Here is a 288,358-nt window from a genome sequence, read left to right as displayed (position 1 = left end):
ACAAATGAGTCCCAGACCCCCTCAGTTAGTGGTCTCAGGATGCTTTGGGGTGCGGCTGTTCACCTGTGATCTGAACACCCAGGAGGGATGTTAAAGACAAACAGTAAACCTCCGTCAGCTGTTTTACACGTCTGACACATGGTTCTGTTTATCATTGTTTGACTTTGGAGTGCACTGCTCATTCTGCTGCATCAGCATCAAACAGCAGCACGACCAAAGCTGAGGAGGAAGAGTCTGCATGCTGCAGCAGCAATAACACAAACTAAGAAAAACTACAACCACAGAGACTACTGAACAGTCATATGTTAGCCTGACTTTACATTTAATCCTGCTTCAATGATCTGCTAAAGATCTTCTGGAGTCAATGAGCTGCATTCAGCAATTAATGACTTTTTTTGGCGGGGGGGAAACATCAAATTTGAAAGTTAATCACACCAACAGAAAAATATTTAAAAAATCCAAAAGCCCATTGGTGTTCATCCCAGGACGATGAGCAACGAAGCATCCAAAAATCAGTACACACACACATGCTCGCACGTGCACACACTCACATAGAGCCAGAGCCGGTCGGAACCCTCTTATAGTTCCCTAGGCAAGATTTAGCCTCGCCCCTTGTATTGCAACCAACTCTACCACCAATCACAGTGTTCACACACTTAAAGAAAACTGGCATTCAGCATTATGTTTTACAGATTATCTTCATTTAAACCTGATATTTATCGGTATGGTCAGTGTCACTCACTTGTGATAACTCGTCTGCCCTCCTCCCCAACAGTGAGCAGGTAGCGTGCAGCCGTGTTGTGATGCATCAGATTGAGCAGGGAGCAAGAAAATAAAATAGAGCCTTTTATGTGATGTAGTTATGTTGTCTTGTCTTGTGTTGGAATATTACTCAAAAATAGCACGAAAATGATATAAGATAACAAAAAAAACATTTAGTGATATTTATACCTATTTTTCCTTCTTTTCCTTCTCTTCATCTTTAACTTTTCTTCCTCACTCTTTTTGGGTTCCAGGGCGCCCCCAATAGACAGCCAGCGCCCCTAGCATTTGCCTACACTGCCTATGCCACGGGCCAGCCCTGCATAGAGCAGAGCAGACACTGGTACTCGTTGGCAGCCTGTAATTATGATAAATGCAGTCATTAATTCTCCTAATTATGATAATAGAAGGAGGTGTGTGTGTGTGTAATATTGTGTGTTATTAGTGTGTCCTGATGGTCAAACATGTTAGAGAGAGAGAGAGAGAGAGAAAGAGAGAGAGAGAGGAGGATCTGTGGAGTCACTTCAGTTCATGAGAGTGTCTAAGACGAAGAAAACAAGACCTCTCCATGTTAACATGTTTACGAGTTAGCATCCATTACAGGAGACACATGTTTAAACTGTTTGTTCTCTCAGGCTAACAGATTTACAACATGCTCCGTGTTACCTCAACAACATAAAGGTGCTGTGCTTCCTTTGATTATTCTGAATGTGACACTAGAATCTGTCTTCATGCTTACAAACAGCCAGCGAGCAGATGTTGCAGTTCACATCAGGAAAACATGTTTTTTTCAAAATATATTTCGTAATCAACATTATCCTGTTTTCACACGCGCATCTAGCTCCTGAAATATTGTGTGAGCTGCATGTGTGAACGCATTGTTGTGTTAGCATGCTAATGCTAGCGATCTTTATTATGCTCGTATCTTCACACTGCATGTAAATTTACCTGAAATGAGCGTGATCTAGAAACACAGTTAAGCAGTGAGTACAGTATGTTATTCTTCTTTTCTCTAGTCCCTCAATTAAACAACTTTTATACACGAGGGGAGGAGTCAGCTGGCCGTCCGGGCGATGTAAACAAAGTGAAGATAGGACTCTGAAAACTCTGAAAACATCACAGACAGTGGGACTCGGGTGTTACACCCATTGTAGACAGTCATGACTCACAGAGTTATTTTCAGAGGATATACTTGATTTATATTACATTTAAGTGTGAACAATCACATATAAAGACTTTAAAGCTATTTTTTTCCCGATTGTGAATAAGTCAAATCACACGTAGCAGTCATAGAAAGGCAAAAGCTGTCGATATAGAATCAGAATTTGTTGCTTCACTGCTATTTCCAAGGCGTGCTTTTTTTTTATACATCATGTCATGCCACAGGAAGCGGGAAAATCTCCTGCTTTGATTGACATGAGAATAACAACTCAGGCAGATTTCAGAACCAGACTGTCTCAATTCTCATCATGATTGCATGTGTGAGACGTTGCCATTCGTGCAATTTGAACAGGAAGAGTCGTATTTATATCTGACCTCCTTGAACAGTGAGCTGCAGTGTACAGTTTCCCCTCTTATTCACGGCCCATACACAATTCTTCTTCATGCTTTGTTGTTTCTAAGAGGATTTATGAACACACACCAGAGGAGCTGCTATCACTACAAAGACTTCAGTCTACATAAATCACCTCTATAAAAACACAAACCACTCTGATAACACAACTTCACAAATACACAAGCAGACATGTTTCTGTACCACAGAAGAAGAAGACATGTGTGCCTGATATCATCTCTTTAGGTTGACCACCCAAGCAGCGCTGAAACATAACTGGGTCAGCACTTTTCATGTTTGGATTTCTCTAATGAGCTCACTGTATATGTCAGTTATTAAGTGTGTGACTGCGAGTGTGTTTACCCACGTCTCGCTGCCTCTACGTTAACTCCTGGCTGCTCATTCAAGCCTCTGCACAAAGCTGGTTTTGTAAGGAAACAAAGCTGCGGGCCTCCCCGCCTGTTAGAAATTAATCACTGCAGAAAAGGGGAGCCATGAATTCTCCTTCACCTCCTCCTCTTTTCTCTCATTCTCTTGTCAGAGCTCGGCGTTCCCAGGGAGAGCCGACGCCGAGGCTGCGAGTCTGCAGCGAGGAGCTTCCTGCAGAACAGAGGGGGCCGAGGATGACTAGGAGAAGGTTAGCCTTCCTCCGTGATGAAGTGTGAGAAAGTATCTGTGTGTTTGTGGGAAGTGAAGCCAATCCAGTTACTGCAGCTCCTGGCAGACTGCAGCACGTCGATGTTAACACACAACAACAGGAAGAAGAGGCTGCGTTCCCTCTCTGCAGCACGAAGCCGCCCACAAACTCATGATTTAGGTCGAGAGACATGTGAGGAAGAAACACCTACACTCCAACTGTCAGGATGAAAAAGAACTAAATACACAGTGAATAAAGAGCTCTTCAGAGCAGGAGACAGACGATCTACAGAGAGATGATGAGGGCAGGTCAAGTGTTCTGTAACATGAGACAAATATCTATCCTATTAAAATCATTCACCTTGGGGATTCAAACTACACTGTTAACAATAGCACTAAATAAAGTGATCCAATTATGATGTGTGTGTACATGCATCAAGCATTTAATCAGACCTGTCCTGCCAATCTTATCTGCCCGAAATAGCAGCAAAATAGGCCTCTTCTGCCTATTAACATAGATAAAAATGTGCTCTAAATTGAGAGAAATAGATCTCTATTCTTGCGTTCAGCAGGTACGTGTTTCTGTCAATGGCCATGTGTCAATAAAGTTTTTTCTCAGGAGTAAGATATATATTGAGATATGAGATATATGAGCAGAACTCAAGCCCTGCTGTGTGTTTTTTTTTTTTGCTCAGTTACTATTTTCGGCTTAGTTTTTGGTAAGCGTGCCAGAGTCAAAGTGCAAGTCGCCTCCACCTGTGTTGTAAACAAACACCGCTGTCGCTGCACGTGTCCAGATGTTGCTCCTTCACTCCCCCCTCCTCCCCTGATGCAACAGATATTTAATTCTCCTCCTCTCTCACATCTGTGACTTGGATGTTTGTTTTTGTATTTCACCATTTTCTTACTTTTCTTCTTGTCTACCTAATGAAGCTGCAAAATTACAAGTACTTAGTCGGCCTGCTGGAATCTGTAAACAGGGGAGAAGTAAAGGTCTGAAAGAGGACCTTCAGACATGCACAGTTATAATAATTTTACCCCAATCAGGAAGATACGATCGGATCAAGCATGTACATGGATATTGATCCGAACATAATTTATCCGGCATAAACCAACCCATTTCTTTCCGCATGAGCCCGATTGGATCAGTCTCTTCTGAGTGACGTGTTAACATGAAGCACTTGTATTCTGATCTGGCTTTTCTTCTGATTATATGTGTCCATGTAAACACAGCTACTGAGAGATGTACACAGCTGCTGCAAATAATAATGTTCTCTATCTGCAAACAGTGCTCAGATTCTGGTACCATCTATCACTCATGTGTAGCAGTGTTAGTAATATTGAGCAAAGCAACATAAAAAATGGCTTTAACAGGCAAAAACATGTTAGAACCAGATTCATTAGATCAGAAAACTTTATGAAGCCTTAGCGGGGAAACTCATTTGCCACCTGGTCACTCATAAAAAACAATATCGACAGCACAATCACAAAATACAAAAAGTCAATAAATAAATAAAAACACAACTGAGACCATTTGAGACATCATTTACAGCCATGAATCACAAAAATATTCATTAAAATATCACACTGCTGCTGGAACAAAGGACCTTCAGTACACACTGAGGCATCAGCAGTGAAGGAGCTTCGGAGGCCATTAAAAACACTTCTGCAAACGAGTGCCTTCAAAGATCAAACCAGTGTTTAGTCTGATCCTCGTTCTCTTCTCAAAGGTAACCTCAAGTGAGTCTGGGGTAATGCCAATCACAAAGTCCTATTTTTATCACACATATGCTACCCCCAGTGGATCATGTTGAATAGCGATCTGCTGAAACTGATGAAATGGATGATCTTAAGAGTACTAACTTAGTTAATAAAATGTTCTTAAGATCTCTCCAGTCTGTAACCCTACAGGTGTGTCATTGGTCACTCAGTTGGCTAAATGGCAGTTTTAAGTTAACACATATACTTCCTGTGTGAGGGGCGTCGGTATCCAAACATTGCATACTGTGGCAGTTTTTGATGTCTGTACAATACAGTGTTCAGGAGTGCAATTTTTATTAATTAAAAACAAGAAACTGTCCAATATTTGCCATCTAGAATTTCTATTTTTTGTTGTTGTTTCCTGTCAAAGCGTCTTTGAGTATTTAGAAAAGCGCTATATAAATCTAATTTATTATTATTATTATTTCTGCTGCTGTGGTATCAATCAGGTATTGATATCGTTTGACGTTTGAAATTCTGTTTTCCCGGCTGTTGTGAACAGCTGAAGCAGAGGCTGAATCTGGTGGATGATCCTGCTCAGACTGCTAACAGAAACCACAACGCTTCAGACACCAGAGATGTCTTCCTCTGTATAAGTGTTCAGAGTGTTCTTTGGAGATCAGAGACAGGTTAACTAAAGGCAGGAACAAAAACCCAACCAGGAAAAAGAAGCATTTAGTAGGTGAAGAAGAAGCTTCCTGAACAGCAGGGGGTCTGCTCAGGCCGTCAACGTATTCTAATCAGGGCTCAGACCTTTAATGTTAACCGCGGCTTCATAATAAATCAGATTCATTCTTTTTTAAAAGTTCCCTTTCTGTTTTATTTCTCCTAAAATGTAGATTGAATGTTTTCTGAATGTCTTGTTTTGAATGTATTTGTAGTGAAGCACTTTGTTAGCCTTGTGTCTAAAAGATGGGTGCTTCATTAAGGAACCTTTCTGTTGCTACAAGGTCAAAACATTCTCAGGATGTTGCTGTAAAAAAAAGCTTTTTAAATAATACGAATTTTACTGCACCGACCTTCAATCAAAGAATTTATTTAAAACGACTAAAGCCCTGTGTGTTTTAGCTCGGAGATAAACTTGCTTTTAACTACACGTGCACTTGCTGGCTGCCTCCCGTCCCCTTCATCTGTTTTTAGAGCGCCAGCAGTGCATGTCCTCAAAAATGAACTCCATCTGCAGTATGCTCATGAACAGTAGGGGGCAGTGTGGAGTCAGATACGTTTAACGAGCACAGAGGAATATGTTGGAGAAATATTATGCATGGTGGTATTATTTTACATCTGATCTTTGAATTATTATATTATTAACCTTAAGTGTTTCCATGTCTCTAGTTTACATCCTGGCTCCAGTTGTTCAAAAGTTATAAAATGATGTTTTTTCCCCCAAAAAGCGACATTATGAAACATGAAATATCCAATTCAAAGTAGCTGTGAGGATGAGCGAGAATTTTGGCTCCCCCTATGGACAAAGTATGTACTGTGAAGAACCCTTTAAAGCACTGGTAATCCAGATTTGGTGATCCTAAAAAGTCTGTACATGGATCAGGGCGATCCCTTCCAGTTTTTCTTTGAACAACCAGGATTAAAGTGATCTGGATTACTTTAAACCCTGTAGGAAAAAAATGTGGATTACCAAATCCGGATCATTTCTTTCCGGATTAACCTTTTGAACAAACGGGCCCTGAACGTACGGCCCGAGCTCTCTAGAGCAGTAGTTCTCAAATGGTGGGTCGCGGAGCCGTTTAAAAAAAAAAAAAAAAAAGTGTCCAAAAGTCTATGAAGAGCGAATAAAAACATGTTGATTTTGTTCCTTCTCTTTATCCCATCATGTTTGGTACCATCGGAGGTCAAAATGGCACTATTTTTAATTCAATAAATCTGATTGGTTGAAAAAAATATCAGAAATTTGGGTCACGATTTTCATGAAGTTATTGCTGGTGGGTCTTTAGGCTGGGAATTTGAGAACCACTGCTCTAGAGGTATCCTCCACTAACACATGTAGCACATGTTCAAATATAAATATACAGTTATGTTCATGATGCAGCTGGTGGTGCATGGGAACAAATTGTACAGAAAGTATATCTATGGCCTTAGGTGTGTTTGTACCTGTACCACTGTGTACACCCAAGCCTCACCCCCCTGACCACATTAGGATTCTCTAATTAAAATTAACCTTCAACATTACGGTTTACAGGGGTGGTCAGTGTGTCTCTGTGTGAATGTGTGTGTGTGCAGTGTGTGCAGTGTTTGCAGCTTGGGGCTGATTTATGAGGCTTGCCAACACTCAGCTAACAAGGGCCATAAATCGTCCCTCCACTCCTGCTCCTGTTCATCACCTGGGAACAACCACACCAGGTTAACAACCGTGTGTGTGTGTGTGTGTGTGTAAGAGAGAGTATGCCTGTGTGTGAGTATGTGTTGGACAAATAATAAGTGAAAGTCGTGCTCTCAGCCACCTTCAGTCCCTCAGGTGGAGGCTTGTTGAGGTGCAGAGTATTTTATTCACAGCTTATTTCACCGTCCGAGAGTGAGCCGCTGCAGCGTCCTCGGTCAGGGTGATGCAACAGGCTGAAAGTGAGAAGCCGCTACAGTGCTACTTTCCAAATAGAAATCCTGCACTCTATATGCACTTTATATCACATGTCAGTAAAAATTTTAAAACATTGTGGCAGACAAACTTGTTGATTGCATTAACACACACAATCTCCGTCAAAGCTTCTCTTAGATAAACCTCACAGATGTTTGAGGATATATATACAGATTAAGATGAAGGTAAACAGAGGTGTTTCCCCTTCAGGTGCAAGACTCTGGAAGGTGGATAAGGTGTTAATGCTGTTTGTAGCAGTGATGAGGTGTCAATACTGTCTGAGAGCTCGAAGCATAGACAGCTTTGACCAAAAAACACAGATACACCTACAAGTAAACCTGCAAATGTAAGACAGTTGAACTGGCTAACTTTCTTTACCATGGGTTACCCAAACACACATTTCCAACACGTATAGCCTCTATATGATCGTGATCAAAGTTCATTTTGTCATTTTATTTTAAAACAAAATTAACTATTGATATCAAAATTGATGCCTTCCACTATGTGCTTTTCCTAAGAGAAACAATATCCTGACTTTTTTTACATAAAGATTCAAACAATTTTACTTTATTCTGGTTAGACAAAAGCCGCACAAAAAAATCAAGCAAGAAAGAAGGTGACCGAAAAGCTGTTTTCAAACATGCGCTACTAAAAAATGGAAGACATTTCAAACAGTCTGCCCCTGAAACCCAAAAAGGTTGGTTGTTAACACAAATCCCTCACAGCCAGAGACTATCCCTGTCAGACTGGAGGGGTGGGGTGAGGGGGGTATCAGGAGGAAAACATGACGTAGAAAGAACAACGTGTAGCACATTCACAATGTCAACAAACGAGCTGTTTAGAACTTACTAGTGAACAGAAAACATAATGAAGCAGCTTCATTACGGCACTGAGATCATACTTTTGCGTACAGTCTATGGACATGTGCAGGTTGCAGGACATTGGCCCACTCTAACTTCACACTCAAATTTTACAAGGGGGCAGGAGTGAAAGGTCAGTGTAAAGTAAAATCAACTGTTGGCTGTCATAGAGACAGCTCACAATGAAATTTGACCAGTTTTCAGCAGTTTTTTGTTTAAGTTTGAAAGCACCATGAGACTTAAGACAAGTGAAGTCTTCATCAGATAAGTTAAATGGTAAATGGACTTGAGCTTGTAAATCACTTTTTTAGTCTTTTGACTATTCAAAGCACTTTTAAACCGCATGTCACACCTACCCATTCCCCCCCCCCCCCCACTTTGCTATCTAGTGAGACCATCAGTATTAACTAATACCATTCATATGCCGCAGAAGAAGCAGCGGGGGTAGTTTGGGGTTAAGTGTCTTGCCCAAGGACACATCGGACATGTTGCTGCAGGAACTGGGGATCGAACCCTCGACCTTCCGGTTGAGAGCCACGGCCACCCAAGTTGAGGTACAGCTTCAAGGATTCTATACCATCTAATGGCATGTGCATGCTAAACCTGTCACTTTTATGAAGCATTAGCTGAACACACCATGTAGAGCAGTGGGTCGAAATGACTAGATTACATACTAACTTCAGAAAGACAACAAGAAACTGGCGACACAACAGTTCAGGCAGCATGACTCTAAATGTGTTTTGGACATAGCCACAGGGTTCAATAGCTTATATATCGTCCAAACTTAACATCAATCAATAATATGATTAAACAGATCTACACCTTTAAAAGCTCCATCTTCATAACCAAGCCTATTTTTACAGTCTTCATCAGCAGGTCGACCAAAACATCTCATTATCTGATCAAAGTCTAATGAAGTCTGTTGTTTCAGTCTTTTCCAGTTTTATACGCTTTAATTTTAGGATTAAAGATTAAAAACGAAGAGGAAGAATACATCATATCAATAAAAGAAAGGAAACTCACCTGTCTCTTCATCAATGGAGAAGCGTCCGAGTCCGTTCCCGTCTCTGATGGAGTACTGGATTTCTCCGTCTCTGCCGGTGTCGTCATCGTTGGCGGTCACCTGCAGGAGGGTAGTTCCAATACGAGCGTTTTCTTTGATTAATCCTGTCAGTGCGAAGTGGGAAAAGTACGGGGCGTAGAGGTTTTCATTCACATCCACAACCTCGATCTCCACAAAGGTGACGGAGAGAAGAGACACTGGTCTCCCCTTGTCTTTGGCCTTCACCGTCAGGTTGTAAAACTGCTGCGTCTCGTAGTCCAGCTCCTTTGTGAGTCGAATAGCTCCGCTGGTCCGGTCGACGTCAAACCATCCGTTGTAGTCGTTTGCCAAAGAGTACCTCACCTGGCCTCCCAGACCCAAATCTGGGTCCTGGGTTTCCAACCAGGCCACTACAGTCCCTACAGGGAGATCCTCCAGAGCCCGGGCTCTGTACACACTGGGGATGAACAGCGGGGGGCAGTCGTTCACATCCTCCAGAATGATTTTCAGACTGGTCACAGAAAACTTCTGGCTCCCCCTCTCTGCCTTATCCCTTGCCTCGATCTTCAAGTTGAAAGCTGGAACAAACTCTCTATCCAGCTGGCCGGCGACGTACACAATCCCATTAGAGGAGTTGATACCAAACTGGGAAGTGCTGGTCAGAACGGAGTACGCAATCTCACCGTTTGGTCCCAGATCTTTGTCAGTCGCCTCGACCTGGATGACGTCTGTTCCAATGGCAGTGTTTTCAGGTATGATAACCTTATAGCCTCCATCTTGCAGAAACTGGGGAGCGTTATCATTACCGTCCTCTATGTAAACGGTGAGCAGACGCCAGGCGGATCTCTGAGGGAGGCCGAGGTCGTAGATGGTGAGATTGAGGAGGTAGCGATCCCTCTTTTCTCTGTCCATCGGCAGGAAGACGCTGATGAGGCCAGAGTCCATGTGGATGGTGAAACAGCTGTCGGTGTTTCCGTCGGAGATGGAGTACAGAATCTGACCGTTGAAGCCTGTGTCACCATCGTAGGCGTTCACCTTGAAAACGCTTGAGCCAACGTTCAGGTCTTCCCGAACAGCGATGTCCGTGGGGAAAGCTTTGTCGAACTGGGGCGTCTGCCGATTGACCGAGAAAAGGTCGATGAAACCTTCCTCCATTTTGGGCTTAGTGCCGGCTTTGGATTTTTTCAGTAACTTTTCGGCTAACTTTTGGGCAACTCTGGTCTCTTTGCAGTTGAAACTTTTTGGAGGAGCCTTCCCATGGACTACCGAGATGTTGACGAACATGGGGTCAGAGAAGCTCTCGCCGTCTGTGGCGGTTATTTTCAGACTAAAGACACCGTTCTTTGGGCTGGCTGCGGAAAGGGAACGCTGCAGTGAGAGGACCCCCGAATCTGGGTTCAGGTCAAAGTACCCCCACTCGTTCCCAGAGATAATCTTATACTTCACTAACTCTAACTCGTCGATATCGATGGCGGACATCGTGGTGATCACTTCATCTACAGGGAAGTCTCTGGTGATGACCCCCTGACATCCCACCCTCTCAAACAGAGGCTGGTTGTCGTTAATGTTTTCCAGGTGGACGGTGACGTTGACTTCACTCTCTCTCCTGTAAGGTGAGCCCCAGTCTGACGCCCGGACTACAAACACATAGCTCTCTGAGGAGGATTCAAAGTCCAGTTCTTTAGTAGTGCTGATGACACCGGAGAACTGATTGATCTTAAAAGGCAGCGGCTGCAGGCTGGAGATGCTGTAGGTTATATATCCATTCTCACCTTTATCCTCATCCACTGCCGACACTGTGAACACGTTTGTCCCGACTGGAACACTTTCATTCACCAGAACCTCATAAGAGGACTGATCAAACGTTGGCGTGTTGTCGTTGGCGTCGTCGACGGTTACCCGCACTTTCACTTTAAGCTCGCTGTCTATTTCCAACACCTCCAGGTTGTAGACATCCCGGCTCACCTGAGTGAACCAGTGGGCGGTGGAGATGACACCAGTCAGGGTGTTCATTTGAAAGAAAGCAGAGTCTGCAGAAGGAGTCAGGATATACTCTGCGTCGTCAGGCTCTGGTTTGAGTTTAACAGCAGCTACGATCGTGCCTGGCGGCGAGATTTCGTTCAGACTGACGTCATACACCTCCTTCTCAAATCTAGTATCTGCCGCCTGCCGTTTATTCACCTTAATGTGGACCACCTTCACAGAGGAGAACTTCTGAGGGGTCCCCCGGTCTTTAGCCTGCAGAGTCAGGTTACAGCCTTGAGGATAAGCCTCCCAGTTCACGGACTCAGACGCTTTTATGGCAAACTCGCCTTCATCAGATCTTTCTACAAAGAACTGCTCTGACGGGTCTCCCCCTACAATAACCACCGAGTCAATCTCTCCGTTCAGACCTTCGTCCAGGTCCTCCACGGTGACCATGGCATACACAGCGTTTTTATCCAGCCACGAGGGGCTGTGACTCACCACGTTCATGACGGGGGCGTGCTCGTTCATGCGCTCTACATGCACGAAAAGCTTGGCCGTGCTGCTGACGCCGTTATTCCCGTACAGCTTCATGCCGCGGTCCACGGCCAGGATCTCCAAGTCGTAGCGGTTCTGCTCGTCTGTGTTGAGCTTTCCGCTGAGAGAGACCACGCCACTGGTCGGATGGACGGCAAACAGCTCCATCTTCTCCTTAAAAAAATAGTAGAACTCCCCGTTGGAGCCTATGTCTGCGTCCGTGGCAGTGACTTGTGCTATGCTAGTCCTGAGGGGGGTGCTCTCGGCGATGGTGACGGAGTAGGTGGTGGGCGAGAAGAGCGGTCGCAGGTCGTTCATATCCAGGACCTGGATGCTGACTTTAGTCCAGGTCTCGAGGAGGGCCTCCCCCTTCACAGAGGCCTTCACCGTCAGGACATAGTTATCCTGAATCTCTCGGTTTAGGATGGCGGCGTTACCACCTTTAGTCCTTATGCGCAGGAAGCAGAAGTCTCCCAGCACGTACTCCTCGGCCTTGAAGAAGCCCTCATCGTCTCCCGACGTGACCCTGTAGCGGATCTCCCAGGAGCGCTGGGACAGGTGGATCCCCATTTTAACTTTACTGTTGGCGTAGGTGCGTGCCGCCGAGTTCTCGTAGACCGTGGCGTGGTAGACCGCCCGAGTGAAGCCGAAGTGGGGGCCATTCTGAGGGGCCGCCTGGATGTTCTGGCCCCTGCAGGGAGGAGGCTGGAAGAGAAGCAACGGCAGCAGCAGCAGGGCCAGGCCGAGGAGAGGGGCTTGCATGCCTGCCCACCGGCCCATGTTCAAATCCATCCCATCATCATCATCACTCCATCCTGAAACAGAGACACACACACAGACAGAGAGGTTAGTACCGGGGTAGGAAATGACAGACCTCACAGCTCTCTAATTATCCATGGGACTGCACATATTAATTGGAAGTGAAGAGGGGAGGGACCATGCTCTGTTACCCAGCAACCATAATGAAGGCTGACATCATCCCTGTGTGTGCTCTCTGGACACTGGCAGCCAATTGCAAGTTTCAGAAAAACCAGAGGTGGTTTGAGAAGGAACAAAATAATTGTACGGCTATGAAAGAGAAGAGCAACATCACCAAAACAAACTGAAAAAGAAAATAACCAAATGATGGGCTGCCTCAGCCTGACCCTATCATAACCCTTTCCTGAAATACACAGAGCTGCACGCCTGCCTTCTAAAAACATGTTACAGCTCCAGGAGCTGACCAGAGACGGTTTGAAACCCAGTCAAGTGGCTGCTGTGCACACATTTTGTGTTCTGAAGAAAGAAAATCCACAAATATGAGCCGGTCTGGGTTCTGGGAGAAAAGCCTGATCCGGTTAAAAAGCCGGGCTGTGGCCTGAGGAGGGCCACAGCGGTCTGCACTCTCATGACTCGGCACTTTCCACCACAGAGGGGCTGTTAAAGCGAGACCTAGTCCAAGTGCACTGATAATAACACACTGCAGAGGCTATATTTACACACTCATGTACGCACACACACACACACACACACACACACACACACACACACAGCCTATGAGACCTCAAACTTTTCTTGTATAAAACAGGAAAAGAATCCAGTGTTCACTTGTGTTTGAAAGAGAAAAAAAACTCTGCGTCTCTGTGAGTGTGACCACCAAAATCTTGTGAGAAACAATGCAGACCGAAATGAGCCGAGTTAAAACACAAACAGCATCATTCAAGGCGAAAAGAAGCCAAAAACTACATTTCAGTTTCCATCTGACCTTAAACTGTCATCTCTGTGTCAGCTTCACTCAGAGAGGCTGTGAGGGAGAGGAGGGGGGAGGAGGAGGGGGGGACATCAGCTTTACTGGGTCAGTACATCCCTCCTTTAAAAAGTAGAGCTGCGGGGGACACAGGAACCAGCCTGCATTAACCCTTCAAACCCCGGATTGCATCCTCATTATTCTGTCAGCTATTATATGACATATGTGTGCAGAAAATGTGTGCGTGTGTTAAAGTGATCCAAAATGTGAAGAACCATGTTGACATAACAAAATTGTAACTTGACTATTTTCATTTTTTTTATTTAAGTTTAGTGTCAAAATAAAAATGTGATTTTCTGATGCTGGTGAAAACAGGCTGCGTGTGGAACATTCTGGTTCTTCTGCTGCCGCTGGTGGCTGTGCTGCTGTTTTCTATTGTTACAAACCCACAAAACCAGAGAGGCTGTACACACACACACACACACACACACACACACACACACAGTGTTGCTGTGAGGACAGAGTGGTGGGGGGGCGGTGTTTTCTCCCTGTGGATAACAGTGATGAGCACAGAGTTCACATGAATCTGTCTGCAGGCTGAGTGTGTGTGTGTGTGTGTGTAAGAGGACAGAGGGACATGTAGTCCTCATTTTCTGTATTTCTGGTGCCATACACCTCACAGTGGGAGACTTTCCCTGGTGGAAGTGAAGGGGCCAGGAGGTCTCCTGAGGCAAGACAAGACGTAAAAGAAACAAGGTGGAAGTGGTGGACGAAGCGACTGAGTCCACTACACAACGCTATGAGAAGAGTTGCCCTTATTACACCGCTAGCTGTAGTGCGACACTATCACAATATCATCAAATGAGCTGAGAAGAACACAGCACACTGACTGGAGGATAGAAAACACTGCGTGCAGACAGTCTGTGGTCATGCATAGATCACAGGGAATGAAAGTCACCGCCCCCTCACACTCACTCCAGGTGAGTTCTCCTGATTATATCCTGCCGTGTGTTTTCACTTCCACTTCAGCTCACTCGGACTTCATGCAAAGAAATGACCAGGGGGCCTGGCTGGAGACACTCTGGATAAAGAGTGAAAAATGTGTCTGTTTGCATTCACACATGCAGCTCAACCACAAAAAGTGCAGGAGTTTTTCAGCAATTTTGTTCGTGTGACCAAGGAGAACAAACTTTTTGTATCACATTAGAAGATAAAGCTGACACGAGGTTACCATTACAAATGTTTTATCACAGTGTGAGCTTTAATATCTGTTAATCAGACCTGATGATCAAGAAGTAAAATCATGTCCACCCTCTGAGAACAGGAGAGCAGCAGCAGTGTGTGAGGTTTAAAACACCCTCACCTACCCACCCAAAGACACACACACAAACACACACACGGTTTGTTGATCTGTGTATAAAATGGGACTCTTATAGGTCTTTAAACGCAGTGTGCTGCCCTGACTTTTTATTTTTCCTCAAACAGGAACACAGCCTGCCAGCGTGAGATTATTTAATTGGTTCTCTATAAAACATAGACAGTTTTATTTACTCTGGTCTTCCTGCTTAGACTTTTATTATAGTCTTAAAATGCTGAAATCAGAAACAGTGAACTAAAAACACTTTCCAGCACATTCCAGCTTTAAGAGGAAATATAGGCATCCGCCCAGATTTTCATTAAAAAAGAGAACAACCTCAGCGCTCATAATGCTGATAACAAGCTGTGTTTAAAACCCCAGGTTGAGTTTACCTCTAAAAAAGATGCAAGAATGTTTTAATGTTTCTACTGACATGGTGACTCTCTTACAAAAGTTTTATTGAATCTGTCCTGAGTTTCTGTTTTGTTGAATGGTCTGGAAACCAATAACAGTTCAAATGGAAGTCTTGTCAAATGGCCAGAAACATCTCAGGGAGAAGTCAGAATGGGCCTCCTGGTCATTATCACAGGCAGGTCCATAAGAGTGCTGATGGTGTACGGGACTGACAGAATCATCCACAACAGAGTGGGTGTGATTTTGACCACAAAATCTGATGGAAACCTCAACCTCTTTTCTTGCACTTCTAATGCACATTTACACACATCCACAGTGCACTTTTTGCACATTTCCATTTGGTATAAATGTCAATTTCTGGATGAGTTTTGATTTCACAGTCGTTGTTCTTGTGTATTGTGTCAATCTGTTACCTCCATATTGGGAACATTGGGAAAGGTTGCCCCCCCCCCTGTCATTTAATCGTTACTCTCTGATGTCAAACTGCAGCTTTCCCATCTTAACCTCCTCTTCTCCCTCACTTCTCTCCCTTATAATAAACCGTTCTACAGGTCTGGAGCTCTAACGTTGCAGAGTGGATCTGAAGCGATCATCTAATATCAGATTCTTCTGAATATGTTTTTGATTTTGCACTGTTCATGTGCAGTGCGTTTGATGTAAATGAATTTGTTTGGGTTTGAGGCATCTCATCTGTTTTGTCCTTTTGCATGTGTTCATGAATTTACATTGTTCCTGAATTTGCTGCAATTTGTTTTCCTAATGTAAGTCGTCACGGCCGACACTCAGAATGAATGCACAAATGATGGAAAATGTGAAATGCTGGTTTAACACAATAAATACCTGATAGAAAAGAGAGAGCAAGAGGAGTGAGAGGGAGAGAGAGGCTGTATGCTTTCAATGTATGCACGTGTAAGGAATCATAGAAAAACATCTGGACTGATGAGATCCAATCAGCAGTGGATGTGTGTATGAAATAATCTGTTCACACTGGAGCACATCCAGAGTTTTCAAACACAAAGCGGGTCAGCGTCAGTTAATCAGGTCTCATTTTTAGGTTGATAAAGAACAGAGAAGTGTGGACGCCGGAAGAGAACTCAGATAAAGTGATGTGTGTAAAAGAAGACGCGGTTTGGTGGATGTTGTGTTTATGTCAACCACAGTGAGCGATCATAAAGTTCAACCCGAGAGACTCCAGATGGATCAATGAGATCGAGAGCTCAGACGGTGTTTAAAGGTTGGAAAATATAATCTTCTTTTAATAAACTTATCTCAGAGCAGCAGAGAGAAAGACAACCGGACAAAATAAGAACGCACACGGCATAAAGTATAAGTCAATAAAATAGTGACAATAAAAAGCCTGCTTTGAACTTCAATGTGATGCTAGTGAAAAACAAATGACATTAATACCTGCTGGTTACCAAGGCAACAAAAACACAAGTCCTAGTTGCCAAATAATGGGTAATTTCTTGTTTGCATTATCAAAATTTGCAGGCAAACTCCTGCACACTGTTTGCTTGCACTTTTTTCTTTAAGAAAAAACACAATGTTAGATTATTAGGTTTTTTCCTGTAAAGCTTTGACACTTTTCGATAACATGGCTTATTAAAATGACAGAGATCGTATCATTCTAGATGACTGTTAGAGTTTCGGTTTAGGAGTAAAACAGACAATGAATTTATTCAAGTAACACACTCAGGTTTGTTGTAGAAGACGACAACAGGGAAATTCTAGAGCAATGATAAGCCAGATTTTGTGTGTGAGTGTGTGTGTGTGTGTGTGTGTGTGTGTGTGTGTGTGTGTGTGTGTGTGTGTGATGTTAGACTCACTGAAGGTGAAATGTTCTTTCTTCAAACTTTGTGTTTGAAAGTGCACACACACTGAAAATCTTCAAATGAGTCTGCTGCTCTGAAGAGTATAATTACAGTTTCTATACAAGGAAACCCCACAAGGCTGAGTCTGCTAAATGTCTGCCTCATACACACACACAAACACACGCACACACACACACACACACACACACACACACACACACACACACACACACACACACACACAGAAACCCCTCATACTGTCAGCTCTAAACAGCCTCTCATTAGCGTTTCATTACACACTAATTGGCCTCGAATTGTGCAGCAACCAGCAGCTACACACACAACCAAACACACGCAGACACACACACACACACACACACACACACACACACACACACACACACACACACACACACACACACACACACACAACCAAAAACACACACACAGGAATTCAAGTAATGTTCAGATATTTTGACATGGTTTCAGTTGTTGTTCAGTAAAAACTTTGTTAAAAGTGAAAATATTTCCCCTCGCTCGCTGACAGTAAACCGAACATTTTAACATTTGAGAACGTCATTTTGGTCTTTAGGAAACATTTATCCACTTTACTTTAACATTTTCTGACATTTAAAAGACCAAGCACCTAATTGAGTGATGGAGAAAATAATAATCAATGAAAACATTCATTAAGTTTAACCTTTCTTCACTAGTGACTCACAAAGAGACAAAGAGAACGGTACAGAGGTTGACATCGTCTCTTTAATAGATGATCTAACAGGATCATAATTTTTTACATTATCCATCAATTATTTTAAAAATGATTTTTCAGTTTTTTTTCTCAGCTCTAATCTGTTGTGATATTATTTTGTTGAATGTAGGATATTTGTGTATTATTCTGTATTATTGTGTATGTGTATGTGTGTGTGTGTTAGTCTGAGTTTTACAGCAGGTTGGTCACACTTGCAGAAATATCCTGAAAAACTCAGGATAAGTGCATAATGTGAACAGCCAGGTCGGGAGAATCTACGGAGCGGTCCTATGTGAAAACAGCTTATGAGATGTTTTTGAAAGTGTGAAGCTGTGATTGGTTCCTCTGCATGTTCTTGTCTGACTGTCACTGTGGATATGTTTCAGCTGATTAATAAACAGAACAATAAATGAAGAGAACTTTTAATCTACACGAGCACACATCTGAACTCGCACTAACTTTATTTTCATTGATAAAGTTTTAGCCTATTCAACCGTCCCACACTGACAACCTTCACTGATCATCAGTCCTGCTGTTGCTAGTGTAGCTTAGCTTCCTTTAACATGTTTTCAGCAGAAATAGTACACACTAATGTTGTGGAAATATAAACAACGTCGATGCTTTTTGTTGCAATTTGACAGATCAAACAGAGAAGAAAAATGTAAATCTTCTATTTTCTCCAAAAAGATCATATTAAACTCAGAACTAAGAAGTCAGAAACACCTGACTCAGCAGAAAGTGACTCTTTAAAAGAGCAAAGTTTACAACACAAAGCTTCTCTTCTGCACAAGAATGTGACTTTTATTGTGTTTCTACAACCGTTTTGTGTGACCGCACATGACGAACACACCCTTCATTACACACAACATACAGACGTTTATGAGAGCCAAGGCTACACTCAGAAGACTGAATATAGACTGTTTGTTTGTTTGTCTGTTTTTGTTTGGTGTTAAATCTGATTTATCCTCAGCTCACACCCAAACAGACTCTGAGAGAAAGAACTGATTTTTCTGAAGAGACTTTCTGGAAGAAACACCGAGAACGGGGAATGTAACCCGCTGTGATAATTACACACTGAGAGAGAGAGAGAGGAGACACACAAGACAACAACACAGAAGGAGGAACAACAGAGAAGAGGAGGAGGAGGAGGAGGAGAAGGAGGAGGAGGAGGAGAAAAAAGATGGGGGGAAAACATTGACAACAACAAAAAAGACAGGAGGTGGAAGGAGAGGTGCCACAAAAAGCACAACAACACAGCAGGAGCACACTGAAGAGGGGCGATCAAGGAGTCAGAGGAGTGGGGAGGAGGAGAGGAGGGAGGGGAGGATGATGAGGAGGGGGAGTATTATCTCACCCGTCCAGACACTACAGCACACTGACTCCTCTGGTTAACACATCACTCAGCTCAGAGCATCCACTGAGCCAGAAAAAAACTCTATTACCCATCATCCATCACTCCTCTCTCCAACACTTCAGCACACAGCAGAGCAGAAAACAACACCTGTTCAGGTGAGCAGAAGAGGTGTGTTAGTGTGTCTGACTCAGAACTCTGCATGTGTATTTGGTTATTGAGCATATAAGTCTTTTATGTGTACATCCTGTATTTTAGAACTGCTGCTACTGGGACGCTGGTGGCGCAGTGGTTAGTACACGCGCCCCCTGTATGGAGGCTGTAGTCCTCCAAGCGGACGGCCCAGGTTCGAGCCCCACATGTGGCTCCTTTCCCGCATTTCATACTCTACTCTCACCCTGATTTCCAGCTCTATCCACTGTCCTATCTCTCCATTAAAGGCACAAAAAGCCCAAAAATAAATATAAAAAAAAAATAATAATAACTGCAGCTACTTACTAATTATAATAATAATAAGAATAATAATACTAGCATTAATAATCCTAATATGTCTGTCAAGGCACTGACACATGCATGTGTTCAATCTAAAGACATTAATGTAACTATTCTTTAGTCCAAATGTATACGACTTTCCAGCTTCATACCTTATTTACACAGAATGTCATTCACCTTAATAAACTTATAAGTCATTAAATTATCAACAAATTAGGGCGCTGATGGCCTAGCGGTTAGGTCATGCCCCATGTACGGAGGCTACAGTTTAGTCCTCCAAGCAGGCACACAGCTCTCTCCCTCTCTCTCTCTCCCTCTCTCTCTGGTTTCCTATTTTACCGACTGCCCTATCAGCCTCCCAAAAATAAATCTTTCAATTATCAACAAACTGTGACGCAGACTCAGCAGAGGAAGAGAGACCTGCACTTATATTACCGAGCAGCAGACATGCAGCTACCAAGCGGGTCATTACAGACGGGAAGTTATGCATAAAAGGCGCCTCAGTGTGTTTAGTGGTGAGTGTGATGAGCAGGATGGGCTTGGGCAATTTTGGCTGGGTGGCAGGGGAGGATCCAGGGGAAAGCATGGGTGGCCTGGGCCCCACTTGAAGTCTGATTGGCCACCCCAAGTGCCAATCAATTATACTTGTAAAACACATACATACAGGAAAATCAGAAGTGAGAGTGCTTCAATCCTTGGAAAGATCATGGCCTTTTTCTATTCTTCAAACTCATATTCAGCTCTCTTCAGTCAGGTGTTTTTTCCATGCGCCTTGAGGGCTGCTGTTATTAAACCACTTTTAAAAACCTTACCTTTTATAGGAAAGGTAATTGTAAAGGTTGCCTATCAGCCACTTAACACTTTCTTGGGCCAAAAAACATATTTTTACACCTTTCAGTCTGGATTTCAACCACACACCAGACTTCTTAAAGTCTTAAATTACATTCACCTAAGCAGTGGTGTGTCAAAAGTCTCAGTTTTAGTCTCTAGAGCTCAGTGGTACTTTTGACCCAGTTGAGCACAACATACTGCTCAGAATTTCTGGTACTTCACTGGATTGGTTTAAAACATCCTGACGAGACAGGGACTACTTTGAGTCTAGTGGTAATTATGAATCTGAGCGTAGAAAGATCATAGTGGTGGGGTTTCCAGGGCGCCTTAGGGCTGATCCCCACACAGACGGAACAAAATGTGAGACTACATGCTTGAGAAGAAGTTCTAGGGTGGATTGTTAAACATAATCCATTTCAATTCGGCAAGACCAGTGTTAATCTGAATTTAAGGTTACTTATTGATTTATTTTGTACTTTAGTTTCTTATTTTTGCTTCATGTCTTATTTCTTTTTGATCTTATTTGTTAGTTTCATAGTAAATCTTCTATGTGACTGTTATAGAGCGCCACAGGAATGAGTCCTAAAACCAGGAAGTAAGTTAGCATTTGAGCGCCATGGGGTCTAACGTCTAAAAGTCAACGGTGATTTTGAATGGGTTTGTGGTTAGACGCCTGAAATAAGGTCTGTGGTTAACACAAGCTTAAGAGATGTTGGTGTTTTGTTAGACCACATAAACTACGTTAGGTAATACCCCCACTTGTGAATTTTGAAGTTTTTACTCGTCTTTAAAAAGGCGGTTGCTAACAAGTGGCTAAATGAGACTACAGCGGTTGTCGGGGACATTAAACGTCATCACGCCGGACACAGAGGCCGGGAACTCTCTCACTAGTCGGAGATGTCTCCTGTAGGTTTAATCTTTAGGTTAAGGTGAATATTATGTTAGTAAACTATTTATTAAGCTACGTGGATTAGTTTATCAGAGATCATCTGAAGCATAACGCTAGTGACGTCACAATCACCCGACCGTGGTGTAGTTAGCTTGTAGCATAACGTTAGCTTTTTACTTCTGTCGGCCGCATTAACACTTCAAACATCATAAAAATGGTGTTCATCTGTGAAGATTATCCTGCTGAACAAAACACCTACGCTTCAGAAACGTGTGTTTAACACAGAGATTATTTTCTGCAATGATCCAAAATCCAATGAAAAAATCCCATAGGAGAATTCTCGTTAGACCCCATGGAGATGCTACTTCAGGGTTGGCCTACAAAAATACGTCATATGGTTTGTTCTCTATTGGTTGTTTTAGGGGAATATAAAAACGACGCTTTTCATGTCTTATGTCAAGCACTTTGAATTGCCGTGTTGCTGAAACGTGCGATAGAAATAAACCTGGCACACACGCTGACATTCAAACACACACACACACACACACACACACACACACACACACACACACACACACACACACACACACACACACACACACACACACACACACACACACACACACACACACACACACACACACACACACACACACACAGCTGTTGATGTGTCCAGTGCTGATGTCCTTGAAGTGAAAGTAATTGAGCTCAGAGTAATGAATGAACGGTTAACAGAGAGCAATGGTGATGGATTACATGGCTAATGATTAACACACGTACACTCTGCAGCTCTCGGTGCCTCTGTAGCTCATTTCTCAGCTCCATCATCACACACACCTTCACCGTCAGCTTCACTCTCTCTCCTGAACTTCACAGCAGACTCTACCTGATCATCAAACAAACTACTGCACACCTCTGATCTCATCCATGTACACACCATAAGCTGAATAAAACACAGACTCGATAAAGTCACTCGTTGGTTTCTGAAGAAGAGTTATGAAGCCAAGCGAGAGCGGTTGCCATGTTGCCTCTATTTAATGTTAGATCTATAGAAACAGACAAAGAGGAGGAGCTTAAGCCTCCTGACAAACAGCTACAACACACCCACCTGTAAATCAACTCAGTCACATACCAATACATACCACATGCAATTTATATTTTATATTTTACATTTTTAAATTCTATTTTATATATTGTAATATCTTCTTATACTGTATTATTTAAGTTGTTGCTAGTTCTGCTTTATTTCCTTGTTAATTGTTTAGCACCAATACACCAAGTCAAATTCCTTGTATGTGTAAATGTATTTGGCAATAAACCCTGATTCTGATTCTGATTCCGAAAATATACAGATCTGTAAGCCTGATTAAAACAGGTGAGTTATAAAAACACTGTACAATGTGTAACATTAAATAACTCAGTTCTTGAGAGAGTTCTTAAACCAGGCTGTAAACATTTATAATTCTGCTGTTTACATGTTTAGAACTGCTGTAAAAATTGACATTTTAATATAGGTGTTAATGGGACTTCTTTGGCTCTAGAGAGCCTCAACTGGACACTTGAGGAACTGCAGTTGTTTAAATTTCTGCATAATTTACCTAATTTTTTAACACTACACATACGCCCAATAGCACTTATATTCTCAAACACAGCTCCTCATATGAAGAACCAATCTGTGAGCACTGATTATTAATCCACATTAGATTATCCCAGGACATATTAAACTTAATCTTTTTGGGACATTACGCCTCTCTGTTTGCTAGATATGAAACCAGTTGTTACAGCAAACATACAGGTGTTGCAGCAATTGAAGTGGGCAAGCAAACCGGTTCAGATAGAGAGAGGTTAGAGGGGAGAAAGGTTTCAAGACAGATGCAGAGCTGGCTAAACGCTGAAACTCCCCTCTCCACGACAAGGCAATTATTTCTTTATAGGAGACCTTGTCAGAGTCGTCGTGTTTATTTTGAGATTCAAGATTCAAAATGAACTTTATTGTCTCACAAAGTGTGACATGTGTTAAAGATCACCTTTTTATCAGAAATGATCAAACACAATAACATAAACATAGTTATAACCTTAAAGAACAAATGACATGTTTATGAGACATACACACATGATGCAGCCTGTGGTTGATTGTTGATCCCTTCACAATAAGAGCGCAATCCATGACTGATGTCCTCTTTAACACAGCAGACGATATCAGTTATCTATTCTTCTAAAACTGTTTTTAATTGGTTTTCTATTTTCCCCCACACTGCTTTTAATTTGAAGCTCACAGGTTCCTTCATACTTCAATCATCCATTCACAGACCACATCTGTCTTTAACCTTTGACCCTTAATGGTCTCCATAGAACATGGTCTACAGCAAGAACCGTTTAAAGACACTTTTTTTAAAGGTCTTTTTAGGGGGCACTTTTTGCCTTTCTTGGATTGGCAGCTGAAGGCAGACAGGAAGGAGACAGTGGTCGTCAACATGCAGCAAAGGGCCGAGGTCAGATTCAAATCACTGAGAACTATAGCCTCTGAACATTGGGCCCGTGACATAACTGCTAGGCTATCTGCGACCCCCAGAAACAAAAAAAAAAAAAAAAAAAAAAGCTGATTCAGTCTGCAAAACAAAACTCAGAATCTGGACTACAAAATTCAGCATTTGGACTACAAAACTCAGGATCTAAACTACAAAACCTTAAACATGGACAATTGACCAAAAATCTGGACTACAAGTACATGTGGACTACAGAGGTTCAAACGCAGTCTGGTTTTCTGTTAGAGATCCGTTAGAGGGCTGAAACTCATCATCCAATCACATTCAACAATGCTTAATTTAATTCAGTAACAGCCAATAGAGAGGTGCCAGCCACACATACACACACACCGCCACTCTCTCTCTCTCACACACACACACACCCTGCAGAGCCGTTATTCTCTTTATTGTCGGCTTTGTTCACTGCTCTCATCTGTGTCACATCAGTCTTCCCTCAGTCTCCTCCTCCTCCTCCTCCTCCCTCCTCCTCTCACCATTTCTCCCCCCAACCTTTCCTTTCCTTTTCCCTTTCCTCAGCTCCTCTTCATCTCCTTTCCCTTACATGGCCCGATTGGCTTCATTCTTTTCTTCTATCCTTCATTCAACCTTTCCTCTTCTCTGCTGCCTTTTCTGCATCCTCATCCTTCATTCATGTCTCCTTTCTCTCCTCCTCCTCCCCCCCACTTCACCTCCTTTCACTTTCTCCTCTCTCCTTTTTTCCCACTTACCCTCTCTGCTCATCTTTCTCCTCCCCCGTCACCCACTTAAGTGTGTGTGTGTGTGTGTGTGTGTGTGTGTGTGTGTGTGTGTGTGTGTGTGTATATGGTATTAACCCTTCTTTCTCCAGTACAGAGTACGGGTTTCCCTTAAGACCCAGATTTTTTTCTTCCAGCGTTAATGATTTTAATTGGAAGTTCTCTCCTCACTTATCTGCACACACACTGTTGAGTTGTGTATGTGTGTGTTTGTTCATCATTAGCAAAGGGTTTCTCCCCCCTGTGGGTGAGGTTAGAGTATAGAAGAAAAAGAAAAAAAAGATGACCAGTGTAGATGTCACAAAAGTGTAATGGTGGGACAGGCGGAGTGGTACGAAAATTCAAATCTTGCTAAGTCTAATTTCTAGTTAAAATATTAACATGTTATTTCAAGATTAAAACACAAAAATATGGCCTAAAATTGTTTTCAATAAGTCAATATTTCTACCGGTTCTGCAATCAAATCTACTCGTTAAGTGTCTTGAAATTAAATGTACTGAGTGATTTTAGATATCTTCTTTACAGTGATTTACACACTGCTACAAGGACGCCCCCTCCTGCCCCATCCTCCACCCTCATTTCCATCCAGCTGCTGTGAAACATGAAGCTCCAGTTTACCCAGTGCAGCTGGGAGGGAGAGCAGGAGGAGGAGGAGGAGGAGGAGGAGGAGGTGTAAGGACTGAGTGCAGGTCTGTTAAATCACTTACCTGCAGCTCAACAACAAGAGGAGAGGGAGGAGGGAGAGAGGGGAGGAAAGAGGGAGACGAGAAGGTGGGGGAGTTCTCTGGTTACCTGCTCTCAGTCTGAACACACACCGCACTCACACACACCGCACTCACACACACACACACACACACACACACACACACACACACACACACACACACACACACACACACACACACACACACACACACACACACACACACACACACACACACACTCACACACACACTCACACACAAACACACATTCAGTCTGAAGCAGAAATAATCAGTTATTAGAGAAATATTTTGGATTATCTGATGATGTTTCATCTAAAGATTCAGTCAGCAATCTTTCAGAGATGTCATTGGAGCTGATGATAATAAAATGTGATTTTAACACAAACTGCACTTGCTAATGGAGGGAAGCCTGAGTGGGGTCCCCCATCTGTTACCTCAGGGGGCTTTGGAAGCCCATCGCTGGCTGTTGCCATGCCTGAAATGCTGTCTCAACCCTCAATGACAGGCTGAAAGCTGCGGCAGCCTCTTGAAAAACCATTTCATCCCGCCCTCCTGCTGGACTGTAACCACCTGAGGGACCTTTGACCTTTTATCAGTGCCAGGAAGTTAAATGTGTTTTTTGGGATAGAGGAAGGGGCGGGATGCCAATACTCTTCCCGTCGATTTCTACAGCACAGACTCTGGCTCCAAATTCTCAATATGTGAGTGCCCGGTACAGGGATATTTTGGCTTCATCTTTGGACAGCATAAGGAGGCTGAGGCACGCTGTCCTTGTATATACAGTCAATGGTCCTAATACACGCTAACAACAACACATCTTTCTCATGTCTTTATTTATTCATGCTGAAATACTCATTAACGTATATGTTCATATGTTCACTTTACATGTGTCCTATTAATCAGCTTGGAGACACTTCCTCTCATCTCGCTCCCAAAGACACTGCTGCTATCTCTGCTCACACACAGTTTAAAGGGCCTGAAGTACACACATACACACACACACAGACACACACACTACAGCAGCTCTGACCTTGACGTCGCCTCAGGAGCTGCTATCTGAGCTCACGGTCATCTGACAGCTGGATAACAGCACACACACACACACACACAGATTTGTGATCCATACATGTGCAGTATGAGCTCATACATATTCATACACACACTCTGTGTGTTCCAGCCGTGCAGAAAGCTTCCATATTTCACTCGAGAGGCGTGGGAGATACCCTCTATCTCACACACACACACACACACACACACACACACACACACACACACACACACACACACACACACACACACACACACACACACACACACACACAGGGTGCATTGCAGAGCAGCAGATATAATTGCATAATTCGACTCTGACTCCTCGCTCACTTCTGCAGCTCAGAAAAAACAGTTTCACTGCTCCAGCTCCACCCAGGAAACTCAATCCAATCAACCTGTGTATGTGCGTGCGCGCATGCTTGTGCGCATATCTGTGTTTCTGTGTGTGTGTGTGTCACACTGTAAGCGTGAGAGCTGCAGCTTGGTCCAGACCTCTCCTGCACTCTGCTTCTGTTCCTACTGGGCCCATTTGTTCTGCTCTCACAGCCACCATCCATTTAAGGCTTATGTACCAGTGTGTGTGTGTGTGTGTGTGTGTGTGTGTGTGTGTGTGTGTGTGTGTGTGTGTGGCAGTTGCGGTTCAGTTTCTGGTTTTGTGCCGTGTAACGTTATCCTCAGCGTGTCCCTGCAGGCGTCCACAGAGGACTCAGACAGCAGACACACAGAACAAGATGGAGAGGAGGTGAAACATGAGCAGGGAGGAGGAGGAGGAGGAGGAGGAGGAGGAGGAGGAGGAGGCACAGGAGGAAATGTCTGATAAAGCGTTTAGTTCAGAACAAAAGAAGGTTTCAGAGTGGACAGGGAGTTTGGAGCTCCTCTGATGAGCAACAGAGCTCCACTTTTTTATGTTCATGACCAATAAAAAAAATGTTTTTTTGCTTTTGTAAATCTCTGCTACACATTATGATAAAGTTCTACAGTAGTAACAGTAGGGAATCAACCATACAGTCAAACCCACGCTTCAACGTGTACCTCGGTTTTCAGTATATTGAGATTTGTTACAGAGCACATTCAGCTGCAGCCTTCATTAAACACAGAATTCATATTTGTGTGTGTGTGTGTGTGTGTGTGTGTGTGTGTGTGTGTGTGTGTGTGTGTGTGTGTGTGTGTGTGTGTGTGTGTGTGTGTGTGTGTGTGTGTGTGTGTGTGTGTGTGTGTGTGTTTTCGAGTCATTGGATTACTTTACAGGAGCATGTGTTGCCTCCTCCTGTGTATGGCTGACATTTTAAACACACACACACACACACACACTTGCAAGCGCACACGCGCACACACACACACACACACACACACACACACACACACACACACACACACACACACACACACACACACACACACACACACACACAGGTCAAAAGTTCAGCTCAAATCTAATTAGCTCTAAATTCTTCTTGCTGACATTCCAATATGGCAGCAAAGTTATTAAATCATGACGGACACCCACAAAGTGTGTCTGGGTGTGTGTGTGTGTGTGTGTGTGTGTGTGTGTGTGTGTGTGTGTGTGTGTGTGTGTGTGTGTGTGTGTGTGTGTGTGTGTGTGTGTGTGTGTGTGTACACTGACTGGGTGACGTCCTTTACAAACTTTGAAAACTTTTCTAAACTCTGTCATAGTGAGTGATGAATCTAAAAACAGCTTCAGGAAGTGCAGAGTCAAACAGAGAGAGAGACTGAAGGAGGACTCACTGAAGAATGATCAGCTCCAGGCACACACTTCAAACACACACAAACATGCTCCCTCACACACTCACACACTACTGCAGCACGAACAGCCAATCAGAGCCCTGGAAAAGATGAGTGCACAGAGCTTCATAAAAACTGCACTGTGTGTAGAGCTGCTGTTATACTGTCTACACACACCTGTGACATTAGTCTGTATTAAAATGTATTAATAAACATTTACACATGTGGATTGAATTAATATATTTATATATGTTAATATTGTTTGCTTTATCTGGAGAGGGAAAAATAATCAATAAAATCTGTTTATCTCACTTCAATAATAATTCTGCAGAATTATAAGATTGTTCAACAGACAATAAAAGTCTGACAAACTGAACATTTATAAAATCTGTAAGTCTAATAAAACTGAGCTTGTGCAGATATTTAGTTTACAGAGTCTGTTAATGAAAACCAAACCACTGCTTATATACAAATACATTATGTTTCTGTCATGATTAATCAAACATTTGTTCTGCTTGCTTCTATCATCTAAATACCAACCAGGTACATTTGAAAATAAAGTCTTACACTAAAACATAAAGAGTTAATAATAAACTGACTGATCAAAGCAGTAGTTTCCATCACTGAGACAGATTGAGATGGTGAGAGAAGAACAGATTAATCACACATTCAATTATTGTTATTTTACTAATAATAGTTTTCTGTTCATCTCGTCGTGTCCTGAAGAGGAACGTTTACTTTCATCTTTTCTGGGTCACATGATGCATTTTGAGCTCATATTAAATATTCATTTGTTTACTGCTGACTGAGCCTGCAGACACACACACACACACACACACACACACACACACACACACACACACACACACACACACACACACACACACACACACACACACACACACACACACACACACAGTTAGTGAACCAGCACAAAGACCGGCCAATGGAACATAACTGGCTGTCAATAGCAACAGAACGTCGATGCAGCCTGAGGCTTATTCACATGCTAATGGAGCATGCTAATAAGGCACACACACACTGTCATGATACAGACACACAAGCACACACACAAGAACCTCGTCTAATTGGCCAACATAGATTTTCATTCAGTCAGTGTTCAATCAAAGAGATGAGGAAGGACTTTTCACAAGTTTTTGTTTCCAACCTTAGAGATAAAAAGCTGCAGTTCCTATAGTGTCCTCTAGAGGCTGTCTCCTGCAGTGAGTCAATCTCCATAGAACCCCATGTTTAAATGTCAAACTTTAGAGCAGAGATAAACATGTTTACAGACTCATTTGGTCTCTAATTTCTCTTGATAGCTGTACAGGCTGAATTTTTAGACAACTCACCTGTTTATTTTTTATTCAGTTTTAAAGTGATGTAGAATTAGGAGCATGGCCTCTGAGTGACAGCAGCTAGCTGCTAGCTGTCTGCTGCAGTAATAGCGTTTGCTAGCCTCCACATCAGCTCACTCCATATAGAAATGATCAAAAAGGAGTGTGTCCTCGATCTGAGGAAGACTGAGGACTGTCAACTTATATTTTGTCTGCCTCTCTGAGACTTTGTCCTCAAATGTTTTTAGAATATCACATAATGTAATAACAAAAGCAAACAGCCTGCTATCGAGGAAAAGACCAAAAACGTGCAATGTGTTATGTGTAATCGGCCAATCAGAATCAAGTATTAAACATAGATGTGTAGTAAGTTCTGAATGATACTGATTCAAACAGCTAGCTGATCTTTGTATTCACAATGTGTTTCCATCAGCTGCAGTTTGATCCTAGATTGTGGTCATCCATCCAGACTATGTAACAGTTTGTGTGTGTGTGTGTGTGTGTGTGTGTGTGTGTGTGTGTGTGTGTGTGTGTGTGTGTGTGTGTGTGTGTGTGTGTGTGTGTGTGTGTGTGTGTGTGTGTGTGTGTCGAAGGGGAATCATTCACCATGACTCCATTTGCATGTCAGTGTTATCTCATTACATGAATAATGCAATGTAGGAGTCTGTCACTGTGCTGTTGGGATGATACGCAATCACAAACACACACACACACAAACACACACACACACAAACACACACACACAGTCATGTGTTTCCTGTATGAATATAATGACTAACTAATAAAACACACACAAACATGTTTGAATGATAACACTGATAATAAAAATTAACATACATATAGAAACACACACACAAACATAAGCACACACACACACACACACACACACACACACACACATTCACTAGATAAGCCAATATGCAAAAATAACAAATAACCATTTCAAAAATGAAAAACAACATCACAGCTGTTAGCCTCTATTTAAAACCGGCTTCCATCAAGCTAACAGCTGAAGCTAACAATAGCTAGTTAATTGGTTAGCTTATGAGCTACCTGACATTCAGAGCTAAGGATTTAATTAACACACCAAAATAATCAAAAAAATCAACAAAATAATAATAAAATAAAAGATATATATAATACACAGATAACAGTAACTGTCCCTTATTGTCATGGTGGTTCAATCATATAACAAATACATCTAAGTGGAGAGACAAAAAGCAGTCACACATCACAGTATTCACATCCCAGTAGAGGTGGCGCTAATGCTCGTAACTGTTTGCCAACCGCTATTGTCACGTTCCCCAAAGTGGCTAGGGGATGAGGGAGTAAAAATGAAATTGAAACCCAGGGAAAAGAAGGAGAAACTTAGTATAAGCACATTTTAAGAAATGTATTAAAAATCTAAGGGTAAAATGTACAACTCAAAACAAGCTTCTGTCAAAAACATGAACAAAAGACAAGCTGTTATATTTTTAATTACCTCCAAACACTATTAGCTAAAACTAAAACAGAAAAGAGCCCACTAAGGCCTCAATACACCCTTGTTCCACAGAAAGAGTAAACAGTAGAAAGCTCCATATCACAGACTCAGCCCGATGGCTTACTGGCAACGTGCTGCCTGTTATCTGCTGCTCTTTATACTGTGGCTCTGATTGTTAAGGTGGCACAGGTGTGCTCTATCACTGGATGCTCCAAGGGATGAGCAGTAGAAGCACACACAGGAGAGAGAGAGAGAGAGGGAGGGAGACAGCACAACAACAAAAAACACACAGCAACCACGTCACATAACAGGTAATAAACAGTGAACGCAGAAGAAGAAGAAAAAGTTAAGGAAGCAGATTTAGAAGACCCATCTGGTTCTTTAAATCAGATGTGTGGGGTTCACAGTGCGGTATGTCATTGGAAACACGTCAAATATGTTCATGAATATTAGACGACATCACCCAGAGGAGCCAATCACAGGAGCTCGACAAACAAAAGGCGTCCTACAGGGTGCTGGTAGCCTAGTGGTTAGTGTGAGCACCCCATGTAAGAAGGCTGTTACATTCCTCAAGGTGGAAAGCCCGGGTTTGAATCCGACCTGTGGCTACTTTCCCACATGTCGTACCTCCTTCTGATTTCTGACTCTTATCCACTGTCCTGTCTCTACAATAAAGGCTTAAAAGTCCCCAAAAATAAACCTTTTAAAAAAAAAAAAAGGGTGTCCAAAAATTGATCCCCTGTTTATAAAAAGTATCTGGATGTGAAAGCAGAGAGTGTCACAGACAAGGCTATGAGCCCATACGCAGTAGTAGAGGGCTGGTCTACAGGCAGGTGTGTATTGAAAAGGTTCAAACCTCGTTAAAATGTCCCATCCCGTGTTCACATAAAGAGAGGTGTAATCATTTCTGTGTTGTTTTTTTCCCTGTTGAACTGAAATGGTACAAAACCAGGACCTCTGTGACCCGCCTCTCCTAGTAACAGATACATGTTCTCACTGTTTTTGTTTAAAAGTTGTCACTCCTCTACATGCTGCTGTAAACACTAACACACACATCCCCAGGTCATCATAGGTGGATAAAGTGTTTCACTAAAACTTTCAGAGAAAATGAAGGTATCTGACCTGAAAACACTTTTCTCATGACATTGTCAGATACTTTGAGTGAATGTTTCATGAGTACATGAACTCCAAAGTACTTCACAGTGTTTTTATGGTTTTTCTTTTTAAGTGCTGATTCTGTCCCTAAAGGTTGTTCTGGATCCTGAAGGGACCTGATGTTTGCTCTCGTCTGGATGAGTTCAGCTCCGTGAAACTGCTCTGTACGAACACATGAGGAGTTAAAAACGCTCCTGATTGTGTTGTTGTAGTCGATGTGTATTCTGCCTGAATGACGGTGTTTGAAATCAGTGCTGGCAGAGATAAACCGAACACGAAACCTGCATTAAAATCCCCAAAACGACGGAACAGAGAAAACTTAAGTGGACACATGTTACACTGTTCACTTGAATGTTTAACAGTTTTTATAAAGAAACAGCTGGAGGAAACCCTGAGGACACACCGAGGACACACCGAGGACACACCGAGGAGACACCGAGGACACACCGAGGAGACACCGAGGACCAATGGAGGAAACCCAAGGACACACCGAGGACACACCAAGTACACACCGAGGAGACACCGAGTACCAATGGAGGACACACTGAGGACAAACGAAGGACACACCAAGGACACAAGGAGGGCCAATGTAGAACACACCGAGAACAAACAAAGGGCACATGGAGGACACACTGAGGACACAAGGAGGACCAAGAGAGGACACACCGAGGACAAACGAAGGACACATGGAGGACACGACTCCGTCCCATCCCCTCTGACTCTGCACGGCCCCCTACTGGTCATGTGCAAACTGCAGCTTGAGATCACTTTGTGTTGGACGCTCCAAACAGAGCTAAACTACAGCGGCGAGTTGGATATGAACATGTTTCTGTGTTCATGTTTCATGTTGGTGATGGAGAGGTCAGGGTTGTTAATACTGTACATGTTACAAACATAGAATATATGTAATGCTATATATTATTCATGTTATACATATCTAATGCTGTATCATATAACTCCCCCCTTGCTTCTCCTTCTCCTCATTCTTTTCCTCCTCCGCCCTCCAGTCACACAGAGTCCTGCTGACCTCCTCTTCCCATCTCATCACTTTGATTTGATTTTGTACTTTCCACTTTGCTCGATACCCCCCACCCTCGGCACACAAAACTCAGGGTTCAGGTCTAAAACTCATTAGTTCCGGCGCCTGATAATCCGTTACAAACAAACAGGCACACATCAGATTAATGGCAGCTCAGTGACTGAGAGAAACTCTCTCACACACACACACACACACACACACACACACACACACACACACACACACAGAGGTAAAGTAACGGTCAGTGTGTGTGTGTGTGTGTGTGTGTGTGTGTCACTCTTTGTTTAGTCTTTCACCTTCTCCCTTGACTGTGAGGAGAGCTAGGGGGGTAAACTGTGTGTGTGTGTGTGTGTGTGTGTGTGGGGGGGGGGGGGGTTACTATGGCAGCGAATGCCAGGGGCTTTTCTGGCTGATGCCCACTGTCGGCATTCCAACACCCCCTACCTCCCTCTCCAACTGAAATAACAGTCAGTAACAAAGACTGACTGGAGCCCTCCTTCCCAGTTTACCAGTTTAACGATGACATCATCATTCCAGTTCACATGAGTCACTGTGAGTGTGTTTCTGTGAGTTCGTCCCAAACACAGCCCATTCACCTTTCTTTAGATTAAGATTCTGTTCATGTTTTAAAACAGGGATTACACTCGTGGCTTTACAGCAAAACATTAAATTAAGTGTAAAGCAATAAAAAATATGTATTTTATGTTTGTTATACAACTACAGAAAAATAAAAATCTATTAAAAAAAAAGTTTCAAGATCATGAAAAATGAAGCAGTAATCTGTATTCTGAGCTGAGGTGGGCGTGTCCTTGAATGCTTCAAAACCATGACCGCTCACAGAGAAAGACACGCCCCTCTCTGTAACAAAATGTCCTGACAAGTAAGGGTTTAGCATGCCTGAGCCACCAGAGCCCGGATCAGATTCAGAAATTGAGGACACTGACCTCTGACCTCCTTATACTGAGGACACCGACCTCATCATCCTAAGGACACTGACATTCACATCCTGAGGACACTCACCTCTATTCTCATCATCCACAGGACTCTGACCATCTCATCCTGAGGATACTGACCTCCTCATCCTGGAGACACTGACCTTCACATCCTAAGGATACTGACCTCATCATCCTGAGGATACTGACCTCATCATCCTGAGGATACTGACCTCCTCATCCTGGAGACACTGACCTTCACATCTTAAGGATACTGACCTCATCATCCTGAGGATACTGACCTCATCATCCTGAGGATACTGACCTCATCATTAGGTCAGCAGTAGCTCAGTCTGTAGGGACTTGGGTTGGGAACCGGGTCAAGTCCCGGTGCGGACCAAAATATGGAAGTTGGTCTGGTAGCTGGAGAGGTGCCAGATCACTTCCTGAGCACTGCCGAGGTGCCCTTGAGCAAGGCACCGAACCCCGAGGTGGGTGGGGGGCAATATTCATGCACAGCTGAGTGAGCTGACATATAAACAGACTGAACTGTTCAAGCCGAGTTATCAAATAGAACATATAGCATGGGGAGGATTTAAGGCGGGGCTACCTTTGATTGACAAGATGCTATCGTTGCAACCTGTGAACCAATACAGAGCAAATGGTATCCATCCTGATGTCCAAATATGGTCAGTTTTGATTCCAAAAGACAAGATGGTGATAGGCATGTTAATCCTCACACACACACACACGCACTGATGTGATGCAGCAGCTGTGTGTTCATGACTGACAGGCAGCAGGTGGAGAAACAACAACAGACTCTCTGCTCGTCTTTATCTGATCACACTGAAGTTTAACTACACAGCACGCGAGTGAAAAAATACCACACACTGACTTCACACATTTGTGTGTGTGTGTGTGTGTGTGTGCAGTGATTTCATATATGTTTCTTTGTGTGTGCAGATTGTTTAACATGAGGTCAGATATCTGTCAGCCCGGACACAACAACAGCAGACAGAACAGCAAAAAGCAGTAAAATGAGAGATGCACAAAATTGGAAAAAATGTATACCAGATAAAAACAGTTTTTATACTTCAATTAAAATTGAAATTGTCTTATTTTGTTTTTTAAGTCTTTTTTTCTGAATTCAAACACAGTTGTCGGGCACTGCGGGGTGTCAGGGGTTAACTTGACCATGTTCATGAGATGATTTAAGGGGGTATGAACGTTTCTAACAGCTGCTGCAGACATAACACTGAGTCCTTTATAATACTCTTTATGAGCACAGCAGACTTCCTGTCTGTCTACAGAGGGATCTGTAAAAGTAAACCTGATCCAGGTACACCCATTACATCATGATACGGACACGTTCATGGCAGGGCAGTATCCATCAGACAGAATCACGTTCCCGTCATTCAATCTGCTGCTCTCAGAACCAGCTGAGAGTCCATCTGCACGCCTCTCTGAGCTCTCATCATGTAAACCTGATCAGAGCTGCTCGTTCTCAGCAGGATGAAACGTTTTCACATTTAGAGCCGCAGATGCAAGAAACGTATCGCTGTACACATCCAGAGATGCAGAAACTACCCTTATTCACGTTTAAGGCCATTGCACACTGAGTCCGTTTTCTTTGTTGGAAATTGACGCATGTTAGAAAAGGAATGCGATGTTGTGTCAGCCATGTATGCACACTCACTCTCTCACACTTTTTCAGTCATCATTATTTATGACAGGTTCGATTTGTTGGCTGTTCATGGTTAGTTACTTGGCGGAAATTGGTGGTGTTCTTTTTAAATTTGTGGTTCCCTTATAGAGAGCAGTGTATCAAACTGGACCACTGCCATCCTAAAATAGGGAGCGATCGGGATAATTCTGCAGCTCCTTATCAATAGGAAAAACTCGACTTTCTTCACAGGGGAAACTCTCGCTTTCACATGTTTTCATGCACTCTGGGTGAAGAGTATGAGATATCTTGTCTCTTACTGCGTATTTTCGCAATAATTATTCAAAAATAAACGTAGCAAACTCAGTGTGCACGGTCTCTGTGCGTAAAGTTGTTTTTTTTTTCAGATTACAGATTTTTTTAAAATGCATCCGAAAGAAAAGCCTTTAGATTTGCAAAAAAGGTATCACTCTTGAAATTGAAAGCTGCAGGAAAGTATTATCTTCACATAAAGAACTGCAGAAAAGTATCATCTTTATATAATAGAGCTACAGAAAAGTATCATCTTTATATAATAGAGCTTCTGTAAAGTATCATCTTCACATATAGAGCTGCAGAAAAGTCTTCACATGTATAGCTGCAGGAGCAGTTGGTACAGAGCTGCTGATTAGCACAGCAGGCTGCACACACAATCTTAATTCTACAGAGCAGAACTACAACTTTAAACACATTATGTGACTGTGTATTATCTCTGCACTCATTCCTCTCAGAGACATTTTCCTACTGGGAACATTGAAATTCGCATTACTAAAGCACCATTTCAGCCGTATGCGTGTGTGCTCTCAGGTTTAAGAAAACGGGCGTTCAGAGCCACGACGTGTGAATGCAGGTCCTGCTGCTGCTGCAGACTGAGCTAATGATGCTAACATTAGCCTGAGGCCTGAGTCGGCTGACCTGTGCTGACTGATGCAGTGAGGAGGAGGAGGAGGAGGAGGAGGAGGAGGAAGAGTTTAGTATTCAGCTCCATGCTCTGACTGAAGCAGGCAGCAGATCCAGATTCACATCAAAGCTCCTCTTCATCACTACAGGGTCTTCATCGTGCACTCTCTGCTGCCCCTTGTTTCTCTCTCTACTCCTATTTCTCCCTCTGCATCGTGTGAAGCAGATTTTTCTCTTCAGTCTTCAGGGTTTCTGACGGGGGGAGTCGGAGTGAAGCTGCTGCAGAGAGCCAGGCTGCGGTAGAGAGGCTGTGAGGCTGCACGTCTGCAGGCCGGGCAAACACGAGGTCACCTGGTTCTGACACAGAGCAGGTACATGAGTGTGTGTGTGTGTGTGTGTGTGTGTGTGTGTGTGTGTGTGGGGGAAGGGGGGTCCCTCTGGCAATTCCTCTCATATTATCTCTGTAAACACATACCTGCATATGAATCACAGTCTGTGACTGAGGGACACGTTTTAGTATTCACAGTGTTCTGAGTTTAGAGCACAAAGAAGAAAACGATATCTATCCCTACTTCACTGAAGGAGAAGACAGACTACTCAATGGATCTTATTCTCTGTTTTCAAAAAGAAGAAGAAGAAGAAGTTGTGTACTTAAAGAAGCTCTGAGGAGATGGGGCTACCTGTGATTGACAAATTGCTGCAGTGGGGACCTGTGAACTAAGATATTCTGTACATATCATCCATCCATTCTCCATTAAGGTTACTTCTGATTTATAAAACAACAACCTAATGCCGAGTTCAGAGTTTAGTCCAAGAAAAAAAGATTGTTGATATCTGTCAGCTTCACCTGAAAACAGACGACACTGTGGTGGTCACTGTGGTCAGATAATAGATATCGGGTTCTGAGGTTGTTTGCGGTTACATAGACAGAAAGCAGTGCTGGAATCAAAACAAACGCTGTTGGCTCACACCAGACGTGTCACTTTAATAATATTTAAAATCTCAATCTGTTCTTACGTTAAGATGACTTTTTTCCTGCAGCTCTCTGTTAAAAACAAGCTCTATGTAATCGGAAACATTAAGGGTGAGCGAGTGGGCGATGAACAATGATGTCGTTAATAGTGGGCGGCGTTTGTCTGCTCTTTACTGTCTGTTTAATGTCTGTTAGTCCCCGTGTAAACCACACAGAGCACTGACTGTCAGAGAGGAGAGAAATGTCTGATGGACTGCTCTTATAAAGTGCTTTTTTAGTTTCTGACCACTCAAAGCACTTTACACTTCCTGTCACTTTCACACTCACACACACGCACGTACGCACGCACGCACGCACGCACGCACGCACGCACACGCACACACACACACGCACACACACTTCTGAGAGCATCAATACTAACCTAATCCCTTTCACAGCCTTCAGGAGCAGTCTGGGGTTCAGGGTGGACCATAAGAACCAGGATCAAACCGACAATGTACTGACTGAAAGATGACCTGAAGTCTTTTAATGAGTTAACACAGCGTATTTCATGTTACATGCTGGTTAGCATGCTAAGCTAGGCTAATGTTTATTATGCAATGTAATAGTACTGCAACGACTCACAGCTAACACACACACACTATAAACACTCAGTAAGTAGACATGATGTTGTTGATGTTTATTGTGTAAGTCTGACTAAAACTGGATTTTTAAAATCTATGTAAACATGTTAGTTTGACTGAAATCTTACATAAGTTGAACTTCTCAAAGTCGGACTAACACATAATGTTGGTGGAGGTCGAGTTACTCCTGCAATGCAGACACCTCAATCAGACCCAAACTGGACGAGACGTTCTGAGTGTGCTCCACAGTTCCCGAGCCGGGCTTTGACCCCGGAAGTCACACGACATAAATGTGTAGAAGAAAACAAGTTTGAGAGAGAGAGCCAGTCGAGGAAACAGCACAGCTTGTGTCAACTTCAACATACAAATAGTTTGAAGCTTGCTAACTTATTTGTCCATGGTTTTTGGTTTGTGACGTAATGGGTCAACTTAGAAGCTCCAATAGTAATGAGTCCAAAAACCAGGAAGTAAGTTAGCATTTGAGCGCCATGGGGTCTAACGTCTAAAAGTCAACGGGGATTTTGAATGGGTTTGTGGTTAGACTCCTGAAATAAGGTCTGTGGTTAACACAAGCTGAAGAGATGTTGGTGTTTTGTTAGACCACATAAACTACGTTAGGTAATACCCCCACTTGTGAATTTTGAAGTTTTTCACAGAGATTATTTTCTGCAATGATCCAAAATCCAATGAAAAAATCCCATAGGAGAATTCTCATTAGACCCCATGGAGATGCTACTTCAGGGTTGGCCTACAAAAATACGTCATATGGTTTGTTCTCTATAGCCAAGCTGACATCCATCATGGACAAACCCTCTCACCTCCTCACTGTGAGTCCCCTATGAGTTTCCTCTGTCTGCGTCTCCTCTGAGTCACTTAGTTTGTGTTTTAAAAGGACGAGGTTGGGGGGGTGGGGGTGTCAATATTCATGCACTGCTGAGTGAGCTGACATTTATAATGTGAGCAAACATAAAAGAAGAGTGAACACAAACACACACACACACACACACACACACACACACACAAACTTTCTTGCTACAGAAACAGAAAAGCTGCTCGTTCTCCATCACATTAGAGGAGGAGGACTTCAAAATCCCAGCTCCTCTTCACCAGAGACACCAGACTCCTCCTCCTCCACAGTGCAACACATTGTTAGTGTCCTATCAGATCATTGAGCAGACCTCACTGTCTCCATGAACACAAAGATGGAGATAACTCTTCAGAGGTCAATGGGCCAGTTTGGCTAACAAGCTAAAGAACACTTTAGACCAATCGATATGGCAGCTCACACTAACAATGTGCTTTCAGAGGCACTCTCTGTACGAGGGATGTTCTGAGGCGACTAATATGTGCTAGTCGGTTAAACGAACATTTAAATTCTAAAGGATAGAAAACACTCAGAAAACAGACAAGATTGAGAATAATTTCATTAGAACGATGCAATTTGGTTTGCCAGGTGTGGCTAACATTAGCAATGCTAGCCTTCAGTCCTCATGTTAAAATGGAGTGTGTCCTGCAGGTTAACATCCACATACATGTGCTTAATGTAGTTACATATTGCTCTGGTCGATATCAAAAATACTGAATATCCATCCAGCTGATATGTCAGCCCGGACACAACAACAGCAGACACAACAAGAAAAAGCAGTAAAATGAGAGCTGCACAAAATTGGAAAAAATGTATACCAGATAAAAACAGTTTTTATACTTCAATTAAAATTGAAATAGTCTTATTTTGGTTTTTAAGTCTATTTTCTGAATTCAAATCTAGTTGTGGGGCACTGCGGGGTGACAAAATGCTATTTGTTCATTGTGCTCGTTTATATTAAGGTTGTAGAACAAAGAGAGCCGGCCCATTACCCAAAGCTTCAGCCAATCTATGCCTCCAGCGCCAGTGGGCGGCTGTGCTATACAGTTTGAGCATTGAGGACCAAAAATATGAAAAATTTGTTAAACCGACTAGTAATTTTGGTGCCGATAGCGAAGGTGCAGTAAATCAGGCACATAGTGTTCAACTCACCACATGTCTATCTTTCCCCCAAACACACACACACACACACACACACACACACACACAAACACAGCCTGCAGCCTCGGACATCATGCTAGCTGGACTTGACAGCCTAAATTTACAAATCGCATCTCCAAATCAAACTTTCCTCCAGAGAGAGAAGCCAGGGCGAGACGCTCGCTGCTCGTACTGAGGAGAAGACTGCAGCCAATCACAGGCTCCAAATACACTTTCATTATCGGCATATGTTGTTCAATAAGTCGTCCACTTCACTGGATAAGCCAACATGACTCCAGCACAACCTCGGCTAACAAATTACCAATTTATCCAATCAGGCTCTACTCTGCTTCCAATATCTTCTTCTGCTACTACCACTACCACACACACACACACACACACACACACACACACACACACACACACACTCCTCTTTCAGTTCAGTGTTTGTGTTCATGATGTTCAGTCAGAGTCAGTTAGCAGCACTAACACGCTGATGAAATGGGAACACTTCTGAGCATGCTAATAAACTGTGTATTAATGAGAGGGAGGGGGGCAGCAGTACATTTTCATGAAGCATCTAAAGATGAACTGTTTTATCTCAGACTGTCATGTTGTCTGTTATGAAAGCCATGTTTCTGCTTTATTTCGCTAATTTCTGGAGCTTTTTTTGTTCTTTATAAGGCTGTAAAACACAACACCTGTTGGTGATCTCACCAGCAGGTTCAGGTGAGCATGTGTCCATTAGCGCTTCTTTTATTTAATCAGATATTCTTCTGCTCTGCACAGATTGGCACAAACGTCGTCATACTTTACTGGTCAGAAATTGTACTTAGAGGCTGGCAGGAAAGACTCCAGGTAAAGTCAGATAAAAAGTTGTTGAGTGAAAAGAGGGGGGTTCACCCGAAGATTTCAAGAAGTTTTCAGAGATTTTGTGCAAGAATGAAAACACCAAGAGAGATCCAATCGAGTTACCGGCCCTTAAATCTGAATTTATTTCACTTTAAAGTGTTACACGGCCTCACTTTCAACTACATGAAAAGATGATTGAACCTTTATATGTGTAGCTCAGCTGATTGTCCTCAGATCATCCCGAGTTAAAGCTGACCTGATCAAACCCTCAGACTGAGACACTCTGAAAAAAGTAGGGATCGACACTTATCATACTACGTACTCGCTAAACAAGACGGCACAGTCTTTTCTTCAAACTGAATAAATAGTTAGAGCCTTTTAAAACAGAAACTAACAAAAACATTCACTCAGTCTTTAATAGTAAATATGTCTGACTCCTCCTCTCCATCTACCGAGTTCAAAGGTGGTAAATGCTCAAGTCGGAGTCCAATCAGAGTCATGTTTGAGTCAAGTCGGACCCGAGTCTAAGGGCTGGATTCAAGTACTGACTCTAAAAACTGGAAATCTCACACTCTCTCGTGTCAAACGTGACTTTAGAGTAAACAAAAATGGAGGACAACGGGCAGGAAGAATTGTCGATATTTTTTGTACTTTAAACTGAAAAATCATGAGGAAAGAAGTTAAACTACATATGAAGGTGTGAACATGCACTGTATATGTTACAAAGCGAGCTGGAGGAGATTCTTTACATGCTGTGGCCGTGGACAATCCACAGAGTGCATGCTTAGCCTCCTCAAGGTTCCCCCCCCCAAACATCAGGAGATCACATTTGAAAACGGGGCGGGCCCAATGTTCTTCAAATCAGTTCACTCCTGACACACCTCCCACACAGGAACACAAACAAAAAAAAACTTTGCTCTAGATGTCAAAAGGGGAGAATCTGCCCCTGAAATCGGTCTGATTATGTTGGAGTGTGTACCGCGCTGATCCTGATGTGTGTGAACATGCACGCAGGCTGGAACGCTCTGCAGTCATTGGTTCGTGTTTGTGTTGCCATGACGTCTGCATGTTTGTTGTTTGATTTGCAAGCAGCAGCACAAACAATAAAAAGGTCATTTTGTGTGTTTTTTTTCATGTTTGACATAATTCTCTGTGACCTGCTCGTTAACGGCCTGCAAGCTGCAGCTCACAGGTTTTTTTTTCTCAAAATATTTAGTTTTTAATGAAGTTATTATTTCACAAGTTCAGGAACAGGACCAATTATCTCCCCTGAGCATAACCATCTCTTTCACCTGTGACGTAACATGTGTGTGTGTGAGTGTATAACACCCTTTCTCCCCCTTATGTCTCCACCCCCCTCAGACCCCCATTCCTCAGCTCTTCTCTCTACACAGGAACCAACGGGGGGACGCAAAAGCAGAAGCGTAGCGAGACGTACCCCCACTCAGACCCCGTCTCATCCCTCCCTTCCTAGACCCCGTCTCATCCCTCCCTTCCTAGACCCCGTCTCATCCCTCCCTTCCTAGACCCCGACTCATCCCTCCCTTCCTAGACCCCGTCTCATCCCTCCCTTTCTAGACCCCGTCTCATCCCACCCTTCCTAGACCCCGACTCATCCCTCCCTTCCTAGACCCCGTCTCATCCCTCCCTTCCTAGACCCTTCAGCAAATTTCAAGCAAACAGTTTTATACCGTCCGATGGCGTGGTCTGCTGAAGAATTACAAAGAGAAACTCTGATCTGATCTTTGGATTCACTGTGAACACAGAGAGGAGGGGGACACCACCACCATGGTTACCATCGGGCCTCGTATGTGAATGTGTGTGAATGTGTGTGTGTGTGTGTGTGTGTGTGTGTGTGTGTGTGTGTGTGTATTAAAAAGAGCGGGAGGGGGCAGTGAAATGTTAATGAGGGCAGTGAGATGTGAACAAACAGCTTCCAGCCTGATGAATCCATTCAGACACTCAGAGGGGGTGTGTGTGTGTGTGTGTGTGTGTGTGTGTGTGTGTGTGTGTGTGTGTGTGTTTGTGTGTGTGTGGGTGCTGTGTGTGTGTGTGTGTGTGTGTGGGTGTGTGGGTGCTGTGTGTGTGTGTGTGTGTGTGTGTGTGTGTGTGTGTGTGTGTGTGTGGGTGTGTGGGTGCTGTGTGTGTGTGTGTGTGTGTGTGTGTGTGTGTGAATGAAAATATAAGTGGGCATCGATGACCCAGCAGGTTTGTCCGGCTGACCATAATATCATGTGGTTTTATTTTCTAAAGTTAATTTCCACATGAAGACACAGAGAGTTTGAGTACAACACTTTAATGTGATCTCATTTATCATATTTTTAAATCATCATCTCTTTAGTATGAGAAGTCATTATTTTATTTATCGCTTAATGTTGGTGCATTTGTTGTGTTTATTAGAGTTCATCCTCAATATGTGCAGAGGCCTGAACTAGGCCTGGGCACCGGTAGCCTAGTGGTTAGTGTGTCCTCCCCATGCACGGAGAATGCGGTCTGCCAAGTTGGCAGTCCGGGTTCAAATCCGACCTGTGGCTCCCTTCCCCTATGCCATCCCACTTTCTCTCCCTCTCTTATTTCTGACTCTATCCACTGTCCTATCTCTAAATAAAAGGCATAAAAAGCCCCAAAATAAACATACCCAAGTTATCTTTTGGTGACCTGTCTTCACTAAAGATTTTGGTAAGTAGCCACATGAAGCTAGTTATCAACCTGATGAGTAAAACCAGATTTTCTATGAACGCCTTCATGAGGCAGGCTTAGCATCTTACAACCAATTACACACATGAACCAGTCTGCCGTCAGCAGATTATCAGATTTTTTTATAAACTCTTCTGGTATGAAAAAATATATAGAAGATACACATACTCAGAACATAAATCACACAGCTGCAGAGACAAACGCAGGAAGAATTGTGAGTGTGAGCGTGTAAATTAAGTTTATAATTTCACTTTATCATCATTAGTGCAAAACAGATCTGAATATATAACTCCCGTTTCCTCCCTTGAATTAATTGTTTTCTCATGTGTGGCCTGCGTGTGACAGTTAAAGTTATATTGTTATATTTCAGCTGCAGTCCTGAGGGTGTGCAGAGCTAATAAAAAATAATATAAAGACATAACTGAAAGCGTTGTAGCCAACACTTAGATTTATGTCTTCTCTGTACAACAGAAGGTGTCAGTGCTTTGTTTAGGCTCTGTTGTAGGATTTATAGAATTTAAATATTTTACTTTGAAAACAATGTATCTGAATGTATTTGTCCTGAATTCAACAATTTATAATTCAGATCCAAAAATTCAAGTGTCATAATTTCAACATTAAAAAGATTCAGTGGTGTTTAAATTTCAATATTTAACATTCAGTGGCTGTTAAAATTCAAATAATTATGTCTCTTATTTGCTTCCATAGTATCTATCTATCATCTTTCACTGTCATATAATTTATATAAAAAATCCTATGGGAAGGTGTTTGTCTCTCTCCCTCCTCCTTACTCACCATCAGTTCACAGAGACCAAGAGCTCTGATTGGTCAGTAGGCGGAGTTTAATCTAGGTGTTCTCTTATCCTGAACATAAACTGCTCTGGAGCAGATGAGGTGTTCAGCAAACACATGTTACCATGGCGATCTAGCCAGGTAGGAAGGGAACCACCTTCGCAGTCCAGAAAGGCCAGAGTTAACACTGAAGTTACCACGGTAACTGAATATCCTGCTGCAGAGAACAGGCACCTGGTCTCACACATTTAACGCCTTTACAGTTTGTATCAGCAACGACAACAAAATGCTGCAGAGCTACACTATAGTAGAAATCAACAACAACGACGAAAGTGACAAAAACAAAAACTACTCTAAAGCCAGTGTTTAAGGGTGTTTGTCAGTTCACATGAGGCGATCTGTTTGTCCCTTCTATGATCTGATGTCTCGTACTCTGAGTCTCTGTGCTGCGCTCATTGGGGACAGATGGTTGTCGAGGTTAAATATTGAAAAAGTCAACGTGTTCTGTGTGTGTGTGCGCTTCAGGCTAACTCTGATTCATTCAATATTTAACCATCACTTCAGAGTCTCCTCAACATTCAAACACAGAGAATACAGCTGACAGGAGAGAAACAGGATGGGACGAAACACATTTTTTAAATGTTTCATACACAAACCTTTGAGAATCACTGAAGGGGAAGTGAATTCATGTTCACCTGTCTGTGGATCAGCTGTTTGTGTCATAACACATTTTTTTTATCCAATAGTCTTTTGAATGTTCCCTACATAAACGCAGGACTTAAACACAGAAATGAGAAATAAAATAAATGTAAATCTCCATTCACTGACTATCCTTTACTCTAGTGTTGTACTACTTGAAACCGGTCTTGGTCTCAAGAGACCACTTTATGAAGGTCTCCTCTCAGAATCAAAAGCATTTTTATTCGGTCTTGTCTCGATGTCAGACTGGACGGACTCCAGATTTTAAATCAAGACCGGTCAAGACCACCACTTATTGGCTATTTTTCCACATCATGACTGTGAAAATCCCCCCTTTTCAAAAACAATGAGAAACCTCAATTCATTTATAATTAGATTTTTATCACCCGGTTACAGCCGCAACCTTCCCGGTAATACGGTCTGAGCGACACGCCCGCTGCACACAAGAAGATGATTTTTCAGTGATATTTATGGTCATGTCTCGGTCTCACCCTTTTCCTTGTCTTGGTCTCAGAGCACTCTGGTCTCTGTTAGTGCGATCTTAAATACAACACTACTTTATTCCCTCTCAAAGTTCCAACAGCTCCTCAAGACGAGACATAACATAAAAAGAACCACACAGAAGAGGCGGACAAAGTGCAACGCTATGAGAGTTTAGCCTTTATATCGATGCCATGTTTAGTTTGACATATTCATCATATCATCAAAACAGCAGAGAGGAACATACTGAAAATCGAAAAACGCAATGAAGCAGTTTCATTACGTGAACAGAGAAAACAGCGGCTCCGAGCATACAATCTAAGGTCGTGCGTCAGTTGAGGGATATAAACGTCATCACCCCTTACTGCTCGCACACGGTGAATTGTCCTGAGAATTTCCTGCTGCGCTCTCAGGTCATCCTGACTTCACACAGAGATTTAACAAGGAGCCTGGCAGGAAAAATTCTGGGTAAAGTTGACATGTAAATGATGGCTGTTCAGCTCACCCTGAAAACTGCAGGTGTTTTCCATGAGTTTTGTGTATGTGTGAGAACAGCACACACACACACACACACACACACACACACACACACACACACACACACACACAGAGGATAAAGTGATATATTTCTATCCAAAGACACTAAATGTCAGACGTTCAAAGGACAGCTGTCTCTGAATACAACCCACCCTTGTTTTGTGACTCTTATCTCACACGCACACAGCACGCACACACACACACACACACACACACACACACACACACACCCACCCACAGTGAGCATGAATGTAAAGGTGTGAGGTCTGTTCAGGTGTCTTTGTCCTCTGAAGAGCACTCGAGCAGAGACTGAACCTCTTCACTTTTTCTTTATAAATCACATCTTTGTGCTGAAATCATGACGAGCAGATCAGCTTTAATTACAGCTGAATAACAAAAGTCCTTCAGATTCCTGGAAGTGAGCAGAGCTGTTTTCTGTCTGTCTGTGTTTCTCTGTAAATCGTCTCCGGAGACGAGTATTCAGACGCTGAGTCTGTTTAACATGTTAGACACAGTTAATCAGTTCAACCCTCGGGGATAAATAAAGTAATCAATCTATGTAAAAGAACCAGAAAAGACCATGACACTACTTTTACTGCTCATAAAACAAGATACAGCCCTTCTCTACCACAGTGTGTTTGTACACAAGTATCTGAACTTCTACACGAGTAAAGAGTGAGTTCACCTTTTCCTCCTCTGGCAGTCAGAGCCAGCTGTAATAACTTGTGAACCTGGTGAACCTGTGTCTGACCTGTGCTGAAGGTGTCTGATCAGAATTATAATCTGTTTCTTTAATAACACAAGTTTTAGGTGCAGCACTGGGGATATGTCAGGGAGTCAGGGAACCTTGTTTTTACTGCTTTAGTTCCTTAATATCTCTGAGGAATGTACTTCTTTAAAGCTCAGGAACTATCAGTGCTGAAAATCTGTGATTTTCAAACCCAAACATTCAAAGCGGTTTAATAAATCAGTGAATCAGACTGAATACGAGTGAGAGTGAGGGAGGAAGTAATTCTCCTTCCTGACTAATCCCAGCAGTGAGTGTGTGAGAACAAACTGGAGTTCATTTGTTCATTTATTCATTGTGTTGAAGGAGCAGAAAGAAATAAACATGACAGTCTGGGCAGATCCTCCTGAAACAGCAATTTCATTCTGTGTCAGCCAGGCACTAACCAGGCATGATTCAACGGCACACACACTTTAAAGGTCACATATTGTACTTCTTTTAAACAAGATTATATAACTCTCAGAGGTCCCCAAAATATGTCAGGGAAAAACTCCTCTCTGATCCTGTATTTTAACATGTCTATAAACCCCTCTATTTCAGCCCTGCTCAGAACAGGCTGTTTCTGTGTCTGTACCTTTAAATATGTAAATGAGCTGTGTTCGACCACGCCCCTCTCTGGATTTGGTTGACTCAGAGGGCAGAAGAAACACCTAGCTTTGGGAGTGTCACCCACCTAGGGGAGGGTTGACATTTTTTTACCATTAATCTTGTTTGTGAATAACCTGGAAGTATTTCATTTATCTGTAATTTGACTTCTGTCCCTTATCCTTGAAGACCAACTGATTCCTTCACATAATGTTTTACTCTGTGCAGCATTCACCTCATGTTTACAACAAAACTTTAACTTTCTTTTAAAACTGATGATTTCCTATTTTATTTTAACATCTTCCTTCAACAACACAAACAAGCCATACCCACACATCAACCCAAAAAATCAAAAAGAAAAGAAACAACAAACGAACACACCGACTGACCAAAAGAACAACTCAACAAACGAACCAACAAACTAACTGACCAACAACCTGACAAACCAAGAAACCAAATGTCTCACTGTTTGGTGAATGAGATGTTTGTAAAAAAAAAAAAAGAAAAAAAAAGAATGGGAAGGTGTTTAAGAGCAGGTTAATAAATGGAAGTGGCTCCTCCCTGAAATGTCTTTTAGAGCGGTGGTTCTCAACTGGTCTAGCTTCTGGACCCACCACCAACATATTCATGAAAAATCGCAAACTGAATTTCAGATATTTTTCAACCAATCAGATTTCTTCAATGAAAAATTGTGCAGTTCTGAACTCAGTAAGTACAAAACATGATGGAACAAAGAAACAAAACAAATATGTTGAAAAAGCGCCTCATGGACTTTTTGACATTTTTTTTTTTCCAGGCACACATCAGTGACCCACTGAAAATAGCTCTGCGACCCACTTTTGGGTCCTGACCCACCTTTTGAAAAAACACTATTTTAGAGGCACATACTAGTGTCCACTAATCTGGTTTCTTTTGCTCTGTGGCACAGGCTGGTCTGTGTTGGCTTTCCTCCCTCCTGTTAAATATCCAACCCTGTTAGTAGATTTCTACTGGGACAGGTTACATTCAGGCCTACTCTCCACAGACAGTTCTTCCATAGTCTGCTCCCTGGGCCAGCAGAACAGGTGTGGAGGCCTCTGTCTGCTTTCTGCCGCAGTTTGGTGAGCTGAAACTGAGCTCATATATGGTTTGAACAGATTTAAAGAAAGACATGTGCTCTCTGTCTGGATTTAATGAGAATGTTTTTACAGTGTGGACTCTAATAAACAACCTGAGAGAGCTTGGACCATCCTAACTGGGGTGGACCAACTCTGCCTAATATGTTCTACAACCAACAACTCAATCTACAACGCTGAGAGAAAATGAACAGCAGGAAAATCAGTTGTTCTTTTTTTTAGTGTGTGTGTGTGTGTGAGACTGCCTGCAGGCTATGTGTTCACGATGTAATTTAAGCTGCTCCTCTCTGTCAGACTTTGCTGCTGGAGTTTTGGCTCCTGAAACACAGCGAGCAGCCCCTGATTAAACCTGATTAACACCCCCCCCCCCCCCCCCCCCCCCCCCCCACACACACACACACACACACACACACACACACACACACTTATTTGGATGTTTGACATTTGCAGAAATTGTTCTGTGTATCTCGTTACCTCAGCCAGGTTCTGTTTACATCCTGTCTGCTCCTGCAGAGTCGACCAGAGAAACTCCTTCAACATGTTCAGTCTGCTGCATGTTGAACTCCAGTTAGAATTCTGCATAGAGGTTAGCTAGCTGCTTGTTTGTGTCGCAACTAAATATACAAAATCAAAGACAATGAGACCTGAGGTGTATGTTTGTTTGTTGTGTGTCAGGGGCTTCATGATACCAAAAACAGATTGATCAAAACAAGTGACTTTACCTTCACTGTCTCTGCGGTAGTCTGAGGGGTGGACAAGGGGTGGAGCTTAGGAGGGAGGGAGGAGTTATAAAAAGCCGAGATACATGGCTAACTGCTCCGGAAATTCTCCCAACCTTGATGTTCACATTATGCTCACAGCTGGAGACTTTCGCTGTCAGACGGGAGGGGGGGCGGGGGGGGGTCTCCTGAGGTAAGACGACGCGGAAGTAGCACTACATGACACTATAATGACAATATTTACCTTTATATCAATGCTATGTGTAGTCCAACAGAATCACAACATAAACAAAAGAGCAGAGAAGAACAAAATTTGCGAACAGAAAACCATAATGCAGCCGTTTAAAAACTGTGCAGCAGTCACAGTATAGAAACGTCACTCCCCCTCCTATTGGCTCGAGCTGAATTCTCTGGAGAATATCCTGCGGCATTCTCACATCAGCCCACTCGGACTCGCTGTGGAAAAAATACTAGGGGTCTGTCTGAGCAAAAATTTTGGCCAGCTCCTCCTCGATATATCCTGAGTTTTTCAGGAGATTTCTGCAACTGTGAAAGCCTTATTACAGAGTACTTTTTTTTGTGGCAGAAGCTGACGGGAGACTAGTCCTGTGCAATATGAGAAAAATATGCAATGTCAAATCACATTGTTCAATACTGCAATCACGATATGAATAAACAAGAAAGTGTGTATATTAACTATAAAGCACAGTTCCCATGTCTATTTGCTGTTCTTAATGATTTATACAATAACTGTTTGCAACATGCCCCTTCTGACATAGATTCCAAAACATTTTGTTTCTCAACTTAATTTGTACCAATAAATGTACAGCTACCTTGAGCTTTCTCTGAATGCATCAATCACCTACCCTAGCACCAGCCCCTGGTTCACTTTGGTGGAAAAGGGGTAAAAATAATGTGAAAGCATGACCAAATACCTAGGCCTCCATCTAAGACCAAACCTGATTTTGTACAAGCCTGTGAGTCAGACATTTTAACATGGGGCTCTATAGGGATCGACTCACTGCAGGAGACAGCCTCTAGTGGACTACACACTAGAGAAAGGAACTACAATTGTTCTGAGGTCTGAGGTTGGTGTTGGTACTGATCAGCAGGTCTCCCTCTGGTCCCCTCTCTCCTGCTTTAATAATGACTCCACATTAAATCAGCAGCACAACAATTATTCCCTGTTATGACTCGTGTCACAGTGAGTTGAGGACTGGGATGTTTAATGGATGCTAAGTGCTCTCAGAGTCTGTTGAGAGCTGTGTGTGTGTGTGTGTGTGTGTGTGTGTGTGTGTGTGTGTGCGTGTGCGTGTGCGTGTGTGTAGGTTACAGACTCAAGATTTAAGCAGACACACAGCTGAATCATTCTGCTGATACAAAGACGCTCTGAAGATGTGATTAATTAAAAACAGCTGGAATCGGAGCAGCATATTCAGACTCCCAACACTATGAGAGCAGAGGAGGATGATGATGATGATGATGATGATGAAGATGTGAGAAACAACAAGCACGTTAGCAAAGCTCTGTTCACATCATTAACACCTTCAGAAGGGGGGGCATTTTTCTGTCATTTCAACATAAGAATACTCTAATTACCTTAAGATCGATTATCAGCAAATCTGATTTATTAACCAGAAAAAAAGACATCGGTGGTCCTGTGTGTTGTCTGCGTTGTGATTGGCTCATCAGTATTGCTCGACTGTAGGACAGCGGTCGTTCTTAATGCAATTAACAGCTATGGTGACATATGACTGTGTGAAGAGCTGTCTACGAGTCTGTAACATCCACTTTGCCGACACGTTGAAAATCAGCCCTCAGCTCAGTCCTGCTGCTATTTCCTCATCCATCTTTTCCACTCCCCTATAGCTGCTGTTTTTCTCCAACATGTTGGCTCGTACTCTGGCTTCACTAACCCCATCGGCTCTCTGAAGCCTTCCCCTTGCATGAAACTTAATGGGAGCATAACTCCAGTCACTATTTTTCTCATTAGCAGGCTAATCTTTTCTGCTCTCGTTCATCACAGCGACGTGCGCTAACAGGGCTAGCACATGAGGGGATGTGACTCTGCCTGTTTTTTGTCTGTTGGTTTCTCCTTGAACTTTAAAGTCTTTATATTTGATTTTTCACACTTAAATATAAATCAAGTATATCCTCTGAAAATAACTCTGTGAGTCATGACTGTCTACAATGGGTGTAACACCCGAGTCCCACTGTCTGTGATGTTTTCAGAGTTTTCAGAGTCCTATCTTCACTTTGTTTACATCGCCGGGACGGCCGGCTGACTCCTCCCCTCGTGTATAAAAGTTGTTTAATTGAGGGACTAGAGAAAAGAAGAATAACATACTGTACTCACTGCTTAACTGTGTTTCTAGATCACACTCATTTCAGGTAAATTTACATGAAGTGTGACGATACGAGCATAATAAAGATCACTAGCATTAGCATGCTAACACAACAATGCAGCGCAAGTTGTTTTGGTTTCATGCTGGTGCTCAAGGGCGACATCTGCTGGATCAAAAAATCACATATAAAGCCTTTAATGACATGTGGCAAATGAGGTTAAACATGGAACTAGTATTTCTATGATATGCACGTTTAACACTTCATATATATAACTGCATGTTATCGTTGTTGTTTGTCAAAGTACTTCCAGACATCACTTTAACATGCTCACAGCTCACATGGCGCATGTATCGCTTAGTGAACTGAACTAGTGTAGCCTCAAACAACGCGTGCCCAGGTGAGCGAGTTGTGAAATGTTACTGACAACCACAACGATAACTCAATACTCGAGTAATCGTAGCCATCCCGAGTTCACAAACTCGGAAAAAGACAAACGACTCAATGATTTTCATTCTCTGTTTTCAGAAAGCAGGAGAAGAGTGTAAACTAGGACCGTCATGTCAAAACAACTTTGGTTACAACACACTTTTAATAGCTGCAGGTCTCACCTGTGTGTGTGTGTTTTCACCTGTTTGAACTGTTTTTTTTCCTGCTCATTAAAACATCATAACAGAACAGAGAGACACTCACAACGACGACAGGTTGTTATGCGTTAAAAAGATTAGCATGTGGATTTTATTTAATGACTTCTGTCATTCTTCATCATCTGTTTTCAGTTTGACCTGTTAATAAGCTGAGGTCTCATCTGAACACCTTCATTTGATCCTATGATCTGTTCGAGTTTACCTTTGTGTCTGAGGTCCAGATTGAGTCCATCAGCTCTGGGCTCACTGCCTCCAACCCCCCACCCCGGTGTCTCACACACTCTGCTGTGCTCAGTCTGCTAACATGCTAACAGCTCCATTCAACACAATGAATTCATGCTAATGACTCACTGATGCTTACCTGACACACACACACACACACACACACACACACACACAATTTAGCATCTGTAAGGCTAATCTTCAGCTCTGCAGCCTGCTGTGTGTGTGTGTGTGTGTGTGTGTGTGTGTGTGTGTGTGTGTGTGTGTGTGTGTGTGTGTGAGTGCTGCAGAAACACAAAGACACACACACATCAGCAGCAAAGAGACCAACAAAGGCACAAAACACAGCCAGGAACACCAGCACATCCAACGGCATTCCTGCACATAACGAACAATAGCGCACACACACACACACACACACACGCACGCACGCACACGCACAGTGAGCAAGCACCAGCACACAACAAGAAGCCCCCCCCCCCCCCCCCAGCTTTCTTGAAAAGGGGAACCATAAAATTCCCCAACTCTCTCCTTCTCTCTCTCTCTCTGTCTCTCTCACTCACACACACACACACACGGGGAGGGGGGGGGGGGGGACTGGCATTTTGGCACGAACAGACGCTCACAAAGCCCGCGGGACCCCGAGATGAAGGAGGGAGGAGGGGGAGGGGGGGTCCGTTTCCAGCAGCAGCAGCAGCCTGTAGAGCTAGGAGGTGGGGGGGGGGGGGGGGGGGGGGGGGGGGTGTCAGTGTGCTCTGCAGGGAGCACACACACACACACACGTTACTGCAGAAACACACTCTGAATACTGAGAGGCTGACAGCAGCACTGTTACATACATCACACCAATACACTGAGTGCAGAAACACTCACAGGGACGTGCAGAGGATTTCAGAGGGGACTCAAACTCATAACATTCATATTTCAATTCAGAATTTTCAAAAGAATTGGGCTAATACATGCCAGATATGAAACACTTTGTGACTCTGTTAAATGAGCAATACAAAGTATATATGTATATATATATATATATATATATATATACATATATATATATACATTTAGAACCAACTCATGACTGAGGGTAGCTCAAACAATGATACATAACAGTCAATTAATTACACATGCAGTGATGCAAAACACTTTCTGGATTCAAGATGTGAAGGACTTGTCATTAAGTCACTTTTGTACTGTGGTTATCTGACAACACAATGTAGAACCCCTCTCCATGAAGACAGGGAGGTGCTATAGGGTTTTAACTGCAACATGAGCACCACATCAAGTAGACGCTGTAGTTGTATCTATCAGCCTGCCTACACAGCCCCTCAGTGGCTTCAGGCTCAGGCCTAACCAATACACATATTGTATTCCAATAAATTCTCCATGTTTACCGTCCCAACTCTTACCTCACGCAGTATTCATTTCAGACCAACTCACAAACAAAAAGGTAGAAATATAATAATAAGTGACAGGCAATAAAAAGATGCTGATGGATTATGGTTGAGTAGGCCAATAATGACCATGTGTGGCAACAAAGTATTTCCTGTCAATTAATATGAAGCATTTCATTAGCCCATCAATATGAAACCAAAATGAACAACCGTTATGATCGTACTTTGTCCACATACTTGATGTCTGCCTCGGCCTCAGAGTAACTCATCATCACACTACCCGAGTGTGTATGCATGTTGGGGCTTGTGCATGCAGACGCAGCAGAGAGGGCACCGCGCTGGCCTTGATCATATATCACCCGACCTGATGCTCTTTTTTGACCAAAAGGGCAATCTGTTGGCTGTGTGCAAACAGGAAATATTTACTCAAATGAAGGACTCTTTCTCTAAAGAGGGCTAAACGGCAGGTGCTCAAGCCCCTTTTTTGTCTATGTGTTCACATACGTGCACACACACACACACACACACACACACACACACACACACACACACACACACACATTATCTCTCACACACACACACACACACACACACACACGCCTCATGTTAGTAAAACTGCCAGATCTTTATTTAAACAGAAGAGACCTTTCAAACATTTTACATGTGTTCTAAATATAAAATATAAATTATCATCATTTCACACGTCGGGGTTTAAACACTGCAGAATTATAGCTTAGCATCTGCTAATACAATTCACTCAGCTTCAGTTTAGAGCTGAGACACACACACACACACACACACACACACACACACACACACACACACACACACACACACACACACAGATTTATCATCAAACTACACTAAAGAATAAAGATGGCCAAACAATTCAACTGACCCGGAGAAAACATCCGCTAATTAGCCTAGCTTAGCACAAAACCTGGAGACAGGGGGAACTGTTAGCTTTCCTGCATTAGTATGAAATAAATGAATAAGAACAGAAAGAAAGGTTACCACCTCTGTAACATAACCTCACCCTGCCTTAATGATGGAGGCTCTGCAGCACATTTTCTACTTGCTGGTTTTGGTGAATTTGTGATGTTGTTAAATTACGTGTTTTAAAAACAATAAAATCTCTGTAATTTCACTGACCGATAGTATCAAGGAGTAACAAAGCTTCAATCCATCCACATTTGCAGACAAACTCCTGCACACTGTCTGCACGAAAACACCGGCAATGTTTACGGAAACGTGTTCAGGTGTTTCCTGCAATTTTTGTAAGCCAAATTATGCAACTAGAAATCACCCAATTAAGGGTGTCTATAGGACTTTACTATTTGTGCTATGGTATGGTTTTGATGTTGTTTGAATTTATTGACTCGTATCAAAGTTCAAAATTCTGACAAACAATCCTAGTCCGACTTAGATGATGAATAAATTTCTTCCTCTGGACGCAGGTCATCACACAATCATTTTAACTTCTAACCCAAACATACAATTCTATTTCTGTAGAGTTAAGATGAGTTTATCCGATAAATCAGTTATTTAGTTCAAAGAACAAACCAAAGAGCTCAGCATGCTCACATTAACATCTATATGATACCAGATCCTATGATGTTCATCTGGTACTGATGAGGTTAGATAGAATGATCCTTTTGGACAGCAGCAGGCAGATCTGGTGATTTTGACTGCAGTGAATCATCTTCTTCATCATCTTCATCATTAGAGGGCTGATCTCAGATCAGACTAACAGGTTAAAGAAGGTGAAGAGGAGGAAGATAAACAGCTGTGTGCATGTTTATCTGAGGAATAGGAGGAAGCACACACACACACACACACACACACACACACACACTTGTTCTCCCTGTGGGACAGCAGCATCCATCTGTCTGTCAGACTCAGAAACATTCACCTGCAGAGGATCAGAAGATGAAGATTCCCCAAGTGTGTGTGTGTGTGTGTGTGTGTGTGTGTGTGTGTGTGTGTGTGTTTGTGTGTGTGTGTGTGTGTGTGTAAGAGAGAGAGAGAGAGAGAGAGAGGCCTGCTCTGCTGTCTGAGGCTGCAGCAGATTTGAAGTTAATCGATTAGATCAGTAATCGATCACACACTCACGGTGCTCCTATAGAAGGTAAATGAGCAGATTTACCATCAATATTCAACGCACACACACACGCTCACACAGATTCTCACACACACTCCGCAGCCTGCAACGCACCACAGCCTCACAGAGAGCCGGACCGGACCCCGAGCTGTCCCGGATCAGATCTAACCCGCAGTCTGACGCGGGTCATCTGTTCTCCCGCCGCAGCGCGTGCAGCCCCGCAGCTGCAACAGCGGCAGCAGCACGGATCGAAACCGGAGATTTAGAACAGATCCAACCTGATCAGGTCCTCTCAGTCTGCAGACACACATTCAAACAGAGACGTACCCGGGCTGCGGAGCCCCGTTCCCCGCGTTCTTGCACTTACTTCTCCCCCCGGTGTGTGAGCGGCAAAGCCCGCGGGACTCACCCGGCTCTACTGCAGAAGATCCCGGTTAGAAAGTCCGTCTGTGTGTCGGTACCATCCACAGCTCCAGTCCCGCTCTCTCACTCTCTCTGACTGTCCGCTCGTGTCTCCGCTGCTGCTCGAGCCGCGCGCCACCGACGGACCGCCTCACGCGCGGGAGAGCGCGAGCACAGCGCAGCCTACCGGCGAGTGCGCGTGGTGTGGCCATATAGATCTGCATAGTTTATGTAAAATAAACAAAACGACATTCAGTGTGTAGTTTGATCGCAGACAGAAACACCCGTTAATGGTTAATGTTACCATAAATGTATAAATATATTATAATATAAACCTACATTAGCCTATAGGCATACAGTTGTGTGTGTGTGTGTGGGGGGGGGGGGGGGGGGCTGTTTTAGAATTTCTACATTGTGTATCCTACATATAAAGTAGGCTATTATTTATTCCGAAAATACTGCAAATAATTGAAATCGTATTTTTTCCTCTGTGTTTAATCAGAGAATGCACATATGGGGCACTGTAATGTAAAGGATTATTGTATTCATTAATAAAGGCTTCAGCTGTGTAAAAACATGATGTCACAGAGGATGAGAAACATAAACCAGCCTGAAGCAGCAGAAACATATTCATCTTATTATTACTGATGTCTCATCAGTTTCATGTTTCCATCTAATTCTGTCTGACATGTTATTCCTGATGCTTTGATTCTGATAAAACAGCTAGTCTGTCATTTTCCTTACCTCATGCTTCACAGAGATAACTTCCTGTTTGATGCTTGCCCCGTCCCTGTCACACGAATGACAGGAGAAGTTTGATTTGTGGTCTCAGTTCAATCTTGGCAAAACATTTTTTTTTTTAATTTCCCTTCAGAAGAGAGTATAAACACTTTACTTACAAGGTCAATTTGTTTACATGATCATTAAAGGTGCACTATGCAGTTTTGGTGCAGGAATGTGAAAGTTGGAGAAGTGTACATATTCTGTGGTATATGTTCATAACTCTATACACAAACTGTCCTCAGAGGAAAATGTGGTCCCTGTAACACTGTTTGAAGATAAAATGCTATGCGAGAAGTTGTGGTGGTCGGTCCGCAACAGTGAAACCGTAACTCTCCTGGTAGCTTTTAAGCTCCAAACAGTGTTCCAGGGACCCATTTTTTTTCTTTGAGTAAAGTTTGTGTATTCAGTTCAGAAAATATAGCATAAAATTAATTGTTTCATGCAGACCTGCAGGGACAGGGACAGGTAGCTGTTTGTACTTCAGTCAGTATTAAAATAATAAAAGAAGAGAAGAAGTACAAATCTTCATTGTCCACATGAAGCTGCAGCTTTGCGCAGAAGCATCCAACTTGTTTTACACCCCCTCTAGAATTTCAAACACTGAACATCGAAAATTGGACATGATGAATCATCTGTTCTCATCAGGATCCAGTCAGAGTTTGAAGTCAGAGAAAAGGTCAAATGTCAGAGCTGCAGACCTCAAAAACACACTGAAGACTCTTTATTTAGAACTAACTAAATCACAAAGTTAAGCTTCATGGTTTAGGATTTATCTGATACATACTCAAACTGATGGCCATTTAAATCAAGGCCATGCAATACAAACATTATGACTGTGAAAGATACATTTCTAAAGACAAATGTAGAAAAAGAAAGAACTGATAAATCAAAAAGGAAGAAGATATTGTGCAATGAGCAGTGTGTGTATGCGTGTGTGTATGCGTGTGTGTGTGTGTGTGTGTGTGTGTGTGTGTGTGTGTGTGTGTGTGTGCATCGTATATGTTCCAGCTCCACAGTGTGTTGTGTAGATGAGGTGACACAGACCTGAGGGGGGGCGGAGTTTACAGTCCTGACAGGGTGACAGAAGAAGCTCCTCCTGAGTCCTTCTGTGTCTTCTTGATGTTGGGCGTGGGTCTGAGTGTAGCCTCTCAAACAGTCCATCATAACTACATCAAACAACTACAATAATGACAACAACATTTACAACAACAGTCCAAACAGTACTTTAATGAGGTGATGGGAATTCTTCATGTCCCTGTCTGTCCTGGTTGTGCTCCTCATTGTGAAGAAGTCCTGGAGGGTGGGACGTGTTTTACCCATGGTTCCCCTCTGCTGTCTTCAGGACTTGCCGGACTCCTCCCTTCAGTCCTTGTGGTACTTGGTAAATGAGTCCGTCAGTCATCGGCACAGTCCATGCAATTGGCTGGGTATAGAGACATCATAATAGGATCAGACACCTCCTTTCATCTCAGGTTCTCATTGGCTATTGTAGGAGGAACAGTAAACGGAAGGTCATAATTGGCCAAATGATAACTTGTAAATGCACTTGAGCTTGTATATTTCTTTTCTAGTCTTCTGACTACTCAAAGCACTTTTACACCGCAGGTCACACCTACACATTCACACACTGATGGTAGAGGTTTCTATGTAAAGTCACCATCAGAAGTAACTAATTCATACACACTCAAACACCACAGTACTCCTTACATTTTCACACAATTATCTGTACTTTCTACTCCTTACATTTTAAAATGCACTAAATGTCTCCCACACACTCGTGTTCACGTTTTACACGCAGCTCTGTACAGTAGATTTATAGAGCCTGCCAACAAATCCCTAACAGCTGATTGGCTGACCGTTTATATGTCCTGATTTCACGCCTGCAGATCATTCTAATTACTGCAGTCTGAATGTGAACACAAGATTATAACGAGGAAATTTAATTAATATTCAGCAATAAACTATTTCTGTTCATCTACAGGGCAGGGTGAAGGAAGAGGAGGGGGGCGGGGTGAGTGTGTGTGTGTGTGTGTGTGTGTGTGTGTGTGTGTGTGTGTGTGTGTGCTCTGTTATCGATCTAAAAAGATATTGTCCTTGTTTCTGAAGGTCGCCTGCTTGACACCACAGAGCAGTAACTCTCAGTAGGGGGAGTGGTATCTCCTTCATTGTCTCCTTTTCTTTTTCATTGTCTCCTCATCTCCTTTATTTGCACCCTCTCTCTTTTGTCTACTCCTCTCCTTCACCGTCATCTCCACTTCTTCATTGTCTCCTTCTCTCCTTCATCAATTCCTCCTCTCCTTTATCATCTTTTCATCTCCTTCCTCTCTTCCTCTCCTTCTTCACTGCCATTTCTTTTTCTTTGTCACTTCCTTTCCTTCATCATCTAATTTTCTTCATTATCTCCTCTCCTGTATTATCTCCTTTTCTTCTCCTTCATTGTCTCCTCATTTCCCTTATTGTCTGCTCCCCTTATTCTTGTCTTTCTCTTCTTGAGTTTGTCCTCTCCTTCATCGTCTCCTCTTCTCCCTCATTGTCTCCTCCTTTCCTAAATCATATCCTCCTTTCCTTCATTGTCTCCTCCTCTCCTACATCGTATCCTCCTTTCCTTTATTGTTTCCTTCTTTACTTATCCTCCCCTCCTCTCCTTCATGACTGCCTGTTGTGTGCTTGTGTGCCCTGCTCTTTGTCTGACAGGACTGAGAGGTTATAAATCTCTCCTCTTCTGCTGTATTCAAATCTAAAATCAGGACCTCTCCTTGTCTATCACCAACAGACTCAACACAATAAACAGCTGGTCTACCTGCATAAAGAACACCTGTAAATGTGAGTACACACATAGGTGAAGCTGATTGGTTGTGCTGTATAGTTACTGTACTAAGTCAAAGTGACACCAGCCTACCAGTTATTTCTACTGTCCTTCAATAGACAGGTTACACTTAGATTTACTACAGGGAGGCTGCAGTGAAGCCTTTTATCCACCAAAGACACAAGTGGAGTCAGAATGTGTGGGAGGGATTTCAGATGCACCAAGAAGGAAAGGGACTTATTCGAGACCTGTCTTCAAAAGTTGCACCTTAAACTTGATGCAGCATCTTTGAAATCAGATCATCACCCAGCATACACACCACAGTTAAGGTAATACATGATAACTGAGTGATACACACATACAGCTCCTCCTGATAATATCCAGAGTTTTTCAGGAGTTTTCTGTGTGTGAAATCCCTAAAAGTGAACAATCAACATCACTCACATCAAACATAAAACATTATTTAGTAATGTCCAGAGAAAATTAAGTAAATAGATAACATCATGTTCTTAAAATACCAGCGCAAACCTGCAAAGTAACAAAGTAACACAGTAATGCAGTAACGCAGTAATGCAGTCACGCAGTAACGCAGTAACGCGGCACTATGAAAGAATAAAAAAGTCCTCTGCAGGACTTCAGTCAATGATCATTCAAGGTTTCTTCCTCCAGTCTGTGTGAAGTAAACGCTCAGCATCGTAGGTTAACATACCAAGAGTAAAACACAAACACAACATGAGGAGCTTGAAGACTTCCAGTACTACACCAGAGATTTAAATAATCACAGTTAAGTTATTAATAACACTGCATGAGAGATGTTCTCAATTTCATTTCTATCAGTTCCACTGGAACTTCAAACAAACAAAACAATAATAGACAGGATTTCCTCAAGGCATGTAATCTTAATTATTAATTAATTAAATTAATAAAAAAATTATTAAAAAAACACACTTCAGTTTATGACCTAATTTAGGTAAAATGTTCCCCTGGGGGATTAATAAAGCCATCTTTATGTGGGATAAATAATAATTGTTAAAATAATATATATTCTTAAATAAAAATCAACTTAAATTGTGGCCCGGGTTCAAATCCGATCTGTGGCTCCTTTCCCATAAGTCACTCCCCACCCTCTCTCTCTCCCTCATTCCTGACTCTATCCACCGTCCTGTCTGGAAAATAAATGGATAACCCCTCCCCCCCATACAATTTGTTGAAAGAATGTCAATATGGTTTTACATTAGTAATATCATTAAGTTAATTAGCACATTATAATTGTGATAATCGTGAAACGGTGATTATTTCTCAGGTTATAACCGTCCCATCAAAATCTTTAATCACTGCATGTAAAGCCATGTAATCATTTTTTTCCACATGAAACCCAATGTCAGAGAGGATAAAGGTGTTTTTATCTGAACAGAAAACATTGTCAGGTGTGGAAAAGACACCTGTTCAGGTCTGTCATCTGACGTATGTGAAGGATAACACAGGTTTTTATATAATCTCAGATTATCTGCACAGAACATGGCAGAATAATGTGTAATAGATTTCAGGGTTTACTGAGGAGCGCTCGTTTTGTGAATGCTTTCAGCCATCACTGAATCAGCAGTGTGCTGCTTCTTTGACACCTGAGGGATTAGCAGGATTAGATGTATATATATAATTTGGTTCATCAGTTTAGAGCCGATTTATTCTCCATAAACACTTAAACCTGGAACACAGGTGGAACACTAATCTCACCTTTCTTTCTAATGTTCCTTCATCTGATTAAATTCTGAACCTCTGCAGCTCCACATCATCACTTCTGCACGAGGTGTTTCATTTACCTGCAGCAGCAGTGGAGGAGGAGAAAAAACGGTTCTTTCTTTTTCCAGTGTATTTTATATAATTATAGAACATACCATCTCTCTCTCTCTTTATTCTGCAGCAGAGACTTTCTGTTTTTTTTTTGTGCAGTTTGTGTCCAGGAGGCTTTCAGCCTGCAGGCTTTGTCAACAAGGATTAAGAGCAGAAAGGTCAATAGAGTCTCCACAGGCAGCCTCAACTGAAGGAGGTGAAGAGGGTGGAAGAGGAATGAGGAAGAGGAGTGAGGAGAAAGGACGAGGGGAGAGGAAGAGACGGGGGTGTGGAGTTGAAGGAATGGCAGAGGCTGAATGAGAACAGAGAGAAAAAGGACTGAATGTTAGACGAGACGGACACTTTTCTAATCAATGAAGACACACTGCACTGATCAATAATCACTCTCTGCTACAGCGTCAGCTTGATGAGACATCTTGAGGCTGTTTATTCTCAAACAAGAACAGGTTCGTCTCTAAATGACATGAAATAAAACACATTCACGCACAATTCACAGAAGGATGAAGACTAGCCAGAGAGTGGGAGGCAGAAACCAGTTCCTGTTTTTTCCTCTGAAGTTTGAGCCCTTTTCTACCCGTGGAAACGATAATCTGTGTTACTCTTCGATTGGTCTCACACCGAGGCTGGCAAAGAAGAAGAGGGGGAGGAAGAAGAAGACAGGGAGAAGGAGGAGGTAGACTGAGAGGAGAAGGAGGAAGAGGATGTGGAGGAAGAAGATCACAGAAAAAAACCCCAAAGAAAACAGCTTGGAAGGAGAAGAAAAGAAAGATGACGTGTTTTTTTCAGCTTTAAGCATATATATCCTTATTCATCATCCTAGAAAATTCATTCTTCCAATTAAATCACATTCATATTTTTTAAATGAAGACAGAGACTTACTGATGAAGGGCTGATTATCTTAAGCTAATACTTAAATGCTGATCATTAGATTTGGATAATAAAATAAGAAATAATTTATTTTTGTTCACAAACATCATTCAATTTTAAAACCTGACAGGAATAAAATATTTTTAAGAAATTACCTTAATAACCTCCACTAGTGTTGAATAAACTGTAATGTTTGTATTTAAAATGACCTTTTTTTTCAACTTCTCTTTATTGGGGATTTTTCTTTTTTCAAATACAGATACATAAAAAAAAGAAACAAAAAAAAAAACAATCCGAGACATGAATATTCATACCTCAAACCAACACAAAAATCTAAATAAATAAATAAAAATACAAGATATAAAAAAAACTGTAAAACACAAATATAATACCAAAATAATAAGATAAAAAGATTTAAATAGTAATAATAATACAACTTGGAGGATGTCTAGTGCTCTGGATTTTACTAAATTATTATTTTTTCCTGGGGTTGTTTTTGTTATAGTAGTCTATAAATGGCTGCCATATTGAGTAAAACATATTTATCCTTCCTCTCAGGGTAAATTTTATTTTTTCTGACTGCAAATGCTTCATTACATCATTCATTAAAGCTTGACAAACTGTAGGATTTTTTTGTTTCCAGTTCAGCAGAATTAATCTTCTTGCTAACAGTGTTACAAAGCATATCACATTCTTCTGGTTGTTTAAAATGACCTTTTAATAACAAAAATGGTTAACCGAAATCCAATATAAGCTGAAATTGGCAGGCTAATGTTAGCATGCAGCTCAGCTAAATTGCGCAACAATGACACCTGCTGTTAGAAAAAAGCAACTGCCGAGTAGAAATGACAAGGTATTATGGGTAATCCCTTAACAGCAACGAAGCAGATACCGAAGGTAACTGTAAATAACTCAGAGAAATTACATTTAAGTTGTTGTTAATGCACATACAATTAGGCTAAAGATGGCTATATCTGATTAATTGTTAGATTTAATTCTAATTTCGCCATGTGAATCTAAAGCTGTTTTTGTATGTTTTGTCCATGTAATAGATTGCTAGCTAACATTAGCATTTTGCTATATTCTAGGCAAGGTGTATGTGCTGTAACGTGGAAGATTCAGCTTTCTACTCTGTTGTCTTATTACAATGCAGATGTAATAAATGGCTGTTACAACCCACATGAGCGGCTCCAGAGACTGATTTACTGAAGACGGCCTAATATCACATAGGTGACCTTAGCATGCAGCTCACTGTCAGCATGCAGCTCACTGTTAGCATGCAGCTCACTGTCAGCATGCAGCTCACTGTCAGCATGCAGCTCACTGTCAGCATGCAGCTCACTGTCAGCATGCAGCTCACAGTTAGCATGCAGCTCACTGTTAGGATAAAGCTCACTGTAAGTGTGCAGCTCACTGTGAGTTCGTGCACAGAACAGCTAATGCAGCAGCAGAATCTTTATATGTGATTAAATGTTAAGTATATATGAGATAAAGACGATCAGACTGGTAAAAACTGAAAAAGGATTGTTTTCTGTTTGCTTTCAAATTGGCTGCAGTTAAACATTTCTCTAAAATAATAAAATAAAGAAAGAAATTATTTTTCCTCGCTCTACATTGAATCCTCTCCTGCAGGCACAACTCTGGTTCCTCTGGGACATTTCCTGTTTTTTATCCAATCAGTCTCCTGCATTCTCATTTTCTGTATGTGCTGCATTAGCTTCTGACCACAGGGAACAGGGAGTCCCAGACTCATACAGAAATAATAATCAATCAGTGTGCGAGCTGCCACAACGAGCGCTGGTCCTGAATCCAGATAAGACTTCACATTCAGGGCTGCACACTGTGGTCCGAATAGAGGACAGACTAGCAGCACGTTCTGCCGTTGCTCCTCACAGGCTGATGATATCTGATTAATAAAGAAGCTGCAGATGTATTCATATACATCTGATATATATTTACACATTATATAAATGTGATGTATTTATGAAGCTGAATGTGGATGAACAAACGCTGCACATTTCTTCTTAAAGTAACAGCTGCTGCAGCTGTGTGTTCATCATTCATTGGTATTCATTATCCTCTGCAGTCACACTGTCATCATGCTGCTGCAGCGTCTGCTGAATCTTCAATTCTGCTTCTGATGGAAACACAGAAACAGACTCACAATAATGCAAACACTACTGAACAGCATCATTTCAGCCTCATAACAGACCCAGTCAGGTCCTGTGAGGCAACAGAGCCCAATTTCTACAAAATATACATTTAAACAAATAACATCTAATATTACAGAAGTGAAACAGCACAGGAGCAAAAGTATAGCATATTTATCTAATATTTAATGTTCTAAGATGAAGATGACTGAAAAAGGAAATTCATTTTCTTTTATTTATAGTCTATTAGAGATTATGTGGGGGGGGGGGGGGGGGGAAGGCTGCACAGTGTTTGAGAAACGATGATAGTTATAGTTTAATAATCAGTATTTCCAGTTTAAATATCTGACTGATAATAACATATCAATGTGATAATATTATAGATCGAGTGAAACAGCAGAGTAGGAAACAGAAATGTTATCTGAGTGATGTGTAAGGCTGGAGATGGTGAGTGTGTGTAACGCTGCAGATGGTGAGTGTGTGTAACGCTACAGATGTAACGCTGCAGGTGGTGAGTGTGTGTAACGCTGCAGATGTAACGCTGTAGATGGTGAGTGTGTGTAACGCTGTAGATGGTGAGTGTGTGTAACGCTGCAGATGGTGAGTGTGTGTATGTGTGTGTGTGTGTGTGTGTGTGTGTGTGTGTGTGTGTGTGTGTGTGTGTGTGTGTGTGTGTGTGTACTGTGCAGATGGTGAGTGTGTGTAATGCTTCAGATGGTGTGTGTGTGTAAGGCTGCAGAACGTGTGTGTGTGTGTGTGATGACAGAGTTAATCTGAAACATGTAGTATGTGAAGGGACACTGATGTTAATGTGTTAATTTCACACTCAGATGGACTCCCAGTGTATTAAAAATTATTTTTCTGGATTTAACCCCTGAGCTGCTTTCAGCTTATCTCTGCTGCAGTTACATTTACCTGAACTTAATTTAAAAGAAGCTTTGTACCTGAATTGTATTTAAAACACGCTTTGTCAAGGGCTGAGTGATATGCACCAAAAAAATCACATCTCTATATTTTTTAGCTGAATGGCGATACATTGTATGTTTCTCAATATTTTTTCTGTAAAGAAATAACAAAACATAATTCTTGCATAACAAAATACATACAGCTGCGTATTTTGAAATGCAGGCAGTTTTTGAGTGTTGCTCAGAGAAGGAGAAAGGCGGAGCAGGATGAAGAGTGAAAGGAGAAATATACTGGCTCTTTAGAAGAAACATAAAGAGTTATTCTAAGACAACAAACTACATTGATATAAATGAGATAGTCTTACCCTATATCTTGTTTGAAAATATACTGATATAAAGATGTCAGATCAGAGACTCAAAGATTTAAATTTGGGATACCTGTCATTGTCAGCCATGGGCAAAGGAGATCAATTCTGTATTCCATATGAATAATATGTCCTTTATTTTCCTGAATAAGTTAATATGTGATATTCAGGAGATAAAGAATAATATGTTTCTAATGTATAAAGAGAAATGGTCTGTAGATATATGATGCAAACCAAACAAAGAATGGATTGCTACAGTGTAGAAGCCTATGTTAAGTTTCATTTAACCAAAAGACAAAGATCCCTCTGCGCTCAGCTACGTTCAGGAACATTGCCTTTAGCTTTAGAGACCGGCAGGTTTAATTCCACTCCAGAGGAAGACCGAGTTTGTTTGTTGTGTGAGTTAGGAGAAACTGAAAACGAGATTCACTTTTTGTTTTACTGCCTGATGTACGCTGACATCAGGGATGTTCTTTTAAAAAGAATGTCTTCAATTTATGTTGATTTCTTTTGGCTAGACGATTATGAAAATCTTGAGTTGTGTTTTTAAAAAAGGAACCTTTGTTATAGCAGATTTTGTTTGTAAAGCCTGGGAAAGAAGACACAACACACTGTTTGAGATTGAACTGTGACAGGAGCCGGCGACTTTGTAATGTTATGATATTTTAATGTCAAACACTGCAGCTGAATTTTCTGCTGTCTTATAAGCCCATGAGGGTTGGGCACTTTGTGTGCATGACACGAAAATAAATTAAATCAATCAATCAATCAATCATATGTATTTTAAAGTCAAGATATTTTTCCTAGCCCTCCCTGGACTTTACAGAATTCAACACTAGCGTTGTACTTATCTTAATTTATAACTAGCTGAGTGTTCACAGCTTCACTGCAGTCAGACAGTCAGCTCAGGTGAAACTTTGGATCTAAAATATTGAGATGTTTTCAGAGTTAGACTGAGCTGCTGATGTTTGTGACAGTTGTTTTCTGCTGCTGCTGATGGTGAAGATGCCATCGAGATCCTGTGAGATCTATTCATGCAGAATGTTGCTCGCTCTGACAAACACTATATTTTATTAATTATCAACATTGATTGACGTGCATTATTTTCAGATCTGTTAACGTTTGTGTGTGTTTGAGTTCAGAGAGAAAACCTCTTTCAAAGTGTCTCTTGGCATGTGATGCATCATGATCACTATCAGTTTTGAAATCTCCTGCAGACAGACTCAGTATTATTTATCTGTTTTCAGGTTTATCTGTTCAGGTTTACGGTGTGACAGCTCCGACGAAATACTGATTCAAGCTTCTGTTGGATTTTGTTCTATGTTTGTGGATAGTTTTTGGCTCAGCAGGAACAAATCTGCCGGTTTGATGTTGATATAAAAGATAGAAACAGAAACAAACACGTTTTTTTAATTACTGACTGCAGTTCAACCTGATCAGCTTCCCTTTCTTCTTTTCATATAACATTAATAATCTACAGTATTTAAAACAATGACAACAATGAACAGATTATATGAATCCATGAAGAAGAAAATTGGAAAGAGGAAGGAAGAAGAACAAGAAGAAGAAGAGGAAGAATAAGGTCAACAAAGAAATGGATTAAAATCAAATAAAATGTCTGACTTTCATTTAAGTATTTCATCAGTTAGACAAGAGACACCCTCCCCTCCCCAGTCTCTGCAGCAGTGTCTCAATTTTTTCCCTCTGCCTCCTTCCTCTGACTCTTCTCGTCTCTTCTGTTTTTTCCTACCTGTGGTTATAACTCTCCCATCATGTTGTCCCCCTCTCTGCTTCTCACCCTCCTCACATCCCCCTGCAGCCCCGTCCCCCCATACTGTGCCCTTGGGTGTCCATGATCTCATCAGGAAGACAAAACCACCCAAGTGGAAAGGACGAATGCTAGAGAAAGGAGGGGAGAAGCAGAATAACCAAATCTTATTGTAGTGTGAAATAGGAAGAACTCCCCCCAATTTACTGCCTGGCATCTGATCTGTGTGCTGGAAAGACTGAGCTGATTCACCGCCAGCAGAACCCCCCCCCCCCCCCCCCTCCATGTGGTGTGTTGATCTTGAGCAATGAGGATTCAGTATGTGTGTGACTGTGTGTGTGTGAGAGAGCGGGTCACACCATGTGTTTGCTCTCTCTGTGTGTTGAACACTCCGACAATCAGCCACATGAACAAACTCAGCAGCTGCAGAAGAAGAGTCTCTGCTGTTCTTTATAGCGTCTTCACACCCACAGAGACAGATATTTGTCCTCATATTACTCTCATGACTTTGACCTCTGGAGTTAAACACTTGACAATATGTATCCTTTAAGATATGCCAATAACCAAATGCAAACAAACATGTCTGTGACCAACCATCACCTGGGGTCTGGCCATCCATACCGTGCCGTACTCAAGCACGATTCCCCCCCCCGCTGCGCTATTCCCACACTGGCCAGGACTAACCTAAAAGCACGATTACCTCTTGTACATAACATCGTAATACAACACATGCATGCTGCATGCTTATGCTTAAGTTATTATGAAGTGTGCTCAGTTGACAAACAGACGGACATGTGCCAAAGCCAAGGAAGTGTACCATGCCTGAGCACGGCACGGAACGGTCACACTGGCCAAACGAACTGGACTTTAGGGTTGAAGCACGGTACGGATGGCCAGTGTGACGCGCCGTAAATGTCTCCCTGCTCCCTCCCTCACATTCTTAACTCGCTTCCTAGCTCCTCCCAGGCAGGAACTGAAAGAGAGATGTGAGGGCAGAGGAGGCGACTTTACCAAATGAGAAGTCTTTCACATCACAATGTCATTCTGATGTGACGTCAGGTACTCATGACCAGCTGCACAAGCTGATTCAAACCCCTCTGTACTAACACTCAGGAAACCCCTCATTTAAAAAAAGATTTCAAAACCTTTTAGTTCATTGCACATAAAGATGGGTGGATATATTATTCTTAAAATGTCTTATCCAAGAAACCTTTTCCTTAAGAAAGATGAACAGTTTAAAATGAACAACCAAAGTAAAACCCCATATTATCAGTTCTGTTGATTATGTAATCTTTCCTTGAGATCTCCTCAAGTATATGTTCATCCAGCCATCCATTAGCCTATCTATACCGCGTTTCCTATTCAGAGTCGCAGGGGGGCTTGAGCCGATCCCAGCTGTCATTGGGCGAGAGGCGGGGTACAACCAGTACTGTTTGCCAGTCAATTACAGGGCGGACATATCAATCAATAAATCAATCAATAAGTTTCATCTCGAGACACTTGACAAAAGAGCATATGGGATAATATGCAGGAAGGATTTCTCCTTTTTATTCCTCGTGTACCTGTTGTCCACACTTCCTCGCCGCTGAGGTGGAGGTTGGTGCAGGCCGTGCATGAATGAAGACAGCGATGGTTTAGGGGACGACACAGTCCGATGGTGGAGGCTGAGTGTCAGGGACGTCGGTGGTAGTAGTGCCATATCACATCACTAAAGGTTAGGGGAGTTCCGTCAACTGGAGAGCCTGGCTTCTGCTGCCGGGACAAGACCTACTGGGCTTCTGGCACGAAACTGTAAAAAACCGACTGAAATTCACAGTAATTAACTGGCAGCAATTGACAAGTAACTTAGTTAGGTTCAGTGCTGAAAGAAGGCAAACAATATATTTTTAACAACTTATTGTTGGTAACAACAACACTTGACAATCATGCGATTATTGCAAGTCTATTTCCAAGGAGTACCCTGCAGGTTTGTGTCAAGCTAGACAGAATATCACAACCCGGACAGGAAGTCATACAAGGAAATACACAGAGCAGCCAGTCAATTTCACAATAAAACACAATATACAGACTTGTGATTGTATTTTTTTTTTACTTTATCAACATGATGCCAAAACAGGCACCGAATGAACAAATCAATCTCAGACAGACAAAGTAACATGTTTGCACGTTTTCGGCACAGAGCGGCGCAACATGGGACATAGGACATTGCCAGCAACTGCAGGCGGATATCACACTATGCAGATAAACAATCTAAAAAGCATTGCTTTTAAGACCACATTATTATTATCCAAAGCTCACCTCCATCTAATTATTCTGCCAATCAAACTCTGTGAAGTCCCTGATAAATGAAACGACGCAGGGGTTCATATCAGATGTTTTCCTCTTTACAATTCTTCCTGTTTTCAGGCTTGTCTGGACCTTGGCACTGCACTTGCTGGAGCCAGGATTTATCCTGACAAGGAACCTAATAGAAATTAAAATGGAAGTTAATATTTAGAATTTTGAGAGAAATAATCTCAAAAGGGAAAAAAATACCTACTTTTTCATCATTGGTCAACCTTTAATCTTCTAAAGTCTACTTTTATTGAAGGAGTCTTACCTAGGACAATGAGCCTCAGGGTGATGGGAAGGGACAGCTGGGCCTCGGCATCGGCAGGAGTTGTAGTCACCTATGAGTATTAGAATTTAGATGAACAAAGGCATAGAAAAATACTCAAATTAATTAGTCTGAAGAAGAAAAAAGTTACAGTCTGGTTTCAATATGATCTGTCAATAATGTGCAGGCCAACAAGCAATACATTAAAGGACCACTTTGCTGATTTTCCATCACATCTCTAATCTATCCGCATTAGGGAGATAGATGATTGTGGGCCATGTTCTGTTTAGCTCAGCTTAGCGCTAACCCTAAAAATGTGTCAGTAAAAACATAGTTTCTTGTGGTTTAACAAGGGAAAACTTCTCAGTGAAGTTCTTTTTATTTTGTATTGTGTGTCCACATATTTGAATATGGGTTTAGCACTTTCAAACTCCTTCATTAATCCTTGAACAGCCTCACTGTCATGTGGTACATCCAAACTTCTCAACAAAGAGGCAGTTGACTGTTGCAAACTGTCCACAGTTCTCTCAAGCAACTCCTTGGTACAGTTTATACTTCTTGTCACATCTGTTAAAGTCACATTTGATGATGCATACATCTGTGCCACAAACGAGGCTGCACAGTAACTAAGCACGTTGTCTTGCCTTGTCTTGCGACAGCTACAGCATCACTGGACATCTCCAAAATATCAGAAATAGGACCAACAGTTTCAAATGAATCGTTTGATGTCCCTCTGTAGTCAACGGGTTGAGCTGAAACTGTGTTTGTTGTTGGTGTAGAATGAGCTCTGTGAAGATGATGTGGATGACGCTACAGGATCATTGCAAAGAGATGTAATACTTGTTCCAGGCTTAGAGACAGGAAAGAAAAAAAAAACATTTTAGTTAAGTGATCAGTTACATTGAGACAAATACTTAACTTGAGTAAATACAATGTGAACCTATAGTCATGTGCAATACTTGAGCACTTTAATAATTTATTGATCCTGTGAGGGGAAATTCATTTTTACACTCTGTCTAGTTAACATGCTACACAAACATAGGCTGAAATACACACACATGCACAAACAGGATCCTATGGACATGCACTGATGGGGGGGTCTTGGGGTGGGGGGTCTGCCCATGGTGGGTGCTCCTGGGGGGGGGGGGGGGTTGGGTGCCTTGCTCGGGGGCACCTCGGCAGTGCTCAGGAGGTGGACTGGCACCTCTCCAGCTACCAGACCAATTTCCGGACTTGGTCCGTGCCAGGACTTGAACCGGTGACCCTCCGATTCCCAACCCAAGTCCCTACAGACTGAGCTACTGCCGCCCACATACTGTGGCACTTTACCTTATGTTGTTCAGGAAAGGAACTGCTATGACTTTTTTTTATAAATACAAACTAACATTGTATCGCGCTTTTGTCTTAAGCAGAAAAGACACTGAAATCAACTTGTTCCATGATCGAACTTGTTCAATGGAAGTTGAAAAGTCAAAGCTCAAGGTCAATGTTGAGTGTTTTGAACAGGTTTGAAGTGTGCTGGCTGCAGCATTTTGATAATGGAACAAGCTGATTGCGATCACTTTTCTGTTTTAGAAAGAAAAACAGATACAATTTTCATGTGTATTTGTTATGATAAAAAGAGAAAACAAAAAAGCATTGCAGTTACTTTTCCGTTTACTGGTTTGAGGAAGAAAAACTATTGAGTTGATATGACTGGCATTTTTTATCATATAATGAGAACAGCAACTGAATTATACTTAATACACATACCAGTGACAGAGGAACCATTTTTAATAACTTTGCTTCAATGTATTAAAAGAATAATAGGGTTGTTTTAAAACATTTTTTAGATATTATACACAAAAATGTTTACCAAAAAAAAAGTGCTGTTCGGTTCCAAATCTCCTATGCAGGTCTTCACAAGAAGCTTCCTCGATGGTGCTGACAGGGTACCTGCAGTGTCATACTCCCTGAGTATTTGTGGGTCTTTTTTTTCAAGCAGGGACTGTACAATGAGCCTCTCTCTTTCCCTTTTAGTGGTAGGCTTTGAAGAGGGAATAATAGACAATTCCATGTTACTTTAGTCATTTAAAAGGTCATGAAGTTTCTTTTTCATCTTTAAAAATGAAAAAATAAAATAAAAAGGACTCTGATAGATTCCACGTGTGTCATAGGTGTGCTGAAAAATAAGGAAAACATTCAGCATAAAGAAACAATATGTCAGTGTGTAGCAGCAATAAGTCTCAACTACATAGCAAATTGTTGGTTTTAGACTATTTTAGAAATTACATCGGCATACAGACGGCAATGTCATTGCTTTCTAAAACTGTAACTATTTTAGTCTGCAGGATTAAAGTCATGTGCTCTGTCAGTGTTGGGTGTAACTTTGGCGATCCATTAGATTATGTTACTATCACAAATTGCTTCGCCATCCAGCCACACACCGCTGCTTATTTACTGCCGAATTAAAACTACAAATTGATGATTCGACTACGGTCTGTGTGTTTTGAAGGTGAACTAACGGGACTGGAACCGTCTAATTACTGGCGTTTACCAACACTCCTTCCCCCGCCTCCAAAAGATGTATGTAAAAACTCACGGATCCTCTATTCATGCCGATCACAATTTCGATGAGGAAAATTCGGATTAACTGATGAATCCGGAAAAATAACCTCCCTGACACTAATAGGTTACAAAGCAGGGCTACGGCTAAGTTCTGACTCTCTCCCCAGAGTAGAGCTACTGCAGGAAAATGTTTTAAACGTTAATAAAATGATGAGTTTACTTTAAACACAACGTAAATCAACCAGATTTCATGCCGACTTCACCTAAATTAGCCACGGTCTTGCTATAATTTCCAGAATTTAATTTGAACTTGGTGTAATTTAGGTAATAAGCCAGGTAGAAATACACCTCAAAAACACAATGGAGGTTTGGTTTAGCCGGTCAATGGTCAGCCCCTGAACATTTAACATTTATCGTCGATTCTCTCCCAAACAGCTGAAGAAAGCCACCAGGAACATAGCTGCAGCAGCCGAGTCCAGCTCAAGATGGCTGTGGCTGAAGAGAGCCCACAGTTGGAACCCTTCTGCAGGTGAAGGCTAGTCAGTCTTCGCTGCCCCACTCAGACGAGGTGTTCAGGTTAAGGGGCGAAACACCTGAGACCCTGATATCCCTGCTGACGATGCGGAAGGGTTACAACAACGTGGATGCTCCAAGAAAACAATCTTGAAAGAAGATCTGTATCACCATAGTTAGTGTAGTTCCTACAGTTGCAGCTTGTGGCAAAGCATCTCTGATGTTTACTTCACAGCTGAGTGATTTTTACTGTGATTATTTACAGCTGAGTGATTTTTACTGTGACTTCTACAGTATTGTGTGTATAACTGTGTTTTCAGACTGATTCCACAGTACCATACTGTAAATCTATTCACAGTAATTAACAGGGCAGTAACACAGTAAATTATTGTGGATTTCACAGCCATTCGTTACAGTGATAGAGGCAGACCACCAGCCACACTCACATTCACACCTACAGACAATGTAAAGTCACCAATTAGCATAACCTCACCCGGAGAATCAATGTCACTACACCTTAAGGTGACAACAACACAAGAGTAACGCATGCTTGTAAATGTCAGTAAATAATGGTGTCATTATCTGGAAAATATATAGATATGTTAGTTACTGTATATACACTAGAAAAAATACAATAAAAAAATATGACACTTACAGTAAACAGTACAGTATGTATCAGTAAATCCATCACTGTGTGTTAAATTGTTAGATTCTATGTAGATCAGCACTTTGAGATGAAACTCAAAGATTCATAAAATGACGCCCCTCTAACTCCAATCTCCAGTCGCGTCTTCGTTCAAAAGTCTTCTTCAGAGGTTACACCGGTGTATCCATGCTCTGAGCTCCTCCTGAAGCCTCACCATCCTCGTCTCCTCCAGAAGCCTCCTCTCTCCTACGTCCTTGTCTCCTCCAGTTAAATTTAAGGAACTGGAAGATCCTTCATGGGGGGGGGGGGGCAATTTTCAGGTCAGTTGAGGAGAGAGGATGCAAGGATGCGCAAATGAATGTCATGAGAAGAACCCTGCTCTCTCTCACAGCTGGGTTAATCTCCTCCTCCATGAACTGTGTCTAGATGAACTTTGCTGCTGCATACAGCTACATGAGGCTGTACAGGTCCCTGTTTAATGACTTGTGAGCTCGGATCAGTACCAGGATTTCCATCATGTGTCTGCACTAAATTCACTCGGGCGAAACAAAAAGGAAAATCGTCTAATCAAATTAAAACAAATCAAATTAAATAACTATAATATACAATTTTGCAACACTGCAGCAGATCAGAGGAGCTAACAGATGACCTAATTTCCATGTTATCAGTCTAATGTGTATAAAACATTTTCCTTCATATGATCAGTCATTTCTGAAACAGTCTCATCTCATTTGATGAAACAGATTAAGGTTGCAAGCGTCTGAGTGAGTTCAGCTGAGGAGAGTCTGTTAAATCCTCCTTTAACTTTACTAAAACTGATCGTATTTATTATGAAGTTTGAATACTCGCACGTACTTTTCTTTCTTCCAGCTCTGCCTGCAGCGACTACTCACTGAGGCTGATGAAAGAAAACTATTTTTTTCACAGAGCTGAGATTCTCTCAGGCTGTGATGGGAGGAAGTGAACTGGAACTCTTTGTTTTTTTATGTGCTCAGTGATTCAACAATACTCACATTTTTTAGACTTTTTTCAAAAGTTTATTGGAGATTTGTGTGACAGTTGGATGTAAACAGCGAGTCGAAGAATGAGGAAGAAGAGTGAAGCGTAAAGAGGTGAATTCAGAGTCGACGAAAGAGTCAGAAAAAAAAAAAAACACAAGCGTGAAGAAGTGTCAAAGCTTGTTGACCCATTTTGACAGATTTGGTTCATTTCAAACCTCAGAGAGAGCGACTCAAAATACAAACTCTGCATCCAGTTCCATGAAGCTTCACAGCCTTTACTCCAGTGTCATCTCCATCGTCAGACACACACACAAGACACACAAACACACAACACACAAACACAGACTCTGTCTGCTGCAGAGTGCGTGTCTGGAAATAGAAGCTGGGGTCACTCTCATAAAGCTAAGAGCTTTGTATGTTTAGTTATCTTCAGGACCTTCAGGGTTAACTCTGAGTCTGAACACTATGAAGGTAATTCACCAGAGTAGATCACTATGGTAACAGGTGCTGAACACCTGACCTGCTCCAGAGAAGGTTATGTTCAGGATAAGAAATCAACCTGTATGAAACTGACCAATCAGATTTCTCAGCTACAGAGGTATGTTAGCCAATAGAATAGAATAGAATAGAATTACTTTATTGATCCCAAACTGGGAAATTGTGGCGTTACAGCAGCATGTTATCAAAGCAAATGAAACAATATAAGAATATATACATAAATAAGCACTTAGAATATAAAAAATAAGAATAAGAAGAGATTTATACATCAAGGATTTAACTTAACATTCCTACTGTTTAAAAAATAAAAAAATAAATACAACATTTATTTAGGCTTGTCAACTGAATGTAAAAATACTTGCTGGAGGTAAGAGATATAAGTTTGCAAAAACAGTGATGACAGTGGTAAATTTGCAATAACAATATAGGGGGTTATCCAGAGCTGTGCAAATTTGTGGCTATGCAATCAAAGATATATATGTTAGTGTGTAAGTGCAGGAGTGTAGATATGTTATCAGTAATGGAGAGAGAGGAGGAGGGAGAGAGGCCGACAAATACTACATGTTTCTTATAAAAGTTTTTTTCATTGTTCTTTAATTATATCATCCCTAATCAGAGACTGATAAAACACCAGAGCCTTCTAGTTGTAATTATAAGATGTATAATTATTATTATTATTATTGTTATTACAATCGCTTTGAATTATTCTTTCATATTATTTTTATCAGCTCCATACAACCTTGTTAGCTACCGTTGAGGCTGCAGCTAAATTATCTGAAACTGTCAAACGCGGTACAAAAAAAAGAGAAAGAAATCCGTGCAACAAATTAATTGGAGGGAAGAAACAGAAGATTTATAATGAGATCTGAAGTGCATGCTTGGAAAGAGATATAATAAAACTGTATTTGTGTATTCACTTTCTACAAGATTGTTTTTACTGCCCGTCATTCCTGCATTTACTGAATGCAGATGTCCATGTTTTGGTTTACCCTTTTCATATTTTTCTAATATGACAGTTTGCTTGGGGAATATGAAGACATGTCTCTTAATGGTTATGTACTATAACACAGCCTCTTTTATGTAAACACGCTCACAGAAACTCGGTGTTGATTGATCGAGTTGATAAGCAGCTTGGTGTAAAGCTCAGTGAGATCTCATGCGTCAGATCTCATGAAGCTGTGCAAACCGCAAGATACCATGGGTTTGTTGAAGTGGCTTTGTAGTTGGGCCTCTGTGTTGGACTGTGAACAGAAACTTGGACGTTTTACCTTCAGATCTTTCAGACAGACAGCCGTTCTGCTGTTCTTTGAAATCCTCCTCTGATCAATAATCAAGGAGAACTCTGAGTTTAATCCCGCAGGTGAAACAGAGAAAAAATAATTGTGTCTCAGAAGAAAATGTGATCATTTGTCTTAAAGGTCCAGTCAAAGCTTTCAGACAAATTAAAGTATTTTTATATAACAAAATTATCAGAATGTGTCTGCATTGTATTTTTATTCAGTATACTGTGGGACTTCATTCATTTAATGTTTTATATTTCAGAGACGTGTCCTCACATTGTGCCTTTTTCATTTATCTGATATCCATGACGTCAACACAAATGATTTGATAAGACTCATTTAGAAGATGAGGTGGTGTTGTTTATGATTAATGACTATTCAGTAGAAGTTAAACCTTACACTGCTGTGGTCTCTCTCAGTGATGCAGATGTTCTCAGTTCGGCATGTAGCTGTCACTCAGTGAAATAAAGATGGAGGAGAACACTTTGGAGACATCACAGTGCCTCCATCAGTCACCAGGCTGCACCCCGAACAAACCGACCGCCAGCAAAGACAACCAGAGAGAGACAGATGAAATGTCATCATAGCAATCAATCCCAGAATCCAATAAGGAGCAGAGTGCTCTGAGTGCCGACTGAAAGGTTTGTGTCACCATGACTGAGAACATTTATTTGTATCAGAGCTCTTTATGTCAGTCAGAGGTTTCTGAGAGAGTCTGAAGTTATTTTAATCTGTCTGCTGTAACATACACACTTGTAACAACATGACATTAACACCTAATTCGCCCTAATTAATGTCTTTAACCACAATTTAATTCTTTGGAACTTTTATTGAAATATCACAAATGTGACCAGAGTGCATTCATACTGTACATGCAAATGTGATCTGTTGTCACAAACAGACAGCAAGTGTGTCTGTGCTGTATATGAAAATGAAAACTGTCCATCTATACATCCATACATCTTTCATCCATCCAACCAGCCATCCATCCATCTTCCATCCATCATCTATCCACCATCCATCCATCTTCCATCCACTATCCATCCATCTTTCATCCATCCATCCATCTTTCATCCATCCATCCACTATCCATCCACCATCCATCCATCTTTCATCCATCCATCCATCTTTCATCCATCCATCCATCTTTCATCCATCCATCCATCTTTCATCCATCCATCTTTCATCCACCATTCATCCATCTTCCATCCACTATCCATCCATCTTTCATCCATCCATCCATCTTTCATCCATCCATCCATCTTCCATCCACCATTCATCCATCTTCCATCCACTATCCATCCATCTTTCATCCATCCATCCATCTTTCATCCATCCATCCATCTTCCATCCACTATCCATCCATCTTTCATCCATCATCCATCTTCCATCCACCATTCATCCATCTTCCATCCACTATCCATCCATCTTTCATCCATCCATCCATCTTTCATCCATCCATCCATCTTCCATCCACCATCCATCCATCTTCCATCCACTATCCATCCATCTTTCATCCATCCATCCATCTTTCATCCATCCATCCATCTTCCATCCACTATCCATCCATCTTTCATCCATCCATCCATCTTTCATCCATCCATCCATCTTTCATCCACCATTCATCCATCTTCCATCCACTATCCATCCATCTTTCATCCATCCATCCATCTTTCATCCATCCATCCATCTTCCATCCACCATTCATCCATCTTCCATCCACTATCCATCCATCTTTCATCCATCCATCCATCTTTCATCCATCCATCCATCTTTCATCCATCCATCCATCTTTCATCCATCCATCCATCCTACACCCACCATCCATCCATCTTCCATCCACCATATAAGGGGACTGACGGCTAACAGTTTTAAAATGAAAACGTTGTAATAGCGTGTGATACAAGCTCTGTTTATCAGTCCTGGGCAAATTCAACCAGGGATTTAATAAAATTCCAGTTAGCTGACAGTTATTATTGAATTAATCCACATATAGTTACAGTACTAAGCTGTCAGCTACAGAAACAATAATTTCCTTTGGGCAGAAATGGCTCAAACACAGACAGACCTCTGTGACACGAATCAGCCGCACAGCTCTCCAAATCTGCTTTAATGTTGTTTTAATCAGCAAAGCAGAACAAATTATTCTCAGTCAGAATCAGGTCAACACTGCTGCAAACCTGTCCGATAAAAGTATGTTTTATAGATATTCAACCATCCTTAAACCAACCTGTCACCTAAAATAAATCAGTTTTAATTAATGAACCTTCCTTAAACCACCTTTGTCAGATTAAGGCTCTTCTTTTTATTTTTACCCTTAAACTGAAACTCTTGAAACCAACCTCTGCTTATGAAAATCCGTTTTTTAGTTAGTCATCTTTAACCAAAACTGCCACAGATAAAGTACGTATTTTGATATTCAATCATCTTGGAACTTCTTATAGTCCCAAGAACAGAATAAACTGTTCTTTGAGTTTATTCCCTTCACTGAGCTGTTTAAAGGACAGATGATGTTGGCGGTGGTAATGATGCCAATCTGATGTTCTTCTCACATGTCAAATAGTCAACTCTGTTTCTCTGAATTGGCACACTGCTTCCTTAATCCATGTATCTCTGAGTAATTGTTTCTCAGTGGAACAACTGAAGAGCGAGCTGCTGCAAACATTCAGGCTTCCTGTGTTTTCTCTTCTTAAAAAGGTTCAGAATCATTGATGGTGTTTTATTTAAATCAGCATCGTTCCTTCTCGTTAGCCTCTGGAGGAGACTTCACGTGACCCACTCCAGTCAGTCCATATTAACATCCTGTTCTCCAAACACATACAACAATCCCCCGATCCAGAGGAAACGCACAACCTGCTGGCAAAACGCACAAAGTGCTGTGATGATCAAAGTACAGACTGTGAACACAGAGGAGGACGAAAATTAATTCTGACAAAGTGGAGAGAGTCAGAGTGAAAACGTGCTGCCCTGCAATGAGTGTGTTTGAGATGTGAGTTTAACAACCAGCCAGAGGAAAGACCAGAGTCTTCATCTCTTTAATGAAGTATACTCTAAATTACTCTAGTTTTTACTTCAAAGAGTAGTTGAAATTGTAAGAGTCTTTTAAGAGTCTCGGTTTGAACTCTAAAGAGTCTCAGTTTGAACTCAGTCTCGGTTTGAACTCTAAAGAATGATCACTTTCAACTCTAAAGTTCAAACTGAGACTCTAGCATTCAAACGAAGACTTAATAGTCTCAGTTACAACTCTAGTCTCGGTTTGAACTTTTAAGTGTCTCAGTTACAACTCTAGTCTTGGTTTGAATGCTAAAGAGTCTTAGTTTGATCTTTAAACAGTCTCACTTTGAACTCTAAATTGTTCTAGTTTATACTCCAAAGAGTTGCAGTTGAAATTGTAAGAGTCTGAACAGTCTGATCTTTTAAGAGTCTCGGTTTGAACTCTTTAGATCAGGGGTGGGCAAAGTTTTTGACTCGCGGGCCACAATGGGTTCTAAAATTTGACAGAGGGGCCGGGCCAGGAACAGATGGATGGAGTGTTTGTGTGAACTAATATAAATGACATGTAAAAGCCATTACATGAAAGGATTTGGCCTTTAACAGGTAGCAAAGCATGAATATGCAAGGCTCAATGTACAGATTGATTTCCAAATGCATTCATTTAATTAATTTAAATTTTAATAAACACAGTAGAGAAACTCACGTTCAGTTTCAGTGGGAACAGTGTTGTTGATCTCCCTTTTTTGCCAGTGCATTAAAGTCTGGAGTTTGTAGTGGTAATTCTCAGGATAGATCCGAGGTGTTGGTCAGTTAACTTGGATCTGTGAGGGGCTTTGTTGATGTTCATGACGCTGAATGTCTGCTCACATACGTAGGTATATCGCTTAGCTCAGGAAATTTGTCGGATTTCCCCATTAACTCCAAAAATGCGCTGATCTCCTCTTTCAGCTCCCACACTCGTTGAAACACTTTGCCCAAACTTAACCAGCGGACACGAGAGTGGTACAGTAAGTCCTGATGATCCGCATCAGTTTTCTCCAGGAACATAATAAACTGACGATGCTGAAGTCCACTTGCTCGTATAAAGTTAACAAGTTTTACAACTGGATTCACGACATGATTAAGCTGCAATACAGACTTACACAGAGATTCCTGATGGATGATGCAGTGAAGGAAAATAACATCCTGGTCAGGGTTTTCCTCTTTCACTTTATCCTGGATTCTTTTCAGCAGCCCAACGTGTTTTCCAGTTAAATTTGGCGATCCATCCGTTGTGACATTGGCAAGTTTACTCCAAGGTAGCTTCATTCTCTCGATGACAGCAGACACCTGGTTATACAAGTCCTCTCCTCGCGTTTTTCCTTTCAGGGACTCCGTGGTCAAAAACTCCTCCGTTATCTCAAAACTGTCATTAATCCCTCGGATAAAAATGAGGAGCTGAGCAGTGTCTTTTACGTCATTACTTTCATCCAGCGCTAGTGAATATAACTTAAAGGACTCAGCCTTTTTGTTTAATTCGCTGGCTATATCTTCGTCAATCAGTTCCACACAGTGAGTCACAGTCCTGCATGATAAACTGATTTTTTCAAACTGGCCTTGGCTCTCCGGACACAAGAGACCTGCTGTCTCTACCATACATTCTTTTAAAAACTCGCCTTCGGAGAAAGGCTTGCTAGCCTTTGCTAATTTGAATGCCAGCTAAAAACTTGCCTTGGTAGTTATGTTGCTGAGTCTGTAAATTAGCCTTCAACCTCTGAGCCGCAGCCGCCCGTTCTTGCGTGGACTGCTTGCTAGCGTAGTTAGCATGCTTCGTAGCAAAGTGACAGCTCATACTGTACTCTTTGAAAACTGCGACAGTTTCTTGGCATATCAGGCATACAGCCTTTGATCGGACTTCAGGGAAAAAAATATTTAGTTGTCCACTCCGTATTAAACACTCGGTACTCACTGTCCACTTTTATTTTCTTTGATCCGCTCATTTTTACAGAAGGGCTCATACGGGTTCATAGGGCAAAGCGAAAAAGTGAAGAAGGGAGTAATACACCACACTCTGAAGTGCGCCATCTATTGGGGAAATGCGGGCATTACAGGGGAAAACGAACGAGGTTTAATTATAATCAAATTTTATTTAATAATAATATAATTTGGACAAGTTCGGCGGGCCGGATTAAAAAGCCCAACGGGCCGTATATGGCCCGCGGGCCGTAGTTTGCCCATGCCTGCTTTAGAATGTCAGTTTCAACTCCAGGGTTCAAACTGAGACTAGAGTTGAAACTGAGACTCTTTAGCATTCAAACCAAGACTTCATAGTCTCAATTACAACTCTAGTCTTGGTTTGAATGCTAAAGAGTCTAAGTTTCAACTTTAAAGAGTCTCAGTTTCAACTCTACTCTTTGATTGAAAGCCAAAGAGTCTCATTTTAAGCTCTTAAGAGTCAAAGTTCGAACTCTAAAGTCTGTGTTTTTAACTGTAGAAAGTCTCAGTTTGAACTTTCAAAAGTCCAAGTTTGAACTCTAGAGTCTCACCTGGAGGAGGTGGTCTGTCTCGGCTTGCATCCGATCGAGCCCTGAAGCAGCGTGTTTGCCAGGACAATGCAATCAGCACAGAAACTGAAACATATGGCTTCACTGGTGGGCTCTTTACACTCCAAGAGTAGGTAAGGAGGCCTGTTTGTTTACAGTGCATGGGATCAACACACAAGCTCGTCGAACCAGGGGAATTTGATGTAACAAGCTGGTCTCGTACCTTTATCGCACATTTTGTGAAATCTGCTCTTATGCCTAAATGTCGATGAGGCAATAGACCTCCTGCTCAAGTCAATCCGAGACTCTTTTTATTGTTTGTTGTTAGTAGGTTAACTAGCTTGCTAATGTGAGTCCCACAATGCAAAGTATGTAGCTGTGATGTAATGTAGTACGGACAGCCCTGTGTTGGTGGGTGCTTTGGTCCGCTTTACAATATTGCAGTGCGAACACAAAATGACTCAAGGGAAATATGCAAATATGCATCACCTTCACATCTGAATCGGAACAGCACAAAAGCCATATGGGTGAAAATGACCTCAGAACCTCTGGAGTGTTTGGACTCAATGTGGGTGTTTTCAAAGTATGTCTAGACTTCCTGTTCTGATTTGCTGTTTTTCTAGCTATTCGCTTTTTAAACAAAACATACAAAACTGTAAAAAATGTTGTGGACGCTCGATCACCCCGTCCTCTGGTTGAATAGTTACTTTCTATACACAGTCTGCTAATTTACTGCAGTCACACATGAAAATAGACATCTTCATTAACGTTAATGAGTCAAACGTGAGCTGACAGCTGCACAGTCAGACTCAACACTGAGTCTGTAAATCTGTGAGGATCTGCAGGTCAAACAGAAAACCTGACATGTTTGTTGCTTTGGTTTCATGTTAAATAGAAAACAACATGCCTGAGTTTGACACTTCATGATGTTGATTGTGTTTTTATTATTTCTTGTTTGTATGTATGTCAGGGGTTTTTTTTTGCACTGAAATTGTGAGTGTTTGGTTCATTGTTTACATTACAGAAGCAGAGATGGAATAATCTATGTTTCAGAGGAATAGAAACTAACCAACTATTTCAACTCTTCTCTCCTCTTCTGTTTACATCCCCTTCTTCTTCCTGTCACTCCACTTCTTCTCCCTCTAATTCTCCTTTCTACTCATATCCTTCCTTATCATCCTCCTCCTCTCCCTCTTGTACATTTTCCTCATCTTCCCATCAAGCCTCTTCTTCTCTCTCCTCCTCATCTCCCCCTGCTCTTCTTCCACCATCCCTCCCCCTAATTTTCTCCCTTTTCTGTCTCTCCTCCTCATCTTCCTCCCTGTCTCCCCCATTCCCCTCCATTTCCACTTGATCTTTTGCCTTCTCCTCTACGGCTTTACTTCCTGCTTCTGTGTTTAATCTGCCCACCTCTCACATCTAATTTGAGACTGACTGTAGTGTCTTTATCCTGTAACATGAGACTGACTGTAGTGTCTTTATTGTAATATGAGACTGACTGTAGTGTCTTTATCCTGTAACATGAGACTGACTGTAGTGTCTTTATTGTAACATGAGACTGACTGTAGTGTCTTTATTGTAATATGAGACTGACTGTAGTGTCTTTATTGTAACATGAGACTGACTGTAGTGTCTTTATTGTAACATGAGACATGACTGTAGTGTCTTTATCCTGTAACATGAGACTGACTGTAGTGTCTTTATTGTAACATGAGACTGACTGTAGTGTCTTTATTGTAACATGAGACTGACTGTAGTGTCTTTATTGTAACATGAGACATGACTGTAGTGTCTTTATCCTGTAACATGAGACTGACTGTAGTGTCTTTATTGTAACATGAGACATGACTGTAGTGTCTTTATCCTGTAACATGAGACTGACTGTAGTGTCTTTATTGTAACATGAGACTGACTGTAGTGTCTTTATTGTAATATGAGACTGACTGTAGTGTCTTTATTGTAACATGAGACTGACTGTAGTGTCTTTATTGTAATATGAGACTGACTGTAGTGTCTTTATTGTAATATGAGACATGACTGTAGTGTCTTTATCCTGTAACATGAGACTGACTGTAGTGTATTTATTGTAACATGAGACTGACTGTAGTGTCTTTATTGTAATATGAGACTGACTGTGGTGTCTTTATTGTAACATGAGACTGACTGTAGTGTCTTTATTGTAACATGAGACTGACTGTAGTGTCTTTATTGTAATATGAGACTGACTGTAGTGTCTTTATTGTAATATGAGACTGACTGTGGTGTCTTTATTGTAACATGAGACTGACTGTAGTGTCTTTATTGTAACATGAGACTGACTGTAGTGTCTTTATTGTAATATGAGACTGACTGTAGTGTCTTTATTGTAACATGAGACATGACTGTAGTGTCTTTATTGTAATATGAGACTGACTGTAGTGTCTTTATTGTAACATGAGACTGACTGTAGTGTCTTTATTGTAATATGAGACTGACTGTGGTGTCTTTATTGTAACATGAGACTGACTGTAGTGTCTTTATTGTAACATGAGACTGACTGTAGTGTCTTTATTGTAATATGAGACTGACTGTAGTGTCTTTATTGTAATATGAGACTGACTGTAGTGTATTTATTGTAACATGAGACTGACTGTAGTGTCTTTATTGTAACATGAGACTGACTGTAGTGTCTTTATTGTAATATGAGACTGACTGTGGTGTCTTTATTGTAATATGAGACTGACTGTAGTGTCTTTATTGTAATATGAGACTGACTGTAGTGTATTTATTGTAACATGAGACTGACTGTAGTGTCTTTATTGTAACATGAGACTGACTGTAGTGTCTTTATTGTAATATGAGACTGACTGTAGTGTCTTTATTGTAACATGAGACTGACTGTAGTGTCTTTATTGTAACATGAGACTGACTGTAGTGTCTTTATTGTAATATGAGACTGACTGTAGTGTCTTTATTGTAACATGAGACTGACTGTAGTGTCTTTATTGTAATATGAGACTGACTGTAGTGTCTTTATTGTAACATGAGACTGACTGTAGTGTCTTTATCCTGTAACATGAGACTGACTGTAGTGTCTTTATTGTAACATGAGACTGACTGTAGTGTCTTTATTGTAACATGAGACTGACTGTAGTGTCTTTATCTATTAATGATGGTTGCTGTAGTGTATTTGTCCTTTAATGGTTGTTGGAGCAATAATGAAGATGATGTCGAGAGCTCCTTTGTGAGTCCCTCAGAGTGGCAGCAGCGTAAAAAGGATCCTGATGACATTCATGTTATTGTTTCCTCTCACAGTAACCTTTCTCTGTGCAGAAAGATGACAGCATTAGCATAAACATCCCCTCTGAGAGGTAGCCAGTGAACAGAACAGAAAGACACGGAGGGGGGGGGGGGGGCTTTTATTTTCTCTCTTTTACTTAATAAACAGATAGTATTCACAGAAACACTCTGGACTGAAAAATATGAATATAAGTCAATGTTTCATTGAGTCGTTTCTGTTGCTAAATGTCTCTTTCTCCAGATCTTTCTAGCATTGGGTTTTCTGTTTAAACTGTTTTCACACGTTTTTAATGAAGTGTTTTAGAGTGACAGCCTGAAGTCTGACAAAAACAACTCAATATTTCCCTGTAGGCCTATTTGCCATTTATATTAAAACATGAAGTCTGAAGCATACTTCTCTCTTTTCATCATTATTTTCAACCAAAACATTTTCAAGACAGCACATCAAATACTCTTTACATTTTTTGGTTGAGGATTTCAGACTCATTTAAGTAAGTGAGGGTTAGAGCGGTTTTTGGATTTACAATGTCTAAGTGGTTTAATGCCAGATTTTAGAATAAACACATTGTTTTTAAGATTTATTTTTGTACTTTGTATGCCTTTACTCAGAGATAGGACAGTGGATAGAATCTGAAAGATATGCGGGAAAGGAGCCACAGGCAGGACTCGAACCCGGGCCAAACATTTTGAGGACCACAGCCTCCTAACATGGGGCAGACGCAATAACCATCAGGCTAACAGTGCCCTGACTGAACCCATTTATAGATAAATTTGAAATCTCACTGAAACAGGATGAAAATACTTGATCAGAATTTCATTTATCAAAATAAAAAAATGCAATAAAACTGATTCTGTTATTGTATTTTTGATAAATCAACATAAAATATGGTGTCTATTTTCACAAGTTTCTTTCCACACATTTATGATTAGACTTCTTAAACATCATTATCTCCAATATTTTTTACAAGATCTGTTCATAATGTTTTTATAATCCTAAATGATCTTTATATGATCTAAAGACGTTTTTATGAAAAGTTAACATGATGATCTGTGCTGCATTGAGACACCAGCTGTGGAAAAACAAAAAATGATGAAACTTATAAACACGTCTCCTCATAATAAGAACAAAGTTTTTGGTTATGGAAGTGTGTGCGTGTGTGTGTGTGTGTTTCATTATGCAGCAGAGTGTTCCTGTGGAGGATTCAGAGCGCAGTGTGACAGCAGACAGTGTGGGAGAGGAGCACATCCACAGATCTGTGTCAGTTATGCAAGTCTGCATTAACATACTCTCTCTGTTTAACCCTTTAATTATCTTATCATGTGAAAAACATGCCTGAAGATTTGGGTCACAGTGTCTTCTGATAATAATGTGCAGATGAAACATGTTTGATAAAAAACTTTTTAAAAAGTCTGAGTTTATCTGATTGAATAATGGATGGCTGGCTCTGTTTTTATTCTCCCTCTGTCAGCCATGATTTTAAGTTTGCTGTCGAGCGTCTGCTACCTGAATCTGAACCTGCACTTTCAATGAATGAAGTGATTCTGCTGCACCTGTCTTTGTTTGGGTCCCTTCCCTGCAGACACGTTTTCACAGTTTGTGATAGGTTATTAATCAAGAAAATACATTAACTAAGACCAGCTTGAAGATATTCAGATATTCAATGAAACGTTTCTGACAGTGAAGAAAAGAGAAGGAATTTGTCACAACTTTTGTCACGCTCAAAGTCAGACAGTCTCCCTGTCAGCTAGCCTTCATCATGTTAGCCAATGCCTGTTAGACTTCATTGATTGATTGATTGATTGATTCAGCCTGCTAGCCTCTTCCTGTTTGCCTACAGTATGCTAGCTGACATGTTTCTGGAATGAATAAACTGATTAAAATGTCTTTAAGGTCCTGTGCTGTCCGACCTCTAGACTCTTTAATCGTTGTTTTTCGTTCTCTGTGTCTCTCCACCTCTCTGTGTTTCTTTCTGGTTCATCCATCCTTTTGACATTTTCTTTCATCTAAATTATAAAACTAATCTTTCACCTAAGTTTTCAAATTCAGTCAGTGGTCAACTGTGCAGAGAAGAGAGTTCCTGTCTCTTGCACCCTCATCAGGCTGAATGGGGTCATATCTGTATCTGCCGTTTCATCATCTGCACACAATCATCCATCATCCTGTCAGAAACCCAAGAAACCCTAACCTCGCCATAACCCTGTCAGAAACCTCGTCTCCAACATGAACATCTGACAGGAATTTAACAAACGGCTCCAAATGAGAAGAAAGAACCAGGAACCAGCACAAATGTTTCAGCTCTGTTGGCTTGAACCTCTTATTATCTGCAATGCGTGTGTGTGTGTTTGTGCCTATATGATAAAAACAGAATTTTCACCTGATTACCCACCAGCACTCCCCGGACCTAAGTGGATTAGCCAGACTATGCCAAAGTCTGTGTAATACGGAGAGTGTATCTGCATTTACGAGTGTCCAACATAATCTCTCATTTTCTTGATGGTCCATATTTCCCACTTGACCTGATTTCTAGTGTATCCCTGCATACCATACACATGGTGCAAATAAGGCGGTCGGTCTTGTGATTGTCTGGTTAAGCTGTGTCGACAGTACTTACAAAGAGTTGAGTCCAAGGTCCCCCCCGAACCTTAAGCACTTAAAAATCAAGTAGAAGCAAACCAGTGACAGGATGGCCTAAAAGAGGTACTTGAGTGGTTTCTTTATGAAGGTACGCATTCAAATTTGTTAAATTAAGAAAGCTTACATGTTTTTTTTTTTTTACAGTCAAAACCTGCTGAATGAAGGCGCAGATGCTTTGTGCTAGCTGAGCTATGTTTTCGAGAGGCCTCAACCTGCTCCTTACGCTTTACAAGGAGACATCAGGTGGAGCGAGGAGCAATGGCAATTAGTGTGTGCCCTGATTTTGTATCTTTGAGGAAAAATACTAGAATATATTATCCGTTCCAGCCAGTGGGCGCGCACTGTAGCTGTTCCCACTCAACGTTCTTGAAGCCAAAATATGCCGCTTAGGGGCGCTTCCATCTTGTGATTTTGACGTCATTTGGAGCCAGAGTCTGCGCAGTAGGGTCCGGGGGCAGGAGCCCTGGTAAGACGCCCCGCCCATTTAGCGTACTGCCCTGATGACTTACGCAGCCCAGCTACGCCGAAAGCGCTCTGCCGGTCTACGAGGCTTATTATGAAGAAATGTGTAAGTACAACAAACCACCGTATTCAAAGTCTAATATTTAAACACACTGTGTTTTAAAAAATCCCGCTATTTTGATCATTATTGAAAATACGTGGGCTGCTGGGTCCTCTGTTTTTAACGAAATCGTTCTATATTTAAGCTAGGTTAGCACCACAGACCGTAGGCTAGTTTTGTTAGAAACTGATAGTCTGCAATGTGATTCATGTCTGCTTTTCTAATATATAAGTGAACAGTAAATCAATTGTTTTTTGTATTTTCATTTAGGCAAAGAAGAGATAAAAGCAGCTGGTCTGACATCTTCCACAGAGGTGAAGTTAAAATCATCTGTTAAAAGTTATATATCCTGTGATTGTTTTTTAAGTTTCATAAGAGGATTGTAAAAACAAGCTATTGTTAACAATACAGTCTTCTAAAATAAAAATCACACTGAGTCATACACCAGCTAAATGTTAAATAGAAAGGTGATGTTTTCTTTTCCATTTTACAATCAACAGAACCTAAAAATGACTAATTTCAACCTTCATCTGAACACCTGTTACAGAGGTCAGGCTGGGGTCACATAGTTTGAAGGAACCTCCTCCTTCTTTCACCTGTGCCAGACGTCCTGCTCATCCACTGTGGTAGAAATGACCTTACACCAGCAGCTCTCCCAGATGAAGAGTCCTCTCTGCCATCACCCAGAGGAGCTGATCGACGTCTGCACAACTGAAGAAGGTGGACAGAGTCTGGTGCTTTGTGACAGTGAACAGTGAGAAGGTGGACAGAGTCATCCTCAGATAAAACACAGAGATCCAGGTCAATATTCAATGCTGCTATTTTTCTTTCCATGATGTTGCCATGTGTTTGAAAGGCCAGATGCTGGAGGGTGGTGTTGGATTTGATTTTTCCATCATATTTTAACAGTCAAACAATCATCCAGGATCTTTATACTTTATTTGATTTTTGTTTGGATTTCTTTGTTAAATTATTTTTTATACTTTCTCCTATGTTCCAGCAATTCGACCTGATCGTCTCCCTTACTTATTTTCCACATGGTTAATGAAGCCAGGGGTTGTTTATTGAAGTTTTTTTTTTTTTATAAAATGTTTAAATAAACTTTTTAAAAATCTGACATGACTGTCTCTGATTAACTGGAGCACTACAAAGTGTTGGTCACAGTTAAATAATTTAGCAGTTAAGTTTATAGCTCACATTTGAAAAGGCCTTGAACTGACATTAATTTCTTCTTGACCAACAACAGCTAAGACAACAGCAAAGCTAACAGACGAGCTCAGCTTGTCACAGCCGGCTCGTCTGAGATAAATGGCCTTCAAACTTATTTAATATTAAACATTTAAAGCCAATAAGCATAACAAGATATGCATGAGATTCCATTTCCATTTATTCAATCACAGACTTGTCAAACAGTCTGGCATTTTGTGCTGCTGTTTTCAAGAGTTAATAACTGAAGAGAAGAACGCCATCGAGAGAGGACAGGAAACGCTCAGAGGACGAGTCCTCCATGTTGTCAGTGGTTGTTGATGGATCTGAATCTGAGGGCATCTTCTGTAATAGAGAAAAACAATCATGGAGTTAAATGTAAAGTATAATGAATTTTACTGTGATGTTTATGCCTCAGACCTGAAATCAGATCTGTCCTCAGGTTCTGCTAAACTTCAGGTTCTAAAGTTTGTTTTAAAGACAGGAGAACTATTTAAGAGGAAAAACAAAATATATAATAAGACATGACGAATCCAATAATATGATCAGCTTTATGAATTTATGTTTTAAGACAAAAGTGTTCCTGCCACTTTCTATTGAAGATTATTTTAAACTGTCATCACATGGGCCAGCCTGATAAATTAAACTAATGTTAAATATTCTCATATAATCAGACAGCCAATTTGTGTGCAGAACCTCACCGGAGCTGGAATCAGAGTCTGGACTGCTGTTTCCTTTAAGCATTGATTTCCTTGAAGACAGAAAGAAGAACAATTTAAACATGAACTAGACTTCTTGCAGAATCACAGAGGCTGTTAAAATCTTCTGCTAGTCTTCCTTACATTTTAAGAAGGATTATAAATTGTTACTAAAATTACTTTGATGCTGATAGCGGTTACAATAACACAGTCCAATCATATGAGAGATAATTTTACCTTTGAGTCCTATATGAAGGCATTCTCTTCAGAATCAGCACTGCAAAGACAAGATGATGGCTTCCACCTTCACAACGTGCTGCTTCAGTCTGGCTGCATCATGGTCACCTACAGGAACACCACAGAAATGCAATCAAAAGTACTTCACTTTATTTATCAGAGGATGTACTGTATGCAAAGTAGAATTTTAGCTGTAATTCCTCAAAAAGATTTGAGACTGCTTTGTTATTTGAGAGCACAGACTGTTCTTTTCCCTTCTCTCTGTTTACCTGTACATGACCTTTTAGTGCTGTAAAAGATGTTACAGTAAATCCTGGATCAGCTGTGTGGATGGTGTGACTGTGTGGTAAAGCTTTGTTAAAGTTGTCACGCACATACTCATATGTCTTTGGAGAGTAAAAGTGCAGTGTGGTGGCAAACTGCTTATAAAATATAAAATAGTATTTTATTGGTGAGGTGCCCCAATCAAAGCGTCCTACAGAGTAGCAGCAGTGGGCTGTAGAGGGAGGAGACCAGCGCATTATGGAGAGGAGCGCACCGGAGGGGGCGAGACGTGCAACCCAAGGAAAAGGAAATCCCAGTTTAAAATATAATGTTGGTGAAAAGAGGGAAATAGGAAGATATAAATGTAAATGTTGAAATTCTTTTGAATGCAGAGGCTGTGGATGTTCAGTTTTCTTTGGCTATAAAAAGGCAACAATAGCCTGTAGTTTAATCATGGTGTTTCTCTTCGTTAACGATTATTGAAGCAAAATCAAAAATAAATGCATGACATTTAAAACACATTAACATATGTGGGGAAAAACGCAATCTTTATGTCTCCTCCTAACTAACATAACAGCAGCATGTTGTGTGTAACACTGGTCTCCTGTATTAACACCTTCCTTTCAAAGGTGTTAAATACAGACACAGTCACAATCACCTCAATTTTTGTCAGGTTTTGTCAATTTTTAGTACAAACTCTCAATGAGCGTCATTAAATTTACAATATGATCAACTTGTGACTGTTGAATTGGTGTGTGTGGAAGACAATGCAGAATATTTATCACGTTTAAGCAGCATGATGCTCGGTTAATATTACATTACACCACCGCAGGTTGTTGATGTTTGTGTTCACGTTTCGGTTAGTCTCTTAAATCAGTAACAATTATATTAAATCAGATCTTACCTTTAGTTTTATCTGGATCTTAAATCAGTAACAATTATATTAAATCAGATCTTACCTTTAGTTTTATCTGGATCTTAAATCAGTAACAATTATATTAAATCAGATCTTACCTTTAGTTTTATCTGGATAGATAGAGAAGTATTCTACCCTCGTATATAGTACTATGAATTTCAGCCCACACGGTGAAAGTTAAAGGTATTATAGGTATTCTCGGTATAGCCCACTTATCACTCAGACTGTAAACATGTACACATTAGTAATGATGCAGGCCAGATTTAAATTATTTGGCTTTGTTTTTGCCCTAGATACTTTACCAGACGGATTTATTTTTGCTGTAAAACAACTGTACAGTCAATGAACCTCATCTATGAGCGGATTTTATATTATGATTCTTGTTTTTAAATACAATTTAAATCACAATAATGATATAACAATATCAAGAAACATAGCATGTCAGTTATTAGGTTTGCTCATTTAAAAAAATAAAATAAAAAGATAAATCATGCCGGATAAGTAACCTAGCTTTACAACATTTCAGCTAACCTTAGACTGCTTATGTGTTAGCTAGCTAGATAACGACTTTAACCAATGACACATAAATCACACTTTTTTACTTACCGAAAAAACTGCAAAGATCCCTTAGATCCCACAGGTCGGTTAGAACAGTTTACTGCAGAGCAACTCATTTTGCCAGCTCAAAAAAGACGAAAAAACTGAACGGAAAAATTCAATGGCGTCTCGGCTTTCCTTCACTACGTAACTTTTACTATTCACAAAGAGAGCTACGCAAGATCGGCGGCTGTCAATCATCGTCAAATATGACGTAAAATCCCGTTTTTCAACCTCAAATAACTTACTTAAAACAAACTTCACAGAAAAATGAGCACTTGAACACAATGTAGGGTGATAATAACTAATGATCACAGCAGAGTTTAGGTTTGACCCACATCCCGTCTGTTATCATTGAGGAGGCGGGGTTTATGACCTATACTGCAGCCAGTCAGCAGGGGGAGCTCTACAAACAAACGCTTCACTAGACCGGGAACCTTGTCCCGTCCATTATTTTTACAGTCTATGGTTCCAGCTGATAGTTTTCTTTAATGGGTTAGCTAGCTGTACTGTGGCTAGGCCCTGATAGTTTGGCGTCATTAACAATGTGCATGCTCCCTGAATCCTTTGTGCCTCGTTTAGCATGTGTTGAATATGTGAGTCAGTTGTGGCTTCTTAAAAAAAAAAAGTGTAAAATGTAGCCGGGTGAACTAGCGACTGTTTTAATAGCCTAATATGAAAAACTCTGGCCGTCATTACTGTAAGAGCTGCGTCACCTTATTGAGGTAGCGCGCGAGAGCACAGAATTCTCATGAGACTGTAGACGCACGAAACGGCCGCAAAACATGGGACCACTGAGATCGCGCAAAATATGCTGAGTTTGTGTGATAGCTGCTGTGTTGCGAGAGGCAGAGGCAGGCTGCTCACTGGAGTGAAAAAAACAAGCCACTGTACTGTTGTCTTTAGTGCTTATACAGTTCAGTTCTTTAATATTCAGCACTTTATTCTTCGTATAAATTTAAAGGTGCATGTGTGTGCAGAAAAAAGGGTTTATCTACACCACTGCCAGAAAGTTCAAGTGAATAGTTTGAAGCATTTATATTGAAATAGAAGTGCAAGATATCTATCCTATATTGTCTATAAGTGTTTATCTACAATCCAATTAAAAGGATTAATGTTGTTATTATGTTTTCTACAAGTCCAGTCAGGGAATAAAAAGACGTATATTGCTGATATTTTATTACCAGGCCGCGTATACAGTATAACTCAATTGATTTTTTTTTAACCTTTTGGTTTTGTACTTTTTTGTATTAGATCTATGCAGAATCAGCTCAACACATGTCTGTAAGTTTGGACTGTTTTCTTTGTGGTATAAGCCACAGAGCAACTTAAGAATACATGATGAAGATGAAGACACAGCCTAAAATCTTACATGCCTCTTCCCTACCTGAGAACTCAAGAGCGCAGAATATTATTTGAAAAGATTAGAAATAAGGGAATCTTTAGACAAAACACTGCAGTTTTACAGAGTAGCGCAAGACCACTGAAAGCAAAGAGAAATCAAAGGCTAAAGAGTAAAGTTCATTCACTGTATGTAACAAGGGATGTACATTCATAAAGAGCTTTGGAGACATGTCCCTATCTGTCTGTCTAAGCCAGAAAATTAAAAACTTGATAAGTAACCTGGGAGAACTAAAGTACTGGGTTGTAGCCCATGAGACCACATGCTGTTAGCAAATCTCAAGTGGAGCGTGTAAGCTCCTTGGTGACATAAAACTGGATGAAGTTGCCTCGGCTTTGAGAAATGATCTCCTTATAAGTCTGTTTGCCCAGTTTTTCTTCAACAAACATGGACAAGACTTAACAAAATATGAAAACATGCGACAAAAATGTTTAGAAGTGGAACGTTTGTTGTCACGTCTGTGAATTCTCCATACCTGACCTACAGGAGGCTTTGAAACCTGCTAACTCTCAGGGAGTGGTGCAAGCAGTTAAGATTCACGCTTTGATGAAGAAAAAACACTTGTATCTGACACCAAGCCTTGTCGTGAAACTGAGACACACAATCTGTGACATCACTCATTGTAGGGCACTTATGGCAGAGGATGAAGAACTGATTAAGTCCACTGATGTATTCTATAAGTTATATACCTTCAAATGGTCTGAGTTGGTCTCTCGCAGTGCCCTGGACACAGAGTAAAGCAAAATACAACAAGCCATCATCATTACCCTTCACTGAGGATGTTCAGACTCATCATCGGGATATTGAGAAATCTGCATTCAGTGTTTCATGCAACTTGAAGGAGATGCACACGCCTCATAACTATGCTCAACTTGCAAAAAATACACTTGCACAAATCATTGTGTTTAAATGTATGCATGCTGGGGAGGTTTCAAAAATGCATCTTAGACATTTCATAAGAGATAACACAAAACGCCATGAAGGTGTTGCCAAGGGACTGTCAAAGACTAAACTGAGGTTCTGAAACTATTTCAGCCGAGTTGACATTTTGTGTAAAGGGGGCAGAAAGGTTGCACTGTGGATGACCTCTCATTACCTGCTGCAGTACGAGAACTGAATGTGATGTCTTCCTGTTAGCTAGGCCCAAAATCATTTAGCCACTACAGAAGACAAGACTGACCTGGTGTCCATGCAGACCTGTGTGGAGCAAAGCATCCAGAGACCCTGAGGTGGACAACAGCTCAGAAAGCATGCTGCCACACTCTCACAAGTCCTTAATTTAAAAAAACAAAACAATGAAGTTGATCAAGTTGCAGATGTCATGACATCCGTGTTCACCTGGATTTCTACAGATTACCAGATACCACAACACATTTTGTGACTTTCTCTGCACAGATTTACAGTTATGACTTTACTCTTGTGTCATATTCTTGATATATTTTTGAGTATTCATCCGGCACAATGATAAAGGCAGTCATGTGAATTTATTTCCTAATGTAGACTTTAAGAGTTGTTGTCTTTTTCCACTCTATAAGCCCTAAGGAATTTCTATAGCTGCATCTGTATACAAGTATATAGATACCAGCGATAGAATGTGCAGTTCTGGATGACATTAGTGGATGTAGTGGCCAAAGGAGCTTGTTTGGGTTGTTTGCTAGTTCCCGGGCACTTAGATCCACCCCGGAACATGAATAACATGTTTTAGTACACACACTCGGCTTGTCACACAGCGAGCAGGCAGGGCGACTTGAGCAGAGTGTGCAGTTTGTACACAGCGTTTTTGTTTATTTGCTCCAAATGTGTTTAATTCAGGCCTGTTGTGATGTGAGTGTTATTGTTGATGTGTTTGTGGAAAGTACAATGTTGCACTGTGAAATGTATGTTTATGAATGAATAGCAAATATTTAGATATCTATAATGAATTGTACACCACCGCTTTCTGAATGTTAGTTTTGGCTTTATTTGCCTTTTTTCTAGTTTCCCAATGCTTGAAATGAGATGAATAAAAAAATAAAATAAATAAATAAAATCGCACCAGTTGAACTCATGCTTCCTCTGTCTTCTTGGTCGAGGGCTACCACAGTGGATTTACTCGCATTTTGTCTATGCACTTGAAAGAAGGGCAAACAATATGACAATTTAAACCTCATCCAAAATGTAAATAATTTCTGGAACATGGTCATGCAATGAATAAGTGACCTTATTTCAGATATACTGGAGTCTTGTTTTGATTAATAAATTAACAAAGTAGCTCACTTGCACCTGCATTGTATGAGATAAGAGGCGTTACTTGTCAATGCGATCACGTCAAGCAGCACACAAGGACATAATTGACACTGTTAAAAATGCTAATTTAAGAAAATTAATGTGGCCTGGACCTCGTTCAACTCCTTTACAAAAGTTTCAATCGCGATTCTTTTACACAACTTGGCTTGATAATAACGACGTAGCAAAAAATAAGGGTGTGCAGAATAATCTTGGCTGCAACCAGCGGCACAAAATGATTCAAACAAGTGCATAAGAAGGTTCATATTTAACACGAGACGCTGCACTACAATTTAAGGAGAGACTTAACAGCGACCCTCACTGATTAGCTGCAGTGAAAAGCTGCAACACTGTTACGGTCGATGGTGCACTGGCTCCTCTTCCCAGTGCTCACTCGTGGGCTAGTACAAATAGATGCATCAATGTGAATACTAGGCAATTTGGAACTGATAATTAGCATTGAAAATAGCAATATGCTAATGTAGTTCATCACCAGCAAAACACCACAGGACTTTTTTAGTTCAGATCATTTTGTCATCTCTAGAACCTCCAATTTTACCAAGCTGGTCTCGTACCTTTAAATATTCCTGTTTGAGTTTATTGGCCTCCTTCATGCACTGATTCAGAAGTTTTTAACTACTGTATTTTTGTGAGTGGTGTCCAACATTTCACAAATATGCTCATTTGCCTAAATGCAGACGAGATATTTGACCTCCTTGCTGCTCCGAGTCAACCCACGACTTATTTTGTTGGTAGGTTACCTAGCTAACGTCAGTTGCCGTCCCACAATGCAAAGTGTGACCAGTGCACATGGCTTGTGTTGACCTCCCCGCAGTCAGAAAAGGATATAATATGTAATGATATAAGGACAACCCTGTGTTGGTGTGTGCTTTGGTCTGCTTTACATTATTTCAGTGTGAAAACAAAAAAGACCCAACCTAAAAAATACAACAATGTAAAATGTTGTCATCTGAATCAGAACAAAGCAACCAAGCTAGATGTGAGAAATCCCACATAGACTATAAATTAATGAAGGTACTTAAATGCAAAGTTTTTGTGGACAAACATCAGAGATAAATAATTCCATGGTTCACTGTCCTCCTTATTATCAGCTCCAAAACTGCTCTAAATCAAGAACTGTATTATGCACAAACTGAAGATTCAGTCATATTACTGGCTGTTGATACAGTCTGTTTATATTTTACTTCTTTAATAGAGTGAAGTGGAAGGAGAGGCAGAGGATGGCACATGGACTAAGGCAGTGAGTGGATTCGGCAGAGAATAAAAATGCAGCAGTTTCCAGTTGTTGGAAAGAGAAAAGGAGATGAATCAGTTTATAAAACAGCCCAAAGTCACACCAGACACTTCACACCTGACTGCAGTTTCACTGTGAAGAGTGAGGAAGAGGAGAGAAGAAAAGGGATGTCAGCAGAAGGCAGAAGAAGAGGTGCATCACCCTCAATAATTAAAAGGAAATAAGCCAGGAGCTTTTTCTATAGGAGGAGCCAAATAACCTCCTGACAACACCAGTTAAATCCACCAGAGAAAAGCAGACAGAAGAAAAGGTGCTGACATGAGAAAAACACACTCTTAATTTAGTTTAAAGCAAGTGCATTAACCAGGAAGTGATATGTACCTTAAGATGACACATACTCTTTATTGTCCCATTGGGAACATTTGTCTTGGACTTCAAGTGATGAACATGTTTTTTCTCAATCTAATGAAACAGGATTCAATTTTTCCTGAGAATCTGTTACCTGTCAGAACATGCTACACAGCTCCTGCTACAGGCTCTTGTGACGCATCGACTATTGCAACTCTCTACTGGCAGGTCTTCCTACATGCACTATCAAACCTCTGCAGATGATACAAAATGCAGCAGCACGACTGGTCTTCAACCTTCCTAAAAGAGCACATGTCACTCCGCTGTTCATCTCCTTACACTGGCTCCCAGTTACTGCTCGCATCGAATTTAAAACTCTGCTGCTCGCTTACAAAACAGCGACAAAAACAGCTCCTCCTTACTTTAACTCTCTCATCCAGGTCTACACTCCCTCCCGCCCACTACGCTCTGCCAATGAAAGGTGTCTGATCCAACATTCACAACAGGGTCCTAAGTCTCTGACTAGACTCTTCTCCTCTGTCGCCCCCCGGTGGTGGAATGAACTTCCAAACTCCATTCGATCTGCAGAGTCCCTCTGCACCTTTAAGAAAAAGCTAAAGACCCAGCTCTTTCATGAATACCTACTAACTTAATGATGATGGTCTCCATATTATTGATGATGATGGTAATGACGATGGTTTTTGTTTGATAACGACGACTTATAAGATGGTTTCTATACTGATTAGAGCTCTCAAGAACTGCCCTCAATGTTGTGCTTTACCTCTGGTCACTTCCTGTCAACACCTGTGTGTCCAATCAGACTCAAAGCTGATCGTTTGCTCTTACTGACGTTCCCTTTTTTCTAGATCCTTGCTTGTGTTGTTCTTACTCTCTGATGTACGTCGCTTTGGATAAAAGCGTCTGATAAGTGAATTGTAGAATCTTTCACATACATTTTAAATATTTAGGTGAAATACTCCACTTACTCAAGTGACTGCCTGTTACAAACACGGCTGAACCAAAGTGCAGACGAACAACAGGTAAGATGTTAAAACGGGAATTTAATTGGGACTTTGAATGGGGAAAAGTAGGGGCAGCTGGTTGGGTGTGCAGAGCTGGAGGGTGAGTGTTACGGGGCTAACACAACCCCACAGCTAAATGCTATCCTAGCGCCTAACGCTAAGGCCAGTGAGCCCATAACTTCACTAACAGTGAGCCTCTCCTTACGTTTTGCGTTTTACTTGAATGCGTGTGCAACTGTCCTGTCTGTTTGAGGGGTGTGTGTAGGTGACTCACCCCAAAGATCCTCGTACGTGCCGCGACCAGCTCACTCGGACAGCCCGATCCACAGAGCCACTTGGGTACGATCTCCTCCCCCAGCCCTCTCTTTCATATCAGTTTAGTTCATGTGCAAAAAGAACCTGTGAAGTGTTGAAACACAAACAAACGTTACTTCAGATTCAGTCACTCAGGTGTCTGCGTCCTCACATCTTCCTCTTCGACTCGAAACCAATTTCCTCTCGGCTCCTCCCCAGGTGCTGCTAATGAAGGTTACAGAGACAGAGCCACCACACCCCCCTCAGGTGTGTCATCAGTACTGACCCTGCTTCTCCTCCTACTAACCACGCCTACCGCTAAAGACACTGAAGTGAATCCTCCTACCGCATTATCATAACAGTGAGGGAGTGAGCTGTTTGGAGTTGGCTGGATGTCGGGCTTTGTATAGTGAGGTGGATTGGCAGAAACGAGTCATGGAGACAAGAAATACAGGTGCAGACAGGCATCAAAACACCAAGTTTAAAGTCAGGCAACACGGCTTAACTGGAGCAAACCATGACTGGCACAACGTTCCAGCAGAGACTGGGTGTTAGTGCAGGGTGCTTGTAGGAGTAGTTGATTGATTGGAGTTGCTTGATGGCAGACAGGTGTGTTGATTGCAGATCCATTGCAGGTGAGCAGATTGAAGAGGACAGAGTGGAAGGGGCAACCAAGCACTCAGCACTCACACAAGAAACACTGAGATGACTGATGTCATGGAGTTGGTACTGTGACACAGCCCGGTGTGTTTTCCTGCCTTTTTAATTGTGTGCTCCACATTTCCTGTTTTCACCTGTAGTCTCATCTGTCTCTCACTACCCAGTGTGCATTTACCCAGCATTCATGTGGTGTCAGACACTTGAGTTCCCGAACGATTGCTAAAGTCAGAACGACAACAAATCGGAAACTCCAGAAATAATTTGTCATATTCGTTATTACATGGGGGAGTAAAAAAGGTGTTTTAAATGTTAAGATACTTTTTTATGAATATACATATTGCACATCAACGTTTTGCTCAAATGTTACTTGTAACAGTGACACGTTTCTCTGTAGCATCTACGTTGTTTGTTGTTGTCGTTATAACATTCTGACTTTCCAAATAACATTGTTCGTTTACATCAGGGTTTGGGGGTGGAGTCCCATGATTCCCCGCCGGCCTCAACGTCTTCTGTTGTTACTGTTTTGACAGCAGAATTTTACAGTCGGCCTTTGTATTTGTCTTGTTTAACGAATTCTGTTCAAAGTCTTTTCTTGGGTTCCTTCTCATTTGAATCAACCCAATGGTTAGTTAAATTTCAATGAACGGTGAGATGCTGCAGAAATAAATTGCATTAAGAAAAGTAATGGGATATCAGTAAATATCAGTTTAACAACTTTACTAACTTCTTTACTACTACTGGATTACTACACTTTACATTTGAGCCACTAAAGTTACAGTCGGTGCTAAACCAGTTTTGAAACTGATTTATGTTAATATTTGGCCTGTCACTGTTTGATCTGTACTGTATGTAGAATAGAATAGAATAAGTCTTTAATGTCCATCAGATGTGGAAATTTGCTCTCCATATACATACAACAGTATAAAAAACATTCAGACCAACAATAACAGGGACAACATAGCAGCTAGATTTACACATTAAAAATCAGTTCATTGTTCAGATCTTATCAGTCATGTTGCAGAATTAAGGATGTTCACTGCACTTGGAGTAAATTACTTCTTAAAGACATTTTTGGTTGCCAGAGGGACTCTGTAGCGCCTCCCATAGTTCAGTGGCTCAAACTGGTAGAAGAGAGGATGGGAGTTATCTGATAGGATACTCCTCGCTTTCTTCCTCGTCCTGTCAGTAAATAATTGAGACAGAGGTTTCTGTGGTTTGCCCACTATTTTGCCTGCTGTTGACACAATCCTGGAGAGTTTATTCTTTAATTTACAGCTCAAGAGACCGTACCAGGCAGGGAGATGGAAAGTTAAAACACACTCAACAATAGATTTGTACACTAGCTCTAAGATGTGCTGACTGACACCAAGACTTCTGAGTTTTCTAAGGTGATAGAATATATACTTTGTATTTTCAGAGCAGTTCAGCCGGCTGTCCAAAATTGTGCCGAGGTATTTAAATTTTTCCACAGTTTCAACAAGTTGGCTGTCAAGTGAGACTGGCTCAATTTTGATATCTCGTTTAGTGCAGATAATTAATTCTTTTGTTTTGGCTACATTAATTTCTAGCTGGCTGGTGTGACACGACATCTCCAGGGCCTTTATGTGGAGTGAATATGCAGCTTCAGTGTGCAGTGCATCTGTTCGTTCTCACTTTTATTTATTAACTGCTCTTGTTTGTTTGTCAGTGTCTTGAAAGCCTATTTGGGCCGGGCACCTTGTGGTGTATGACACATTGAAATAAATACACTTAATTAACTAACTACTGATAATAATAATCAAACTCTTTAATAATGTATTTTTAAATGTTCTGGCAAACACTGAACATAAAACCTTTATAATTTGAGGTTTCCTTGCAGAACTCTTGGCTGAGTGATCCTTATTAACTGAAAGAGGAGATAATTTAATATGAACACACACACACACACACTGTAGTTTATTCTGATTCCTGCTGCTGCACCACAATACCACTATTCTGGTTTGAGTTAAATCACATTTAACTTCCAGGGGTTTCTTTTATCTAATTTATAAAACAGTGTGTAGAATCCATACTGAAAAGGGTTTAGGGATTAGTTCTGACTATAAACTTGCATGCATGCACACCTGTATACAATGTAGCCTTCATAAACCACGATCCATCTGGGAATGTGTGTATGTGGATCAGACTCATAGCCCTCCTGATACATGTCCGTATTCAACCACAGAAGGTAAGACATCTCATGAATAACAATTCAAAGTAATAAGCCGGCAGGTCGAAGGTTTCCAGAGGTGATTCAGCATGGCAACCAGAAGGAAGAAGAGGAAAATCAACTTTCCGACACAGAAACAGAGGTTAGATGGCTCACATTGTTTTTTTGTTTTTTTTCATGCAGCAGGAGGGTAGCAAACAAAAGACAATCAGACTGAAACCCCTCTGTAGCATTAATGCAGTCCTCCAGCAGTCCCGCAACATCCTCTAGTCATCATTATAAGTGTCACTGCAGTGTTTGCATGTTTATAGTAAACACACTGATTTCACATAATGTCAGTGCTCACATCAATCAGCAGTCTCCATTGCTCCAGGATAATTATTAAAGCGGAAATTTGACCTTTGATATCAGACTTTCATTTTTTTTCTCTGTTATTATGGTGAACTCTGTCGGCACTGACTGATTATGATGATATGTAATTATTGTGTGGGAGCTGTCCACACTTTATTTCAACACTTTGCTCAATTAGGCCTACAGTAAACAATATACGTGCACAGTGATGAAGATGTGCAAGAAGAACCTAGCCATGCTTTTCATGTTGTTGACAACATGCATAATGTTTCAGTTATTACACCTCATGACTTTGTTTACCAAATGTCTTTCTCTGTTGTGCCAAACAGTTGCATTGTATGGTGCAGACGTTATCAGCTACCTCATATGTAAAAAGTAATTGTATGTTTTTGTGCCCTGATCCGTGTCATTTAATGTGAAATCCCTTGTTCAGCAGGAGAAAAACATTTTCATTGAAGTACTTTTTGGAGCGATTATTGCATAGATAACATTAAACTGATGATGTCAATCCCATTGGACATTGTACTATGTTAGTAGCATACTCAACACTCTTTAAAGACTTTATATGTGATTTTTCACACTTAAATGTAATAGAAATCAAGTATATCCTCTGAAAATAACTCTGTGAGTCATGACTGTCTGTAACACCCGAGTCCTATCTTCACTTTGTTTACATCATCGGGACGGCGGCTGACTCCTCCCCTCGTGTATAAAAGTTGTTTAATTGAGGGACTAGAGAAAAGAAGAATAACATACTGTACTCACTGCTTAACTGTGTTTCTAGATCACGCTCATTTCAGGTAAATTTACATGCAGTGTGAAGATACGAGCATAATAAAGATCGCTAGCATTAGCATGCTAACACAACAATGCAGCGCGAGTTGTTTTGGTTTCATGCTGGTGCTCAAGGGCGACATCTGCTGGATCAAAAAATCACATATAAAGCCTTTAAGTGTGTTTTTTTGGTGAAATTGAAGGACACTACCAAGTGTTAACCCTAACACCAGTCCAGTGTTAACTACTTACTCTATATGTGCACTGTTATAGAATTCTCTATCGCACTCTTTCAAAATGGGTTAATTTCAAAAATTTTCAGTGGATCTCATTTAAATTTTATCATTGATGGTGTTAAATTTGAGATTTTAAATGAGAAGTTAGAGTGTGTTAAGTGACCCCACCGTGTCCTCTGTGTCTCTGTACATATTACAATACAGTCATGTTTATTAAACGACGAATAACACTGTGATATAAGCTCAGTATAACAATATACTAATACAAACTAACTGGTAAGATGAGCTGTAAGTTCATGCTTTTAGATTTTATTTTTTGATTTCTACAATATAATTTTTTTGTAGGATTTCCCCCCAATTTTTTTTACATTTAATTATTAATAAAGGTGTTTATAGACTACAGCTGACTGAAGTCACACGATGATTATGACGATGTAGATCTGTCAAACATTTGATATGCAGTGACATTAAATGTGTCAGTCATCGATATGCAATCTGCTTCAATTCACCACCTCACCTTCTGTGTCTCCATGTTACCATGCCTCTAAAACATACGTACACATGGGTCAAACTTTGCTTACCAGTGTCTAAATTTTACCATCATGTTTGTTTTGATGGATCACAAACTTTGCGCGTAAAGTGTCAGACTCCAGTTTCCGGCGCTGGTTTTGTGCATAAGCAATGTTTATAAAGAAGACCCCATTATTAGAACTAGTGGTCTTAAAGCTGGTAGACACGGACTGAAGTCTGAATATTTAATAAGGAGGATTAACACACTGTTGGACAGAGTTCAGTCCGTTACTTCCTGTGGTATTTAACCTTTTAGTCTTTGTATGGATAGACAGACTGACACAGGAAAATATCTGTTCAGAAGCTTTATGAGATCACTATGTGCAGGATCTTGATTTTATCTTTTTTTTTGTTGAGAAATGTGTTAAAGCGTTTAAACGTCCTGCTAAACGGAGGAGTTTGATCTTAATACATTTTCAGACAATCCCAATTGACCCTTTGTCTGATGGTTAGAGGACTTAATGATGGTGAAATGATATTGAAGTGCTGTTCTTGAAAAACACTCAGCGCTGTTGGTGAAGGACTTCCTCTTTTCAGTCCACACATACAGAGAGACAGAGTCAGACAGGCTTCAAAACGGATCAAATGTCATGTGCACATTTTTGTTTTGTACTTGTTCACCTTATCACAAGGTTTTTGTGTCTTTTTTAAAAATTAACCAGACACTCTGTGCGTTTAATTGTCTGACTTCCTGTACAGGTTGTTGTATTCTGTCCAGCTTGACACGTGCCTGCAGCGTACTCAGTCGAAAATAGACTCGCGGCGTATTTGAAATGGAGCGTAGTGGCGCTAGTGGTGCCCTCTGGAGACAGACCGCTGTGGAAACTCAATGATTGACTAAAGTGGCAGCGAACTATACGACATTGTGTGTGGCGCTAAGGGACGCACGCACAGAGTATGTGTTAATTTGATGTTATTCGGGTTATAGTAATAAGAAATTATATCTAATGATAAATGTATTAACATGGAGGTCATTTAACTTTTTTATGAGCGTGTGGTTGTGTATTAAAGCTGAATGTTTGCTCATGATTCACAGCGATCATAGCATCAGTTATATGGATGTCAGATACATTTTTAAATGTGCTTAATCTCTAAATTTCAATAATTAATAATTGCAAATAATCACATTTTTAATTGCATGTTTGAAATTCCATTATTTGGCAGACAGTTTATTATACTCCGACTTTCAGCAAACGAGCATCTCAGCCTTTTTCATGTGTTTAAACTGAGTGAGCAGTTATCATTCAGTGACTGTCTCTGTCCGACCTGAGAACCATTTAACTGCCCAAGCTTTCTTTAAAGCTCACCGCTCCTCTTCATTATTAAACTGCACCGTGCTGCTTAGATTATTGTTATTGTCCTCTGCTGCCCGCGGTGCTTCATATCACAAACTCTCATTATTCTGGTGCTGCATGTTCAGCAATTACTAATATAATGACAACCCCACACACATATACACACACATATACCAACCCCCTCAACCAATTACCTTTAATTATAGTAGCGGTGTTGGGGCTATTTTTTAAATGAGAAATAGACTCAGTAGACTGACGTGGCCTATGGGGTGTGTGTGTGTCTTTGTGTGGGCGCAAGTGTGTGCCTTTAAATGTCTCATTTCACTTTGAAAACTCCCAGACAGCTCGTATAACAAGTCAAAGGTAATATCCACCTTGAGACATTGAACATTAATCTGAGGCCTCGTCCACACGTAGGCGGTTATTTTTTCATGTTAGTTTCCCTCCTCCATTTAAAAAAAAATATCCTGTCCACACGCTAAATTCTCAAAAACATCTTTGTACACATGAAAACACAAAACTTGACGTTACAACTGTTGTGAGCATGACAAGTCAAAAACTATGTCCTTCATGACATGCGAAAATATTCTCACCTTTCATCTGCAATGACCATATCATTTACAAATTAGCCATTCAGGAACCTCTGATCGTCAACACAGTGGGAAGAGAAACTGTGTATGTTTGTTAAAACATGTAAACTGTGGTCCAGTTAGCAACATTAACACAAGTGCTAGTTTGGTTACGTCTGCCATTGCACTAATCTCATGTAAACAAAAGTGGCAGTGTTGCACAATGACACCACACTGTGTGACATCACATCTACACATAAATACCTCGGAGTTTCTGAAAATCTTTACCCTGGAAGGAATTTTCCAAAAGGTGAACTAAAATGTAGTTTGCATTTGTATAGAAGGAAAAACACACAGAACATGTTATTTAAATGAAAACTTTAAATTGCTATTGCAATATAGACGATGTTATTGCACATTGCATATTTCTCTCATCTCCTGCAGGCCTACACTGGCATAACGCTCTGTGCGTATTCCCTATGGGTTCTGTACATGGAGCATAAATGAGCATTAACACATAAAGTTGAAGATTAAATATATTGTGGACGCACACTGCACAACCATGTTTGGTCCTGTAAAACTTCAGAAACTGAATATCATGCTTTGCTCGTGTGCTGCTCTGAAACAGAACAGCATCTGAGGTGTGACTGAGGCCCATCTGTATGTGGGCAGATGGCTGTGTGGGCGCTGAGGGGACAAATACCTGGATTACAGGCTTCGGATGGCTGGCAGTACAAACTGGACGCTCAGCCAATCTGCCAATCAGTAGCTGCTTCATCAACGTCAACGTTGACTGACTTCATCTACAGGACTCCACTGGGCTCATTGAGAGTGAAAATGCTGCTCTATCTGCCTTTCTTCAGCTTTCAAAATAAGCAGCCAACCTCAGTTTTAGGTGTGAAGTTTGCAAATTAAATTGTTATAATGTTTTTATATTCATTTTGATGAAGGAATAAATGTATGTCCATAGTGGTGATCAAGTTTTTTCTTTATTCAACCTTTCTTTAAGCAGGTTGGTCCCTTTGATATTAAGAACCTATTTTTCAAGAGAGACCTGGGGTCTCATTTATAAAAGAGTGCGTAGAATCCATACTAAAAATGTATGTGCGCCAAAAACCCGGAAATGGCGTGCGCACAAAATGATTCCGTTCGTACGCACACCTGCACGCAATGTTCCCTTTATAAATTACGATCCACCTGGAAATGTGGCCACGTAGATTAGTCCCATGTTCCGCCCTCTACACGCCCACAATCAACCATAAACGGTCAATGCAAAGCAGCTCGTGAATGAAAATGCATACAAACGAGGGGGCAGAGCAAAGGTTTCTAGCGCTGGATCACGGTGAAACCCGGAAGTTTAGACAAAGAAACAAAACTTTCTGACCCAGAAACAAAGGAACTTGTGAATGAAGTGAAGATTAAAATGGACATATCGGTAGTTTGCTGCAGCAGGAGGATCACAAACTGAAGAAAAACCAGAGAATGACACCACGTCGCTGCTTCATTCACCCTGTCCTATGTGCCAAAACATCCACCGTTCATCATTACGCACGAGTATATCTGCAATGTTTACATGTTTACGGGACCCACACTGACTTTTTCATATAGTGGCAGAGAGGTCACGTCAGTCAGCAGTCTCCCTCACTATATCATATTATTAATCAAAGGTTTGATCAACGATCAAAAATGTTTAATTGTTGGCCACATATTTTCGTGGGCATCTCCGTCTGCATTATGACTAATTATGATAAAATATATGGCTTAATGATCGTCTCAGAGATGCCTGACTTAATGTCCACACTTTAATTATTTACAGAATAAATACGTGCAGCTGATGAAGACATGCTGGGTATGGAGGAGGTGAGATGTGTGAAGCCACCGCCGTGTCTCTGTGTGTCTTGACGCAGTCATCTTTATTAAAACTAAAAACCACACTTGATGATAAATGCACGATATTGAAAGATATGAAAACTGGAGGCTCTATGGTCTTTGTGTTAGTCTAATGTTTAACTCTACATCAGTGAGGTCCGTCCGGGATAATGAAGGCAAGACGGAGCTGATGCAATATATTTTTTTTATGTTTATATATTGTCATAATGAAAGTGACTTATCGGAAACTGCTCACTACATGCGCGATTATAGCCTAAATAAAACCATCGGTTTGAATGATTATGATGACATGGATCTGTCAGTAAAGTTTGATATTTAGTGAAATAAAATGTGGAAGAGGCATCAATATACCTTCTGCAGGCTTCAATTCACCACCTCGCCGTCTGTGTCGCCAATTTCCCATGCCTCCAAAATGAACGTACGCCTGGGTCAGAGTTTGCTTACCGGTGAGCACATTTTACCGTCAGGTTTGTTTTTATAGATCACAGACTTTGCGTGGGAAAAGGCGTACGCTAGTTTCAGACCCCGTTTTTTTGCGTACGCAACGGTTATAAATGAGACACCTGGTCAAGACAGTCATCAGCAAAGTTACAGTTATACAAGTTACACAGACACAAAGGGTAAAGTACGATCCACAAACATATAAATATGTATAAAAAGAGAACCCTCTATAAGGGAAAAAAGGCAAGCTAAAAACATTGACATCCTATTGAATCTGCTTCCAAGTCTTTCATGTTAGATTTAAAACATTAAATGACACAAGTTCCTTTTGGGGCAGAGAGCGTAATGAGAACACAGTGAATACTGTCCAGTACTTTCCTGCTTAGTAAACACACATACAGGTACAGTAGGTACTGTAGTGCGGGAGTATACCAAGAACTGCCTAAAAGTTGGTCCAGTGTATGAGTCTACGGGTAGCCAGAGCAGGTCATTTTACCCGAGAGTACAACTCACAATGGTGATTCAGATCTTTTCAATTTTTAATGCACCTTAGGGAGGTATGGTAGGCTGTATCAAGCATATCTTCATATGAGCAGAGAAAAAAAAGATCACCATATCTTTAAAAAAAAAAAAAAAAGTTGCAGCAACAGGAGGCTTTTTTTTTTTTTTTTACATCCAAAAATAATCCAGACTTCTTTTGAAAATAAAAACCGTGGCCGTATCCGAATTGCCAAGTACATACTCAATCTGGCAGTATGCAGTACCTACTATCCGTGCTGCATACTGTTAGTACCTACTATTCAGTAGGCGCGCACAGTAGGCAGATATTTGTCCCTACTTCGTCTGATTGATTCAGTAAGGAAGTGACGTCCTTTACGTTTCCCGAACCGGCTGCATCCACCAGTTTTTTTGGGTATTTTTGTTTAGCTTTATTCAAGAAGAGTAATGCTCATTTACAGTCAGGTAAACAAAAAACAATATCACAATGTAAATCAAGTAAAAGGCAGATTAACTAACTAAATAACATACAGTACTTAAAGGAAAGAACAAATGAAAGACAGTGATATACAGAATATAAAGTAAAATAAACCAATAAAGACACATTTAAATAGTGACATCATTATTTATAATAGAGGGGGAAAGGTTTTATAATAATGCAGACATTTCTTATATTTTCTGCTGTTAATTAAAAGTAGTGATTTCAGTCGGGACTTTAACTCTAGATTAAAAATTGATTCAATTAATCCACGCTCGTTTGTTTTGATTTGGAGGCAGATGTAAAGTGACGATTTACATTTAATTTCGCATAGCATTGTGGGAGTTAGTATACAATTCATTTCTTGAAAGCACGCATCCGATCCATACTGCATGAAACCCGGAAGTTAGTATCCATACTGAAATGTTCAGTATACTGAGGTGGACCCAAAAAATGCATACTGAATGACCACGAAAGTTCAGTATACTGAAACTCCCTACTGAAAAGTATGTACTGCCTACTGAACTGTGACAATCCGGGAAAGGGCCCAGATTTTTCACCAGGCACAGCACACGTGGTTTGAAAGTTAAGAGAGTTGTCAATCAAAACCTGGGTATTTGTAAGAGCTTACAACCTCAATCTCCTTTCCATGAACAGTGACCACCACAGGTACATATTGTGACCTAATCTTTGAGATGGTAAACGACATAAGCTTGGCCCTATCTGTATTTAGAACAAGTTTCAACTCATGCAGTGTATTCTCGACAACAAACGTATTTTGCAAGTATTCACCAGCCTGTGCAAGAAATGCCACGCAGCAGTATACAAAATTGTCATCAGCATAAAAACTGAATGTAACATACGACAAATTTTGACCCACATTATTCACATAAATAGTAAATAAAAGTGGCCCTAATACAGATCCCTGCGGCACACCCTTATGGGCATATAGTATCAGAGCACATACCATCATATATAATGCACTGAGACTGTTTACTAAGAAAGTTGGAAAACCAAGCACCAGCTTCTTATAAGAGTCTTGAGCTCAGAAGTCTTAGCTCTAAAACATCAGGGTCGACTGTGTTGAAATCCTTGGACAAATCAATAGAGTGTTGCGCAATGTGGCTTCTTATCAAGTGCTACAGCAATGTCAATGTCAAGTTGGATAAAGTGATGGATCCAATGATTGAACACTGCTGTGTCCCGTTGCCAGTGGATCTGATCAAACTCAAGCAGAGGGAGTACAGAAACATGTATTTCACAAGCAGCAACCTCCAGTGTGTTGAAAAATGAAGCCAATAGAGAAGTTAAAATGTACATTTATATGACAGAAATAAAAAGAATTACAGCCTGGTACGAAAAACAAACAAACAAAAACATCTGAATAGCCCTTTTTTTTGGCACACACTGCGGTGGTGGTAGTGGGTGGCTGGTGGGGGGTAGTGATGGGAAAAGCAGTTCTTTTCAGTGTACTGAATCAGTAGAATCAGTTCAGTAAAGTGATTCGTTCAAAAGATTCGTTCACCAAATCGTTCAGTACTTCTCCGCAGCTCTGTCTGTGAATCAGAATTTAATAAGCTGAAACACGGCCGAACGTGCGAGACTGCGAGTCACCAGCCTCAGTCTCACACACACACACACACACACACACACACACACACACACACTGTACTGACTGGAACACGATCGTTAGTGGATGTTAAAACAGTCAGCTGAGTGAAATTAAGTTGGATATAAAAGCCGTTTGCAAACTGACAGCAGCTATAAAAAGCACATACATTATCGCGACACCTAAATGTTAAATAATATATTTGCTACTTCCTCAATTTTCGAGACATGAGAGGGAGAAGTAGGGGCGGACTTTAGCGACACAAACCGACTCCGTCCTGTTGGTTCAGTCAGTAGTATCACTGACATGAAAGGGAGAGGGAGGGCGGGCTTTGAGTGACTCTTACGGTCTGGAGAGAGAGACACGAGACGGGAGAGAGAAGAGCGCAACTGAAGTTGAGAAATGAACGACTCTTTTCAGTAAGTGATTCAGTTCAGTTCGTTCACCCAGATGATTCGTTCGTTTTGAATGAATCGTTCACGAACTACACATCACTAGTGGGGCGGTTCTAACTCATCTGTGAGAGTTATTCATTATAGGAGCGTGGCTTGATTGACTGACAGTTGGATGTGTGTAGCTGTTGGCCCCCCTTTGTCTGTTTCTAGATAACATCAGTATTTCCAATATGTCGACTGCCATTGTTTGGCTTTAAAACTTAGTTGATGTTGCTGTGACTACATCCATATTTTATACAGACTGTGGTATTTTATAATTAATGCATGTATGTTTAGGGCGACGAGGGAAGTACCAGACGGTCGAGTTGAGTTGTTACACTTAACCTGTAAAGTTCAGCCGACCTCCGTTCTTGATACTTCCAAGGAAGTGCTTTGAGGTTTCAACGTACTAAAGAGAGTGCTGGTAGCCTCCTCCACATGGAAGGGGAAGATTCTGTTAAAGCTCATCATCTGGGATTTTATAAGACCTCTGTTCGTGTGCTTGCAGCGGTAGCTGGTCTTATGGAGGAGTGTATGACAGTCAGTGTATTTGGAGTTGACTTTGGTTCAATGTTTTATTCTGGTGGCTGGAGTCAAGGAAGAAGACACAAAAGTGTTACAAATGAACTCCACTGTAAATGTTGGTGGGTTATTTTAGAGTTTTATTTTTGGGGTGGTGGGAATTGAAAATGTCCAGGAATTTTTAAAGAGTCCTGTTCTGTATTGCCCCAAGGGCCGAACATGTTGTCCAGGTACCAGAAATACAGGAAGGGTTTGAAGTGTTTTGGTGAATAGTTTTTCCTCCCATTGGTCCAGGTAGATGTCTGCATACAACGGTATGTATTTTCGGCCGTTGCACATCCGCACGGATGGAGCAACTGTAAAACGTGGCTTTGGAGTCTGGATTGATTTGGATGTCTATAGAAACTGAGTGGTGTTTTATATTTGTCTATGAAGAAAAGGAAAAAAGAACCCATGTCTACCTGTATGTTAGGGATTCTGAATGGAGGGATACGGGAGAGGTTGGAGTCACCTATGACTAGTGTCCTCTTTAAATGACCATTCCTGTAATTTTCTGAATGTGCATGGGTGTGTGGGAGGTTCCAGGCGGCCAGGAAGCCAGGTGCTGCCACAGAGTTCCTAATGGAGTAAGAGTTGATACCTCAGATGTTGGGGTTGAATTCAGCTTAGCTTTCATTTCCCCATTTATCATCATTGAATAGTTATACACCTGAGTGCTTGTGGTTATGTTACAAGGCTCTTTGGCAAGCAGCTCTGGCTCCCTCTGCTGGTGGTTTGGTGAGTCTAGAGATGGAGAATGATGACATGGTATTATTTTATGGAAGAGCAACAGAACTGTAACTCTGTGTTTGCTCTTTACCAGTGTTGGCTGTTTGTGGAGGGGATGAGGATAGAGGAGAGGAAGGGGCAACAAGGGGGGCAGGCAGAGGACCCAGCCCATACAAGCCCCAGACAGTCAGGTGCACTCTGCAGGAGTGGGTGGATTTCAACTTTAACTCGCTGTCCGCACCCTGACTCCCACTGCCGCCGCCGCCCACCGTGCAAGTACAGAGGTCTGAGGGGGGAGAGGGCCAGAGGGATGTTCTTCTCCATCAGGGGCCCCATGGTAAGGAAGTACATTAAGGTGAAAATGACTTGAGCTTCCTCCTGTACCTCACTCTCTCCCACTGTACACTCCTGTCCAAGGCCTCCTGACTGAATGTGGGGAACAGCAACAACCTGGTCGTACTGTTCCCTGAGTATGATCATGATATTGTGCATCCAGGTGTCTGTGTTGTGTTGGACCTTTATGCTGTAGTGTTGGATGATGCTGGTTTGATGAAGGACTTTTCTCACCATGCCTTGTGGAAATGTGCCTTCAATGAATGTGTAATTGAGGATTTGTGAAGGGTGGATGGCTTGTAGTAATTTGAAATATGTATTTGTCTGTAGCTGGAGTAATGTGAGAGGTTATGTAATAGTGGTTGTGGATGGGTGCAAACTCCCGGGGGGAATGTGGAGAGTACAAATAATAAATTGGCTCCCACTGATAAGTGACGTTAATCAGGGAAAATAACAAAGCTGAGAGCTGGTGCTCCAGTTGTTATGCAGGTATGCGTTGTATGTCTTTCTGATACACTCATCTCTGTGCAGAGGTGCCAATCGACTGACGAGCACACCAGGATCATGAGCCCCATCTGGTGGTCAAAATTGGCACTTCAGCTAACAATGCTAAAAAACACCCACACAAGAAAAAAAAAAGGGGGGGGTTTGTAATTCATTTACTCATCTAACCAGCTGAGGTCCTCTACCTCAGCCCAAAATCCTCTCTCCTGACACCATAGTCCTACAGTACTCTTCCACTAAAAAGCAATGTCTCCAGTGATCTGGTATTGTTCAGCAGTATTGTCTCTAAGGGTCCGTTTTGAAATTCTATTGTGCACTTGTGTGGTTTGGCATTGGGCTTAGTTTTGGAGTGATTAAGGCTCCTCCAGGCCCCTTTCATGGTCAACCTTAAAAGAAGAGGTATCTCAACTGCTCCCTGCTGTTACCCTCATCCCAGAAGATACATTCATTTGTGTTGGCTTGATTTGTTCAAAAATTGATTGGATTAAGAAAATGATCTCAGTAATGTCAAACAACTTCTGCATCTTTAGTCTGAACACCGGTAACCACTCAACTCGCAGTAGAGCTTTAGACTTCTATGTCCAGTGGCCAAACATGTTGCCATGGCTAAAGGGTTAATCCAGTGGTTCCCAAACGTTTTCTCCTTGGCCCCCCTTAATAATAATAATAACAATAATAATAATAATAATAATAATAATAATAATAATAATAATAATAATACATTGGACTATATGTGTTGTGTTTTTTTTTTTGATAATTGATTCACTTGTTTCTATTTCTTTTACTGCTCTTACCTTCTTATTGCTGTTATCTTTTTATTTTCTTTTATCTCTTTTAGTTTCTTACATCTTTTTAAATCTTTGGTCCTCTTGGTCTCAGCTCGTGTTGTTGGGTTCTTGTGATGGTTCTTGTGTTTCCTGGGTTCTTGTGATGGTTCTTATGATGGTTCTTGTGATGGTTCTTGTGATGGTTCTTATGATGGTTCTTGTGTTGCCTGGGTTCTTATAATGGTTCTTGTGATGGTCGGGTTATATATGTCTATTGGGTATCGTGCACTTTGGGTTCTTTTCTGTTGAATTGTATTTAATTATTTTTAGTATTTTTCATTTGTTATGTTCTTGCTGTTGTTTATGTTCTTCTGTGTTTGGTTTAGTTTGTTCTTGTTTTTGCTGTTTGTCAAAGCACTTTGTAAATCTGTGTTTTTAAAAGGTGCTATAGAAATAAAGTTATTATTATAAAGTTATTATTATTATATATGGCTTTTCTGATTACTCAAAAACGCTTGGCAAATTAAAGTATTTTTAAGAGGGAGAGGAAGCAATTAAAATGGATACAGTATGAAACTTGTGACATCATCTCCAGCCTAATGTTTACATGGCAGCAGTCCTCTCACAAAGCTTGGCATGATTGTGATAGAAGGCTTACAGTGCACCTGAATGGACAAAAGAGCATGCTATTAATGTGGTTTAAAAAAAGTTAATGTGTTAATGTCAGCTATTTATCTCGTCACCATTAATGAGTTAAAATGACAGCCCTAGATCATAAAGAACAAATTGTGTTTGTTTCTTTTTTCCCTTTAAAAGGCTACAGTTACCCAGTGTCCATGCAACAATTGGCTGATAATTGCTGTAGCTTTGCTCTGATCCTGCTCACTCTGCTTCACTGTCACACACTTCTCCTCTCTCCACCTGGAGCCGCTCGTTCATTTGAATGCTTTGAATACTCCGGTCCCTACATCACACATTTTGCAACTCTCCCAAACTTTGTTGTGCATCCACCTGAGTTTTTGATGTTGATGTACTCTTCCAACCAGAAACTACTAAGAGGATGGATGGATGGAGGGCTGAAGAAGGCCCTTTAGGGACGACAGCCTTGTTTGATTTTTGAAAAGCACTTAAAGGCTGCTGCTTCTAGATGGGCAGATGATTAAGAATAACATTTTTCTCTTTGGAAAAAAAAATGTATCTGCAGCTGGATGCGTCAGCCCATCTGAGGAAAAATGCCCACTATGCCAGATTGCCAGTCCAACTTTACTGATCTTAATGTTCTCTGTTTTTAGCTCTGTAAAGCACTTTAAATTGGTCTATGTTTGAATGGTTAATTATATTTTAAAAAAAACTTGCCTTGCCCAGAGCAGAGTAAATAATAACTTTAGTTATATGGCACCTTTTAAAAACAGATGTTTACAAAAACTTTGACGGACAAAGGAAAGGAAGGAACTTGGGAAGATAACAAATAAAAAAAATCAACAGTCAGGCCAATCGGAGATAAGTCGAAGCATTTCAAACAAAAAGCCAAGAACAGGATGCAAACGCTAAAGATCAAGAAGCCGTTCATAGTAAGGACTACCATCAAAACAGTCACTCTCCAAAGGCAGCTCGAGCAATGCAACAAAATAAATTAAAAAAATAAGGCAACAACAAATGACAAGAAGATAAGATCTTAAATAGATGACATCAAATTACAGGAAATAAGAACACACTCAAGATACAAACAAACTATTCAGAGATGGATAAATAATACTGGACATCAGAAGAGGTACTAGGGATTGATTCAGTGAGTAGATGAAAAGATAACTGAAAAAGATGACATACATAAAATAGAGTTTTAGGAAGTCCTCCTCAGGCAGGTTGTACCAAAGTGGAAGGGCTCCCATGGTAAACTCCTGACCTCCTTTAGATCTGACTGGACTTATAAAAAACCGGAAGGCCCCACCTGAGGTCTTATGTCACAAGATGGCTTATAAGGTGTCAGCATTTCAGAAAGACCCAGACTAGCTTTAAGCTGATTTAGACCCACTGAGTCCCTTTTTTTTTTTTTTCTCACGGCAGATTCAGGGTCAGATCACTCTTTGTTTCATGTGCAGTGTAGAGCGGAGCACCAGGCCAATTCAACCCAATCAGCTGCTCCCGACCTATCGGATGAATCTCTGGCATGATTGATATTTTGGTTGTACTACTCTACACACTCGCAGAGTAAGAGCAAAGCCACCAGCAGATTCCCAACTTTAGGGACTTTACTTTCCTCATTGCTAATGTGTAAACTCTCAGACAGCATCTGAAATCACCATGGCAACAGCAGGCATGCCTGTTTGATGTGTCTTCCCCTCCTTAGCAAATATATGAATGAGAGAAAATCTGTCAGAAAATATCTAAAGACCTCAATCTGACAGGTTGGTTGGTGTTGGTGATGATGTGTGTGTATGTACAATTCTACAATTCACTTAGCAGACTCTTTTATCCAAAGCGACGTACATCAGAGAGTAAGTACAACACAAGTAAGGATCTAGAAAAAAGGGAACAATGTCAGTAAGAGCAAACGATCAGCTTTGAGTCTGATTGGACACACAGGTGCTGACAGGAAGTGACCAGAGGCAAAGCACAACATTGAGGGCAGTTCTTGAGAGCTCTAATCAGTATAGAAACCATCTTATAAGTCATCGTTATCAAACAAAAACCATCGTGACAACCATCATCATCATCAATAATATGGAGACCATCATCATTAAGTTAGTAGGTATTCATGAAAGAGCTGGGTCTTTAGCTTTTTCTTAAAGGTGCAGAGGGACTCTGCAGATCAAATGGAGTTTGGAAGTTCATTCCACCACCGGGGGGCGACAGAGGAGAAGAGTCTAGTCAGAGACTTAGGACCCTGTTGTGAAGGTTGGATCAGACGCCTTTCATTGGCAGAGCGTAGTGGGCGGGAGGGAGTGTAGACCTGGATGAGAGAGTTAAAGTAAGGAGGAGCTGTTTTTGTCGCTCTTTGGTAAGCGAGCAGCAGAGTTTTAAGATAGAGAAAGTTATTACTCTCTGACAGCCATCTTGCATGTGACCCAAGAGAGGACTGTAAAATTAAGTATGGAGTTGCTGCTGGTGATATGTCTATATTTTGCTTCATATGTTTGATTAGTGAATAAAGCTCTGTGGAGCTCTGTAAATGTTTGGTCCTAAATTATGTGTTAATTATAAAAGCGCTGTGTAAAGATGTATAGTCTGTCGACTGTCTGAAGATACTCGAGTCCCTGCATCACACATTTTGCTGCTCTCCCAAACCTTGTTGTGCATGCACCTGAGCTTTTGATGTTTATGTACTTTTCCAACGATGAAGCTACTAAGAGAAGAGAACAGAGGACGGAGGGCTGGAGGAGGCCCTTTAGGGACGCCAACCTTGTTTGATTCCTGAAAAGCACTTATAAATGGCCGAAGGATGAAGAATAACATCTTTCTCTTAGGAAAATAAAGTATTATATCGGCAGCTGGATGAGTCAACCCATCTGAGGAAAATGCCCACTATGCCAGATTTCCAGTCCAACTTGGTTTATTTTATTTTAATGATCTTAGTGTTCTGTTTTTTTTTTTTAAGCGCTGTAATTGCTTGATGCATGAATGGTGAATTGTTAAAAACAAAAACTTGCCTTGCCCAGATGTCGAATGGGGATCAGATTAATTAATGGCACAAAATTTTTTTTTACAAAAAAACGTGGTCCTGTGTGGTACACGATTAGTTGTACAGTTTGACGCATGTGTGTGTGTAGTAGCAGCATGCTCCTCCCACTGCCTGTGTGTTTAATAAAACATGTCTCCCTCTGTCTGACTGATCAGAAGCTCTATGTGCTCTGCTCATCCTCATCGTCTGCTGCTGCAGCCCAAACATCTGCAGGTAAGAAAACACACACACATATTCTAAATGCTCTGTTATTGTCTTCACACTGCAGATACATATTATTCTGTTGTTTTAAATACGTTTGTTATTTTTACTTGTTGTCAATTGTCTAATATTTTTCTGAACACATACATGAGAAATTGTACATTTGATCTGACAAAAAGGCATTTTGTCATTTTCTGTTCACATTTATTTTTAGTTTAACTCCAGTTCACTTTTTTCCCTTTTCAAATTATAATTCATTTGTCAGTTCCTCTAGTTCACCGAGTTGCTGATTTAACGCACAGTAGGCTCTCGAGCAAAACTTTAAATATATGAAACACATCTGTCGTGTGTTTAAATGTGTAAAGGGCGCTACATTTTAAATATTGAATAAGGAATCAGTGAATTTACGACTGTGACAGGATAAGAAAGTTGCTTTAGGACATGTATACACAAACATATAAGGGCGGCTGTGGCTCAGTTGGTAGAGTCGTCACCTCTCAACCAGATGGTTGAGGGTTCAATCCCAAGCTGAGCAACATGCCTGATGCGTCCTTGGGCAAGACACTTAACCCTGAATTACTCCCACTGCTTCAGTGGTGGTGTATGAATGGGATTAGTTACTTCTGATGGATGATACTACATAGTGATCACTACCATCAGTGTGTGACAGGTGGTGTAAAAAGTGCTTTGAGAAGTCAGAAGACTAGAAAAGCTCAAGTCCATTTACCATTTACATAGATTCATTCTTTGTGACTCTGATGTTAACAGCTCCAGTCTCTACAACTACAGCACATCAACATTTAACATGTGCGTGTGTGTGTGTTAAATGTTTTCCCACTCTGTCACAGAGCGAGGTAGCGTATAAGAAAGACTAAATGTTTTGATGTTGGCGTTTGGGTCGAGCTGAATCGTCACAGGTTCATCTCATTCCCTCACCGCTGAGCTCTAATTAAGTCAAAAAATTAAGCTACCCCCCACACGACCGTTTTGAGACATTTGTCAGATATGAGAGCAGTTATCACGACAGACCAACAGGTGTTGCAGCGACAGAAGTGGGCAAGCAAACTGCTTCAGATAGAAGTGATTCTACCCGACCTAAAAAACCTGGAAGGTGGTAAAACTAGGAAAACTAGCAATATCGGAGATGCTTTTGAAAAATGAAGAGGTTAGAACACAGAAAGGTTTACAGACGGATGTAGAGCTGGCTAAACACTGAACACTGACAGCTCTCTCCAGTGTTTTGAATTTGACAGCAGTACCCATTTTATACGCTACATTTCAGGGTTACAAATTGCTCCTTTACTGTGCTGAAGACAAGACGAGAGAGACCTGTGTCGGGACGACGATAGATGTGGTGGGTTTTTTTTTACTCTGTTCATCGGTCCCCTTTTTTTCTCAACAGCCATGATGAATGTAGGAATCCCTTTGTTAGTTCTTCTCCCTGCTGCTTTGTCCCTGAGTCTGCCCATGAATTTAACGGTAACACACACACACACTCTTTAACAAACTAACATGAATTTTGCTGTAAAATCTCTTGCAGATTTCAGGTAACATGTTGACATTTCAGGGTTTGTTTTTCAAATCTGTTGGTTTGCTTCTGATCACAGAGAGCTGAGGGTGAAGCTCTTCCATCAGACAGCATGCCTCCCCCCTTGAGCAACCACACTCAGGCTCCAGTGCCCCCATCAGGGCTGCTGACCAACTACAACCAAACCCAGGAGGACGCAGAGGCTGGAGGCTGCCACCTGAGCCAACTCCTGGCCAGGCTTAAGCCCAGGAAAGGTGAGCTTGGTCTCTCTCTCTCACTCACTACATAACCCCTCTCCCTGACAGAAGTTTGTTTTTCTCATTTATTTATAACATTTTGTACATTTTCAAATTCAAGGACACAGATCACAACTATCCAAACAGTAAAAATAAAACTCTTTCAAAAGAAAACAGCAAGGCATTTTGCAAAAAAATGTGATAAATTCATCTTCACTGTTTGTCAGGCTGTTGCGGAGAATGAATTCCTACTGCAGCAATTCAGGGTTCAATAGCCACGACCGCTTTTTTATTTGTTTAACACATTTGTTTGTGAATCAGGGGCTGACAACTGGCCCTTCAGCAATAATATCTGGCCTGCAAGATTATTTCAATTGTGACTTTTATGCATTTCATTATTTACTCAACAACTCCACCATTATAATCAGCTGCAGACACAAACATTCCAATCTCACTGAGTTCACAGATTTGTAAACTGTATGCACACATTTCCAATGCAAAAAGGATTTGCAAAATGGCTTTTTTGTTGTTTTCTTCCGTGAAATATGGAACACAACTAAGCTCTCATTTTCAAGTTTCCCTTGTGACTCCGTTATCACAACTGGTGAGTGTCGTGTGGGGGAAACCTGTTATCAAGACGCAGCAAAAACCAAGAAAGTAGAATCACATCATGTATCAGAGAGCTGGAGAGATGCCAGTCTTCACATACTACGCCTATGGTTATGCATGCTGAAGCCAAATCAAATAATTTAAAAATAATGCACCGTCTGCTGTGACGGTACTTTATTTCAGCACCAGGCGCTGTCTATTGTCTGCAGCGCTGCTCTCACACTGTTCTGTAGCTTGAATGTTTGTGTCTGTCACTGATATTATTTGCAAAGTGAGAGCTCAAATTAGATGTGTTATCTTGTTTCACAGGAATCGTTTTGTTGCAGATTTTTACAAATTGTATTGTCTAAATTAGCTGATTCTCCTTTTTCTTTATCTTTGGCTGAAAGGCAAAATGTTCCCAAAGGGGGGGAAGTTAAGCTTTAGGAACCGGTGCATTTTCCATTTTTTTCGTCTGAACATGAGGTAGGGTGAGGTGACTTCACGTAAGGTTGTGAGGGTTGCCTCCATGCTCCACGGTTTAACACTGATTAACAAATGTATTTAAAATGTAAATAAGGTGTCCACTGTTACTACAATATCATCAAGTATTCTGCAGGATCACACAGTAATGAACACTCATTAAACATTGGCGCCTATAACCACGCTGGAGAAACATACATACAGTATTTTATGTAATTCATCAAAATTCTTCAAGGTTCCTTCAGGGTCTAAGTTCTTACCCTCAATACTGTTGGTTTACATTTCAAAAGATTGAGACTCACACCAGCGCCCCCCGGGAACATGGCGCCCTAGACAAGCGCCTATGCCTTGAGCCAGCCCTGACATTCAAGGCACTGAAAATATAAGAGTTAAAGTTAACCCTGAAGTTACCTCGGTAACCAAAAACCCTGCTTCATTGTAAACCCTCCTGCTGAGCTCATGCTGGGAATAGAAACAAAACAAGTCAGAATGATTGAGTTCAGCTACTATTTTCATTGCACATTCAGTATTGGTAAAAAAAAAAAAAGTTTTGACAAAACAGGTTTCCCCCTGTCCTCAGTGTCGTCTCTTTCTCTTCCAGTTTCTTCCCACCCAAAAAGAACCTCCCTGACCAGCAGAGGCAGGAGTCCAGCCCTTGGTTCTACGATACAGGATTGTGCAATCGAGTACAAATGTTACGCATATTTTTCAAAGATATCTACATTTATTTTAAAGAAAATCAAAAATAAGTCTGTCGTGTCTAATCTTGCCTTTGTTGTATTTTTTTTTGCTGTTTTTGCATTTTTTGTTGTTGCCGCTAATGCTGCTCTGTTACTGTCAGTTTGACAGTTTGGATGAAGGTCTGTGCTCATGGTGGACTAATGTTGGGTCTCTGTAAATACAGTAAGAGGGAGTACAGTCTAGACCTGCTCTTTTTGTAAAATGTCTGCAGATAACATTTGTTATGAATCGGCGCTGTACAAATAAAGACTGATTGATTAGTCCTCTTAGGGCGCACTCACAATAGGCCCAGTTGCCCACTGCCATGCTGAAGCAAAATTTCCCCCTCTCCATTCCCCAGCCGACGGTCACTCACGTTGCTTAAGGGCCTGGGCACGGTTATCTCTTGTACCTACATCATCACCAAACGTGCAGTGCTGCTGGAGTGCATTTGAACAGATTATCAGGTTGATCTTCATATACACTTTTTTTGAGCGCTTCAAGATCTGACCATCACTAAAGTGTCATGCAAGAGAGACATTAAAAACCAACACAATGCTTATACATCATTTTGACATTAAAGGCTTTATGTGATTTTTTGATCCAGCAGATGTCGCCCTTGAGCACCAGCATGAAACCAAAACAACTCGCGCTGCATTGTTGTGTTAGCATGCTAATGCTAGCGATCTTTATTATGCTCGTATCGTCACACTGCATGTAAATTTACCTGAAATGAGCGTGATCTAGAAACACAGTTAAGCAGTGAGTACAGTATGTTATTCTTCTTTTCTCTAGTCCCTCAATTAAACAACTTTTATACACGAGGGGAGGAGTCAGCCGGCCGTCCGGGCGATGTAAACAAAGTGAAGATAGGACTCTGAAAACTCTGAAAACATCACAGACAGTGGGACTCGGGTGTTACACCCATTGTAGACAGTCATGACTCACAGAGTTATTTTCAGAGGAGATACTTGATTTATATTACATTTAAGTGTGAAAAATCACATAGAAAGACTTTAAATGTGGCTTGATTGATTCACAACGTCAACTCACTGAGGAGTGTTTTCTGTCATGCACTGTGTAACATGACAGAAAACACTCCATATTAAGATTTCCAGTAAAGGTCAAATAGCTGCTAAAGACTGACTGTGACATTGTGTCTTCTTTTGAGTCGTTATGGTCAGATACGGATCCTCTAACACTACTGGATTTCTCGATTATGCAATGTGGGGATTGATTATGCGTCAGGTCAACCTGCAACTGTACCATGCCTAAGCGCACCTCTTACTGTGAAACCACGGCCAAGGATGTGTACCGTGCATGAGCACAGTACAGAGCACTCGCACTAGTCAAGTTGCTCCTATAGTGACAAAATCCTTAGAATCAGGACATTTTCTGATGGATTAAATCTCTGCCCCTGCTAAATTTCAATGATATGAAAATAATTCAATTGCAGCACTTTTCTTTGTCCTTTCATGAATGGGACCCTTTTTTGTTTTTCTACTTTTTTCACTCAGGATTTTGATTTGAGTTATTTTACACAACTTACATTTGTTGAAATTGTGCACCTTCACTTTTTACAATACATTGTCTGAGAAAGTTAGGACTAGATCCTGGTTCAGATGAAAGTTATTCACAAAGCGTCTTAGCCCTTAATATAGCTCCTTGCTATAGGATCTTTTAAGTTCAGTTAGGAGCTCTCTTAGAGGATTTTCTCTGATTTTTTGTGAATAAGGGCCCTGGACTTTTGAGGGATCAAACGAGCTTGAGTGTGCACTTAAACTCTCAGGAAATAAAGCCTATTTTTGTACATTTACAGTAGGGGTACAGTTGCTTGTCACACCTAAAGGTACAGATGACGTACCTTTGACATCTTAATGGTACCCTAGTTGTTTGTACCTTTAAGAGACTAATCTCTCTCTAGTGACTTCTTACCTGAATACATCAGTATGAACCTTTACAAAGGGTTCAACAACGACTTGAAGAGGGTGCTTTGTATTGTTGGTTATTATGAAAAACAATATTTACTCATAAAAGAAAAGAAAAACATTGATCACACTTAAAAGAATGTATTGAATCCTTTTCATTTGACCATGTGAATGTCATTTTTAAACAGTGTCAGACTGTCATATAAGCTATTTTCCAAAGATCAAGTGTTAATTGACTAGAAGTCCATTCTTGATGCATCTTGAAACTTTGCATGAAAGTAGCTCCGTCTTAGGCAATGCTGTGTTTTGAATGCATATGTCTTACTGCTGAACTCTGCACATTTATGGAGTGATGTCATTTCTGCTTGTCATGGTCTGTTTGCTATTTTTGTGAAACTTGTAAAAGAGATTGTGTATCTCAATGGAAATATTCTTGGATAATAAATGTAAAAACTGAATTAAAATAAAATATTTGTTTGCAAACATCACAGTGTTAACTGTCACTTCAGACAAATGTTTTAACAGCCTTGTCCAGGGGTCGACAAACTTTTCCAACAAAAGAGTCATTTCCCCGACCCTCTCCTTCAACAATCTGTTCATATTTTGTTCTGGTGTAAAATTGCAGTTTTCATATTTGCTTGTTTAAGAAAATAGACAGTGTTTTAGGGCGCTTTCACACCCTAGACTGCTTAAAACAGTGGGTCTCGGTCTGCTGTCTTTTTAGACTCTGGTGCGGCTCACCTCTTTATTCATCATGCTGAACACGTTGTTAAAACCTGTTAAAATCAGCAACTCATCTACTGACCAGAAGTCTGTTTTATCATTATCACGATTATTTACAGAACTGCTGTTTATAAATATTAATCATGCAATAAAACCGATAGAAAGCTGCGATTCCGACAATGTAATCCTTTTCAAGATCCAACCACCACAGTAGCCACAACCTACGCAGCTGTCAAACGTTTTACTGTACGCTCCAGATCAAAATAATCCAACAAAACCGTCCTGTTGCTGCTTGTTCAGCCGGGGTCCATAAAGAACAATGTATTGATTCAAATTTCCCATCACTTTTCACAATATGCCTCTGTGTTTTCTGTTATATTTAAGATGAATTTGAATTTTTCAATTGAGATACATCTAAAAAGTGGATGCATTCGGGTCTTTGAGTGACACCTCATTTAGCCAGTTACGACTTTCCGTTCATTTCCCAGTCTAGAATAGCCAGTGAGAGCACAAGCCGAAAAAGAGGAGAGGTAGGGGAAGGAACTGGTTTTGGGTGCATCCCCTCAACCGGTGATGGAGAGACAAGGAGATTTTCCATCACCTTGTTTCTGAGCTGAGGTTGGACAGCCATCATTTCTGGATGAGTGCTGAGCAGACGGATGAACTTCTGACCCTCATTGGCCCTGAACTGACCAGACAGTCCCCAACCTACAGAGCTGCCATAGCACCAAAACAGAGACTGGCTTTTGGACTGAGGTAAGCATCCAACTATGTAGAATGTCATGAATATAAAGAACAATTAAAATCACTGAGCAGATGTGTAAAACTTTTCAATTACACAATTGACACCCACCTGTTAAAACACTTTTAAATAATACAAATAAAAGAGGAATTTGACATGTATAACAAAAAGTATTATATTAAATGCAGATACAAAACAAATATTTCCTACTTTCTAAAATAAACACCTTTAACATACAATTTACAATTTTACCAGTCTGTGTAAAAAGACTGCCCCACTGCCCTCTTCTTCCCATTGTTGATCAGAGCTCTAAACTCTAAGGAAGGATGACAGGACACTAATATCCCTAATAAGATGACATGGAGTGCAGGGCAGCATGAACAAAAAGTAGTTTTAAAGGTCCCATATTCTTCTTTTTCTGGTTTTATATGCTCTTTAGTGTGTCCTGTTAAGTGTCCTGTGCATGTTTAGGCACATCTATGTGCAAAAATTCAAAGTCCGCAGAAACGCGGCTTCTCCTACGTCCTCCTGTTAGCTGTAGCATTAGCTGCATGTAACGCTCGGTTCTAGCCCTCCTCGATAAAAATGTGTCAGTGTGACGTCTTGTCAGTGTGAGATCACTGATCTAAGTCCATTGGCTCGTTGTGGCAAGCCCAGCAGCTCATGTTGAAATTTCCGAGACCCGTACTGAGCAACTGAGCAATAACGACAGAGCGGATCAGCAGACCAATCAGAACAGACTTGGCCCACGTGGGGTCTAACAGTGTGGGCTCAACAGAGTGTAGCTGACGGACTCAGAGCGTAGAGGGAGCAAGGAGGAGCAGTACATGAAAACAGACACTTTTTTAGAACTTTAGCTATTGTGAACGTACAAAAGTAGGTACATAGATTAAATATACAAACCCCAAAAAGGGCAGAATATGGGCTCTTTAAGTAGGCCTACCTGTGTGTAGAAAAAATAATATCATTCACAGATGTTCTCATAAACTAAAATACATGCAGACAAAACCTAAGAGCCCTAGCAGCACAACATAACAAAGTGAAGTTACAGCTGTGATGATGTCTCATGCTTTAATAATTGTGAACTGTATTGTAACACAGGTGAGCTATATGAGAACGAGATTGATCTGAATGAGAAGTAAGGCTCGACATCAAAGCCCTCCTGTGATGACCATACAAGGTTCAGATAGTGTGCAGGAGTTTGCTTTTTTTGTAAGTTTTGTAAATCAAAAAACAACAAATTACCCAATGTTGGGTGCCTAGGGCTTGTTTTTGGTTGCCAATACCTTCAACCAGTTGCGGTTCTAGACCACTTTTACTGAGGGGGCCAGGCTGGGGCCAGTTGTTTTGTCAGAGAGGCACAATCAACCCAGGACAAAAATAGACAAAGATGATCTAGCTTAAAAAAACAAAATGTTTATTGTACCAAAAACCAAATGATTCTTGTTGCTTCAGAGCTGGCAGCCAGCGTCATTAGTGGATGTTTAGAGTCAGCGTCAGTGTTCAGCTCTAAAGGGTCTCACAATGTTGAGCCCACACGGAAGTAGAATGGATAGAACTGGCATTCCTTTTTATGGTTGTTGATTTGAAGGGGTGGACCAATCTACTGATTTAAGATCTGTGGTTGAGCCACAATTGTTCCACCTTTTAATTTGCATCATTTTGGAGGGGGGGGGGGGGGGGGGGGGGGGGCACAGGGGGGACCAAGCTCAGTGTTACAGGGGCACTGGCCCCTGTTGGCCCCTGCCTAGAACCCCCCATGCCTTCAACATTGTTTGAAATGTACAGTTATCCTACAGAAGTTTAAAATTAGGGCATTGTACAATCCTAATCAATGATGCTGTAAATCCTAGAAAATCTGTTTTTTGTTTAAGTAGTAGGCCTAACTCTCTTCCTCAACATTTGTACATGCTGACAAAGAGGCTCAAATGATTTGTCTGCTTTGTAAAGTTGCCTCCCTTCTTTTACCTGTTCTGTACCTGTCCATGTGCATCTGCTTTAAAGTAAATAAGGTCGTGTCCTACCTCCTCGCCTCCACTCACCACGTCCGTGCCCAAGCAGTCATCCTCCCCTGGTGACCGGGGGGACTGCGGTCAAGCCAGCCGCTCCTCGCTTTTACATGGTGAAGTGAGCCGCCCCTAAATTTGAAGTGCCCACGTATTCTGATCTTTATGGTAAATGCTCCGGACTCCAGAGCGAACAGAGAGAGAGAGCGATGAAGTGAAGTGCTAAATGCCTAGGTCTTACCATAAAACTGACTATGAGATATACGTGTATGAAACGGGAGCAAACAAAATACTGTTCAGGGAATAGCTTCGGAGGTCGGTGAAATTAGTTTGAGAATAATACTGCGAGTGTGCGATAACTTCCGTTTTTCAAAATAAGGTGTTTTCCTGGGAAAAAAATATAAAAATATATGTTCTTCCATAAGTAGACAATGATTCTGATATGGTTGGACTTAGTACGTCCTAGACTACATGCACAAGTAATATGAAGTACTTTTACTGTGTACTTTTTGAGAAATCCATTGACAAAGTCCCTTATAAATCACTATAATGAGTATTTTTTATGACTTTGATATCTTGTAAAATAAAATTCTTCCATAAGTGGAAAATGATTCTGATATGGTTGGACTTAGTACGTCCTAAACTACATGCACAGGTAATATGAAGTACTTTTACTGTGTACTTTTTGTGAAATCCATTGATTTTGTGGATTTCACAAAAAGTACACAGAAAAAGTACTTCATATTACTTACTTACGTTGTGGTATGAGCCGTTCCAGAAACCCAACCGCATCTTCTGCCCGTTCCGGGATATTCAGGATTCTGATGTTTGATCTTCTGCTACGATTTTCCAGATCATCAGTTTTGTCTTTAAGTTGTGTTATTATTTTCTCCAACTTGCCCACGCGGCCGTCCACGTCCTTAATGTCATCCTCGTTAGCAGCTACTTGTGTCTCCATCTCCTCCACCTGCTCTGATAGCATGGAGAGTGATGATTCAATTTTGGTAAGTGCAGCTTGGATGTCGGCTGTTTTCTTGTCGATATATGTTTGGTTAAGTCTTCCTTAGTTTCCCGGAGAGCTTCGAGGAGTTTGGTGATGTCTTCCTTTTCCCCGCCCGCCATGTTTCTTGCTAAACGTGCGGTTGCTGAGAGCTCGAACCTGCAGTTTTACTTCTATTTTTACGCCGAAAGTTGTATTTTTCCATACAGAGATATTCTAAATGTCCCGTGTTTCAATTAGTTCTTCAAGTTACGAAAGAGTTAGCAGGATAAATGCAGTTGCCAGGGTGTACCACCGGGAGCTCACAGATACCCGTCCACACTCCTCGGCTGCATCCGGAAGTCCCCCATAATGTGTACATTTTTAAGTTTATTGGCAGCTTTGTTTCTGTAAAATTATATGTAGCTTGTTAACTGGATCAGGATTAAGATAATTTGCTACTTGGACAATAATATTAATGCTAATACTGGTGAAGCTGGTTTATACACCAGATTGAAACTTTTTTTAACATGTAAACACATACAAGAACTTTAAATGACTCCTTAAAATTTGTCTGGCTGCCATTACATTTTAAACCCTTTTTAAAACTGAAATTTTCACGATAGTAGCTCAAATAAAAGTCAATATGAAGCAAACAATGAGCTCAACTGCAGATTGAGTGTACTTAAGCTAAATCAGGTAAAGTTTTTATTGAAACAATCAACACTAAATCCATGGATTCAAAGGAGAGAGGACATTGAAACAGCGTTCAGGCTTCGGTCTTGAGAGCATGTTTGTTATTTTACACGTTTTATTTACATTTAAAGATAAATGAAGGAACATCTTGAATGTTGGTTTTCTTTTTATTTATGAATTGCAGAGATATTCAGTTGTCAATATCCATTGGACTGACTAAATCAACTCCAAAGTACTCAATGTGCATTGTGCAGCAGCATCTAGGACCTATCTGAAGACTTAGTATTGACATATACTCATCACAAATAACTGCAAGAAACAGTCTACAACAAGCCTGATTTCTATTCTCCCAATTATTGGAAATCTTTTTTTCTACAATAGCAGAAATGCATATTCTTTTCATATTTCTGATATTATTTATTTGTATTGTCATCTAACAAACACAATTGAATTTTTTTTATTTGTAAATACATACATGGTGATGAAAAACAATTCTGATGATGCCACAATTTAACTCTGATCATCCTATCAACCTACCTATAACTTGTTGAGAAAATAACTCTCCGCCGAATTGTGCACACGAAGTCCTCTCCGTCCATCAAGTCCTCGGCGCAAATCACCTCCTCAACGCGTCAAGAAGGAGAGGAAGAGGCGGGTTTATGAGTTTAACGCTTTCTGATTTTCAAGGTAAAAATAAGGGTCAAGGTAAAATAAGTGTAAAAACAAACCCACACACTCAAAAGCTAAACAGAACATATAGGGTAAAACGAATGTCTATTTATAAGTTTAATTATTGTTAAAACATAAAATCGTTATAATTAATACACATTGTAATGTTGTGGGTTATGATGGCAACCAATAGGTTAAAGGACATGTATTTATGAAGTTAAAGGTAGGCCTATATAAATGTGTAGAACAATTTTTGATGAATTAACAGTCTTTTGAAAAGGGCCTCAGGGTTTGAGAAAATAACAGGCTCATTATTGTGCTGTATTATCTCAGAAAGTTCACAGTAAAAGTACCTAAATGTACTTATGGAAGACATGACATCAAAGTCATAAAAAAGACTCATTATAGTGCTTCATTATGGACTTTGACAGTGGATTTCTCAAAAAGTACACAGTAAAAGTACTTTATAGTACAGGTGCATGTAGTATAGGAAGTACTAAGTCCAACCATATCAGAATCATTTTCTACTTATGGAAGAATTTTTTTTTTTCCAAGACATCAAAGTCATAAAAAAGAGTCATTATAGTGATTTATAAGGGACTTTGTCAATGGATTTCTCAAAAAGTACACAGTAAAAGTACTTCATAGTAACTGTGCATGTAGTCTAAGAAATACTTAGTCCAACCATATCAGAATCATGGTGTACTTATGTAAGAAAATATATATAATTATTGTTTTCTCCAAGAAAACTGTTTTTATTTTATTTTATTGTGAACACCTTATTTTGAAAAACGGAAGTTACCGCAGACTCGCAGAATTATTCTCACACTAACTTCCCCGACCTCCGAAGCTATTCCCTGTACAGTATTCTGTTTACTCCCGTTTCATACACGTATATCTCATAGTCAGTTTTATGGTAAGACCTAGACATTTAGCACTTCACGTCATCTCGTCATGCTCGTCCTGCACACTTTGCAGTTCAAACCTCCTGGTCCACCACCATCCGGCCTCTTTGATTGTCCCACATTGGGACCGATGACACCTTCAATCTGGGATACGGAACCGTCTTTGTAAAGTAGCCTAGGCCTACTGATCGACTGCAAAAAAAGTTTGATCTCTGAACTGACCCCCTCTTTCCATCGTGGTGTTTCAGCAGGTAGCTCAGTCTCAACACCTGGCTACAACCTGTGTGCTCCTCAAACAACTTTGTTTTTATTGACACTTGTAACCTTTTTTTCTGGAGTGTTCGTGCTTTTTTTTTTTAGCAGAGATAAGAGATATGTCATCCACACGAATCTTCAAGGCACACACGCTTCAAACATTTTCTACGTCAGCAATGCCGGTAGACGCACGTGATCAATTATCCCTGCTGCACACCTGGATCTCTCTCTCTCTCTCTCTCTGCCACCGGCATCGTCCAGAGGGCTCACTAGCTCCATCTATAGGTTATGAAGCCACTGCTTTACTGAAATAAGACATGAATTAGATATTCAGGTAGTCCAGTTAACAACACAATCTGCTCTCCATTCCCACTCTTTGCCCCTTTATTTAATATTCCCATGCTTATCAATAATACTTGTCGGCAAGCACCGCTAGCCCCTCCTCTGAATATGTTTTTGTAACCATTATAATTTCATTTCAATAAAACCCAAAACCATTGTCATCTGTTACTGCGCCCTCCTTTGGCCCTGGGTAAGTTTTACTCAACATGTTCTTCACAAGAGCCAGAGATAATAATAACATTCACATAACAATTCTAGAAGGTCTCAATATTGAAGGGTCCCTCATAATGAATACCCCGGATTTATCATCATTGCATCTGTATAAAGTTGGTTGGCCTTCATGAACAGTAAGATGTGAAAGGCATTGGCTGTTTATTCATAAAGCACTTTCTGGTAATTTACCAGCATACACTATATGAGCATAGTCTTTATTAAACTGGGCTGATAATCATCATCGGACTCCATCATGTGACTGGCTTATGTTGAAGGTTCCACAAGTAAACACTAACATTGGAAAACATTTTAACCTTTTGTGCTGCACCCACCTGGAACACCTTACATAACACACTTACACTCTACAATGGGTGATTTTAAAAACATGTCACTGTTTTTAACTGCATTCTCTGCTTGCTTATTTTCCTGTCACTTTTAATTTAGACATTTCGTCTGTTTTTGTGACACCATTGGAAAGGAGGGATTGCCCTCAATGATTTCTTGAGATTAAATAAAAGTTGAATGACTTTCCAAAAGGCCAGAAACCCAACATGAAAACAGGTTTATTTCATATGGAGTTTTTTATAGGTCACATGTATTGCCTACCATATAAATATTACATTTGAACTGCCATGACTACACTTTAACAAGACTTTCAGTTTCTAAACTGTAAAAAGCTCTTAGTCTCCAAGTATATGCTCCACGCTGTAAAGCCTGCTGGACCTGTTTAATAGAAATCTTTTCTTAGTAATGTGTAGAACCTGGATAAAATAATGTAGACAGGAAATTACCATCGAAGGTAGTGAAAGAATTCTCCACCAGTCTCATCTTTATATGCAGTGAGATTTATTTGGCATTTCTCAGTTGTGGCAGAGCAGCATACAGTTTATTTCCGGGACATTCTGTTGAACCCAGATCCCGGTGCCCAAACAGGACAAACTCTGGATCCAAAAAGCTCTGACAAACTCCCAACTGCAGCAGCTGTTTGACTGACGATATTGCCTCTTTGCTTGGTGTATCATCTGAGATCAAATTTAAAAAAAAGAGTCTGATTATGCACACTAAACAGATAAAATGTGATTTTTTTGATCTACAGCAACAGATTTCATACAACCACCATGAAGGCTTCTGAAAGCTGCAGCTTTATGTGCAGGAAAAACAGTAAATGAGTTCACTTACTGTTGAAATTGCCCATGAAGGCAATCCCCAATGAGTCATGATTATTGCCTTTGGCATGCGCTCCTACCACACCCCAGCCCCGGCCTTCAAACACTGTGCCATCACCTGCAACAAGGAAACTAAAACACATAACACAATAAAGGACACTTTAGCATTAAAATCCATCAAACACTTCATACATCCAATACTTGACATCTTTAAGGGATTACATTTGCCTCGACTGTTAAACCTACTCACTTGTATCCAATGTCGTCAAATTTTTTGTCCGTCATATGCCCTCTCTGAATGCTGACAAGTCGGGTCTTACACTCTTTCAGGTCTTTGCATGCTTGGACAGCAGTATGGTGTATAACTACTTTCTTAGCAAAGCCTTTTAAAGTCTCCTTCTTCCGAGGGGGAGCTGCTCCCCACTGCTCCCTCGAAACAACATTCACTGAAAAGCAATTTCAAGAGCATAAAAGGCATTTTCTAATAACCAAACTCTAAATATCAAAAGGTGGCTTATGTCATAATCAGCATGTTCTTCATATGTAAGGTTGTTTGTTGCCTTACCTTGTTGGGCCATACCTCCAGATGCCTGTAGTGTTCTTTAATGATCAGCAGCAGACGATGCAGATGCATTATCAAGGAATGTGTGTGAGGAGGTGTGGTCATGGGAAGTACAACTTCCTTATTCTGTGTTCCTTGTGGATACATGCCCTTTTAATCTTAACCTTTTAATTACCAACAAGTGGTGTTTGCAGAGTAATATTCAACAGTTGCCCCACAGGCTGTCTGGAATATACATGTTTGTGAAAGAAGGAAGTGGAGTTGATACAGTCAGACGGCCACAGTGACAGAAAACCTGTTGCCCTTTGTGTCCGACTGATCAGGCATGACTGCTCCAAAATGATGTCAGGAGTCATGGACATTTTAGGATGAACTCAGAAGTATCAGTGTTGAAAAATAAAGTGACACGATTGCTTTACCATTAGAGGAAACAGGAAGTGGTACAACTCTGGGGTTGTCTGCTGATTTTCAGAATGTGTTACACAGTTTCATGAAAGACTCAAAGACATTTGAAAAAAGTGATTATTTTAATCTAACAAAAACACTTCAAAATGACAACTTAAAAATAAACTATTAATACATCATATTCAAAAGATGGTTTCTAACAAACTGTAAGTCATCATACAAAGACATGTATATAAACATATCAGTGCTGCTGTTTGAAAACAAACTGCACACCGAGACTAAAAGAGAACAGACCTGCATCTGAGACTTCTTACTTTTACTGTAAATACAAATGATCGTCATAATTGTCCACTTTACTCTGTCCATCTGTGTCCACAGTGAGGGGCCGTGCAGACGTAGTACAGTCTCATAGCATCCTGTCAGGAGAAACATATTTTTCATTTACTACTCCCTCAAGCATCAGTTTAATTTACTACCCTCTTAAGTCAGGACAAAATGTCCACTTCCAAAAAATAGATTGATATTTTTTTCTACTTTTTTCTGCATAAATCTCTTAAACAACTTCAGCCCTGCTCAAAACTATCAAATATTGAATAATTATCAAGAATTTAACCCTTTAAATGCCAGTCTGATTACATAATTTCTGGCATTTATAGGGTTAAAGTCTGATCGTAATCCTGGTGGTTCCTCAGACATCGAGCAATTATGCACAATTAGCTTCTAAAGCAGCACATTTAAAGAAGTGCACATATGGGCACAATACTGCATTTTCTGTTAATGATTTATTAAATGTTGACAGAGTTTGGAGCAGTATGAACTTAAGCCAAAGGTGATATTACTTTAAGTACATGCTAGATTTGTAGATATATTCTGTGCTTCACAGTGCAGCGCCCACAATCAAAGGAGCATACACCTAAACTGAGCAGGTTTTTTTATTTAAAGGAAGAATGTGCAACTTTTTGATCCAGTAGATGTTGTCCTTCAGCACCAGCATTAAACCAAAACAAACAGCTGTTTTAGTGAAACCTCCGCTATTCTGAAGCCTCAGCTCTCCTCCAGCAGCACACCTCCAACCTCTCTCCACTCCATTCACATGAAGGAGTTATCAATTAGAACTCACCATAGTAAAGCACCATTAAACACAAGCAGTGGACAAAATCATCCTTTGCTTGAGCTGCAACTTCCTGTGGCCTGCGTTGTTGTTAGCATGCTAATGTTAGCACACTTTGGTTAAGTCATAGCTTCATGTTGCACATACACATGAGGACAAAATTATTAGCCCCCCTATGAAAATTTCATTTTTTTAAAAGTATTTCCCAAGTGCTATTAAACAGAGCAAATAATTTTTAACACAGCTTTTTCAAACATCCTAGTTTTATTTTGGATGCTTACATTATTTTACTTTGCACACAGAAACTAAATTATTTCACAAAAACCAAAAACTACCAGGGTCAAAATTATTAGCCCCCTTAAGAACTGACCTTTTTATTGAGCCATAGCACAAACCACTGTTGTGCAATGATGTGCTTTAACTTTGTAATGCTCAAAGCTTGTAAAATCAAGTTAAAATTGAGGGTTATCTCCCAATTTACACACAGTATAAAAACGTCAGTAAGGGTTTGAGCTGTCACTTGAGAAAGCATCATGCCAAAAACAACAGAAATCAGTTTAGACTTGAGAAAAAGAATAGTTGATGCTCACAAAGCAGGAGAAGGATATACAAAGCGTTTCCAAGTGTCAAGAACTGGAGTGAGAAGTATCATCAAGAAATTCAAAGAGAGCCACACAGTACAGAACAAGCCTGGCAGAGGTAGGAAGCGAAAGATTTCAAAGACTCTGGAAAGAAAACTAGTGAGAGATGTGTCTAAAGACCCCAGAACAACTGCCAAGACACTAGTGAATGACTTAGCCAAGTCGGGAATTGTAGTCTCAAAGAAGACAGTCACTAGAGCTCTGCACAGGAATGGACTGCGAGGTTGCAGACCAAGAAAAACTCCACTTCTGCAGAAGACACACCTTCAAGCCAGACTGAAGTATGCTAAGGACAACCTGGAGAAAGATTATGCATACTGGAAGCATGTCCTTTGGTCAGATGAGACGAAATTAGAGCTCTTTGGCCATAGAGACATTGCTTATGTTTGGAGAAAGAAGGGAGAGGCGTATAACCCAAAGAACACCGTCCCCACAGTGAAACACGGTGGTGGGAGTATTATGCTGTGGGGATGTTTCAGTGCGTCTGGAACTGGGAATCTCGTCAAAGTGGAAGGAATCATGAAGAAAGAAGGATATGTGAAGATTTTGAAAGAAAACCTCAAGCAGTCAGCAGCAAAACTGGGTCTGGGTCGTCGCTTTGTCTTCCAACACGACAACGACCCAAAGCATACGTCGCTCCTGGTGAAGAACTACCTCCAGAAGACCAAAGTGAACATTATTGACTGGCCTGCACAAAGCCCTGACTTGAATCCCATTGAAAATCTGTGGGGTGAACTGAAGACCAAGGTCCATGCCAGAAGGCCATCAAATCTGGAGGAGCTTGAGAGATTTGCCAAAGAAGAATGGGCTGGGATTCCTCAGGAGACGTGTCAGAGACTTGTTGAAAACTACAACAAACGACTGCAGGCTGTTATCCAGCAAAAAGGATACACAATTGACTATTAGCATCAGGGGGGCTAATAATTTTGACCCTGGTAGTTTTTGTTTTTTGTGAAATAATTTAGTTTCTGTGTGCAAAGTAAAATAATGTAAGCATCCAAAATAAAACTTGGATGTTTGAAAAACCTGTGTTAAAAATTCTTTGCTCTGTTTAATAGCACTTGGGAAATACTTTAAAAAAAATGAAATTTTCATAGGGGGGCTAATAATTTTGTCCTCATCTGTACATTGACACAGAATGACCGTCATCTTAACACGCTTACGTGACATCCAAATAAGCAGTGAGTAGACTGTGTTATTCTTCTCTCCTCTAGTCCTTGACTAAAACAGCTTTACACACAAGGCCGTCCCGTCCATGTAATCATGCTTCTCACTCATTGTAGACAGTCATGACTCAGAGACATACACAGAGGAAACTTGACTTCTGATATATTTATGTGTAAAATGTTGCACATTCTTCCTTTAAACTCACTATAAATAAGTTCCTCATTCAATACTTCATCAAAAAAATCTGAAGTATCCCTTTAAAGTTGAGGCCATGAATTGTGTATTTAATGTTTTCTGAGACATTACCTCAGCCTTCATACTGTGAGATTGGAAGAACACTGCCTCCTTGTGGCCACATCTGAGAAGAAGCATAGCACATTGTTAGAAACCATTACTATCACAGTTGCTCAACTAAAAGTCACAACATTACATGTTACAATCATTTTAATCACAAAGGGAATGGTATAACCCCTTTAAAAAGGTAGGGGTACAATGACCAAGTATTTTGTTTTAACCAATACCTTCTTTTAAATAGTTTGTTATTTAATGTTCAAAGTTTTTATCCCAAAAAGCTTTTATGCCCTGTGTATAATTTAATAACTGTTGGTTTTAGTGGTTATTCACCACCCATTTCAAAATAAAATGACAGTCAGAAATCAGCAGTCCCAAGTCAAAGAGGGCAGTGTGTACCTGGTTAAGCAAAAGTCCTGAAGGATGGGATGGGTAGAAAGGGCCAACATCCAGATCATTTTTTATTGAGTTTTACTTTGTCAGGTGGTGTGACAGAGTGCTCCATAACAAACTGCCTTTTCCTTGTTTGTCGTATGAATGAAACTTTACCCAACTGTTTGTAAATACATCACATGCCGTAACAATAAAGGTGCCTTACTTATCTACGGGCACACTCTCAATAGGGCCCGATGCCTCATACCGTGCTAACGCTTGATTGTCCCCCGCTGACCTGCACTCACATCGCTCCAGGCCCAACTGAGCCTGATCACGGTTACCTCTTGTACATGCCTCATCACATCGTACTACTGGATAGTCGTGGATTTCCCCTTAGACCTCCGAGTTCTTGGGGGCTTTGTCCAGCCAACTCTGAATATTAGCATGTGTCCAAAATTTCAAGTAAACTTGACCTCTGCTTCGGAACAATGTGAATCCTTTGCAGCTTTTGTTGATTATCGAGAGGAACGGTGTCATCGTTTAGGTTATTGGTCATGTCTATGGTACTTGTGCACGATCAACCATACCGTGCCAAAGCAAACCCCTTCTGTGTCAAGGCCATGGAAGTGTACCATGGTACCACTAACACTAGTCAAACAAACTGGACTTTGAGGGTCAAATGTGATTGGGCATGGTACAGACTGCGTAATGTGAGTGAACACTAAGACTTTACTTAGTCCTTTTCTCTAGTCAAAACTAACCAGGCTTATATCCTTTAAAAAACAGATCAACTCTTGACGATTTCCGCTTCGAAGAGGTGTGCTTATAGGCACGGTAAAGTTCATGCATGAGCACAAGCACGCAGGTACACAACGTTGAAAGCCTTCATTATCAAGAAATCCTGGAGTGTTATGGCTGTATCTGATTAAAATGACTCAATAAGCCACAAAGTCAGTTAAATATCTGTCTTGTTCTACATGCTGTTCTCCAATGTGTGGATGCGGACCTGACATCGCGTCCCTCATTTTTTTTCCTTCCTTGAGTCAGCCTGTCTTGTAGACTCAGCATGCTTCATGATCACATAAAGACATGCATGTGTTGTATTACGACCTTATTTAAAAAGGTGACCGTGCTCAGACCTGGCCCACACTTCTCCAGGTCAGTCCAGGTTAGTCCTGGAGCAGTGTGAGTGCAGGCCAGCAGATGAACGGGGAGAGGGGACAATCATGCTTAAGCACGGTACTTTGCTAGGTTGAGTTTTTATTACCCTTTAAAAATAAAATGAACTATTGGCGATTTCAAAATGGACACATTGACGTTGACAACAGTAAAACTTACTTGGGACAGGGGTGGTCCTCTGTCCTTGGTAGCGTTGGATCTTGAGATACATCAGCAATGATCTGCGTCAGCTCGCTGGAGAGAAACATGATATCAGTGAAATGTGCACGGTCATGTATTAAAGGGCATTATAAACAGTGACTGATTATGAATGGTATGCCTTATTTGGTGAAGAGTGAAATCATGGTACACTTGAAGTTGTAACCCATTATATCTAAACACCATCTGTGTAAATAATGTCTTAGATATGTTGCGTTATAAAAATATGTTGGTGTCCAACTTAGGCAAACTAACATGCAAATACCTGACACAGCCAGCAGGCAATTTCATTCTCCTTTTACGGGATGGTTAGAAATAAAGTCTAGGCACAGCATTTTCTCTGCTGTATTGCTTTTGGAGCATGGTCCCTGTAGTTGACTATACATTACAGCAGACAGTCTTTGTCTAGATAAATCAAGCTGCTACATCAGAATCAAACAGACCACCAAAGCAGCTGTCTCCTATTTCACTGGTTGCATGGTAAATCGAACATACAGGTAGATGTGCATAGCACTAAGCAGCTGGTTTGCAGTGGTCTACATGTAGAGATACACTAAGTAGCACGAGTGCAAAAAACAACTTTGGGTTTCTCAAAGTCTGGTTCCAGCCAAGTGTGTGGGGCTATTTGTGTCTGAGGAGCAAACTAAATAACTGTATACACCAAAAGTAATCATCCCCTGTTGCTTATTACTTCATGTTATACTGCTTGTACAACTATTATATAAAATCACTAGGACAAGAGAGGATGTACTGAATATCAGTTTGCCTGTGATTAACAAAGGCACGAGCCGGCTGCCCCAACTCCATGACTGAAGCCTTGCTGAAATTCAACAGCACTTTTTCATTTTGTTTAATTTACTAAAATCAAAATCCATTCAAATGCAATTTGATGTTGCTTGAAAAAAGTAATCTATAAGAGGGGTGGGGTGTAAGTAACTGTTGTTGGGGGGTTTAAAGTAAATGTTTGAAGGAGTAATAAAAATATGAAAAACACATTGTGATTAGTTGGACATTTTGTGCGACTTGTTTTTACTTACTCGACTTCATGGGTGATCTTGTTGACATAGATGCAGCTGTTGTCTGCCTCCTGCTGGTAGTCACAGTTCCTGCACTGTGCACAGGATATTTGTTTAGTCGTTTATAAGAGTGATACAATAGACAACAATTGAACTTTCGAGCCATTCCTGTAGACTTGTATTGTTCTTTTGTCTACTTTAGTTCTCACTAGAGGTGATAATATCCTGACAGAAAAAAAGGTACATATTGTACAATTATTGTCAATTATTAATATTATAGTTTTGGTTTTTGGTTTTTTTATCCTTTAACCACTTGTTTCTATTTCTTTTACTGCTCTTACCTTCTTATTGCTGTTATCTTTTTTATTTGCTTTTAGCTCTTTTAGTTTCTTACATCTTTTTAAATCTTTGGTTCTCTTGGTCTCAGCTCGTGTTCTTGGTTCTTGTGTTTCCTGGGTTCTTATTATGGTTCTTGTGTTTCCTGGGTTCTTATGATGGTTCTTGTGTTGCCTGGGTTCTTATGATGGTTCTTGTGATGGTTCTTGTGTTTCCTGGGTTCTTGTGATGGTTCTTATGATGGTTCTTGTGTTGCCTGGGTTCTTATGATGGTTCTTGTGATGGTCGGGTTATATATGTCTGTTGGGTATTGTGCACTTTGGGTTCTTTTCTGTTGAATTGTATTTAATTATTTTTAGTATTTTTCATTTGTTATGTTCTTGCTGTTGTTTATGTTCTTCTGTGTTTGGTTTAGTTTGTTCTTGTTTTTGTTGTTTGTCAAAGCACTTTGTAAATCTGTGTTTTTAAAAGGTGCTATAGAAATAAAGTTATTATTATTATTATTATAGGTTTTCATGTGTTCGCTTACAATGATCTAGTATGCATATCAGTCAACCAATCAATCAATCAATCAATCAATCAATCAATCAATCAATCAATCAAGGATACCACTTGTGATTTCTCTCTCTTCAAATAATATTATAATCATGTGATCTGAAGGCAGATCACAACTTTACAGGTTGCTCAGTTGTGTAGGGACGTGGGTTAGGAACTGGAGGGTTGCCTGTTCAATTCCCAGAGCTGACCAAGTCTGGAATTTGGTCTGGTTGCTAAAGAGGTCCCAGCTCACTTCCTGAGCACTGCCAAGGTGTTCTTGAGCAAGGGACCGAATCAGCTTGGGAGCAGCCCCCTCACTCTGACATGCTCCATTAGTGAATGTCCACAGGATCCTTTTAGTGTATGTGTGTGTATTTCAGGATATGTGTGTGTTAGCATGTTCAATGACAGAGTGTACAATTACATTTCCTCTCGTGGAATTAATAAAGTATATCTTATTCTTCAACCAAGTCAGGTTTGAGAAACCCACTTGACTGGGAAACGAATTGGTTTTAAAACAAAGTAAATGACTTTGTCTAGTGTCGGATATGTCCACGTAGAATTTGTTGTGGTGTCGTACGAATCCACCAACAGCATCATCTCTTGTGCTCAGCTTATTACTGATAGTTAAGATTTGTGGGATCGTTTAAGCCATGGTTTCTTTGTCATGAAGTGATTAACACAATCATACTCGCTGCAGTGAGCGATATGTAGTGAATGTTTAGTGAGCAGAAACTTACCGCGTAGAGCAGAATACGGTTTTCTTTGTCTTCTTTAGGGTATAACATGTTGTTACTGAAAAACAGAATCAGGGAATTTAGTCTGTTTCGCCGACTTCATATTACTTAACGAAATTAAACTTAATTGTAACTAATTTTCGTAATAAGTCAGTCAGGGTTGAACATGCGTTTACTGAACTCGGTGCTAAATGTTGGACAGCTAGCTTATTAAATTGGCTTATCTAAAACTTATTCCGACACCAACTCACCATTCTTGGCAAAACCGTATCCCAACAAACCCTGGCTCGTATGTTCCAGTTTCTAAATCCATTTTATAAACTATAGCTTGAAGCAAAACCTGACAAATACAGAAACGTGATGCTCCGTCCCGTCTACAAACACTATCGTTTCCACCGGTTTGAAAACAGATCGTTTGCGCATGCGTCAACAACTGTGATGTGACGATTTCTTAGACAGCGCCTCCACATGGTCGGGAGACCGAAAAATAGCTTGGTCTTTTAATGAATGATTGAAGGTGACTACAGGAGCATACGTTATTTTTACAATAAAGTCTGTGAAATGAAAGTTTGATCTCAGTTGTATTTTATAGAATTCATATTTTAAAAGGACATTTGAAGAAAGCAAAAGAGACTTGTAGAGACCAATTTTAACGAACCCAATATTGTTTGTAAAGGTCACTTCAGGGATTAATGTGGAAGCTTTCGGACGCGTGCTTAGCTCTGAGAAATTAACACAGTCCATTGATGATTTGATTTGGATAGTTCAATCCATTTATTTTAAACACTTCTTATCAAATAAAAGAAAATATGACGAACCACTGTCTATAAATAAAACAAACAAATCCGCGTTGGATGCGTTTAACTCCGACAGGCTGACACGGTAAAAAAAAAAAAACTGTTTGCCTCCATTCAGTCACCTGTCCCACCTCACCTGGAGCCTTACTTTAACCACAGCATCCGCCCAGGCTACACATAGTGCCCAGTAGAGGGCCAACACACACAACCACAAGGAAAATACCATGACACAAAACAAACACATCATTTGGCTCCAACAAGACTACTGACATGACTAATTAACTACTAGTGTAGCCTACTTGGAAGGCTTTGGAGGATTTAACATTGTTCCCTTTAGTTTATAGCATCCATTACCCATTATTCAGTTGTTTTACCTCATGATCCCATTTCCCAATGTCTTTCTAATACTTTCAAAGTAGCTGCATCCTATCTTCCTTTTTAACTATTTCCCTCATTTTTGAGCGATTTTGCAATGAATATTTTCCCCACGTTTTGTTTTCCACTAAAAGCAGTCTTGTTAAGACATGACTGATCAAACCTTAATGTTCTCTAAACACCTTTCTACCTTTTACATTTACCTTTTTAACACCTTGTTCTTCCTTTTCCCCTTACAAACAGGAACAGCCATGATATCTTTCTAATTTGTTGCTGAGGACAACTTGTCTTTATTCCATCTCATGATCACATTCAAATCAGATATCATATTGTATCCTTTTGTTTGTATAAGATCTGTAAAAGCTCTGGGGAATTAGCCTGATTGATAATAAAAAAGAAATGTCCTAACCTAATTCTTCTGTTTAAACTGAATTGAAGCCGTGCAGTATAACTGTGGTAATGGAACCCAAAGTTTATCTTTGTCAAAAAAACACACAAAAAAACCATCTCATAATTATTGTCAAGAACTTTATTGACATTTTGACACTTCACTCATCAACCCAAACACATTCCAACAAACACAGTGTCATTATCTTCAGTTGCAAAGATATCATTTCTGCCAGGCCCCCAGATATCCACCCAGACTTTTTCATTTGTACACAGTTTGATCACACTGCTCACACTCGCCACTTGGCTACGTTTATCAGGCAGAGTGGTGTGATACAGAGACACTACTTTGGTTCCGTCTTTGATTATAAAACACTGCCCACGCCCATACACAGAAGCATGCACAGTGAAGTGATAGAGGCCATCCTTTGGGCAGGTGAAGATGCCTGTGTTAGGACAGTAGCCTCCTCCCTCGTTGACCAGCACAGTGCCAAACTTCAGGACTCCAGAGTGAGAGGGGTAGCTATCACAAACATTCAGCTTGGCTGTGAAGCCTACTGTGCCTATAGAGTGGACAACTAAACAGAACAGGGAATTTAAATGTTAAGAAACACAACTTATCTTGTGTTCTTCATACCACGCAAAGATAAATAAATAATAGATATGGCAAACACTCTTATCTGTCAATATTGTCATTAAGTTAGGATCAAAACAAATAATTTCATTATAGCCAATTTGTCAAATATTTTTATACTAAAAGTTAGTCTCTTAAATATTGAAAAGACTGGTGATGTGTGGAGATCATTATATTGTAATAACTGTTTGTTTATTTACCTGATGGGCAATGATGAGCCATGACTACGTCCTCTGATGATGTCCTGGTTTGATTCTGTTTAACACAAAAATTAAAACATACAACAACGTTTTGTAACTTAAGAGTATTAACTGTGTGCAAGCCTTACAATTAGATAAAGGTGAACATACAGTACATATAGTTGCATGTAATGTAAGAGGTTGGAAATGAATGAAGCATTACAGAGCAAAACAGTGACCGCCTACATCTTCGGCAGCTCTGGTTTTGTGTTGTTTATCTTGTAGTTTGTGTTCTGTGAATATATTCAATTACTTCCTGCAGTGATAACTCACAGCAGCTCGGAGCTTTTCATCTTTACGTACACACGGAGGGGTTTACGAGAGTTCGAAACGTTCCCAAAGAAATTAAACACATCCTGCCAGACAAAGCAGAATAATTAAATGTTACCCAAGACTTTTGAGTTTTGTCTGTCATTCTTGTAATAACGTCAAAACAGCTTGTGACGGTGCGCAAATACAATTCGGCTAGAGACGCGCCGCCCGGCTCCTCTGCTCATTCCCTACAGTAGATAGAATAAAGGAATCTTTCAAATAAAATCTGTACTGCATAAAGTGTATTAATGTTACTTAAGGGTACATCAGCGTTTTCTTGAAATGTCTTTTTTTTTACATACTGAGGGAGAAAAAGTGGTGCTGCCAGCCTGGTCCGCTCCTCGAGCACACGGTGACGGTGAAGTGAGTACGCTCCATCATGAGAGGGAGAGAGACAGACATGCGGACGAGCGAGAGTCGTGGAGGGACAGTGCAGACTTTACGCACAGAGATGGAGGGTCAAGAAACAAGAACATCTAATGATCATCATTTCTAATGTAACTCAGTTTAAGACACTGCAGACTGTTGTCTCAGACTGATGCTGTTCAAACCGCTTTAACATGCGTTAAGTGCGCTTATGTCTGCAGATCTGCACGTCACCCTCACTGCTCTGTTTATTAAAAACTATAAACCATAAAGTGGTCATAGCCAACTTGAGAACTTTAGGTTTAGGTAAAGGTCTGCTGTCTATTGAAGTGTTAAAAAAATAAGTCGGTATGAGCCGTTCTTAATAATCCTGAACATTCAAATTAATCAATACAAGAAGAATTTGTGCAGCAGAAAGAATTACGTCATCATATAGAAAGATTTCTCTCAGCTGCCCCCAACTTAAACGTAGGCTACTTCCAGCGTCCCTGAACCAGACACTGTTGGCTATGTCACTAACCTCAGAGGAGCCTTTTGGAGTTACAGTCTGCGTCGATGCGTCTGCGAAGGTGACAGGTGAACAGCCGCTCCCTGCTTTTAAATTGGCCAAGGCAGCCGCCCCTAAAGTTGAAGTGCTCACGTGATCTCTATAGTAAATACTACGGACTCCAGAGCCGGCAGGAGAGTGAATTTGCCCTTAGTAAATCTCCTCACAAAAGTGCTAAATACCGAAGTCTTACCATAAAACTGGCTATGAGATACACATCCGTTTTTCAAAATAAGGTGTTCACAATTAAAAACAGTTTTCCTGTGAACTTTCTGTTAAAAAAATATTTTCTTCCAAAAGTACACCATGATTCTGATATGATTGGACTAAGTACTTCTTACATGCACAGGTACTATGAAGTACTATTACTGTGTACTTTTTGAGTAATCCACTGTTATTTAATGACACAGTTTTAATCACAACAAGCTTTGACTCCCTGTGTGCAATCTACTTTGCTTGGCTTTGTCCAGCCAACTCTGAATATTAGCATGTGTCCAAAATTTCAAGTAAACTCGACCCCTGCTTCGGAACAATGTGAATCCTTTGCAGCTTTTGTTCAAAATGATTATTGAGCGGAACGGTGTCATCATTAAGGCTATCTCAACCGGAAGGTCAAGGGTTCGATCCCCAGCTGAGCAACATGTCCGATGTGTCCTTGGGCAAGACACTTAACCCTGAATTGCTCCCGCTGCTTCAGTGGCGGTGTATGAATGGATTAGTACTTACTCTCTGATGTACGTCACTTTGGATAAAAGCGTCTGCTAAGTGAATTGTAACATTGTAACATTATTGGTCATGTCTATGGTACTTGTGCACGAGTACACCCCATTCTGTGTCAAGGCCATGGAAGTGTACCATGGTACCACTAACACTAGTCAAACAAACTGGACTTTGAGGGTCAAATGTGCTTGGGCATGGTACAGACTGCATAATGTGAGTGAACACTAAGACTTTACTTAGTCCTTTTCTCTAGTCAAAACTAACCAGGCTTATATCCTTTAAAAAACAGATCAACTCTTGACGATTTCCACTTCGAAGAGGTGTGCTTATAGGCACGGTAAAGTTCATGCATGAGCACAAGCACGCAGGTACACAACGTTGAAAGCAAGGTCTGAAATTAACTTTTTGACTCACCGGCCAAGGTGGCAGGTAGTAGTTCCCCCCCCCCCCGCTCCCCTCTGAACTGCCCCTGCATTACAACACTTAATATAATCAGCCTATTCATTATTGGACATGTGTATATCTCTGACTGCTCCTGTCTTGTTCTACATGCTGTTCTCCAATGTGTGGATGCGGACCTGACATCGCGTCCCTCATTTTTTCCCCTTCCTCGAGTCAGCCTGTCTTGTAGACTCAGCATGCTTCATGATCACATAAAGACATGCATGTGTTGTATTACGACCTTATTTAAAAAGGTGACCGTGCTCAGACCTGGCCCACACTTCTCCAGGTCAGTCCAGGTTAGTCCTGGAGCAGTGTGAGTGCAGGCCAGCAGATGAACGGGGAGAGGGGACAATCATGCTTAAGCACGGTACTTTGCTAGGGTGAGTTATTACACAGCCAGCAGGCAATTTCATTCTCCTTTTACAGGATGGTTAGAAATAAAGTCTTGGCACAGCATTTTCTCTAGTCAAAACTAACCAGGCTTGAAAATAATTTGTTATGTTTGCTTATTTTCTTTGCTGTTTTGTGATGTATCATATATCAGGTTGTATCTTTATTATTTTGTATTATATTTTTGAGTTTAATCTAAATTTGAGCAGAATTTACCTTTAATTGTCTGAAAAACTAAACAGTTGAATCTGCTGAAAATTCACAGGACCACAGCCAACCTACTTTTGTTCTTAAAAAACATGAAGTGAGGGCGGGTTTTAGTTGCGGATACGTGCGGTAGTGTTATGTGTGTTTTTTAATATTCTCTCCCTACCTCTCTCTCTCGTTGGCTCCCCAGGTGTTGCTCCTCAGCCTCAGTGTGCCCAGCCACACCTGTGGCTATTAACCAAATTGGCTGAGAAACTCTTGTGTAATCTATCTGTGGAAGGCGATAAAGTTCTGTGTAATCTTTCTGTGGAAGGGGTGTGTTTTGATTGAGGCCTTATTGTTCTTGCTTGTTAGTGCTTTACTTTTGTTCAAGATATAGACTGGCTTCTCTTTTGTTTTGTGTTTTATAGGAGAAGCTTGTTTTGTGTTAACCATTTAGTTTGGTAATAAATCATTTTTAAACAGTTTCCCCAGATTGGAACTGACACAGACTCCTCTATAATTATTGGGATTCAGTTTATCTCCATTTTTAAAAATAGGAGTAATCAGACCCTTGTTCCAAATGTCAGGATTTACACTACTTTTTAATACTAAATTAGCTTGAAGTTCACTGTTGCCATGTTTTAAAATCTCAGCACAGACACCATCGATACCACGAGCCTTTCCATTCTTCAGGTTAGACATTTTGTCCTGTAGTTCTTCCATTGAATTGGGACTGTCCGAAGTATTTTGATTATCTTTAAAAATGTTTTCTAATGATTTCAATTTGTCTATTGAAGTGCGTGTGCAAACCATATTGTTCTGGATTTTCATATAAAGAGGAGAAGTAGCTTTTTCAAATGTCACCATTCTGAATGGCAAGGTTATTTGTATGGTTGCCTGGGTTACATTTTGTCCAAAGCTCAAAAAAAAAACAGTTTTGGTCTATTGCCTTTTCAATTTTACCTAATTCATTGTCTGTGTTTTGAGCCTCCTTCTGATTGATTACCTTTTCATATTGTTGAAGGGCAATGAGGTATTCATTGTCAAGGTTTGACAAGATGCAGATCTAACAAAAACGATTTATTTAAAATAAAGAGCAAAAGTCCAAAACACGAAGAAACAAGGAGCGACGAGGAAGCACAAGAGACACTAGCAAACTGACGACTAAACTGACATACGACAAACCACAACATACAATGAACTGACACAGAGGGGAAGAAACACAGAGACTAAATAGACATAGGGTAATCAGACACAGGTGAGACTAACAAGACACAGGTGAGGACAATCAGGGCAATCACACAGAGGCAGGAATACAAGAAACACTGAGGACAACTATAAACTAAATCATGAAACACTAAAGACACACAGAACTCAAGAATGTAACAAAACACACCAGAACAAGAAGAAACACTAGGATATGAAGTTACAAAATAACACATGAAACACTAAAGACACACAGAACACAAGAATGTAACAAAACACACCAGAACAAGAAGAAACACTAGGATATGAAGTTACAAAATAACACATGAAACACTAAAGACACACAGAACTCAAGAATGTAACAAAACACACTAGAACATAAAGAAACACTAGGATATGAAGTTACAAAATAACACATGAAACACTAAAGACTAACCTAGAAAACACACAAGGGAAACAACACCATCAGGGAAGAATGAGAACTAAAAACAACAAGAAAATCTAAACTCTGAAAATAAGAAACCAAATCATGACATTCATGACGCAGTTCTTTGTTTTCAAGGTCGTTGTGTTTCCTGTTTGACAGGTTTCTGAGATTTTTAACTTCATGCACACGTGCTTGTGCTCGTGCATGAAGTGTACTGTGCAGAAGCACACCTCTCCAAAGTGTGCCAAAGCCAAGGAAGTGTACCGTGCCTGAGCACGATACAGAGCGGTCACACTGGCCGAGCGAACTGGACTTCAGGGTTGAAGCGTGCTTGGGCATGGTACGGATGGCCAGTGAGGGCGCGGTCTCACTGGCCATCCGCGCATGGTACACTTCATGCACGAGCACGAGCACAAGCACACGGGTACACAACGCTGACAGCCTTCATTATGGAGAAATACAGAGTTTCATGTCTGTATCTGACTAAAATTACACAATATAAGACACAAAGTAGCTGTCATGTTCTCTGTGTTGTTCTCTGATGTGCGGAGTCATAATTATGAGATAATAAAGTCATAATTATGAGTTAATAAAGTTGAAATTATGAGATAAAAAGTCATAATTACGAGATAATAAAGTCATAATTATGAGATAAAAAGTCGAAATTATGAGATAATAAAGTCATATGCTCCAGCTGGCATTGTAGTCCCTGCATCCCCTCACTCGCCCAGCCACGCTATGCAATCCTAAACAAGGTAACTAATTCTACCAAATGTAATAAATGTTAGATGCATGATAAATAGTTGTCTCTTTTAATCCGGTTGTCGTTAGAACTAAACACAATACATTACTGTTTACGTAGCACTGACGTTGACTCAAATGTCAATGTAGCCTATAGGCTACTACACAGTTATTTTGTAGGCTCACGGTACTAGATGGACATACGTCCCGCGGGCCGTATCCGGCCCGACAGCAGGTTTCATACGGCCCGCGAGACGTTTTGGGAAGAAGGAGGAAATGTATTGAAAAATATTTTGAGATTTTTTATAAATTAAATATGTGTAATACGTATTTTCCCCGAATTGTATTAAAACCTATAATGAGCAACGTAAAGGTTGATATCATGATACGAATATTAATTAAACGGGGCACTTAAGTTTGAATTATCTTCTCAGCAGGGAGTATCATAAAAAAAGACGAGTGGCCGAGCGCACGAGCTGCTCCTGCATAACGCTAATCAGAAAACAGTCTGAACACCTGAGAGAGAGGTGACACAGAATGCACGTTTTCAAGAGCGATCGAAGGAGCGATATTTCTTCAGTTTTATTTGCTCACAAGTTGCCAGAATTTCATCAAAGCTACGGGACTGCACGCGCATCCTGACGGTCTTCAGTTCTGTGCACACTTCTTACCAGTTTCTCCTGTCTTGACTGATGTAAAACAAAAGTTTTACTATTAATAACAAAGCTTCCTATGGAGTGATCCACAAAGAGCAGCTCGTGCAAATAAAAAATAATCCTCTCCGCCATGCGTAACGGCCCAGACCGTCTCCTCACATCCAGACGTTGAGCCTGATGCATCTCCCGACTTATTTTACCTCTGGTTATTGTAAAAACAGTAAATTAAAATGAATATTAACTGATTTTAATTACAGATGGTTAATTTTTAGGTCACCCAGAGGTGAACGTGTTGATCACTTAAAAGTTTCAGCGCGACATCACTTCTAAATGCAGTAGTCTGCTGTTGCGCCTTTATCACCAGCTTTCATCAGAACGGACTGCCAGACTCATATCAAAAGTCGTTTAACTGAGTTTACTTAGTTGAAAAACTTGCACTCCACTCGGAGCTGATCAGACTACAGTGCACAACGCTGAAGGATCAATTCAAGTCTGTTGGTTTGGAAACATGTTATCATTTTATAATGCCTAATACTAAAATACCCGAAGATGCATCAAAGGCACTCTATGTGTTTGTGACAACTTATTAATGTGAGCAGGTTTTATCTGTAATGAGCCTTAACAAGTGCAAACTGTGCTGTGGCCTGACAAACACACATCTAAAGTCTCTCTCTCTCTCTCTCTCTCTCTCTCTCAAAGTTTCTATAACCTTGAACAACAATATTTAAATATAATATAATAATCTCAAACAAAACATAATTATTGATATTTTCTTTTGTAACGTGGTACATTTAAATATTTCCATGTGCCAACATGCAGTTTGCAATGACAGTTAACCCCTCTGCTTAATGTTGATGTTAAAGTTTTCTATACAATCATACATTAGCCTATATATCCATGTGTTGAGTTATAGTGATGTCTGCAAAATTAGTCTGGCCCACTTGAGGTCTGGCCAACTCTGAATATTAGCATGTGTCCAAAATTTCAAGTAAACTCGACCCCTGCTTCGGAACAATGTGAATCCTTTGCAGCTTTTGTTCAAAATGATTATTGAGCGGAACGGTGTCATCGTTAAGGCTATCTCAACCGGAAGGTCAAGGGTTCGATCCCCAGCTGAGCAACATGTCCGATGTGTCCTTGGGCAAGACACTTAACCCTGAATTGCTCCCGCTGCTTCAGTGGCGGTGTATGAATGGATTAGTACTTACTCTCTGATGTACGTCACTTTGGATAAAAGCGTCTGCTAAGTGAATTGTAACATTGTAACATTATTGGTCATGTCTATGGTACTTGTGCACGAGTACACCCCATTCTGTGTCAAGGCCATGGAAGTGTACCATGGTACCACTAACACTAGTCAAACAAACTGGACTTTGAGGGTCAAATGTGCTTGGGCATGGTACAGACTGCATAATGTGAGTGAACACTAAGACTTTACTTAGTCCTTTTCTCTAGTCAAAACTAACCAGGCTTATATCCTTTAAAAAACAGATCAACTCTTGACGATTTCCACTTCGAAGAGGTGTGCTTATAGGCACGGTAAAGTTCATGCATGAGCACAAGCACGCAGGTACACAACGTTGAAAGCAAGGTCTGAAATTAACTTTTTGACTCACCGGCCAAGGTGGCAGGTAGTAGTTCCCCCCCCCCCCGCTCCCCTCTGAACTGCCCCTGCATTACAACACTTAATATAATCAGCCTATTCATTATTGGACATGTGTATATCTCTGACTGCTCCTGTCTTGTTCTACATGCTGTTCTCCAATGTGTGGATGCGGACCTGACATCGCGTCCCTCATTTTTTTCCCTTCCTCGAGTCAGCCTGTCTTGTAGACTCAGCATGCTTCATGATCACATAAAGACATGCATGTGTTGTATTACGACCTTATTTAAAAAGGTGACCGTGCTCAGACCTGGCCCACACTTCTCCAGGTCAGTCCAGGTTAGTCCTGGAGCAGTGTGAGTGCAGGCCAGCAGAAGAACGGGGAGAGGGGACAATCATGCTTAAGCACGGTACTTTGCTAGGGTGAGTTATTACACAGCCAGCAGGCAATTTCATTCTCCTTTTACAGGATGGTTAGAAATAAAGTCTTGGCACAGCATTTTCTCTAGTCAAAACTAACCAGGCTTGAAAATAATTTGTTATGTTTGCTTATTTTCTTTGCTGTTTTGTGATGTATCATATATCAGGTTGTATCTTTATTATTTTGTATTATATTTTTGAGTTTAATCTAAATTTGAGCAGAATTTACCTTTAATTGTCTGAAAAACTAAACAGTTGAATCTGCTGAAAATTCACAGGACCACAGCCAACCTACTTTTGTTCTTAAAAAACATGAAGTGAGGGCGGGTTTTAGTTGCGGATACGTGCGGTAGTGTTATGTGTGTTTTTTAATATTCTCTCCCTACCTCTCTCTCTCGTTGGCTCCCCAGGTGTTGCTCCTCAGCCTCAGTGTGCCCAGCCACACCTGTGGCTATTAACCAAATTGGCTGAGAAACTCTTGTGTAATCTATCTGTGGAAGGCGATAAAGTTCTGTGTAATCTTTCTGTGGAAGGGGTGTGTTTTGATTGAGGCCTTATTGTTCTTGCTTGTTAGTGCTTTACTTTTGTTCAAGATATAGACTGGCTTCTCTTTTGTTTTGTGTTTTATAGGAGAAGCTTGTTTTGTGTTAACCATTTAGTTTGGTAATAAATCATTTTTAAACAGTTTCCCCAGATTGGAACTGACACAGACTCCTCTATAATTATTGGGATTCAGTTTATCTCCATTTTTAAAAATAGGAGTAATCAGACCCTTGTTCCAAATGTCAGGATTTACACTACTTTTTAATACTAAATTAGCTTGAAGTTCACTGTTGCCATGTTTTAAAATCTCAGCACGGACACCATCGATACCACGAGCCTTTCCATTCTTCAGGTTAGACATTTTGTCCTGTAGTTCTTCCATTGAATTGGGACTGTCCGAAGTATTTTGATTATCTTTAAAAATGTTTTCTAATGATTTCAATTTGTCTATTGAAGTGCGTGTGCAAACCATATTGTTCTGGATTTTCATATAAAGAGGAGAAGTAGCTTTTTCAAATGTCACCATTCTGAATGGCAAGGTTATTTGTATGGTTGCCTGGGTTACATTTTGTCCAAAGCTCAAAAAAAAAACAGTTTTGGTCTATTGCCTTTTCAATTTTACCTAATTCATTGTCTGTGTTTTGAGCCTCCTTCTGATTGATTACCTTTTCATATTGTTGAAGGGCAATGAGGTATTCATTGTCAAGGTTTGACAAGATGCAGATCTAACAAAAACGATTTATTTAAAATAAAGAGCAAAAGTCCAAAACACGAAGAAACAAGGAGCGACGAGGAAGCACAAGAGACACTAGCAAACTGACGACTAAACTGACATACGACAAACCACAACATACAATGAACTGACACAGAGGGGAAGAAACACAGAGACTAAATAGACATAGGGTAATCAGACACAGGTGAGACTAACAAGACACAGGTGAGGACAATCAGGGCAATCACACAGAGGCAGGAATACAAGAAACACTGAGGACAACTATAAACTAAATCATGAAACACTAAAGACACACAGAACTCAAGAATGTAACAAAACACACCAGAACAAGAAGAAACACTAGGATATGAAGTTACAAAATAACACATGAAACACTAAAGACACACAGAACTCAAGAATGTAACAAAACACACCAGAACAAGAAGAAACACTAGGATATGAAGTTACAAAATAACACATGAAACACTAAAGACACACAGAACTCAAGAATGTAACAAAACACACCAGAACAAGAAGAAACACTAGGATATGAAGTTACAAAATAACACATGAAACACTAAAGACACACAGAACTCAAGAATGTAACAAAACACACCAGAACAAGAAGAAACACTAGGATATGAAGTTACAAAATAACACATGAAACACTAAAGACTAACCTAGAAAACACACAAGGGAAACAACACCATCAGGGAAGAATGAGAACTCACTGGCCCTCCGCGCATGGTACACTTCATGCACGAGCACGAGCACAAGCACACGGGTACACAACGCTGACAGCCTTCATTATGGAGAAATACAGAGTTTCATGTCTGTATCTGACTAAAATTACACAATATAAGACACAAAGTAGCTGTCATGTTCTCTGTGTTGTTCTCTGATGTGCGGAGTCATAATTATGAGATAATAAAGTCATAATTATGAGATAATAAAGTTGAAATTATGAGATAAAAAGTCATAATTACGAGATAATAAAGTCATAATTATGAGATAAAAAGTCGAAATTATGAGATAATAAAGTCATATGCTCCAGCTGGCATTGTAGTCCCTGCATCCCCTCACTCGCCCAGCCACGCTATGCAATCCTAAACAAGGTAACTAATTCTACCAAATGTAATAAATGTTAGATGCATGATAAATAGTTGTCTCTTTTAATCCGGTTGTCGTTAGAACTAAACACAATACATTACTGTTTACGTAGCACTGACGTTGACTCAAATGTCAATGTAGCCTATAGGCTACTACACAGTTATTTTGTAGGCTCACGGTACTAGATGGACATACGTCCCGCGGGCCGTATCCGGCCCGACAGCAGGTTTCATACGGCCCGCGAGACGTTTTGGGAAGAAGGAGGAAATGTATTGAAAAATATTTTGAGATTTTTTATAAATTAAATATGTGTAATACGTATTTTCCCCGAATTGTATTAAAACCTATAATGAAATTATAGGTTTTATTTATTTTATTATAGGTTTATTATAAGTCGTTTAACTGAGTTTACTTAGTTGAAAAACTTGCACTCCACTCGGAGCTGATCAGACTACAGTGCACAACGCTGAAGGATCAATTCAAGTCTGTTGGTTTGGAAACATGTTATCATTTTATAATGCCTAATACTAAAATACCCGAAGATGCATCAAAGGCACTCTATGTGTTTGTGACAACTTATTAATGTGAGCAGGTTTTATCTGTAATGAGCCTTAACAAGTGCAAACTGTGCTGTGGCCTGACAAACACACATCTAAAGTCTCTCTCTCTCTCTCTCTCTCTCTCTCTCTCTCAAAGTTTCTATAACCTTGAACAGCAATATTTAAATATAATATAATAATCTCAAACAAAACATAATTATTGATATTTTCTTTTGTAACGTGGTACATTTAAATATTTCCATGTGCCAACATGCAGTTTGCAATGACAGTTAACCCCTCTGCTTAATGTTGATGTTAAAGTTTTCTATACAATCATACATTAGCCTATATATCCATGTGTTGAGTTATAGTGATGTCTGCAAAATTAGTCTGGCCCACTTGAGGTCTCATTTGAACAAATCCGGCCCCTGACCCAATAGAACTTTGACATCCCTGGTTTAGATGAACTATTTTAATATGTGTACCTCCTCTCTGGTTGTGAGTGAGTGTGTGTGTGTGTGTGTGTGTGTGTGTGTGTGTGTGTGTGTGTGTGTGTGTGTGTTCTGGGGTGGGGGGTTTATGTCTATGGATTGGGTTGTGGGTTTTCACTCTTGTTTGTATTGTGATGTCATAAAAATGTAAATAAAAAAAATAAATAAAAAAAATACTGTCTCCCCCTCGGCCAACCTCGCCTGTGGGGTACCTCAGGGCTCAGTCCTATCGCCTCTGTTATTTTCCTTATACATGCTGCCGCTGGGTGCCCTTATAAGGAAGCACGGTCTATCCTTCCACTGCTTTGCGGATGACACTCAATTATATCTCCCGCTCATAAACACTAATCCACACTCCCTGCAACCACTACTCAACTGCTTCAAAGAAATTAAAGACTGGACGGCACTAAACTTCTTAAAACTAACTTAAACTAACTAAGATCAAATTGACAAAGATCAAATTCTTGTTGCTCGTGTCACTGGCTGTGGACATGAGAATTTTCAGAAGATTTTACTGTATAGTTTTTGAGATAATTAAAGGTAAAGTCTGCTCAAATTGCATAGAAAAGTTTTGATATTTTAGTCATTTAATATTGTACTTTGAAAAATCTGTGACAGGTGACAACAAACTTTCAATGGATTCTTGTTCCTCATGTGCCTGGCTGTCATCCTGAGAATGTTCAGCAGAATTTACTGTATAGTTTTTAAGATAATTAAAGGTAAAGTCTGCTAAAACTGCAGAGACACTTAGATATTTTAGTCATATTCAATATTTTATTTTTGAAAAATCTATGACAGGTGACAAAGATCGTTCAATGGATTCTTGTTCCTCGTGTCCCTGGTTGTGGACATGAGACTTTTCAGCAGCTATTACTGTATAGTTTTTGAGAAAAATAAAGGTTATATTCCATATTTTATTTTGAAAATCTGTGACAGGTGACAAAGTACAAGAAGAATTTGACTGACGTCATCATATAGAGAGCCTTCTCTCAGCACCCTCAACTAAAACCGGACACTGTTGGCTAGTATGACACTAACCTCAGTGGAGCCTCGTGGAGTTACGGGCCCTTTCCGAATTGTCACAGTTCAGTAGGCAGTACTATTTAGTAGGGAGTTTCAGTATACTGAACTTTCGTGGTCAAGTAGTGATTTCAGTCAGGACTTTAACTCTAGATTAAAAACTGATTCAATTAATCCACGCTCGTTTGTTTTGATTTGGAGGCACACGTGACGTGACGATTTACATTTAATTTCGCACAGCATTGTGGGTGGTAAAACACAATTCATTTCCTGTAAGCACACATCCGATCCATACTGCATGAAACCCGGAAGTTAGTATCCATACTGAAATGTTCAGTATACTGAGGTGGACCCAAAATATGCATACTGAATGACCAAGTTCAGTATACTGAAACTCCCTACTGAAAAGTACATACTGCCTACTGAACTGTGACAATTCAGAAAGGGCCCCGGTCTGCGTGGATGCGTCTTTGAAGGTGTCAGATGAAAGGTGGCGTTTGGCACAGGGAGTGGGGCTGCTTCTGCAGCTCCCTTTGCCTCTCTTTTCCCCATCGCAAAGTGCACTTAAGTACAAAGTAGTTATCAACCTAGTGTTCCAGTGCATTGCGTTTGTAAGTAGTTTAGTAAAACACAGTGAATAATTAAATCCGTGGCTTAACTCTCGGCCGTTTGTTGTAGGGTTTGTTGTTGATTGTGCAGTTGGTAACGCCTATTAAATCTTCTTGTGTTTTTTTTGGGGCGGATTGCACTCCCAATTTGAAGGTGTCTACCGCCACCTACTGTACCAGAGTATTTAGAAATGATCCACTTTTACAATTCCCACCAGAATTATATAAAATAGGCTAAAATAATGAAAGAAAAGAGTAGAAAGAAAAAAAAAGGAAAGGAAAATATAAAATAAATAAATACAAACCTATGTAGGCCTATTTATGCCTCGTCTATGTCAATCTGCATGTAGGAATACTGTACAGATACATTTTATATCCTTTTAAATAAATTATTCAAGTAAGCAATGATTTTATTTCTGAAACTCCAACACATCATCCCCATTTAATATCCCCTCAAAGTCCCAGTCTCACCCTGTCTCTCGCTCCTTTTGTTGTAATCTTTTTCAGTCACCGTTGTATTTAACACATTCATTGTACATTTTGTATTTTACCTCTTGATTCCATTCCCATCTGTGTTCACTTTCAAAGTAGCTGCATCCTCTCTAACTATTGCTCATTTTTCAGTGGTTTTGCAATTCGTACAACTTAAATGTCCTCCCCTAATTCTTCTATTTAAACTGAACTGAAGAACTTTATTGATATTTTGACACTTCACTCATCAACCCAAACACATTCCAACAAACACAGTGTCATTATCTTCAGTTGCAAAGATATCATTTCTGCCAGGCCCCCAGATATCCACCCAGACTTTTTCATTTGTACACAGTTTGATCACACTGCTCACACTCGCCACTTGGCTACATTTATCAGGCAGAGTGGTGTGATACAGAGACACTACTTTCTCTCCGTCTTTGATTATAAAACACTGCCCACGCCCATACACAGAAGCATGCACAGTGAAGTGATAGAGGCCATCCTTTGGGCAGGTGAAGATGCCTGTGTTAGGACAGTAGCCTCCTCCCTCGTTGACCAGCACAGTGCCAAACTTCAGGACTCCAGAGTGAGAGGGGTAGCTATCACAAACATTCAGCTTGGCTGTGAAGCCTACTGTGCCTATAGAGTGGACAACTAAACAGAACAGGGAATTTAAATGTTAAGAAACACAACTTATCTTGTGTTCTTCAAACCAAGCTAAAAAAAAATAAAAATACAAAAAGGAGGAATATTTTTAATGAACTATGTCAAACATTCTTCTGATTTGATCAGTAACCAAAACTACAAAAATAGTAAAAATCTGGAGGAGAACATTTTTCAAAGATTAAACAACATACTTGAAAACATATTAAGTACCCCCAACTTAGTCACAAAAAAAGCTTAGGTAAGTGTTCAGTCACGCCTTGGCTACCACTATGAGTGAGGAACACACTCCACTCCTACCGTACCTTCACTATCAAAGGACGTTGGCAGCAGGAGTAATGTGAAAGAAGTGAAAGCCAATGTTAGCTTTTGTCTTGAAAGCTATAATAATGAGTTTTCAAAATATAGCGTTTTATTTTTAAATATGAAAAAAAAAAAAAATCTAAGGATCCAAAGAATAATTCACACTTTTTCAAATATTTTTTCATTAAATGTGTGGAAGAGTTTATTTACCTGATGGGGAAATGCTGTCTCCCCGGCCTGGTTCATGAGCCATGATTACGTCCTCTGACAAAGTTCTGGTTTGATTCTGTTAAACACAAGATTCAAACACATTCAACAACTTGTTGTAACTTAAGAGTAACTTGGGTTTAATGTGTGGGCAAGCCATGATGTTGTACAATGAGAAACAGGTGAACAAACACACATAAGAAGTTGCATGTAATGTAAGCAGTCTTCACCATATATCACAGAGTATTTCCATTTTTCTTTTAAATTGATAAATTGACATGACTGCTAGATACTAACTGTGTAAGAACGACCCTAATGATGTATCACCAGTCATTTATTTTAAGAAAATGATTTTCTTAAATAGACCGTATAAAAGTTGGGAGCACAGAGCCTCTTACCTGTTGCTGTTGTCGCAGGAGAATGCTGCAAATGTTACAGTGACAAGCAGACACAGGCCAAAGTCGTTCCTCTGGTTTGAGGGTTGTAAATGGCCTGGAGTCTAATGTTCCCAGGGTCCTGTGTTCCACCAGCTCAGTATCTTCTCAATATGACACATTTAAGAGACCATTGAATGATTTTATTACTCTTGGAATGAACGAAACGTACACCATCAAATATTTTTGGCAAGATATTTGTCTTGACTTTATCCAAATTTCCCCCTGCAGTTCTGATTCTGATAAACCCTTTTAGCAAATGCACTAGATGTGGAATACAACTTCCTGCTCTTGTAAAAGAATGTTGTCACTGGTACAGATTCTTGTCAGTCTGCTGACAGAGAGAGAGAGAGAGAGAGAGAGAGAGAGAGAGAGAGAGAGAGAGAGTGAGAGTAAGAAGAATGGGAAAAATCAGATCAACTAACATCCCCATCAGGATTGACTATTGTAATGCTTTACTTTCTTATCTACTCTAAGGAGTATAACTCAACTCAACTACTTCAAAAGTCAGTCTTATTTGACAAAAGAGAGTACACAGTCATTTCCAAGTGTCTGCATCAGCTACTTGTTTGCTTGAGAATTGATTTGACTGTCCTTTTATTGGGTTAGAAAGCTCTTTCTGGTCTTAGCCCTATTGTGGAAAATGACTCCAGACGACCTGGGGACAGCAATATAGTTTTACCCTTTTTCTCACGGTCTTATCTGTTACCTGACTGCAGTTAAACATTCTTTATTCAGTTTCTTCTTCTACTGCTGCTACTACTACTTTTTCTACTACTTTTCTACTACTTTTTTTAACTACTTTACTATTTCTTCATCTTCTACTATTAGGTTAGTGTTAGGCAGTAGCTCAGTCTGTAGGGACTTGGGTCGGGAACCAGAGTATCGCTGGTTTAAGTGAAATTACAGAAGTTTGTCTGGTGGCTTGTAAAGTGCCAGGGCACTTCCTGAGTACTTCAGAGGTGCCCTTGAGCAAGGCACCAAACCCCCAACTGCTCTGGTGTAGCAGCCCCACTCTGACATGTCTCCACATCTTCCCACAGGGATTAATAAAGTATTTAAAAATCTAAAAAAATAATACTTCTTCACTCAGCAGTGTTTTGCAATGTATTTCAGCAGTCAGCATTCCTAAGCATTTTCCGCAGGTAAATGCAAATTGTCTAGTTTATGTATAAAGTTGCATTTCCGTCATTTCGTCCTCCTTCGTGTACCTGGTGGAAAAAACTGCAGCATACAGTGCTGGCAGAATACAAATGCTACCCTGTCTTGTAAAATCTGCCCGTCCTCCTCTGCCCCCTAGCTGTCTCCACTGGGTTTCCTTCTTCTGCTCATAAAGAGGTCTACTTCAGTGTCTGAAAACTAATTCCCAGCACCAATTTGTGATCAACTCTTATACTACAGGTGGTTAACTAGAAATACTTCCTGAATATAAATTATTTGCAAATGTTTGTTGTTTTTGCTGAAGTAATTAAAATTATGATTTACATATTTCTTACAGACAGATCGTTTGGACTGCTAATATTTGAAAATTGGTCCCAGATATTTGATCATTCATAGTTCTGCTGGAGCAGGATGCCTTTCATGTTGCTCCTTCACAACCTTGTTCCATATATAGCCCACTGATTTAGCCTACAGAGGGGATTACACAGTGCTGTTAGCAGCGCGCTGTCTGTTTAGCAATAGTTGGAGCCTGTTATATATATCTATCCCTTTCCCACCCCTGAGCCCTTGATCCCTGGGCTAATTCCATGAATCGTCCAAATCTAAATCCACTGATGGAGCAACGGCACACACAGTTGAGAACATGACAGAGAGAGAAAGAGAGGCTCGATGGACACACAAACAGGAAGTTGAAGATTAAAAAGTGATCTTTTATTAAACCATCTAAAACTTCCAAATGATCTTTTTGTGAGCAGTTGAGCTTCTATCAGCAGAGGGGCCATGTGCCATCTGTGTGCTCTTTATATGTCGCTTTTTGGATGCAGCAGCAGCCCAGTGTGCCAACTCATCAGAGGGGACTGGCGAGCCCGACTGACGTCACCCATCCAGCCTCTGTAATCGAAAGAGACGCTAATCCTGCTCCCTCTCCAAAGCCCGGCAGCGGGGTGGGGTGGGACCGGGAGGGATATTGACAGAGACATGAGGAAGGAAGTTGGGTGCAGGAGACTAGGGAGCGCGTTTGAGTTGTGGGCTAGCAGACAGACTCATTACTGACCTGGACAAAGAGACAGGTGGTGTCCTAACTTACACAGGGAACCAGGGTACATATCCACCTTCAGATACTCAACTCCTGGGATACCTGAGATTTTGGAAACCCCCACACCCCATCCAGGCCTCGCCCTGGAGGCCAAAAGCCTGACTGAGGGCTCTGCAGAGGGGGACTGCACACCTCCTCCTGCACCCCCTCTTGTGTCACCTATACTCACTGTGGAGGAGCCTGGTTTCACCACTGTGGAGCTGTGCCAAGATGGAGAAGACATCTGCCTGACTGCAAGTGAGGGGTAAGACACAGCTGTAGTTTGTGTGTTTCAGGTACAACCATTCACACTTGCATCAACTGGGTTTTCCCCAGGCTGACTTTCCCTTCCTTACCCTAAATATAACCACCCTTATCTGACACCTAAGCTTCAACCTTGATGTAGATAATTAAAGGTGCAAAACTTTAGCATGTAAAAATGAGTGAAGAAGTGAAGAATCATTCACTGAACCGTCCCTATTTGGCAACTGTTCTGAAGCTCAGGTTATATTTTATATACATATTAAAATACTATTAGTTCCTTCTATAGATTGATCTCAAAGGACCATAGCCAATCTAATTCATATAATCTGTTTACTTTAGAACTAACACGATAATGAATGGTAACTGGAACATCACACAAACGGTTTAAACTGTTTAATCCTCATTGCAGCGATTCAAAGCAGAATGCATGCACAGAATAAAATGGAAATAGACCAAGATTGCCACAGCCGCATTTGGTGCTGATATGCATTCTTGTGTGTTTTTTTTTTTTGTCTGTATATGGTTGTATTTTTTTGTAAGACAGTTAAAATCATTGAGAATGTTTGCATGGTGTAAATGTTTTAATCATTTAATGTCATCAAATCAAGGCTATTTGTTGTATGGTTGCAGAAAGATTTACAGAAGTTATGAAACAAACATTTCCTTTCAGTGTTTTTTTTGGTCTAATGTTTAGATTAGCATACAGTCTAACTTTGGTGATGCTCAAGATGTAAAAAAAAAAGCCTTTTTAAACTGCAAGACCGGCCCCCCGAACCCTTTTTTATAACTACTTTCTCCGTTTCACAAGAACAGGGTGCTTATATCACCATGTATGTCAAAATGGAGAAGAAAGTTACTGAACATTTATTAAAAGTCCTTTTGTGTGTAGTGGGTATACTAAAAGCAGAAAGTCATAGGCGATTTATTTTATCGTTCTTTTTTCTTTATAAATTCTAATCATTGATGGTAAATTTCTTATTATATTCACAGTTATATCTTTGGTGGTTGTTTTTGAATCGTGTTGCACTATGTTTGCTATAACATGCAGGTGTTTAGAGAGAGTATGTATGAAAAGGATTACATATGGGGTTAAGCTTCTTCATCATAATAGCTGCTGAAAGTTTCCATCCCAGGTGGCACACAAACAGCTTAGTGTGACACAGTTGTCTGCAACATATTATCAGAAATTGAATTGTAGGGCCGTGCACATTCACAAGTGGGTCAAAAAATGATAGCATCCACCCAAAGCTGATCCTATTTAGATGAGAACAGGGCGTCCTCGATTTGGCGGCTGTGCAAACTGGCTTAGTGTTTCTTCATTTGTCATATTATACAATGAACTTAAGCATGGTGGTGGGAACATTAAGCCTAAGCGCTGTCACATTAAGGGAGTCAGAAAGAAAAACTCAGTTCAAACAATTCTGATCCATAGCTTTCAGAGCAATTCAATTATAAGAGAGTTGAGAGAGGAAGTGGGGAGGGAGGAAGCAGAAGAAGAAACCAAAAGAGAGAAACCCAGCTGATGCAATTTTTGAAAACCTCATTTGTGAAAACTATACATTCTTCCTGGATCTGATAAATCTGAAGAAACCAAATACACAGTCTTCAATTGTATCAGACTAAATCCTTTTTATAACCGTTTTAAACACTTTTAGGCAATGTCTGCAGCTAATATCAGTGCAAGCCTGATTCCTGACCTTTAGCATACTGCTGACTTACTACGCTAACCCGCTTCACCTAAAGCTTTCAGTTTATTCCTCAATATCTTCTACATCAGAGCCACATTTACATGCGGATGGACTCTGAAATGGCATACAACTTTGTGCTAGCATTTAAAGAATGCCATGAAGAGGTTATGGTTTGCCTAGGTCTTCCTTATTGTAAAGAATGAAAATGTACTGACAAACTAGCATCTCTGTGACACTGTACTTTTGCAGTTGTGGTTTGGAGTCAAGGCTAATGGCAGCATGCTAACGTGCTAACATGCTGCTGCTTAGACATTTTAAAGTTCACCATGTCTGGAATCTTAAGCTCTGGTGTTAGCATGCTAACATAAAAAGCACTTGGGTAAAGTAGCCTATAGCTTAGTCTGAAGGGATTTGTAGGTCGTTGTGTATTCAAGAGTAGGTCATGTCTAGGTCGGCCATGCAGCTAGCTAAGTATATGTGTGGATGGGAGCATGCCTATGTTCCCACAGCCGTATGTTCCCACATTTCTAAGATGTTTTTCAAAATTAGGCCCTATGTTCCCACATTTCCTTTTTCATAAATTTGTATCAGTTAAAAATCCTACCCTGTGGGAACATAGGGCTGACCCCGTGTGGATATGCGTATATGACATTCTGTTTCATTAATATATTGTTTGCGCCCAGGAATAGATTCTAGTGGAAACATACACTTTCCTAAACATTGCCATAAACTGAGGAACAGAAGCAGTGAGCCAACAAAAGCCAAATGAGTATCTCAGGGAGCCGAGCATTAGCTCTAAGAGGGTTTCTAAAGTAAGCACAGGGTCCAGGGGTTGCCAGTTCTGCTGATGAGAGAACGGGCCAGCACAGCTGCCATTTCTCATAAACCCTGATCTGATTTACATATATTTTAATTATATTTATATATATTTATATATATTTTGAACCCTGCTGTGTGATATCTTGTTTTAAGAAAAAAGCGAAAGGTCTGCACTCAGTTCAGCTCCCAATGAGAAATTTTTCAATCCAAAAGATCTTCCTCACTTTTTGTCCTTCACCTGTATGCATTTTGCTTGGATGTGCACACACTAGTTTGCTGTTCTTTAGATCTTCTTTCTTTTCAACCAAAATGTCTCATCACATTTACTGGAACAATCTTTCAAAATGGTTTAAATTTACCGTCTCAGTGTGGCATAGCGTGGGACTGGTTCTACTTTTAGCAAACACCAAGAATTGCCCAACACAGGGTCTGACAAGAGAAAGAATACAGATTAAATCTGTCCTCAACCGAAACTTCATTAAAGGGTAAGCAAGATTTTGCCTAACAGATTGTGTCATTACACCAAGCCTCGGAATGACAACAAACCATGATTGGTACTAACTGTGTGAGGACAGACTCTGAGATGCAGTGACTAAAAGAGAGAGGGAGCAGGAGAGAGGGATGAAAAGAGGATTCGGACAGATCCTCAGTCCTTTTAATCCTCTTTGGGCTTCTCTGGAGACCATAAACAGATTGACGTTAGTGTGGACACAGGCTCATGCATCTCTGAAACAAGTCACTACTTTACTTTAGTGGGCATCAAGGCTGACAAAGTCCCAAAGATGAAGGTGTTTTAAACTCCTTGTGGTGTATTTGTTTGTATTTTTTACTTAACGGCCACATATTCTCCTCCTTTTTAACAACTTTAAATAAGTCTCAGAGCTCCCCAAAACATGTCTGTGAAGTTTCTTTCCAAATATCCGATCCTGCATTTTAGCATGCATGCTAACGCCTTTATGTCAGCTCTCCTTAGAACAGGCTGTTTCTGTGTCTGTAACTTTAAATGCATGTGAGCTGTGTTCAACCACGCCCCTTTTAGGCTTTTTTGCACCATGCCCTATGTATACGGTGAGAAGGCAGACCAGTGTTGCCAGAAGAACGATAACTATCATATTTGTACCATAATTTTGCTCTCTGTACGATCAATAATTGCAGAAAAGGCGATGTAATGTACGATAATTTGGCAATTTCAATGTCCCCATAACAAAACACTGTATGTGATTTGAGAGCAACCAATCAGCATGACTGAGACAGCCATCACATATGCACCATTCAGCACCTTACCGGCATGCCCGCCGCTCTGCTGCCAGGCTCTAACTGCCAATCAGATCATCACCTGATGCCCTGCTAACACCTAGCAGAAGGAGTGTCATCCACCTGGGGGAGGGGTTACTGCCCTTTGTGATGTCATGAAGAGAAGGGAAAATCCCCAAACGGCCTGTTTGAGCACACATTTTCTGAAAAGTGGAGCATGAAAAAGACGGAGAGGGTGGACTTTCCTCATTATTGTGGGGTTTGTAGACGAGCTAGAGACACATATCACCATGGAAAAGTGTATTTTGCACAATATGTGACCTTTAAGGTGTAATCTCCTACATATAACAGTCCTTTGTAAGAGATAAGAGAGAAAAAGGCAATGCAACTTGTTCTTACAGAGTACCATTCAGAAAGAAAACATCAGACAACATAATCCATTTGGTATCAACCCCCCCTTTGGCTTCTGCACTAATCTGGAGTGTGTTTCATTGTGTGTATCTGGGAATCGCATGCTTGCACATAATAACATAATTCATAACGTGATTCCAGCTCTAGGCATTCAAATCAAGGACAGCACATCTCTGACCAATCCTAGTCTGGGGCCCCTGATACTCTGGTACGAGTATAATTCAGCCATGACCTCAGGATATGAGGGGGGCAATTATGTTGTTTCATTGAAAATAGGATTACATTTTTTCATCCATTGCTGCTAAAAGCTTTGGTATACAAGTCATGCAGACACAAACGAGTATAAGAGTAACTTGTAAGCCGCACATTTCCATCTAGTCACCGGGCACTGCAGATTTCTTGCATTTGCAGTATTGTCCTACAGCAAGCATAATTTAACTGACGCAATATTTGCTGTTTCAGATGTTAGGGGATGTGCTGATAGTGGTACATTTGAAAAAAAGTCTAGATGAATCTTCTAAAGGATTAACTGCTGTTTCAATGAACATCAGAACAAACTTTTATAGGAGGGTGTTAAAGTCTAGAAAGTAAAAAGTAAAAGTAAAAAAGTAAAGTGAGTTGGCCTCCCTAGCTGTTAGTTTGTGCGCCCCATGTACTGTACAGAAGCTGTAGTCCTCCACCTGCTTCAAGCCTAGCCTCATTTCCCACGTCATTGGCCTTACTCTCTACCTGGTTTCCGACTCTATATGACAACTAAAAAAGACATAAAAGCCCACGGACAAATCTAGAAAAGAGATCTGTTCTTTTGAAGTCCAAAGAGAAATTTAATATGCAATGTAAAGTTTCTACAAAACTTCTTTTCTACTGTTTAACATGTTTCTATATAAAAAAGTGTATTTAAAGACTCAAGAGAAATGTCTTAAAGGAGATTATTCCTTTACATTGTTAGTACTTGTTCTAGTCTCATGATGGCTTTATGGCTGTTGTTTTCTCAGCAGAGAGATGGAGGAATTCAGTGGCCAAAATGCAAACTGTGAAGACATGCAAAGGAAGGACCAAAGAATACCATTCCAGGTTTGTGCCATCACCACACTGTGTTCTCAAACCACTCCCATACACCCGCTCCCTACACACTTCCACTCCGTTTGCACGCTCACGTGGTGGTTTTTACCACATTGAGTGTCGTCCAAATTCCACCACAACACACATCTGGTGGAATTTGGCGTGAGAGTGGGTTGTTAAACACAAACAGTCTGCATCAGAGACTGTAAATATTAATGGATGAAGCCTGCAGGGGGCATTTTGAGAGCTGGGGTTGAGGTGGGTCTTTAGCCTCCTGACAAACAGCTACAACGCGCTCCCCGTCAATCAGGTCAGCTACGCGTCTGAATAACGTATATCCTTCATAAAATCAAAACCGAATAGCATGTGGCGAACCCATTAGCTAATAAGAGCAATTCATTTTTTTAACCAGGCTGTAACATGCTAGTTTCTGCTGTAAAAACAGGCTTCTTTGAATGGGGTGTCTATGTGACTTCTGGTGCCTCTGCAGCCAGCCTCAAGCATATACTCGACCAACTGCAGGACTTAACACTTCTGTATCAGCTTCATCTTTCAACACCTTTCAAAAATTGTACAAACATTTTGACAAACTACTCCCTGCACACTCAGAGTCATCAGGTCCAGGAGTAAGCTCCGTCTGACGTCATACCCACAGCTGAAAGAAGTACCCTTCGTTAATGTGAAGGCTGGGACTATACAGCAGCAAGCTTTGGGACAATGTCCCCTCACACCAACGGAAACAGGAGATTTTTATAACGATGATTCTATGAACTTTAAGCTGGCCAAATAAATAATGCTAGGCAGACATGAAACATCTTATCGTTTCAATCTGATGATTATAAAAATGATTAGTTTTATCAAAGTGCCTGTAAACACAAGACACTTAACAGTAAAATAAATTCATAACATTTCAAGCCTAGATTTGATTAGATTAGATTTATTAGATCATAATGTAAACTTTTTGATATTTACATCTGTATGACACTACTTTTTTTTTTTTAATCTAATTTAAAAGTGAATACAATTTTACGGGTGGGTGACAACACAGAACTCTGATTTATGGAGCGTCCAAGAAAATAGTGACAAATGTTTGGCTACAATTACATTTTAAAAAATGTCTCAAAAGCAAGATAGTTGTAACAAAAATCATAATAAGAAACTGTGATCAAATTATTGAGATAAATGAAATACTTCAGGGTCCAGGAGACGTGTAGTGGTGTGATTGTATTTGAAAGAACGAGAATGTGATAGAAAGAGAGAGAGAGAGAGAGAGAGAGAGAGAGATAGAGAGAGAGAGTGGTCCAAACTCTCTATCTGATTTTCTTAACACTCAAAAGCAAAAGTAAAATGCTCTGCTCTAAACTGAACATCCTTCCTGTTTCACTTTTCTTCTTCCATTCTCAGCTCTCCCCAATGTCCCTTCAGATCTTCCCTGACCCAGTCGAGGTTGTTCTGGGCCCAGAGACCTTGAACAGCCTTGACCACAACAGTGAGAAGGAACGTCTGCCCTCCATTGTTGTTGAACCCACAGAGGTGAGCGAGGTGGAGAGCGGAGAGCTGCGCTGGCCTCCAGAGAACATGGACATGGAGGAAGATGAGGAGGACCTGTTCTTGGAGCAGTGCATCCCCCCGGCAAACATTGCAGACTGGGGGGAAGAGGACGAGGAAGAGGAAGAGGAAACATCAGTTATTCTTAACCCGCAGCCGGGGTTGACACTCATTGGTGAGTTTGGTTATATGGTGCAATACTCTGGTTATCTTATGTAAAAGAAGTTTACCCTTTGACTGCTTTTTACACAAATGATGCATGTAGGATGCAGGATGCATTTTTATAGAGGTTATGAAGCACGCCCCATGTGTGGAGGCAATAGTCCTCAGCGCAGCGGCCTTGGGTTGATATCCGAACTAAGTCCTAGGCTGCATGTCATTCCCAACATTTCCTGTCTCTCTTCAGCTGTCCAATCCAATAAAAGGCAAAAAGGCCTAAAAAATATATTTAAAAAAAAAAATGCAGTATGAGCCAGAAGCCCTCCAGAACGGGCATCAGAAGGGGAGGATAGATATTACATACGAGTACATGACTGATTTGTTTTTAAGAAATGTTTGAGTTTTATTTTGAAGGTTGAAGTTGCTCTCACAATCCCTGACATGGATGTGTGCGTGTGTGCGTCTAACAGACCCCACTTTTAGGCTAAATTCAGTTCTACACCTCGATGCATCACAGTCTCCTCTAGTTTGTGCTCTGGTGTTTATCCTGTTGAATTGCTTTTCAGGATAAAACCCTATAATGGTAGAAGAGCAAGCCCATTTAAAACTTTAAAAACAAGACAAACAATACATGAAAGTTTAAGGTGTCCAAGTGATAAATGTCATACTTACTAATGATATTGCAATAGTAGAAACGATGAGGTTTCCTGTACAAGATTTTGACTGCCTTTTTGAAGAGAGACTTGATGGGTTTTAATGTGCTCACTGTTGAATTTGACCAGGTTGTAAAACAATATCTTATGTGAGAAAATATCACTACATGCATGGAAGCTTTTACTGACTGTAAAGTCAAGGAAGGTCTTGTATTACGTAAATTTACCAGGTTAAACTTAAGAACATTAGAATTATTATTTAATGTGTTCCTTAAATGTTAGGTTGGAGTTAATGACTACACCAAGATACTTAAAATGCTCCACTACATCAAGTCAAGACATTTTCTAAGAATTTCCAATCAAACTGAAGACTAGATCCTCATAAAGATAAAAGTGATTCACAAAGCGTCGTAGCCCTTAAGAGAGCTCCTAAATTGTAAAAATGTGAGGAGTGTGTATTCGGTGTGTTTGATTCTTAAATGTTTGAAAAACAACATGAAGAGAGTGTATCTTTCTTCCTTGCAGACCTTCAGTCAGATGCATTCAGAGATGAAACGCCCACGCTTCCACCGAGCAGCGCTCCAGCCCTCAACTGACTCAACTTCCCCTCTGAGAACTCTTTATCTCTTAGAAACCTGTGAGGAAACATCCTGAGATTAAGTAAGGCACAAACAAAGAAGAAACACTTTGCGAAAGACCGATGATCCAAAATGTGACAATCCAAATGAAAAGGTATAACAACACTTATTCATGTATGGTTTAGAGGTCAAACACCAACTGTGACATTCATGTAGTGTTGTAGTACTTGAAATCGGTCTTGGTCTCAAGATCGGTCTCAGGACCAATTTTTGAGGGTCTCTGTCTCATCGTGGTATCAGACTGGGCAGACTCCGGATTATAAATCAAGACTGGTCAAGACCACCACTGAAAGACTCTTTTTTTCAGAGTCATTACTGTAATTAGATGGAAAATGGCCCTTTCAAAAAAAATCTAAAAACGTATAATTCAATTTTTATCCCCCGGTTACAGCCTCGGTGTTACGGACTGAAAGAGTGACATTTGCTGCACACAGTTTAATGATTTTTCAGTAATAGTCATGGTCTTGGTCTTGACTCGGTCTCGATCCCTAAATGTCTTGGTGTCTGAGCTCTCAGGTCTCGGATATGTCTTGGGCTCGGTTAGTGTGGTCTTCACTACAACACTACATTCATGCACACATCGATATTAACACATACTGTACAAGGAGAGACATCTAGAGTTTCGTCTGCACACATGGGAATCTGAACCAGGATGCAAACACACAGAAACCTTCTCTGACACACTCGTCAACTTGCTGACTTCGGTGAGAGAATTAAGCAACATGTGTCTTTTTTAGAACTTTTCTGCTGAGATTGATAATTACTGTTTCACTTCCCTTTTCATTTCCTAATTTTAAGGGCTCAATGATGTCACAGAACAAAAAAGAAAACATTATCCAACAACAACAAATGATCTTTGTGCTTTGTACATACTCTACAGTCTTTTATTATCTGTATAGGAAACACAGATGAATTGTAATGTATTCATAGATGATCATTTGGATCAGACTGTTTGCTTTTGAAGACATCTACCTGATTGTCCCTTCTGTATGAACGTTTTTCTATTGAAGCACTGTTAAATGTGTTAGCTTTTCATTTGGTCTGGCCTGAATCTGTACAGCACTGTAAGAGGTGATCTTCATAGAACTGACCACATTATGTGATTACGTCCACATTCCTCAATGTGGCAATCACACAATGAATCAGTCATCCCATCATGCTGTATGTGAGTGACTAATGTTGACTATACTGCTGTGATTTATAAATCAGCGTTTTTTGACAAGGTTACAAAAATGTAAAGATCTGATAGTTTCTTTCTTTTGTTATCTTTGTTGGACGGGAGTTGTACATTAAGTTTGGTGATATGCGTGTTAAAAACCAAAAAAGGGAAGGCAGCTCTAGTTGCTTTTTCAATAGAACACAGTTAGACCAGTGGTGTAGTGCAGGTATACCCACTTCTAAATCACATCTGATTCACACTATTAATTTATTGACAATATTTTGTATTATGCTGCAATTTTTTTCAAGGATGGTGAAGGGATGACCCTCCCTACTCTGTCTCTAATTGGCTAGTACACACTGACTTAAAGCCACTGATTTTAACAGAGGCCATTTATCCTTTGGTGGATGGGCCACTTAAAAGAAACATTTTGGGGAACAATCACTTTTTCAGGCACCACTACACCACTGATTTAGACACAATGAGAATTGTAGTTGTGTAGAAATACTTTATAGGCTGATTTGTGAATAGGTTGTATATAAGAGTTGTTGTGTTACATTGATTGTTATTTGACAATAAAGTGTTTTATCCCACTAATACACTTCATTCTTGTTGGGTGCTGAGAGTGTAAGAATTTGTTTTAACATTTAAAAGTACAGACTTATAAATGTCCTTTATTTCTAAATGATGATTTAGAAATATATGCTGATTTTTTAAATTATACATTATGTTAGACTTCCCTATCCCCTTATTATTCTAATAATTGGTTTTTGTTTCTTATAAATGCATGGGTCTTTCAAAAGTTCTAGGGCCGTATACACAAAGCCTCCTACGTACTAAGAGATGCTCCTGATGAAGAAATTCAAAGAAAATTCTTAGAATCAGGACATTTTCTAAGAATTTCCCCTCAAAGTTGAGACTAGATCCTTGTAAAGATGAAAGTTATTCACAAAGTGTCTCAGCCCTTAAGAGAGCCCCTAAGGTGTAAAACTGTGAGGAGTAGTGAGGAGGACTTTTAACAGACTGAAGAGTTTCTCAAGTTGAGGAGAAAACTGCGAAATGCTCTTCAAACACAACATGAAGAATCTTTTTGAATCATAGTCGGGCAGAACAGACAAAAATATTTTGCAGACATTTAAATCCTTCTATGACTTGTTTGAGTACAAAGTGAGACATGCATGTTGAGTTCCTCTACATGTGGTTACCTCCACAGGTGCATCCAATCTCTAATTAAGACTCTTTACCTGATGATGTAACGATCAGCATGTGAAGAAGCTGCTGCACAACAGAGCATGTTATTCTAAACATCTTATAAGCTATATACATTAAAAGTATATCTTACATATTATCACAAAGAGATGTTCATTTCATAGTGTTTATAATTACACAATGTCTGACTAGATTCTATGATTGACTTTTCTAAAAAAAAAAAATTAGATTAACCAATCACAGCTTCTGAAAAAATGTGTCATACCTACGGTAGCATTGAGGTCAACCACACATCACTAAGATAAAAGTTAATGCTCCTTTCTCGCCCAGAGCTGTTCTGAGGATGTTCCTAAATAACTTCTAAGCTAAAAGTAATTGCTAGGATTTTTTAAGTTAAGATATGAGCTCTCTGAGAGGATTCTCAGAATGTTTGTGAATACAGGCCCTGATGTTCAACTTGGAAGTAAAAGTAAGACGAGATTCTTTAAATGTGATGTTGGTTAAATAAATTATATCTTGACTGAAGTGCGGCCGCAGCAGAAGTAGATATCAATTTCAATTTTGAGGAGCATCATACTGTAATCACATTACAAATGGAACAGAACCTTAAACAGAGCACCAGACTGTCTTTAAGAAGACTGAAAACTAGTAATTGAAAAAAAGAAGAAGATTCAAGAGGAAACGTTTACTGAAGTTATTTAACTTTCAAATAGGGAAATGTTCATTTCTTGTTGGATAGGAGAAGATGTTTTACAATTTTTTATTTTTTTTATAATCTATGAGCACAGCACTTCATCGTGGTGATTAACCATATTTAATACCTTTTTTTTTTCGACTCGCGTCAGCACTAGTCTTCTAGTTTCAGCTTCTAAGATTCTGCTTCATGTGCAATTATTGCATGAGCAGAGCTGGAACCAATTGGCTAGTAGGTTAACAGGCATGTAGACCATCAAATGATTTCATTTAGTCTGAAAGGATGGAGGCATGTCACTGTTTAGTTTCAGATCATTTTAGCTACGTTGATGTTTTTGATGATTGTTTTGAATCCTCCGATGCATTTAATGTAATGGCATAACAGATTGGTCCACTGTTTCCAGTTCTTCTTTATCTTAAAACTATTTTTAGAATGGTTACGGATATTGGGCAAGCATGCATGTCTTTTGAGTGTGTGTGTGTGTGTGTGGGGGGGGGGGGGGGGGGGATGGGAGGTATAAAACATTCTTAAAAAGCAGAACATCTTAACTTCCTTCGAGCAGAGTGAGTGCGACATCAACCACTGAAGCTGTAAGTTGAAATATCAGAAAAACTAAATTGAAGTTCTGAAGTTTAAAATGTAACTAGATTCTATATAATTAGAACGTTTTTCAGCTTACGGTGTAGTAACATTATGTATTTTATATTTTTGATTAATTCAGGGGAAATTATTTTACTAAATTATCACACTTCATTTTGAAGTAATAATTTTTTTTTTGCATGATAAATGAGATTAATCTGTGATGTTGTATTCCTAATGAACAACATTATAATACTGGATATTTAATAACTTTTTCATCTACAGCTTTAACCAACCATGGATGACTATATACCTGTGACATATGGAGACTATAACTTTAGTGACTTAGGTGACTTAAATAACATATTTGAAGAACTTCCTGGAACTTTAACCCCTGAGATTCAGCCAATCCAGATTGCGGCTCTGGTCTTCTACAGCATTGTGGTGCTGCTGGGCGTCCCTGGAAATGCTCTGGTGGTGTGGGTGACGGGGTTCTGCATGCCTCGCTCTGTCACCTCCCTCTGGTTCCTCAACCTAGCGCTGGCTGATCTCCTGTGCTGCCTCTCCATTCCTCTGCTCATGGTCCCTCTGGCCCATGATGACCACTGGCACTTCGGTCCGTTGGGCTGCACTCTGGTCAGAAGCTTGTTTTACCTGGTGATGTACTGCAGCATCCTGCAGCTGGTTCTGATCAGTGTGGATCGCTGGCTGCTGGTCAGCAGACCCATCTGGTGTCAGAACAAGAGGCGACCTAAGCAGGCGGTGTTTGGTTGTGTCGCCATCTGGTGCTTGGCCCTCATAGGCAGCATTCCCCAGTTTGTCTACACCAAGGAGATCAAAGCAGGGGAAGACAAGCGAGAGTGCGTCACTGTGTACTCTAAACAAAGTGCCTGGATCGTCACCTCCTACCGCTTCCTGGTGGGATTCTTCCTCCCCTTCCTGGTGATCGTCGGCTGTCACTTAGTCGTGTACAGCAAAGCAGAGAGTGGTCTCTCAAGAGGCCGAGCCCGCTCCAAGCGCACGCTGAGGGTCATCGTCGCGGTGGTTCTGAGCTTCTTCCTGTGCTGGCTTCCTTTGCACATCTTGGACTTCCTCGTTCTGCTTACCCCTCGGAATTCTCCTCACAGTCCCAAAATATACCTGGCACACATTTTAGCACTGTGTCTGGCTTATTTCAACAGCTGTCTCAACCCGCTGCTGTATGTGTGTCTGGGCCGGGGCTTCAAAGACAGCATGAGCCGCTCCCTGCGCAACGTTCTCCACTTCATCAGCGAGGATCCCAACAACAAAGTGAGCATCACCAACAATGATACTAAGAGCACCAGTAATCTAAAGGAGATGACTAAAATCTGAAAATGTACCACCTCTAATATGCTGTATTATACTTTTTTTTATTGTGAGTGAACTCTGCTTCACAAACTGCACTGGACGGGGGTTTCACCATTACCTTTCATAGACTTTAACAAAGTGTCATTGACAAACAATTTATTCTAAAGTGACATTCATTTGAATCTGAGTTTTTCTTCACTGAGGCATTGCTGTGTTTGTGAAGATGTCTTTAGAGAACTGAGTCTGTAAATCAGGACTATTGGTAAATGTGCAAAAGCCCATTTCCATTTCCTTTGAACATCCAGATATGCACAAGGATGATCTCACACTGGGTAGTTCTGTATTACTGCAAGAGAAGGTCTCACTTTTACTTAATGTGTGTTGTTAGGGAAGTTAGGGAATTAGTTATCTATTTTATTTTGTATACAATGAACGAAGAATAAAAACAATCACATGTAACAAACATAGGCCTATTTGATTTCCTCATCTAAAGATTACTAGAAATAAGTATTTACAGTCACATCCTCTTGTGTAACAGTGCTAGGCATCGTCCACAAGAGGGAGTGACAGTCAACAACAGATCTACATTCTGATGCTAAATGACATGATGGTGAGATCACAGTCTGTGAGATCCACTGACAGCTTACCGTACTTTCCTAATTGGCGTGGCAACACCTCAGCCCCACTCAAACGGGTTTTATTTGACTTCGTCCATAAAAAATGAATCATCTGATTATCTACATACTGTACACTTATGCATTATAACTTGAATGCAAACAAAACCAAGCTAAATGTTCAGTCCACGCTACACTCCAGTGAAAAACTGTGAGCCTCCCGAGGTAGATTACAACTTCCTCTACTTCTACCTTCACCATGCATACACCATTGTGAGTATGCCACCTACTGTGACAACAAGGAATTACAACACAGAACATACATAAACAGAAATGACACGCCCACTATGTCATAGCCCACCTTAAAGACAGTAGATAAGATTGTAGAACATGTGAAACTTTGAATAAGAGGTTTAGTGATGTGTTTAAATAAAACACCACACATGTCTGAAGGTCTATGAAATATAATCTCATCATCATGTTTTACCACTTGCCTGAACATGTTTATTTGAAATAATGTTTTTGATTTTTTTATATCAGCATTTTTTATGTTTATGAAGAAACTAAGTAATAAAAAATGATTAATGAGAAGTAGAATGAAGAGCAGAATTGCCTTTATTTACAAACTACATTCATTCAAACAAGGCCACATGACGGTTTATACAAAGAAATACATATTTACAAGAGTGTCAAAGTCTGTGTCCCTGTGTTCCTGTGTCAATCTGTGCACTTAGACTAATGCATGCATGTATACTGGTCCCCTTACTATGAACTGTACTTATCCCATTTTGGATTCAGAGACATCTCTTTACGCTCATTGGTCCTGAAAGAAGCTGGCAGAACACAGAGGTAAGGACAGTTTACCTTAGAGTGATCCACAACAAAGAAGAAGTTATGATAATAATGATGGATTAAAGATATTACGTGCTCAGAGAGCCACAGTCAGTTCATGAATTTTCAGAAAATGCTGAAATAGACCAGCGCTGATGTTCACTGCTGCTGAAATGTAAAACATTTTTACATAAGATCCTGGTTACGTTAAGGACAAATAGTCTTAGCACACAATGGAAGTTTTGTGATGCTTTAAGTATCTGATCTGATTCAATTTGGAATCTTTTTCTTTCTGACCTTTTTAGCAAGAGCTATTTAAACATGTACTAAACTCTGGAAAAAATGAGTCAAATGGTCAAATAGGAGACTCCTTTTTATCCAATAAATCGGAAGCATAACCCTGCAAGGCTTTTAAATTAAACCAGAAAATTAAATTATAAAAAAGAAAATTGTGCATTAAGTTTCCAATAATTAACTTCTATTCCAAGAATATGTCCTTTGATTTAAATGGCGCTGTTCTTTCAAATAAATGACTTTTTTTCCCCCAATTTCATCAGTACCAAATTACACAGTACTTTCCAAGAAGCCTCTCAACCTCTCAAACATGAGCTTGAATATGTTGACAGCTTGGCCATTTTAAAAGACTTAAAACCTCATTTTGTTGCCTTGTCATCTCGACACTGCTGGAAATGGTCACCTTTAAATCTGTAATGAATTAACTATAATACCAACGGACTGAAATAGAAACTGGAAGCAAACTCAGTCAATTACAGCCACTGTGGTTGATGTAATCACAGTGGAAATGTGCAATTACCATTATAATCAATTAGCACAGGATAGCCTCCATTAGTCGAGTGTCTGGTGGTTGTCAGCAACAAGATAAATTCAACCAGACATTTCAGACAAGTGATCCCGAGCAGATCTTTATCTAAGTCCATTGAAGTTAATGCCCCTCTCTCTTGAGGACAGATTATTTCAGATCAGGATAGGCACGACTGAACAGCTAAACGTCATCGCCCTCTCTATTCGTCAACAGAATAACTAGTCGGTTCAATTAGTTTTTAATATTTTATGTCAGCCCTCAATCCAGGTCAAATGTTGTGCCATGAAGCGAGCCTCTACTAGCCAGGGCTGTAGCTCCGATTTATTGCTCTACTTCCCCCGATGTAAACGAGCACAGTCAACGGATACCATCTTGTAGGAGCAGCATGGTTTGGTAGTATTTCACTGCTGCTAACATTAGCCACACTTGACAATCCAATGTGACGATGATAAACCTCAGACACTGTGATCGCACTCTGTCTGATAATGTGACACAGCTCATCATGACAACAACTGCATAAGATCAACTTCCCCTCAACTTAAATAAATCACGCTCAATTTTGACGGTTTTCCAGATTTTTTTTCTTGCCTTAAAACTCGTCGACTAAATTGTATTTAAGCGTCCGTTTAAACTTCAGGGAAATTAGTTGCAAGCAACATCCCTAGTGTTAGAGGTAGGTAGGGTATGAAGAGTTAGCATATGATTGGTGACTTGAAAAGTAGTGAACGCAAATCTTGCTCTGACAATGGCTTTACAAAACATCAGTAAAGAGTGTAAAACAGGTTTTCCTCACACAGTAGTCATGACTTTGAGAGACCCCGAGCGGAATCTGAGGATCTTCTTTTTCAGAGCGTGGGAGGCTTTTATCTTGACAAAGGCTTTTGGCTGAGCGGGGGCGTTGGCAGTGGCCTGTGGTGAAGGTGAGGACGAGGATGAGGTGGAGGCGAGGCGGGGCGGCAGCTGCTGGGGCCACACCAGCCCCCCGCTCTCATCCGAGTCACTGGAGAGCGAACTGGAGGCCGGAGAATACACCTCACTCATGCTGGACTCGGACTCTGCGGGGGCAGCAGCGCCAGCGTAGCCTTCCTCTCCCTGACACAAAGGTGCTCGTTCCTGAAAGTCTGGGTGCCAGCGCTGGGCGTGCTGCACCTGAGGGTGGTACTTCTGGGGTTGGGACTGGGGGCAAGGATGACCATGGCGGGTTTTTCGAGGTGGCCGTCTATGTGTCTGGGTTTCCCCCTCGTCCTGGCTGAGCTCCAGGTTGGAGCACCAACGTCGGCTCCCGTTGTGGCCTGCATGCTGTCCTGAGACTTGGCCTTGACCTTGGTTCTGAGGAAGGTCCCCTCTTCCATGGTGCCTCTCGGTGGTGCTGTACCTGCGCTCAGGCAGCACCCGTTGGCTCAGGGTGCTGTTCTCAGACTGGGAACGACTGGTTTTACTGCTGGACTTCTTGGTTCTCTGTCTCTCATTGTTGCTTTTCTTAGAGGGTCTGGACTTGGAGTTGAGGTGGTCAGGGGAGGCGATGGCTTGGTTAAGCTTAGGTTGCTCTGGGTTGTAGTGTCTAGGGGAGCGCAAGGGGGCGTGGCAAGGGTGTCCAGGGATATACTGACCACTGACTAAATTGTGTTTGTGATGAGTAGGGGGTTGTGGGTGTTGGTAATGCCGGGGGGAAGGGGGTTCACAGCAAAGGTCAAGCACCCCACCACCATAGTTGGGGTCCAAGGAGGGCAGAGGTGATGGCAGCCTCTCAGCCAGGGAGTGTGGCCTCGGCTGGGGGTAGGGCAGTGCCAGATAGCAGTCTTCCTCCAAAGATGGGGCCTCTCCTCCACAGGCCTCCCCCTCCAGCAGGTCACAACCCCAGCCCTGGTTCCTCTGGTTTGATGAAAGGTCACCATAGGGCTGGATGTGGGGGTCGGGAGGGTGTTGCTCTGTCGTCAGAGAAGGAGTTCTCCTGTGTAGGGAGCTGTGTCCGGAGGCACTGCAGTACAGGGGGTCAGGGCTCAGGGTAGTACGAGGCTGACATGGCCGTGGCGCGAGGGTGTGACGATGGATCAGACTTAGTATGTAACCCTCTACCCTCAAGGCCTGCTGGTAGTCCTCCTCTGTCACGAGGTCCTCTGCAGACTGCTGCTCCTCCCAGGCCTCGTTCGCTCCGCTGGGGTCCCACTGCCACGAGTCCACTGCAGAGCTCTCCTCTGTGATGCCCTCCAGAGGTGGGTAAGGGGCAGAAAAGGAGCGGGGGAGGGTGGTGCGTATGACCGGCATATCCAGGTCTACATTGAGCATGAGGGGATCTCCTAGAAAACAGGAAACAATAATGTTAAAGGTCAAAATGGAATAGGCTATTACAAACAAAACAACTAAGCTATGTATAAGACACACCAAGTAATTCATGATCAAATGTCCTGATATAAATCAATAATGGAGAGTAATAGAGAGTCCTTTGTCTTCTTCATTATTGATTTACCTAGAAGTGTTCCTTCCTAAGTCCCTCCCTACTAAAATTTAGTGCATCATTTAATGAAAAATATAATGACTTTCTTCAAATCAACAAACTGGTGTGGAAGGCCCAGGTAGAAGCTGTCTGCTCCAGAGTGAAACAGAGGCTGCACTTCCTGAGTCGACTCAGGACCTTGGGTGTGTCCCGAGAAGTGCAGCTTCTCTACCACCATGCAGTAGTAGAGAGCCTCCTTCCATCTAGTTTCTCTGCATGGTTTGAGAATTTGACTGTTCAATCAAAGGCCCAAATCAACAGACTCATATGGACAGCCATGCAAACCATCATGGGAGTACATCAACATCCCAGCTTTACAACAAACCATAATCAGACAGGCACAATAAATGTTCTGAGACCCATCTCATGTTCTACACCAGGAAAACCAGCTCCTCCCCTTGTCTGTGAAAGCCCTCAACGCCACCAGTACGTGCAGTTCTTCATGTTTTACTGATGAATGATTGTACTTTGATTTTTTGCTTACTGCATCAGAGCACTGTGAAGTCCAAGGCAAATTTCCCAATGGGACAATAAAGTTCAACTTATCTTATCTAAATTTAAACATGCATTACACAATCATATACAATTTAGATGAAACTGTGTTTACAATCCACTGTTGTAATGCTTTACAGTGAGGGAAAACAGACAAGGCCTTTAAAAGCCTCCATGAGAAAACACCATCAGTTTTCTTCTTTTATCTTCCTCTCTTGTTAGCCATCCAGACTTGTTGTTCTTTGTTGTGTTTTTTTTTTTTTTTACTACAACCCAGGCTGCCCGCTTGGAGGACTATAGCCTCCATACATAGGGCCCTAAGAGTTTCAGGACAACTAAAACTGAATCCATAAAACCCTCACATTACCAGAAAATCTGGGCTGAACACAAGTACTTACTAAGGGCCCTAAATGAGTCACCCCCCCCCCCCCCCCCCCCCATGTCTCATTCAGTGTTACTCACTGTATTAACGTCATCATCAGTGACACGCTTTGAGTGTGGACTAGTGCACGCAAGGGGTTGAGTACGAGCAGGGAGACATGATTGGTTCATCAGATTGGTACCTTATTTTCAAAGTTTTTACAGGCTTACAACTGCAACAGATGGCAAATTTTCTTCAACCATTTTTCAGAGTACATGAATTATTAATTTCTGTCAGGACCTAAAGATAATTTCAACCAAAATCAACCAGTTCCACCTATGAGGCTGAAGGTAACATCATAGTACTGCATTTCTTGATTTTCAGCTTTGACCATCTAATATGAGAATAGATCCAAAATGTGTATTTTTCTTTTCTTTTTCATTTATGTAGAATTGGTTAAAAGTGTTCTTGTTACAGATAAGAATGTAGAATAATCTGCATACTTACTTCAACCTAAGTTGGAGTCTGATTTAAATAGACGATAGTCAGCTCTTTTTTGCTCTTAATGCAAAAAATAATATCCCTAGATTTGAACTGCTTTACTTACATTTAAGAATAATATTTTACATGTATGTTATTAGGTCTGAGGATGCACGTTGTTCAAGAATATTACAAGATATATCCAGTTATGCTTTTCCTTCCTTACCCACAGACTTTGGCCTGTCATTGGTGAAAGTCCAGGGGGAGATGGGATCTGTGGGTTCAGTGGAACAAGATCTTCCTTTTGGCGATTGACCCCCACTCGACTCATAGAAACCTAGAAAAGACAATTACAGAGAAAGAGGAAGAAGATGAGTGTGTCTTTACTTGTAGCTCACTGATCATCCCATTTCTCTAAAAAGATCTTGCTTAATGCAGGCAGTGTGTCATCGCATTTTAAAAATTAGGTCACAAAACTAATCTGCAAGCAACTGGAGCATGAATGAACAATAAGAGCGAAAACAAATTCCAAACTCTTTGACATCATATTTCAAATTCCAAACAGAAAGCATGAGTTCCATTTTATAGAACTAATATTTGATGCACAATATTCATGCACTTGGATGCAAATGTGCTTGAAATAACTGATTGTGTACATAGAGAGTAAAACTGTGAGAGTACCAGAACTAGGCCGACTGTCGCCTGTGTCTCCTTGAGCTCCTTCATAGCAGCAGTCATCGATGTCGATCCTCAGCTCTCCCACCTGCTGTTCAAGCGCCTGCATAAGGCCCCATGGGGAACTCTGAAGGGCACTCTGAAACACAAACACACACACACACACGTTTTTTCTTGCCGTCCGTGTTTGATTGCACCGTTGGAAGGGGTTTTAAGTAGATGGTAAGAGGCAGCAATCAGCAACTTTAACAACAAAGCAAAAAGTTCAAGAGTCCTCACAAATCAAAGTACTGGTTTGCAGAAATGTTAATGACACAAGCACAGCTGTGACTCCTGCACGGCTTGTTTGTCCAGCTGCATGTTTTGATTTACACTCAGATAAGAGATAAGAGATAAGGTGTTTTAACTTGTATTGTGTTTAAATGTTTGAAGAATCCATACAGTATATGTTGTTTTGTTATCAAATGTAGAGTCAATTGAAACCATTACAAGTAGAAATAGCATCTGAGTTTAAGGTTCTTGATAGATAAAATCAAGTGATTTTTTTTTTTTAAAACAGTGAAGTATAATATCACAGCTGTCGTCCTTCAGTCTATTATTATACTCTGGTTGAGACAGACATGAAAGTTGTAGACGTCGTCTTCTGCTCTTGCTTTTTCCCGCAGCTATATTTAGTTCATTCTATTAAGTTAATAGATAGACCCAAGACAACCCAGAGTTAACCAACTTTACCCCAAATGACAGCGAGACTGAAACTATTTGATAAATAATCTCTTATATCATATCTTATAGTGATGAGTAGTTTCCAAATCTTTGTCTCAGCTAACAAAGGATAGAAATGGCTCAAATGTCAAGAAACACATAATGTCAAAGCATGTTAAGTCAAAGCACAGAAGTAGATCCTCCTCCACTAGTTACTAAAATACAAATGAGGCATGCAAGGAGCAGAGTCGTGCATCACTGAAGTGCATCATTGTACAGCGTTCATATCTGTCACTGTGCCTTCTTGTGTAAGCTGTCAGTTGGAACATGAATAATTCAAGGGTCTGAAGGGTAGGGGGGACTGGTCTGTCATGTGGGTGGGGGATACACACACACACACACACACACACACACACACACACACATGCAAGCAAGCACGCACACACACAACGACAGCACACACAGAATCATGCTATCCAGGCATAAATCGTTTAAAATGAGTACTCTATGCTAATCATTTACATTTACAAATCTACAATCCTTAATCCTTACCAAGAGACAAAAAAAGCGCTTGACTTTGCAAGAGGAACTCATCGTGGAGGTGTGCAACTCTAAGTTTGTTTTCATCAAGACATGCACCCACACCCACACACACACACACACACACACACACACACACACACACACACACACACACACACACAAACTCCTAAGACAGTCAAATTGGTCATGCTAGTTCAGCCAGCCTGACAGTATGTGCCGGTCTCTTGCTGACATCATCTGACACATGTATTAATATCTGCAGACACTTGGACACACTGTTCATTTTGGAAGCACGCACACACTCCCACAAACATTAACATGCACACACAGAGGCACTTCATTTTGTAGGAGGAGATACTGTTGACGCTCAACGCTCATTTGGAGACTTCATTACCAGAAGATGGAGCGTAGCCTTGTGACGAGGTGACACTTTTTATATTAGAGGCCTGCTATGATGAAGCACATGTCAGACTGCTGCTGCAGCCTTCCTGAACATGTGCATTTGTTTGACAATAAAACATTGTCTCATATCAACGTAGGCACGTTCAATCCAGAGACTTTTTAACCATTTGCAAGCATCTAGTAGTGCAAAGAATTCCCTTCCCAATTAAAACTCCACACAGCTGCTAGCATGGCTGCAGACTTGTTTTCTTAAAAGGTCACATAGCTCTTTTCCCTGGAACATTTCACAGCTCAAACCTGAAGGAACTGCATATGGTTTTTGTCAAAGTGAGTGCTTTTTTCTTCTCAGAACTGGAATGTGTCAAGAGAGAAAAAAATGCTGGAAAACAGGAAACTAAGTCTGGCCTACCTCTTAGACTGATCTTTTGGTTAGTGCACCAATGATTTGTCGAGCTCCTTTGTCTTGCAGACTAAAGCCGGCCATGATGCGTATGCTGTTGAGAGGCAATTGACCCAAGCTAACCTGCGGCTTCCCACACAACCTCTTCACCCCAAACACTGTCATGTCTTTTGTCTTGACAAGGCCACTTATTGTCTTGGTATAAACAAAGAATTACCATCAGTTCATCAATATGGTTTTGTGTTGCAGAAAACCAAGAGTAGGGAGCTTTGTTTTAGCGCATTGCGTTGAGTGATGTAATAGCTGGGAGGAGGGGAGACTATTGGAAATCAATGAATCAATGATACAGATGCACATAATTGATTGCTTGCAGCCTCTTTGTGCACACACATGCACACACACATACTCATAAAAACACTGTGGAAGCTATAGTGCTGGTTATTAAATGATAATGCTGCAGAAAACAAACAAACCTTTGTGGACCAACAAACAAACCAAACACAATAGAACATCTAGCTGTGGGGCTTTGGAGCAGATTCTCACTGTAGCAGGGACCGTTGCTCGGACTGGTCTTTGATTGCACTCCATTATTTATGGTCCCACACTGATTCCCTGACACTGTGTGTATCATTACTGTTTTACTGCATCCTCTGCCCCAAGCCGGTGGGGGGATGGGGGAGACAGAGAGGACGTGGAACAGCCAGCCTCACCTAGCCATTAAGCCGTTACACACCAGGACCACCTGATCTTTCAATGAAAAAGACTCATCAGCAGGGGGAATCCAAGACATCAGTTTGATTGATTACTGACTGACTTCACATCTGAGATCTTACCGAGTCACCATGGAGAAGGGGTGAGGGGGTGGGCAGATTGGTCTGAAAAGAGGAAGATCAAACCAAGCAAAAACCTATAATGTTCTTTTGTGTGAGCGGAGGTTTTGAGACATGAACAGGCTGTCATCGATGAAAAAAGTGCTTCATATGGACTTCAGCTGTCTGAAATCAGATTCTATAAATCTATGGAACAGGGCATACAAGGCCTGCAGCCACATGGCTGGACCCTCGATAATTAAAGCAATGTTGTGACTGGCTCCACACAGAGAGAGAGCTGTGGGAGGCCAGACTTACACATACACTCACACTTGACTAAACCACTGATCCCTCTTTTCTCCAAACACACACACACACACACACACACACACACACACACACACACACACACACATACACACACACACACACATACACACACACACACACACACATACATACACACACACACACACACACACACACACACACACACACACACACACACGTTTAAATTATTTCTTTAAAAGGGCAAATTAAATTTTAATGACCAATTCAATTTGAATAGAAGTCAAATTTGCACACATGCTAAGGTGCACACAGTGTTGACATGAGCATAATGAATAGGAGTCATTAGCATGCTCACACTGTGTGCTACGTGCACAGAGTCTTGTATGCACGGCACCATGGTGGGCTGGCAGTGAAAGGAGTCTCTAAAGAGAATAGTGCACCAGGCTGTGCTCATGTGACCGGCTGTTGTAGAACCAACGTCCATCTTAAGATGCATTTGTGGACCTAATGTCTTCAGCTGTGTATCGGAACACCTTTCTTTGTTTGTTTATGTGTGTGTGACTACAAAAAAGCCAAACAGACTACAATGTTTGGTTTTGTGTGGCAGAACAAAGCAGAGGAAACCTTCCAGTCCTCCACTCCAGTGATCGGTCACTGCTGAGTACACTAGCTGCTTCACACTGTCTCACTAATGACGTGCTGCTGTCTTAACACAAAGACACACACACACACACACACACACACACACACACACACACACACACACACACACACACACACACACACAACCCAATCAATGACAAGCCAGGAGCTCAGCAAAATGCACAAAACAAAGCAAAGCCTACTGCAGACACATGGACAACATTCTGCTTGAGGAGGGTACCAATTGATTTCAAGCACTGACCTTTTGCCTATAAACACACATGCACACGCACACAGATACTAATTAGAGCCTGGAGTATTTTTGCAACCAAGTCTTTCAGAAAATAAGTACATTGGCCACTTCTTCACATGTTCTTAAATTCATGTTTTACCTGCTTTAAAAATGCTCTTCAAAAGTTGTTGTCCCCTCTACTGTGCCGATTGTAGGTTCTCTATTTCTTTGAAGATTGATCCCTTTAGAGTTGCATCAAGATCATTCTTTTATCGTGTTTGTTTATTTAGCCCTCCAGATCTTACAGAATATATGAACTTGTTTTGTATCTCATGCACCCAGCTGTTTTCATGTGTTTTTGGTGTGGCAGCCGATTGCTCTAGAGGGACTTTGAAAGATGTTTAATTAATTCAAGACATTTTGAGAGGGATCGTTTATGACTTCAGAACCCTTTTTGTTTTCTGGATTCAAACACTCATCGACATAGATACATGTATGTCAAACACTCATACACAATTCATACATGCTCTTCCGCTCTATCCAAACACACACAGTAGGTAGCTGAGAGAGGTCAGAGAGCTGCATGCTTTCCCAGCTGCTGTCTGGCGTCCCACAGCTGTCAACACCTTCTACAGCGCGCACACACACACACACACACACACACACACACACACACACACAGTATCTGGAAAGGGGGAAAAAAAGGCCTCTCCCAGCCTGCCTGGTGCCACATTCATTTTTTCAAGAAAGTTACACGTACACACGCACGCACACACCAGTGTGTCACTCCAGTGAACCACGCATTTGGCAGACTTTAAAGATGAGATCGGGGTCGGGGATTTGGCTCGGACGCAGATGGCGACCTGATATCATGAAGACTCAATTTGAGACTTCAATCAGAGTCACGTTGGACAAAAAAATAATAATCTCCGAGGAATTCCGCCGTGTAATTACTATCACGCATGGATAGGCGTAACACTTAATAAACATCGACCCACGGACGCGTTGCGCACAGACTGAACACTGGAGAAATATGTAGCCCTGAGGGGGAAACGCGTGTCACCCCTTCACGGGCTTTGAAAATGTCTGTTTCCTGTCAGTACGTGGATGAGGGGACACTGACACGCGCTGACCAGCTCCACCAGTATCAGGGGAGATGTATTTACTGGACTGCTGTGTGTGCACATTGGAAGCACTTGACCCCGTGGACTCCTTAAAGTGCATCTTTTTTTTTCACTCAAGAAAGTAAACCAATCCACTCGCGTATATGTAAGCGTAAAAGCAAAATGAAGGCAATGTGCCCAAATCATACCAAGCCAAGCTGACGCAAATCTACAAGGCCACCTCACTGAGGCCTTGGTCTGCATTAGTATTCAGCTCCATATGCCCCTATTGTTAGGCCCCCGGCGGAGGAGAGGGAGGGTGGGAGGAGAAAGGGAGGCGTGAAGAGGAGGCGGCTGATTTAATTTCTTTTTCACCCTCTTTAATAATGGCTTATAGTATCTATGTTGAGACAGGCTGCACGCTGCGCTGAAACTGTAGCCAAACAGGAACAAAACTCACAGATAGAAGTTTTCACTACAGCAGCAGAACAAAGGAAATAACTCCAATATAGATTTGAGTAAATAAAAGGCACGGCAGAGGGGGAGCTCAGTGATGCGTTAAACTTTCTGAAGGTGATGCTGTTATACAGTTACCGTCAATTCAACTTTTATTCCTCTCTATTAACCCAGTTTTTGAAGTCTCGTGTTAATCCTGGCATCACTGCGTCGCAGCAGCAGAATGTGTCGCAACTTCGCCGGAGCTCAATCCTATATTTTATATGAAGGATGATTATGACATAAACATATTAGCTGCAACAGCGACATACAAGCTGCGGGAATAATTCACTGCTTTATAATTTGTAAGGAACACAAATAAGAGCGTGTTAAGTAGTAAAGCCTACAAAAGTCCATGATGAGGGAACAATGGGCCATTAAGTAGTCGGTCTGTGGCACAAACGGCGGGTGCTCCACCCCCTGATTTCGTTACCCAAAGGCATAAATCTCAGGCCAAAGCACCGCACGCATTACATCCTTTCAAACAGAGACACTATTAATCAAGTTGAGTAACTTTTTTTTCTTTTTTTTTTACAGACAGAGGTCACCTCCACACAAAAGGCGCAGCTCAAAGCAAAAGTCCATCCAGCGGTCAAGAGGATTACACTGAGGATCTGCTGTAAAAACTATACGAGCTATCCAAAGCTATGTGTGACTATGACATATGGGGCAAAGTGGGGTCTCAAACACAGGGGTGTGGTAGTATGGTGTGAGTCAACATGGAAGAGCTGCTGGAATCCAAACATGCAGTAAAAGGCACTCAAAGTTCTTACCAGCTGGCGCCTTAGTGTCAAGTTTTCCTGCCCCCAGCTGCTGAAACACGCCAGCTCTCCCCTGGAGCTGTCCTGAGGATAGAGGTTTCCCAGAGCCAGCGCCCCCAGCACCAGGCACTCCTGTCTCTGCTTGCGGAGCTCCAGCTCACACAGTCCGGCCAGACTCGCCTCCAGACGCTCCTTGGTCCGACTGCGCTCCACCGTCACCGGGAACGAAAACGCACGGTGCATATCCCTAAAAAAAAAAATCCCAGCCTTCTACGCAGAATTTCAGTAATTATTCCGCTTTCCTTTTTTTGGGGGTGTCTCCAGTCTCCAGATTTACGAGGGCATTCGCAGTCTATTAAGGGCCATGCTGCATCCCATTCCTTCTGAAGGTATGGTTGCTTTGGAGCAGCATGCTTTCCCAGATCTTCTATGCGCTATACATTTTCCATTTCGCAGCTGTCAAACGAAGCCACGGAGCCCCGCCCTCTGCGTCCAGCCACGAGAAAGTGGGAGTCATCATCCCCCTTTGCAAATCCAATCCAAGCCGTCATTGGATATGAGAGGCTGGTGGGTGCTGCGCGTAACGTTGTCCCATCCCCCTTGATTCATTAGAGTGACGACTCGACCTCACCCATTTTTCCCATCTTGGCCTGGGACTAATGGGCTACTTTAGGGGACGCCTGTTTCTGGCAGTGTAGTAAAACACTGTGATTTTATTATACTGAGACTATTTAAAGCCACTATGTTTTAAAGCGAGACTGAAATAGTGCTGTAAAAAAGAATATCAGTTAGACAGTATGCAGTAACAATGACAGGGAGGCTGTAAAGTGCAAACATAAACACATACTTGATATAATGAAATGTTTTAAATTGAATATGAAAGGCCACACATAAGAAAGGAATAAAGATTAAAAATGTTGTCTTTGGGGCATCCTAGTGTAGGCTATCTACATTTTGTTTTTCTGTTTTCATAGAAAACGATCACATTTCTGTTTATATTTAATGTGTTCTTTGAATCCCCTTGTGCTGCATATTGAGCACACTCATGTTTGGAAAACTCACAAACAGAAAAAAACACATTTGATTTGACGTTTCCCATTTTTTTTTATCAAGTGACACATTTCAGACATTTCTGTGTCATCCTGTGTGTCTTCAGCAGCTGGGGCGATTCATCTGTTGGGGCCCTAGGCAAAAATGAAATTGGGAGCCCCTCCGACCACCGTCTGCCAGTGTCCAAACCCTCTTACTCTTTCTTTAATAATTCCTCTTCATTGTCCTTCAGTGACTTTCACTGACAAACTTTGGTTTTCACAGTAGTAATGCATGATATGCTAAAGCAGGGTAGTGAGAGTAATAATAAGAGTGGTGCCCTATTTAGAGCTACTGTTGCAGTTTAAAGTTTGTCAGCCCTCAGGGCACGGGCAGTTCTAGGCAGGGGCCAACAGGGGCCAGTGCCGCTGTAAAACTGAGCTTGGTCCCCCCCTGTGGCCACCCCTCCAAAAGGAAGAACCCCCTCATAACACATACACAGTATCTGACTCACAATCTAGTATTAAATTCTGTTACTGAAACAAATATAAATCATGGTATTTTATGTTGAGGTATTTAATGATGTGCGCTATTATTTGGCATAATATACTGTGTGTATATATATATATATATATATATATATATATATATATAGATATATAGACATATATTAAAGCGATCATCTTTGTCTATTTTTCACCTGGGTTTAATGTTCACCTCTGACAAAACAACTGGCCCCAGTTTGGCCCCCTCAGTAAAAGTGGTCTAGAACCACCACTGCCTCAGGGGCCCACTACTGGCCTGGGGCCCCCTTAGCAGTTGCCCGCCTTGCCTGTTTACAAGCAGCACCTCTGTTCAGCTGCTTCCTCTCCAAATTGAGAATCTGAAATGTTCTCTCAAAAACAAAGAGGTAGCTTTGTTGTTGCCCACCTGGGAGTCTGAGGAAGCTCATGAAAGAAGTTTTGATCCCCAAAATGTAGAGATGATTTTGAATAAAAATCTCGTCTGAAAATCAAACAAATGTCTGCCCGAACTTATCTGAAGTTCGGAAATTGTAACGTAAACAACAGATTTCAGTTTCTCAATATACTTCCCACAGTGTCGGTTTTTGATCAACTTACATTTTGATCCCTTGTATTATGGTGAAAAGCATCCCGATTGTTTTAAAGGTTATTGTAGTCATCTGGCATCAACTTTCAGCTGCAGTCGCCTGCTGAGTTATATTGTAGAAGCAGTAGTTAGTGGGTATTTCACTAATTACAATGGAACAACAGGGAGGAGAAGAATCCAGGGAGCAGACTGCTCTGAAGAGAAAGAAGCTCAGAAGAAAATGGTGCTGTATGCCAAACTCCCCAAAATAACAATGCTTTCAATATGTGAGGTAAATTATTCATAGTTTGTCTGAATTTATTTATTTTTATTTCTAAGTGCAGTAACAAATGAATATTTCATCTGGGTGCCTCATACAATCTTCTTTAGCAAAACACTTCACTGTAAAGTCTCCTGAGGTCAAACATACTCACTTTATAAGAATAACATGTGTTTCCTGTCAGGACAACATTGTTCCTGTAAAAAGACAAAAAGTGTATAAATGGCAAAAAAAAAAAAACAGCAACACTATTTGTTTATCATATATTTTTTTTATTCATACTTCCCAATCTCTACTTCACATGAACCAGAAAGCCACTTTCATCTTCAGTCTCTATGAGGCAAAGTCATCGGCAAATCAAAAACCTACGCGCAGCGCAGGTCGGATTCCTTTGACAGTATGTGTGTGTGTTCACACTGCAGATATACGCAACATATACTTACAGTATATTTTTTATCTCCGTAGAAATTTCACTAAAAGTCTCTCTCTAGAGATCAAAACATTTTCTAAAAAAAAAAACAAAAAAAAAAACATACAGTAGAATTATTTTTGAACAGAACTACACCAGTACATATTTCATAAAGACACACCCAAAGAAGAGAATTTCGCCATGAGTTTGATCAGTGGTCATTTCAGGAGGTTGTGTGTGTGTGAGATTCAACCGAGGCTGTTACTTAGTACTGGGTGGTTAGGGTGGCACTAATGACCCGCTGACTCTGTGACAACAAGGCAAATGCCAATTAATACAGTCAATGAAGCGCATAATTCATTAGTTGTCAGAGACAAAGCAGCGGCATTCAGAACTCCTGGGTCACCTTGGTTTCACAGCTGTGCAGGGATAGCAATCATACAATCATTCGAGTAACGCAGAGAACTGCAGGCTAGAAAAAGAGCGAAAAACAAAACCAAAAACTTGTAAGATAATCGAGGTGATTTGTCAAATGCGTTGGTACAAATGGGAAATGTTGAGTTGTGACGGGAATGATGAAGGTTAAAAACAACTTTTCTTAGGGGCTGAGGGAGGAGCTTAATATGGACCAAGAGGAGGATGTGTCCATTTCTTCAAATGTATCCTTCACTAAAAAACAAAAGCAGCCACAGTTGGAGAGGAAAAACAACGTACTCAAGCATTTACCATGTCCTGTTCCAAACAGAAGGTTTGTAGTTTTCAAACATACAAAAAATTTAAATTAGAATTCAAGCTGAAAGAGGAAAATCCATTTCATCATACACTTAAAAACAACAACCTCTTTAAAGCATGTCCATCACATTTTCATATCATTTCTGTACCATCATGTACATGAACCCGAACTTCAAACTGTCTTTCATTGTCATCAGGATTGTGAAAGGGATTTCAATACAACAGAAAAGCTTTCCAACCACTCACATTCAGGTCTTAAGGTTTCATGTGTTATCATTACTCAGTGCCTTCTTCCACCGTAATTCATACGCACACACACACACACACACACACACACACACACACACACACACACACACACACACACACACACACACACACACACACACACACACACACACACACACACACACACACACACACACACACACACACACACACACACACACACACACACACACACACACACACACACACACACACACACACACACACACACACACACACACACACACACACACACACACACAAACACACTCACAGCAGGGGTTCAATCCTGAAGTCCTCTGAGCTGCTTTCAGAAAGCCGGTCAGTAACACGCCAAATAGGCACACAGTAAAGATACCATTTCTCTCAAACAGGTCATTCAATCTCGCCCTGAAATAGACAAGGAAGCTGGTCTCTGATAGGTCTTTGAACTTGGAAGAGAATCTCATGTAATAATGACGTTAAATATAAAGTGAAGCATGTGTAACACTTGTTTTTGGAGCAGTGCTCAATCCCAAAAAGACGGAAAAACTCAGGGATTCCTAATGAGATCGAAAGCTGGAAATCACAAATAAAATGATAATAAAATAAAAACACAAATTTATAAGATTTCCATCACCTCTGCATTCATCCCTCAACCTAAACTGCTGCCATGTCTTTTCTTTCTTATATTCCCTCCCTGAAGAGGCTTTAAAGTGCTCACTTTCTTTCTTTTTTAACACAAGGAAGTCCTTTTTTTAAATTTAGGAAGTGCTCTCATGGAAACGTTACGAGATGCTCTTTACTGCACCTTACCCAGTTTTAAATACATAATGACATACATGTTTAATACTTCATTTTAAAACAACATGACCCTTTGTGTGGTGTACACTTCTACTTCTTTCTTTTGGTTCAATTTAGTTGCGTTTAAAATAGTTTTCATGCTTTCATTGCATCCAAGACAGAAAGTCAAAATGGGGGAAAAAGGAGAATATAATAGAATATAGGTTACGTAGGATTTAAAGGAATAGTTTGTGAAATTCACTCATTCGGTTTATTGCCTTGATATAGATGAAGGTAAGCTGCACGGCTGCTGGCAGGGGGAGCCAAGAGATGGTTAGCTTTCCTTGCTAAAAAAACAAGGAAAAAGTCGTGCTAAGCTAGCAAACCGGCTGGTAGATTCATACACACTGCGCAGACATTAGACTGGTATCAACCTTTTCATCTGAGTTTGGTCAAGAAAGTGAACATGTGAATTTCTGAAAATGTTAAACTATTCCTTTAAGTAAAGAGTCATTTAGCCCCTACTGTAGTGACAGGGATAAAGATTACATCAGCTACTAAAGGTATGAAGGGTTCATCTCCAAAATGTTTTATATCCAGCTCATTACCTTTTTGTTCAATCTTAATATTTAGACTATCATGTTTGTCCTTTTTCCTCTTTGTCTACCTTAGGTTTAAGCTGCTTCTTATGTGTCAAAAAATGGACTGCATTGATAGTTTGAGTGATCAGTCATCATGTTAAAGTGGCTGTAACTTTGTTTCAGATGTTGGATATGTCATTTTGGAACAAAACTCTTCGTTTGTAAACTGTACCCTGGTGGGGCTAATGCAAGGCGGCATCCAAATGCATTAGCATTAAAAAGGCAGTCTGACTGCAAAGAGCCAGAAAAGAAAAAAAAAACAAACAAACATAAGAAACATACACGTGTGGAATGGTAAAAATGTCACATATTAAAGTACACACCTGTACGCACACGCATGCATGCACGCAGTCACATACACCCTCTCATTCACACACACATGCGCGAATATAATCGCGCAAAAAGCAGAATCATACTTGCACACTGGACATGTCACAGACATATCTGGCATGCATTTTTTTTTTATTTTTTTAGAAGAAAACACTTTTTGTTAGAAATTCTTTAACTGGTCTAGAGCTCTGATAATTTCTGTATGTACATAAATTAACAATAAATATAGGTTATGTTTATATATTTTGAAATATATATATTAAATAATGAAATATTCTTATATATTTCAAATATATTCATAGAATTATTTCTAATTCAAACATATTTCAAGAGATATAGTCACAGTTCAGTAATAAAACATGTAAAGAACACAGGTCACCCTATCGGCCGGGCTGCAGCGTCCCTTTTCTTGAAATGAATGTTATGTGATCAAAGTCGAGCCTTTGGGTTCAGGCGGATACATTCTACTTCATTCATAAGGGTTAATGCAATGTAACGTAGCTAACACTGTGGCAGGGGCAGCTGATGATGTGAATTGTGTGTAAGGTTCAAAGAACTTTGCTTGAGTCTCATCAGTATCTAGATTTGTCTAATAAATATCTCATGGCGATGGTCTGACAGGGAACCAGCCCTGACCAGAGACCACCCAGGACTGAAGCTGAGCTCTCCCTCGCTACAACACGTTTTCTCTCCCCTGCTTGTGGGACGATCACTGCGCTCTGATCACACTGAGGTCTACCAAAAAAGGGGACACTGCAGCGAGGACCTCTAGGGGACGATGGGTTTTGGAACAGTCTTGAGAGTGTAGAAAGCCATTAAGACTGGAAAGGACCGCCCCCTCTCTTTGACTTAAAATCTCTGCACGTCTTCTGTTCTTCTTTTTTTTGACACACATGAACTGGAACTGAACCACGTTAACACTGACTGAGGGGAAGTTAGGTCGTCTAAATGCATGCAGTAGCTTCCCTTCTTCCTCTCTGCCGCTGTCTTGAGCGACACGGCTTACAGTAGGATGCACTTGGAAAATAAGAGAGTAGAAGGAAATGTTTTTTTCCCCACAGGTGCAGAGAAGGAGCACCTTCCCACAATGCCTCAGTGATGTTAGGGACACCTCAGTTCCTGTGTGTGGTAGGGGGGGGGGGGGGGGGTCACTTTCTAAGTATGGTCTCCTCCTGGGGGGTTTTTCACCTCTGTGCGCTGGAGACGACTGTTCCCCCACTCTGTGTCTTTTGGACGAGCCCACTGTTGGTCCCACCTCCCCCCTCTGTCCTCTCTGTCCGTCCTCTGTCTTGCCGCTGCCTGCATACTGGTTCACAAACAAAACAGGTCCTATATTGCACAGCATGCCCTCATATGGCCTTGGTGATGGTGTGTCAGTGGTAGCGACTTCTCTTCTCTTCAGCCTCGGAGCTGTAGTCCCTTAAACCGATGCCTCGCTGGAGGTTCAATAAAGAGTCTTTCATCTAGAGACAAGAAAAAAACATGAGTAAGAGTCCAGCTTGTTCATTAAAAACAGTATTAATAATAATAATAATCTTTATTTATAGAGCACTTTTCAAAAACAAGTTACAAAGTACTTTCCAAGGACAGCAAATATAAAAACAGACAGGTCATAGAATAATAAACAAGGCAAGATTAAGGAATAAAAATCACTTTAAAATATAAAATCCCTTTTAAAAGAACTGTAAAATACATACAATTCTTTTAAAGGAATTCTAAAAAGTGAAAATAGTAACAATTTAAAATCAACAAAAATCAGGAAAGGCTCACCGGAAAAAGTGTGTCTTAAGAAGGGACTTAAAAGAGATGAGTGATTCTGTCGACCTGATCTCCTCGGGCAGGTCGTCCCAGAGTCTTGGAGCCCTCACATGAAAATGCTCTATCCCCTTTTGTTTTTAAATTTTGTATTTGGAACCACCAGGAGACCTCTGCCCGAGGATCTCAATGTGCATGTGGGTTAGTAAGGTAGTAAAAGGTCTGATAAACAGCTGGGGGAAAGGCCATGGAGAGCTTTAAAAGCAATCAGTAAAATCTTAAAATCACTTCTAAAAACACACAGGGAGGCAGTGTAGAGATGCTGAAACAGGAGTGATGTGCTCATGCTTTCTAGTATTATCACACTGCCCTACATTAATATGGTATGAGGAGGAACTATTGATGTAACCCCCTTTCCTATCAGTGAAACAGACTGCAAGACTGTGGTAAGATTCAGAGAATACAAAAATAAATAAATCACTTTTTAATAAATTAATTTCATCAGGAATGCTGTGAATACATTTTCAGCCTTTAAATCCCCATCGAGACATTTTTATATATCATAACCTGTTGACTTCCTCCCATATTACAAATCTCCTACACCCTGAAGGAAAAGAACTCGGACCTTTGTGGTAACTATGTGTAACATGCTTTAGATTTTGTGATCCATTCCCCATAGGCTCTAACTGAGGGCCAGTGGAAAGCAACTCATCTGATTGGATATTGATTATTGGATTGGCTCAAATCTAGAAAATCACTAAGATTGGATTGCATCCTATATCATTAATTCAAGTTTAAGATCTTCATGGGTCTATCCTGACCTAAGGTTAATGTTTCAGGTCAGGACTATTCCATCACAGGTCTGTTAGGATTCTGTCTTCTTGATTGGTTTATGTTTCTGTTTGACATCTGATGAAGGGTCTGACAGTTTTCCATTGAAAATAGAAGCAGATGTTTGTTTTGCAGTTTTTATATTCTTACCAGAATTACCATTAACAGATCCTGTGATGGATGTTTTATCTCTTAGTTCTTTATATAGATAGTTTGCTAAATTAAAACATGTAAACCCATGCAAAACAAAGTTGATATTTTAAAAAGAGGAACATTATGAGCAAATAAATCAATAAATACACTCAGGGCTGAGTAGCTCAAGTTTACAAGCTTTCAGCTTCTCCCCTTTCCAGAGAAAGTCAGACGCTGACAAATACTACACTTAGCAAACAACAAGTCTAGCTTTGGTGCTAAAATAACTCTGAAACAAAACTGAGTGACGGGTTTGTTTTCTTTTGCATGGTTGAAATTGATGACATCAGATTACACCACCATACCAGTTGGGTATTACTGTATTGATGGTGTCACTACCTGGAGTACTTCCAGTACTACACTCAATGAGGCCTTTACTGTTGCACTCAACTTACACTGTTACTTCACTTTTGAGACACTTCACCCTTACCCACTTAAAACTTTAAAATACACTTTATGTTGTTGTATTAGATATGTGATGCTCTTTTGTGTTGTTCTTTTTGCAACCTGGCACCAGACTTTCCTCTGGGATTATTCAATCCTATTTGTGATCATAACACAACATCACCCAGAGTTCTGATGTCATTATTCAAAAAGTCTCTGAGTGTGTGCGTACCTGATCGAGGAGCACTACTGACGACTTGATAATCTCCCTCCACTTCTGCAGCTCTGCGTCATGGTAACGCTGCTGAGCCTCCAGGAGCTGGGACCACTCCATCTGCGTCTGAGGCAGTTTACTGGGAGAATCACACACACACACACACACACACACACACACACACACACACACACACACATTAACAACATCAGGGTGCAGCAGATGAAGCATGCCTTCATTTTGAGGGACTGCCAACAAACAGTTTGCTAAATTGTTTCAGCGAGCCCTGAGCTATTCCGCGGTCATTTTAGGAGCTGGTGTTTTCCTGCCACACACATCATCAGCCATGTGGATACAGTTAGGCCTGTGTGTTTAACAGTATCTGTGTGTGTGTTGCATAATAAGTCTAGAACTTTATATGTGCATATGTATCCGTCACCAGCCAAATAACTACCACAGGACGCCATTAAGGCTCATTTCTGCAGAGATAGACACCATGTTTGGTCGCAGAATCAAAAACATGTTGAATCTGCGTCACAGAAACGTTTGTGTTTATGTGTGTACCTTTCATGAAGCCGTAACCCTTGCCAAGTTGTTAAGGACTGTGCAGAGTACTCCAGCATCCACAGCTTGTAGAACAGCATCATGTTGAGGAACACCAGCAGGACCAGGCTGAGGAAGTGCAAGATGGGCAAGAAGGAAAGTCAACAAGAGAGTACTCTGTGCTGCATTTATTTTCATTCTGGATTCCCTTAGTCTGACAACACCAATGAATCTATGTATCTGGCTATGCTGGCTAATTAGATGATGTACCTTAGACAGATCCTATGGATGGCAATGGAAGAAGAGGAGAGAGAGGTTACATTTATTGGACTGACAATGAGTTACTCAAAAGACAGCCACACAACTGTATTAGTGAACGAGACAAGAACTCCACAAAACAAACAGGAACAATTGATGAAATCATGAAACTATTAGCACAGAGAAAATTCAGTTTGACGCAGGATGGAAGTGTTTTTACATGGACATGTGTGTCATCTCATCATGTGTCTAACTTGTATTTGCACCATCATAGCCAGATATACAAGCATTCCTATATGTGTGATTGTGTGTGTACATGTGTGTGAGTGTATGTGTGTGTTGTGATCAGTTGCTTACACAAAGCTGATGATGAGGAGCAGTTTGGACACGCTGTACAGAGCCAGGCCTCCTGCCAGGTGATGGTGTTCTGGACTCTGGTGTCTGGTTTGCGTGGAGCCTGCTACGTGCTTGATCCTCTGGATCACTTCCTCATCTGTTGGCGTGGTAACGGGGCTGAGCGCTTCGTCCAGATGCTGGCTGCGCATGTGGGGCAGCGGCCTCTTCTTCCGCCTCACCGTGGAGTTTTTCACCACCTTGGCCTTTGGAGATAACTGGTGGGCCTCTGTCAGGATGTCCTCCAGCTTGGACAACTCCAACTCTGGGATGGAAGAAGACAACTGTCACACACACTCACCACACCTCACTCAGGTCCAAATAAAGATGTTTAAATCATTTACACAGCACAGTCTCCATGGAGGAACTCTTTATGTAATCCTCTTAAAGTCTTTATATGTGATTTTTCACACTTAAATGTAATATAAATCAAGTATATCCTCTGAAAATAACTCTGTGAGTCATGACTGTCTACAATGGGTGTAACACTCGAGTCCCACTGTCTGTGATGTTTTCAGAGTTTTCAGAGTCCTATCTTCACTTTGTTTACATCGCCTGGACGGCCGGCTGACTCCTCCCCTCGAGTATAAAAGTTGTTTAATTGAGGGACTAGAGAAAAGAAGAATAACATACTGTACTCACTGCTTAACTGTGTTTCTAGATCACGCTCATTTCAGGTAAATTTACATGCAGTGTGAAGATACGAGCATAATAAAGATCACTAGCATTAGCATGCTAACACAACAATGCAGCGCGAGTTGTTTTGGTTTCATGCTGGTGCTCAAGGGCGACATCTGCTGGATCAAAAAATCGCATATAAAGCCGTTAATAACCATATTCTATATCTTTAATAGTAGTCCTGTAGTGGCAGCAGATGCAGAGGTATTTCTCATCCCTGTTCTTTATCATTTTAGGAATCATGAAAATTATCATTACTTCATTTCACAAACAGACGAACAAGCAACACTAAAGTGTACCTAAAACGCGGAAGTTCTCTTCTAGCCCACTCCAGAAGTTTTTTTCTATGAAGCCTTTCACCAGTCCCCACGGCTGTTTCCTGTAGCGCAGCTCTGTTGATACCCTGCAGAAAAAAACACATTCACACATATAAAAATAAGTCTAAACAATAAGACGTTTCTCCAACAAAAGTCTCATTAGTCGGGTGTGAGCTGGAGTTACTTGAATATTTGGCTTTTTCCCTCACAACACTTTGTTTTTCTTCAGCTGATAAGTATTGGCAGGAACCTGGGGAAAACTGGTAAGACGTGCTTGTGCATTAAGAAGATCTTAAGATCTTCCTTTATTTGTGAGTATGTCACCTCATTGCACCTTATCATCCAGCTTTTTGTCATTTTGTATACATTGGAGAATACAGAGGAAAAATCAAAGGAAGAATCTTCGCAACATCTTTTGTATGCATGGTTTTAAATGTGCTCTCAGACAGCTGTAAAGCAGAGTGTCGATGCATGCACTATAAGGTCCCCTGAAGACATCAACATTTACACATTGAATATAATCTCCTGATTTAAGAGCTGTTTACAGATAGAGCCTGGTTTCGACTGATCTGCTTCAACAAATGAACCTTTGTCTTTAACTCTCATAAAACTTTCTGTGTGATATATCTAACAAACAGACAGTTTGGCAAGAACCAGCTTTTTGGGGTATGATGGTGATGTGTCTCACTCCGTGAATGGTTATCTGATGACATTCCCACATTTCTGAAAATTCTGAAATTTCTTTTGTTTTCCAACTTTCTTTTTATTTAAATTTTTGGCACAGTACAGAATAAAGAAATAGCATAAAAACAAAAAAAACAACAACTACAAGGGGAAAAAAAAGCATACAAACACACCTACAAGACACCCTGCCATAGGTAAGGTTATGATAAAGGCTTTTTTTTTTGTGTATTTTTTATTGCATTAGCAACGTCATGGCTGGACTCCATCTCTCCATTTGGGTTTTTGAAGCCTCACTGAGTGTGTTACTTGTTCCATTTCATAGATGTCCCACAATTTCTGTATCCATAAGTCATAGGTGAGGGGGTGGGGCTTCAGCCAATTTAGCGTGATACATTTCGCTGCTGCTGTAAACAGAATTTGAAGTTAGTCATTCTGGCTCCTTCCCCCTATCCCTTCAGGTTTCAAAAAAAAAAAATTCAGAGATTTCAAACTAGAATTTCTTGGAGTGTCTGGGCATGTCTTCCAGGTGGCTTCACCCTGCCGTATACACTCTCTCCTGAATGAGACCGATTCAAAAAACATGTTGGTGCTCAGAAGATAAAACACTATGTGGACCCCGGGCTCCGAGTCTTACTCACCGTAACCGACATTTGTTCTTGGCTACCCTGGTGAGCATGTAGCGGTTGAGAGTGTAGAAGTAGTCGTGGTAGGGCACGTCATGTGTGATGACCTCAGCGTCGATGATGTAACACTCGCTCTCCTGACTTGCTTTGTACAGAGTCTGGTGAAACAATAAAAAACTTGGTTTAATCGAAACACTTTCAAAGTCAAGAGGCATAAAGAAACAATGGATGCTTCTTGAAACAACAAGAATAAGACTGTACTTGTGTCTCAGTGACGGTGGCTGTTTTCGGGGCGAGGGGGTTGGAAAGCGAGATGGTGTACAGGATCTCTCTGGTCTGGTTCCCCGCCTCCTCCTTCTTCCACGGATGGTATACGATATCTAAATTAGCAAAATGATGAGAAAGACAAATGATGATGATGATTGAAACAACTAAAACGGCAGGGGAGCATTTTCACCACATCTCACCACTATTTTTCTCTGACGTCACTCTAAGAGGGCTTTCATACTTTCAGAAAACTCCTTAAAAATTTCTTTAAAAAGAGTTTCTCCTGCCAGCCCCCTGGTAATTTTTTTCTGCATAAAGTCAGAGTGAGCTGATGTGAGAATGCAGCAGGATATAATCTGGAGAATTCACCTCGACCCAGTGGGAGAGAGTGGTGACGTTTATATAATATGACCGTCTCACATCACTCCGATACTGAAAACACCACACTGACTCAATGTGGCATATAGGATTCAATTTAAAATTCTCACTCTCACTTTCAGAGCCCTTCACGGTGAGGCCCCAGAAAAATCTGTCAGAACTCATTCACCCGTATTCACCCACCCGTGCACTAAGGTCAAACACCCTACACCTGCTGTCTCTCCCGCAGACACATTTTAAGACTCGTGCGTTTCAGGCCATAGCACCAATCCTTTGGAATTCCCAACCGATCTCACTACTTCTTTCTGACTCTGTTGAGTCTTTTAAAAAGCAGCTAAAAACTTTGATGTTTCAACTTTACTTTATTGTCCCCGAGGGGAAATTTGTTTCACAGCCAGGTGAGAACAACTGTGAGAAGAAAAAACAACAAAAAACAACAACCACATAGAACACAGGCACATAGAATCAGACAATAGAAACAACAGACACCGTGAGAGGCATTCAATACAGAAATACAGGAGTTCATCAGGTAACAACAGAAGACTGAGAATGATTAAAAAACGTCCATAAAACCATCAAAACCAGAATAAGAAACCCATTATCAGTCATCAGGGTCGTCATTGGATTTCAGAAGCTTGATGGCTTGAGTAATAAAATAATTTTTTAACCAGTTGGACTTTGCTTTTGGCAATCTGTATCTCCTGCCTGAAGGCAGAAGCTCCTAGGTGCATATATGAACAGCCAGGTAAGAAGAATTTCAGGAGCAGAACTGCAGATATTTTCAGGAGAGCATATGTAAAAACGTCTTTAGTGTGGGAGGATCAAACGATGGTATAATGTTGTTCTACTGTATTTTAGGAGGTTAGTCATGAGAATGTAGGTCACCTTACAGTTTTCATTTTGAAAGGACGTGATAGTGAAAACTCACTCAGCAACATCAGGCTATGTTTAAAAAGTAATACAGTATAGTTTGTTCACCCATGTATCGCTGAGAACTTCCAGGCTAAAATAATGGCTCTTCAGTGGTCTGATGGTAGATAAGTTCTTTAGGAGGTGCATGCACATGTTAGCTGTTGTCTGAACACAGTTAAGAGGTAACTATTCATTTTGTTTTTACTTGATATAAGGATAAGATCTCTCTTCGGATCTCAGTGTTCCTTGTGTTTAGTAGCTGATGTGTCAGATAGCCTAAATTTACATGACTTACTAATCGAAAAGCACAGTATGTAAATTCCACCATCAGGGGGCTCTTAATCAAAACAAAAACAAAACAAAAGATGATGTTGAGGCTAGCGGGGAATCATGGGAGTGATTCCTGCTACTCCATTCCGCACCCCCAATGAAAAAAACGAACATGAGTTGACCGTTGTCGAGATAAACGGGCGATAAAACTGACCAGAGGAAGAGAATATGTTTACCGACGATGTTTCCAAGTTTCATTTACATGAAGTTTTTTTTTTATCACAGCAGCACATACAGCAATAGTAGCAGATCCAGCTTCCTTATGCAGTAGTATTTGACAAAACATCCAGTGTTTCCACGACAACGATAAACATGATGGTGTCTGTCATGGCCGCTCTGTCATGGCAGCCACCACGACAAGACACGGACTGTTACAACCATAACTACATATTTTTGGAGCCTCCCAATATAGGCATGATGTCAAAAGGGAAAATAGCTGCTGTGTTCATTAAGTTTTCCTTTTTTTTGTTCTGCCAGCAGTTCTAGCATTCTAAATACTTGCCTGAAAATCGTCTCTGCTCCATGAATTCAGTCATGAACTGAGACTCTGTGAAGAGGACGTCATAGAGCTTGTCCACGCTGACCTTGTAGATCTCGTTGATGTGCTGCCTGCCATTCAGGTCCTCATGAAAGGCCTGCACCTCACCTACCGGACCAAGAGATGCACAGACACTATGACTTATAAAGCTTTTTTTTTTTTTTTTTTTCAATGTCGACACATTGTTTGAAGTATCATCAACCTTAAATCTGTAAAAGAGCGGGCTGATTGTGAAGTGTTTATTTTGCGCTGTACACGTACCCTCATCATGTGTTTCTGACGAGTCACTGAGCTCAGTGGGGAGGTCTTCGTTGTCGTTGAAGTCCAGAGAGGGGGAAGGGACAGGACCACCAGGCCCGCTGGTATCATTGTTCTTCTCTACCACCAGTAGTGGCACAGCAAGAAGCTCGCCGTCCGCTAGGCAGTCTGCATACTCCTCTGATGGAAGGGCAAACTGGGGAGAGAAAAAAACTGGCATCATTAGTGACTCCATGTCAATCAAATATATATCCCTTTAAGGACACAAAGAAGCAAACATGTGTGTATTTTTGTGTATGTGTTAAAAGTCAGTGTACGATATGTATAGCTTACTGTAATGGGCGTGTCATGGTTGCCTGGGCTGGGGATGGTGCAGTTTGGGACAAGCTTCTTGTGTAACAGAGGAGGGCTCCCCTCAGGTTTGGCCTCTGCGCTGCTCTTTGACAAGTTGTCGTTGTTGATCTCGTTCTCTTCGTTGGGAATCTCTTCACTGAACCTGATGGAACCAGAGAAGAGCGACAGGCCAGACGTTTACTCACTTTTCTGTATTTCATTTAACATCACGCTTCCCCCCCCCCCCCCTCATAAAACATAAGCCAAGGTGTTATTTTGCTTAGCTTGTCGGTTGGTGGACAGTATTAGCATAGCATTTGTTAAAACCGATATCATCATGTTTGGACCATCACATTTAAGTTGGCTTAGAATACATTAAAAAAGTATTCTCATTTGAAGCTTATAGAAGTAAACATGATCTGCACTTCACTCTATTTAAAGGTATGCAGAATAATTCATCTGGAGAACATAATCTCTTCAAGACCATGATGACGCATTTCATTTGACCTCTGATGTATTTTACTCCTCTCACAACAACGATAGCTGATCATGCTCATGCTAATCATTGGGGTCTAATATGAGGTCCAACTTTTATAAAAGACAAGATGACGGAATAATTCAGACATAACAAGTGCCCTGGAGACCAAAGAGATCCGAACCTACAGTCTCTATTGATTCCACCTTGTAAATGTAAATGAAGATGTAAATGAAGGTAGAGGCAGAACAAAGATTGATCAGCCATCTGACTTCAGAATGCAGTATTCATTACTGAACATGTGAGTGTTGCTCATATTGGGCTCTCTGATTATTTTTGTTAACAGACTGAAATGTGTTTATAAAAGTATCCATGGCAACTGATTCAGGTGTATAAATACTCACCCCATGGTGTTGAAGTCATCATCAGGCGGGACATAGTCTTCATCGTCGCTTGTCAGGCCGAGCTCGTTGCCATAGCACTGATGGACAAAGTGCCAGAGTTCTTTTGGACACAGGGGCTGTAAAATGCATCAATCAATCAATCAATCAATCAATCAACTCCAAAACAAATTATTTCAACTGAAAAAACAGTTTAAATATGAACCTGAAACTATAACTAATTTGTTTGTTTGTCCTTCCTAAAGATGTTAAATATCATGGAGAAAGGGAAGAAAACCTTGATGGAGGGAAAAATGTATGAATTTATGTAACACAGATCCAAGCTACCTCAGTTTAACTTCAAGCTACTTTAAACAACTTTAATACATGTTATACGTGTTATTTTTAGTATTTCCACATCACTGGGGGGACACAACCTTTTTGACACCACACCACTTATAAAAATGTAAAATATTGTCATCCTTACGTTGAATATAAAATATGTGTACTGTATGTTAAGACATGATGACAATAAAAGGTAATAAATATGAACCTGACACTAGCAGATCAGATGTGCTTACCTTGTCCAGCAGTGCATTCTGCCACAGTCTGAACATCATCATGTAAGTCCTGTCCCTGGCTCCAAATGAGGTGAAAAAGTGCTGCAAAAAAAAAGACATTTAATTATGTACAAGTCTCGCTGGCACTGGAGTCAAATTCTTGAGGAGCACAGTTAAAAAAAAAAACCTTTTCATCTGGGATTGTTTTAATTTGCAGTGACATATTTTGCAGTCACGGCGTGGCATTAATATCTTGCCAACGGTTCTCCAGTCACCAATATGTGACAGGAACATTTCCCCCTTGTCGGTGATTAAGATGAAATCATCAATCTGTTACCAACCGGACTCTGTAGTACCTCAAGGCCTCCCTTCTGTCTCCTTAGCCAAAGATGATTAAATCTAAAACAAGTTCCCTCTGTGCTCTTAGGTATGACAACATTAGTCACTCCCCTGTTTAAGATGGAACTACAATTACCACCCCCCACCCTTTAAACCCCCTTTTACCTTCTCAGTATCCGTAGAGACCTGGATGGCATTGGGAATGAGGCGGGCAGTCTTCTCTTTTGTCATCGAGCAGATGTCTTTTAGCCGCACTGTTAGCTTCACAAGCACAAACACAAAAGCACCCAATTTAAAAAAATACACACACATGACAGCTCTACATTTAAACCCTATACTAACTACATACAAAAAAAACACAGGAAAACATATAGAGCCAGAGAGTTGACAAGCATACCAGGGTTTCCCAGCGGAAGATGTTGCTATAGAAACAGATCCAGTTCTCAGAGAGGTAGAGTCGTCCCTGCAGTAGAATGTCCCGTTGAAGAGCACAGGAGTAGTCTGCAACAAGGAAGACAAAAATACAACCACACATGTTAAGTGTGAAAATGACATTGGAGAGTGTATCATTCTTGATATAAACTTGCTAATCAATGTGTCTCCATCAGTAGATTATTCTGACAATTATTCTGACTACATTTTTGTCTGTCTACATTCTGACATCTATTTTTTTAAATCTATTTTTTAAAATCTATATTGTGGTATCTATCTATTTGTTTTTTGTACATTTTAAATTATTTTTTTAAAATTTAAATTGTACTGTGTTCACTTTTTGTTTGCAATCTTTGCTCTTTGCTGCTGTAACACTGTAAATTTCCCCGTTGTGGGATAAATAAAGGATTATCTTATCTTGATCAGAAGAAGCAGATTGAGATTTTTTTGGCACAACTTCACCGACTACCAAGGTGCAGGCAGGAGTGAAGGGCTTGAAGAGGCCAAGAAGCAACACTTGTAGTGTGAAGATCAAATTTATTAACAAGTTAGAGCAACATGTTTCGGCTTGTGGCCATCATCAGGGTCAACCTCTTCAAGCCTTTCACTCTCCATCCACCTACTGTAGGCAGTTGATGCAAGTTGTGCCAAAAAAATCCATCAACAGATTAGACATAAGATCGTGTAAATATCCAATCAAATAAAAAGGGCATTTGAGAGCAATGACACCGAGAGAACTCACTGTAGTGACTTAAGCATTCCCGTCGTGTATGTGTATCTTGTTTATTAGCTTTGAACTCTTCATCAACAAGCCATAACAGTCATTGGAAATGTATTCTCCCAGGCATTTCAGACAGACACAGTATTCATTCAAGAGCCAGAAGAATTATGCAACAACAAATAAGCTTAACTTGTGACACTATGTGTTGATGACAGGGTGCAGTAAGTAGCTTTGACTGCTGTCAAGTTCATTCTCAGGTTATAAAGTGCCTCAAGAATATGCTAGAGAAGGCGTCTCATATTAAGCAGTATATTTTACACAGACATATTTATTGTGATGTTCAATATTTGTTATCAATCCCTCTCTTTCCTGGGTTTTGTCATTTTTATGATGACAAACAACTGAGCTGCTTATAGGCTGCACCCTGCTGCTCTCGAGTAACCTCTGTTTGTTCAAGTTTTGTCCACTCACCCACAATGAGTCTCTCTGTGTCAGGGAGCTGCTTGAAGAGTTTCCTGAAGTCCTCATTTCGCTGCTTGTACGTCGGGCTCAGCACCTGCAGTGACAGGCCAGAGTCAGAAACACCATCACGCACACACTCTTCCTTCTGCTTCCAAAAAGCTTTCACTCTTCATGCTCTGCAGCTCGCTCAGTCATCAGCGTCGTCTCTGTCGAGCACTGCAAGTGATTTGTTTCCATGAGTCTGTGGGTCGACCGTGTCAAAACCACCCACAGGTTTGATCAGAATGTTTGGTTAAACTTGTTGTTAGCTTTTTGAATCCTGTGGGTGATTTTGACAGGCGCTTGGAAATGGATGTCTAGTGAATGGCAAGCAGAGGAATGTGGACCGAGTTATTCTTTAAGGCTGCTTCATTAATGATAAACAAAGAAAGCACAAATCCAAGACATCAGCCTGCGGCAGATCATTCAGTACACATGCTGATGTGACTATGAGAATCTATAATACAAGTCCCATTGTCAAGGTTTTCGTGTAACAGAGCAAACGTGTCTGACAATAAGGCTTTTGGAGAAAGTGTTAAGACTAATGATGGAACCTCAAGTGTAAATAAAACCATCCATAGTTGTTTGATTCATGTTTTTGGTTCTGGCCCGGGAGGGATATCCTCTCTCCAACAACAATCACACTTTTCCTTCACTTTGGCTTCAGCACACTTGATTATTAACAAGAGTGAGCCTGTGATGTATAAAATCTCTAACTGTGTGTGCCAAAGAGAGAGAGAGCTCTCGCTGTCTGTGCCAGATGCTTTTCCTTCAACAAGGAATGCTCCAGGAAACAATAGCTGCCAATAGAGTAACGAGAGGTAGAGCGAGACCAAAAGGAAAAACACGATGATTTAGGTCAGGGCTGGTGGGAAAAGATGACTTGTTCACATACAAAAAACCCCCCAAAAAACATGGACTGTGCCTCCCTTGTAAAAACAAAGGAGTTAAGAAATACTGGTCAGGAGTTACAGTTTCTGATAGAACTCGGCTTTACAGTAGTAGTGATGAGTAAAACAATGCTGACAACATGTTAAGACGAGTTGTTGAATTTAAATGCAGACCATCAAGGTGTTTACTTAAAAAAAAAGAAGCTTCATCTGTGACTGGACACAACCAAAACTATCAAGTCCCTCTCACAGTAACCAGAACAGTCCAAACATCAGGTCCCTCTGGGCTCTGGGAGAACTGACTCACTCATACCAGTTGTTTTCTATGCTAGTGGGGAATTACCACAGCAGCAGCTTGCACCAAAGCCTGTGTGCTGACCACTCTGTTAAAAGAAGCTGAATAATCACTCTAAACAACATCATTTTGTTCACTTCTCTCCCGATGGTACGCAGCTTGAAAGCGGACGGTGAACTTACTGCAGGAATCTCCTCAGTGTCCCACTCGGGGTCTTGAAGGTCCGAAGCAGCCCAGCCCCACTCCCAACCCCACTCCCCTCTTGCTGGACCCTGCAGAAGCCACCCTGCCAAAGCTTCATCCAGCTCCAACACGGTCTCCCAGTCCGACATTGTGAAATCGTCGTAATCATCCATAATCACCACACCAGATCCTTTTCAGTGCTTGGACAGTGGAAACAAAATTTCCAAAACAAGTCCCCCCCCCCTCAATGAGCTCCTCTGACGCTGGAGGCCTTGCCAGTCACCGTTGATTTTGAAGATAAGAGTGGTTACCAACTTGTGATTCTAGGGGTTTTTCAAAGCTGCTGTACCCGCCCCCGTTTTCAACGCTGCTCCCAGTTCAGTGTGAAGCGGTGGATGTAGCTCTCCCTCCAGCCCCATGATCCTTGTCTCGCTCTGTCGTTCTCTGGCACTCTCTCTCTCTCTCTTCCTTTCACACACAGGGAGAGGAGTTACGGCCGTTGCCCTATAGTAACCCCGTCCAACAAGTCCTTTATTATCATGCCAGCTTTTTCCTTTTTTTTTCTGCTTACTCCTCCTAGTAAGCATGTGAGCCTTGTGTGTGTGTGTGTGTGTGTGTGTGTGTGGTGCTGTCGAGGTCTGAGTGCTTTGTAATTACTCAGTTTATGACTAGCAAAGAATGAGGCAAGTTTACTTTGTGGAGAGCAGGACTAATGCAAACAAAGATAACACTGAGATGAAAGAAGGTACTGTAAGAGGGATGAAAACAGCACCAAGTAAAATAGAGTAATTCATGTTTTTTCCGTCTGTTGAAGTGTTGAGTCCGTCTTACTGTCTGACTAAAGTGATTGAGTTACAGAGAACAGATGTGAGCATAACCTCTAGTTACCTCTGGCTGCAAAACAACACCATCAATCTTGACAGGGTTTTGCAATGGGTTACGGTCCAGAGCGTAGGTTGCAAGGTGGCTGGACAAAAAACATATTGTAAATACTTCTTTGTTGGTTTGTTTCAGGTTGTTGTTTGGACGTATGAACAAGCTGCTGGAATTCAAAGTTAAGGTGCAAAAAGTGGTGAAGTGAAGGTATTGAAGGTATGGAAGGCATGTCTCTCCCCCCCCCCTCAGCCTGGGTATTGAGACTGGATCGTCAGCTGTTGCTCTTAGTAGGCCACAACGATGCAGAACTCGCAGCTCCTAGTATAGAAGTGCATGCCCTCCCACCATTCTTAACTTAAGATAGTCCAAGAGTCAAGACGCTGGGCATAGTGATGGAAGTCCTGGTTGGCAGTGAAAAAACAAACAAACGAACAGCAAAAATAGAACCGGCTTTGAGTTTCACTGACTCGTGTGGATAAAGTAAACGTGTTAAACTCCACACATCTCTCTGCTATTTTCCAAATCACAGACATTGTGGAAACAATATGAAGCAAGATAAATAGATGAGGATTTTAAAAAATCATCTTCAGCAGCAGGGGTCTTTGGGAAACATCACAGATGACAACGCTCTTTAGTTTTAATATACATTCAAACTGCTGTGTTGTTATCCAGGGCTGTTTCTGTTCAGGACACCAGTCAGTACAAACCTGTGCCATCATCCTGGGTCATGTACCTGCACCCAAACCTGGGTCTATCAGCATGTTTCTGCTGCCGTTCAATGCACTTGCTTTGTAAGTAGTTTCTTGAATATAAAAATGGCCTTAATTTAAAGTCTCAAACAACAAGAGAACTGGATACAGTCAAGCTTTTTTTTTAACTAAATATTACCCCCCAGAATTAATCAGTCCTTGCAATGACTTGTGAGGTCTGTATTCAGAGTGGTGTTTTATTTTCTGCTCGATTCCATTCAAGCAAAGAAAGAGTTCCATTGTGACTGATGCAGTGTCCGGTGCTCAGGTGAGAGTCTGATAGTTAGGATGAGGTGTGACTGCTGTCACACTATGTGTATGGATCTAGTTAACTATTAACCCGCTGGACAAACAGTAGGGGATGGGAGAGACTGGTACTGTAAACCAGGGTGTGGTTTATGACTTTTAGGGGGGGGGGGGGGGGGGGGGGGGGGGGTAAGGGCCAGAGGTGTGTGTGTGTGTGTGTGTGCATTCTGTTTGCAACAATCCCATCCTTTATGTCACTGTGTGCAGCGTCCTCAGCAAAGCAATGCAGTGTTTGTTTCATGTTTTTCCCCTCGTTGCTAACTTCCCTGAGCTTGTGGTTTTGGTTGCGTAGGAAGCATTGCGACAAACATGTCGATGCAAAAAGCTCTGACGGAGGATCGACTCTGTGCACATCTCTGAACAGGCTCAGAACTCACATCAGGACGGGTGTGATTTTTAATCACTGTTGGTTCAGTGCCATGGGAGGTCATCACTGCCATTCAGAGGTGCACAGAACTGTAGAAAAAGTACCATTTGGATCCATTTCACTTATTGCTTGTTGTTGTGGATTGAGCTTCAGTATTTATCTTATGACTAGGAAAACTCTGTCACATGTTGGAAAACACCAGCCTAATGACAAGAATTCACCATCATGACTCCCATATAACTTTTGATTTCACTCAGCTTCACACTACTGGTTAACACTGCTGACTACACTCATGTGAGGCATTCAGGTGCATTTTTAAAGAATGTTGAAGGCTGATGAAGGCCTTGTCCTAAAACGTGTACGCTGCCGCTCTACTCATAAAACAGACTTTGAAAGACATTTAGTGCGCTGACTTTTCTGTCTCTCTTTACATTTTTAAAGAATGTTTACTGGCTTTCTGAAAAATGTTTTTTTTTAGCTTTCTTTTCTCACTTGTTTGAAAGAAGAAGGCTTGCATTATTCTATATTTCTTCTTATTGTCAACAAATACTATGACCAGATGTAGTCTCAATCCCTTAACACTTACCTACTCTATCTTTAAAATTCCTAACGCTCAATTAAACTCTATAATCAGATTTCAAATATATCATTTCATATTGTATAAAGCCTTTGTAAGTTTCTTTAACACTACAGTAGGTTCGAGCAAAGTTTGCTTTAAAGGTTGAAATATTGTGGGCTCTTGTGTGGCCATTTTCAGCCACAGATGAATACACATTCTATGCAAGTGAGTTTTGTCTGAGAGCAGGGCGAGCATGATAACTGAGTAAAAAAACAACAACAACAACAACAACACCAGTGCCGTTGTTCGTGAAGAAGAAGAAACATTGCACTTGGTGTAACAGTGCCACTCACAAATTTGTTTTTAGTGTAGTATCATCAAGCAGAAACTTCTGGTGTTAAAAGATGACGCCAATGTGGAAGTGCATTGGCGTCATCTGCAGTTCCTCATGTGTCCACTTGAGGCTGGCTGCAAAAGACCTGGGAGACTTATACACATATCATATTAAAATGTCAATTTTGACAGAAATCAATATGTTTACAGCCTGGTACAAAAACGATTCTGGTTTAAATAGTTCAACTCTTTATCGGCACACACCGTATGGGGGAGGAATTACTTTTAGAAGCCATCCATCTTGATTTCATGAAGGATAAGAGATATGACTAATTAGATGCATGACAGATCTGACTGCTGAGAAGCTTGACGCGCTGAGGCTGTTTTCTCTGGGCGCTTAAGGCCTGCCTCAATTGCACCCCTTGGTCTGTTACTAGGTTGACCCAAAGTGTGGTTGAGATAGCATTTTCAATATGGCCGCCACCATTTATGCACTTCAGAAACCAATGGGTGATGTCACTGAGACTACTTCCATGTTTTACACAGTCTATGAATATTTCAGGCTTTTGTAGTAGAAAAGTCGATTTTGTTTTTATTGTAGTTTTCTTGACGGCCCTGGTGTCTCTGTCAATGTTTTATTTGAGTTGTTGATGTATTCTGTGGCAGCTGTTAAGTGCAAACATGACACTTACATCTGTTAAAAATCCACACCTGTTAGACATTTAAAGTTTACGAGGTTTATACAATATGTGTGATGCTCAAATCCAGATGGAGTGTCAGTAGCGGCTAACTACAGTGCAGCTGAATGCATTAGTTTTTTTTAAGAAGCTGTCAGGACTGTTTTGATAGAGCCTCTTTTTTTTATTTCAACATGAGAAACATGAAACTCTTACAGACAGAGACTATAATTATCAGGACATGGTCACACAAATAGAGTCAGGGAAACATGCCACCACCTAAAGCAGCATGCTCTTATTATTCCCATGTTGTCTAAAGGAATTTGAGGCTTGTCCAGCAGAACCTTGTGATGGTTTGTTGATTTGTTTAGTAGAGTGAGAAACTCAGCTTGTTACCACCTGTTGTGAGCCAAAATTAGAGGTTGAAGCGGTAACCTTCTTTTGTCCCATCTCAGGGGCTTTACAAATCAACTCACTTACTGTCTATATCATTGTGAGAGAAAAGCAAATCATATGTTTTAATCAACAATGTAAAGGCTTAAGTTGTACACATATTTAACATTAGGAATCAAAATCACCACCTCTAAAGTTTAGCTTCATCGTTAGGTGGTAACAGAGTGGATTGAAGTCAATGGAATGAGAAACAGGCAGGAGGGATATTATCATTCCAGCAGTCTGAGAACCAAATACAGAGAGAGAGAGAGAGAGAGAGAGAGAGAGAGAGAGAGAGAGAGAGAGAGAGAAAGATATCCAGGGTTGCACAAGAATACAAGTCATGCTTACTCTCAGGATGTGTTGTCTTTCATGCTGGGGAGAGAAGGGGGAAGAGTATACACACAGGGAATAAAAAATAAAATGAAATAAAACAACATAAAATGGGAAAAAGTCCAACAAACACACTTCAGGAGAAACTAGGGGTTCGACACTGAGCGGTGTAAAGTCCAACGCTCTCACGGGCTTAATGAACACAACACGCTGCTTAGTCTTCTGAGTTTCAAAGGAGCTTAAAATAAAAAAAAAAAGGAATTAAGTGGTTGTTTGACAACCTGCCACATGTAAAAAGAATTATGGTTAGGTCAATAATAGTGATGGAGCACCATCTTGTGGCGTAAAATAAAACTGCAATACTTAGTCAAAACTTCACAGACATAAAGAAGACACTTTGGTAAAATGATTGCCCTTGGTGATAGACTTTGTCCGACTTACTCTCCCCATATCTATGCCTCCTTGCATTACACATGTCTACCTGTTGCTCTTTTTAAACCCATGCTAATCCCTCCCTGGAGGACCAGTGACCCACAGTAGTTAGCTGGTGCTCCAGTAAACGGGGTCAAGAACACAAATCTTTCATCTTGTAAAGCAGCACCTGCTGCCACTAAAAAAAAAAAAACACAGCTCCAAGAGAATCCCAGGAGTCAGCCACCTGACATGAAGTCACATGAGCACACACAAACACACAATAATTACACAAGTCCAGACGTTATAAATAAAAACAAAAAGGTGTGACTTACGTTGTACCAGCTTTGGCTCTTCTGTGGAGAGAGAAAGAGAGAGAGAGGGTTCACTTCACTCTGAATGATGGACAGACTGTAGCAGGTGTGTGTGCTTCCATAGGCATACAGAAGGTGTGGCATGAAAGTCACATTATACCTCATTATGTTACAACAGTTACATGAAGTTGACATAAACGCACTGATTTTTGATTCAACACTTATTGATACTGAGCTTCAAACTGCTGAAGGAAACGTAGTTCGCTCACACACAGAATTGAGTTGTCTATTTTCACATTTTATAATTCAGAAATGTTTTAATAACATATGACAGTAAATTAGAAATTGATTTAATCAACACTTGTTTTTTTGATATTCATGTCTGAATTCTTGTCCATCACTCATCATTTCTTCACTCTCTATGAACAAACCATTACCAATCACTTACAGATTTATATCAGCAGAGGGCAGCAGAGATGCATTTGAATCATTACTATGACAATACAAACATGTTCCAGCCACATAAACACACTTTCCACCCTCACAGTCTTAAGAGCAACAAGTCCCAGAGGAGAAACATGCAGGTGATCATTCAGAGGGTCAACAAGGAAGAAGGGGATTCAGAGGGAGAAGAAGAAATAGAGCAGGGAGAAGTGATATCCAGTGTCTGATTCCAGGAGTTAAACAAATAAAAAGGTACCTCATTTGAAGCTGATAAGAAAACAGAAAAAAGCCAACGGGAAAGTCGTTTTAAGGAAAAATTTTAATCCACTTTGAATTCAAACGTAACTGAATACGAAGAATGCCTTTTAAAGAATATTTTCTATTTCTCTTTTGGGCATCGGGTTGCCTGTGTTTTCTCTGACATGGTTTGGTGGTTATTAGTGTGCATGGCTGTAAGTGGGCAAAGAGCAGGCCCGAGGCCTGGCTGTGACGAAAGCTAGGCTAATGTGGACTAATCTGATCTGAAGGTGAAAGAGACACGGGGGGGGGGGGGGGGGGGGGGGGGGTATTACTTTGAGGTCACTGTCTGAATAAGGTGTGTTCCATTGTGTTTGACTTTGTGTGGCTGCATGCTACTGAGTGTGCAAGAATAATGAGAGAGAAAGACAGAGAGAAAAAGGAAGAGACTAAAAGAATGAGAGAGAGTGAGAGAGAGAACTTGTCTCTCATGGTTTGATGTCCATGAAATATCTATTAATAGATCAAATCGTGCTGAGATGTTTTGGTAAATTGTCTTATGAAACTTTTCCTCTGATAAAGCTGTTAATGAACTGAAGAGAGAAAGAGAGAGACAGAGAGATAGAGAGGGCAAGAGAGAGACAGAGAGAGGGAGAGAGAGAGAGAGAGAGAGTGGTAGAGGAAAGTAAGTGAGGGAGAAAGAGATACTATCCAGTGCTGCTTTGACACATGCACAAAACGTTTGTACCATTTTCTGCCCAAAGAAAATTTTTAGTGGGAAGTCGGGGTGAGTCGGGGTGAGTCGATGTGAGAATGCAGCATGAAAGGAAAATGTTTATAGTGTTTTGCCTGAGACTTCTATGTGCCTTACAGTTTTTTGGGGTCTGTTTTAATAATTATATGATTTGGTGTTAATGTCATCACGTATGGGGCTGGATTACAGAATTGTTTTGCAGCCTAAAAAAAAAAGAGATCACAGCTTTCTTTTGGACATTCATCTTGACATGAAAACAGATTTTCTTTTTGGGAAAGGGAAATCAAAAGTAAAGTGTAAAACAATAATGTCTGCTTCACAATAACAAACAGCTCCTTGAATGTGATACTGAGGCTGTGTTATTATTGCAATTTAATCAGGAGAGCTGCGGGAAATGTCACACAGAGAGATCTGTTAGTTGGGGTTTAAAATCCCACAGACCTGAATTGCCTCTGCAAAGAATTATAATAGTGTTTAAGTTTGTAGATAAAAAAAACAAAAAACGTTGATATTGAGATAACAAGTTTTTGATCATGCAGAATCCAAAAACTAAAAATACTTTTTTTGTGCATAGTTCATAAATCAATGTCCTACATTTATTAAGGGGATGGAAAGCATGTGGAAGGACACAAGGGATTGAATCTATCGGGGGGGGGGGGGTCCTACAGTCGCACATTTACAGAGAAAGTGGGGGGGGGGGGGGTCCTACAGTCGCACATTTACAGAGAAAGTGGGGGGGGGGGGGGGGGGGGGGGGGGGGGGGCAGGGGATTTTATTAATGGCCAGTGGGGATTGTCAATGGGTCAAATGAAAACAAGAAGAAATGCTTACTTTAATCAGGTTTAGTCTGTCATACTGAAAGAAAATTAAAGAGAAAGCAAAATGTTAACCAAAAGCAGTGCGCAACGTGAACACAGAGAGAAGATGAGAGAAAAAGTAGCTGAACTCACAGGCTGTGACTCACATGAAACCTATAGAAGAACCCTGCCAACACAATGTGAGAGCTTCAGAGGTCTGAATGTGTCACTGTGCTGCTAAAGCCGACTCTCCTCTGATGGATTATTGTTCTACTATTGAGCGTTTGTTCATATAGCTCTTTTTTGCAGAAGGCACTCTTTTTATTTGGATTGCATTAGGGCAAGGGTGATCAAGCTCACGTTGCGGGGACGACCTCACGCCATGTCTGGGGTCATGTGACCATTGCTGACAGCGGAGGCTCACGTGGGGGGATTGTAACAGGGTGGGAGGAGGGGGGGGAGGGCTTTGACTGTGGCACAGAAATGAATAGTGATGTAATCAATTGGTGTATGTGTGTGTGTGTGTGTGTGTAACAGATTGTGTATACTGCAGAGCTGCACAGAGAATCCCATGAGGCTACTATCAACAACAACCTTCCCTTTACTTTCTCCCCCTGTATGACTGTCCCATCTCTGCTGGTGTCTATCACATTTTGTAATAAATGAAATCCTACATAGTGACTCTATTCTCTGCCATAAAAAAAGGAAAAACATGAAATGAGGACTGATGTGGAGGATGATGAAGCAACAAAAGGAGCGACGCACTAAAACGTGACTCTAGCCTGCGGTGTTTTACAGGAAGTGGGAGGGGCATTTTGGGCTTATAGTGCGAGAAAAAGAGAGCGAGCGGGGATCCTTTCATCTGGCAAAAGTGAAGCTGCACAAATAATGATCAAGTCCTCCAGCTCTGGACTGAGATGCTGGCAGGAGGTTGAAGAGTTTATCCTGTTTTGCTGCCAGGCAGTTTCTCTGCATGACAGATATAAAGCCCTCATAACTGAAATGTAACAACAGGATAAGTCTGAGAGGGATGGGACATGGACCAAAGTGGATGAAAAAAGAGATATTAGTTGAGACCGTTACTTGCAGTCTTTTTTTCCAATATGAAAAAAATCTCTCCAACTACGCTCCATTTCACGTGTTTATCTTTCATGACATTTTTCATTTCTCTTTCTATTGCAAAAACAGAAAAGCAGATGTTGACTTTGATTTTGTTCATATACAGTATGGATACCAAGCCTCAAACTATTTTTTAAAAATACAATCAGGAATGTGCTACATTGCATATCACCAGGAGAGAAAAGGAAGGAAGAGGACAGGAGACGAGAGGAGAGAAAAGGAAGATAGGAAGTGAGTGTGGCTGGGTGGGGCTCTGTTTTAAGAAATGTCCATCTGCCATGGTTGTGGGTGCAGATGGGGCTTGTTAACAGGTTGCAGTGTGCACAGGAACAAGCTGGGTTCAGGGTGAAAGCATTGCAAACAGGGTTCTGGACATTTCCACAGAGTGGCTCACAAGACACGAGGTGGGGCAGAGGGAGGGTGGGCACAGAAATACTTGAAGAACAGAAAAAAGAGTAATGCTTACTTTGGATAGTCGCTTGTGAGACTAGCATGCAATCAGGAGAAGAACAAAGAAAAATCAGATAGAAAAATGAAAAATAAAATAAAATAAAAAATTAACCGCAAGAAGAAACAGCTGAAAGTACAAACAGAAGAGCGAAACAGTCATTATCAGATGGCACACATTATCATATGGCATGTAGCAGCAGCAGCAGAGAGAGAAGGCGTGCACAATGTGTTGTGGAGACAAAGAATGTAAAAAAACAAACAAACAAACAAACAAACAAAACAAGAGAGAAACAAACAGATTTGACACAGATGAGGACAGAATGAGAAGGGTTAATGAAGATGAAAGTGACATGGCTTTTCTCTAACATTTTGGAAGCTCAAAAGAGTGCTGAGCTTTCAGAAACATTAGCGCCACATGCTCCTTTCTGTGAAAAAACCCCTGAAAGATTCAGTCCATCACGGAGATCATTATGTGAAGGAGAGATGCAGATGATGGGGAGGACAGCAATTACAACACCTGGACAACTTTTAAAGGGCTCGTCTTTTTCTATACATGTCCTTAAGAACTTCTGATGTAAACATGAAATCAAACTGCCCCCCCTCTTCCCAACTTCTCTTTTGTAACCACTAGTTACCAGTAATCAAATGTGTGTCTGTTTAGTGACAAGGGAACACTTTGAAAACTCTGTTAAAGGGAGGTCACGGTTCACTTTTAAAGGGGCACTATGTTGATTTGGTAGTGAAATTTGAAGTTGGAGAAGTGAAAGAATTCCATACTATATTTTCTGAACTAAATACACAAAATGTATTCAAAGGAAAAAATGGGTCCCTGGAACACTGTTTGGAGCTTAAAAGCTATCAGGATATATATATATATATATATCTATATATACACACCACATTTCTCCAACTTTCACATTTCTCTACCAAAACTACATAGTGCACCTTTAAATGTCTGTCTTCAAATGATGCTTACAAGAACATTGAAAGAGTTTATGCTGGCTGTCACTCTTGCTTAGATGCACTCTCAAAAGAATAAATGATCCATCTCAGACAAATGAACCTTCATTTGAGCTTCACTACACTTTGGATTTTTCTTTTTCTTATTACAAACCAGGGTTGGGAATTAAATTCTTCGTCTACCTGCCACTGTGACTGGTGAATTTAAAAACGGACCACTATCTCATTTTCTTTTACCTGCCACATTTGAACTGGCAGCGTAATCTAATGTGGTACAATATCAAATATAGGCTTATGGTATTCAAGTAATCGGCAGTTTTATTAAGGGAAATGTTTCCACTAGAAAGCTCTTTGTCGTGCTCATAAACAGAAAATATTTGTTTATCATTTTGAGGCAGGTAAGAGTCTCCATTGCAGCCATATTCTCAAAGATTAATTAATTTTATTAAGTTGCAAATAAACCTCAACTGAGAGGCCAGATTATCAATTTGTTGTTATAAAAGCATATTTTTTAAAAACGCTATGTTAGTGTTATTACTTTTATTTAGCTGCCACTGTAACGGGAAAGTTGAGCAAATTCAGCCGTTACTGCAAAAAAAACACATCCGTATTTGGCAGGCGACGGGTGCTAATTTCCAACCCTGTTACAAACACAAACTGTCTTGATGGCCATAATAATCTGAATGACACATTAAAGGCTTTATATGTGATTTTTTGATCCAGCAGATGTCGCCCTTGAGCACCAGCATGAAATCAAAACAACTTGCGCTGCATTGTTGTGTTAGCATGCTAATGCTAGCGATCTTTATTATGCTCGTATCTTCACACTGCATGTAAATTTACCTGAAATGAGCGTGATCTAGAAACACAGTTAAGCAGTGAGTACAGTATGTTATTCTTCTTTTCTCTAGTCCCTCAATTAAACAACTTTTATACACGAGGGGAGGAGTCAGCCGGCCGTCCGGGCGATGTAAACAAAGTGAAGATAGGACTCTGAAAACTCTGAAAACATCACAGACAGTGGGACTCGGGTGTTACACCCATTGTAGACAGTCATGACTCACAGTTATTTTCAGAGGATATACTTGATTTCTATTATATTTAAGTGTAAAAAATCACATAGAAAGACTTTAAAGTAAGTATATCCACTGTTTCAATGTTCAAATAAGCACCTTGGAAAACAAAGTCCTGACACTAAAATGTTGGAAACACCAAACTATCCACCATCAGCACAATGTCTGTGCACATTGTGTTTTAAATGTACCCATCTTACAGGTGTAACTATCCTGACTATTGTTGAACCAGACTGTGCTCTGCAGACCATGTACAATATGTCCTATGCACTGAACCACTGATGAACTCATAGTAAGCTGATTAGGGCTGGGCGATATGGACCAAAACTCATATCTTGATATTGTTTAGCTGAATGGCGATACTCGATATATATCGATATGTATTTTATTAACAGTGAAGACACATGGAAAAATAAACTACCTGTTTGTGAATTTAAAAAGTACTATTATAAAATAAAAATGTTCCTTAAATACAATAAAAGAGAGAGAGAGGAGGAGCAGGGTTAAGAGGGACAGACAGTCAGTCATCATCAGTGAGATGAGAAAAAGGTGACCTGGCACCTCTGTAACGTTATTTTAATGCAACATAAACTATATCCATATTAACGATATTGTCTTAACCTACATCTTGTTTGAAAATATATCCATATATCTTAAAAACTCGATATATTTCCCAGCCCTAAAGCTGATGCATGAGCTTTCTTCATCCAACATTTGAATGCTGACTCTTCCTCACCCTCGTTTGATGAGCATAAAGGTGGGACATAGTAAGCTGAGATCAACTACAACAAATGAATTAGCTGAAGAAGACAAATCTTGTCAATTGTAGTATCATGAATAAGGAAGGAGAGTAACAGACTAGGGAGTATATGGGATGTTAAAATAAAAGGCTGGAATGGAGAGGAAGGTGCATTCTCTTCTGAAGCCAGGAGAGTGATAGCTGCAGCCTGCTCGTTACAATCCTGTGTGTGGAAGTCAATAACCAATCATAAAGGCTGCTCAGCTAGAATGGGAGGAAGGGCAATACATCTGGGCCAGCTCTGACGTGTTTACGCAGTCACAGTTTATGTGTGGCTGCACATTCGACAGAGTAATCTCCACTACAGTATCATAAAGTCACTTGTGATCCCTGTAAATTTAGCATGAAGCACGACTCAACACTCAGGCAGCTAACTTCACTGTATCTGATTAGTGTCTTCTTCACACAAGGCAGGCGCAGAACGGTGCTTTAATTGCCTTAATTCTTGTACTTTCCTGAAATAACAGCGTCAATGTAAATGGAATTTGTTCTTTAACTTCAAAAGAATACAGATGCTAGTTTTTCCACATGTTGTTTAGATGTGCTGTGCAGGTTTTACTGTCCATAGGGAGCAGGTAGAGGCATATTGTGTTATTATGAATGCTAACAAATGTCCTGCCATATAACTCGCTAAGCAATTACTTAAGCTTTTCCCTGACCAGTCTAACCTTTATCAGTGTGCATGACATTGACATCTTGCCCCCCCCCCCTCCCCAGTGAAGCCTTTCACAACAGCAATTCTGTCAAAATGTTAGAACAGCTGAAATTGCTCCATGATTGTTTTCTACCAGGAATCGCTCCTTACGGCACCAACTCAAGGACAGACTGTCGAGCACTCTCGATACAACTCAAAGTTGTTTTCAGTGCTGGGAGAGCTTAGATAAATATGTTTTCTCTAGTCTCGTGTCATTGCAACACACTTTTAATTACAAGGCCGACTGTCTTATCAATCAAAGCGGGCGCTTGAGAAACATGTCAGGAGCATCTCCCGGTCACTCACCTTGGAGTTCTTTCCCCCGCTTCTCGCTGACTGCAGGGAGTAAGTTCTCTGGACAACCTGCTCGGGCGTAGAGGGGGATTTGTCAGAGGAGTGGTCTGAACCCTTCTCGACCATATTCTCACCCTCCTGGCTCTGTGGTGTGGGAGAGCGCGAGCGTTTACGCAGGACTGGTGAGCAGGCAGGCGTGCTCTTGTTTGAGTTACTGGCAGTGCTAAAAAGAAAAGAGAGAGAGAAAAAACAAGACAGATGAGCATGTTGTCCACTTATTCATAATCACTTCTACAGACCAACTTAGTGGTTAAAAACAGGATTATGTTATTACATTATTACCACAAAAACCCTTCTCGAGTATATGAATGTAAGCACAATGTAGGTTGGGTTTATGGATTAGTGTGACAGCAGCACACCACTAACACCATCCCCTCATGCTTACATCATCTGGCACTTAATGGGCTTGAAGCACCATGTGCTAACCTGGCTAATAACAGCTAAGCTAATATGAGAAACCAACAAGGAAAACAACAACAAACCTAGCTGCACTGAGGAAAACAAATGTAGTAGAACACCATCACACACCGTCTGAGCCGATATCCTGTAAGATATGAGGTCTTACTCTTTAAATTGAAAATAAAACTGTTTGTCCTGAAATAATTAAAATAAAAAAATGTCCCCATGGCAGTAGCAAAGCTCCTCTGAAAGATTTAACAAGGATTAACTGAACAGACACATGATAGGGAGACACACATGGATGTAAGACTTCATTAGCTCAAACAGAGGAACACGTTGACTTTAACTTTCAAACAAAGTGGAAGAACTGTTGTTGTAAGACGGGTAGTCCCTGACCCTCCATCATACACAAAGTTCCTATCAGGTAGCCTCAGTAATCCAGCACTAGACACTTGCTTCTTCACACACACACACACACACACACACACACACACACACACACACACACACACACACACACACACACACACACACACACACACACACACACACACACACACACACACACACACACACACACACACACACACACACACACACACACACACACACACACACACACACACACACACACACACACACACACACACACACACACACACACACACCAAAGGATCAGCAAGAAGCTCTTCTCCTCACAATGACAGAAGCTAACAAAAGGCTTGGTAAGTGATCTGTGTGGCTGTGCGCCCGACAGGCACAGTTACTTGACATGGCGTCATGCAAGCCATTACGTCACTGCCAGCCAATGGATGCCGCTCGTGGCCATGAATTACTGATCTACTGTTACATTTAGGACCTTCACTGCAGCGTAGAGGACTGAATCATAGAGTGCCCTGTTGACAGCTTCCGTCCTCCTGGCAGAGCTTTAGCAACTGATCCAATCTAAAAGGAAGGGACAACTCAGAGTATTTGCATCTATTTAATGTATGAGGATAAATAATCCCATCTGGTGTAATAATGTACCTCTGACATCAATTTATATAATTATGAAATGGTCTGTTGTTCAGTGGATGAACACGTTGACTTACAAAATACCTCACTGACCTGTTTTGAAGTGAAATTGCAGGACATTCTCGAAAACTGTTGCCATGTGACTCTTTTGTGCAAGGATGCAGTTTAAAATTGTAATTTCTCAGCCCATTTATTAATTTAATATTGGCTCTTTTCAGACATTCTATAAAAAGTGTGGTTTATTAGTTAGTGTATCTCATCAATCCGGGCATAAAGTCTGAGTACAAATGGTTCCAGTAGATTCTGATTGTTAACATTGCTCTAGGCGAGAATTCAGACTTCTTCTCACCAATAAAGCTCATAGTACCCTCTGCCCCTTTAAGACCATTGCAGGCCTGCTTCCGATTTTATTTTATGTTATTTAAACTTTATTTATCCAGGAGAAAAACTCATTGAAATTACAAAGTTTTTTTCCCAAGAGTGTCCTGGCCAAGAGAGACAGCAGAGGTAACACAATTTCCACCAAACAACCATCAGCCAAACTTACAAACATAAGACATATAAATACATTGAAAGACATGAAATAACAAGTAAAACATCAATTACCGGTATGTGTCAAGATCGACTACAATCATGAATATATCAGGCAGAACATCTACAGCCAGATGTGTCTGCCCCCAAGTCATTTAACATCCGCTTGAAAGCATCCAATGAAGACAGCTCTTTAAAGGCTTTATATGTGATTTTTTGATCCAGCAGATGTCGCCCTTGAGCACCAGCATGAAATCAAAACAACTTGCGCTGCATTGTTGTGTTAGCATGCTAATTAATGCTTTATTAATGCTCGTATCTTCACACTGCATGTAAATTTACCTGAAATGAGCGTGATCTAGAAACACAGTTAAGCAGTGAGTACAGTATGTTATTCTTCTTTTCTCTAGTCCCTCAATTAAACAACTTTTATACACGAGGGGAGGAGTCAGCCGGCCGTCCTGACGATGTAAACAAAGTGAAGATAGGACTCTGAAAACTCTGAAAACATCACAGACAGTGGGACTCGGGTGTTACACCCATTGTAGACAGTCATGACTCACAGAGTTATTTTCAGAGGATATACTTGATTTATATTATATTTAAGTGTGAAAAATCACATAGAAAGACTTTAAGTTTGTGGTCTTTTTGTAATTTTTTCCAAGCGAAGGGAGCAGCAAACTTAAACGCCTCTTTTCCCCCATTCAGTTCTGACTTTTGCAACAGACAGTAAGAAAAGACCCTGAGACCAAAGATTATAAGTTCCTGTATTTTTAACTGATGTAGACCAGAAGGTAGGGCTGGAATACGCAAGTGTTTAAGTCTACATATGGACAAGACCGTCCAACACGCGCATACAGCCAACAGAGTGGGTGAGAAATTTAAAATGAGTGATCCGAAGGATGTAAGCTTTGAGAGGAGGCATGCATGTAGTCCCTCATCATAGTCCAGTAAGGACATCAAAGTGGCAGCAATCAGTCTCTTTTTAGACTCAAATTAAAGGGTGGATTTGATTCTGAAATATAAACCCAGTTTTAGTTTGAACCTTTTTACCAACTACTGAATGTGAGGAGTAAAAAGACTCATCAGTTAACATTCCTAAGATGTCTTTTGGGTCGAATCAGACTTGATTAGTTTACCCTGAGGAGTGAAGATTGAAGGCAGGTTCTGTGGATTAGATTTAGTATTTGAAAACAACATGACTTCAGGTTTTTTTTTACGTTTAAAACAGGTTTTAAATTGTAAAATGTTTTGTTTCATGTTGTGTCGTTGTGTTTCAAACTGTAAAAAGATGTAACTGGGAGAATGCTTACTGGGTGCTAATGGGTGCTAAGCAGTACATGACAGTGTCGTCTGCGTACAAATGAAAATTAGTGTTACAGACATTTTGAACAATGGTATTAATGTAGAGAACGACTTGTAAAACCAGATTGAAGATACCTACAGTAAGATCTCAAAATGTAGCATGAAAGGTTAGAATTTATTGTGGTTATTCTCCACCAGAATCTGAACGTTAATTTATAAGTACACTGTGAAAATAACGATGCAATACGAGGACTTTAAGGAATATTTGTCACAGATATCACAGCATGTTTTGGGTCCCAACATAAGCAGATCTGTCTTTGAATGCAGCATTGAGGTAAAAGCTTATTTTCAAATCCTGACAAGTCACATTTACTAGAGATACTTGTAGGGTTATGGCAGTTAAAATGCCCATGTGGTGCAATAACATGCAGGGTTGGAGGCCCTTGGTTAATCTTAAAGCTACCAGTCATTATGATGTGGAAAAGGCAAAATATATTGATTTTTTTTTCAAAGCCTTAGGGACTTCCATTGGTTTCCTGGAGTTCAAAAATTGACCTCCTATTCCAGCAACAGATTTTGTACTCCAAAAGATTTCTAATCCAGCTTCTTTTTTTCTGTGGAGCCCTGCTGTATCACCTACTAACCGAATTTCCAAATACCTGGAACAATTTGTGTCTAAAAACAGCTAATAACAGCTGGTAGATTGTTGGGGAGAGGTGATTACACATGCGGTGGTAATCAACAGAAAACCAATAACTCAGCATGTTGTACACAATTGGGATTTTTTCCAAGAAAGGTATAAAAAAACAATAGCATAACCACTTCTCAGTAGCAGAGAATGATCTCATGAGGTGTTCCAGTTTTTTGGTTTCAAAATGACATATTTCATCAAACCAAGATGGATAAAGATGAGAATCAGTGGATCATTATAATGAATGATTACAGTTGTCATTGTATGGCATTGCACTCTACAATCCAAAACCATTCTAAATGTAGAAATGCCTTAATTTCTCAACATAAGCTGTTCTCTCTTTTCACCAATATCCTGTATGTTTACCCTTAGTGTCTACCAAATACAAGAGTTAACAGAAAGTCAGCAGGAGCATCATGGCGTTGACCAATTGGTGTGAATTCATCACCTATGTAGGGCTTTGTCTGATAGGATAAATGTTTTAACAGGGAATACATGGTGCATGTACATACGGTATAAATGTTTACTTTTGTTATTATACACAGGCAGACTTTTGGGATGTGTTTATCATGCATGTATATGTCAGAATTATTATTACATTTAGTTTACCCCCTAACTCAAACATCTTCAACAACCTCACGTCTGTTCTGAGAGCATTTCAATGTCAACAGTGATTATCTCTGCGAAAACTTAAATAAAGGTTGATGATGATGATGATTAATCTAATGTAATCTAATGTTTATACTATCATGAAACAACATAGGGAACAAACTATTTCCAAAACGGATCTAGTTTCATCCACCAACAATGCATATTCCCCTGCAAACAACATTGCAAGCTTAACACAAACAAAGATTTAAACACACAGACATGTTGCTGCAGGAGCTGGGGATCGAACCCCCAAGCTTTCGGTAGAGAGACGACCGACTCTACTAACTGAACCACAGCCGCAGCTCTGGAGCCCCTTTAGTTATTATATAGGAACTATCAAAGTTTCAGTTTTTATCATATGCACAGTAGTGCAAACACACTCCCCATTATGCACGTTGCATTTGTCAAACTGGGTTTGTTTGGTGACAGAGTCCAAGAAAATGTTTCCTTTGGGGACAATAAAGTATTATCTTATCTCACTTTAGGCATAATCCTAGCCCCCTTTGGTGTTTATCATATGACATAAAGCTAATATCTTGGTCTATCAGGCAAATGAGGCTGGGACAAAATAACAACATTAGATGAAAAATATCTGCTTTATTATAGCATGAAAAGTATTTAAATGATGCCTGAGGAGCACAACGACTTGTGATCTAAAGCTGTGATTGAGTAATAAAGCCAGATGCCCCCCCTAAAAAAGTTACATAAAACCAAACATTAACAGCGGGATTATCTCTCTCTTACTTCACTCCAACCCTTCATGCAGAAAGTGACAGGATTTCAGTCCAGTTCAGGAACCCCCACTTGTTGTTTTTAGCAAATGAGGAATTCACGGATCACCTCGATGTTCCAGATACAATGCCGTAAACAATGGGGACACAGATCCATCATCAGCAAATGGATGACTAAGCCCGACATCAGTCATTTACACAACGGTCGGCTCTTTGAACCAGCATGGTGGTGTGGATAGAGTGAATATGCAGCTGGTGCGAGCCTGAAACACAAGCAGACAAAAGCTTCTATTACAGCTGCTTTGTTCGTAAATGGCTTCATGAAACAAAACACAGAGTTCCACATAAAGCGAGAGGACCTGCATTATCTCTGGACTGTTACACTTGGGGAATACATAAAAAAAAAGCACAGAGTCCTTCAGCTGTAGAACAATACAGACAGTTGCAACCCAGTTTTGATGCTGTTTTTGATGTAAAATACTTGTAAAAATCTAATATTTACAAAATGGTGATAAAATATAAATAAATATAAAAATATTTAAATTAATGGTGATGGGAAAGTGTGCTTAACATACAAAAACATATGATTTTTGGAGCCGCCGTCATCTGAAACGTATAGGTTTGGATGAAATGATATAGAGGGAGGGCTGACAAACACTTTAACAAATAATGAACTGTATCACTTAAGAGTCCAAACAACTACAACGCTCAATCAAATGGCAGCTTAGAATGAATATAACCATAGCAACAGGGAACAGAGAGAGTGGTTTAAATATTCAGAGAGTGACTAAATATACTTCACCTGCTCTGCTGTTAGGGAAGCTGTCTGAGAGGGAAATACAGCAGGGAGGGGACTGACAGACGATGCATGATGGCCCATGAGGACTGGGCTTTTTGCATGTGTAATGATGTAATGCATACTAAAGTCCATATATCACATTAATAGATATTTATATTTTATAATACCTATCTGTACTTTAGAGAATTGTCCCTACAGTTTGTGCAATATTTATTTTTCTCAAATGCATTATTTTAAGTTTGGCAGTAATGACCGACCGATACTATAACTGCATTTTGGTGCGGTCTACTACTACTGACACTCTGCAGAGTGATAATGCTTGTTGTTATCCATACTGCACACTCTGCTGTTGAAAGATAAATGCTAGCGTAATTAAATGATACTCAAGTGATATGCTATTTGACAGTAGTGGTGGTCTATATGGAAAAAATATTTCTGGCAAAATCACGATTTCTTCATTCAGTTTTTTCATGCTGATCTTAAAGACTCATTTGCAATTTGCTGACCAGTTCAACCACTTATTTCCCTGTAATGTTTTTTTGTAATTCACAAAAACTATGCTAATATGTTTAGTCTAATTAAAAAAAACTCCTTTTAGGAGGTCTGCCCATGAACATCTTTAGCAGCAAACGTCTTTCCCTCGATTTGATCAGTATTCATGCACACTTTGAAGGTTTTCTGCACCACTTTGAAATGATGATTTAGTTATGTGTCTTCAGGTACATTTTCACGCAGTGATGTTTTCATTTGAAAACATGTAGACTTCAAGTTCTTGTGTTTCTGTGCTATTTAGCCCTGCAGAATACATATGTAGCTTCAGGCTCTGCAGCCTTTGTTTATAGTCTTTGATGCTTTATTGACATCATTGGACTAACTTTAGTTTTGTTTATATATAATCAATCATAATACAGAATGTGTTCATTCTGTGACACATGATCAAGTTATGTTTTACTGAAAGAACAGTTATATTCATAGAGGGGGCGGGACATCGGTGATTGACTGACAAACAGTCGCCAAGGTTACTCACTCTCACCTGCCTGCTGCACACTGAACGAGCGGAGAAAGAGCTGCTGACAGACATCACTTCAAGCAGCATGCATGGAAATCAATGTACAGAGATAAGTTAAAGAAATTAACAGCCGAGGTCCAGACCTCGCTGATATGATCGCCTCCCTCCGTTCATAACGTTGTTTAGCCTAATCCCTATAGGTCCCGTTATCACAACAGGTGAGCTAAGGGTGCAGAGGCTTGATAAGTAACTTTTAAAAACTGAGAGAGAGCAGAAAACACAGACAGCAACATTTGAAACACCGGGGTTATATCTCCCCTCACTGTCTGTCTGAGCTCCTCTCTGTCTGACTCTCTGCAGACTGTTAATGTCTCTCTGGCTCGTTAAACGGTTTCTTGTGTTGCTATCCGAGATGTAAACTTAACTGTGCAAACTATGCAGATAAGTTAACTGTTGCTCACAGCTTGTCGGTTTGGAAAAATATCGAAACAGTTGCATATAACCGGGATGGAGTTGTTTTAATGGACTCAAGTTTCATTTTAATTTTCAGCACTGAATCCTGCTCTGCTGCGGAGCAAAAGAAGAGGAGACGTGTCTGTGTAAGAGCATAAACTGCATCATGATAGAATTAAAACTGCAGCCCGATTCTACGATCTCTCAGCCTCGGCAGATCGTCAAGACGTTCAAATCCTTCACGATCGATCCTAAGATCGTAATATTGCACACCACTATTTACAAATCTAAGTGTATATATTTTATTGTTCTTATTGCTTTTATTCATTTCATTTCCTGTGGCAGCCTTAACTCATTTTGTTTAACTCATTTTGTTTGTCATTTATATATGTACTCTCGGCATCATTGTAAATGAGGGTCGCCCTCAATGATCTCTCTCTCCGAGAACTTAAATAAAGGTTGATGATGATGATAAATCTAGAACTCTCGGATAAAACTAGTCAATACCGATAGTCACTAGATATGCTAATATCGTTCGATATTATCGGCTGGCCGATTGATCGGTCGGGCTCTAGTAATAAAACAATCTATAAATATAAATTATTAAATAAGAACACCAACATTTTCTGTAGTCAGTGGCATTCAGAAAATTTGAATATGAAACAAAAGGAAAACAAAGTATTGTAAGTTTAGCTCAGCAGAATAGAAATTTAAATTGCTCCACGGCGGTGTTGCAGGCAGTGAGTCACAGCATGTTCTGATTCTGCAGCTTGCAATGTTAACATCTTTCTGGATTATTAAAGCACTACAATTTCACATTTTGTTCAACGCAGCATGTTCATTTGCATACTGATTGAGAGGCATCAGTCCCAGAGGCTCAACCTCACAGCTCATCTGCACTACAGAGCTCTGCACAGACAAGACGACTAACTTCAAGGTGTTGTTCCATCGGGATCCCTGCATGTCAAGAGTTGCTCAAAGTAGGTCAAGTCCTTACTTACAGACTGAGTAAAAAAAAATAAAATAAAGGAGAAACAAGCATGCTGCTTGCACCACTTTGTTACAGTCTTTTCTTCAAATAAGCTCTTAAAGCTCTAAATCCAACCGGCTCAAGCTGTCCAATCATTCAGCTTCACAATAGAGCAGAGTTCCGGGTCTTTCTGAGGACCTCGCTTGTTTTCACAGTTTTGCTGACCCTGGAAAATTCCCATCTGGCTTTTGGCCCTTCAGCTCCGCTCGGTTTTGAAAAAGGCCATGAGGAAGGCCACGCTCACCAGCATCCACTGCGCATGCTCACAGAGGAGTGCGCACACAGAAAACAGAGGCAGACATAAACACAGGCATGTGTGTGTGGACAAACATACGCCCATCTACTTCAGGAATACATCACAGCTCAGATCACAATTATTAACTTAGCAACACCACACACCTAATCTACTGAACACTACAAACTACATCACCCCGACAACAAATTGACATAATGGGTCCGATTACATAATCAGACCCATCCTTAACCACCCATCCACTCTCCCTGCACATGCACACAGGCACCACCACACACCCTCACACACATGCATATAAGGGCCCCTCCATACCCCTGCTGATAGACACAGTCCCTCAACACCTCGCCGTAGCAACCCTCGAGGCAGCGACAACCCTCATTGGCCACCGTCACACACTCAAACACCACCATGTCCTCGTAGTCCGCCCCCAGTAATGAGCTGTTCATCCAGCGGATCATCCCTGAGGTACTGTGAGCGGCACTTTTTGCTTTCTCTCTTCGGAGTAAAAGAAGAAATGTATAGCCTTACGGATAAATGGAGAAAGAGCGAGAGAGAGGGAGAGAGAGGGAGGGAGGGAGAAAAGATGGAAGAGGCATCCAGGGAGATTTTCTTTAGCAGGCTTATGGCCACTGATCTTCCCCGGCCAACACTGATCTCCTAATAACCAGCTTACATCGCCCTTAACACCACCTGCCAGAAGAAGAGGCACCGGTGGTCCGAGGTGCAGCCGCCCTTTCCTCTCGGAATTCTCCTTTGAAAAAAGTAAATGTTGATCAAGCCAAGCAAGCAGAGGTAACTAACCATGATGCAGCCTCCATGTTGTTGTGCCTGAACGCAGGCATGTTGGCAGGCTGTTACTCCCGGCACTAACCTGGTCGTAGCCATGTAGAGAGCCGCTCCGCCAGCGTTCAGCCCCACTTCAAACGGCTTCATTCACACAGCGGGAGCCGTGGAGAGGGGGGAGGAGGGGGAGGAGGAGAGGGTTAAAGGAGAGAAGGGAGAGGGATGAGGGATAAAGGGGAGGAGGGTGGACGCGTTCATGAGCATGCGAGGACGATGACGGGAGAAGGAGGGACGCAGAAACGGCAGTAGAGGGAGATGAAAGAAGCTTGTTTCCTGGCAAAAAAACCCCACTGAGGCTGTAGATCAGGCACTGTCTTAATGTTTCACTCTCTCTCATCCTTTGTTTTAATAGAAGATGATAAGCTCTGGTTCTCTCCAGCAACCTGCACTAGTCCATTCTACCCTTTTTTCTTCCAGCAGTTTGATCATGTGCCTGATTACTGCATCCGCTAGTATCCATGCAAGGCTCTTCTGTCGCGATTTCAGCCCCCTCGTTCACAGAATTTCACGGCAGCAGACTCACAATAGATGGTAAGAGATTGAGGGAGAACACGCAAGCTGATAGAGAAAAAAGACAGAGAGGGAGGGAGAGAGAGAGAGAGAGAGAGAGAGAGAGAGATGGAGAGAGAGAGCAAATGAGAAAAGAGATGGCTTTCACTTTGAATTCCACCTCTACTTGCTGCTTGTGCACTGAGCCCGCTGCTCCCTCAATTATTCATGTTTCATGAATGGAGGTGCTGACATCACCAGCATTCAGGTCACTTTACATTCAAAGCTCCCTCTAAAAGCACACAATGAGCTAGAACAGGCTCTGTGGTAAAACACAATTCATGGTTCTAAACACAGACACTCACCAATAAATGTGATCCATATTCTTAGCAAACTACAATTGAATTCAAAGTTACAATTTATTCAAAAATAGAAAAATGAGGGGAAAAAAATGCAAAACGTACATATTAACTTCAATATCAGGCACGGGACAAAGAGATATTTTAAGCAGTGTAGTTCATTCACTTCAAAATATCTGGAAGTATTCTCAAAAATGTAATGAAGGGGAAAAAATGTTTGTTTTATCCAGCCTTTATCCCTTAAGTTTTTCTAAATAATGAATAAGCACATTGCAAAACTGACAAAGTCACTATTATCTGTGGTTTCACCGTCCATGGGGACAACTACTTTTAAACTTTGTGGTATAGTAAATAAAGATAAACAAAGGAAATGTGAAATATTATCAACTGTTTGGGCATCTGGACTCCTCCCTTTGGAGGTTTTTTTTCAGGCACGCCCAGATGGAGGAGACCCCGGGGTAGACCCAGAGTTTGCTGGAGGGATTAACCCGTCCAGCCTGGGAATCCCCCAAACGTTGCTGGAGAGAGGGAAGTCTGGGTCGACTTACTGCGCTTGCTACCACCGCAACCCGACCTTGGATAAGTTGAAGAAAATCGATGGATGGATGTTCGTCATCGCTATTTAATTTCAACAACATAAAGTTCAACTCTGGCCTTGAGTCACCCACATCTCATCCAGTGCTTTCTGCAGCTATTTGTTTTCTATCTGAAGGTATGACTGCAGCATATGCTCCCATATACAGTACATATGTAAATGTCAACTTAAACACACAGTGTGTAAAGTCAGCTACCAGGGGGCTCTCATTCAAAACAATAACAAAAGATGACACTGAGGCTGGTGGGGAATCATGGGAGTGATTCTCTCTGCTACTCCTCCCATTCCCAATAAAAACAAACTTTGAGTTAAACAAGCTAAACAGACCTGATGAACAGAATGTTTACCAACAACGTATCCAAGTATACTCTACATAATGTTTTTTACCACAGAAGCACATACAGCAACAGTACGGCAGCTTTCAGGAGTAATTCTCGCTTCCTTATATGGCGGCCTTTGACGTAACATTGGAAGTTTCCACGACAACGATAAACATGTCGTAGCTGTCATGGCTGCCACCACGAAAGACACAGGGCGTTACAAATATAAAATAACAGATTTCTCTAGCTTTGATAACTGTTGGAAATATTTGAGGTAATGTAATTAATCAACAACAAATATATATAACATATGTTAAGTATAGCATATAGTCCATTTTGAATGAATTTAGATATTTTAGTGTAAACATTCTGATAATATTCTACACCTTAAGCTGGAAGAAAATAATTGATTTGATTAATAAATTCACATCAGTTAATTATTATATTATCAAGATATTTAATTTGAGCAGGTTGAAAATGAGTGAATTATCCAAGCCTCTATTGTGTGTTATGTAAGTTCTATAAATAAAACAGTATTTAAACATTGATGTGATCTTTTGTACATATTTTGACACGAGAGAAGTCCACTTCCATGTGGCTACTTGCTTTTTTCATGATCTGACACTGTTTATATTAGTTGGTATAAAAATGTTATAATGAAAATGCTCATGGAATTAAGTGGCTGGAAATACACTCATGGCAAAGGCCCACTGGGGGCCATGTTGCTAAAAACAGAAGCTATAGTGTTAGCGAGCAACCCTTGTGCTCTACCTTCATTACCTGCCGTGTAAAAAAGTACATCACGTAGTCTGATATGTAGAGATTCTGAGTCTGTATCAGTATGTTCAGGAAGTAAATCCAAAACGCGCTCACCCTCAGTAACTTATATCAGTGCTGTGTCCTTAACTAAAACAATTATCTGAAGTATTTCAGGACAGCACACCAAAATCTTGCATTTCCACTGAGGAAATTTAAGATTTTGGTGTCACTACTTTAGTAACACCAGTATGTAGCAATATTCTTCTTCTGTTTGACACATAAAGCACACATTTATTTGATCACTTGTGCTAGGATTATGATGAATCTGTGTTTTGAAGTCAGAAAGTGTAAACATATAAACAGCAGCAATAGCTCATGCATGAGAATGTCACCCATACCCTGAAAGGTTTTATCTGCAGGACAGAACTGGGTGTCACTCATATGTTACACTGGATTACACAATGACTGTATCGTTGAAAAAATAAGAGGTTCTTCCATCACTCTCGTAACACTGAACTTCTTATTGGAGCCTGATTAGCCGATATAAGCATATCCAGTGACTATTGGTATTGGCTACTTTTATCGCAGATATGTGCTGATATTACTAGATTTATTCACTAGTTACAAATCATTTCATTTGAGTTTTATTGGATTACACTAGCCGTTATTTTTCTGGCTGTCTCTAGCAGAGTGCGCTATATGGATTACAATAAGCATTATCACTCTCCAAAGTGTCAAGCGGTGATGTACGTATGCACATTTACTTTCCAGTTGAGTACCCATCTTTTCTTCATTCTATATTTTATCAACACAATACATGTGCATATATTTATCTCTACAGACGGAAAATATATCAAAGAAATATATCAGCCAATATATCGGTATCACATTTTTTTTTCTATCCCCAATATCGGACCTGAACATCACATATTGGTCCGGCCCTGGTTCATATTATAAGATATAAGATACAGCATTGTCTACATTTTAAAATCAAACTATCGATGAATTGTTAAACTAAAAAAATCCACTGCTCGTTCCTTTTTTGAGCGACGTCTTATTTAGCTTAAATCAACACTGATCATTCATAGCAAGAAAGGTAATCTAAAGGTAATCCATTGACACCACAGTCACAGTGATCTCAGACGGAGCCCTGAGCTGTGCTGTTGGAAAGACTTGACCCCGGGGCTGCAGCAGTGCTGGCTGCTCCTGTGGGAGCTCCGAGTGGAGCCGTGCAGTGGAACAAAAGGGAGTTGGTCCACTGAGCCGGACCACTGTGTGCCCAGATAAGCCTACCCAGCCCCGCACCAAACAGCTGACCTACTTAGAGGACCTCTGCTCTCTTTGTTGTTGCACCCAGAGGACATGCAAATGGTCAAAGTGACCACGCACCATATCTTTTAAGTAATCAACCCATTGGCCCTCTCTGATGACTCACAGCCATGACACACTTGAAAAGCTTCATTTTCATTTTCCATTCATTAATTCTGCTGAATCTTTCAGTAAACACAACACAAATGTGCTTCAACAAATTTTCTCAATTTCTTGAGCGGGAGGGCGTGCTGTTTACCAAGTTGTCATAGTAACATCAATGTGGCGACGCCTGGCTGGGTCGGAAATGTCTGTCAGCCAGACTGGGTCTCGGCCGTGCAGTTACCATAGCAGCCCGTCAAGCCATTCATGTGTACTGCCACTTGAAGTGTTCCCAACTAGAGGGAGAAAGAAAGAGCTGAAGGAGGGTGTGTGTGTGTGCTTGTGTGCGTGTGTAAGAGTGTGATGCTGATGCATAAAGCATGAACACACACAATTAGTTATCTACAAAGCCCTGGAGTTTAAGTGCACCTCATTGTAAGCATGTTCAGCGTGAAAGAAGTTATCAACAGGTTCATGACAGCTGAAATCTCTATTGTGGTGAAAGAGAGACAAAAGTAAAAAAAGAAAAAAAGAGATCAGGACTCAAAATGTGCTCTATAGCTGGAAACACAGAGTGAAACCGCTGCATGCATGTCCCCACCTTTCCCAAAAAACTATATAACTCCATTCCCATGAGCTTCACTTTAACATTTAGTCCCTGGCTTAATTAAAATGCTTAATTAAGTCAAAAAAGTGTGGCAACTCAACATAGGCAGACCTGGAACAATTTTTGGGCTCTCATCGGAGCTACGACCCACAGCACCTCTGGGTACGAGAGCCTGTTTAAAAAGAAGCTATAATTAAACACTGATTTAAATTCAAGAGCATAATGGTGCCCAGTGAGGTAATTCAAGGACTCATTGGAGATGTCAGAGGGGCAGGAGTGGGGACAGGAAACTGGCAACCAGATTAAGCCCTCAGTGGGACATGTTGTCCCTGTGGCACAGGACAGGACACTGTCGCTGCCATCTGCAGGGGATGTACGCGGAAGGAAGCAGGCTTGGTGAAAAAAAAAAGTCCTGGGCAGAGGGATGCAATGTTTTTTTTATTTGATTTTTGTTACAGGGTGAAACAAATAAAGTGCAGTAAGTTCTACAGGTGACCTTTTTTTTCTTATGTTCCTAACAGGATGCACAAAGGGAAGCAGCTTGTGTGTTTTGACATAGAACTTGTAAGTGAATGAATGAAGTGACTCAGCTTGGTGTTGGCTTGTAATCATTTGTTTTTCTAATAATGGAAGAAATGTTGAATTCTGAAGACTCATACCCTGCAGATGACATAACTGTGGCAAAAGACGTGAATGACTGAGGAATGATTCATCAATCCTGAGACCTGACTTTTCGTTCTTCCATCAGGAGTCCCAGGGATGACTCTGACCAATGGCGTTCCCAGCTCTCTCGCTCTTAATGGGACAAGTTTGTGTCCCCCCCTCACTTCCTTTCACTGAAGAATATATCTGTTTCTTTTAGCGTCTTAATGCCATTATTGGATGTACTTGTGCAGGTTGTCAGTCTAAGCTACTAATGGGTGTTGATCAGTCAAGAACAACTGTTACCCGTTCATTGGTAATACATTTTTTTGTCCCTTTAGCAGTGAGAACACAAAAAGAACGGACATACTGAGTGGCATTTATGGGAACTGTTGTGATCTAATAAACACAACTTCTCTTCTCCATGAGTTCCTTTTGTTTCGTATGCACACCTGATGCACTAAATAAAACCTATAAACCTAATAGAACCTTAGAAATTGAATACTTTTGAATTTATTTCACAAAGAAAAATAATGACTTGCTTAATCAGATACTAGATAATTTGCAGACATTATAAGGCCAAATAATTGTTCATTGTAGTATACAAAGTATTGCAATATTTAAAAGTAAAAAAATCTACTTAGAAACAAGAAATAAAAGAGAGATGAAAATGCTGGTAATGCATGTTAGCATGCACAATGAAACACAGGGAGTGGCAGTAGACTGTTTGCTTTCCAATCAAGATAAACTGTCAGAGGTAGAGAGCACAAACAGTACATTACATGAAGAAAATGATCAGTGAAACACTTTTATGTACACTAAATTATCGCATGGAGACTGGGATGGACAAAGATTTTGTTTAGGTGGTATACGTTAGTTGTAATGATACACAAGAGGACGGTTGGGAACAGGTTGTGTTTGTTCTTCTCAAAAGCTTAATGAGGCTTCATTTGAGATACGAGCGTATGGAAAGCTAATGGGAGTCATTTTCATCATACATCCATCGGGAAAGGCAAACCATGACTGTCTGTCCCTGAATGCAGCAATCAGTACAATTAATACAACTAATAATGACAGTGAGAGAGACAGGGAACATATTAATATTTCTGTAGGATTCATGTAAACATTGTGATGCCTTTCTGTTTGTCCAGTGATGTTATCATCATCGACACTTAACGACACTTCAGACACATTTATTTCCAAGCGCAGTGTGAGTAGCACAGACTTTTTGAGTGACTTTAACCATGAAATGTTGAATAAATGCTTTATCAAAGCCTTGAGATAGAACTGCAGGTTGGTTATATTTGGTGCAAGAAGAAGAAGAGTGCAGCAGGGTACGATATGGAGCATAATCAGGGATGACAAATGGCTTGTGGAGAGGATGCAGTATATTAAAAAAAAAGAAAAAGGCGACTAGGGACAGATAGAGCGAGAGCGAGAGAGAGAGAGAGAAAGAAAGAGAGGAAGAAAGAGAGAGAGTTAATAAGATGAGGCCAGGAGGGAAACAACTCTGCAGCTTCTCTTTGTTGCAGAACCCCTGCTGTGAACTCTGAGGTCCACTGTGGTCCTCTCTGATGAGGAAGTACTTTATCTGAAAGGCTGTCCCAAATCCTCCTTGTCCATTTCTTACAAAATCATGTGGACACACGTTTCCATCGCAAATAAAAATAATGTTGCTTAATCATCACATCTGATAAACATATTAGAGACTTGAGGAACTTGCTGGTCCACTATTAGTTAAGCTACAGTTAAATACAGAAAGCCTTTTCCCTTCTACTTCTTGGTATTTTAAATGCTAAAATAAATCTTCTTGGTGCAGGAGCCTGGGAGCCACAATACTCCAGTCAGTTTAAAATAGCCCCGAGAGACACTATTAGCTCAGCATAAGGTGGCACATACCTGGGGATGTGCTGTGAAGATACTGTGCATGAAGTGTTAAGTTCTTCAAGCTTGCAGATATTAATGACGTTCTGTTTGCGTGCATGACAGGATGTAACTTGTATGTGACTTATTGTATTCAAAAGAAGTATGATTGTATGTACACACATGTACCAACGTGGCTGTAGGAGAGCTCATGGGGGTTGCACAGGCAGAAATCACATATGGGAGACTTACTCCAGTGTTTCCCTGCATTGATCTACAGCTAATTGGCCATGAGTTGAAATACAGACAACACTACAGACGTGTTCCCTGATTAGCATTAATCAATAGATAAAGGTGCTAAACCCTTGAACAGTTAACGTTTGGGGCAAAAGAACATAGAGGCACTGATGTATACAAACTGTCCAACGGTCCTGCAGCAACAAATGGCTTGTCCCCAGTGCCACGTGCAGAGAGTAAGCTCCATCTCCAGCCTGCTGTCAGCGCCTCGCTGTTGCTACAGCTGCTGCTGCAGGCTGTGTGTGCACATCTGTGTCTCAGTGCGTGTGTTTGTAAGTGTGTGTATTAGTGTCCAGATTTTAAGTCACACAAAATGTCATATCAAGAGCAAACACCCCCACTGTGGGGTCACTGCCAAATCCTGAGCAATCTCCCTCTCACACACTTGCATGTTTGTACACATATTCTCTCATCACCTCTCTCTCTCTTTTTAGTCTTTTGACAAATAACTAATGCCGCAAAAAAAAAAAAAAAAAACTCCCCACCCCGGCTCGCTATCACAGCATGCATTGCAACAAACATACACCCAACAGGGCAGCCTGGTTTGCGACCCATAAACTCTTTGACACTCACTTCCACTGACCTCAACTTTACAGCACATCACACGAGATGTTACTGTAAAATTATACTTATATATATTTTCATACTCCCATTGTTTCCATCCCAAAAGTTACACTCAAATAGAATCACTCAAGATAAATTGTATGTAGTTTATGTAAGGATCCTGATGACCCATTTATATCTTAACAAAACTTAATGAATATATCTTGAAAACCTTGCTGATTAAAATCCTAACATTGTAACATTTCTGTCAGGCTACCATGGCATCTGACCGGCCTTGCTATGTCTCTAACGGTTAAATTAAAGGTCACATATTATGCAAAATATTAACCACTTTTTTCTAACTCTAATATGTGTCTCTAGTCCGTCTACAAACCCCAACATATGAGAAAAGTCCATCCTCTCCGTCTTTTGCCTGCTCCACTTTTCAGAAAAGGGGTGCTCGAACAAGCCTCCCACAGCTAGGTGTTTGTTCTGCCCTCTGAGTCTGCCTTCTCACCGTAAACAATAGGACATGGAGCAATGAAAGCCATCCAAGCCCTTTTACAGGGGCGTGGTGAGACACAGCTCATTTACATATTTAAAGGTACAGACACAGAAACAGCCTGTTCTGAGCAGGACTGAAGAGGGGTTTATAGACATGATAAAATACAGGATCAGAGTGGATTTAGAACAAGAAACTTCATGTTTTTGGGAGCTTAGAGACTTACTGAAACTTGTTGAAAAGGAGTATAATGTGTGACCTTTGAGTAGGCCTGGGTGATAAAACGGTAACTATGGCGATATCATTTTTCTCAATAAACATATTAAAAAATGTTTTATTAATGTTTGATAAATATAAACCTGTAATTACACCACCCAACCACTAGGAAACGGGTGGCGCTAATGCGCCTTGTACGCTAGTTGCCACCCAATATTAAAGAGAAGAAGAAAAAGAGGACAAACAGCCAATCATGTAGCAGGGATAAGGGTAGGCGGGCTTACAGACGTTTGGACTGGAATGGAAACAGCCAAAATGAGCGATAGCGACACTGAAGAAAACACTGAGCCTACCAGCTCAAAGCAGGAGAAAACATGGTCGATAAGATGACAAGAAAAGCAGCTCAACTTTGGATTTTGGAGATATTTAGAATATCTACAGTCCAACAAAAACGAGCCACATGCTCTGTTAACTGTGCCAAAGACAAGTGCAGCACAATCAGCAACAACACACCAATATGACCCGTTAAAAACACACTGAAGGAAAGACATCACCAAACGTGCTAAAGTGGACCAAATTGTAAATAATATAAACAGTCTATGGTGTGGACCCTCAGCAGTGTTACTGTCCAGCAGCTAACCGCGCACTGAGCTAATGATGGTTAAATGTCCCTTTAATTATAGTTTGTCATGTTCTGAAAATAAAGAACAATAAACCATAATGAACCACCTGGTTTCTTCAACTTTCACTCAGGAGCAAAAATTAGCTTTTAAATGAAACGAATGAAAGAAATAATGATTGACAATTGTCGTGATAATTATCGATATCGACTGATGTGACATTTTTTCATGATGATAACTTTTTTAGTCACATGGCACAGACCTTTGAGGACTCTTTTCTGTAGTCGGCTGGAAGAACATATGCTTAAATATTGAATTATTAAGGTTGTTATCGACAGACCTTATTATAACAGTATGTGCTTCACTGCTACTTTGAACTACTTTGTAAAATCATTTCAACCTGCGCGTGATAAATTTGCATCACCTTTTTATTCATTTGCTGAATGTTGGAAGGCAAAGAGGACCATCATTATCATTATCATCATCATCTGTACTTTATTTTTCCATTCAATAAGAAGTCAATATATGAAGGTGAGAAACCAATGGAAACAGTAAGGACTAAAAGAATCATTGTCCAGTACGATCAAGTATAAGAGCGCTCTGAGGTACTTAACCCACCCAGATAAATAAGCTGCTATATCCAGCTTCAGCGAGTGCTTTAACACGCAGGACAACAAATGTGCTGATTGAGATATTGATTAATGGAATGACCTCTAGGTCGAGCCATTTTGCCGACGTAGCAGATCGTCTCTAAGAGAGCAGAATGCATCTCTTATGATGAAAGAATTGGATTTTAGCTCATTGATTAATCTATGTTAGTCTACTTTCTTTCCTTTTATAAACACTGTGAATACAAGCTTTTGGATAATTCTCATAGTTATGACGAACACATTATTGATTAGCATACTGTCATTTTTGTTTTTTTAAGGGAGCCAAATCAGGGAAATACACAAACATGCTGTTATATAAGCAGACAGCATGGCATGCACATCACACTAGACCCAGCTAGCCAGCCCAGCCTACCTCACAATGTAGGACTGTGAGATGCTAACAGATGGCTGTTCACTGTTCTAGTAACCTGTGTCTATCAGGGTGCTGCAAACAGATGAAGTGACCAAGGTGTCTGTGTGTGACAGAATGATAGAGAGACCCCACACAAGCAGGAAGACGCATTGACTGACACACACATATAGTATGCACTCCATCTGATTGTTCCTACGAAGCCCTAAGAGGAAACTCTAAAAGCATCAGTCTTTAAAAGAGACGGCAGGATTAAGCACACGATTTGAGAGGATGCGAAAAAAAGAAGAGGGGCAGAGAAGAGAGGGATGTAAAATGAGAAGATGACACAGATGAAAATAGAGAGAATGAGACAGACGTGAGGGAAAAGAATAAGGTCCTCATGAAAGTGAGACGGAAGGAAGGAAGCGGGACGCACGTTGCTGAAACTGCTCCCCCTGTGTTTTTTTTTCTTCTTCCTGCAGTGCTCTGTAATTCGTCTCTAAAAATATCAGGCAAAAAAGGAGGCGGAGCATAAACAAACACAAGGGGGAGGAGAGGAGAGGGAGGATGGAAAAGGGAGCAGAGAGAGAGAGAGCGCATAATGTAGCGAAACAGGTTTGAAAAAAGAAAGTGAGAGGAAGAGAGGCCACCTGGACGTGGATCTGTTTGTCCATGTGATGAGATAATGGGAGAGCAAGTGAGGGGAGATGGTGAGAGTGAGAGTGAAAGAGCCGGGGAGAGAGGCAAGAGGCAGCATGTGCCTGCTCTTGTTCCAGGCGGCCACGTGAGTGCTTCTCCTCAGCTGCTCCGCTCACACTGAGCCCGCCAGAGGGGAGCAGAGCAGGGTCGCCACAGTCACAGGGAAAAAACACAAAACACGCACAGCCCATACCGGCTGCACACTGGACACACTGGTCACACTGGTCATAGCGTAGCGGGGCTTGCACCTGCATAACTAACTTGCTATGGAGATTTACATAATCACATAGAAATGCATTGGTGGAGATGGACTCATAACCTTAATACGATCTAATGATATATTTTTAAAGAAAACAATTATATGCAGCATGTTCAGCCTATGCAGTCTTTAGAATCATGTTGCCATTAAAGCAACAGTCCCAATGCAATACCAGGAAATGATGACATACATACAGCCCCCTGGCTAAGTTGAGCTATGCATGACAGCCAGAGTTTAATAGAAAAAACAGGTTTGGTTCCACAAAAAAACACACACCTTTTTGTGTGTGTTTTTTGTGTGTGAACTATATGGAACCAAGGATTACTCTGTGTGCAGCCTTACCAGGCGAGCTTGAAGCCTTTCATTAGTACAGCGAGGAGTGTCTGATGTCCATAGCGTGTTGTGGGCACTGGGCTGCCCGTTCACACCGCCGCATGCTGACTGACAGCCTGCCAAAGCTTCACCTCCCATACACAGAGCAGGAGAGATGCACGCAGGGGAAGAAGGACGGTTTGGGGACCAACGTCCTGAAGGATGATCCACGGCTCTGTCCACCTTTCTGCTACATTCCTTTCGCCTCTGTGTAGATGCCGCAGTGCTGAGCAATTGTGCCAGAAATTCACACCTCCCTGGGGGTTCTTCGGTTTTCCCAAAAGAGAAGGAGGTGATCCGCGCTGCAATGTTCGCAGTGCAAACTGCAGCATGCAGCAGAGGCAGCAGGGCTATAGCAATTGCAAATAAATGCCAAAATGGCTGGCCGCCTTTTTTTTTTCTTTCTTCTAACTCTGTCTTTCCTATCACTCTCTCCCACTGCCCCTTAGAGCTACTGTTTGCTCGCTCAAACTCTACCGTCTCTCCCTCAGTCTCTGCTGCGGATGAAAGCTGCACTTGCTGCGCTCACAGTGAGCAGGCGCAGAATCATAACCCCCTCCTTCCCTCCCTCCCTCCTTTCCTTTCTCCCCTCCTGTCTTCTCTCTATCCTCTTCCCTAGATGGCTCTCTTTCTCTATTTCTCTCAACAAGATAAGCCTAGCTGGCCCAGTGTGCAGGGCTAGAGCAGGACAGGAGCCTCTGAGCACTGACCCCCATCTCATCCCAACCCCCACCTCCACCCTCCATGATATGCTTCAGAAGGGTATTAAAAGGGGGAACCTGCTGCCGTTCTTTCCTCTTGTATTGGACGCAGTGTCAGCAGCTAACCCTGTTAATCTCTTAATGCATTGAGCGTGCTGGGGTACTCCCCATGTTTATAGCTGTGTGCTGTGTATGTGTTCTGCATGAATAAGATGGATATCATGGTGACTCAGCTTGCTTAGTTGGCTACTGTTTTTTTATAACTGCATTAACCTGAATTTAAAACTAACTTGGCCTCATTTGTCTGATTAGCTGGAAGAGCAGGCCAGTCAAATTTCACATTTTCCCCCACATACTGCAACAGTATGCATCGGTACAGTACATAATAACAGATATACTCTGCATCTGAAAGCATTTTCCCAGCCATTGCAGTGCTCCACCTCTTTCTTTCCAAAACACAAATCACAAAATGTCTCGTCTCCTTTTTTATTTCACTTTATCCTGGGAATACCGGTTGCTGTATTTTGTGTCACTTCTAAATGTTTCAGTATGAAACAGTACATGTTGCTCCTGTTATTTCCATTTCCATCTATATTAAAAAGGAAATAATCTTCAGAAAAGGTAAAGGGGTAATAATTCTGTAAATTCTGGTTGGCATTTTTTGTTTTGGATTTTGAAAGTTTAAAAAGTTTTTCTGTTGTATCTTTCATCACAAGAAGTACACTGATTTACACAAGTCTAGGATATAGATTGAACTCTGTGTCTGTGTGTTCTAATGGAATCTGCAAAAGTGAGGATGTCCAGCCAGACAAGACTTCCAGTGAGGTTAGAAAAACACCTGAATAGGACTGGAAACACTACATTAGATATCTGGAGAAACAATAGCACCTCTGATCTTTCTTTAACTCTCCCGCAGATCTAAACACACTTACCCTACATAGTCTTGGTTGCCAAACTAATAGCTTTTAATCTCAGTTTTTGGGCTTGTCATGGAATGTTGGCCTCAGAATAAGGCCAATGCTGGCCGGCTAAAGCCGTCAAATCTAAATGCTTGCAGGTGTCAAATTGACCCACTAAGCCCACTGCTCAATTTAATTGCAGACAGTATTGTGCACTATTTGAGAGGGAGAAGTTTGACAGGGTCTGTTTTTATTTTGATCAAAGACAGTAGGCAGTTTTAAGACACCCCCCACATGGCCGTTTTGGACACCCCGCGCTTTGCCAGGCAGCTTGCAAACCAACAGGTGTTTCAGTGATGGAAGCGGGCAAGCAAACTGGCTCAGATATAACTGATTGTACCCGACCTAAAAAGCCTTTTTCTAATAAGCTCCACAACCTGAAACGTGGTAGAACTAGGATAAATATTGGAGATCATTTTGGAGAGAGGTGAGAGTGTTTCTAGACCGATGCAGAGCTGGCTAAACACTGAAGCTGCTGTGTCAATGACATGGAAAGCCCTGTGAGCGTCGACTCCAGGGAGGAGGGGACAGCTCACTCCAATGTTTTGGATTTGGACTGCAGTATCATTTTAAACACTACGAGTTACATAATGCTCCTTTAACAATGACAACAATAGTCAGAATCAAACATGATGTAAACTTGTCTACACTACTCTTGTAATGGTTTAACCTTCATCTTATCTTAGCTACAAGTGGTCGATTAATCTTTCCACTCCCAACAAACCCCACAGACCACAAAGGTCAGAGAGCAAATCGTCCATTCACTTTCAAATAAGTTAGCATCAGAAACGATAGCCAACATGACCACAGGCACTGGGTCAGAGTGCAGCACATTCTCTCTGTTTAATCTCCTTAAAGCCCTGCACGTTACAAATTACACCTCATTAGGGATGGCTTATAGTACCGCTAATGCAAACCGCTCAGCACCATCAAAACAGACATTCTGGTTGACCTGCCAACATACCCACAAATGCAAGCATGCATGCTCCAAAGATTGCAAGATCTTGATATAATATTTCATTGTTTGAATTAAAATTTTGTCTCTGATTAATTAAAAAAAAAAAAAAAAGGTTTGATTTGATTTTCAAAGGTTTTTACTGGAAATCCCAAAAACAAAATAGTCCTGCACAAAAGAAAGTTTTTGCTGCTTTAAGCAGAGACTGCTGAGTCACTAAGCTCCATTCACTCACTCTTCTTTATTCTGATGCAGATGGTGCAAGGACAGAGCCAGTACGTGACTGAGTGATGCAGAGGGAAACAACCAAAAGGATGATAGCACTCAGACGATGCAGGCGAGCTTGGCCTCTTGTTCTGAGAGACCCACTCTCCCCTTGACATATATAGCAGGTTTAGGGAGGGTTTTGAAGGATCAGTAACCAGTTCCAAGTGCACACCTGATTCTGCTTATGTGTACAGTGACATCTTAGAAAAGTGACATGTTAAATCTATTTTTCAAAGACTTGGCTAAAAGAAAACCTCAAACTAAATCCATTCAGACCTTACAGTGTATTGAAAAGCCTAACAATACAGCAGAACACATGTTGCAGTCTTGAGACAGAATATGTTGTTTCTAAATGTTCTTTATCTAGTCATTACAATTGTATGAAAGTTTAACATAATAATTTTACATTTTAAGATTAGAATATAAAGAGGTCTCCAAGTTTGCATTATTTGGTGTCTGGCCACTTCAAGTGACAGATGGATGCCGCTAGCTGTCTACCTAAATGTCATCTTTTCTATTTCAGTCACTACACTTGTTGCAGTGTTTGTTTTGTTACTGCCTTTTGGGCATTTATTTATGCAAATATTGGACAAATAACACGGCTGGCCGTGTGGTTTATTTTAGAAACTGTTCTTCAGCATTTACAGTTAGTGAAAAGGGAGTATTACGTGGATTAAATATCAGCAATATTTAGCAGTTTTGGCTTCACCACATCAGGCTTGTTGGCTTGATGAGTGTTAATCATACATTCAGTTATTTGTGGTGGCTAGTTCCTGGTTTGTCAGACATGGCCCCTTGCAATTGACAGTTGGATACCTATAGCTGTATGCAGATCCTCTGATAATTCAGTCACTAAACTTGTTTGTGTTGTTGATACCTTTTGGGGATTTTTTTGGAGGCAAATATTAGAAAATTAACAACTGTACATTTTCCAAAACGGTGCTTTCTGTAACTAAAGGCAGACCAAGAAGTCTTTGCTTCAGAGCAAAGTGACTGAAAATTGTATTTATTTATTATTTTCTTGAAATGTTCACAGTAATTAACAGGTATCCGTTGCTTCAAACATATGGCTTGTTAATTTATTCCGTGCTAAGTATACATTGAGTAATTTGTGGTGGCGGTGGGAGTCGGGAGTGGTTTGTGCCAGTCAGCCTTTGCTCACTTTCCCACCTGAGAAATGGCCAAGCTGGCTGAAGTCCACTACGCTCATTTAGCTCTCTTACTATAGCTTTCTAAATAAACACCTCCAGTCAGCAACAAGCACATACAGAATCCCATTCTGCGGGAAATATGATGGTTAACTAGCTTCCCCTTACAAAAATACTTCTGGCTCTAGAGAACAAGCAGACAGCCAAAATGCAAATCTAAGAGCACAAAATAAGAAAAACTATGAATGGAAGCTGGCGTGCTCACTGTGTGTCGCGTAATGTTGGGTAATACAAAGCGCGCTTAAGTAAGGACAAATGACTGAAAAAACAACAGTGGACCAGCTCACCTCGGTTTGGTAGTGGAGCGGTCTCTTGTGCGGGAGAGGTTAAGGTGGAAAGGTAAGAAAAAGAGTGGAAAACGGCAATGTGTTTCAGCCTAATGGACTTCATCAGGGCGTTCAAGTACTGCACAGGTGTGCCTGTAACCGCTTCAGAGACCACTAAACTACCAAACTGTCGGTCTATTGTTGTTTATTCAACTCAAAATAAAAGTTGATAAACCTATGGCTGTGTCAATCGTTTATGTTCATTTATAGGAATTTTATAAAATATCTAATCCTGGTTTAATTTCAACGGAAATGAAAGCACTATTGCACAAACTTTCTGATGTGATAGTTTGTTACACAAAGAAACAAATACTGATGGAACAATGCTTGTTAGTTGAACATATTTTTTATCGCTTTAAGAATGTTACCATGATTTGGCAATGGTTCTTCATTTCACAGTGTAGCCTGGAGAATCAAATCAAATGTCAATGTTTCTTATACATTATGTTTTTATATTTGCACATGTGTATCTTGGGCTACAGAGGGCTCAATACAACTATCTTCTACCAGCAATCAATGGCCGTCAGCTGCAAAAACCTCAGCTCATAACAACAAACTGTGATTACTTTTTTATAAGAACCTTTTACAACAGGAGGGGTTATTTAACATGCACCATAGGGCTAGCATGAAGACACTTTCTCTCTTTTGTTAGGCAGCACTGTGCATCCCCGGGGGCTACAGCGAATGCAGCAAGACTGCAGGAGGAGAAAAACGAAGAAAGGAGGCAAAGATATAGAGCGTTCCTATCTCATCTCAGTGTGTTGAACAGTGGGAGCCGTTACCAGAGCGTCAGTCAAGCAAGAGGGCATTAAGTCATTTCACACAGTGTCCATCTGGTCCAAACCTAGACATGGTTTCCTTGCATTAATTTGATGATGAAACAACAACACTATCTGAATGCATTGTTATGTTTTTTGTCATTTAAACTGTATTCAATCAATGTATAAATGAAAGAGGTTGTAGACATTTTTGCCATCTGCCCCCAGCTTTACCTTGTGTTGTGTTTCTTGTTCACTTTGCAGCAGTTTGATTCTAGTTAGTTCTCTCTCTGGTGTGCAGAGGAGAGGCTACAGAGAGGTGCTGAATGGACAGCTCCTTCAGAGAGGAGTCAACCAGTCCACAGTCAGAGATATTACTCACTGACGCCACCTGCTGACAAGAACAAAGACTAGCTCTGCTAGTGAAATTCATGTGATGACCTAAAATAAAAAACATTTTTTCCCATATGTATTTGGCAAAAATCTGAATTTGATCTCTGTCAGGTAAAATAAGATTTTGTTTACTCCTGAAAACATACTGTGATAAATGCTCCCCAAAGCGTTACAAAACAATGACATAATTCTCTTGGTTGCTTTGTTTGAAAGGTTGCTTGATGAATTATGGAGTGAGTGACAGACAATCTTCATTAGTCACAAGTATAGTCATGTGATTTCTGCATCAGAAACTTTTTTTAAGCGTTCCTTGAACCCTAAACTAGACCAGAGATTTTTCATTTATTTCTAAGAATAGCATTGTCAGATAATCTGGTTTAATCCCTATACACTGCTTTGTGGGATTGGATGCAGCAGAAAGCCGGCCTTGTGGGCGTTTCTTCCTCTGTAGCACATAGTATGGATTATGTGTGTTCTTGTTCTCCTATTCATGTTTAAAGAAATCCCCACTGATTGATTCCTACTGTCTGATCAGAGAGTGAAATGGATGATCATCCAACTGGATTGCTGTTTGAGGACTGTTGAACTGACCATTTCGGGTAATCCCCTGAAGGCCACAGTGGGGAGACAAAGAGCTGAAATGCTTTTACATCTTGCACAGTCTGCTCAAGTAAAGCAATACTGACTGTATCCATTTAAACTAATGTCTTTCTAATATCTTTCTAAGGTCTAAATAAAGAAAATAAATACAAAATAAGAGAAATATAAAATAAAAGGAATAAAATGAAGCGCTTGTTTTTTGCTGCTGAGAAAAAGAAAAGGTGTGGATTAAAGATGGACAGTGTAGTAGTTGAGGCTGTTGGTGACATTTAATTGAGTGGCTCAGTTAGAGTCGGTCAACCCAAAGGTCAAGGGTTCAACCCCAAGTGGCTCCTGCTGCTTCCTCTGTGGCGTATGAATGTGTATGAATGTGAGTAGTTCCTTCTGATGGTCACTTTACATTTAGTAGCTGCCTTTGCCATCAGTGTGTGAATGTGTAGCTGTGACCTGCGGTGTAAAAAGCGCTTTGAGTAGTCAGTAGACTAGAAAGGCTGTTGGTGACAGAGTTAACAGGACACAAGGAAACAGGACAGGGACTAGTAAAAAGGATAAACAGACATAAACATAGGACAACATGGAGATGTCATGTCAAAAAGGAAGTCCAGCATTAGACATCCCTCTGAACAGAGCAGACACTACACAGACAACCAACATTGACTAAAATATGAAAGCAACCCAGAGAGGGGGAGCAAAAGACAGAACGATGAATTACATAATATGTTCCATAGCAAAAATGAGTTACACTTCTACAGATAGAAATCACGTTCAATATCAGGTCAACCCAAAAAAAGTGAAAAACAGATGGCCTTCTGCCAGGATGTCACATGTGCCATGAATAAAAGAACAAAGACGAGCATGTGCTGACATTAAAGCACTCATTTAAAAAGGCCCTCGATTTCCTGTTTGGGCTGCAGCAATGCGGGATGAAAATAGACTGTTTTGCAACAAACCTCTCGCAGACTCACACTCCTAATTATTAAAGAAAGCAGGAGTGGAAGAGAGAGGCAAAGTGGGAGAAGAAGGATGGAGTTAAGGATGATCTATGTTAACCTAAATTTCCAAGAGAAACCTCTGCTGAGTTTATACATTCAGTCTTTGTAAATATTAGTCCTGATGAGACTTATTGCAAAGATCTTGTAAGATGAACTGTGTCCTCTACTCTTTTCATAATTAAGGACACTCAAAATCCACAGGGAAGCAGCAAAAGTCAATAACTCAATATCTGCACCAAATCAAACTTCAATCAGTGGATTGGCTGCACGAGTTAAGACCCACCTACCAATCAAAATTCTAAATTGTCTCTAATTTCCTGTCGTTTTAAAATGCAGTGATTCTCCCTGTAATCAGTTCAATCAGGACAAATCACCACATCATTATTTAGTGCTAATTGTCTTTATATAATAACTGTTGCTGTAACAACAAGATCAATGAGCTAAAGTAGCTGTTTGAATGTCCACTTATTGCTAATATCAATACTTTGAGTTCTAGAGTTGTTATAGAAACTCACCAAGCCTCAGCTATGGGCAGAAATTGGTGTCAGCAGAATCTGAATTTGAATTGTGTATATTTGTATTTCAATTGCTCAACTTGGACAACTAAAAGAAATATTTGAATTTAAATCGTAATTTTAATTTGTATTGTTAAAACTGAATCTGAAGAGCATAATTTGAAACTGGATTGATTAGTTTGAAACTGAATTCCAATTAACTTCAAACTGTATTTAACATTCACATTGAATACACTTTTTTGAAACTGTATTCCAAAGTTCCCAAGTGCAGTTATCTCTACAAATTCAACATGTTATATTCAGATAAAAAAGTATTGTAAATGATTAATTGTAAATGGGCTTGTATAGCACTTTTCTAGTCTTCTGACTACTCAGGTCACACCTACCCATTCACATACTGATGACAGAGGCGGCTATGTACATGTATATTGTCAACAAGTACAAACTAATCCATTCATACACTCAATACATTCATACATTGCCCATGGATCGTTGGTGGCAATTTGGGGTTAAATGTCTTGCCCAAGGACACATCGACCTCTGACTGCAGGAGCTGGGGTATGAGCGGTTGAGAGACGACCGACTAGTTCACTGAGCCACAGCCAGCTCATAACAACTACAACTTGTAAACACTTCCAGTTGGTAAGGAACAGCAATCCCTTTTGACCAATCAGCATCTTTTTTTGACCATCTGACCACATGGATCCATGGTAAAACAACCACTTCTTTCTTTCCATCATGGATGACGATGGGTCAAATGCGGTTATATCAGTTTAATGGCTGTATATGTGATTTTTCACTCTTAAATATAATATAAATCAAGTATATCCTCTGAAAATAACTCTGTGAGTCATGACTGTCTACAATGGGTGTAACACCCGAGTCCCACTGTCTGTGATGTTTTCAGAGTTTTCAGAGTCCTATCTTCACTTTGTTTACATCGCCCGGACGGCCGGCTGACTCCTCCCCTCGTGTATAAAAGTTGTTTAATTGAGGGACTAGAGAAAAGAAGAATAACATACTGTACTCACTGATTAACTGTGTTTCTAGATCACACTCATTTCAGGTAAATTTACATGCAGTGTGAAGATACGAGCATAATAAAGATCGCTAGCATTAGCATGCTAACACAACAATGCAGCACGAGTTGTTTTGGTTTCATGCTGGTGCTCAAGGGCGACATCTGCTGGATCAAAACATCACATATAAAGCCTTTAACATAGATTCAACATGTTTTTAACCTTATAACTATGTAGTCAGATAGTTACGTTCTGTCAGTGAGTATAAACTCAGTTTTTGGTGTAGTAATGTAAGGCTTCATAAGCCTAATACCTTGTAAAGGTACAACGAGTTTAAGGAAACCTTATTAGTGTTCAATAATGTAAATAATGTGTCTCCACTCCCATCCTTGAACTACATGGAAAGGTTTTTGGCTAGCAATGATTGTGCAGCTTAAAGGTTGAGTGGAAGTCAAGATTGTTAACAGATGACTGTTTTTGAAGGGACAATTAAGGGGACGGACAAGGTCTCAAATGTTCTTTTGATTCCAAGAATTACTACCGTCATTAAAAATCATGCTTCACTGACAAGAACCCACCCACTGTGAGCAGTTTCTTGTTGTAAGACAGTGAATGACAAAGTCCGGTGATGATCAACTGATCAACAACAACAAACGGACAATCACTAAAGTCTTTCTATCTGTGAGAAACCACACTGAAAGAAACTGGAGCTGTACCTATTGTGCAGTACATCAATGACTCATCACATCTATGACCCTGAGCTCCTCAAAAACACTGCCGCTGTGTTCAGAAAAATAATGTCACGATACAGGGAGCTCAGGTTCAGCTGATCTCTCCGGATCCAGTCCACATCCAGGATTGTGTGTACAGATCTGAGCTGTTACTGTATCAGTGTGAAGCTGGAATCGCTATCAAAGGACAGAAATGTCAAAGAGTGACTCAATGAAAGCTGTTTTGTCATACTCACTGGAAAAGCACATTTAAAAAAAATTGTCATTTTCTTATTTGATTTACTTTTTTAGCAGTAATGAAAAAACATTTATTACATAACTACACGAAGCCAGTGCAGTTGTCACTACTACAAACACGCCTCACATGACCTCATCATAAGAAAGAAAGACTGTTGTGAGGAAGCCAAAATGGTCAGATGTGCTGTCACTGAGGGCTTGTTCACTGTTGTTAACACTTACACCCAATCTGTGTCCCCATGTAGTATCCTCTGAAGAACTTATTTATTTGAATAAACTAGATTACAAAAACACAGCAGCGCCATATATGATGCCGTCTGAGTCAATCATTTCTATTTTAGTACAACTTTCCATTTGTATAAAGTGGCACTGAGTTGCACTCACTTTTGTGGCTTTAAGAAAGAGTTGGGCCAGCTATTTATTACAAGTCTCTGATTGTAGAGTTGTGCTGAAGGGATCAGGGATTGGCTGGAGAGATATTGACTGACCCCTCCCTGACAATCCGTCCAGCTAGTCGTTCAGGGCTGTTGCCACAGAGACGACCCTGCCATCATCAAAGATGGGAGCGGTCCAGCCTGCTGCTTCACGGCCACTTGTGGACCTTCCCTGCTCTTCTCAGTTAGACGTTTTGACAGGGATAACACAATACTAAGCCCCAAAAGAAACACTCACACACTGACTTTAAATTTGCCCACCACTGGTTGCTATGCCATTACCACCCACTAAAGGATGGCACTTGAGCTATTTTGAGCCTTACAAATGATCCACGTCACTCTTGGTGACAAAGCAACAATCACCCAGCAAGGCCTCAAGCTATCAGACACCTCAACTTTGCACTGAGAAAAATCTGCAAAGCTTAATAACATGAATCTCTGTGAAGACACGCTTCTGTTTCCTCATCAAGCCCACACTGCGGATGCAAAACCTGAAACCCAGGATAACATCAGAAAGGTCACATCTAAGCAAAGAGGGAGATTGTTTTCAAATGTCCTCAGATAATTACAAGCCTTAGCTCTGTCTTACATAACTCCCCAGGTAGTTTAAAGATACTATTGTTTTTTCATATTTAGCAAACCTTGCACCAACAAAGAAATGTTAAACTTTGAAACATTGCTATTTGTCATTTTATTGTGCAACACACCAGTAATCAAAACACACTGGGATTGATTGATTGATTGATTGATTGATTGATTGAAAGATTCCTGTCACCAAGATTTAGATGGGCCCATAAACCCCTGAACTGGATACTGCTCAGCACCCACCATCACGTCAACAGTGCATAGATTCCTTGAGGGTTACGACTCTCAGGATTTAAAAAGAAAACTCATCTAGACTAGGTAACAAAAAAAGTTATTACTTGTAAATAATTGGTGCGTAGAAAGTGATGCTGAATGTGCATGTTATCAGCAACTGTATAAGATAATAGATTTGGCAGTCAGGTGCTTGGGTCTTGTTAGTTCTACTTGCACTGTCATTGAAAACCAAAGTATGGATCTTGAACTGTGTCTAAATCGACATCACCCAGACACTTCTAAGTTTATCAGAATTTGATTTGCACATATTAACTTAAATGATAACACCCTAACTGGATAATTAAAAAAATATTATTTTTTGGCTGCAATTTTTGGTGTTGGCCCTAAGGGAGGCTAACCTTTTCTTAGAAGTGGGGTTGGGGGAGGGCGCTAAGGAAAAAAAGGTTGGGGACCACTGCTCTAAAAGAATGGAGATGCTGCCTTGCATACTGCACCATACATTCTGTGCGCCTAATGCATGTATTCAATGTCATTTTGGGGTATAACGTTTTATTAAAAACTAGAAAACTTCAAAAGATCATTATTTACTTACTTCTGCCTTTACACCAAGATAGATAGTATTAAGCATATTGCTCCAGAGTCTGGTGCCAACGCTCTGAGGAGTGTTTTAGACTTCATGGCAAAATGGCAATAGACTCCCCAACTCTAACCCCTAGAGCCATTCAAAGAACAATGCTGACAGTGTCTCAGTAAATGACGGTACAGCAGTTTTGCTCCTGGATCTCACATACTGTGAAATCTGAGGACCAGGAGAGGCCAGAGGAACTCGATATACTAGTGTGATTTTTGTACAGTCTGCATGCTACACAGGAGCAACTCCCTCTTATAAACACCATCTGATCATCTATGCTGCCTGCCATACATATATTATCACTGCTCATGTGTGGAGTGTGTTTTTTTTTTGCTTGTTGAGTCATTTCCTACCTTTGGGGTTTCCATATCAGTTTCTTCCACTTCTTCTGCTTGGCCTATCAGTGAAGGCAGAGAAGAATACATGAGAGACTTTGGAAGATGATTCTTTTCTTTTCACTTTTGCATGATGTGATTGTCCTGATGGTAGTTGATGCTAACTAAAATGTATGAGTAACGATGAACCCTACCATTCTACAGACAGACCTGATCAAGAACAGGAAAATAAAATCACAACAGACTGGGTCCAATATCTCTGATCGTCACACAATAATCACATTTTCCCCGGTTGAATAAAATACAGTTACAATGTCAGTCGTCTTGGTCTGTTTTTTTTCCATTTAAAATGACAAGCCCTTATGTTATGTAAATATGTTCTGGCATTTGCTGTAGCTCCAGTCACATCAAGGAACCTTAAAACAAATATTGGTTTGAGGCTAACATGTCACACAAAATCACATGTACGTTTGTGTTTGTTTGTGTGTGACTGTTTACAACATGGGTAATTGGACTTGCAGAGTGCAGTCCTTTCACTCCAGTCACTGCTGCTGCTGCTGCCTGTGACTCAGTACAGAGCGCCCACATGTTCCATGAATCACTGTGATCACAGGCCCTCAACCACTCCTCCATCTATTCAATCAATTCATTTTTCTGCTGTGGCACCTGATAATACATTTGCCTCTCCAGTCACAGCAATCTCTTCCCACTCCTTCACCCCTGACTGAGCTTCCCAGCACCTATTGAGAAGTTTCCTACAGTTATGCAACACCTTGAGCCTGTCAGCGAGGAAATCAAGTTAAATATCCTCTTTCTGAGAGAAATTGATTATGTGAGGAGTTTCCCCATTCAGCCCCAACACAAGCATCAACATTTGCTGTATAAATGCTGTGTTTGTGCTCGCTGCAATCTTCACACAGAAGCAAGTGGATGTGTAAAATGACCCAGGGTGCTCTATTTTCTCCAAAATGTAGGAGCAGAGAAAGCCCTAAGTAAGAATAATTCACGGCCCCTTTAGTGCTGCAAGGGCGGAGATCGATAATCTCTGCTTTGGAGGAAGATAATTCAGAGAAGACAGATTTCAGATTACACATCTTGATGGATGAAAACGTTAAAAACAATTAAAGACGCAGTATGTTAAGGAGAGGCAATCTGGTAAAGGCATTTCATTTGACTGTTAAAAGTCTTTGGAGTTTAGTGTTACGCCCAAACAGGTCTGCAGCGCTAAAAATAAATCTGTAGTGTTCAGCATAGATCTTAGTTAACAAGTCTAATGTAACAGATGGATCTTAACCTAAGTGTATTTAAGTTCTATCCCTGTGGATATGCATCTGGATAAGAGTGCATATTTGCAGAAAAAAACTGCATTAAATGGCACCCTGCTGAGGCAGAGATGCAGACATTTAGTGGATCAGCGGGATTGATTTGCTAATGAACATATGTGAATTATAACGTGAGTCACCAGAGGTCTTGTGATTAGTCAGCAGTGAAGGGCTGCAGAACGCAGACAACATGGCCGCTCGGATGGATACGCTTGTTGTTATAAAACTGGGATGAATATTATATGTGGCTGGAGCCTGCCTCATGGTACCTGTCTCCATATCTGTGTCTATATTCTCTAAATCGTATTACTTTGAGTGGTACAATGCTCTAAATCAACTCCAGCTTCATTACCTCATTGCAACCAATACTCCACTACAAAGACGGCACATTAAGAGGGCTCTTGACAACCAACAAATGGATTGGTATCAATTTCAGCTGCAACTGTGGACGGATAGGGACACACAAGTCCTGTAAACTGATCACTTGAGGACAAAGACTGGTCTAAATTTAGTTTAGTTCATACCATTAAATGACATATGTGGATGGCATTTCTCCTTGTGTAACTCCACGGTGAGGCAGATGTCCACCCAGCATGAAAACCAGACCTTTCACAAAGGCGGCAAGTGGGTGTGCCAGTGACAGACAGATTTTTTTTTTCTTTTTTTTTTACAGACTGGGGTACTTAATGAATCACCTACAGTGAGTGACGTCAACAGCTGGCCCAAAATACAGGCCATGATATGACGATGACTCATGACTACATTGGTGAAAATCTTAATATATATTGGTTGCATACAGCATCGCAGTACAGAAAAACCAGACCAGAATTAAGTTGATTGTCAGATGTGCTTCTGATTTTTTTTAATGGACAACCTGACTAACTGTTGAGGGTTAGATCAGTGCACAACATTTACTAACTTCAGTCAGGTTAGTTACAGTAATTGTACTTGGAAAGTCCTGATCTAGAAACAACATTATGGGCAATTTGGAAAAATATACTAATATTTTTTTTTTTTTTGCAGATTCAGGTATTTGATAATTATTTGAAATAATCAAAAGGTTCTGATTTTAAGTTATAAACATGATTTTGTTCTATTTACATAAAGAATGTAACACATAAGTGGTATGGTGTTATCTATAAACATAAGAAGCAGCTAATCTACTGTTACAATAGCATGTTCACTTTTTCCCCCATTATAATTAGTTTTCCTCGTTGCTTCAGCCAGAAAGATTGTAATATAGTTGATGACCAGTTAGATCAGAAAGGTAAGACTACATTAGAAATGACAAAGTCCTCAATAAAAACACTTGGCCAAAGGGCTGTGTGCTATCCGATAAGTAACCTTTTCATTGTAAACATGTCTAATAGTTTGAATATACTGTACAGCCAGGGGGTACTTTGGTTTTGAATATTTAAAAAATGTTGTAATGAACACACTGAATTTTTTTTTTCGTTTCGATTTCTGTGGATTGCATTAACATTGAGTAACAATGATTTGAAAGAAATTCATAGAATTTGTCTTTCTGCATTAATGACATAACAATGATTGTTGGCTGGTACATGATGGCCTAAAGCATTATCTTTAATTAAACAATTTAAAAATACATTATTTCATATTAAAGCATTGCTTAGCTAATAAAGACAGTTGATTTTTCAAAAACTTTTTTTGTTCAATATTATTGTATCTAATGAATTGTCATATTGGTCACCATTATTCTTGTATCTAATGTATTGCTATAGTAGTCGCCATTATTATTGTATCTAATGTATTGCCATATTAGTCACCATTACTATTGAATCTAATGTATTGTCATATTGGTCGCCTTCTTTGCAGTTTTCGTCTATGGCCAAGGGGTTGTGTGCTCTCAGTTGTTTAACTTCACACTGTAAACACTCCTAAACAGACTGAACAGCCAGCAGGTATTTTGAACACACTCTGTTTGAAGAAGTGGCATTTGAATATGAGACATTTGACATCCTCTTTAGCTAGAAATCTTTCTTTTTTCCCATACATAAAATTAAATGAGCTCTTTCTCAAACTCATGATTATTACTGGTGATTCATTAACAGGTGTGATACTGATGTGAGAGAAACAAAGCAATATTTGTCAGTAGTATATTTATCAAGGAAGGGTAGCCTAAACCAGTACTAGGACTGCCTTATCCCTATCAACAAGCACAGTAAATCTGACAAAATTGCCCTTAATGGACCTGGGGAGCAGAGATCCCAGCAGAGATTTAAGGAGGCCTAAAGCTGGCTGGAAAGATCGACTTAACTCAAATGTGTATGTGCCTGCATGCACGGGGTATATTTGAGAAATAGAGGGATGATAAAATGAATTATTCCATCACCCACTGCATTTATCATGTTAAGGCATGTGTGAATATCAATCATTTTGGCATGTGTCCCCTGTATGGATGGATTGCTGCATAATTGCAAAGCTGGCAAAAACATCAATTATCACTGAATGCACAAATGTAAATTCATGGAATCCTAACTACATTGAGAGTCCCTGACATCACCTTATTTCTCAGTTCTCTAGACATTTTAAATAGCTCTACATGCATCTCTAAAGTCAAACACTACACTGATCAAGCCGTCTATCTTCATGTATTAAACTAGAAAAGACTTCTATAAACAGCGTTTAAAATTCTGGAGTGAATCTGTAGTAAACACATTTTATTTTTCCCAGCACTGGTCAAAGTGAAAGGGTTACAGCTGCAGAACAACACCAGGGTCGTGTGTGTTATGTGATTCAGCCAGTGGAAACTACATTAGCACTTAGTTCAGTAGATAACCAAAGGATGCTTATCAGAAAGCCAGAGGGTGTAATGGATGGAAAGTAGTAGGGCATAAAGTATTGTATGTGAAAATAGACACATCGAGGTGTCTTACAAAAGTGCAAATAACCCAGTTTTAGTTCTGGAAAGATATGTTTGTTCAACAATTAAAACTGGCTTTTAAAGACTTGGTTGTTACTTACATTGTATCCAATCTTTTATGTTTTGAAAAACACGGTTGTCACCAATGCTATTAATCATTTATTTTAAATACAAAAGATTATCATGAACATACATTAAGTGCAATACTACTTTCATGCACCTCATTGAAAATACATGCCAGACTCTTTGATGGGACTCAAGACAGCAAAATAACAAAGTGCCAGAGCTAAAGAAAAGGGAAAAGAAATCCGACCTGACCTTATGTTTGTGCATGGTGAACAGGAAGACACCATCCTGGCCTCTCTCCTGGCTCTCATGGCCTCTCTTCAATCCCTGTCCCGCTGTCTCGTTGTCAGATTGTCACTTGTCCAGCATGCTTTGTCATTACCTCATGAAATCCCCCTTGTCCTCTTCTCTCGTCTCTTACTGAGCAAATCCAAAAATCAGTCGCCAGCTCACAAACCCAAAGTTGTAAACATAGGCGGCGATACGGGCAACACTTGGAAGGCTAAAATGCCTTTTCAGAAGCAGCAGGATTTAAAGACAGAGAAGATGCCACTCTCTCGTATTGAAAGCAGCACCTTCCTCCTTGCTAACAGTTTCCCATAGCTATTGTGAATCCACCATCTTTCCTCCCTTTCTGAAAAACACGAGTGTCAGTTTTCTGTCCAGGTGGATCGCATCCTCGCTTCCAACGGCATCCCCTCACATCTGCTGAGCCATGGATGAGCAGTTGTACGAGGGAGGATGGGTCAAGGATGCGAGCACTCTGATTGGCTGGCTGGCCATGGTGTGTGTGTGGGAAGGTCCCTTTGGTAGGCTCCCTCAGAACGGCTATGCTCGATAAGGGTGGTCCTTCACCTTCTTTCCTCCTCTCCCTGCTTCATCAGCCTCTCTCCTCTGCTCTGCTCTCCTTCACTCTCTCTCCGTCTCTGCTCCTCCTCTGTCTTTCCGTCTGCACTACAGGCTGCAGGCATGCACTCTGGAGTCATTTTTTACCGAAAGAAAGCATCGCAGCGCACTGTGCGTGGAGCAAAAAAATCAGTGATGCTGTGGCACACCCATCAATACACACATGCATATGAGAAAGAGATAGCATCTTCGTCATGAATTCATAGCATCTCGCAGCATCCTTGTAAAATGTCCAGGCAAAAGCCCATGACCCAAATACATTTAAAAACACTTTTCCATCATTGTCATCATTCTCTCCTTCTGTATGCACTGATAGTTTCTCATGTGCAGCTGGTGTGCAAAGACAGCGATCATTAGGGACGACTGCCCAGAGAAGTCAGCTATCAGTAACATAACATAATACAAGATAAGATAAGAAACACAATACTGTAGATGCAACCATGTAAAGATAATCAAACGGTAGGCTGATCAGTGACGTAATACATTGAAATAAAAGGACTGACGTAGAAATGATTAGAGCTACAGTCACCTGGAAATGCAAAGAAATGCAGTAGATCCAGGCTTATCAAAAAGGCTTTGAGAAGCCTAACTTTCATTACCCATAAGATTTTATCATCTTGCTTGGGGTGACTAACGCCTGCTACTACTGACTTATCCTCCTTTCCTTGCTCAAAGGCATCCAGAAACAAAACAAACAACTAAACTATGATGTCGTCTTTTTTTGTGAGTATCACTTTCCCAATATGTCGGCCGCTTGCTTTTACTGAGGCTCCTGCACAAAGTAAAGGATGAGATCAGATTATGCTGACCTCCATCACAGGAAGCTAATGTCTCAAACCGCAGACGATGGTCGATAATGAGGCTATTGAGAGAGCAGAAGAGCATTGTGAGCACATGAAACAGGACAGAAAAAGGCGCAGAGAGTACAATCTGGGACTGTTTAGACGGATACCATCAGGAGCAGAACATAATAAGTCTGTAAAAAGACAAAAATGACTTACCATCACATTATAGAACCTAGCAGTAACTTGTTTTATCAGGACACATCAGAGCTTCACTCTGGCTTTTAAAAACACAACAAACTAACGCAAACTCTGCAGTTCACCGTGCAAAAATACAAATTTCTAAACACACTTGCAAACCCTGCCTTCTTTCTCCAGCCAGAGGGCTTTTTGCATGCATTATTTACAGTTAGCTTTATGAGAAACAAAGTATAGATCTTGTAAAGTTGATGTGACTCATGACCACTCAGGAAATACCTGCAGTGGGGTTACAAGGTATCCTGAAAACATAACTCAAGAGATGTGCTTTGATACAGGCATGGCAGGGAGGGTTCAACATTATTATGCTTGTTGATCCAATAGAGACTCTATGTTTATGTATGATCCATATTGTTACATGAGAAATGTCAGAGGGAGTTTATATACCTGCTGTAATACAAAACTCTTCAGTATCATTTTCATCGTCTCAAAGGCTGCTCTACAGCTGCAGCTAATTTTGTTCTGTTAGAGTGAGATACTGTTATGGATGATCCAGCTTATCGATTGTATCAACAACATCCCCAGCACTTTGCTCAAATATAGAATATGGGCTGTGGGGTCAATACTGAGCGTCTGTATGAGGCTGAGTTAAGTCTTGTATTGATGCTTCTGTTGCAGAACTCTTCTTAGAACACTGATACAAGAACAGATCTGTTCAATATCCAGTAAGATTTATTATCTAATTGATTGGAGTGTAAATCACCAAAACAGTGCATTATGGGTAATTCCAGTTTACAATCCGTAGTACAAGTGAAGTGCATAATAAGGTATAACATACTGCATGCTGGCATTAGTAATCTTTAAGACTTGCACAAAACGTCTTAAATGACATACAGAATATTCTGTGTTGGATACAAACATTTATCTGATGATTTTTTTTGAGCACAAAGCAATGCTAAAGAAATATCAAACTATGTTTTCCACTCCTCCCTATATCAAAAAAGTCTGCATTTAAAGAAAGAATAAAGTCAGGGACATGAGAGGTCTCCCACTCCATTTAAAGGTAAACTTCCCTGGAGGGCATTCTCCCTGGAGGCTTCAAGTTTCCACATCACACCCGTTCATACATTTCAAACCAGCCCACTGTTTGCTCCAGAACCAGTCGTGTAACAAACAAACAAACGACAGCAGTTATAGCCTCAAACTCAAACTAGTGGAGGTTAATCAATCTTTACAAAGCTAATCATCTAAGTGGGTGGGGGATTTTTCAATGTGTTTGATACGTGAAGACAATACTTTCAGTGCTCCAGCACAAAAAAGAAACATTTCTCAGTTAAATAACTTTCTGCCATGGATCACTCAGATCAAACTTACATTCTGTTTTTAAGTCATTTCAACTTGACTGTCTATCCACATAATATTTTGTCTGCCCCTTTGTGAATTTTGTGTCTTTCTTCAGCCATGGTTGGCGACTTCAAATGAGATTGAAATAACTGGTATTTAAACTTTGAAATTCCCTCGATGTCAATGGTAAATGGACTTGAGCTTCTAGTCTTTTGACTACTCAAAGTGCTTTTAAAACGCAGGTCACACCTACACATTCACACACTGATGGAAGAGGTTTCAATGTAAAGTGACCATCACAAGTAACTAAACCCCATTCGTTCACATTCATACGCTGCCGCCAACAAAGCAGCGGGAGCAATTTGGGGTTAAGTGTGTTGCCCAAGGACACATCGGACATGTGGCTGCAGAAGCTGGGCATCGAACCCCCAACCTTCTGGTTGAGAGATGCCAGACTATACCAACTTAGTCACATTTCAATAAAATGCTAAGAAAGGCTTAAACCTGAACAAATATTACATTCACTACCAGAAACTAATAACAGAGGGAAACTTGTTCATTTCATCAACATAGATTGGCAATAGGATTTACACGATTGTTGTAAAAGCTTGTTGAAGACTATTTCTTAAGGTAAGTGACCTTAGATCAAGTGCAGCAGTCAGAAAACCTCTACTGTGTTCAGTAAACCAGCATCTGGTTGTTGTGTGTTGGAGTGGAGAGACGCCTAGTGGTCTGAACTGGCCTGGCCTGGTTTTCAACCAACTCGCTTGACTGACCGCTCAAAGCATACCAAACCTGACGGACGCATACCAGAGTGCACACACACACACACACACACAAACACACCAAAATAACAGTGTCGACTCAGCTTAGAAAATGCTCCAGAAAAACACCACTTCTGCATAATGGTGCAGCACAGACACACACACAAACACACCTGCCAAAAAGCAAAGACCTTTCAAAGTAAACGCCTCATAACAAGCTGCTTCTTACACATACAACTCATCTTACAAATAATCCACACCATAACTACACCATGCATGAACACACAAAAGAAAAAAAAAAGGGAACTAACAATGAGAAAATTATGATATCAATTTTGAGGTTGTTATTCCTTTTACACATTTTTATTTCTATGATATTGTTTCAGTCACAACATGTAGGAGATGGAAATCAATACAACCAGGAAAGTTAGAGAAACTTTTACTTTGAAAAGCATTTTTTGTTGTCAGGTTATGAACAACTTAATCAGTGCATATTGATCATAAAGCATGGGATATCAGCTTTGAATACATTTGCAACAAAAACACACACCCACACCAAACACGCACACACACAATCTTATTCCATCACTTACCTTCTCAGTTTAAACCTTGAACCCCTTTGCTTTAGGAATAGCACAGGGTCTCCTGGGAGAGTACAGTATAGCCTTCATAAACAGCTACCATAGTCTATAAGTCCACAGTGCTGCACAGACCTGCCACTGACTACCTACCTCAACCACCAAAAGCTCCACAATTGTTTCCAACTCACAAAGCCCTGTTTGTGGATGATGTTTGTCCAATAAAAGCAAACAATGGCATTCCATGGCTTGCAACTGTATTCACTGCAGGCCTCTCCGAACGCAGAGCTCATTCAAACACCTTGCTCGGCAGACAAAGCCGTGAAACTGTGTCACATGCAGAGTGGGCGGGCTGGGGCAAATGGGGTGACTATGAGGCCGATTCCCGCTGTACTTCTGCCCCATAAGCCCACCAGCATATGGTGCCTGCTCACACTTCTATAGACAACACAAGTAGTCAGACAGCAGACTTACCTGATTTTGTCCGCTGCACTGTCAGACCTGCACAGAGGATGAGAGGAGAGAGAGTTCAGTAATGTGATGCTGAATCACTTTCCATTGATATCTGTGCAGCTTAAATTCAGTGTAGTCTCATACACAAGAAGCAGAGTTCTTTTTTACTGATAAATCAGTGCTGTGATAATTGAAGATCACAAATCTACAATAGAATAAAAACACATCTTTGACTAGCAGGTTAATTTGTGATTTTCTTTCTCAGCTGCCACTATGGCAAGTCTATTTGTCTGCAACTTCTGAAGTAAACATTATCTGAATTGTTGGTAACCATCAATTAGGGCTGTGCACTTAAAAGCAGTTTCACCATTATTGCAATATCAGCATTCTCAATAAACACATCCCAAAAGTCGGAATTGACAGCAAAAAACAAGAAAAACTAACTCGTGCAAACCAGCAGGGCGTCCTCACTCAGCATGCACACACTTCTCCTATATAATGGAGGCCTGAGTATAAGGGCCATGCTTTCACACCAGATCGATGAAGTCAGATGAAGCTCAATAATAATAACGTTTCAGCTGCTCCCCTCAGGCAGTCGTTTTAGAGTAATACTGGCGAAAAAGAAAACTTACAGAAACTCTTTTATTGCCACTGCAATACGCATTTTAAACAAGGCTAGATAAGCAATGTTTTTTAAATGCTGTGCATGTGTTTTTACCTATTTATGGTACTTTTTGCTATTTATGACCTAATGTGAGTGTTAGTGTGAATGTTTGTATGTTTTCATGTTGAGCCTCAACAAAAGGTAATTTTCTGTCACAATGTGATAGACAATAAAGTTTTTTGAATCTTGAATCTAATAGGATAATAAACAATAGACTAATTATTAGATCTTTATGCATATTATTTTGATTTTGGCTTGGGATAGTATTTTAGTTTTCGAACAGTAGTGTACTACAACCGGTCTGCTAATACACAGTTTAATTCTCTGACATCATTCTGCATCTAAACACTCACAGCAGCTTAAAAAAACTAAAAAATAACGTATTAGCAGAATTATGCAGATGACACAGTGATTTATATAACAATGTCACCATGAGACTAAAAGTCGTAAAAACTGGATAAATGCATTCAACAAATAAATGATCAAATTTGCCTGATTACCTCCAGATACACAGAGATTAAACTATGACTGTCCCTGCAGCCAAACAACAACAATTGGAAGTCCATCCATCTCTAATGTAAGACCTATCTTGGTAAAGTCATCAACAAAACTTGAACAAAAGTCACAGCAAGACAACAACAAAATCAGCCTACTACAAAATCTGAACTCCTGTGTCTCTGAAGGACTTGTGAAAACGTCTGCATGCTGGTTGATCTCTAGAAGGTTCAATGCAGTCTTTACAATTTAAAAAGCAGTGCAGTAGAACACAGTGCATTGTTCTGCAGTTCTGTTGTTAACTTACAGTGCATCAAATGTTTCATTGTAGGAAGGCAGAGGCGCTGCTTGTCAACAGGCAAGGCATGCAACTGCTTGGGGCCCCAGACCACTAGGGGGCCCCAGAGGGCCGACAAAATGTAAACTAAAGCAGCGACACATAATGTGTAAATTTTGCAATGACAGTAGGAAACCTCCTTAAGGGGTCCCCATCTGACAGCATTGACTCTCATTGCCCTGCTGAATGCTGGTTGGAAGGCCCTCCAATTGATTTTGGCTGTGGGCCCCAACAAACACATTCACCACTGTAAGAATGTGTAATAGATAAGGCTTTTTTTTTTATCTACACACATTCAGTCAGATATGAACAGTGAACAAATATTAACTTCATAACTTGTGTAGTGCACAAATTAAACTTCAACAGACATTCAGAAATCTGTACAGAGAAACAAAATGTGGAACAGATGTTTTTAGAAAACTCCAGGACCCTCAAGTTTCCATCAATTTCATGCAACAAAATCATTTTTTTAAGTATAAAAGGTTACATTAATGGTATTCCAACAAATAGCAGGTATAGTAAATGATGTAGGAGCAGTTTTCTGATATTAGCAGTTAAGGGCAAATCTGCAGCTACATTTCATCCAAAATCTCATGAGAGATGTGTACGTGTGTGTGCATGCATGTGTGTGTGCGCGTGCTTGAATGAGTGCATGTTTATAGATGACTGGTTGATCTGTATTTTACTTTTGCCATCATTCACACAGGGACAACATCTAGAAATTACCTTGTTAGCTAAATGTTTTCTCTTCTGAGACTAATATTTTTTTTTACATTGTTCCTGTTTCAAATAAACTAATAAACTGAACTGAACCCTCAGATGGTCTGAGAAGGGTCTATTTGCTGTCCACAGAGTTAAAACTACACATGGAGAAGTAGCAATGAGCTTACATCACAACATAACTGGAACAGACACTAACATTGAGACTCTGCTTGAAACAGGGTTTGAGAAACTTCCTTTGGCCCCTAACCTTTATTAAATTAAAGGCGGGGCATTTATTCATATCCTGAACTAAACAATCATCATTATTTTGTTCTTGTTTACATTAGTTGTTGTCTTGTCTCTTTATATTTAATTCCCTAAATGGCTTTATGTCTTCTACAAATCACAACCTAATACATTGTTATTGAAGGAATAAACTTCACCCTGCTTATGCAGGATAAATAAAGTGCACTTAAGTAAAGCATAATATATCCCTTTAGTAGTTATAACCTAGTTTTAACTTTTAGTAACATAATTATAACCTCTTCACTAGAAACTGACCGCATCTTGGCGTGTCTCACAGTGTGTAATCCCGCTCCACAACTCACAATCATCTGCTGCGTCATCTTCACTGATGACTCATAGAACAGTGTCTCAGCAAAGTCACATTGTGATATTACATAACTCTATCTGCAGTTACAGCGGAGGAGTTCAACTTAGCAGAAGCCTGAGATGCAAACACTCAAAACCAACGGCAAATGAGCAAACTCGTCATCCCCCCCGCCCGTGTCATTTCCCACATTCCATTTGTGACCTTCCCTGGACCTCGACTGATGCCCCGATAATCTGGCAGAGGCGGCTAAAATCACAGCAAGTGGGGACATATCAGCCGACAGCAAAGCCGACTGTAACTCCACCAGAAATGCAGCTGCACATAGCAAAGGAACCAAAAAAAGACAAGACGAGAGACAAGCAGGACAGATAGAGAGGCAGTGGTGCAGCCTCCAGGCGGACATGCAGCTGTTTTTTTACCTGCAGAGGAGACATGACATTCCGTGCCCTCTAAAGCCGGCTACAGAACGCTGCTCTCCCTGCAGCTGCTGCAGACGCCCCTCACTAGCTCTCAGCAGCACAGCAAAGAGTAACGCAGCAAGAAATCCCATAGGTTTGAAAGGTACTGTTCCTAACTTGAGCCAGCGGAAGACGGCGAGCGAGAGGAGTGCGCGGGCGAGAGAGCCAGAGAGAGAAACATGGGGGAAGACTGCGGGGACAGAGAGGAGTGGATGTTCAGTGAACGGCAGACAGCGCTGAAGGCAAAGGCAGCTTAGTGGGTGGCTGTGAGGCTAGACGGAGAGTATTCCTACACGATCTCTGTGTCACAACTGCATACCTAAAATCATTATATTCATGCACCATTCTCAGAAGGTATTACGTGTGTTATGACACAATCAGCAGCAGCTCCTTCTCTCTGCAGCCAGCAGCTCTGTGAGTACGGGGAAAATCACCAGATTTCTCCTATTTTTAGAAACATTGTGGTAAGTGTAGCAGATGCTAAAAAAGCTGATCGTGCTGTTTTCTTGTCCCGTGCTTCTTCTAAGATGGATGTTGTTTTCTGCGAGCTATGAAACCGAGACATTATCCAGCTCAATGCGTTTGCTAGGAGCAGAACGGTGGTACTTTGTTTTTATCCGATTAAAATCATCCGTCATTGCTACTTTTTTAAAACAAACCAAAAAGGTAAAAACTCGTAAAACTTGCTCCACCCCATAAAACACAGAATATTAGCTTGAAGGACATGCAATATAAAAAAATAACCCGTGCGTTAAATCTTTCATGTATCTAGTTCTTTCTACTACTATTCAAAAGAGTCTTTATGAAAAGTTGAGGAATGCAGATAGTTCTTACTCCTGATTCATCCTCCTTCCTAATTTCCTGACAGGAAAGAAGTCACTCACTGAGTTCCCCCATGGCTGCATGTTTTTATTTCAGGGTGGCACAGATGATCACATCTCCAGCCACCAGGCACACATACATACAGTATTTGATTTAAACAGCCCTGCACCTTCACACCAAACTGAGTGACTGACTTTCTGTCCAGGCCTGACACAGGAGAGAATATTCCCAGCAGTGATAGAACAAGCAAATGATAATACATTTCTCAAATCATAAAGAGCTATGGCATAGTGGAGATAACAACCACAGCACTATATGACATTTGGAAAAGCAGATCCCCAGGAAAAGAATAGTGTTGATCAAAATAGGGCTTATTGTGAATATATCCATCAAAGAAAATGATTTAAACTAAAGTTTTGTTACTGAATAGGTTATTTCTGACACAAATCTGAGTTATCAAGTAAGACTATTAAAAGCAAGGAGCAGAAAAAATACATCTGAATTGCATTTGTGCAGTAGTATGAAGAGGAAGTGCCCCCTAGTGGGAAATAAATGCAAGTCACAAATTGATGCAGCCAGAGATCAGATATAAGAGTATGCATTTTCACACACACACACACACACACACACACACACACACACACACACACACACACACACACACACACACACACACACACACACACACACACACACACACACACACACACACACACACACACACACACACACACACACACACACACACACACACACACACACACACACACACACACACACACACACACACACACACACACACACACACACACACACACACACACACACACACACACACACACACACACACACACACACACACACACACACACACACACACACACACACACACACACACACACACACACACACACACACACACACTTCACTCACCTCTCCTCTCGGATTAAAGGAGTCAGGAAGCGATTGCTGTCATCCTCATGGCTGCTCTGCAGGCTGCTCTGCTGGCTGCTGCAGGGCACATAAGAGAAACGATGTCAGCTTCTGAACAGCTGGAGGCTTAAATAAATCTCACCCTGTGTTTTCTAAATAAAGGATAATGTGAATACATTTGTTTGGGTGCGATGGTACTCGTCCGTCCAAGCAAACAGGAAACACTAGGTGAAAACATTATAAAACAACAGAATGTCATAAATAGACCCTACTGTATAAACTCAACCACGACTCAGTTGTACTGTAGGCAGTTTCACACTGACTGAGCAAACATTTCACATTTTCTGTCATAAATCTCTTACAGCTAGGTCCAAGGTCTGCTAAGTTTTAAATACACACAGCAGCTTTGTAATGTTGTGTACAGTACAAGGCAACTTGGATAATTGTAGACCTGTACAGTACAGTACATGCACTTTTTCAGGGATGACACAAGAGGGGGCTATTTGATATGCACTATGCAAAACATCAGTGCAAAACAGAAGGCTTCTGATGACAGTAAGCTGCTTATGTTTGAAATAAAATACACAGAGAGGAAATCATTAAAGAATAAGGCAAACGTATGATCACTTTAACTACCAGAATATTTTTGAAAGGTCTGACTGTCACATCTGTCTAAACAATGATGCACACATTAGAGTTAATCTAATGTAATATAATAGTCAAAGAAGCAACATTAAAACTACACATGTTAATTATTGCAAACATATTGACAAGTGATTTCATAAAGGTTTGTCTGTTTATTTCCCTCAGTAAAATAATTCTCTATTTTAAGATTCTGCTGTCAAGCTGTCAACACTTCGACATTTAAGAATAAAGGCAGCCTGTTGGGAAAGGTCTTTATTAATTCTCTCTTTAAACTCTCCAGAGAGTTCATTTGGCTTGTACAGTAGCAGTGATCTACACACGGCTGGAGAGGAAACACTGGGGTGTGTATAAACAGCTCTTTTAAAAAAGGTTACTTTTCTTTATGCACTGTAGATTCACTCCTAAATCATTCTGAAAATCTATAGTAGGCATTTCCCAATCACTAAATATTTGATGGATTTTTACTGATTTTTTTTCCCTCCCCATCTGTTTATCTTTTTCATTTTTAATCTAGAGCATTACAAATGAATCTCCACACAAGCTGGACATGTTTTTTTTCTGGGTTTTTTAAATAAAAATCGATTAATTAATGTAAGGTCACATTACCTGCATTTTCAAATTAAGGAATTTGTGGTGTATTTTAATAAATGTCAGCTTAAAAAGAAAAAAAAGGATTTACACTGAGTGACTGTCGTGCAGTGAAAGTTAGAATTTTTAGAAACAAAGAGTCAGAAATCAAGTGCGACCTCTGCAGTACCATGCCAACATTTGAGCATTTGAGATGGAAACAGATGAAACTGATACTGTGCATTGACTGTAATTCTCACATGCTCAGATTACCTTACATCATAACCGTGCTCTCAGCTGCTTTAACATTATCATTACTGTTGTTGCAGTGATCAGTCCATTCTATAATTGCAACCACACAAACAAGAAAAAAAAATCCTTTATAGTAAAGTATCCCTTCAGTTCCACAGCCTTAAGTCATTACTCTTGTCTCCTCTACAGCAGGTGCAGCGTCTCTACAAGCTGTTCTTTCAGTAAAAGCAGACGTATTGGTCTGGGGGTTTATGCACGTGTTTCTTCTTGTATCCCTGTCTTTTAGGGCATGTTGCTTTGAAATCACGAGGACAGAGAGTTGACATGGCATGTGCCCTCACTGAATTATTCATGACACATAAACAATTGATGGAATATGCTCTTGGAAAAGGGGAGAGCAAGAAGATCAAACAAAACCCTGTCAAAGTTAAGAACAGGTTGAAATGTGGACAACAAAATGAGACTTAGTGAAGGTAAAGACACATTTTGTAATGTTCTTTCTTTGAAGAATGCAAAACAACCAAAGGGTTAACTCAGCTTCATGTGACTGGAGGATACAACCTAATTATTTGAGATCGAATGTGAGGTTTGAAAACTCCTTATAATTGCCACAAAAGGTGTTTTGGGACCAAACATTTCTATGAACTTCTCATAGAGGAACGATCCACTAAGGAGTTTCCTGAGAACTACACACTATGGAGAACTTTTTTTTCTGTTTACATTAGCACCACCATGGCACCTACTCTGAAGCAGGAGCTAAAAAAGGGTCCTCTAAACGGGGTTCTAGGAACTAAAATACTTCATAGTTCCTGCAGTGCAGATTTAATAAAAATCGGAGATGGTTCCAACAGTTCCTAGAAATATGAAAAGGTACCTGCAGTCTGTAAACGGCTATAGTTAATCATTCGGCTCAATTTAAAGTGTGAGATTTCAAAGTAATCACTGTAGTTCAAAATGAAAGCTTTGTGAGTAGACTACATTTACCAGTGGGAAAAAGGTAATGGAGGGCCACCAATTTGTTTCATCAGAATACTCTGACAATTTTGGGGATTTCAGTTGTTGTTGTTTTTTTTACCTAAATAAAAGATGGATACCCCCCAAAATTGGAAAAATAGGAAGTTTTTCTGTATTTGTTTAATCATCTAACTTCTGATGTATGTAAGCATTTGAAGCAGCAAATGTACTAACATTCATTTCAACATCAAACAGTAACATTGTGAGACATTGTTGTGATTCTGAAATATATAAATGCTGAGACGAGGTAGAGTCAGTGAAGCGTGCCTCAAAGACTCTGCACCACTTCCTCAAAATAGCCCTGCTCTTATCAACCGGCAGAAAGGCGGATTCCACTGTGTCTGCAAGATTCTGCTGTTCCCACACACACGCACTCACACATACATACACACACACTAACACACACAACTGCAGTCTACACATCCTATGCACCACACATATAAAAGGTAAGATAGAAGCGAGGCTACAATGAGAGGATTAAGATGTAAGACAAATGTTACTGCTCAAACAACAAAGGAACACTACTCGACAAAGAAAGATTTACTGACCAGAGACCGGGCTCCACTGTGACGTCAGAGCAGAATAAAATTCAGTTTTTATACTCCATCACATGGCTTTGTGGATTTGATTCAATATGAGTGGAAAATAACGACAGGTTCCATCTCAATGGAAATCAAGCCGAGCCTTTAGAGAACAATATTTGATCAAGTATTTCAAATTATTTCTGAAGCAGCCACCCACAGCCACGAGCACACTTGTAGCACTGCACTGATTGATTTGAATTCCAGTGATTCTTTAATAATGTGTTCTGTAATACTCACAACACATTCAACATCTTCAACAGGGAGAGGGCCATGTTCACATCATGCACTCTGCACTACAAATACATCACTAGTGGGGTCCACGGCACGTTGAAAAGACATTATTAAAAAAGGGGGCAAAGTGCTGGCCAGTCAGGAGTGTCATCATTGCATGAGGTGAAGGTCCAGTATCTGGCTTCAGGAGTTGGACTGAATATAAGTGCTACAGCTAGAAACAAGCGCTGTGTGTTGTGCTGAAAGTTAATATTTAAAAAGTTAACAGCTCAGCTAGGGACATAAAAAACAGGTTGATATTTTATAGGCTGTGTGTCTCACTTTACTCAGCTACCGCTCCTAAATACAGTCGTAAAGTATTCTTTGCATTGAAACCTTAGTCATATCTGCCATATCTGGCTTTATATGTGATGTTTTGATCCAGCAGATTTCGCCCTTGACCACCAGCATGAAACCAAAACAACTCACGCTGCATTGTTGTGTTAGCATGCTAATGCTAGCGATCTTTATTATGCTCGTATCTTCACACTGCATGTAAATTTACCTGAAATGAGCGTGATCTAGAAACACAGTTAAGCAGTGAGTACAGTATGTTATTCTTCTTTTCTCTAGTCCCTCAATTAAACAACTTTTATACACGAGGGGAGGAGTCAGCCGGCCGTCCGGGCGATGTAAACAAAGTGAAGATAGGACTCTGAAAACTCTGAAAGCATCACAGACAGTGGGACTCGGGTGTTATACCCATTGTAGACAGTCATGACTCACAGAGTTATTTTCAGAGGATATACTTGATTTATATTACATTTAAGTGTGAAAAATCACATATTTTCCTTTAAGGTTGCGGCCATAACCGGGGGATAAAAATGAAACTACAAAAGACTTGAAGTTATTCAGTATTTTAGAAAGGGGCGTTCTGAGATCAAGACTGATTTTGAGTACTACAACACTAAATACTGTACAAAATGTAGGACCTGCTCTGCATAGCAGTGTGATGTACCTATGTACTGCTTTGAAGATTTGTACATTTAAAATTTGTGGGTAATCTCACTTACAGAAAAAGATTACAGAAAACTGAATCCAACAATCAAAACAAGACAACACTGCTGAATCCTGTACCCTCTGCTTCTAACTGCCAAGTCTTAAAGCATTACAGTCGAGTGTCTCTTGCACACACAACATCCTGCAGCAGACATTTCCAGACAAGTGTGTAAAAACATGAAAAAGATCGGAGCCAAGAACTTGTCAGCACAGGGGAGAAATTACCACACAATCTCTGCAACTGTTCAGACTGAAAAATGGAAAGTATATCTTCAGTCTGCTCGTCTGTAGAATCCCTAACGACTCGCCTCCTGAAACTGCGTGTGTGATTCAAATCGTGTGGCAGATGGGAGTTGTTCTTATTTGCTCATATTTGTGAACTGATCCGGTCTCTTAAATGGGCAGTTTACATTTTCGCAAATCCCTCAAGAAATAAAATCCTAAACACAACAATAAAGCATGTGGCAATGTGTGTTAAGAGCCTCAGTCATCCTGATTGCACAGCATCTCCAGTCATAAAAAGCTGGAATCTTGAATTGAGACAATGATTAGAAAATAATATATCTGTGGGTGCATTATCTTTTAAAACGGTTCCACACACTACCAGCTGTATTCATATTTGGACCGGACACACCCACAGAAATGACCGGGCCCCTGAAAGATCCAGGGAAAGGGCAGTATTTAAACCGATACGAGAGCCTACAATACGCTAAGATACAATACGATACAGAACCATACCATGCCATATGAGATGTCATGATATAATACGATGCAATACAATACGCTTAATTGTACACTTCTGGGACTCTAAGGCCACATGTCCACCTAGCGTTTCCGGGCAGAAAAGCGCTGGCTGTACGTGCGGGAATGTTTGCATGAAGCGATTGTGCTCTGAGAAGAAAAGCGCTGCAAGTCCGTCCTGTTTCCATGACAACAGTTTGTTGTCATGCTAATGCTAGCGATCTTTATTATGCTCGTATCTTCACCCTGCATGTAAATTTACCTGAAATGAGCGTGATCTAGAAACACAGTTAATCAGTGAGTACAGTATGTTATTCTTATTTTCTCTAGTCCCTCAATTAAACTACTTTTATACACGAGGGGAGGAGTCAGCCGGCCGTCCCGCCGATGTAAACAAAGTGAAGATAGGACTCTGAAAACTCTGAAAACATCACAGACAGTGGGACTCGGGTGTTACACCCATTGTAGACAGTCATGACTCACAGAGTTATTTTCAGAGGATATACTTGATTTATATTACATTTAAGTGTGAAAAATCTCATATTAAGCCTTTAAGTTAACAATCACTTGATCTCTGCTCTTTCGGGATATTTGTCCACGCCTGCTTTCTTTTTTGGAATTGTCTCTTTGTGACTTTGTTTTTGCTGTCAATACGAGAAAATAAGGCTGGAACGCTTGACACTGGGTACAAAGACGAATGGGCACAGAAGGAAGGGGAGACGCAGACTAAATACTAACGTGAGGGGAAGACAAGGAGACACAGCAGGGCAGACGAAGGCTGGGTCTGAAACTACACACACACACACTTTCTAATACATACCCAAAGACACCCTGGACACTTTACACTGTTTACATTATATTCAAATATTTAAATTTTACATTATATTTATATATTACTGTATTTATGTGTGTTAGTAATTTGAGTGTTATTGCATGGCCTTGCGGAACAGTCATTACATTTCACTGCACATCTGTATGAGCATTTGACAAATACAAAACTTGAATCTTGAATCTTGAATCTTGAAATAGTTAATTGGCCGTCCGGCAAGCTCTGCAATTGGACAATTTCATACTTAAAAATTCTGTCCCATCTAGTCTACAGCTGGTTATTTCTCACATACACAAAATTGCATACTATGATTTCGGGTCATAATACAAGCTGCATTCAGGATGCACTCGGATGGTCCCAGTTTCTGAGTCGGGAAGTCCTTCTTCCGACTTCAGTGTGCTCATGTGATTTCAGTTCAGAAAGTCGGAATGATAGATAAACAATTGGAGGGACTCACTCCTCCCCAATGTGGTCGACTAGTCACCATGCATTTGAATGGTGATTTTGAACAGCAACAACAACTAGACACCTTGTTAACAAATGGTTTGAAAACATGCTGAGCATTAAAAAAAAAAGAATTGGAAAGAAGAACACATACATTTGATCAAGTTTTCCAATCTTTTTCAGCAGCATCCTGTGTCCAAAAGTTAAAGCAACAATATAACTTTCAAGAGGATTAGTGTCTGTCCCATGTCCACTGCATGGCCCGATCGCCCGTTTACTGCACTATGTAACTTTGGCAGCGGTCCGAGGTCATCATACAAGCAGTGTGTTCAGCTTTACAGCACTGATACACACACCAGTGTTCAGTTATAAAAAAGAAGCTAGTTAGCCCGTCTATGTACGGTTGAAACTAATTAGCTAGCTTGCGACGTAACGTATTGGCTGTCTCGTTATCAGTGTCCTTGTTGTCTTATCTTTAGTGGCTTTACCAGGTGCAGAAAGTCAACTCAAGTTATATCTCTGACTCGCATCCAAATAAATAAATAAATGATGATTGATGGTATGGGAGGCGTTACAACTCTATGTTTGTAAAAGAAACGACAGTGCAGTTGCATTTAGTGGCCTTCGGTGGGCACCAAAGCCCACCAAAAACAAACTCCTACATATACTGTTGCTTTAAGTTTATAAACAACTGGCTTTGTCCTGCAGTGAATGGTTTGGAGGTAAAACATTTTTTTTTCTATTTGCTCACTATATGTTTAGAATTTGAGCTGATTATTTATTTATTTATTCATAAATAACATAAGAATTTCTTATTATGCTATTTGTATTGCTGTTGAAAGGTACTATATGAAGAAACTTTCTTTGCAATATTGCAGGTGCATCTCATGTTAGAATAATAGGATCTAAGTCCAGGGTACAGAACAACCTCCTCAGTCAGCATCCTACACTTTACTTATGTTTGCTGAAGACCATGCTGCTTGATCTGTATGACTGTACCACTCCTGTAGAGTGATAATAAATAGATGTGGGCCTGTTTGCTGACTCGATACAACATGTTGTACAGCATACTGTGTTAGTGTAACTTCACATAACAAAACGATGATTGTTCTGTATCATCAATAATTAAGTGAAGATTAACATTAAATTCTGGATTATTAATGTCACTCCCATGCTGCACGCTACTTTAATCCTATAGAACTTTCTCTCATATTATACACAGCTGGTGAAAAGCAGCAGAGTGAGGAGGAGCCCTGTCATCTTAACGCCACAGCATGGTATTAAGCTTGTTAGAACAGTCCACAGTGCACCCTGAGGGGGAGCCGGGCTGCACTCATGATGTGCTGGAGAATGACAGAATTTCACACTCAGGGAAGATGTCGAGGTTATATGCACTTATGCCTCTGGGGAAAAATGGTGCCTTCCACTCACAGACAGATAGCACATTAATGGAGTGAGTAATGAACCTGTGTCTGTCTGCCAACTGTAACTAGGAATAACTTTTTGGCAAACAGCAAAGGCAGAAGTGGAGAAAAAAAAAAAAGCCACTAGACGGTTAATTTTTCATCCCAGACAACTGCACCCATAATAGATTGTGAAAACATTCATCTTAAAAAAAAAGAAAATTGGGTCATGTACGTTCATATCTCCTGTGGATGGAGGATAATAATACTTAAATTGGTGTACTTTTACAAATGGAAGAAAAATGGCTGTTTTAGTTCTTTTAGCATAACTGGGGCTCTGTGATGACTTGGTGCATTATCTCAAAGGACAGCCCAATACTCTCAGGTAAAACAACAAGACACATTTTTTATACAAGTGGAACATTTGCTCAATAGAAGAAAGATCTAACAGTCAGACTGATTTATTTGAGTGTAAAGTTCATTGAAGGGGCCAGCTGGTTTAAATGGTGTAAATGATGTTTTCTTAAGTACCTCCACCACACACCAAATCTCAAAGGTCAGTTGATCTAAAAACAAGATCACTATTGATTTAGAGTATTGAAGCATCATTTGCATTCACAAGGAAAAAAAAAAAAAATTCCCCTTTATTCAAGAGGACAGAAGACAGAACCACAGGTGATTAAAAAAAAACACATCTGCTCTGTTTTTGTGAATTCATTAGATAATTTCCTTGGAATTACGAGTTGCTGACGCATCTCACCCGAGCCTCAGTTGCGCTCTGTGGGGATCCGCTAATTTCAGAAATTGCTTTATTGTCTCTTGAGTCACCACGTAGCCACCCTGAATGCATTTCAGATGCATCACATTATAATTAGGCGTGTTTTATCTGCACAGCTGGGGCCTCATGTATCAACGGTGCTCAAAATATTCAACTTCAGTGAAAATTTCGCTTGATGCCTTGACGTGACAGCCATGACAAGGCTGACGTCAGGAAAGGAGGAGGAAAAAAACATATGGAGCTGCACAACTCCAGTGGTTAGCCTGCAGTAGCACTTAAAGCGGCTGTAATAATCGCAGTTCCTGAAGAAAACGTTGATATTCACAGAGCTGTGTGCGGCTCGAAAGGATGTTGTAAACACAGAGATGACGATGTTGGAATCTAGAACTTTCCTGACTTCGGTCAACAGGTAAAAGGCAGCGATAACAGTATCCACTGTGGCTGATTATAGGAGAAGGAGACGAAAACAAACATTGGTAACTAGGTGACAAGACCCTCCCCCTCGGCTTGTGGCTTCAGGGTCAGACGGGCGAAATTGGAATATTTTTTTTCGCGTTTGGTGTGTACGCAGCGTTAGTGAGGACACGACCTGACTGGCGCCCAGTGGATTTGTGCGCCTCCGGGAGCGCACGGTCGGCTGCTTTAGAGACGCTGGCCTCAGGTCTAGCGTCTAATTCCCGAGAAAAGAACGCCTAATAAAATGTGTTTTGTTGTCTCCACCTCAGTCACAAGCACCTTAATGTCACAGTCAGTGAAATCCCTCCGTTTACCTCTGTTTACGTTCTATTTACATTGTTATTTGGCCCATAGTGTGCAGCATGTGGTGCATTTATAGTAATGTGCATTGTTATTAATGGGAGGAGACAAGGCGGGCCAAATGCGCTCAGTTTCACATTAATTGGGATGTATAAAGGAACGGTGTGCAGGAACAGGCGTGTGCACTGTTTTATACATGTGGAAATTTCTGTGCGTAAATTTTTTGTTTTTTTTCCAATTTTGGGAGTACGCCGTCTTTCAGTAAAGAAGCTGCACAGTCTTTTATACATGAGACCCCTGGTCCTGAAAGATCAGAGTGGGGTTTGCATCTGAACTGCAAAGATCGGTTTCCTGCGCAAAGTCGACAAACTAATAACAATATCATCTATGTGACCTAAAGACACTATACCTCCCCATGCTATAAAGGCAAAGCAAAAAAAAAAAAAAAAAACAGTCTGGGATATTTGCTGATTTAAGGGGTTTTAATGAGAGCTTCTGTGGGTATGTTGAGGTACCCGTCTCTCGTTAAATCAGACGAACTAAGCTATTTTTTTTTTTCCATAAAGACGTAACTTGTTATTCCAAGCTAATTATCTTGTTAATTCAGTAAAAAAAAAACAAGCCAATTTTTAACCTTGTCCTGTGAATGCATTTGTTAACAGCTCAAACTTTTGTCTTTTGCTAATGTAAGGACAACCTTTTTCAAGTCTTAAATAAACCCATAAAGTCCTTTGTTGTAAACACTCAATTTTTTATGTAAAATCTAAAAAAGCTCAACAGAAATCTGCACTCTGTTCTTCCTTGTCAACAACTGTTACAATCTCCCCCCTTTATATTTACTTCAGCAGCTCCCGTGTGTGCACTTTTTACAGGCGTCACCTAAACCTCTAAATCTCACAGAGCAGCAGTGCCTTCATAGACAGATCTATAACGAGGAGAGCCACAACACAAGGATTAAAACAGCCTTCGATGTGAAACTGATGTGCAGAGTTACATTCAGCTTTCTTTGAACTGGTGCAATCAGCCTTTCTATTAGGAGTATGTTGTCTATTGAAACACTTAATTTAATCCTGGTGTCTAACATTACTGTAAATAAAATGAAGTAAAAGAAAACATATTTCCCAAAGAATGGAAAAAAAAGGAAGGTAATATCAGAACTGTTTAAGTGTGCGTGTGTATGCCTATCCAGATGTGCATATCTGTATAATTATAGTTACATCTATTTGGCTACACCTGTCTTTTATGTAAATGTGTGAAATGGAGCCCAATCTCAAGGTGATGGACTTATTTTTAACTGTTAATTGCCTGTTATTATGGAACAGTGGCAATAAAGTTCTTAAAATAAAAGAACTGTTTAAGTGGTAATACAATTTTAGAAAGTGATAGACTCAACTTCAAGTTAAAATATTCTTCTTGAAGTGGACAAAACGTTTTGGCCTATGGTGCGTCATGTAAAGAATATAAATACGACAGAAAAAATCAAATTGAATACAAAAAGCATCTTAAAAAAACATCAGTGTAACTATTCTACTCCAGTGAGTTGTGTGCGGTGATTAAGGTCCTCGCTCTTGAATAGGAATCAAACTGTAAAGTACTTCACCTGACACGAGAACAGATATCAATCTGTTGGCAATCCAAGACATTGTTGCAGGTGGAAGGAAAGTTGAGGCACAATGGAGCTAATACAGAATATGGAAGGAAAAATGGAAAATAAAGGAAGGTGAGTAGAAAGGGCCAATACCAACCTGCTCTCACTAACTTGCTCCTTCTTCTCTCTGACCTTTAGCCACTTCCTCAACAGGAAACGTTTACGTCTTGGCGAGGCACTCGGCGTGGAGCAGCGTGACCAGGAAGAGGGGCCATCTTCGTCGCTGGATGGCGTGATTTCAATGGAAGGCAGCTGGAGGTACTCCTTGGAACCGGAATGGGATCGCGTCGAGCCGAGACCGACAGTCAAGCGGCCCCTTTCCATCTCCTTCTCGCTGGGCACGTTTCTCATTCGTCGCATTTTGAAGCGCTTCCTTCGGAGGGTTGGCGTCGAGGAGCTTGAATGTATGGAGCAATCCGACACAACATGGTTTCCTCCATCTGAGTAGACTGGAGCGTCGACTGGGACGCTCACCTGGAGCGAAGGGGGTCTGAGAGTGTCACTCATGGTCCTGAGGAGGTTCCTAATATTTTCAAATTATTTTAAATTCCTTGTTCAGTAGAACTGCAACTTCTGCAGCTTTTAGCTGGAGAACGTTGAGGTTTATTTCTAAAGAGATGAGGCACAATCAGGGTCCTCAGACAATTTATGGTGGACCTCACTTAGACCCCTCAGTTCCTTGTTGTTTTATTTTAAAGCCTTTTCCATGTGCCAGCCAACAGATTCAAAGTCTGGCTGATAAGTCCTGATAGCAGATATCTCAGGCTTAAGCAAGTCCTTCGGCTGCTCCTCAGCTGTTGGCTGTTAAGTATCAGTTCAGCGGCTGGCTGGCTGACTGTGACGAGCGGTCTTGTGGCAGTAAACTCAGTCTCTCAGGCTGGGCAGGAGAGGGCTGGATTAGATAACAAAGGGGGCTTCTGTTCTGAGAGCAGCAGATGAAACATGTATAAGGCCTGTCAGGGAGTGTAACACAACTCTTTGCTGGTCCTCCCCAGGGACCGGCAGGCCAAGTTACACTCACACACACATGAACACACACCCTGACATACACACACGGCTATGCTAGTGTCCAAGCTGCCAAAGCTGTTACCTTTGCTGCTGTTGCTAATGCTAAAGCGGAAGGCACCAACTGTCAGCCCTTAAATATTGATGCTGGATTTGTGAAAGGCTGGGAGGTTGTTTGTTGTCACTTTGTGCCCGTTTCAAAGTTCCTGCCGCAGAAGAAGACCCTGTTGGCCCAGGGGTCGTGCCCATACAGGAGGGTGAGGTCCGTCTTGTGCCATTCAGTGCGCTGCTGTCTCCACGCAGTCAATGCCTACAAGTTAGAGGAAGGTGAAAGGACTGAAAGGTGAAGGCAAGGCTGAGGGTGATGATGACTTCATGAAGCAGCTACACAGACACAGACACACGCATCTGATTGAAAAGACAGACATAGTGTACAGAAACACACAGACACAATGATAACCAATCACAGGGAACAGGCAGCACATCTGATGGGACGCTTTAACAATCAACCGCGTTCACTCATGGCCAAATTCTAATCTATGAAACAAACAGTGCCTATCCACCACCATGCATCAGCACAACCTTATCAACCCTAAATACCTTCCTTACTTGAGTTGAGTGTATCACAGACCTTACAACATCCCCACAAACAAAAACAAAGATAGCTCACACAATCGGAAAATCTAGGTGGTCTAAATGCTCTAAAGGTTAAGGCAAAGACATGCTCTTATAACAAAAGAATCATCCCAACAAATGTCAGACTTTGACTCAGAAGTGATTGTGTTGAATGCCTCTGTTGGATAATGGACCCTTGAGTTTGGCTTACTGTGGGTCAAGACCACACCTGTCAAACAAACAGCACATCAATAAATAATTCAAACAGGACTTGGTAAAAAAACATCAAAAAGCAATATGTCAAAGTGGAGTGGGATCCTAGGGGAATATCCCGATAAAAAATAATGCAGACACAAAGTCAAGAGTAAACACAAGGTTCCATCTGTGTACTTTACATAGCCAATGCCATTAGCGTAACTAAAAAACAATAGCTCTGCACGTATGGCTTTTGAGCAGGTCATCTATGAGGTGAGAACTAAACAGCAGTGGAAACCGTCATGTGTCATTTAAAGGCAGGGTTGGTAATTATGGAACACCTGCAAGAATTGAAAAGTAAAATATCTTCAGAGCTTCTTCTTAACCGACCCAATCTCCTCATCCGCCTTCAAACGCCACGCCCCTCATACACATGGTCTAGCACCTTTAGATCACAACTGCTCTGTAACAGAGCAGAGACAGAACCTCTTTTGGTTTCATTATCACATTACCTGATGACTCACTCAGGGGTATGAAAACACCTCACATAATCATACCGAATCTAAAAAAAATCAACCTGTCATCAAAAAGACATCAACCATGGCGTCACTTTTCAGACCCTTAACTCCCTCAGTTGTCACCGTCCCTGAAACGCTCAATGAATGTTTTTTTTTTTTCCTGGTTTGTCCTTTTTGCTTTATCTAAACCCTTTTTCATCACAGCCTTTTCTGCTTCTTTTCTTTTCTTGCCCTGTTTAGCAGGACGAGTATTTACAAGTAACGTGGCAGTGTATACTTGAGCTGCCCTTTGCCATAATCCGCTAGACGTGGAATAATAACAGCGGCGGTGAAGTACGCCGAGTGTGGGCTGGTGAAAGTGTAGAGTAAGCACAGGGAGATACGTAGGCATATGGTTGGGTTGGTACTTTCCATTCAGACCTCAAGTTTAAGAATTGCAGCACTTAAGGGTTACAGCTCTTTTTCTCTCCTTTTTCAGAGAACATGATTTATTGATTGCCATCGGGGTGTCATGGCTATTTTAAAGAAATATGGCTTTTGTGTATTCCAGATGAAATAACCAGCCATGGGCGGTTCTAGGCAGCGACCAACAGGGGCCAGTGCCTCAGTAACTCTGAGCTTGGTCCCCCCCTGTGGCCACCCCTCCAAAAGGAAGAGACCCCTAATAACACATACACAGTATCTGACTCAACAACTGGATTCTCAATCTAGTATTAAATACTCTTACTGAAACAAATATAACTCATGGTATTTAATGATGTGTGCTATTATTTGGCATAATATTCATTTTTTAAAGCGATCATCTTTGTCTATTTTTCACCTGGGTTTAATGTTCCCCTCTGACAAAACAACTGGCCCCAGTTTGGCCCCCTCAGTAAAAGTGGTCTAGAACCACCACTGTAACCAGCCCTAACCGCTAGAAAGAGTGTGGTTTTGATACATTTTTAATCAGCTTCAAACAATGGCAAATGAGAATGAGCAGATCAAACTGAAGATTGGGCTAATAAATGTTGACGAGATTAATACTGAAAAAGCAAAATGCAGAGAAAAAAAAGGATCAGCACACTGAAGTTTCAGTGCAACCCAAAGCATGGACCAATCACAATGGTTTCATCCACATAATGTGGAGTTGAATTTCTGGGAGGTGCATGTCAGGCTAAGCTGTGGAGTATTGTATAGAGAAACAGCATTCCTACACAGCAGAGTCAACAAGCTGAAAACTAACACTCATATCTTATATTTATGATTTACAGTAGACACATTGAAGTAAGTCAATATAAATGTCTATGAAGTTTATTTAAGGTGGATTGTATCATGTTTTAACATCTTGCCTTTAGGTTTTTAGACAGGATGTTCCAAAGTCAAAGAGTCCTTACAGAAGCAGTAATTTATGGAAGGAACTGTTGTAATTGATTTCGGAGTCATAACGAATGTGCTCTCTCCTGTAAATCTAAGCTTTGTTGCTGCTCTGACTAATAGGGGAACTTAATCATGCAGTTATCTAGCCTAGAGGAAGTGGAGGCATGAAAGGCCTTTTCTTAAATGGGACAACTGAGGAAAAGGACTGATCTTAGAGATGATCCAGGAGACTTATTGGAAGTGGGATTTTACATCAACAATTCTGAAGATGATATGATAAGACAAAAACGACTCCAAGGTTTCTGGCAGAGGGTTTGCACAGCAACAGCCAAGCCGCTTAAGAGATTAGAAATCTCTTATCTCACATCCTGGAACCCGGAATTAAAAAATTTAATTGAAGAACTGGAATATATTAAGTCTTAAAATCACTTTCCTCATGGTGTGTGTTCAGTGGAAGTCAATTCTAAGCCATTCATTTTTGTCCCTTCCAGTTACTGCCATCAGGCAGACACTACAAAGTCCCTCTGGCACGGGAAAAAAAAAAAAAAAAAATCTTTCATTCCCTCTGCAATAATCCTTCTGAACGAAATCAAATAGACACCCCCCCCCCTTTTTTTAGAAGCTGTTGTTTTTAACAGTCCTCTTTTAATGTCTGTACTGCACTTTGTGTTTTTAATGTAAGTTGTATGTATTGTTTGAGCCCTGTGAAAGGAGAATTTCTGTCACTGGTGGGACAGACAATAAAGTTTACAGATTAATTTCATCGCGCTCGTCAGCCAAGCAGGAAGGTAGCGAGCATCATGGTTGCCAGGTTTGCAGTTTTCCTGCGGAATTGGGCTTCATTTTAGGTGCTGCCGCAGGTAGTTTTTTTTTTATATTTAAGAGTAAAAAATCACATATTAAGCCTTTAAATACTTACATCAACAGCACAACAACGTGAAGCTCCTGTAAATAAAACCCACCAATGAGCCTTCTGCGGCCGCGGAGGATAGCTGTAGCCCTACAATACCTACAAAACAACCAAGACTGGATTTTAATTGTGGACAGCTACAAGCAAAAATGAACTAATGAAACGAAAAGTAATATAACGAGTAGTGTAACATATTACTGTTGGCAGGAGTAATAAGTAAAGTAATTATATTACTTTTAAAGAGAGTAACGAGTAATGAGTAATATATTTTTTTTTTTCCAGTAACTAGCCCAACACTGATTGTGTCAAAAGCTGCTTTGAGGTCAACAAACACCAACACTGACCTCAATCTGCAGCCATCAACAATTCAGTGTGGGTATGGAAAATTGCAGATTCAAAAGACATGCATTAACATCGGTGCACTGGTCAGATAAGTGCTTCCAAAAAGAATCAAACATTGAGGCTCAGAATGTACCTTTGTCTACCACTCATGTTGAATCACTCTAGATAAAAACTGTCAAGTTGAACATTGCTATCAGTCTAATAGAGAGAGAGGGTCAAGGGTTACTTTGGATTTTGCCAGAACAGGCTCATTCACAAATATTTGACTTAAATCAATGAGGCTAAATGAGGTCAAATACAAAGGCAGGAATACTGAGAACTACCATGGGGATACTCACAGTCTTGGTGAAATACTGCCTAAAAAGACATCAGATTCCCAGTAGTGACTTTTCTGCATATTCTTTATAAGGTTAGATTCTGCTACTAACCAATGTGTATTTTTTTAAATTATTATTTGGGTGCTTTTTATGCCTTTCTTGGAGAGACGGGTCAGTGGATAGAGTAAGAAATCAGGGAGAGAGAGAGTGGGGAATGACATGCAGGAAATAAGCAGGGGTAGGATTTGAAACCACTCTATGGACTACAGGTTCCAGACATGGGGCGCGCAAACTAACCACTAGTCCACAGTCCAAAATATCTAGATCCAAAGAGTAGGGCCAAAGCAAACCTGGAATCAGTAATAAAACTGTTTTTTTGTGTGTTTTTAAGGATATGTTTTCTGAATGAATATGTCTGTACTGTGTTATTACTACTTATGTGTGTGCATGTTTAAAGAATTAAAAATAAAAATGATAAATAATAGATAAAAATGTCTACTTTTCCTCTCACATTATGAATTATCATGAACTCATTGTTTGATATATATATATATTTTTTGTTTGTTTTTGTTTTAACCTTTATTTAACCAGATAATTAAAGATACCATTTCCATCATCTGTTATCTGTTCATGTTTTGAGAAAAGTCACTTATTCATTCGGAAACAAACGCTGCTCTCTAGCTGAAGAGTGTGTTTATACACCTGTGCAGCACACGTACACCATACAAATATAAAAAAAATAGTGCACAGCAGGAAGGTCCTTGTTGGTCTAGCCATCTTGTGTCTCAGTGCCTGGTGCACTTTGCCATGCGCACATTAGCCAAGTCAACAGATGGACCTACCGCGGAGAAGCTTTGCTGTTACAGCTGAGACATAGATCACAGTTTTCCATCAAAAAAAACAAACAACAACAACATGTGATGGCCTGCCTTTCACGCATCATTACTGACCATCAAAAGTTTAGCTCCATTGTTCTCTGCCTCTCTATTCTTAGCACTGTGTCCCTGTCAGCACGATGTCAAAGACGTGGGCAGATTACGGAGGCATTCTGGCGCTGATTAAACTAATACTCGTAAAAAAAGATGTGCTGCATGAAGTGCTGCGATTAGTCTGATTAATTTTTTAACGAGGACAAAAAGCATAAAGTATCTGAGGGATCTCTGAGTCATGTTGGATTAAGTATGGGAGGAACAATGAAGAGGCTGGTGTAAAAACTCTTTCCTGTCCTCTATCTACCTGTGTATCCCTGCTTATGGAGCGTTTCATGTAGTTTCCCTGTTTCTTTTAAGAAAATGTGAGAAAATCTACTAATTATGTAACTATGTACTTAAACTTGGAATATATAGAATTTGATTACGATGTTTACATTAAAATATCAAAATGAATTAAAAATGGACCAAACCTATGTTACATATTTGTTGTTGTTGAGTATTTACATCAGCTCAAATATTTCCAGCAGTTATCAAAGCCAGAGAAATCAGTAATTTGATAGTTGTAACAGGACTAGGTTTGCACATTTCTGTCATTTTTCTTAACCGATTGTTGAACCTGTTAACCATCAATAATAGATTAATTATGAATAATTAATGGCTACAAAACGCACGTCTTTTTCTCAGTTTGTGTTTCATTGAAACCATTATAACAGCACAATAGTTACTTTAAACATTTATCTGTTTGAACTAATAAAACAACAAGGCTCGCTCTTTTAAATTCAGTCCTTATTTAATGGCGCTGCTATCAAAACAATGCCAAGTGTCTTTAGACTAACAAAGCAGACCAAATGAAACTCCTTTTCTTTTTACCTAGTGAAATAAAACCATTCGAGCGTCTTCACAATACACTTCATTCTTCTGCTTTGCAGGTTATTTGAAAAAATTAACATATCCACAGGTTCAGGAGTTGTGAGAGCATTAAATACTCTACTCACTATAATATATGTAAGGCCTAGGTGTTTTTTTATTAAGAAATATGAGCACATCTACGTGATCGGGGTTGAGTTGTGTGCACAGACTATTCAAGTCCAGCTGCAGAAAACACACTCTCTACTGACTGCTTCATTTTTGCCTCACTTTTTTCTCAGTACCACTTCTTCCTTCAGTAGTAATAACAGTCGTTTTTTCTGAGTTGCAAAAGTGAAGGACGCCCTTTTTTGGTATAAAATGGTGTTTTATCAGATTGTCGGTTAATACAGCGAGAAAAAGCAGCGAGAACTCCCGTGATTCCCCGCCAGCCTCAATGTCATCTTTTGTAACTGTATTGATTGCTCCCTGGTGGCAGAATCTACAATAAAAAGACACATAACCCTGTTCAAAAAGGATGTTGTCTCTCTGTTGTGAAGGTTAAACCTGATACACACACAAAAACTGTTTTTGAAATATGTGGTATTACTGCCAATTTCCATGTCGGATGGCTGGGTCTGTTTCTGGAACGTGAGAGAAGTGGAACACAGCCATGAGCTGCTGTACTCACATTATGGAGAACTACAAGATTATACAGGAATAAAGAGGAATATGTGCAAACATGCTGCTCTGTCATTCTGAGGTGTATTTGTTGTTCATTCGGTGCCTGTTTTGAAGTCTTGTTGATAAAGTGATGGCAATTACATACAATCGTCAGTTGTCTTTTATTTTGAAATTGACCATACGCTTTGAGCATTTCCTTGTCTTACTTCCTGTCCGGCTCACTCTATCCTGACCAGCTTGACGTGTGCTTGTCACCATAAACGGAGCAGAGAGTAGTGGCGCCAGGAGACAAACCACTGTGCTTACTGTGAAAAGATAGGGTGACAGCGACTTAGTGCCCGGCCCAGACGCACTGCAGCGCACACAGAGTATGTGGAAATTGACAGTTGGTAGTTTCTCACAGAAGGACCACTTTTTCTTTTGAAAGTAAAGTGTGGTGTTTATCACTTTGACAAATAAACTGCAAACAAATGCAAGAAAGGATGACAGGAATGAAGAGATATGTGGTGTAGAATACGAGACCTCATCATCTAACAAAAAAGAAAATCAACAAAACACATGATATAATATTTGACCCTGCCTCTGTGTGATGTCTTTCTCGTAGGCATGATGCAACTGATGGTACCAAAATCAGGTGTCATTACTAAACAGCCTGCCCGCGATATAAAAACATATCAGTTAGCTATTTGTGCAGGAGGCCGTCATGCCACTCACTCTGGTTGCAGTATGTTTTACACGGCGGAGCTAGAAGGGTGATGGGAGGATATCACATGCACGCAAGGGCGGATATCTCACTTCACTATTGGGGGGGACGGACACCTAACAGGAAGAGCAATTCCGGAGGGGGACACAAAAGCAGCCATAAAAAGTTTTTTTTTTTTTTATCAAGAAAGGCCAAACAAACTGGTATTAAATGTATAAAGAGGAAACGCTAAACAGACAGGCATCTTAAAAACTATTACAATAGTTCTCATAACTATTAATATGTTACTATCTTCAATCAATAAAACGCATCTCGACAGAACTGGCTTCTTTTAACACATGAAAGCCTGAAAAGGTGACCTACAGTCAAATGCATTGAAGCCTACATCAACTGTCAGCTGGTCGTGTGTTAGCTCGTGTTAGCTTTCTAAAGACACCTTATTTGTGCTTGTAGTCCAAACGGTTCAAGAACAAAGCTCACTTTCCTTGGGGTATATTTGGAGAAAGTTGGCGATCATCACCAACTCGTGCCGCTCTGCTCCACAGACACTCGCTGTACATGCACTGCGGTGTTTGGGGGGGCGGGGTTTCAGCAGTGGACCAAACCACTGTCAGGCAAGGGGGGGACCTGACCTTTAAAAATTTAAAAAACAAATTGTTTTGTGTATTTATT

At 40.7% G+C, this 288,358-nt stretch overlaps 9 protein-coding genes across 19 annotated transcripts in view; 2 read left to right on the top strand and 7 right to left on the bottom strand.

The window, feature by feature from the left end:
• fat3a (FAT atypical cadherin 3a) overlaps positions 1–29,462 on the bottom strand; it is a 122,915-nt gene extending 93,453 nt beyond the window's left edge. Inside the window, exons 1-2 of the mRNA XM_061045963.1 lie at positions 25,315–29,462; positions 9,185–12,520 (exon numbers count right to left, since the gene is read on the bottom strand). Coding sequence (XP_060901946.1) covers positions 9,185–12,497 — 3,313 coding nt within the window. The 5' untranslated portion in view covers positions 12,498–12,520; positions 25,315–29,462. The remainder of the gene's footprint in view (positions 1–9,184; positions 12,521–25,314) is intronic.
• A 102,857-nt stretch (positions 29,463–132,319) lies between these two features.
• Positions 132,320–133,577, bottom strand: pglyrp5 (peptidoglycan recognition protein 5). Its single transcript, XM_061045952.1, has 4 exons — positions 133,227–133,577; positions 132,912–133,107; positions 132,675–132,793; positions 132,320–132,517 (listed from the first exon to the last, which is right to left on the bottom strand). Exons 1-4 carry the CDS (start codon positions 133,237–133,239, stop codon positions 132,342–132,344), a joined length of 504 nt encoding a protein of 167 aa, XP_060901935.1. The 5' UTR covers positions 133,240–133,577; the 3' UTR covers positions 132,320–132,341.
• Positions 133,578–133,731: 154 nt separating this feature from the next.
• polr2i (RNA polymerase II subunit I) lies at positions 133,732–141,627 on the bottom strand. Its single transcript, XM_061045954.1, has 6 exons — positions 141,468–141,627; positions 141,220–141,274; positions 139,628–139,701; positions 138,552–138,626; positions 136,854–136,905; positions 133,732–134,044 (listed from the first exon to the last, which is right to left on the bottom strand). Exons 1-6 carry the CDS (start codon positions 141,527–141,529, stop codon positions 133,982–133,984), a joined length of 381 nt encoding a protein of 126 aa, XP_060901937.1. The 5' UTR covers positions 141,530–141,627; the 3' UTR covers positions 133,732–133,981.
• Positions 141,628–142,905: 1,278 nt separating this feature from the next.
• Positions 142,906–144,983, bottom strand: LOC132980052 (complement C1q and tumor necrosis factor-related protein 9B-like). The gene is made up of 3 exons (XM_061045951.1): positions 144,847–144,983; positions 143,610–143,664; positions 142,906–143,353 (listed from the first exon to the last, which is right to left on the bottom strand). Exons 2-3 carry the CDS (start codon positions 143,629–143,631, stop codon positions 142,944–142,946), a joined length of 432 nt encoding a protein of 143 aa, XP_060901934.1. The 5' UTR covers positions 143,632–143,664; positions 144,847–144,983; the 3' UTR covers positions 142,906–142,943.
• A 12,389-nt stretch (positions 144,984–157,372) lies between these two features.
• LOC132979855 (complement C1q and tumor necrosis factor-related protein 9B-like) lies at positions 157,373–158,873 on the bottom strand. Its single transcript, XM_061045693.1, has 3 exons — positions 158,738–158,873; positions 158,343–158,418; positions 157,373–157,805 (listed from the first exon to the last, which is right to left on the bottom strand). The coding sequence occupies exons 2-3, from the start codon at positions 158,383–158,385 to the stop codon at positions 157,411–157,413; spliced, it is 438 nt and encodes a 145-aa protein (XP_060901676.1). The 5' UTR covers positions 158,386–158,418; positions 158,738–158,873; the 3' UTR covers positions 157,373–157,410.
• Positions 158,874–160,584: 1,711 nt separating this feature from the next.
• On the top strand, positions 160,585–171,265 carry lbhl (LBH regulator of WNT signaling pathway, like). Of its 2 annotated transcripts, none has more exons than XM_061045950.1 (4): positions 160,585–161,274; positions 166,444–166,519; positions 167,933–168,230; positions 169,393–171,265. In XM_061045950.1, exons 2-4 carry the CDS (start codon positions 166,448–166,450, stop codon positions 169,461–169,463), a joined length of 441 nt encoding a protein of 146 aa, XP_060901933.1. In that variant the 5' UTR covers positions 160,585–161,274; positions 166,444–166,447; the 3' UTR covers positions 169,464–171,265. The 2 variants fall into 2 exon arrangements, with proteins under 2 accessions (XP_060901933.1, XP_060901932.1); XM_061045949.1 differs by having other exon boundaries at positions 160,588–161,274; positions 167,912–168,230.
• A 1,811-nt stretch (positions 171,266–173,076) lies between these two features.
• Positions 173,077–175,690, top strand: c5ar1 (complement C5a receptor 1). Its single transcript, XM_061045948.1, has 2 exons — positions 173,077–173,157; positions 173,432–175,690. Exon 2 carries the CDS (start codon positions 173,444–173,446, stop codon positions 174,497–174,499), a length of 1,056 nt encoding a protein of 351 aa, XP_060901931.1. The 5' UTR covers positions 173,077–173,157; positions 173,432–173,443; the 3' UTR covers positions 174,500–175,690.
• Positions 175,691–176,103: 413 nt separating this feature from the next.
• Positions 176,104–188,361, bottom strand: LOC132980046 (dapper homolog 3-like). Its single transcript, XM_061045938.1, has 4 exons — positions 187,638–188,361; positions 181,252–181,384; positions 180,797–180,907; positions 176,104–179,040 (listed from the first exon to the last, which is right to left on the bottom strand). Exons 1-4 carry the CDS (start codon positions 187,866–187,868, stop codon positions 177,533–177,535), a joined length of 1,983 nt encoding a protein of 660 aa, XP_060901921.1. The 5' UTR covers positions 187,869–188,361; the 3' UTR covers positions 176,104–177,532.
• Positions 188,362–192,134: 3,773 nt separating this feature from the next.
• Positions 192,135–280,655, bottom strand: gramd1bb (GRAM domain containing 1Bb). 10 transcript variants are annotated; one of them, XM_061045937.1, is made up of 23 exons: positions 279,358–280,655; positions 278,282–278,293; positions 268,331–268,408; positions 263,328–263,354; positions 220,819–221,029; positions 217,003–217,023; positions 213,207–213,227; positions 212,479–212,502; positions 206,431–206,515; positions 205,204–205,307; positions 204,972–205,067; positions 204,489–204,569; positions 203,932–204,047; positions 203,053–203,215; positions 202,723–202,915; positions 202,426–202,569; positions 200,298–200,416; positions 200,052–200,194; positions 198,712–198,815; positions 197,699–197,999; positions 197,105–197,212; positions 196,559–196,679; positions 192,135–194,627 (listed from the first exon to the last, which is right to left on the bottom strand). In XM_061045937.1, exons 1-23 carry the CDS (start codon positions 279,765–279,767, stop codon positions 194,538–194,540), a joined length of 2,772 nt encoding a protein of 923 aa, XP_060901920.1. In that variant the 5' UTR covers positions 279,768–280,655; the 3' UTR covers positions 192,135–194,537. The 10 variants fall into 10 exon arrangements, with proteins under 10 accessions (XP_060901920.1, XP_060901919.1, XP_060901909.1 ...); XM_061045936.1 differs by lacking the exons at positions 278,282–278,293; positions 279,358–280,655 and adding an exon at positions 215,452–215,475 and having other exon boundaries at positions 268,331–268,711; XM_061045926.1 differs by lacking the exons at positions 268,331–268,408; positions 278,282–278,293; positions 279,358–280,655 and adding exons at positions 215,452–215,475; positions 266,537–267,220.
• Between the last annotated feature and the right edge of the window lie 7,703 nt (positions 280,656–288,358).

The sequence above is a fragment of the Labrus mixtus genome, chromosome 9 (genome assembly GCF_963584025.1).
Source record: "Labrus mixtus chromosome 9, fLabMix1.1, whole genome shotgun sequence".
Taxonomy (NCBI): Eukaryota; Metazoa; Chordata; class Actinopteri; order Labriformes; family Labridae; genus Labrus; species Labrus mixtus.
The sequence above is the reverse complement of the archived record's forward strand: the minus strand, read 5'-3'. Positions and strand labels throughout refer to the sequence as shown.

Bases quoted from the DNA above. Each gene is read 5' to 3' on its own strand.
- polr2i (XM_061045954.1), bottom strand. From the start codon at position 141,529: ATGGATTTAGAAACTGGAACATACGAGCCAGGGTTTGTTGGGATACGG. The intron at 138,627-139,627 runs GTAAGTAAAAAC...GTTTCTCTCCAG, and splicing joins AAGATCACCCATGAAGTCGA to CGAGCTGACGCAGATCATTG. The intron at 136,906-138,551 runs GTAAGTTTTACT...GCTTCTTCTCAG, and splicing joins GAGGACCACCCCTGTCCCAA to ATGTGGCCACAAGGAGGCAG.
- LOC132979855 (XM_061045693.1), bottom strand. From the start codon at position 158,385: ATGGCTCATGAACCAGGCCGGGGAGACAGCATTTCCCCATCAG. The intron at 157,806-158,342 runs GTAAATAAACTC...TCCACTCTATAG, and splicing joins AGACAGCATTTCCCCATCAG to GCACAGTAGGCTTCACAGCC.
- LOC132980046 (XM_061045938.1), bottom strand. From the start codon at position 187,868: ATGCACCGTGCGTTTTCGTTCCCGGTGACGGTGGAGCGCAGTCGGACC. The intron at 181,385-187,637 runs GTAAGAACTTTG...TTTGTGTTTCAG, and splicing joins TGACACTAAGGCGCCAGCTG to AGTGCCCTTCAGAGTTCCCC. The intron at 180,908-181,251 runs GTACTCTCACAG...TGTCTTTTCTAG, and splicing joins CGACAGTCGGCCTAGTTCTG to GTTTCTATGAGTCGAGTGGG.
- lbhl (XM_061045949.1), top strand. From the start codon at position 166,448: ATGGAGGAATTCAGTGGCCAAAATGCAAACTGTGAAGACATGCAAAGG. The intron at 166,520-167,911 runs GTTTGTGCCATC...TTCCATTCTCAG, and splicing joins ACCAAAGAATACCATTCCAG to CTCTCCCCAATGTCCCTTCA. The intron at 168,231-169,392 runs GTGAGTTTGGTT...TCTTCCTTGCAG, and splicing joins GCCGGGGTTGACACTCATTG to ACCTTCAGTCAGATGCATTC.
- pglyrp5 (XM_061045952.1), bottom strand. The intron at 132,794-132,911 runs GTGAGTAGGTTT...TATGTGTTTTAG, and splicing joins TTTGACGACATTGGATACAA to TTTCCTTGTTGCAGGTGATG. The intron at 132,518-132,674 runs GTAAGTGAACTC...ATTTGATCTCAG, and splicing joins CTTCATGGGCAATTTCAACA to ATGATACACCAAGCAAAGAG.
- c5ar1 (XM_061045948.1), top strand. From the start codon at position 173,444: ATGGATGACTATATACCTGTGACATATGGAGACTATAACTTTAGTGAC.
- gramd1bb (XM_061045937.1), bottom strand. From the start codon at position 279,767: ATGAGTGACACTCTCAGACCCCCTTCGCTCCAGGTGAGCGTCCCAGTC. The intron at 202,570-202,722 runs GTACGTGTACAG...TTGGTCCGGTAG, and splicing joins GTCAGAAACACATGATGAGG to GTGAGGTGCAGGCCTTTCAT. The intron at 194,628-196,558 runs GTACGCACACAC...TCTTGTCTCTAG, and splicing joins CAGTAGTGCTCCTCGATCAG to ATGAAAGACTCTTTATTGAA.
- LOC132980052 (XM_061045951.1), bottom strand. From the start codon at position 143,631: ATGGCTCATCATTGCCCATCAG. The intron at 143,354-143,609 runs GTAAATAAACAA...TGTTCTGTTTAG, and splicing joins GGCTCATCATTGCCCATCAG to TTGTCCACTCTATAGGCACA.